At 43.0% G+C, this 268,840-nt stretch overlaps 3 protein-coding genes across 4 annotated transcripts; 2 read left to right on the top strand and 1 right to left on the bottom strand.

Moving 5' to 3' along the window:
• Positions 1 to 16,763: 16,763 nt before the first annotated feature.
• On the bottom strand, positions 16,764 to 22,800 carry bmp2b (bone morphogenetic protein 2b). The gene is made up of 3 exons (XM_069686124.1): positions 22,395 to 22,800; positions 21,128 to 21,495; positions 16,764 to 18,014 (listed from the first exon to the last, which is right to left on the bottom strand). The coding sequence occupies exons 2-3, from the start codon at positions 21,480 to 21,482 to the stop codon at positions 17,101 to 17,103; spliced, it is 1,269 nt and encodes a 422-aa protein (XP_069542225.1). The 5' UTR covers positions 21,483 to 21,495; positions 22,395 to 22,800; the 3' UTR covers positions 16,764 to 17,100.
• A 31,675-nt stretch (positions 22,801 to 54,475) lies between these two features.
• plcb1l (phospholipase C beta 1-like) lies at positions 54,476 to 186,743 on the top strand. The gene is made up of 33 exons (XM_069687021.1): positions 54,476 to 54,574; positions 60,512 to 60,589; positions 93,127 to 93,195; positions 128,539 to 128,679; positions 129,552 to 129,631; positions 132,038 to 132,091; positions 134,675 to 134,750; positions 137,062 to 137,162; positions 137,890 to 138,056; positions 144,735 to 144,881; positions 146,068 to 146,225; positions 149,445 to 149,527; positions 149,780 to 149,864; positions 153,804 to 153,978; positions 156,151 to 156,237; positions 156,655 to 156,725; positions 156,984 to 157,080; positions 157,205 to 157,289; positions 157,621 to 157,745; positions 157,961 to 158,115; positions 158,213 to 158,377; positions 158,786 to 158,885; positions 159,164 to 159,268; positions 159,380 to 159,495; positions 162,327 to 162,465; positions 162,885 to 162,938; positions 164,161 to 164,380; positions 165,145 to 165,313; positions 167,606 to 167,682; positions 167,794 to 167,883; positions 168,008 to 168,065; positions 168,800 to 168,886; positions 184,644 to 186,743. The coding sequence occupies exons 1-33, from the start codon at positions 54,476 to 54,478 to the stop codon at positions 184,866 to 184,868; spliced, it is 3,738 nt and encodes a 1,245-aa protein (XP_069543122.1). The 3' UTR covers positions 184,869 to 186,743.
• A 2,803-nt stretch (positions 186,744 to 189,546) lies between these two features.
• On the top strand, positions 189,547 to 268,094 carry LOC138612946 (1-phosphatidylinositol 4,5-bisphosphate phosphodiesterase beta-4-like). Of its 2 annotated transcripts, XM_069686486.1 has the most exons (40): positions 189,547 to 190,680; positions 194,159 to 194,197; positions 209,894 to 209,960; positions 231,321 to 231,418; positions 236,546 to 236,626; positions 237,914 to 237,973; positions 240,984 to 241,127; positions 244,755 to 244,834; positions 244,961 to 245,014; positions 246,703 to 246,784; positions 246,890 to 246,990; positions 247,416 to 247,473; positions 248,358 to 248,466; positions 248,738 to 248,948; positions 249,080 to 249,173; positions 249,337 to 249,416; positions 249,505 to 249,589; positions 249,688 to 249,778; positions 249,867 to 249,962; positions 250,118 to 250,266; positions 251,501 to 251,596; positions 251,740 to 251,890; positions 252,078 to 252,162; positions 253,509 to 253,633; positions 254,383 to 254,434; positions 254,986 to 255,088; positions 255,374 to 255,538; positions 256,995 to 257,199; positions 258,347 to 258,435; positions 258,590 to 258,746; positions 258,832 to 258,881; positions 259,024 to 259,089; positions 259,675 to 259,790; positions 260,661 to 260,736; positions 260,859 to 261,034; positions 261,189 to 261,290; positions 261,379 to 261,436; positions 262,387 to 262,473; positions 263,029 to 263,065; positions 264,900 to 268,094. In XM_069686486.1, the coding sequence occupies exons 4-40, from the start codon at positions 231,335 to 231,337 to the stop codon at positions 264,974 to 264,976; spliced, it is 3,732 nt and encodes a 1,243-aa protein (XP_069542587.1). In that variant the 5' UTR covers positions 189,547 to 190,680; positions 194,159 to 194,197; positions 209,894 to 209,960; positions 231,321 to 231,334; the 3' UTR covers positions 264,977 to 268,094. The 2 variants fall into 2 exon arrangements, with proteins under 2 accessions (XP_069542587.1, XP_069542594.1); XM_069686493.1 differs by lacking the exon at positions 263,029 to 263,065.
• Positions 268,095 to 268,840: the final 746 nt, after the last annotated feature.

Raw genomic sequence — 268,840 nt, 5'->3', positions numbered from 1 at the left:
TCTCTCTGACAACGTTATATCGTGTTAAGATTTGAGTGTAAATAAGAATTGAGGCTAGTAAACATTACTCTTCCAACACTCTTGCGAAATAACACTGAAGCATCTGGATTCCTCCTCTCAGTTATTCTACTGTATTTCAACCTATCAAGTGAGCGTGCCTGTGTGTTTTCTTTATTCCTTTGTGATCTGTTTGTTCGTTGGAAGGCGTCCCTGTGCCTTTGGTCAGACAAAAGTGCCGCGTTGAGCAAAACCTCCACTCCACTTTTATGGTCTGTGTGGGCCGTCCTATTTGTACATGCTTAGAGCAAATTAGACCAGCAGCTGCGCATGGCCATCCCATTCCATGTTGGCTTTTCATGATAAAAATATGCTTCGGTAAACCTCGCAGCTTGGATCCAGAAATACGCGGCCCGTTTCTTCTGGCACTGACACCTCTCCCTATTTACAATCAGCACTTCCCTTTTCCGGCTTAAAAAGAGAAACACATAAGGAGACGGAGGGGAGAGAACAGAGGGGTGGGAGTAAATGAGAGGGGCGAAGGGAGAAAGAGAGAGAAGGACCACCTATGCAGATGTTTTCCACATGTAGAAGGAAAACAAGCTGCAGCAAGAGGAGTATGAGTGGAGGAAAGAGAGAAGGCTGCACCTGTTGTGGGGTGATGATCTGGCCACGGGTGACATCAGTCCTCGTAACGTGTCATGCTGCTTGAGTCATTAACCAACTAGAAGCCAGTGAAGGCTCTTTGTACGCATTACAGATTAACATGTACTCAGTTCACTTTGATGTAGTTTGATAATATACAGAAAAGAAGCTCTGTACTACACGTTCTTATTGTCGAGTTTTTAAAGTGTCCGAAGAAGAACGATAGTCAACATTTTAAGCGACAAAATAACTTATTTTTTCTCTAAATTAAATTTGAAGAACCGTGCACATTTTTCTTTTCCATCTAAATCTAAGATCTGAATGTTTCAATGGAAAACCATTTCAAGAAAATTGTGTACTTTATATAAAAGGGCAGGTTTACTTTCTGAGTTGGTACTCGTTAAAATACGCAGTTGAAGGAGCAATTCACCCCTGTAAAAAGCCACTGTCAGTCAAAGCTGGTGTTTTCTGTAATCAATAGAAGCAATAATATTTGAAATTGGCACCATAGCGTGGAGAAAGTTGAACAAACAGCTCGTGGTTTCGCCCATTCTACATTCCTACAACACCCAGCGTGCATTGCTCCCCTCTTTCTGAAAGGAACGGCCCAACGAAAGACGTTGGAGTGAAATATTACCGTTTTCCAGTCAAGGACATTGATTGCTGCAGGCAACGGCTCAGAGCGGTACAGAATCCGAAATACAACAAGAATATACCGGTGGATCGTCTAAAAAATCTTCCGGTCTGCAGTCTACATTTCAACCTGACTATATTGAATGAGACATGACATCGGAGGCGGGCGTCCTAGATTGAGGAAGTGTAGTTTAGCAAGCTCCCCGGCCTCCGCCAGATGGTGGTTTTCTTGGGCCCATTGGAGAAGTGGATAGCGTCCTCCAAAGGCATATTTTTTGTACCATAATGGCATTAGCTCCCCATAATAGCACGATAGGACTGAGGTTGAAAATCAGCGGACTGGCCCTTTAAAGAAGAAATCAGTGCAGCTGCTTTCCCTCTAAATTTTTCCTCCCTACAGCTTGGACTAAATTGACTCCTGTCCACATGTGTACCTGGACGTGACACATTCTGAAATTAGGTTTACTTTACTCTTTAATATTTAAATCAATATCACACACCTGCCTGATTTGCATTGATCAGTCAAGCCTCCCTTTATGTCCTGGGACAGTCGGGAAAAGTGTTGGGTAAATATGATTTCTGACAGTGTGACAGGAATAAGGAATAGTCCCCGCTTGGGATTGAGTTCTTAGGCTAATCATCCGTGATTACAGCCTTGGAAGCCAAAACACACTCAATGTGAAAGAGGTTGTTTTCATCTGCACGCTGCAGCAGCATGGCTTGCTGACAGAGTTACCTATTCTCCTGAGGGCTCTCACTCTCCTTCTGCCTCTGCTGGACTGGCTCGCAGCAGGTCTCGTAGCCCCCGGGGACTGTCCTGGGAGACCTGGACAACATTGGCAGCAGGCGGCTTAGCGGTGTCATTTGGCCGTGGTAAGCTATGGACAAAAGCATCTCTTGTTGTCGCAAGCTGTATGTGGTGCTTCTTTCCCAGCCCTGTGGAAAGGAAAGGACAGCCAATGACCAATGCCAAACAAACCTGCTCCAGCTCACCTGTGCAGTGAATGTGGAACCGAGTGACCCAGATCTGGATGGAAACCATTGCAAATATTTCCCAGCAAGGACTGTGGAAGAAGCATTTAGTATGGCCTTCTCAGCAGGGAATTTAAGTAACTGTAAATGACTCTGACTCCCTCCAGTTTGTGTCATCTGTTCCCTAAGAAGTAGTAAACAGTCGGTTTACCCTCAGACCATCCAGCAAATACCTCGGTACGATGCAAGGTGTCGACTGACATGTAATAAAACTGCGCTGATTCTGTTTATCTCATCACTCGCTGAAGAATCCATTTCACAAACAGAGCAAGTAAAGAGACTGACAGTGTGATTGGAAGCAGAGCAGAGTTGTTGTTGATGAGCAGTGAGTCTGTTTATTGCCTTGTCTGTTCAGTGCTGCTGGCAACACAAGCCTCTTTTGCCCAAACTACTGCTCAGTTTAGAAGCGAAAGCCATGCTGCAAATATTTGGCTTGGCCACAGATTTTGAATTATATTGGCACAGAAAGCCTTGAAATAAAAAAACAGCAACCTTGGGAACAATTATGCAAAGTGAAACGTGGTTAAACCAAGTGCTACTGGTTTTCCTTTCCTTCCAAAAGGGAGAAAAAAGGAAAAGTCTGTGTTTTGCAAAGTTTATGTCCCTTAATAAATACGTTGAAGCATTTATACGTGCCATGTAAGTTGTAGCTATAGCTCCTTTGTGTAGTGTAGCCCAGCTTCTTGGAGTGAACACATCTTCTGGGGAGTTCATTCATTTGAACCCAAAGCTGTGGTGACTTGATGGTCCATTTAAACCACAGATAAAACCCCATTACAAATAGCATTTAATAAATGTCTCGTCTATTTCCTTAGAACATGTAGTTCTTTGACAACATGATAAATATCTTCTGAGATAAACAGCAATTATGTCAGCAGTTATGCGTCTGCAAAGGAATAATAAGTGGATGATTTATGCATGTTTATTACAAGTACTCTTACAAGTCTACTCAATATTAATGGAGAGCAATAAAGAGAGGCTAGCTGTGTGATGTCTGATATGGAAAAAGTTAATTACACTGACACACAGGTACATATTGCGGTTTATTTGGAGAACCTTTAGGCAAATTAAACCGCAATAAAAGCCAGACATATAAAAAACCTTGCAAGTCAAACCTATTAAATCAAACACTCATATAAGGGCGATAATGGGAGAGAAAAAAAAGATTAACTCACTGTTGAGTCGTGACAATATAATGTGCACTATGTTGCTGTGGGCCAGACGGTTCTGGCCCCCACTAAGTCAATTAATTCCTGATTATGGACACATCCATTGGTATTATACTAATTATAACATCATCACTTGCCAAAGAAAAAAAAAAGTTTATCATAAGCCGTATCTCCTGTGTAACACCTTAGGGTTTTACTTTCACCAAATTACCATCCCATTTAGTTCTGATGCAATGGAAAGGTTGTTCAGTTCTCCAGTAAAAAGGTCGGATCATAGATAAGACTTGGCAACTGGAGATATTTGTAGTCCGCTCAGCTCATAGACCAGTTGGGTTCAGCTATGAGCCAAAAAGCTAACAATATGCTAACAAGATTCAAAGTCAATAACATTTCTTATGGTTGACATACAGAAGTTGTAATGTAGTAGTATTTTTAACAGCTAGCTAGCTAGCTATCCAGCCATATCATTATCTTTGGCAATGACTGTATATATATAGATTGACGACGCGTCTCCATCTGCTCCCATTGTACGAAAGTGATGCCAAAATAGCCCCTGTGATAGGTGCTGCCATCTTGCGATGGTGATGTCATATGGAGCCAGAGTCTACACAGTAGAGGTCGGCGGATGGCGCCGCCATAGCCACTTTGGCTAACCAAAACGCACACTTAACTTGCCGAAAAAACAGCAAAGATCTCGTTCGCCGGCATGTTTAACAGCAGAACAGCTTCTTCGTGTTGGTCTGCAGTGTTGTTAAAGAGATATTCATATTTTTATTCTTCTATTTGAAGAATAAAACGTCCTGGTGTTAACTGTTCCCATTCATCAAATTTTTCATATTCTCCAAATAAGTTGAAAGAAATGTTGAAGTCACTCGTGGTTTTAAGTAGATATTAGCTTGTTATTGAGTTGCAATGACTTGTAAACAGAGGCTTTTACTGTGACCGTTTGCTGTGGTTACTCATTTTAGATACAACCTAATACCATTCAGCCAGCGCACTAATTTAGAATGGAGAGCCAATGGTTTCACTGGAACCACGTAGGAGCTGTCCATAGTGAGAAATAAATGCATATCCTGCAGCCAGTCAGAATTGAGTATTTACCCAGACCATGGTATACTATGTGGTAAATTAAAAACATATGAATACAGAAGTCATTGAGTAACTATTAATGACACAAAATTGAGACGGTCAATGTCCAGAGTTAGATATTTTTTTAAAGCTTGCTTACCTGCTGTCTTTTTTTACTACGGATAATCCAAAGGATCACTAAGGCAATAAGCATTTAATTTACAACACATTCTGAATCCTGAAGCTTCACTCTCCACTTTCCAAAAAGAAATTGGGTGATTGGTTTTTATGATGGCCACATCAGTGGGGCATTGACTGGCTCTTCTCTCATTAGCCATTGAAGCCCCACCTGCACAACACAAGAAACACAAACTCCATTGCTTTCATTGACGCAAACACTAACACGGCTAGCCAGCTAGCTAGCTAACCATCATGCAAACCATTAAGCCAGCTTTGTTTGCTCACAGCTGAGGCTCAAAAGAAAGGCAGGACCAGTGCAGAAAAGGGCCAGCTTTGACAATTTTTACACAAAGGGAGCACTGTTGGCTAACAGTGAGCGGCCTGTTTCTGGGAGGTTTGCACTGTTCCTGGGGCCCATTTCATGGAACAGTTAGCAAGGCCAAAGGCAACCCATGGACTGGAGTGATAGTTAAGGCCTTCAGGGCCAAACCTGGGTCTGGCCCTCTAGCTCTCCCCTCTGTCCCCCACCTAGTTCAGAGGCTTACACAAAGCTGACTGGGGACGCTGGGTGCTGCAGGTGTCCTCTCATAAAGACTCACATCACATGGGCTGGTGGACTGGCTGACTGTGTTGGCTTGTTTGGGTTTTTCTTTATCCAACTCACAGGTGTTGGAAAATTGAACACAATAATGAAGTGCCATGACTCAGTATTAGACTTCTTATTCAGAACGATTTTTGTAGTTTAATATTTTTGCAGTATATAAATAAGCAGCCAGTACTTTTTTAGTCAGCTTAATGCTGTTGATGGTTTATGGTAGGTTTACTCATCTGTGTGTGGATTTTGTGAGAATGTGGTTGGCTACAGTGGTCTTGAGTGTAAAGGAGGGTGAGGTTTACTTTTTGGGGTTTTTGTGAAACAGTCCAGGAAATTATTAATGGGGGGGATTAACTTTTAAAATAATAACCCAGACCTCAGCTTAAGTCGCTGGTATTATCCATCACTCTGACCTGGGCTTAGGCCAGCGCATTAATATCTTTATACCTCCCATCCACAGTGTCAGTGTTTGAAAGGACACTTCCTCCATCTGCAACTGCAATTGCAACTGCTATCAAAATGAACGGTCTGTGCCTTCATTGGATTTAGGTTTAATTTGATGGAGAGCCCAGAAATATGGCTTGCGCGGTGAGAGGGGGGAAAGAGGAAGAAAGCATGCGAGTAAGGACGGGAGAGAGAGATTAATATCCAGGCTTCTCTCCTCCTGACCACAGAGTGGGCATAAAGAGCCCGGCGCCTCATTGATGTCAATCCTAGCCGTGCCCGTCCTGTAGTTTTCAGTTTGGTTTGGACAGAACAGGCGGTCTGGCCTACAGGGGTTGGGAGGACAGGGCCCAGGGTTTCCCACATCACTCAAGGGCCTCTGATAGGCGGTCACACAGGCTGGTAATGACAGGGGGAGAGATTTAGTATTAAAGTCTCCTCTGCTGCCTCCTCTGCTCCTGTCTGACGTCAGACTGTTAAATACGGGGATGAGAGCATGGCATGGCCTATGAGGAACGGAGTTAGACCTGTCTTAAGTATACAGCTTTGTGTGAGAGAAGGCTGGCTGTGTTTCCTTGGAGTGTTGCTAAGCACACATGCTGTATACAGCACAGGGGAAATTTGGGATCACAGTCAATCATTAAAGGGATTTTCATTTGCCATAAATAAAAATTCAGTCAAGGTAAACGGTGATAAGATTGAAGGAGGAGGGAGTTCCATATACTAACATTGTGACTCATTCTTAGTGGTTTGTAATTCACTGGGTGGACTCTTGGTTCGCAATACAACAACCTGAGCCAAGACTACCAGTAAAATTATTCTTCGTAGTCCTCAGTTGTTCGGAAGTTCTGGCTTGCCATCATTTTTTAACCACTATCCCACATACCGAGGGGTTTTTCCCTGGTTATTTGTGGAGCATCATAACATTTGAGTTCATGAATAATGAACTTGGGAAGCTAACTGGATGGCTCGAGACTGGTTTGAAAATGTCACATACTCTCAAATAAAAGAACTCATTGTCTTTGCCTGTTTGCAACTCAACCGTACAACCAAAACCCAAAGCAGCTCAGCAACATTAAAGCAGCCGATTGCTGCACCTGCATCCACAGATCATCACACCATTGTGGCATTTAAAGAAAAGGCCTCAGTCAAACACGTCCCCCTGACCTTCTCCAGCTAACATAAACTAATTAGGCTGGCTCTGAAAGGAATGGCCCGCCATTGGATTAATCAGCCTCCACAGATCTGGACCATGCAACTCTGCTCTGGGCAGCTCTCCCCACTAGAACCTCATTATCTCATGTTTTCAAAGAAGCGCAATGGCGAATAGCAGAAGGGGCTGAAGGGATGGAGAAACGGAGGAGGTGGTGGTGCAGGAAGGGGCTTCCCCAGTTCCTCTCTTCTCACATTGGACTCAGAAAGGAAATGTCAAGCGTGAAGCTCAGAGAGTGGTCAGTACCGCTCAGTCCAGCAGGCAGCACAGAGGGGGCCTTTGTCCACCATCACTTAGCGCCAATTACAGCCCGTCAAAATAGTTTTTCTGCTGTGGGGCGACGTGTTAATGGGCCTGGAGTTGGGTGTGAGGAGCGACCTTGTCCACACACACCAACCAGGGGTCAGGGGTTAATAGGGCCCCTCTGATGTGGCGGATGAGATTTCTGCAACCTTTAGCTGGTGAGAGAATGCCAGAACAAAGCCTGTAGAATGTGATACAATTAGGCGGACAGCTAGCCATCCTGAATGGAGTCGGTCCGTAGAAGTGGGATGGCTGCATTAGCTAGGAGCAGATGGGCAGCCGGATGCTAGCCAAACAGGTGCCACAGAAGGTCAAAGCCCTCCCAAATGAGAGAGAGGACCCAGGTGAGGACACAAACACCAGCCAAACTGAAGCCTTTATTTGGAGTGAGCAGCAATTAAAAATCCTGTTGAACAAATGACTCTTCTGGACACAAAGAAAGTCCCTTTGTACTTGTGAAAAGGTCAGAGATTATCCAGTCTTCTGTAGCGTTTCCCATCCCATTCCCTAACACATGGAGATGAAGCATGGCTTAAACAGATGACTGGGCCAGCAAGCCTCTAGACCGCCCTCAGTCAAACTTGGAAGCTGTCTACTCTCCCATATGAGAAAGCGAACTTGGCATCGTTGGCGTCTGACCCATACTGTGTTTCCTGAGTTTAAGTAATCAGTGATTATCTGATGCAGATGAAAAATTCTCCTGGCAAAATGAAATGTTCATAACATTGAATTGTGCTACGTGTGGCTGGTCTGGGCATGTGAGCACAAAGCCAGGCCTCCTTTTACACCGTAAGTGTGGGAACAGAACCAATGCCAAACTACCCATGGGCCCTTCGAAGGCCGACAACACTCTGCCAGGGAGAGCTGGAGATTTTTGAAAAAACACCCTGAACCACACTGAGCAAGTCCAACCACATGCAAGCCTGTGGGAACTAGCGGATGACATCTATCCACATATAAATACTCTCAAAATATTTTCTGCACTTATTGGTGTACAGATCGTTCCCCCCGCCCAGACCTCTTGGAAATAGTAGTGGGGATCTGGCCCCCAGCTTCATCTACTTAATGTTGAAATAAAGGAGGTGATTGAACTCAGTCTCCAAATTGGATTTGTTTAATCTGCATCAAGTTTGAACATCCTGTGTAAACACAAGCGTGTGCAGATGCCGGAAACACCACGGCTGGAAGCGTAAATGCCCGTGGTTGACTTTGGCAGAGAATCAGAAGAGCAGACGGGGAAATGAGGCCTGAACAGAGGCTGGAGAACCTCCATTGTTACTAGAGGGTCAAAGGCTACTTCTTCCATTTATGAATGACTAAATTGAAATGGCATAGATTGATCATAGTTGACAAGGTTTAAAAGACCTTTTGAGAACTTGGATCATTTGCAGATAAATACAGATCCTGTTAAATTAGATTATTACTTTCATTTCATAAAATATATCTAGAGCGTTAGGAAGTCTTAAACTCACAACTTGTGGGAACAAAATGTGCAACCTCTCCTCATAACCTTTAAACTAAATTCTACTTTGGCAAATGATGTGGAAGCAAAATTGAATAAACACAAACATCATTAAGAGTTCATGTGTTCCAGTTAAACAACCCTTTGGTTAGACTCTCATTTCCTTAATGGCTTTGCAGCCGTATTTCAACCCCTTATTAAGTCACAAATCATTGGCAACCACCGTGGTTTCTTTTGCCTTGTTTTCCTCAGAGATAAGTGAGAATATGACTTTGCCTTGATAGGATTTATTTGCCTTACAACAAAGGCTGCAGCCCTTCAAACCCAACTCATTAGGGAGTGTGTTTTGGGGAAGGGGGGAGGAGAAGTGAAGGTCACTAGAGGTTAATTCCAATCGCAGTGCCTCCTTGAAGCAGCGTGACAGCATGTCTCCTCTGCTCACAGATTGGATGAGTTCTTGGAGATCAGGCTGGCCTGAATGCAACGTGTAGAAGATTGAGTCCCCCCTTATAGATGTATGTATTGTGTTCATAATTTAAGGGATTAAATTGTTATGCTGAATACGTTTATTCAGTATGGGAATGGTTGTAACTGCTAGGCATTTTTGTCGCATTATGTCTTCCACAACAAAGGCAATTCCAATAAACCAACTTCTAAACCTAATTTGGATGTTTTGACAGTTTCACAGTTTTATGTGATTTAGTATGTCGGATGTCTGGCAGGGTTGATATGTGACTGTGCTGCCCTTGTTCTGGCTATTGTCTTTTATTGTTTTCATCAGTAAGAGCTGCTGCTTTATGGCTTATCAAAGTACCACACCTTGATCTGGAAGAAAGCAAAGAGAGCAAAGGGCCGAATGAAAGAGAATCAGAAGAGATGAGAGGGACAAAGGAGTGACTCCAGAGTGGTGAAGACATAACAGCAAAGAAAGAAAGAAAGTATGTGAGAAAAGGAGAAAGAATGTGAGACTGAGAATGAAAAATAAGAATGAAGGGAAGAAAAAAGAAAACAAAGACAGGCGAGAGAGTGAGATGTGGGCCATTCATAAGCAGACTTCTCTAAGGGATCTCGGGCCAGCACACCTGCTACTATTCACTTCAGAGGAAATAGACACTCTGTGGAAGAGAGGCTCTTGGCCTGGGGACAAAACCGCTGCAGCGCCAAATTAGAAACAGGAAGGACTGTGGGTAAGGCTCAGATTAAAAACGCACTCCCCACATGGACTCAATATACTGCAGCCCTGATCCCGCTCTGGAAACCCAAAACCCAACAGCACTATTTTATGTCCCAGTCAACAGAACGCCCGCAGTTTGCACAGTGACAGTACAGAGATTCAGTCCAATGTCAACCCCTGAATGTTGGTAAACTGTGGCCCTCTAAATGTGCCCCATTCTAATGAGGAAAATAAGTTTCTAAGTATACTTTATCAATTTCCGCAGTCAAAAGTGTGGATCACAACTGCATTTTCACCTAGACTGCTTTGTCCCAAAAAGGGAACGGTATATTTTACCTAAGAAAACCAGTGTAGGTCTGGGCCTTCCGTTTCTCTCACACTGGCCTCTTTCTGGTCTATACCATCTATCAGCACCAGAACCAGATGAATGTGACGCACTCACATAAAGGGAGGACGCAGCGCTGAGTTTCCCACAGACGACCATTAGAGCAACTAATGTTGTCAACAGGCAGCTAGCAAGAATTAATGATCCATAACGCACTCTATAAAGGAGTGAAACTGGTAAGAGGTCTGTGAATGTACCAGAAAAGGAAATGAATATTGATATATGCCTGCTGCTTTCCTCTTGCGAACCTTGACCTCTCACGGGTTTCTCCTCTGCTGACGGGAGCTGTAAGGCATTTCCTGCCCGTTCACATTCACGTTCTATCTGAGAGAGAAGAGAGCAAAAAAAAAAGGTTGGTTTTTGTAAAAAAAAAAAAAAAAAAACACATTACCTCTTACGGCCCAGGATAAGGGAAAAAACTGGGCACTCATTCTCATACAATATTTCCATTTACTCATGGGCCTGTCCAAGTAGTGTGTTCCCCTCAATCTATCATTTTCACTGCGGTCACTGATGGTAGAAAGGCCTACTATAATTATTCCTACAGATATTGAGGACATCTAGAGGTTGTTTCTCCTCACTGGAAAACAGAAGTACTCCTTCTCATAAAGGTCAAGTTTTCATTACGTTAAGCTCTGTAAGGATTCTTACAAGTAATTGAATGAACAGACATAAGGAGGCAACAAGAGGACATATTTGTATCTAGGAGAAAATGGAAGCAAAGGAGAAAAAAATCACAACAATCCAGCTTTGGGACTGAACCCATGTTCCATCTACCACTGTCCTTTTTCTCCCATGTCTGTTTGATGTGCCTTTCCACTCTGTAAACGTCTTGGAAGAGGTCATCAATAAAGCTATGAAGGGCCACATTCACCGCAGGTCTGCCGACTGATGTTTGAGCCAGGCGCGCTGATGGATATACACACATAAACACACACGCATGCATACGCACATAATGCCAGACGGGGAGTGTGCTCAGTAGTGCGACTCTTAAGAGGAAAACCTGCCATGACATCACCCAGGGGGGAGTGCAGGTGCAGGGCCGGGACAGGAAGTGAGTCACAGGAAGCTTGGTGAGGCAGACTTTGCCATGCCACTGACAGGCTGTGGGAGAGAGGGGTGAAGGAGTGTGAGTTACACATCGTAGCTAAGCTGGCTGGGGCCCTCAGGTTGTGGACCTGTTTTTTACATAAACAGGCTGCTCTCATCTCTCCATGCAATCAGGGTGATGAAGCCTCCTCTAAAAATAACTGACAGGTTTGGAAAATTGTTTTTCCCATGCACCACTGTAGAAGTAGTATTAAAATAATACATCATATTTTTAAGCGCTCTTTTAACAGCAGTCTTCTTTTTGAATTGCCATTTGATTATTTTATTATTGTATAGTATCATCATTTCTATGTACTTGATACAATTCCTACCACCCAACACATGCTCAAAGGTTAGAAATCATATGTATGCAGGTGGGACAACGTTCGAAATAAGTGTTTGCGAGCATTTCAACCAAGGATTTTCAATCTGCATTGCTTCAGGACGTATATCTGTGACAGATGTACCGTATGCATGGATGGATAGATGGATGGAGGAGATAGTGCGTGTGTCCTTGACAATGGCAGTCCAGTGGTTTATACAAAGCTTATTACGCTAATGAGAAAAGTGTGGGGAATGGATTTGTCCCATACCACCCAGGGAAATGGAGCCTGTTTTCCCTGGTGCACTGCATCTGGAAGCAGCCTCCTGGTAATCTGCTCTAAGTACAAAAGGTTCAGCACCAGCTTGTTCTCATAGACCACCAAGTGAGGCCCCAAACTCCATAACAGGTCTCCTTTCATAGCCGAGGATCAACTGATGCTGGGCGGACTGGGTTCCAGGCCTGGAGCTCCTCAAGGTGCCGCATCGACACTTTGCAGCTCGGGACAGCGATATTAGTGTTAGCATTCTGTAATCCTAAACCATGGAGCGATTACTGTCAACCTTAGAAGTCAAACCTTCCTTACCTTTCTTATCTCCGTAGGGAGCAACAGACGGGGGGAGATATGAGGCTTTGTTGTATCACCAGGACAGCTGTTCAGATGGGCTGCTGCCATTTACTGGGAAAGGACAAATAAAGGTTAATATAAGCTCACCTATAGAGGCTGCATTAACATCGTAGTACTTATAGTATCAGATTGGAACTCTCTACTGATATAGAAAAAAAGGCATGAAAGGTGTTTGATATCTTTATAGGCCTGTATGGAAAAGGAGTGGAGAGTATGTTCTGTTTTATAATGTAGCGATTTGGCATTGTTCAACGTCAGCTTTCCTCTATTATCTATCATCCTACAGATGTGTTTCGAGCTTCCATTTTATTGCCAGCTCTGAATCAGAACATCACTGTATTGTTGTATGTGTGGTAATGCACGAGATTTACTGTGCTCGAGATTGACATTTATTTAACAGGCATGCTGGGGGATGTCATGTAGCTCTCTTTGATTGATCTCTTCACTTCCTGCTACAAAGATGGAGGCCGCTCCCGTAACCACACAACCCCTTTCAAGCTCGGGGTGTAGGAGACGCCCTTCGGCAAGGTTCCAGGATCAGTCGCGTACAACCCCCCCCCCCCCCCTCCCTAAAAACCTAACTGTAACCATCAGAGGAGTAAACACGACACTGACCTTAGATCAGTGTCTAGAGGCAAATCCATCCTCGAGCCTGTTTTAGAAGCCCATATGTGGCCCATATGGAACTCCTTCCTGTATCCTCTGCAAAGTGCAAGGTAAGGAAGTATGGTCCTATTTGATCACAGAATAACGGTTAGAAGTTAAAGGAAAATCTATCATTATTTATGACTCTTTCACATAGTATTTATCACAACAGATATCAAGGGATGAAATGCTCTTATGATAAATTGTAATTTCTCCTGCTGCTGCCCCCCATTGCCCATCGATAAAAAGTGTCTAGCTAAAGCTCTCGTCCATCCTCGACGGTTTCATTGCCTCTTTCTCGAGAGTGTCATAATGGCAGACAGGCTTTAAACTCTACTAATACCTTGACTGCAAGACTTTTCGGTTGTGAGTATGAGGCTATATAATGTTCTCTTCCATTGGGTCCCAGCCAGCGGTAATGACTTCAGCATGTCACTTCAGGCCAACTTCACTGTGATTGCATGGATGATTAGCTCTTACAGTAATGGCTGCAGCAGCAGAACATATTTCAGAAGTAAGTTAGCAATACTTTTTAATGATGTTGCTGTCATTTACCACTTTTTATACTGTGAATGTACCACATTTGTTAAGTCAAAGTTTGCATATTTGTGGCACATGTGCTCACACGTATTGTTTATTTCACTTGCAGATACACGTATGTGGAAGAATCAAAGGCTCAGATTGTATATGTGTAAAAGCACTATCATCGGAACAGTCATTCTGGAAAAGCAATTTCCATATTTGCTCTGCTCCTGAATCCGTGGACGCCCGTCTGTTTGATGTGTTCGGAGCTGCAGCACAGATGCCACAGTCTTAGCTATGCTGGACGTCATCTCACTGGCTGTTCTCAGAATACAGAGAAAAAAACACCATGTGCACCACCTCTAAAATTAGCGTGTGCAGCACATGAAGGAGAAGAGAGTCAAAGTTAGAAAAGGGCTCTAAAGTGGCCGCTGTCTCTCTTCACTTCTCTACATTTTCGCGTCCCACTTTGGTACAGAGCCAACTGAGCTTCATCAAAGATACACGACACACCGCATACTTTCCAATTCTGGGCCAGCCAGAAATCTGGAAATCTGATTTTATAACCCTTATGATTTGGGTTGTTTGGAGCTGCAGATAGTTTCGGTGTGGTTTGCTGCGCACCAAACAAACGAATGAGCCCTGCCACGCTAGTACGTCCCGGCTTCCAGTGTTATGCTCATCAGTTGTGCGGCTGCTCTGTTGTGTGTTTGTGCGTAAACAAAGACGGCGAAGGACACCTTTAACAGATTTACCAGATGTTCACGGAGAAGGAAGGGGAAAATACGTTTTCAGCGAGTGACTTTGCAGAGGTCTGTGTAGCAGGTGAAGAGAGGCTTGCCAAGAACAAATATCTCACAGTTGTGCTTCCATAACTAAATAGTGGAATAAACAGTCACACACAGACAAAGTTTTTAGCTCATCCTTGTTTCTTTAGTGCCAAAGAATATCGTATTATAGTACAAGCTGGAGAAAAAGACCCGATTATGAAACTTCTTCCTTGTCTCAACTAGCGGCTGACCACACTTGAAGTCTCCAGTCCGTGGTGACGTGATGAGCCTGGAAGTCAGTCAGTAATGGCGGAGATAATAGGTCCTTATTACTTTGACCCCTGACCCCTGCTCTTAGTGAGAAGTTGAGGAGTGCTCCCCGAGGACCTGTCTGATACTAACATGGCTCTAAAATGAGTCGACCCAGAAGTCAGAGAAACGGTGGCCAACTCTGACTACAACTGGAACAGAATTTCGCTGGAAGGGGGTGCAGGAGGGGAGTTTCAATAGTGCTTCCCATGTGTCACCCACCCTGAGTGCAGTATTTCAACCCAACCCAATGAAAGGTTTATGGACTTGAACTATAAAGGCAAACCACTAAATATAACAGTTTTTAAAACAGAAATCCCCCAAAACTTTTCTGAGGTTTTGGCTTCTCGTGTTGATTTTTATCGAATGTTCATTAAGTGTGCCAGCGACGTGACTTCCTCCTGAAGTCCATTAAAATGCTGCTGCTGCTACTGGCAGAGGTATGTGCAGCCCATGTGCGTGGTCGTTGTATGGTGGGGTCCACAGAGGAGAAATGGACACCAGATGGGACCAAGGGGGGTGGAGATGCAAGGTAGAATAAAATAACACATGCAGAAGATTGAAACTGAAGTTGTAGGAGGGGGAGGAGGTGCCTGTGTGTGTGTGTGTGTGTGTGTGTGTGTGTGTGTGTGCGCGTGTGTTTGTGTGTGCATGTTGGGAGGGTAAAAAATAATTGGATAGTTGCATCATCTAGAGTAGACGGGTGCAATACACCCTCGGAGGATAAGAATTGGTAAACAGATCTGATCTAAGGCACATGAAAAAAAAAGTGACATTTGAATGTTTTTACAGCCTGCGAGTAAAGTCTCACGGCTCCTTCTGGATGTTTTGATTTACATTTCCTATATAAGTAACAAGCGTATCTTTGTTCGATGCACATTTGTTTTTTGAAGAGAAAAAGCCCACCAGGAAACCCTTGAATAGATGATTGAAAAAACAACCACGTTGGTTTTCCATGCAAGCGTATGCATGTGTCTGAGATTGAAAACCAACATTCCACGGTCCCAATGTGCGCTCACATAAAAAACATTCTATTTAGAGCATTTCAGGCTGCCTTGTGATCCCTCCAAACCCTTTCTAATGCAAACACAGCAGAAAACGCAGTCAGTCAAACTCCGCAAAACTCTCTGTTTCTCTTCTCCCTCTCATTATCTGATCTGCTATTGTGGCAACACTATAAATTTTCATCTGCGTCTTTCTGCAGCAGTTTAAGTCAATTCACTTTGGTCGAGATAGTAAAGCAGTAATTGCAGTATGGAGATATTGACTCAGGTGTTCACCCTTTAAGCTGCGAGTTTCGTTTTTGCCAGCCAGTCATCCTCTTTGTCTTACTGAAAAAACTCTTAAGCTGATTTCTATGTCAGTGTTTTGTATAGTTCATTCTGTTACTACTGAAGAGTTATGTTAAACATGCCTGTATTTTTTTAACTCCAGCGCCGAAAGACATCAAAACCTTATGACTCAGAGACGACAAAGAAAGGCAGCCAAACTCTGAAGTGGGGGAGAATCTGTCTGAGCATGTGCAGTATGTGGACAGGTGCAGGTGTGTGTTTGTTTGTCTTTATTAATTAAAGTGCCAGTAGGCTCTTTTCTTGCTGAGCGCCTGTTGGTGTGTCTGTCTGCCACAGTTTGCATTCTTTCAATCTCAAATCTCATCATAAATAAACCTTATTTCAACGCCCTGCAGCTTCACTTTTCTTCCCCCCCGCGCTTAATATCAGTTTGAAGCAGAAACAACATGGGAGCAGCTTGTAGACGAACCTTCCCAGGGATCTTTGCAGTGACATGTAATGCATGAAAACATGCTCTGGTGTTTTGCTAATCCTCCCATGGGAGTCTATCACATTTGTGGGCTTGTAACTTGTCACTCCCGTCCTGTGACCCTACACCCTGCTGCAGTTCATTACAGCAGCAGCACCCTGACCCGGCTCTGTCACTTTCCTCTCTACACGTCTTCTATTGTTGTTGGTTTCCAGTTACATTTACCAAAAGAGTTCAGTGCTTGCAATCAGTGTAGTGTGAGCTTCATGTCATGTGTTCTGTTGTTGCAGCTAATTTCTGTCAGAATTTGAGACTGTGTCGTTAATGTCAACCACACATGTTGGCCCCCCAGCAGAGGCTGCTTCTCCGTAGGTGATCTTGGAAAATTGGAGCGACCAGGTTTTTTCACGATAAATACACAATATTTATTTACAAATAAAGTGGTTATAATAGAAATAAATACAAAATAAAAATCTGAGCATTATACTTCATGTGGTATTGCACCCATTTCGAAATGTACATCAGAAATACATTTTCAAAACCAGTAAAAGGAATATTCCTCTGATTAAAATATTTATTTTTCCCAACTTTATGTAGACATAAATATATTCATATATAGTTTTTTTCTTCTTCCACAATAGCTCTGTTCTGTCTGTCTTTCATATAAATAAACGTCTTCATTGGGAAACCGGGTGTCCATAATAACCTCTGATGTCTCTTTCAGTCTTTCTTGTCACTCTCTCTCGTCCGTTTCTCACCGGCAGCCGCATCCCTCCACCACCATGTCCTGGTAGTTTTTCAGGATGACCTTCTCGTATTCATCCAGGTAGAGCAGGGAGATGGGGCTGAGGTCCGTGGGCACGCAACAGGCTCTGGGGATCTTCGAGTTGACAGAGTTGACCAGCGTCTGCACAATGGCATGATTGGTAGAATTGAGGTGATCTGCAAGGGGGAACGGACATTCCCCGTGGCAATAAAAGGCGTGGTAGCCAGGGGGCGCCACGATCCACTCGTTCCACCCCACATCGCTAAAGTCCACGTACAGGGCATGCCTGTTGCAGCTGGCCTTGTGCTGGTGCTTCCTGCGTTGTTTGCGGAGTGCCGCCTGACGTTTTTCCCGTGTGTGCAGCACAGAGTCCCCACGGCCGTCATGGCCGTACGTCACCAGCAGAGGCCGAGCCTGAGGCCACGAGTCCTGGTCCTCATGCAGGGACCGGCTCACCCTGACGTGCTTACTACGTTTCTGGGCGTGCTCTCCATCCATGTCACCCCCTTCTGGATGGAGCACCTCCACCATGAAGCCGTGGTTGTGGCCCTTCCCAGAGGTCCACTGAGACACAGCAGGGCTGACGTCGAAGCTCTCCCAGCGGCTCAAAGAGTCCTGCACTAGCCGAGTGTCGAGCAGACGTGCCAGAGGTTCCTTACCATGAGCGGCAGGAACCCCGAATATCTCATAAATGTTGATACGATGGGAGCCACCAGCAGGAGCACTATGACTCATGGTGCTGTTTCTGGAGCTGTTTTTGGGGGTTGCAGCTCCCATGACCTGATCCCTGTAGATACGGAGCTCTGCAGAGGTGATGAGCTCCTCATCAGGGATGGTAGTGAGGTTGAAGTAGAACTGCTGGGTTGTTGTGCCTTTCAGCCTGGCCAAGGCCTCCATAGCCTCTGCAAGAGATGACAAAGAGTGTAAGAGGAAAGCATGTCAAAGAAGAAACAAAAATACAAGAATGAGGAACAACATATTTGATTAAAGCCTCCCTGGCTTCATAGATCCACTGTGAGCATGAAGAAGTTGGCCAAGGATGGGTTCCCACATGGCTCGCTCACTCCAACACACATACACCCACACACAACTTGCAGCCTTCTCTCTGTGCAGCGAGCCAAGCTGCCACGTGGTTAAATTGAGTGGGTGTAGGCCATTGTCACACAAGCATAGCACACACATCATCCATTTGCATGCATGACTCAGTGTAATAGCAAATTGTCGTGGTGATGTAATACCGTCATTAGTGTCATGCTCGTAAATTCACCTGGTTAAATGTCAGAAGATGAAAGCAGAGCTCTTCCCTCTATTGATAAGATCAGACATGCTAGTCAGCCTGCCTGTAAATGGCACACTTGACTCAGCTGCTGCTCACATTTACCACATGAAAAAAAAGTTGAGACAAATATTGGAATACCATCAAAGATGTGGATCAAAAAGCGGAGCAATTTGGAAATCAATATAAGATTGATTGCATAAACGTAAACACATAAAATGCTAACTGTTGCATTAACCTTTGTTAGATCTGGTTGTGAAAGATAATAACTCCGTCTGAAGTCACAACAAAGAGATGAAACAGGATTATTAATATCTAAATTCTGGAAAGATTCACCATGACACCCTGCAACTCTGAATAAACGATGTTTGATATTTTATTGTTTACTTGTGTTAACAGCTCTAAGCCTGGACATGCTATCCTCCTCTCTGAAAGGCAGCTGTCCTGATGCATATGAAAGTCTCACTTATATATACTTAAGCTGATTGGTATTCCCCTTTACAGGCTGCAGTAAAGGACAGAAATCTTAGTAAAAGCTGTAATTTTCTTTGAGGCATCCCCACTTTGAACTGTTCCTTTATGAAGATCATAGATGATGTATAGACACACTTTTTAATCTGTTTGGTGTGGTAAAATAAACACAAACTTTGAACTCTGCGCCGTTTCAAAGGAGGCATTTAGGAAATTCCACCATCTCATCCTAAACCTCCCTCCAGAGGCACAAAGACCTCAATTAGGCCTATCGCTCCTCATTTGATGTGGGAAAGCCCCCTGTCTCTCGTTCCCTCTCCTCTGTCCCCAATCCCTCTCTTTCTTTTCCTCCTCAGCTCCCAAATCCCCTTCTCCCTCTGTTCTCTTAGCCCCAAATCCTCTTTTCTTTCCCTCTCTTTCTCTGTCACTCCTTCTGTTTCTTTCTGCTGCCGCGTTCTCACTCTCTCTCTCTCTCGTCTGTTTGTCTCGGGCTGTGTGAACAAGTCGAGACTTGTCAAAAACGTGTGAACCACAGATATGAGTGTATCAACATTCCTAATTTCTTTTTGCGCTGCGTGCCAAAACAAAAGATAAAGGCTAATGTTAGGTCATTCATCACGGACCTGTCTCTGGCAGCCACTTCCTGTGTAATAGTGGAAATGTTCTATTTGGCATGGGAAATGGTTATTTTTGAAAACTGATAGCAGTGAAACTAATTATTCCAGTGAAATTAATATCATGAGGCAGTTGTGATGAATGATCAGAGCTGCTGGCTTTGATGTGCCGCGCTTACATCTGTAGATACACGCTTATTATATGGAGCAGCCAGCAATTGCACGTCTCTTGACATGGGAAGACTAACAACCCCGCAGCTCTGTTAGCATGGGATGAAAGAGCCACAGGGAGCGTATGTAAACACAGTCTGAACACATCGCTAATGGCCGGTGGTGTCAAGGTGTGTGCTGGCCCGGTGCGGAGGTTTCCAGCAGTGGGCAGGCAGCGCTCGCTCGCTCGGCCTGGCTGCCCGGGGCCAGGCGTGTTTGTAGTGTGTCAGTGTAGCCACTGGGTGTCATTGCACTAGGCCTCTGGAGAGCACCCAAGCAACCACTCAACCACCCCTCTGACTCACCCCTGATGGAAACTTCCCCACTCAAACACACAGGACTCTGTATAAGGACTCTGTGTGGAGCCCCTATGGACTCACTAACTCGTATGTAAAAACTGGAACCTGTCTGTAGGAAATTGAACGATACACAGTTTCTATATTTGCCAGTTAGAGTTATTTTCTATCATAAATAAATCATGTTAATATTATGACCAGGTGCACCGCACAGCTGCCAAGTGGTAAACTGGATTTATAAATAGAGGCGGTTTTGTTTAGATTTCACCTGTTAGATATTTTAAACAGTTTAAAATAACCCTCATCGTCAGTACCTTTGTATAAACACAAAGTGTGACTGCTCAGCTAACGCACTTTATCCAGGACCTTCAGTGTGGGAGCCTCATTCAGCAGGAGCAGCATATTTTGCATTGGAAGTAAAATTGGAATTGAACAGAAACGCTGAATTCAACAATTAGCGCGTATCCAGCATATAAACTAAGTGAGCAATTATGGTGTTATTGGAACGTGCGTAATGGCGCACAGCACACGGAGAGAGAGACAGAGAGAGAGAGAGGGGTGAATTGGAAAGAGTAAGGCGGGCAACCCCTCCTCCCCCTCTTTAATTTCAGCCCTGTTACAAATGAGTCAGAATTCAGTCTGACACGATGACTTTGTCATAATGCGTGTTAGCATAATGTCATGCCGTGTGTTATTGAAGTAACAGGGTGATGACTATCACCTGCGCGCAGGCACACCGCCCTTTATCCCGCTCCTGTGGTGCGTGTCTGGAAAAACTGTTTTCAGAGCCCACGCAAACACCATCAATTATTAAGAAACAAATTACCCCAGGGATACCACCGCCCCTTCATGTTTTTGAAGCCTGTGACAGCTGCGCCAGGGGAATGTTTGGTTAAAGGTTGCATCACTTCATACATTAGAGTTCATTTAATTGTGCATGAGATGCTTGTTCTGAGTCCCAAACTTATTGAAGAGTTACAAATACGCCTGACGCGTGTCACCTGTAAATGACTAACGCTCCATAAAACAGTGAAGACTCTGAAGTTCAGTCCTGACGCTCTGACTCATGTTTAAATATAGGTTTGGGCTGTCTGAGAGAGGCGAGCAGCTCTCCGGCTGACAGGTAAAGGTATGTCACTAATACATACCTTCATGGTGAAAGCTTCTAATCGTGTTGGCCTTGCTGGCGGCTCTCTCTGCGTGTTTCCCCATGCTCTTGGGCCGCTTAGTGCTGTGGTCTCCGTTCGCAGAGTGCATGCGGTAAAGGTCCACCATGTACTGCGGCACCACGGCTTGCTTGCTCGGGGTCGGCCTGCGCCTCAGTCCAAACATATTGAGAAGCCGAAGCTCAAACTCGTTGAGGAAGCTCTCCGACTGCTGTGGGGTCTGCTTCCCGGATTCGCTGTACTTCCTCCGGCCGACCTCGGGGATAAGTCCCGTAGCACCTTCCAGCAACACCTGAGCGAGCAGCAGTACCATGAGAGAGCGGACCACGGCGACCATGATCAGTCAGTCCCTGTGGAGAAAGTTGGTTTGTGTCAATACACCGGCGCTGAGGTATTGACATGAGGTAGACTTCACTGCACCATTCCTCAAAGTGTGTGTGATCCCCCCGTACAGTAGGAGTGATTGAAAGAGAGCAGGTTAAAAAGGGAAGACACCTCTTCGCTTTGAAGTGGAACAAAAAAGGCGGCTGTGAATAACAACCCTGCAGGCACTATAGAGCGTCTAAGTGAAACACAAGATTGATCTCAACATGAGCAGAAACATGAAAATATCAAGGTGAGGGAGTTATGAAAGAGAGGAACAAAAAAGGGGGGAATGTGAAAGAAAGCTGTGGGGGAGACTGCAGACTGAAAGTCTCCAATTAGAAGAGATAAGAAATCATGTTTGGTGAGTTGATATGGAAAAGAAAAGCAAGTCTGCGTGGCCTGAGAGATCACAAGAGGCATGAAAGAATGTTGAGTTAGAATACAGAGCAGCAGGAGAGGCATTCAGACAGTGCTACAAGCGTCTATTTGCACAGGCTTTGACGGTCATGTATAATCATAAGGGATAAGGTTACTTCAAGAGGCTCGCAGGTGTTAGATCTGACGTGCGTACCAGAGCCAGATGTAGCCAGCCCGGGACAAGACATCAAAAACATCAAAAAGTAATATCATGTGAGGAGGACAACCTCCAAAGAAACACTTTTTAACAGCATTTCTCCTCTCACTAAGTTTTCCCCGAGGTTCAAAACGGGACGCTTTAACTTTTACGCACACACCCTGAATGCGTCTATGCTGGGATAACTGTTGATTTACATTTGTAAAGTAACTTTTCCTCGTAAATCAAGTGTTTTTTTACTCTTCTGACATTATTACGATTAAGTGTCTTTGGAAAAGTTATTTAAAAAGTTCATAAGTTGTATTTTACCTGACGAGGAAGCGCTGTGTCCGGTCGTCGTTCCACCTTTGTGCTCCGATAAATTCCACATTAATTCGTGTTAAATCCACGCTGCTTCTCCTTGGGGGACCAAAGACAGCCCATGCCCTTCGCCGATCGCCTCTCGCACATATTCTCACCAGCTGCAATTCGGGTTAGGTCTTGGTCAGCACGGAAAGAAAGGGGGGGAAAAAATATGTTAAGTCTATGAGGAAGCGGGTTCGCGTAGGCAGGAGCGATCTAAGTATAAAGCATCTTGGTTGAACATCTTCCACAAGAGAGCAGTTCGCCGGGACTAAAGTCGAGCAGGGCTGCTTCTTGGAGAGAGATAAGCGCACTCAAGTGTCGCTCCTTTGGACCTTGTTGCTTCGGGTTGGGGAGCGCGTCGCCTCTCCTCTGTGCGCCACAGCGTAGTGGTTGAATTGATTGGTGCCTTCGCTTCCCCCTGCGACTCTTTTTGTCGTACAGTGATGTCACCAAGGGGCTGTCAATCACTTGTTCATAAAGCACCTCCTGCAGGACATCTTACCCGGAGGCGCCAAACTTTTTCAAGCCTGAAGAAGTAAATTAGGGGAACTTTGGATAAGATTTGGTTAAGGGGACCCCCACAGAGAGATACTATTATAATAGTTAAAATTATACACACAGAAAAACTACTTTATAGTGAAATTAAACATTCCCAAAAATGCCAGGAACTCCTTGCAGCCTTCTTCTTGATGATTCCCCCACTTTTGTTTTTTACAACCATAAACATAAATATGAAAAAAAAGTCCCTTTTTACCAGCAATCTTTTCCTCTTGCATCCTTACATATTCCCGTAAATTCACACTGTAAAAAAAAAGGTCATAAAGTCAACAGTTAAAACTGTGCTGTTGCTTTAAGTCTAGTGTTTTTCCTTCCATAGAAATAACATCATCTATTTACCTTGTGTTTTAAATAACATCAAAATGTGGTGGTCTAATATTCCCATTAATGTGACCCCACATTTACACTAGCTGTTTCATAAACGGATCATTGATCAAGGTGTCAATAGTCGGATCAAACATGTTTGGATTCTGGATTAAGGTTGATGGATAACGGCATCACAACACGTTGCTTTTGTGGTTTTAAAGGATTAGACCCTGCAGTGGGACTATCACATCCTCCTGCTGAACTTCAATGTGTGCGTGGGGGTGGGTGCTCGTACATATGTGTCTGACACCGGAGCTGATTTATACTTGCTTCCTCTTGCATAGATTAATCCTTTCATTTTATTCCAGTTCTCTGCTATCCATCAGTTTTCAGTGGAAGGTTTTGGCTGCACGTGCTCGTGTCTGATATCTTAATTATGGAGTGAGAGACGATCGAGCCATCAATTCCCCGAGACGATCATTTTATATGTTGCACACAAAGAAAGGTCTCTTAAAGAGGAAAGATCCATCTATATTTGTACACTACATTCCCTTAGTGTCACAGAGGGGTGAGAGAACCTTTGCTGTGTTGTTTTTAGCCTGTGGGGTGTAGTCAACAGCTCTAATGTTTGGCTCATCTCCATAAGAAAAGCCCCCATTGATTCCCTCTATAGGGACTTCCATTAGGTGATGATGGTGGGGCAGTTGGGCAGTGTTTTGGTCAAAGCGCCGGGCCTGTTTTCTTCCAAAAGATTGCAATAGATTGAATCCCTCAGAGATCACAAGATATCTTTGTCTCCTTTCGGGACAATAACATTTTATGAGGGATAATCCCAGATCATCCGCTTAGCAATTAAAATACAGAGAGGCCCGTGGGTGCATGCAGTTACCTGAGTCGCAGTGTGCAGTGTGTTTGGGCCTTCCCCTCTCTGGATCCAAGATTTTTTTTTACTCTATACTTTTTAAGCAATGATTTTTTTTCTCTTTTTACTCTTTATTTAATTACCCGACTACTTAAATGTGACGCAAACTTTCTGTAACATCTTCTCCGATCAAGTTATCCCAGTTCATTCATTCATTTTTTTCTTCCATCCATTCATAAAGTCGGGGTGTAGGTGAACATGTTAATTCATCCCCGCTGCTTAGCTTTGCTCTATTGTCGTGTTAATCTGTTGGCAGTGATAGTTGGGTCTCTGTTGTTGCCAAAACACCACTTGGTGAACCGAGTGCTCTAAACCCAAACCCAGGTAAAAGCCGCTCGGCATTTAGATGCTTTAGATTGGGGGATAAGGCCTCACACAGTAAGCTGTGAGTATCTTTAATTACCCGAGTGAGAGGATTAGAAAGAGAGGGCTTTAACTCAGGCTCTTTCTGTGTATAAGTGTGCGTGCTTTGAATGATTTGGCATGTAAAGGTGTGTGTCTCGAGGGCACATATGAGGCCTTATTGTATGTGCCTCCTTGGCACAGCTTGTGTCACACCAGCACAGAGGAATGTGTCTAGCCAAGCCCGTTGATGGACTTGATCAGCGATGCCCAGAGTGGTTTGAGAAGATCATGCGGCTCTGATACCGTATATATCATTGTTTAGAGCCAGATACATCATGCTTATCTAATCGCTCCCGCTGATCCAATTACAGGCTGATTGAAAGGACAACATGGCAGAGTGAAATCCTGGCAGCCAGAGAGGGCCAGGTAGAGATATGCTATCTGAAGCACAAATGAACGACCTACTGAGGAGGGCCACGAGAGGTTAAACTGTGACTCAGCCAGACAGCGTCCCCCCACCCCCTGCGCGACCACCATCACTAGCGTCATTATTTCCTTTCAGCAGGCATTTGTTTGTTCGTGATAGCGGTAAATAGTCCCTCAAAGCGACAGCATGAAACTCAAGGTCAGGACAAGAGGTACTTACATGGCTCTCTGCTGTTCTATAGCGCGACTGAGGCATCCGGCTCATTACGACAGCGGTTTACAAACTTTGTCCTGGCTCTTCTTTTCTCTTGACCAGCAGCTTATAGGAAGAGGAAACATTATTCACGTGAAAATGCACTTTTGTCCAAACAAATGCATATGCTACACCGAGTTTCCCACACTTTTATCTAAGCTAAATTTCAAAATATTATCATAGTGTATATATCCAATATACCCTGTTACAATGCACTTTAACCCACCGTAGGACAGGAAGAAATAAAATAACCTTATGTAATAGTGACATTTAATTCTTAGCTGCAGGGGAAGCGATCTAAGTCCGGACCTTCAGCTGCCACAACCAAAATATTCCATGATCCCTCAGCGACCCATTCAAATCTTCCATAACCCTCAGGTGGCTTCAGAAACAATGCATTAGAGCATCTGTACATCCTCATAACAGTAGTTTAGCTATAGACTGTGGTTATAAGCTTAAACCGGAGTTCTTGGAAATCCTTTTGTCCCAGCGTAAGGACTAATGCGACCGGTCTGTGATCCGACCCCTGAGGCCTTCAGTCTGCGCTCAGGAACAACTGAAGTTTCTCAGACAAACAGGTCATGAATGGACCTGTTTGCTTGTTGTTTGTGTCTCTTTTTTTCATTGTGTTTATGCTCTCACTATTATCATTATTTATTGATGCTCTCTGACATGTAGAAGACAGATTGGGGCTAAAATTCATGTCTCACCGGCATGTCATGTACTTTTCTGCTCATTTGAAAGTCTAATATCTCCATTCGTCACCTTTGGGGAAATCTTCTTGTGCAACCAAAAGAATAATATGCGGTAAACAGCTATCATATCCTGTGCTTCAGCTAATATATGTGTCTTGTTTGGAAACCCCCCTTATGAGAGAACAATGTTCAATACATAACCGTTATAACAAAAGTAGAATGAATCCATTCAAGGTGGATATTTGAGGTTATTTCAGGGAGATTTGGATAGAATGTGTTTTTGTTCTTTTAATATGTAAATCCAGAGAAGAAGACATGTCCTGTACATGCACATTTCTTTGCATGCGTGTGTTTCTTTGTACTCATGTTGTGCTGGACGTGGACGCCGCGGCCTTCTCTTGTCATCACGTACATTCCAGGAGTCAGGGGGCAGACGAAGCCCTGAGATGACACTGCAGATCCAACTATTAGCCTTTCACCTGCTGTTAACAGCAACTTGGCGAGACACCGGGCCTGCATTCCTCCGCTTTGAGCCAGATGTAGTCTTAACACACAGCAACATACCTACAAGCAGATTATCTTCAGAGATGTCGCTCAAAACCAGGCGGACGATTTGCCGCTGTGACTCACCTCTAATTCGACGCTGCAGCGAAGCTGTCTTTTTAATTTGGAAACCAGTAAAAACTTCATCAATCCACATGTGTTTGACAGCAGAAGCACGACTGCCGGGCCATGCGGAGCACGTGCACATGGCGCATGAAAGAGATTGTGGGGAAATGGGACACATTTCATATAGGTCGGTCCCGAAATGGAAACCCACCAAGGTCAGAGACGGCCAGCTAGAAAGCCAGAGTCAATATTTATGGATACTGAACATGTGGCACACTTCTCTACCCACTAATTTGAGCAACAAGTCCTCCTCCAGATTATACGGCCTCTTCGAGATCACAAAAAGAGGGTCCAAACCTCGCTCGCATGTTTCAAATGACGAGAAGCACGTTAGGGTTGGTCGCTGTGCGTAATTTGGCAAATTGGCACACTGTTTATTTGTTTGTGTTTCAATTTCCTGTGTAAATAAGGGACACGGGCGCTTTGATCAGGCAGTGAGGGCTGAGCCTTCAGCAACATGTGCAGTTTTTAATTACCAGTCACACTGGTTGAGTTACTTTTGGTTTTATTAAACCAACGAGGGAAAATACTATGTTACGATTTTAACTCCTCTTTCACTTTCTTATGATAAATACGCACACATTGATATTTATGAGACGCATGTCTGCTGAAGTCAAAGTCAGCTCCTTTTAGCTTCGTCTATACTCAACAAAGGGAAGTGTGCTCTGACTATATAACAGTAATAACACCGCACGGCTATAAAGTCAGTACAGTACGAGACATTAAGCTCTGTACGGACCTCACACTTTAACAACTTACAATAGGAATCACATAAACACATGCTTCATTTAGTGAACTAGTCGGGATGAGAGGCAGATACTTCCATTTTAGAGCGGGAGAGAGAGGGAGAGAGAGACATAAATACAGGGATCTGCCCTTTGAATGCAGCTCCACTCATAAAGACACCATGCGTCACTCAATTATACGTCTGCATGATTAGAAGCTTGGGCTACATAAACAGCCAGCGTCAAGATTTACATTTTACCGCTTAAGCACAAGCAGCTGTTTACAGGCCGAGGAAGGAAGGAAAACACTTAGCAAGTATCTATACATGAGGCGAGCACACACGTCTCCTGCAAACATGGTTTCAATTAATAGTTGTTTATGAAGCTCTAATGCAATCATTCCTACAGTAGTCGATTGCTTTTATTCCTCTGAATGCCACTGCTTCTTACTTCGACTTAAACTGCAGTGTAACATGAAGCTCGTGCATTCCGTGCAAAGTGCAAATCCTCTAAAGGTTAAGGAAACTTAAAAGACAAATAAAACATCCTGATAGAAGTGTTGTGACCTTCACATGCAAACAGAAACTGACAGCATTTTCAATCACTGGCTAGATAAGATGAAACACTGTGCACATACTTCATCTGCAGTGTCAGGCTATAGACAATAACAGCCACTGTAGATTCGAATGTTCTTCACTTTCACAAACCACACATGATGAGATTAGACCATCGCGTGACGTAAGAATTTGCTTGATTCTGGAGGTTTTATCAAACGAGAGATACTGAGAAGGTTAGAGCAAACTGAGCAGCTCTTATCCAACAGAGCAAGGCCAGAGTATCAACCATTTCAAAGGTAAATAAATAACACCAAACGCTATGACGAGGGATTTTTGTATGTTGATTAATATTGTAAGAAAAACACACGCTAATGAAGCAAAAACATGTTAAATAGGTGTGGGAGTTGCAGGGTAACTCATGATCCGATACACAATATGTGGCCCACGATAACGATGATATCGCAATACAGTGATTCTGCGAAAGTGGCTGGTGCATCTCTTAACTTCTTTTCACCGCTGTCCGACATTATCCCCCTCTCGTCGTCTTTTTCTTTTATCCTCCTATCTTCTTCTTCTGCCAATTAATTTTGATTCACGTTATCCTCATTCATGTCATATGCACCATCACGAGGAGTCGTAAAGTAGCGATGCGGTGAATCAAAATCACTGGGTAATCTGTTCAGAGCGCCGTATATTTGCGAATTACAATATCGATATTTGGCGGCAGCCTATCAATAATTGTATTTGCACAAGTCAGTACGACGATATATTGCTGTATCTGAATACTCTGAACAAGATAGCAATATCAATCTCAGGGTGCTTTCACACCTAAAGTCGGTTTGTTTGATCCGAATCAAAGACCAAATTGTTACAGTGTCGCATTTTGCCTCGCTTGGTTTGTGTTCACACGGCAGCTTTTCCCAGAGGACCAACAGTTTTGATACGTCAGGAAACTGCTCTCTGATTGGTCAGAATTTCCACATGGGGAAAGTCCCTGAAGTAAACAAAGACAGAGTGCAACAAGAGAGAGAATCGCGGACTTTACTTTTAACCGACATTGTTCCACAGTTCGATCAACTCCATAATTCTCCTTTAGTTTTTCAATGAACAGTTTGAATACCTCCGTATTCTTGAGCGTTTCACATTTGTGAAATTTTTTGCTCAGCCCATATTTCTATTAGAGCCCTCACCTCATCGTTCGTCCTTATCTTATGTCTGTCTCTGCCAGTGTCAACATCCGTTTACAACCCACAATGCTCAGTTTTTTGGTGTGCTTCCTATATTAGGTCCTAATTTAAGTCCCAATATGTTCTCACCTGAATGGAACTGGACCATGGTTCATTTGGAAACTGACCGAGTCCTGTCTATTCTGGCGGACCATGGTCCGGTGGTTTGGTCCGCACCAGAGGTCGAATGTGTATTCTCCAGTCCGAAGGTCTGGACCAAAGCTCTCAGATCTGAATGCACCCTGAAAGTCGATGATTTGGTTCTGTCAGAAATGACATGCTAGCATGCTATTCTTCATAACTAACCCTGACCCCAATACATACTAGATAAGCAAGAATTTCTGAGTATGCAACGTTAGCTTACTTGACTAAACAACAGCACCAAAATGCAGTACACAACGCAGTGCAACTGCAGATTTACAAAAGAGCTACGCAGGAGGTAAATCTAAGGCCCGTAGTTGCTTCTTAACCTTGCGTTCGCGTACACAACCGGCAGCGTCATGAACTTAATTGTTCACATACCTGTCTTTGCACTACGAGTTTTACTAGAGGCTTACCAGAGAGCTCAGGCCCGATGCAACTACTGTATGAGCCGGAAATAAACAACAGACATGGCGACACTCGGGGAGGTTACTATTAATTCTGAGATCACGACAGAAAAAGCTTTTGTGTGTTCGGTGGACAGAACACACCGTCAGTAGGTCTCATTTCTCCAACGTTCTCCTCCATGCACAGACGTAATGGTCCCGTATTTGTTTCCTTTTAGTTTTGCAGGTTTCTGTCACCAGCTATTTTGACAGGCATGTTTGTCGCTGTGGATATCGAAGACTTGGTCTCTCAGCTTTTCTTCTAAACTTTCTGCCATTGTTGTCCCTGCTGCTGTGTTGACCCTGTCACATCCCCTCTGCCACTACACTGCCCCTACCGCTCATGTGCATACTGCATCTCACATACGAGGAGCTTTAATTTCTGAGGACGTGCACAGCCAATGCTTCAAAGAGATGCAGGGAACGTGTGGCAGCCATCATGCGCACACAAACACGTAGTTAAAAGCAAGTAGGAATAATGCAGTGAGCTGACATAGTATCATACTGTAGAGAAAATGTTAAACACCAACATTTTGTTAATTTAGATTTAGCTTAAAATAATACTGACAATTTTGGAATAAGTGGTAGGGGTCATGTTGATTTACATTTAAGACTTTCATTCAGCGCTAGCTCGGACCAGTAATGCTGTGATAGATAAGGTCATGTGGTGCTTTAAAATACGTCAGTGTCACTGAGTATGTCTAACGCAGTAGTATTAGTTTTGCGATTTTTAACACTAGAGTTGTATTTCTGCTGCCCCCAAGTGGCAAAATAAATCACATTAATGCAGATTTAAGAGTGTGATGAAAGAGTGACTGTTGTTCACAGATGCACTTGTAGTGTTAGCAACCTTATAAAAGGAGGAAATAGCATGTAATTACAGCTTTGCTGTGCTGCTGCTAATGTTTAAGCCCAATGTTTTTATAGGCCTCTATACTGTGTTTTCTTTTAAAGCTAAATAGGTCACCCAAACAGAACAACAGACTGGTTGGGTGGCAACAAATTGTATCTCTCTATAAATCTCTTCATTTCTTTCCTTTGATTTTAAAACACCTACACAGTTACTAGCGGCGCTGCGCTTCGCAGCTGTGGTTACAAATACATACAGCTGCAGCACGATGCAAACACCGGCTTTCACATGGTTGAAGTTAGTCCGGAACAAACCCATTTCATTGTCACATTTCATTATGGCGGTGTCGTGCTGCGTCTGATCCCAGCCGTAGAGCCTGGAGGGAGCAGAACAGCAGGGTTGTCTGACAGGGGGAGAGAACAGGCTAGCAGGCTATAGGGAGGACCTGATTGTACTCTGGCATCCACAGAATGACATTATAGCTGTGTGGTTTCATGATAATAATAATCTTCAGAGCAGCTGTATAAACATTTAACTGACATCCACTCCCTGGGCATGCAGTATGTATCTTTAACTTCTACTAGGGCCAGTCTGATGCAACTATTCATATCTCCGCCCATCTCTCTCTCTCTCTCTCTCTCTCTCTCTCTCTCTCTCTCTCTCTCTCTCTCTCTCTCTCTCTCTCTCCTTCTCTCTCTGCTTGAGATACTCGATCCATGTTAGTATTTGCTGTAAATGTCAATGGAAAATGAATGTTCACATCACATAAAGCTTTCAACATTTGAAGGAAAAGCACATCGTGTTACGAGGACCGAGCTGAGCCGGGTGATTTACTGTGTGGACTCGCGCAGGGCTGCGACAGTTGTCTTGCTTCATTCACTTTGAAAAACTGGGAAACAGTTTTCAAAAACTATCAACAGAGGCCAATAAATTCAGACGAAACCCTCGCTCCGGCCCCTCACGATGCAGCCTATTTCCTGGTAACATTTGTCTTAATTCATGACAGTTTGTGTAAATATTTATGTCACTAAACTAACTGTTCTGTATACAGTAAGCCCCCCAATCTTCCCTGGAATGTGATTTAATTGGCGGTTTCCTCTGTTTATCCTGTTTCATACGGTTATGGGCGAGCTTACTGTAATGAATAATCAGGTAGATAAAGTGTAGTCTTAAATTAAAAGTCCTCCTTAAAGGAAATCAAATGAAGGTTAATACCCGCTTCATGCCCCCTGCCTGTAATTCACATTCTCTCATCACATGCCAGATTACCATTATGTGTCATTTGTAATACAATAAACAGACTCCAGATGGCTTGGATTCTCTTGAATATACACAGAGCAACAGAAGCTATGCAGAGAGCTGCTGTATTTTACTGTGCAGTCACTTTGGCTCAGACAGACAGGCCAGATCTCTTTCAGAGGCAGGCGCACTATATCCTAACAACTCGCTGGCTCGGTCTCATAACGTGAGACAAGAGAAAAAGGCTTCTCAGGCGAAATCAGAAGTACTATTACAATTTGTTTATTAGAGGAAAAGTGAAAAGTATTGGCCCTGAAATGTCCCCACAGTATAAACACAAAAAGGAACCTTATGTGGGACATTTGTACCGGCTGTTTCTGTGCAAAGCAAACTGAACATCATATTTGGGAAACTAATAAATTATTCTAACTTCAAATGAAAGAAAATCCAATATACTGAACTTTAAAGCTCCTGTGAGGAGTTATTTGCTGGTTATGAAACGGATTTACTCTACATGAGCAGCAAAAGCAAACCAGACCATCAGCGACAAGGTTGATTATTTCTATCTAGTTTTTTTAATGCCTGAAACTGCTGGCGGGGGGGTAGGTGTCAGACGAAGAGATTAACTGCACACTGCCTTGGTTTACATTTTCCAGGGCAAAAACTGAAAGTGAGTGATTCATATAACCACCATTTAAAGTAACAATTTCATTTTTTGTGCTTTTGTGCGCCTTCCACTGGTGATAATCAGTGATTACAAGCACACTCTTCCCAATTTAACCAGACGTCTACGGTTGGCTCCCTTTGCCTTCATCTGAGCGTCGAGTTTGTTTCTTTTTCTTTGGATTTTCACTTATTTTTGAAGTTGTATCTGTAGTCGGCGATCTTTTCTTTGTTTGTTCAGCCATAGTAGATTACTATTTACTCACAACACTTGCAGAGACCGGAAAAGCAGCCGCTTGGCTCCGCCTACCCTCTCTGGCAGATCAGCCACTGCTGGCTGATGGAAATGCGTCACTAACTGGGCGCTGCTTGGGATTTTTTTCTGCGAATGTCGCCACAGACAGCCAGTCCATAATAATACTATATGCTGCAAATGGAAAGGCTTCATGGTGTTACCTCATGCGGTGATGGATAATGACTTAACAGATGTTTATTTACATGAAAAAGTTTGAGATCGTTACTTTAAGCCTGTACAGGACAAAATCAGCAAAGAGAAAAGAGGTATGGCTTTATCCACAGGGGGCGCCATAACCAACACAAACAAAAAGTTCCTCACAGCAGCTTTAACGTTTTGTGTGTAAGGCCATGTCTACACATACGCTTTTTCTCGTCCACACACAGACGCAGTTTTTGTTCACTGAAAACGGATCTTTTGTAAAACTCCGGCCAGGGTGAAGACTTTTAGAAACTCCGTTTCCACGGAGACGTGTAGACGGGGTAAATGGCATTTTTGGCTCGTGAGGTCAGGCTGTGCGCTGTTATCCCCTTAAGAGGTGTCACAAATGAGGCGACATTCCTTGCAGAATGACTGTTAGAATTTTACTAACTTTATATACCAGCGTGATATTGAGGGATAACTCCACTTCCTTATCAGTCCACACATATGATTCCCCCCTTCCTTAATGCGCCATTGCAGCCCACCAGGTAATCTTCCAGCAATAGATCTTTTCAGACTTTTGATTGGCCGCAATTTTCTTTTTCTTCTTTGCGTGACCGTGTTATATCGCCGCCTGTTGGTGTGGCATTCTCATGACAGCGTTTCTGTTGTGTTGTTGTGTTTTCGTTGGGACTGGGATTTTTTAAAAAGGCGCTTGTGTGGAAGGGGTTTATTTTGGAAACAAAGGAGGGAGAAACTTGTGTATGTGTAGACATGGTCTGAATCAGTTGGATGGGTATCGTTGGCTGGTTCACTTTCAGTCAATCAAAGACATCACATTCACCAGACGCCACTTCTTCGAGCTCGAGTTTCCCTCTCTTGTCTGTTTCGTCCTGATTCGTCTTTTACATCATATGCACCAATGGTACATATCCAGTATTCTATATGTTAATGTCCCATCCAATTATGTTTGAATCAGTCTTGTTATATGCATTAAATGCACTAAGTGAAGTAACTGAAAATGTAAGAAGAGCAAGTACAGATGTATGTGTGAATATGTAGAGGATATATGCCTTAGGAAAAGAAACACTCAGGTAAAGATCAGACATCTAAAAGCACACTATTCTATTTATCACTTTGTGTACTTGTCGTGTGTTTGGCCTGTGACAGTCAGAGTAGATGACTAACGCAACTATATTCAGACCTTTTTTTTCTTCACTGTTCTTCCTTGATGTGAAGCCGGCAGCATAGTGAGCTATATCAAAGCAGTTTCCCTGTTCCTCACACATCTTTGACATTGTGCAGCGGAGCAGGCAATGTAAACGGAAGGCCAGGAACGAGTGTTTCTGATCTCCCGCTTCATCTTGGCTCCTGCCTTGTCATTGCACGCTGTGCTTTTTATATCCATATCAAGGAGTTTTCTTGTCCGCAGCGCCACAAACAGACGTGTGTGAAGGCTGGTGCTTTTCCAAAACACACTAAAAACACATGCATGACACATGAGATGCCGGCTGCAGACTTACCTAAACACCTGTTATGATGGCTATCTGGCATCCGACAGTGATTTATCTCTGATTATTTGGCCTCTTTCCATTCGGGGCAAGGGACGAGGAAAAGAGCACTCGTTGGGTTTATGCACGGATCATTGAGGAACACTGGGCCTCTTGTCAGTATGTCGAATTTTACCCCAGAATGAAACATTCTGTTTTCCTAACCTGGTTAAGTAATCACATTACCTAAGACTCCATAAAGTGGAACAAACAGTAGCGTATAACCCTGACTTCTTTTTATGTGCCTTGAGTGACGGATTGGCTTTCATCAAAGACACAAGCAAAAGAGTTATTTCGTCATTTTGCTCTGCTAAGAACACTAAATCGATCCTCATATGTGGAACATCTGGTGAAAAGCAATTTCCACCCAAGTGTTTTAGTATTTCCTCCTAATTAATTTCACATGTACATGACAAGAGCGAGCGGCCTCCCAGAACCATGGCACAAAAGCCAGCTTTGTTTCCCTGTTAGAAAAGTCATCTGTGCTTCCTGGTTAAAGACTCGCTGCCGTTTTGAGGCTTCAAATCGATGCTGAAAGCTGCATTTTGTGCAAAAAAAAAAAAAAGTCTCATATCGCGCCTCAGCGGCACAGGGGGGCTCAGGGTTTACGTTTACATTGGTGACTCGTGGAGCAAGCGGAGCATGTCAGGCAGAGTCGCATGAAACGGGCAAAGGTGAGAGAGCCTGCACAGGAATGAGTGAAAAGTAAGTGCTGAGCCGCCTGTCCAAGCCATAATGAAGGAGTATTAGAGGCAGTTCTTGGATCTGTGCAAGAAATGCTTGAAATTGTCTGTTTTGACTCACAGCTCCTTGAAGTAACAATTATGTCGAAAGCAGTGGAAGGAGGAATCCCCTTTAAAACGTAAACCTCACTTTGGACTGGATTCGCTTTGATATGCATCGGCTTCATCTGCAGCGTTGCCAAATACAACAGCATTTCTTTCTGATGATCTTGAAGCAGATTAACCATTAAAGTCACGTCGTATCCCGACTGTCTGAGAGAAGAGGCTTGTGAGACACAACACTTCTTGTTATTACTTGTCCCAGATGACAAGTCAAAAGAGCTCTTGGTGTCGACGGATGAAAAGTTGGCTTGATCAGATTAATCATTAAAGCGAGAGATATGAGCATACCGCGGCATTGTTTTTGACACAATCGTGACGCCGCTCAATCGGAGGCGTCTGTTTGGATAGGGCGTCTGGGACCACCTGGGTGAATCTGACTTTTGTTCGCCAAAACCGCACATTTCTCACCTGAAGGTCTCTTCTTTACAACGGGGTTCCCCCCTCTCTACCAGAGAGTCTGCTTTTCATCTCCCCCCCGAGCTCTTCATCTTGAGAGGGGATGTGATGCATGGCTACAGAAGAAATAACTGTCCAGAGGTCTTGTCTGTACACAGGCGAACATGAATGGGCGGTATTTACCCACACAGATGCAGAGGTGAGATACAAGCAGGTGTTTACAGGAATGTTTGAAGTTAAAAGGAGATGTCATGTTCCGATTAGAGCCCTGAGTAAGACGGACACTGTTGTAGGTGTTTCTGCTTACACAGAGCGCAGAGTCCTCATCCTGCCTTATCTTTTCATTTCTTCTCCCCATCTGCTGCGCGTTTCGATAGCTAAGCTTGACTTTCAACTCAATTTGGCACCGTGGAAGCATGACATATTGCCATTCCAAACATATTCCAGCTTTGCCTCTTTATACTACTAGTGACGCAAAGTGTTTGCCTTCTGGGAAAGAATCCATCACAATAACCTTGTAGTCCGTAGCAGTGTTTCTGTTTGTAGGATAAAGGATTCAAGGGTATCCATTGTTCCGTGGATCACTATGACCTCCTCTTTTAGTGTTTTCAGCTCCTGCAACCAGCCATGCACCGGCCGCAGTGAAGAAGCCCTCCTTTCTATTGCAGCTTCAAAGCATTTTTCCCTGGGCGGCAGAGTTACAGGTTCTTTGTGGCATGGGTTATTTGTCAGAGGGTTTGGAGAGTGACTGTCCTCTGTCCTCTGAAAAAGGCCCATGCGTGAGCGCTTGAGCAGTCTAAAGTTACATCCATGAGCCCCAGTATTACAACCCGATGACTGACAGGAAAAATGGGGTGAGCTCTTTCGCTGGGCTCTAACAGAAACACCAATAAGAAGGGAGAGGGAAACAACAGATTAGACTACTGATCTCAATCTGCTCTCCTTTGGTTATTGGGAAATAATAGCTCTGAAAAGGAAGTCATTTAAAAGGGCCTTTAATCAATTCCCCCCTTTGACGAGCGAGCGGCATGAAAGGCTGGAGCGAGAGAGAGAGCACGCTTCTCGAAGCCTGAGCGTTTCGGTGTGGGGGAAGTACGGCAGAGATGGGCTCTAATTTGTGTCCTCATGGTGTCCAGGCATCTCTGGAGCACTTGATCACCACCACAGCAGGCCTTGATGCCATGTGTGAGTGGAAATGGTTCCAAGGCTCCCTGGTGGTGAAATCGCATTGCCAAAATGACCACCAACCCTAAATGAAACACTACCCCCTTTTTAAAAGGTCCCATTCAAAACCCAGTGGTTTTTTTAAAAGGCGCATAAGGTAGCAATTTCCCTCAAATATGGCGTGGACCAATAACTGCTGAAGTAACTGACACCATGTCAGGGCGAGTGAAGGATTTTTTCCACGATATGTATGAAGCATTAGCGAGATGTAAGATAGTAGAAATGGTAGAAAGGAATGCTTTTAATGATGTGCAAATGTGCACAAACTCAGGAGTTGTATTGTGCTGCATTCTTGCCATCACTGTAATTCTTCACCTCTTTTTGTTTTATAGTTAGAGCCAGAGCAGAGAGGGCTGTGCACTGAGTGAGCGCTTCATTCCAAAGCATGCACAAATCTGTTTTAAGTTCAAGGGAGGAGGAACCCTTTAATTTAAACCCTAAAAATGAAGTCATTCATTCCCTGCTAAACTGCACCGTGACCCATAAGGTTAGGTAAACAAGTGTCCCTTGCATTACCGTCAAAAAGACCCAGCCCCTCGCTCTGCTGTTATGTAAACTCCCACTATCCTGTTACAGTTGCATGAGGAGAAGCTGGTGGCAGAGTAAGAGGGATGAAATGGATTCGTGTGAGCTTTTTTTGGGGGATGGCAAAAGGAGGGAAAAGTCGGAACCTGAGGCTGTTCTCAGGAAGGTGTCCTACAAGGAACAACGCTGTCTTCTTCCAAAGCAGAAAACTGAGGAAGGGAGGAGGACGGGCCACAATGAGCTGAGCCCAGCAGGCCTGCTCAGATCTATTACCAGCTCCAGCTCCAGCATGGGCTGGAATGTGAGGAATCCTACTGGGCTGGGGTTCTAGCGCAGGGGTCCAAACCTCACAACGCTGCTCACACTCGTTTTTTCCTCCACTTTTAGTATTTTATTTGGATAGGCGATTGTAATGCAGCAGGGACTATTACTGTAGAGTAATAGTTCTTATGATAGATGAGGACAAAGTTGAGATAAAAGTCATGAAGTGAATGAGGAAAGAGACACTGTAAAGAAACAGAGTTCTAACAAAAAATCTATTTATGTAAAAATGAATGAGCAGCAGCAGCTTTGGCATGAATAAGAATTATACCCTGGACATCTCTAATGTGACACTAATTGCTTCTTAGTCTGTCAGAGGACAAGAGAGAGAAGAGACAGAAAGACAGAGGATGAGGAAAAAAGGGGGAGAGAGAGTACCGGGTGCTGACTGAGGGCAGTAATGACTGCCAATGGAATGCCTACACCCATAATCCTCTCTGTCACCGCTGACAGATCCTCTTGACCTCTGAACTCCCGTTGTAAGGAAGGAAAAAAAAGGAAGTCACAACTTAATAAAATTACCTGGTGGTTAGCATTTGTTTGGATGTGGCAGTTGTCTTTGACTGATAGACTGTTTACACAGTGAAACCTGTTAGTGGCTATCTCTCAGTATTCAATTTGAGAAGTGACAAGAGAGAGAGTAACCTGCTGCTTTGGATATGCCCTTTGATTGTTGCTCTGTGCGTGTGTGCACTCCAACGCGTGAGGTCAAAGGGCAAGGATTTTGTAACAACAGCAGTGAGTGTGAACTCTGAGATGCACGGATGCGCCGTTTTCACATGATCTAACACTTTAAAAACAAAAATCCAGATATCCAGACATTTCTTCTCTGACACGGGCACTGTAGGTCTTTCCTGTGCTTACCCTAATCACTCCAGAGTTACACAAGACTGTGTGTGTGTGTGTGTTGGAGGCACACTGCGATCTATATTTCAGCAGGCTGGCTCAGACCGAAGACATGGGCCAAAGCTGTCAAAGGTTTGTCATCGATTCTCTCTGCCTTGTCATCAGGCTTATCTGATCGCACTGTGTTTCTCGCTCCGTGTTCTCCTCCCTCATGGCTAATGCAAACACACAATCCCTGTGTTCGGAAAATCCGAGGGAGGGCCTCCAGAGGGCCTCTTAAACATTTATATAAATATTTCCCTGTGCTCGTGCGGGGTACAAACTTGTAGTCGTGTAAGTATGATATAATACTGCGTGTCACTTCAAATAGGCCATTTTATGTCACCGTAATCGCTTTAAAATGCGCCTTTTATTGGAACAGAGATGAGTGCTATCAGTGTAGTTGTAGCTAGAATGCATCACAGGACAGATAAACACCTCTCTGCTGATTGATATTGTTAGGGGAAACATACGCTCCAACTATTTTGGAACGTTGTAGACTGGCAAAGTCGTTCTTAACCTCACATTTACTCTTTCAATATTTTCAGTCTTCTTCGTGTTTGGCATTAACACTTTACCTTCCACAAACTGTGAATGTAGGACCTAAACTTGTGTCTTTACCATCTTGCAGATTCCTTAAACTGATGGCATGCTACATCCGTGCACACTTTCCAGTCTGTACATTATCAATCAGGACATTTGCGTCTTTGTCCTTCTTTTACGTTCATCCTATACGACTGCAGGATGATTCTTTTGTGCACGCTCCTGTGTGTAAGCGTATCATCATCATGTTCCTGCTCCTTCTCTCTTCCTCCTCCTGAGCCTGCTGCACTGACAATTCGTTTGACAAACATGCAATCACCGTAGTTACAGACAGCCCCTTTAGTTAGGGTAGAGCGCAGTGTGAATTATGGTCGAGATGGAAACCTTTGAATTATGGGTAAGCTCTGAAGTGCCTCTCGTCCAGGGAAAAAGAAGAGCAGGAGGAGGAGGAGGAGGAGGAGGAGGAGGAGGGATCTTTACAGACTTGTGCTGCCACAGAGGAGTGCTGACAGAGACCTGGCTCGGTAGACTTCAGCAGAACCAGAACAACAAGAGGCTAACCCAAACACGGACCAGCAGAACCGGAGAAACCCAGCCTGGACAGGGTCAGACGGTGCATCTCACCGCTGAACAGTGAGGGAGGTTGACGGCGCGTAACCTCTCACCAGAGGATCCGCCATTTGCTCAGGCCAGCTCTGCGAACACACGCTTGGAAAAAAGCATTGCAGGCATTCCTGCCTAATTGTACATTTGTCCTCTTTCAAAGGGAAGAAGTGTTAGGCCAGATACAAAGAATCTTGGGATAGGGCGATAGGGCCAGCATCCGTCCCTAGCCTCCTGAGGGCTATTTAAAGGTACAGTAGGCTGTATTTTCCGCCGCACAGTGAGGCACCCACCCTTCCGCCTGGCTCCATATTGGAACCAGATGCTGCTGGATGCGAGGCCCCACTAATTTAAGTGGACAGGGCAGATGGAAGCGACTCGCCCTGCATGCATACCACCCCCTGTTGGCTTTCATGTGATGAAAAATCTCTGCAGTATGGCGGGGGAGGTCCGCTCAGTGATACACACATGTACCGTACACGCACACATTAATGCGGCTTGAACACACACAGAAACACGCACGTGCTCTTGTACTTTCAGTAACTGTGCTCACAACCACAGAGGAATAGCAACACACACATAAACACACGTACACTGGAACACTTTTTCCGCTCCACATAGTGATTAAACACTTAAAAAAAACAGCATTTTGATGCTGACGCTCCTTCCAAATGTCCTTATTGTTCCGTGGTGTATTCAGCATCACAGAGAAGATACATTTTAGTACAAAAATCTGCTTTCTAGACTTGAAAAATGTCTCTCTAAAAAAAAAAGTTTTTACACTCAGAAAATATGTGATATTGTTGGCACTCTGGATTCTCGCTGTTTGGCAGCTTTCTCCGTAAAATTGATATTAAATTCCTTTCAAAGTCTGAAAAGTTCCAGCAAATTCAGCCTCAATATAAAAACACCACACACTAACTTACTTATAAAATGTCTCTTCTTGTTTATACACCAAACATTCAGCAGGTGCTGAGGTCTCGTCTCTCAGACTCGTATAAAGCTGAATATCCCCACAAGCTAGAGGTGACGGACTAAAGCCCTGTCAGCAAACGCTCATCACCTGGCAGGAAGACACTGATGCGGCGCTAAGCCTGCAACCCTATCCCGCCATAAATTATAACAGCACCTAGCAACCCTAAGAACTATTGTATCCTTCTACGGTGTGTGTCTGCGACGCGTATACGTCTGTGTATGCGTGCATAAGAAATAGCCCTCCATAGTGTGTCCTTTGTCTCTTGAGGTGACAGGTAATTGAGTCAAAGAGGATGGAGGAATTATGGCTGGGAAGCAATTTGAAACGTTGCAAAGCTTTAGAGCCAAAACCTCACTGGTGGTTAATTGCTGTGTGACACAGACGCATGCAGTCCTTTTTGCTGGGGCTAAGATAGCGTGAAAGGAAAATGTAACGCTTGTATGTATGAAAAGAGCTTTCAAATACGACAGAGAAAATCCCCTGTTGCTTTATGGATCATGAAAGGAAAATATTCTTTTACACAGTGACTAAAGTAGGTAATAATTGTTTGATTCTCACCGCACTGTATTGTGAAAGATTGCGTCTGCATTAAGGTGACCACCAAAGCTCCTTTGTACTCCCAGTCCTATGCACACACCCGTTGTCTCGTCCCTCGGGACCCTCTGGTGAATGTACGCTAACTGTGAAGAGAAAACTTGCAGATTGGACAGGAAATTTCCTCTTTGATAGCGCCTGTTTGTTTAGCTGGACTCGGTTGACCTGTGTTGACCTGTCTCCTCAAGCTCAGCAGTCCGCGGCCAGAGAGCTCTGCGTTGCATCCAAAGCCATCCGCCAACAAAACTAGATTTACTACACTGCTTTATAGCAGACAAATGAAACATTATCCAATTCCTCCCCGTGGCACTGACAGGGAATCTGTGTACAGCAAGAAGATTGATTTCGAGAAAAGCAGGATAGGAACTTTTTAATCGCCTGCAAAATCAGGAAATTCATCATTGTTGAACTTGGTGCTATACTTAAAGTTAAGTTACTTGTCTGTGACCTTTTTCCAACAATGTTTAACATTGTGTTAAATCTGTCATAGCTGCACATCCTGTTGCTGTCCGTGATCCTGGCTCTGTGAGTTTATGACCACTGCACGACCTTCGGGGCATTTTCTTGATTCCGTGCATATTAGGTAAACAAGTGTTGGGAATCCCCCTCCAGGTGTACAGTAAATATGCCTGATCTGTGTGGAATAACGTGTGATTATCCCAACAGGATTCCTGCCTGAGCCCAACGCTGAGAACATTAAGTAGGTGACTCATTCAGAATTAACGCGCCGTGGCCTCTGAATCCCCGCGTTAAGAAGAAGGGGACCTTCTCCACCAAGAAATCCGAGCACAGCGACGACACACACACTTCTTATATGCATACATGCATTAAGGAACACACACAAACACAGAGGGGTTAAGGGGTTGCTTTGTTATCATGGAGGTGCCCTGTGGCTGTGATTAAGCGTTGTTTTCACTATCCCTCTGGTGTCCTAAAGCTTAGCTAGATGTCACAGCTATGGCAGGAATGCTCGAGCGGAGAGGCCAAGAAGGGGTCACAGCTAGGATGTAAACATCAACATTTTCTTTCTTGAAAGGATTTAGGCCCACTTGAAGGGAAAAAGCTCTACCACAGCACAAAGCCACTCCACACCTGGCCTTAGGCACGGACCTTCGACCAGCTTACTGCCATCTAATCCTGCATTTAAAAACCATTTGTGGGGCACAAAACTGACCTTAGATCAGCATCTTAGCGCGGCCTAGGCTTAGTCAGCAGCGGGTTGTTGCTGCGTGTAGGGATTGGGAGAAGGGCTTTAGCTACAGATCGCTATCAGAGCAGACAGGAGTTTTACGCCCTCTCTGGAACTGTGCCACAGTGGGCCGTGGACAATAGACCCTTTGTGCATTGCTGATTGGCAGATCTACTCATAACAAACACACCAAATGGTAAAGTCAAAGTGGGAGGTGCAGGGCTCTGATAAATCCTGGATTTCATTTAGACACAATGATGCCTTTTGCTTTGTCTCAAGATGCCAGTTCTGAAAGGACAATCGGACATTGTGTAACTTAAAGATGATTAGGGGAATGCCATAAGGGCAGGCCATGACTCTGAAAATAATAAACGTCTGAAGAGACATAAAACATGTTTCTGTCCGTTTTACTCTCCCCAGAAGAGAGTCCACTTCTCTCTTCCAGCTGTGCATATATGGTTTGAATTAGCCCCACCATCTCCCCAGAGGATGAGCTGTAATGATGCAAATTTAGGGCCTTTCTGACAAGACCTTGACACTTGATATGTTAGTCAACTCCCTGTTCCATGTTGGTTTTACCAATCCATAAATATTGAGTCCACAGGGACTGTTGGAAAGAAGAAAGAAAAGATTGGGTTAAAAAGCTTTACTCTTTTCTGTTGTAGTGCTGCAGACCTGCAGCCCCATCTACTGTTGCAGCAGACAATAGGAGCAAGAGATGCCCAGAGGCACAGATGTCTGGGGTGAGTCCGTCTCTAAACCAAAGCAATGCCCAGCTGGAAGGAAGGTGGTCAAAGGGAATGCCATCGATTTTGGCCACACATTTCTGTCTCGTTTGTCACGAGTTGTTACCGTTCAAAACAGTTCAGTAAAAACTCGATTTCAGTAGCTGCGTTTGTTTCTCTCTTTCTTTTTCTCCCCCACTTTGTGAGTCTTTCCCTCAAACATGTGACCGTGGTTATGCTAACACAGCATGCGATGTGAACCCATTTTTAGGCTGCGGCCACAACCGTGGCATCTGCAACCCTTCCACTGGCCTCATCTGGAAGTTGCAAAATGTGGATTCATGTGGCGGATGAATACATCGAAGTAAATATTGAGAAAAGCAGCAGTTTTGTTTGCAAATCTGGGATTTAATAACATCTGATATTTCATGACAACTTCAGTGGTTGTGTATTCAGTTCCAGTGCTTGCAAAAACAACAACACGGCAACTGCTACCATGCAGACACCGCCGTGCCTCACAAGTAAACATTGTAAGACTCAAAAACACCCACAATGCAATGCCTTCATTCTAACTGCTCGATTCTGACGTCTGCGTAGGTGCAAACTGAACGTTTAGTAGCGTTTGTCAGAGGTTTGAAGTGGCCGTGTTTTCCGTCTCTGATCATCCTGACGTGCGGGTAATGAGTTCTTTCTGACAGAGTGAAACTGGCCCAGCTGCGGCTCTGCAGGTGAATGATGTCTCCCACTTCCTGGCTGTGAAAGGGCTCTGTGTGGTCCCAGTTTCTTTACATCATACAGAAAGGTGCACGCATCGGGAACCTGTCATCCATGTTGCCATTTGATATTCAAGAATACTTAGTTGATTGTTGACATTGCCAACTGACCTTTTTTTGTTTTTGGTGTGTGTGTGTGTGTGTGTGTGTGTAAAGCTTCTGTAGAGGTGTATAGTATCCACAGCTGTGAGGTAACTGCGCCTATAATCTGTCTCACCAGAACTGTGTAACCTGAGTTAGAGTGAGGTTAAGGGTCAGTTATTGAACTTGAATTACACTGGGAGAGGCCTCCCTCGGCCCCTCACCACCCCTCTCAGCCACCCTGTGGGGTTTGTTTGTTTTCTCTCCCAGTCTCTCCCAGAGCTTACCCAGTCCTCTGTAATGAGTATTTAATACACACCCTCAGACATGTTTACACTGCATGTAACAGCACTGGCTGTGTGATCTTGCAACACACTCAGACATGTGTGTCAAAGTATATACTTCTGCATATGTGTGTGTGTGTATACATACGTGCATGCGTGTTCCCTTTCATTCCGACTCCCACCCTCTATTTTGCTCATTTCTGAAGTCTGTAGCCCGAGGGGAAGAACACCTGCCAGTTTTTTTTCCCTCTTCAATCTCAGATAAGACAATAGAAGTAGTAGAGGTGTTTGGTTACACACAGAAACACAGCAAGGAATGAGACATATTAAAGCCTCCTGTGTCTCGCCCACAAGGTCGCTGCAACTTTCCAGGTGTGAATAATGTCGAGAAAAAAGCACATTTTTGTGTCAGTGGAGTCGAGCCGGGGAGCAGAAGAGCTCCAGCGTTTTTGCTTTAAACTCATAATTTGACCTGAACCGCAGGCCCTGGGCCCCCTCTGCAAGCTGTTAAGTTTTTAACATATCGTTTTTCACTGCACATGTTCCGTGTTATGTTAGTTACCAGGAATTTGGATTGAATGGACAATGAAGTTCCTGAACCTTGAGAGAAGGATTATTCTTAATCGTAAGCAGAGGAGAGCCACCAGGGGAACGTAAAGTTATGCCACAGCACTCTCTGTTGGTGAACTGGAGGCACTGAGTGGATTCATTAGAAGCCTTGAAAGTCCCAGCATGGCTTTGGTCTTTTTATAGGCAACAAACCACATCCCTGGTGTCTTTGAAGAGCTCGTATTCACTAAGTAGTAGTTTAGGCCTGCCAGTACTTACTCACTATTTTATAAGTATGAGTGGTGGAGGAACCCTTTGAACTGAACCCATTTAGAATCCCAAGGCTGATGTTTTATAATACAGAAGTAAATAGACTATATTCACATAATTAGCAGGGAAGCCCATGAATTACCGAGTGTTTTCCCTTGCACAGGTGGATAAGAGAACTGTCGACACCGCCTGCCTTCAAAGCTTTCATTCCTTTTGCTGCAGTTGGCATCCAACATACAGTATTTTAATTTGTGTGCACATACACACACACACACACACATATAAACACACAGGATGTTAAGACACATTCTGCTCAATTTATAGTCAGAGGGACTTTTGCAGTGGGCCATGCTAGTGTCGGGTCTCTGAAACCACACCAGAAAGCACACAGGAAACAATTACATTTTGACCAATGAAAGCCTCCAATTATAATGAAATTATAACCACACAAGTGTGAATTTAGCAGCTTCCAGGGTTAAAAATCTATGGTACAATTTATAGGGATACTGTATAATAATATATGACACATTTTATAAGCCTTTTAATAAGTTACTCCAATGTTTGTTATTCAACAGATCATACAAAAACTGATATGTTACTGTAACATATGACTAAATCTTTCCTTAAACGATGAATTCATTTAAGAGTGGGGAACATATTTTGAATGTTACATTTAGGGTTTTAGAACATATTGATAGTAAAGGTGACAGCAATAATACACAGAAACACTTAGGGGAGCTGTTGAATACAGTTAATGTATTTAAAGAGCAGCTCCAGTCATGTTTTAAGACGTATAAAATGCTCTGCTTGAAATATTAAATTGTGTCTGATATGTTTTTTTCTGCAAAATATGTTTAATTACCATGTAAAAATCCTCCTAAGGCATCTCCTCCTTCTCCCTCATTAAAGATTCAGAATCTGCATAGGCCCCGCCCACTACGTACTACATTTCTCCTTTGGTAAAATTACAGCTGAAAACAAAACACGTCTCTGCCATCGTTTAGTGGCAACTTGTTGAAACGTAGCTAGCTTTAAATGTAGTATTTAGTAGCAGTAACGTTAGCTTTAGAAGTCAGTAGTGAGTTTGCAAAAATTACGATGACGGTTACAGCTGGCTCGCGCATCGCCGAAGTGGTTGCCATAGGTTACACATAATGATATGCATAGCGTCACCCCGTCCACTAACAAGATTGGCTCCTTACTTTTGTGACGTCTCAAACCTGCCAATCTGAAAACGGGTTGTTCAAAAAACTTGATTTTCACTAGTGGAGGGTCTTGAATTATTTCTAAAATGTAGAAAGTCAGTAGCATTACTAAGACAGAAAAGTCTTGGATCGGCAGCTACTCTAGATCCACAGTGCATTTCAGCCTCCCTGTGGAAGCATAGATAAAAGTCTCTAAAGAAGGTCAAATACAGGAAGTGGTGTCATAAATAATAAATATGTCATCAACACAGTAATGCAAAACAATAATATTATGCTTAGATGATAACTATAAAGTATCACGTCTGAGAGGAAGATTGCAAGCTTGTAATAGAGGGTTGCTGACGATCCAATGTTAGAATTTTATTTACACTTTTGTCCAAAGTGACATACTTACAAGCAAGTAATAGTAAAACAATGAAATAGTAATCCTTTGTTCTATGCCACTCTTTTTTTGTATATAACGTTGGCACCAGGAAGAGTAGTATTTTTTTATGTAAGGATTTCATGGTTTTCATTTTTTTTGTCATCAATATCATCATTATCAACAACATCCTCAATATCGTCGTTGTTTCCGTCGCCGTCATCATCACAAGCATTAAGATCATTAAGTGCAGAGGTGTTCATGGGAGAGCTGGATCTTTAGCTTTTTCTTTAAGGTGAAAGGGACTCTGCAGACCGAATGGAGTTTGGTAACTGATTCCACCACCGGGGGACGACAGAGGAGAAGAGTCCAGCCACTGAGTGCCAGATCAAACTACACTATCTGTTGGGGTATAATCATGGACTGTATAAATCATGGACGTAGCCACCATGACATCACTCATAGTTTTTTTTTGACTGCCTACATGAAGCCGAAATATGAGTGCCGCCATGTTACTTTACTGGAGCCTGTAGTGACCAAATTTGGATGAGAGCGGTGCTGCAGAAAAGCAAATGGTTGGAAAAATGGCAAGTCATCAAAGCTAAACAGTCTGTCTCTGAGGCTGATCCATTAGCTCGTGAATTAATTGGTTTAACTGTCCCAGGAGGAGATTCTGCTGGTGTTTATTTTTCAGACTAAAGAAGTAGCGGACTAGCCACTCGCCTGCCTGGTGAGATAAGTGAACAATACATAACTGGAAACTTAAAATAACCGATCTTTCATCACCACGGTCCGCTGTAATCTCTCCGGGGAAAAGCCAACAACTTCTGACTTCTATTTCCTGGCTGACGATTAAATAAATGTTTGATAAACACTGAACAGGCTAACAAGCAGCTAAAGCGAACACAGTATACCTGCTACATTGTGCTAAAAATATGTCAATACAATAACACTAGTGTTTATCTCACCGAAACAGCCATAAAGTTCCATAAATCCCACAGAGAGATTATTTGTCCAAATTTTGAATGAAAAAATCCCCAAAAGTCTCCAACAACACAAACAGGTGAAGCTCAGTGTCTGTGTGTCTGTATTGATGTCTAGCAGACAGACAGCAGGATCCACCTGTCAATCAAGTGAGCCGGCCCCTATAATTAAGGCTTAATATAATTAAAACGGTGTGTTATAAAAAAAATCAACCCCCCGTACAGTTATCTTGAACAATAAAATTAGCTGCTTATAACAAAACCAGTATTTTGTACCAGGCTGTAAACATGTTTATTTCTGATGTAAAAATGTTGCATTTTCCCACCTGTCATAATGTTATTTCTTGTTTTCTGGAGCCTGCCTCAAGTGGCCACTCGAGGAACTGCAGTTTTTAGCACTTCCGCATTGGCTTCATTTTTCAACACAGCTTAGGTATAAGGCATTTGATGGCAAGTTAATGAGCAGGACTACTTTATGTCAATACTGCATTTTTATTTGGCATCAATATGATGAAAATAGCAGATGTGTCCTTGATTTAATGTGCTTGATTAGCCAAAAGCAGACATTCCAATCTAGAATTTGTTAATTGATTTCCCTTCATATATTATTTTTGCAGAATCATAGGGGATTTAATGCACTTCTGTCTGTCTGTTCCTGCAACGCTTGTCCTATATACTTGATATGGGGAAAAACACAGAATAGGATTTTTAGCATCAAAAACATCCTTGATAATTTTTCTGATTTCTGCCAAGTTCGTTTTATGACCCATCTTATGTTCACTGTAAAAATACATGCTATTACAAAGTGCACTGGCAGGAGAGAGCCAGAAGATGCTGCTAATGTTCTGCCTTGTTCCTGCATGTTTCTGTAGGTTCATGGAAGGGACAATGCAGGCAACATCTTAAACAGACCCTTTACCGTACCCAGAGGCCTTGTTTATACATTCACACACAGTAGTTCCTCACTGCTTTTACCCTGTCACATCTGAAAGGCGAGGCAACGAGAGACACGTCTTTTGCATCCTGTCAAACAAGCCCGCTCGCTGGCAAGACAACACGGCATTGTTCTAACATAAAACTGTGCAGGCACAGCAGCCTGAATTTAGGACAGAATTAACCCCATTTTAGCTACTAATGCTAATAATAGAGTGTGAGTTCATTTGAAGGGTTTTAGTCAGAGAAACTATTTTCATCAAGCAAGTGGTGGCATCTAAAGCTGAATGATTTCAGCTAAATTAGCCGTTAACAATTGTGAAAAAGCAGAAAGGCCTGCGCTGGTTTTTGGCCCATAATTCAGCAGTTAATGGTTTGCTGAATGTGCAGCTCTGGAGAGATCCAGACTTAATATTGATAATGAAAGCTCCAGCAGGCAGTCATTTGAGAACACCTGTTCCTCATCATGTGCCTGTAGAAACACTGACACCCTCTGCACCTCTGTTCATTCTCTCTTGTCACTGCATATGAAGCAAATCACAAATCTCACCCACTCACTTATATCAGTGTGAGGGCCTGTTAATGGGTACTGTGTATGTAATATACTGTGTATATATATACGGCAGATTCTGCAAGCTTCGGGGTCAACAGGAAGGTCAGTGCAGCGTGTTGTATATTCATGTCACAATGCCATTGACCTTAAACTGTTCTTGAATGCTTACAGAGCTGTGGGGCCTGTCTTGAATACAATAAAAGTTGCAGGTCAAACCAGCCAATCAGGGACCCTGCCTTCCAGAAAAGTGGACATTACTGACTTAGAATATGAGGATCACACTTTCTGCTTTTGCATTATTCTCTCCTCAAATGTCCAAATCAGGAGACAGTTTCCAGTTCCAGTTTTTTTTGGATTGTTGCCCTTCAAGCAGTGGACAATCAACTGGATCAACAGATCTAGTTCCATCTCCATGCAGCACCAACTGGACATGCAACCACATCCACTGATGCTTAGCAAAACGTCTTGGAAAATGAAGGTTAGAGAGTCAGTGAAGGACAGCCAGGGCCTAAGGCATAAAGTTTTTGGGTCGTCTGTCCATCTGTCTGTCCGCCTGTCCCGTTCCTGTGAACTCGATATCTCTGAATGCCTTGAGGGAACATCTTCAAGTCTGACACAGAAATGAACTTTTGGAGGTCAAAGGTCATTGTGACATCAACTCAATCCAATTCTCATGAACGCAATATCTCAGGAACTTGGTACTCTGCACCAACATCCACTCTGATGGACTGATTAAAATTCAAAGGGCAAGGTCAAAGTTGTCACTGTTGTTGCATCATAATGTTCAGTTATGATTCAGTTATCCATGCCATAACTCTGGAACAGAAATGGAGACTGCGACCATATTTCACATTTGGATGAATACTGAAAAGGTGACACCAATCTTGGTTTCCCGTCTGGAAAGTGATTGATAGTACATCTGTCAATCTTCTGTGCTGCTGGGCTGAAGATGAGCTTGAAGCATCAACCATATAGAATTTGTAGCTTTCTTTGCAGCAACGTGAACGTCAACTGTTATGGCTACAACTTTGTGTGCTGTAACAAATAGCTTTATTGCCCGTGTATGAACACATACAAGGCATATGACCCTTTTCCCCTGTATTTTTATTGCACAACATGACAATAGACATACAGCAGAACAAGGACAAAAAAGCTTTCCAAAGTCAAGTCAAAATAATTGTATTTATTTCTCCCAATATTGTTCTAAGGGGCTTCGCATATGTCAAAAATTGAGCAAGAGATAGAAATTCATGGTTACCACAAACCTGATTGGTTGGCGGAAGCATTCAAACACGAGGTGGTAATTCCAAATAATGTACGTGTAAGATAAGTAAGGGATAATGTTTTATGAGCGGGTTGGAATGGAACCCCGACAGGCTGAGCAGGACCCCAATACGAAGCGGAGTGGTCTTGTCTCACCGTAAAAGGCCGCTTATTACACAGCTATTTACTAAAGAAATAAATCATTTGATACAAAATATTAATTTGAAAATGGTTTTATTACTTTAAAAATGATTATATTTCAGTTTTTCTGTTTTTAAAATTGTCTGTTACACTCACAGTGAGAGCTGCGTCCATAGCAACAGTTAACTCTGTAGCCTTCTTAAAATGAGCTAAGCTAGCTGTTTTTACTCACATTAAATGAAACATTTGCACTGCCGGTAAGGTAAGACGCGGTCTGTTGACATTTTCTTTTCCATTCACCGTCTTTAAACGCCGCTGTATCCCGTACTGTGTTCTGTTTAGTGTTTACTTCATGTGCTGTCTTCAGTTTTGTAGATCTCTCCGTCATTTTTAGTTTTTGCATCTTTTAACCTTTATTGCTTTCTCTCCGCTGTTTTGTGTCTTTTCTTTTTTTCCCTCTGTAAACCAACCAACGTCAAATTTACTGGACTTCTTTCGGCAGATTGATATGACTACAGTTCTGGATTGTGTTAGAAGGGCTGCGTCCCTAGAAACGGTCTGTTCTTCCTAGCAACGGTCTGCTCTCGAGAAATAGCAGACTTTGGAATACCGTCATTAACCAATCAGAATCACATCAATTTGCACATGAATGCCTGAGAAATATTGGATAACCAACTCGTCAATTGGGCTACTGCCCTGAGGCCTTATTTTGGTGAATTTTGATCAATTAGACAAAAGCTGAAATCTTTTGGGACCGGAGGGTAGCTCCTGCATCTCTTGCTCTTTAGAGGGTCCCTGTGTCGATTCCAGTTTTACTACATTCAACATTTGATTGATAGAAGGGTTTCAGTGTGTTTAATTGAATAACTTATAGTAGAGGACATAAAGCACAGCTCTGTATGTTGGAGAAACTTGAGTCTAAAGAGGCTCAACAAGGGCTTCCTAACAGGTTATTCCGACCTGCTTGAATAAGAAGAAGTCAGTTTAAGTATCCGCTTCTATTTAGCAAATGAAAATCTCTACCACTGCATCCAGAGGACCACTAGTGGTTGCAAAAGATTAGATTGTGCCCTGTGTAGTGCTGTGTGTGTTGTTTCGGGTGTCCTGGCAGAAGCTTCTTAATTCTAATCAGCGCCTCAAATCTTCCTGACGCATCACTGATTGCATCTTCTCCACGTTTTAATTGTTTAAACAAAAAGCAAAGAAAGAAACTTCATTTTAAAATCTCAGTGTGTCCCTAAACAAAGGTAATAAGAAATCTGTGGTCTAAGTGCTTTTATACACTGACAATCTAATTATTGCCCTGTACTGTGGGGGCCTTTTTGTGTCTCGCAGACGAGTGCTGTGGCTGATTCTAGAGCTGGAACCTCGGGGCTGATAGGAAGACGGATGACAGATACCAAAGTCTGAGACAGGAAGGATAACAATGACTCATTTGCGGTATAAAAACATTTGTCTCCACTGCTGTACATTTGTTGTTTCTGCTTCAATCAGTGCTTCTACTTTGGAATTGTGACTCATCAGAAAATATTGTCGTTAAATGTGAAAGCATATTTCCTTCTAACACGTCCCTCTCTCTCACACGTCCCTCTCTCACTCTCCTGAGCTGTCGCCCAGCTGTGACTCTATTCAGGGCCTGGTCCCCAAACTGTCACTGTTAATCAATCATTAATGACAGAGAGCAAACTTACACAAACCACTGCCACGACTGACATGAGAAGTGCCACTCTAGCTTTGACAGGTTTGACTTCTTTGACGTGTGTGTCGGTCAGCCGGCCAGCGACTGACCACAGAGACGGCGGGGAGGGAGAACTGCTCCGAGGACTGGAGGAGTCTGCGGTCCCTTTTTGGACATGACAGAAAATAAACAGTGTGGGTGGTACAAAGCCCTGAAGGGCTTTATGTTTTATTTAATAAGAAAGTTCTACTAAAAAAAGTCCTGAAGGCGGTGACGCGGTCTTGACTCACAGAACTTTGAAGAAGTTTATTCATGAAGAAGTAAGAAGCCCCACAGCCGCATGTGGGCACTGAGACAGAAAGCTATTGTAGCTGAGGGTGTGGACTGATGTCTTAAATTAAAGCAGCACCTGTTACACTCACACAGTTATGATTACAATAGATCTCACTTGCCTTCTAATGAGGATAGATAGATTACATTAGCATGATGCCAAGGCTAACGCATGATTTTACCAAGGTTGGGTTTGCAATTTCCCACCAGCCAAGATATTATTTCACCAATTTAACTTTTCTTATTGTATTCTCTGAAAATGTAATCTCCTTCTATTATAGTCTTAATATTTTAAAGCCATATGCAAATCAGAAGCCAAGACTACATTTCTGCTGGGCAAGATATGAAATCCCTTTATTTAATTTTAATCAAATCCAGTCTGCTACTGCCCTCACTTATTTTATCATTACTGTTAACCTGAAAACTATTTTACGCTGATATTTCCTGGTGCTGATAATATAGCATATCAAAAGCCATGCATCCACCTGTGGGCTCTAAGTCTGTGTGCCCTGCTCTGCTAGGCTAAGTGATTCCTTTTTCTGCATTCACATCAGTCAATCCAATTTTACCGTACTTTTTGTTATGTTTCTATAGAGAGAGACCCAACATGAATCCACCATGTTGAACAGCCGTCTGCCTCGACTGGATGGGCAGAAAAGTGGGTTAGAGGGAGATGCAGGATAGAGACAGACAACAACAACAACATATTTTCTTGTTGCATCAACTACTACAGCAGATGTACACTCGTTGAACTGAACGAAACATGACAAACTAGACTTGTCTGTGAAGGTTCTCAGTCATCCAGGTCATGGTCATTCTAAGCTTAATCCAAAAGGAAAGTGGACTTGGTTAAAGTAGGTGGACGGAGCTAGAAATAACTACTACTAACTTCAACCAAGTCCAGTTGGCTTTTGGATTAAGCTTAGAACAAGCTATCCAATGTGAGGTGGCTGACTGACATTCCCTTTTACTATTCTAATCAATTGTTTTTGGCTTAAAGCTGTTAAATTGAAGATGATAAGTCTGAAGAAATAAAAGCAGGAGCCTTAAAATCCTAAAATTGTTTACATAATCTGATGTAAAATCAATAAAAAGATGTATTAAAGTAAGAAGATTAGGTCCCACCATAGAGGGCACTTGGGACTAAGGGTCTTTGACAAACATGATGATATACAGTATTTGAGTGTGACTTAGGGATTTTCCAATAACAACACCCAAATGCAGTATTCCGTTAAAAAGGAAAATAAAATATGCTTGGAATATGTTTGAATAACATTTCCAAAACTTACAATACTCTTTCCTGTTTCATGCACCTGTCGAGGGTATGGTCACCCGAACGCTCGCTTCTCCTCTGCTCAAACCTTGGGGCAACTTGTTACCACCATACTGCCTCGGACGCACGGGGGCGCTGGATCACTTCAAGCATCGATCCCGCTCCTGCATTGACTCGTACAATTTGAAAACAGACTGCAACTCATTCCGATCACCCCCCTCCTTCTCTCTCTCTCTTTCTCTCTCTCTCTCTCTCCTCGTCTTCGCCTCAGCTGCATGTCGCTCAGTCAGTCCGTCAGTCAGTTATTGGCCCCGGTCCGCTGCGCCTGCGTCCGCCTCCACAAGCCTCTCCAAAGCCTGAGACGCGCCACCGCCGCCGTCAATGCGGGCATGACATACTACTGGCAGCAGTAGTGGGCTTCCGTCAGCCTGCTTTTAAGCAGATTACAACCGGAGAGGAGGAGAAATAAGAGTGAAAGAGAGTGAAGTGACTCATTTTCCAGCCCTGCCGTGCGTCGAGAAGAGTAGATGAGTCAATGGCAGGGGCACAGCCTGGAGTTCATGCGCTGCAGCTCAAGCCAGTGTCCGTCCCCGAGAGCCTGAGAAAGGGCAACAAATTTATGAAATGGGATGATGTAAGTAAAGCCGAGACAATCTGGCAGAGTGTCTTTTCTTTCTTCACTGCTGGATGTTTTCTGCACGCTGTGTTTGCATGTATGGATTACACCATAGTCTACTGAAGCAACAGTAGCCAATATAATTATCAATGGAGACCGCTCTGACAGAAGCTGCTGGTTCACGATCTAAAGAAATTCAGGAGCTGTGGTGTGTACAGACATGTGCTCTGTTTACATTTACCATTGTATAGGACGTGTATGTGCGCGCGCGAGTGTGTGCACGCGCGTTCCACAGCGCTTCGTGTGTGAGAATGTGTGCCCCGCTCATTAAAGCAAACTAAACATTTTGATTAAGCTCGCCCCTCCCCCCTCCACCGCAAACGTTTTTATCAATTAACAATTAATTAGCGTGCCGTGGCTCAGCGTGTTAACCACAAGGCAACAGCTGAAAAACGATCGTGCTTGTTTATGTTTTGTACTCATCTGTCCGAAGCTCTAACTGTGTAGCTGTAGTGAAATGACCTTGATTAAAATTGATTGCACGCTGCTGCTGAGTAGCCGGCGAAAACATAACAGTAGTAGCCTTCTCAGACTGCGGCTTTGGCGCACTGCTGCACCTGCCTCCAACAGCATGTCAACATGTACTTCCAGTCCTGTGTGGAAAATTAACATATATCTGTTGCACTTTCTTTTTAATGTTTAAGTGAGTGACCTTATTGCACTGTTATGGTTATTGTCATCTCCTCTGCTGTGACAACATTAGCTCTCCTTACTTTGAAAGGGACTCTCCACAGCCGGCCTCATTTGAATAACTGCATGCATTCCTCTGGTTTCAGTGGATCATTTGACTATGAGTACACTCATGATTACTGTCATTCTGGGAAATGGGACAATCTTTTCCACCACCTGCACCTGTGGTTCACGATGACTTAACTGTACTGCTATTGTCTTGCGTGCAAGTATTAGACCACATTGTGTGTAAATCATTAGAGCCCAATTTATTTGGGATTTTTGAGACCGATATGGATTAGGGCTGCAACTAACCATTACTTTCATAATCCATTAATCTGCTGAGTATTTTCTCAAGTAATCAGATAATCTCTCTCATCTATAGAATGACTAACTCTCTGGGAAACTCATCAGTGTCCTAAAGCCAAAAGGGACGTCTTAGAAGCTTAGCATCTTGTATCCCAACGAATCCCCAAAGCCCAAAGAGTCTTTATTTACTGTCTTAAATGACAAATAGAAACACCAAATCCTCTCATGTAGGAAGCAGAAAATGTTTGACATTTTACAAATTTACTGAAACGATAAATCGATTATCAAAATAGTTGGTGATTCATTCTCTTTTGATGAATTAAGCCAATAATCGATGAATCATTACAGCAGATAAAGATTTAAGAGTCCGGATTTTGCGGCCGATATGACAAAGGTACTCAGAAGGCTGCTTTCTTACACAAATATCTCCTTTAAAGACTTAATAACAATATTATACAGTCGCCCTTTTTACACTGCGCCGTAACCAAGCTCCGCCGTCATGCAGCCTTTGCCATTTTACACTGAACCAAGCAACACCAGCGTAAAGCCGCCCCCAGTGTGTGTTTTTACAAAGCGTTGTGGAAGCAAAACGTTCGCGAGGTGTAAACAGCGCAGGCTTCACACACACACACACACACACACACACAGCGCTGTTCTGTCCTGCTGGCTCCTGCACTGTAAACACAGGCGCCGTTTCACCTCTGTTACTACCTCCAATGCCGGCTCAGAGGCGGAACAACTTCTCCCCGCCATTCCGCCTCCGTGCATTACATAAAAGACGGAACGTAACAGAGGCGTAATAATCCCACCTTGATCTGGCAGTGTAAAAGGGGGTACTGTCACTTACTGTTATGTAAGATATAAAGTTGAAGCGTGTTCAACTGGACAAACTGTTTCAATACTTATTCTGCATCACCTCAAGAATTGTTTTCTGTGTTGTAAAACTTATACCGCGATACATCTGTAATTAGCCCATATCGGCCCAATAAATCGACCAAAGACATATCGGTCAGGCTCTATTGATCTAACTTGTAATGAGCGCAGGCGTTCAGATTTTGGTAACAAAAAATGAGCTGTTATTCTAGTTTTATATAACTGACATTTGGTTATAACTTAATAAAATCATGCTAACAAATTCACAGTGAAATAATCATGTTCACAGAGCTCAGGTGATTCAAGCGCTGCAGATGGCATCAACTGCATGAGTGTCCGCGTGAACGTGGTCAGTGCAGATGGCAGAGAGGAAATTATGCACGCTTGCACACCTACCGCTCTGTCAATCATCAATCTATCTCCTTAAACAAGGAAGCTTAAGCATCTCCTGAACTGCTAAATACTAATGAGATTGAGCGCTCACCCCTTCAGCCCTCTGGTCGGTGTGTTATGAGAGGGGGGGGACTGTGCGAGGTGCGAGTCTGTTTCCCCTAACAGCCGTGTTTGTGTACTGTAGTTTGTACATGTGGGCCGATCTCCAGAAGCAAATGCCCACCAGGCCTTTCCTGTGAAAACACACACACACACACTCCGACACATACTTGCGCACAGATACGTTCTCTGTTTTATTTCCCATGCACTCCCTACTTCCTCTTTCCTCTCTGTATCATTCATGGAAAGAATCACAGAGGAGCACAGAGGCAAGGAGAGAAAGGAGCTTTAATAAATTGCTGTTTTCTTCTTATCAGAGCTTTAGATGTTGGGCTCCATTAGAACCTCTCTCAAAAGGAAAATCTACAAGAACATTTAATACTTGATTATGTTTAGTTTCAGTGAAAATTACAGACTTGTCTCACTACTGAACATCAGCGGCGTCGAAGTTTTGTTTACAGTGCTAGTCTGGCTGCCATACTGTACGAACAACCGGCATGAGGTTTCACCATCAGACTGTCTGAAGCGGTGCTGAGCTGCAGACTTCAGCACGCTGCGCCTTGAGGTCGAATGTTGAAGAAGAAAAGAAGAGAAAACCTTTTGAAATGTTTGTGAAATCCTCAAAGTCCCAGACCTCCCCAGCATCCCTCACACAAACACACACCTCCACACACCGTGTGTGTTTGTTGCACCCACTTGAAGACAGCTTGCTGCTGCAGTGGCCCAGGAGATGCCTGGTTGTAGTCGAAAACATTGTTTTACTCAGTCGGTTCAAATGGCCCATTCAGCACCGATGGGTGTCATAAGGCTGCTTCTGTTAAGAGAGAGAGGAGAATAGGCAGGCATCCAAAGCCTCTAGCAAAGGGACCCTTCGTCTTTGAGATCACTGACAGCAGCTGGCATGATGTGGAATATGTGAAAGATGATGCCGGGTCCTTGTAAACACAGATATTTATAAGCTCACGCTTCCTTTGGTCTGGTGTGTATTGAATAAGATATTATCAGGCTCCACGGGGAGCCGGAAAAATCCCTTAAAAGTAGTAGAAAGTATCATTAGCATACAAAACAGAAATATGCTGAGCTCAAATCCCCTCTCTAACTCATCCCCTCAGGTGACGGCTAATGGTAGAAACTCTTGCTGAAAAGATGCTAATGTCTCCTGCCTGGGATTTCTTCCCTCCGGGTGCTTGTACTTTCACAAGTCAGTCACTAATCTCACTTTAATTCAGCAAAAAGCTGCTGCCGCCGCCTTCCTATTAATGACAAATCCACAGAATGGTCAAATGACAATAAAAGGCACGAGCAGCAGCACTCAGGAAGGTAGTAATCTCTCCTAAATCACTCTGAACTCTAATCCACATTGTTGTAAGTACTTATGTTTTTCGTAAATGTGCGGACCCTTGAGAAAAGGAGTCCATAATGGCTTAATGTGTGTGTAGCGTTGGCCATGGAGAGACATTAACAAAGGAGCTGCTTTCACATCATTAGGCAGATCCCCACTGCTCTCAAGCCACCATCTTTATCTGTCCATCAGATGCTACATTTTGCCAACAGACTGGATTCTTCCATCCAGCCATCCATCCATCCATTTTCTTCCTCTTATCCGGGGTCGAGTCGCGGTCTCAGAAAGCAAGTTAGCCCAGACGTCCCTCTCCTTAGCAACATTTTCCAGCTCCTTCTGGGGGATCCTAAGGCGTTCCCCGGCCAGGTGGGATATACTGTATAGTCCCGTCCAGCAGGCTTGTTGTCTTGAAGGCGGAGCTGATTGAGGCGAAGCTTTCAATTTCCCAGTCGATCTACGTCCCAACCCTAACCTAGGGTCATGAGCTTTCGGTAGTGACCGAAAGATTGCGCATACAAGCGGCCGAAATGAGTTTCCTCCGCAGGGTGGCTTGGCTCAGCCTAATACCCCTTTCCCACCAACATTACCACGTTGGCGCAGGTTTTTCAAACGCGGGAAGACCCGCAAATAAATGCCAATCGTCTCTTTTCCCATTGCCAGTGCAGTACCCTCCTTTCGCTGTCTTTTCTGCTGCGTCACTGTCTGACATCACAAACGCGCCGGAAACAGTGTTAGTAAACAGTTGACCAGTGGGAAAGGGGCTTTAGAGATAGGGTAAGGAGCTCAGACAGCCGGAGGGAGCTCGGAGAGTACTCCTTCACATCGTAAGGAGCTAGTTGAGGTGGTTCAGACATCTGATTAGGATGGGTGCCTCCCTTAGGAGGTTTTCCGGGCTTGTCCAACTGGGAGGAGACCCCATAGAGTGGATTCTTGACATTTTAAGTAAGAGCTGTAAAATTATGGATCCACCTTAAAAATGATAAATTTTCCAGGAATAACTGGTGTCTTCTTGGAGGATGGGAAAGATAAATTACTCTTCAAATTAAATGGAAGTAATTGGATTGTAACTTGAGTGGAGATGGGAGATACGAGGCTGCAGTTGCTTTGAGATGTCGTATCTAAGGACTGCAAACATGAATCCAATTTTCTTGCCCGCAGGCTGTAGATACTGTGTGTGTGCGTTCAGTGCTATGAGCTGCGTCTTTTGTCATTCAATCAAGCCTGCAAAGATTGTGCAATCATGTGAGCAGAAACAAAACAATTCCTCTTGAGTCTCTAATATTTAGATTTCATGGCATTAGGGGTGCTTTGGCAGCAAGTGGCTCGATTCCATGAATTCTTAAATGGGTGTTTTTGTTCATCCGCCATGTCATGGAGCAGTGGTGTCTGGTTATTTAGACTGCATGAAAGTACTAATAGTCATCTACACCCCACCACAGACTCCTCAGCTGTCTACCAGCTCATTCTGTCAACATATCCAACCCTGCAAGTCGCACAGGGTCGCACCGAAGTATGACAAGCATGCAGCAGATGCCGACCATTAGCTCCGTCTCCCCACGCTGTGATAGGGACATCATTAGACGCCACATGAAGACACTTTGAAGATTTCTCTTGCTCTGTGCAGCGAAAGCGGTTCCCATCTCTGTGATCTCACAGCCATGGCTGATTGAGGAGGACAATATGCTACTGTTCAGCTAAACCCCAGCCACTGTGAACACAAAGCAAACGCTCTTTCTTTTTATAGAAGCATCCAATAATATCTGGCGTTGCCATGTATGCCTCAGGGTCAAACCGTGTGTGTGTGTGTTTGTAAGGGCTTGGAGCAGTTTGCTTGTGAACTGTGAGAAAGCATTTGTTGGTTACAAGAGGGGGAAAATGGAAACATCAGCTGTGAAACAACCAGCAGACACACACACACACACCAGGCTGCTTGGTCATTCGTGGTGATGCCAGCTCATGGTAGAGGAAAGCGCCCTAGAAGGAATGGATTGTGTGTGTGCTCACAACATAAACACACTTTCAGTGCCATTTTAAATTCTGGTATGCATTTGGCGTTACAAACTGTCGGCTTTGATCTTTGGAAATGAATTAATTAGTTTACCCAGAGAATATTCTGCCACACACACAAAAGCATGCACCCAGACAGGGAAACACAGACGTAAGCAGAACACACATTCACTCCAGATGTCTTTTTCTCTGTTCTCCTCCAGGACTCTACCACTGTGACCCCGGTGACGCTTACAGTCGACCCCAAAGGCTACTTCCTGTACTGGACCGACCAGAACAAGGTGAGTTACTGCACACATACTTAACTGTTCCTGCACTTGTAAAGCACACCCGAGACTCTTTTTGCAGAGCCAACTTTTAAAGTTGAAATTCAAACCAGGAAGCCCAAATTTAAATCTTAATAAGCGCAGAGATTTATCCTCCTCTAAGCCCAGATTCATTCAAAGTTATCACAGCAGCAATAATGATTTTCTCCATCTCCCTTCTGAAATGATCACAATGCTATGCGATACACTGAAGGTGCTCCACGTGGACTGTGTGCTAACACGTGGCCAATGCAGTTCATTGCAGGATAGTTTGCATTGTTCTGTGGTTATGGAAAAGCCAGGACTAGCTTGTTATGTATTGAAGTGAACAAGGAAGCTTGTGTTTTTCTGCAGTGTCATTTTCATTCTGAATACTCTTTGTCAGTAAGGAAGGAAGTAGAGCTCTTACTAGATCAAGTGCAAGGAGCTCGTGATGGTACTGGATTTTTCTAACCATGGTGAAACACTAACACCCCCTTGCTGTTAAAGGGCCAGTTTGCCGATTTTCAACCTCAGTCCTGTTGTTATGGTATGGTTATCATGCTATCATGGGGCCAGGGAGCTCGCGAAACTACGCTTCCTTAATCTAAGTCGCCCGCCTCCGATGTCATGTCTCGTTCAAAATCGTCAGGTTTGAAATGTAGACTGCAGGCCCGAAGATGTTTTAGACGATCCACCGGTATATTCTCGTCGTATTGCCCGCAGCGATTAATGTCCTTGACTGGAAAACAGTATTGTTTCACTCCAGCGTCTTTCGCTGGGCCGTTCCTTTCAGAGGGAGGGGCACAATGCAAGCTGGGTGTTGTAGGAATGTAGAATGGGCGAAACCACGAGCTGTTTGTACAACTTTCTCCAAAACAAATTGCTTTTTTAAGTGTCTCCTCAGCCAGCTGCCAGAGTATGTTTTGTTTATTTCACTACAGCGCGTCCCCTAGACGGTAAAACATCATCGACATCAACATAATAGTGGAAACATGAGTTTATTAACCACTACTAAGTTCATATCCTTAATTGTTGAAATGAAATCCGTGGCGAGAGTGCACACGGGCTCGTCTGCGCTGATTACATGCGAGTGTTGAAACAGTAGTGCTCCAACAGCCAGATTTCTTTTGCTTATTACTGTGATTTTTAATCGAGTTTGTTGTTCGTAATGTATCATTCTGTATAGGAAAGATGAGGTGCTTCCCTATTGCGCACAAATGTATTCTCACCCTGATGATTGGTAAGAGGAAAGTGCCAAAACCATAATACGCTCTGTTGGTTGATGTCTAGTGAAAGTGAAAGTAAACTGCCTACCTGTCTTGTTTGTTTGACAAAAAGTAATAACATAATCATGCTTTGTATAATAACTGAATCCTATAGTATTTAAATTATGGTGCTATAAAATATAACAGCGCTTCAGGCTTGCTGGAGAGGCTGCTTTATTACACAGCAAAGGAATCATTTGTCCTCACATTTCACAGACGGTTGCTCGAAGCCATCCGTCTTATCACGTACAACTGTCACTGCACCATCCAGTACTCATCACCATGGCAATGTGATTAGAATTCTGTGGTGGTCATGTTAGGCGTTCCTGTTGTAATAATTACACATAACACAAGATTATCAAAGGAGGATCAGAGCTGTAAGGGAAGCATAAGTGATGCTAACACAAGACTATCTTATCTCTTTGTTGTGCTTTTCTATTCATCACACATTTTATCTTTAAGGATTAGCTCGTCTTCTTGTCATTTGTCGCCATTTTTAAGTGTGTGTTTCATAATGCTGACCCCTCTTTCATTCATAATCTCAGTCACACATCAGGACGTGCGGTTTCGCTCCACTTTGACTCGAGCCAGTATGAAAGAAGTGCGAGGCAGAAATCTGAACTGCTGCACCTGCAGTGCTGAACTTGACACCTGTGAGAGTTTTCCATAGCGCATTGTGTTGTTTCTCCTCTCCAGTTATTGCAAAGACTTTTATGATAACCAGGAAAAAGGTTGTGTAATCTCTGATGATATCAAACTCTTGTCAAACATGTGACTTCCTCTCAGTTTAACCTTGTAGGTGTGTACTGATTAACTGACTAATTTGTAGCGGCTGTAAAGTTGTTGTTTACTGTGTTTTGTTGGTTCTCAAGTCCAGCAGCTCCATTTAAAATCCAATCAAACTCCAAGCAGCTCGCCGGGCGTAATGTGCTCCTGTTCTATTTGTGTGTATGACTGCACCAGCAGTCAGAGGTAGACTAATTAATAGCTGCCATTGATTTTATGTTTGACCAGATGAGGATATTTTACTGTAGCCATACCAGAGCTCAGACAGGAGTGCTGACCGAGACTTTACCTCTGCACCTCTATGCACACACATATGTCATTTATGGATGCACCACTACTCCTGTATCAAAAGATGTTGACAACCTGCTGCAAATTACTACGTGGAAAAAGACAAGATGTCTTCAGGATGCAAACAATCAATGAGGAAAGTTTTCTTTCTGGAAAGAGTGAGACAGACAGAGGAGCACTTTTCATGTCTGGTTGGCGTGTGTGCTGGAAAAGTGTGTGTCTGTGGTCAGAGATAACAAGCACTGAGTCTGATTCTCCACTAACACAATTGAAAGAGGCTTTTCGGCATCTATTCGTCATTATTTCCTGTGCGAGGTTTTTAAATGACAAAGCTTTTGTGTGTGTGTGTGTGTGTGTGTGTGTGTGTGTGTGTGTGTGTGGTGTTTACCTGTGAGGATGTCTGTTCTGTCTCCGAGCATTGAAAGCAGTCCTACCGCACACATAATAACTCAAATTGATATCAACCACAGCCCAGACAAAACTCTATTAGGGCATAAAGAAAGGCACCTCGGTGCCAACACAAACGCATGTTTGTGTCTGTTTATAACAACGTCTCTTCTCATGTTTTCTCTCATGTTTATTCTTCATATTGCACAGCTGTTCAGCAGACCAATTTAAACAAGCTACGAGGCTGTGTCCAGTTGTAATGTGTGTGTTTGTTAGAGACCCGGCCTGATGGCCTGCAGAGTAAAAGCATTCCTCGGATTCTTCAGAAGCACAGCAGAACTGCACTTGGTGTGCCCACTGTGCTCACATTCAAACACACACTGTCACTGATGGATGCAGCTTTTACTAATGACTGTATTTTCTGCTTCACTGTTTACTGTAGGCCAGGGATCAGTTTAATTCAACAAAGGACTAACTTTTGTTTTGAGTTAAGTTCTCCTACTTAAAAAATAGTCATTATATTGTGATTAAAACTATATATACTTACTCATGCTGACTGTCCTTGGACTTAAGCCTTTTGACTTGGAATCACTTATTATCCTCCTCAGGTCAAACCAATGACAGTATATAAAGATGGACGACGCGTCTCCGTCTGCTCTCATTGTACAAAATTGAAGTCAAAATACCCCCGTGATGGGCGTTGCCATCTTGCGACGGTGACGTCATTTGGAGTCAGAGCTGCACAGTAGAGATCAGCGGATGGAGCCACCGTAGCCACTTCCACTAACCAAAACACACACTTAAATTACCAAAATTACCAAAAAACACAGCAAGGGTCGGCGTGTTTAACAGCAGAACAACTTCTTAGAGTTGGTCTGAAGCAGACGTTCACAGATATGTAAACTTCAATGACTGTAGTGATTGTTTTAGTTACGTCTCCTCTCGCCGTTCGTCCTCCACTCTGCTAATCCAGAACAGATCGGCTGCAGGAGCTGTATTTGTCAAAAGAGCTGTCAATCATCCTTTTGACAGCATCAAATACTTAATTAAAACCAAACTTGTCAAAAAAAAACAAACACTTTGACGTAAATCAGCATGATAAGAACTAACTATAATGACAGAAACCATGTTTGAGAAACATGTATCTGACGTGTATTTTGATTTTATAGTTTGACTCATGTCCCATCTGTTAACATGGAGGAGGCGGCCTTTATGACCTATATTGCAGCCAGTCAGCAGGGGGCGATAGAGATGTTTTGGCTTCACTTTTAGGGAGCTGTCATGTCGTCCATCTTTTTATATAGTCTATCGGTCCAATGATTTCAAATACTGTTGCATGCAAGTATTCATTTAATAACAGATTGATACTCTTTGAAGCGATCAAACAGCATCTAGTAAAATTGCACAAGCAAGAGGAAGAGGACTTCTTTGTTAGCATATGGATAAAACCAACATTAGCCAGGAGCTTTTGTTAATTAATTAAAGAGCAGCTCCAGTCATGTTTTCAGACATATAAAATGCTCTGCTTGAAATAATGTGTCTGATATGTTTTTTTCCTGCAAAATACGTTTAATTACTTTGTGAAAATCCTCCCAAAGCATCTCCTCCTTCTCCCTCATTAAAAAATCCTGAATCTGCATAGGCCCCGCCTACTTTGCAAATTTACAACCACCAAACAAAACCGGTCTCTGCCATCGTTTAGTGGCAACTTGTTGAAACTTAGCTAGCTTTAAATGTAGTAATTAGCAGTAGTAACGTTAACGTTAGTAGTCAGTAGTGAGTTTGGAAAAATTACGATGACGGTTACAGCTGGCTTGCGCATCGCCAAAGTGTTTGCCATGGGTTACACATAATGATTCGCATAGCGTCACCCCGTCCATTAACAGGATTGGCTCCTTAGCTATGTGACATCTCAAACCTGCCAATCTGAAAACGTGTTGTTCAGCCTGTCCTTGGTACACTGCAGTTTAAAAGCAGACAGGCCCAGCCATGGAGATGACTGCTTATGTTGTCCCTGATATGTCTTGTAGCACATGAGAAACACCGCATGGAGATGTTTACAAGGTCAAACACGGGATTTTCACCGGAGGGGGGCTTTAAAGCTATGAAATCTAACTGCATAAAAACAAGCATGTAATCAATGAGCATGAGTCTTCGACACAGTCAACATATACAGATTTTTTTTATCCAAGATGTAGTTGATTGAATGTGATTCTTCGTTTTTATTAACAACTGGCAATGGCCAAAATTAGTTTCCTGTTTTTTCAGCTTGGCGTTTGATTCCTTTATGACTCTGTCAAACAATCTTTAGGACTTTGCACTCGGCTTGTGACCGTAGGAAAGACACTTGAGACATACCTGTGACTTGTTAACCAGTTTCTTTTCACTTTGTATGCAGTACTGTATGTTGGTGTGTTTGAATGAGTCATAGATAGGGAAGGTGACAAAAGGACATTGGCAATAATTCTGACGTTTTGGCTTTTAAATCTAGTCGTGAGTTCCTCATTCAGAGTCTGACCCAGCAGTGTATTTCAGCGGTATTTCAACGTCAGAAAGACAAAGTGTCATTTGACAGCAGTAAAAACTCAATGTCAAACCTGTTTAGACATCATGTTCTTTGCTTTTTTCTTCCTGGCTGCCCTTTTAGTTGATGACTCAAGGATTCCTCCAGTTTCATCTTTGTGCCTTTGTTGTACTCACAGAAAGTCGTGTTGACTTCAACTTCACAGTGGCAGTCTTGTCAGACTCGATCAAGAATCTTTTATTGATTCTTGATCGAGTTTGTCCCGGTTATCAAGTTAATCTAACGATGGAAGGAGCGCACCCTTTGATCCAGAGATAAGCCTAATTTCATTTTCCCTCTTCCCTCCCTTTGCTGGTGAACGCATGCCAAGACAGGAGCTTGAACAATGCTCCTTTTGTTGAGATGGTTAATATAGTGAGATACAGTTGAAAGGTATTACACAGCCTCTCCTGAGTGGATAGAAACAGGTGCAGACTGTGTGCATACTACCATGATGTCTACCACCTTTGTCTCCATTTCTGCACAATGCAGTATTTTTAAACAGATCCTGCTACGTAAACTGCTGCACTCATAACTCTCTTGTGTTTATATGTGTTTGCTTGAAAGTCCATTTGGCCGGCTTTTTATGTTTCCTCCTGCTCCCTCCGTCACCTTCACAGACTCGCTGTTTTGAATACACACACACACACACCCACACACACATAATGTACTAACACTTTCACAGATGGAGCAAAGGCAGATTTGACAACAACAATGAAGACGGTGCAGACAGTGATGATGCTGTTGATTGTAATAGTAGTGACCATGGCAACATCAGTTACACTAACAAGTTGAAGAACAGAAATATGTGTCAATTCAATGTAAACAAATACCACACAGTGACCTAATGTCAACATATTCCTATTCTGCATTATGAACAATGTTGCAGGTGAGTCTCTACCTCTATCTTCTTGAGTGGCACGTTAAAAGTAAATATAATGATGTAATGTTTAAGGGTCAAAGGTCATGGTGAAGGACATGTGATGTCAAGTAAACCAAATGAGCCTCATGCAACAACCTTTTTTGATGCCTGATATAAAAAGGAAGTCTTGCAAGTAGGGGTGGGCCATTTTAACCCTAACTCTAACGATATTCATGACGATATGAAAAAAAGAAAAGTGAGTAATGTTTTGTTTGTGATTTCAGGCAGCAGCATTTATTCATGCAAACAAAATAAAGTGCTTTGATAATTTCCCTTCTTTTCCAGTGAACTCGGGGGGGTCTGGGGGAACATTTTTGGCCATAAAAGCCCAAATTTGGCACATTTTAAAAGCAGAATTACTTTTAAATGTTTTAGCCCTCTCTGTGCCCACCCAGTCAGTGTTCACGTTTGGATGCATTAATACATGACAACATAGAAAAAAGGCACACTGCTGTAGCTGCTGCTACAAGCTGTGAAATGCTTAGACTCTCTTCTTACCGCCGCCGTAACAACCATCCCTGTATGTTGTTTATCTTTAAATCCGTAAATATTCATTAAGCCCATAAACGGTGTTGTAATGAAGCTCTTGTGGTTAGGAAATTTAGTCATCAATATGGGGTGTGTAGTCAGGACACGGGAGGCTGGGATTCCTTTGAGCATTTATTGTTGACTAAATTACAGGTACACAGATGCACAGGCACTGTTCTTATAATACTGCGTGGGAGTGTGTGTGTGGTTCTAAATAAAGAGGAAACAAGCCTTCCTTGTTAGCTTCGTTATCTACAGACACGTTATGCCATCTCTATAATTAAAATAAACCTCACAATGTAGACTAAAAGTTTATACATAACAAATAAACAGTGCTAAGCAGGCATTAGAGACTATGACCTATAACAGGAATACTTCTAAATACGCTACTTTTTATGAACCAGCGCAAGCCATGTGCCAAACAGTCGTTGCCTGGCAACGGGTTAAACGTCACTATTCATTCGCCTTCCTGTTACCTCAGCCTTTTGCACCGGTGTTTTCCGGTGTTTTCAGAAGCAGTACGTATTAACAATGACCGCTCTCTTTGCATTAAATTGCAATTATTCTTCTTGTCTTCAATTCTTTTACAAATATCTATCAAACACTGAAGTCTGCTCTCAGCCAAATGTGCTCCCTGCTCTCAGCTGAGCGCCCCCGCCACTCACACACTTCGAGCATGCAGGGGCGGGGCTTACATGGACGGACAGGCATCGCTCATGCTCGTATTGATTGAAAGCGGAGGCGAGTGCGAAGCAATATGCAACTTGTTAGCCGTAACAATTGTCTTGCAAATTTCTTTGATATCGCGATATGACACTTTTTAATCACGTATAAAAAATGATACCTGTATAATGTGAACGATATGATATATGGCACAGCCCTACATGCAAGGTTCTTATTTTCTTATTTTTAGTTAGCTTCATCAGAGCACATGGGGAGGCTGTGGCTTCTAGGAGAAGTTAGTTGTCCTCAAATTGGAAGGTTGGTGGTTCAATCCCCAGCTCCTCTCCTCCAGTCAGCATGTCACAGTGTCCTTGGGCAAGGCATTGAACCCCCAAGGTATAAATGCGTAGGGTTCGGGCGTGTGTCTACGTGCAGCCCCCGCACTCTGACATCTCTCCATTAGTGCATGTCCATAGGGTCCTGTTTGTGCATGTGTGTATTTTATAAGTATGTCTATACTTAATAATTGTACATCTGTACATGCATAACTCATGTCATGTATCTGGTGATACTTCACTGCCATTTTCTGCATTCTGGTGCAGCCCTTGTTATAATTTCCTTGTTTAACGTGTTGAAATAACGCTCCCTTTTGGAGTTTCGCTGCACTTACGCTTCAGTGACTCTGAAACGGGTAATTACATAGCGTTTGTGTAACTGTGTTGGTGACAGATTAACTAATTTGTGCGGTTTCTATTTTGAGAGCGTCATTGTTTGGCTTCTGCTCGCAAAGAATTTCCTTGGAAACAAGGAAGAAATCATCATCACCATCACTTCTGAGTTACTTTACACAATCCAGTATTGTAATGAAATGAGCCGTCCACTATGGCTGGCTGTTTCACATATACCGGTTACATTACCTTTGTAACACCTAACACGTGTACGCACCGTCACACTGACATTCCTGTAAAGTCCATACAGGAACATGTGCTTCTTTGGTAAGTAGAAAATATTTCCTTCCTGTTAGCTGCGTCTGCCTTCGCTGGGAGGAGCTATAAAAGCCTGAGAGGTGGACTGACTCAGACAAATTAACAGCCTTTTGGTTTAGTTGCCATGCGACAGCACACACCTTGGAAATGTCACATTCTCATTCAGCCCCCGCTCATAATCTGGAGAACGTTGCCACTTTGAAACTGATATCATTGTTTCCTTGTCTGCTAGTGTGTGTTTGCATATGTGTGTGTGTGTTTTTGTGTGTGTTCTCCTGGCAGGCTGCGGTTGTGACAAAAGGTTAAATGTGTTCTCTCAGGAGATTTATGTTCCAGCACCGTGCCAATTTGAGGACGTTCACTGGACGAGCACTCAGCGTATGGCACTGAATGATGTTCCGAGGTGAAAGACAGTTCGCCCAGGGCCAAAACCACGCACACACACATTTGGCAGCTGGTGTGTGTGGGACATTTCTGAATGGGCCTCCAATCCACAGCATGAGTAAGGCTGTGTTTGGTTCATGTTAAAGCAAATACACACTCGATGCACAAAAACAAACACGCACACTCTTCTCGACGCTCTGTCATAGCGGAGTTCACACATCTGTTTCACCCAACACAGCAATTCTGTGTGATTACCGAGGCTGCTACTCCTCCACCTCCGTCAGCGCTATACGGTGGTGAGAGACGAGGCATAAATCTGCAGCCAATCGACTGGGAGTGAATTGTGACCTCTGCCAAGTTATAGCCTGGCACTCTGAGGCCCTATTTCATCCAGAGCAGGAGGGAGAGGAACAGAGGGAAAATAAGAAGAAGGAAGCAGAGACGATGAACATGATGAAGGAAGTGACTTATCTCACACCCTTTTCTGAGCTGTGCTGTCGGTTTGTTAGCTTAATGAGTCACTTTATGCCACATTAGCATTCTGGTGACATCATTTAGATGACATTTGATTTTGATTGGCTTTTAGGAAATTGGTTCTCTGGAAATCTTTAAAAATAGCCAGCTCTCTAGCCAAGCTACTTTACATGTGGGCGACTTAGGGTTTGGATATGTCATGGATAAAATTAGGTCCTAAAAATGACAGAATATGCATTGTAGTTTTGTGCAATAACATTATTACAGTGGATGCCCTTTCACACATGTTCCTCACAGAGGGAAACTTTCCATGTCGGACGTGGGGGAGGTCTCATGAGGAAGGATATGACGCCGCGGTCAGCCCTCACAGCCACAACCTCCAGAACCTCCTCATCTCTCCAATTTGCAGACATCTTTGCTGTTGTCGTTAGGGGTGGTCATCGCAGGGCAACTCACGATACGCGATACATTGCCCACGTAATACGCCGATTCTGTAATAGGTGATATATCGCAAGACAACATGATATCTGATTAACTTCTTCGAGATGTGGTCCCTGCTTAAAATCGCAGGGAAATCTTTTTACAGCACCATATATTTTAAATTAAAGTAGTGTTATTTGGCAACAGCCTATCGTTAATTGTGTTGCACGAGTCAGGGCGACGATATATTGCCATAGCGATTATTTGTCTCTCTCCTAGCTGTCGTCTTGTAAATGATCCTTCGTCTGCCGCCTCAGATATTTATTATCATCCTGTTTTATGACGCTCTTCTGAACTTCAGCATCCTGCTAACTCGCTCCTGGTGAAAGTTCCTGAACATTACCTGATGCGTTCACACGTCGGCTCACCTCGACTTCTCGCAGACATTTCACGAGGAGGCTGGCAGGAAAAAATCAGCATAAAGTCGAGGGGGAAAAAATGTTGAATATCAATTAGACATGACAACTAATGCCTTAGCATCTGCCCAGTAGGACCCACCTTTTGTTAAATATGCTATTAATGAGAGCCAACAAGAAAAAAAAAAATTGAATAGTTTGATTTTTTGGCATCAGAGAAATCATCAGTCTAAATAGTTACCTGAGATAGTCGTTCATGTATTGTCATTATTAAAGCTGCAGGTAACCGCTGAGATTTTACTTTGCGCACATGAACTGGAAAAGTCTCTTTACATTTTGACTTGACAGATCAACCTGACCTGCTGTTATGTTGCATCCAAACGATGGACTGACTTCAGGTCACAAAGTTAGTTTGAACACATCTGATGAGCTCTGGTTCAAACACTCATTATTTCCATTGTACACAGGCAGTCGGGGCCTATTTGAACATCGCTAAACTTGCTGAAAGGTTGGACTTGATAAATGACTGACACATGCAGCACAACTGATTGTCACTTTGATGGCATAATTATCTGTACTTAAATCAACTTGTCACACCACTTGAAGTTCCTATTGTGTGCCTTTGTGTGTAAAACAAGCAAACTGACGAAAAACAGTACAAAATAACACTTTTGCTCCATAAAACACTTTGTCAATGCCGTGTTTAAAAAACATTTTCCTGATGAAAGTGGAGTATAATCTTTCTCACAGGGTAATAACGCTCAGATAAAGCGCCTGCAGCCGCCCTGAGAGGGTAAAGCTTTGTAATCAACACTAAAGCTTACAGCGAAAGGTCAACGCTGGATTATTGATATTGGCCTTAGGTGTCGCTATACTGAATCTTTATAGATGTTATTTATCGGTTTTCAGGAGCGGAACAAACGCTGTTGTCACTGGAGCATTTAAATATTATGACAGTTAAGCTACATACCATGTTAGAAGGGTATTTGGTAAAGGCTAATGTTCCCAACAACAAAATGTAAAACACAGAGAGCTATTTTCCATCCCCTAGTTTTATTAGGTGACAGAACATCAGCTTGGCTCAGAGCGTCTGAGCCTAACACATGAGAATGTAAACTGTTGACCTGCCTGCTTAGCAGGGCAGAGCTGTAACGCAGAGAAACAGTGGCCTGCGTACATGCGGACTTCCTGGAGCTTTAAGAGTGATCACTCTTTATCAGTGCTGGGAGTCAGAGGGAGAAAAAGAAAGGTGTTAAAAGAAGAAAAACGTTGCCAAACTCTGGATTAGCGATTCCTGGGTGACTTCAGAAGCCTTTGTTTGCGCTTGAGTTAGCCCTGTTTTACTCCTTGAATTCCGATTAGGACTCCTTTTCCCCGCACTGTGCTGGTGTACGGATTGACAAAAACAGGCTCAGGCAGGCACGCACGTACAGGCACACAAAGTAACACTAAGGAGGAGGAGGAGGAGGGACACGGTTCTGTTCATTTCCTCTCCTGAACAACTGGAGTCCCTTCACAATACTTCGAGCCGCAGATCCGGAAAGAGGGCTTTTTGTCCGTTTAGCGCCTCTTGGCTGATTAAAGGCTCTGGCGGTGCCAACAGTGTGAATCCTAGCGCCTCTGCTGAGTCTGCCAGGGTAACAGAGGTGACTTAGGGATGGCAGCAGCTCTGACTGAGCAGCTCAGACATCCTGGATTCAAGTGATAAGCTCAACCAATCACATGGCTTGTAAATGATGGTGATGATGCAGCAGCTGAAGGATGACGGTTAAAGCCCACAGTCAGTTAAAATATGTGGGGATGCACAGAGGGTCGACAAATAACAGGAATAACTTAAAATGTAATTTAGTGCTGCAATCACAGCCTGTTGGAACTACAAAGTTATCAAAGATGGCAGCTTGGTCAGCAGCTCCATACATTAAAATATGATGTGGTAGGTACCTGCCTAGCATCATTTCTTGAAGCTGTGCTCTGGGCTATTGTTTTGATATGCCACCCAAGTCAGGTGAGGTAGTATGATAAAGTCAACTTGGGAGGCGGTTGGGAGCAATATGTTTTCAAAAAAGGAGGCCACATACAGATAAAAGCAATAAAATAAATTATGAAACATATCAAATAACTAATGTGATATGTGAATATGGGGGTAGTCAGTCATGTCTGAAGTGTACAGATGAGGGAAAATGTGGTGTGATGGATGCAGCAGACCAAATACACGTAAAAGGCCAAAGAAGATGCAGCAGGCCGATCTGAGAGACAGAGCTTCTTACAAGGGCGGGCCTTTGTGCCTTTGTGGAGGCCCAGCTCAGGTGGGCAGGATTACCTCCACCGACATGCCAATTCCCAGTACCTGAAACAATCAAGCAAACAATACAGGCAGGCGGACTGGGAGGGGATCGTTACACAAATAGATGAGTCAAACGAGAATGGGACTCCAATTCCCATGTAAAACAGATATATTGACTACTTTAAAGAAGTTGACCTATTTGGAAGTTATTCGCACGCTATAGTTTTGTAACACATGTATGTCAATAATGTTAATGTTACTCTACTTACATACCAAGCAAACATATGTAAGTATGTATTTAAACCTAACCAGGTAGTTTGGTGCCTGATTCGAACCAAACAACTGTTTAAAACATTAAACATGTTTTAATGATTGTTCCACATCAAAAAGTCATAAAATGTCAAATGTTGGTCAGCAAGCTTTATTTTGAAAATTTAAAAAAAAATTGAAACTCCGACTGTTGCTTATTTATAATCGCTTACATTAGGTTCTAGCTTTATTTTGAAAGTCCAACTGGTTGTGTTACATATATTGTTATTGCTAACTGGATTGCAGAGCCTAGCACATGGCAAACTGACTCTAGAGCTGTACCTAAACAGTCATATATTGAAGCTTAGGGGAATAAACCAAGCTTCCATATTTAAAGCTGCTGTGAGGAACTTTTGGTTTGTGTTGATTTTGGCGCCCCCTGTGGACAAAGCCATACCTCTTATCTCTTCTGATTTTGTCCTGTACAAGCTTAAGTGGTGGTTTTTAACAAAAAATCTCATCCTGCTTTCTCTAATATTCACATGTATCACTCACTTTAAATGTTTGCCCTGGAAAATGTAAACAAAGGCAGCGTGCAGTTAATCGCTTCGTCTGACACCTACCCCCCCCCTGGCCAGCAGCTTCAGGCATTAAAAATAACTATATAGAAATAATCAATCTTGCTGCTGATGGTCTGATTTGCTTTTGTAGGTCATACAGAGGCATCAGAATTAACTTCAGTCTGTTTCACAAACAGTGAAAAACTCCTCACAGGAGCTTTGAGGACTCGGGAATGAGACGTGTCAACAAATACATACTTTAACATTGTTCTCTATCTGTGCTTACTGATGCAGTAAGTACAAAGAGCCAACGCCTCTGAGCAAAATATTGACTTTTATTACTCAGACTGATGTTTAAAGTATCACTGTTGTAATTTAAGTATTCTCCTATAACTGTTATTACTGCCTGTGAAGAGCAAACCTGCTGTTTGCTTGTAACAGTCTGTTCCAATGCGTGTTTGCCTTACCTATTTTAAATCCATCAGAAAACAGCTCACACAGACATTCTGCCTCATAATGTGTCATCTCTTTTCTGCCATGACTTCAATAACAGACACATGTAAATGTTTTTGTCATTTGTGCAGGCTGAACCACTCTTTGGGTACTAAATGTGAAGAGATAATTGTTGATGTTTGCCTGTGACTGTGTTGTTGTTTCGGCCCTTCATCACTGGAAAGCGTGGAAAGAGAAAATGCTTTTTGAGTTTATATTTAGACGACACACGCGTCAGTATTCAAGATTAATTTAGCAGATTTTGATAGCTTTGTGTGTCAATGTGCCTTAAGGAAATAAAACCATATTGAGCACTTAATTGGACTGCTCCGGGGGATTTACTTCAAACAGTCTCATTACAAGCAGGGGAGTCATCTTTAGTAAGAAAATTAATATCTTAAGCTTTATTAGTCAGAGATGAATCAATGACTTTATGAGAATAACTTTGATTAGACTGCTTGTGTAAATTTTATTTGCTGCTAACAGACCACCGCTCGTGTTTGGGCCCAGTCACATGTTCTCTGTATGTTCGGAACATGACAGCAGGTTGAAGAGGATGATCACGCCTCTCATTGTCTCATGGGTCCAGGTATTTCTACCATTTATGCCGGCCTATTTCTGGCCTGCTTATTCAAATAACCATCTCTGTTATGTTATGTTGCTCGGGCAGAACGCAGCCGCACATCGAGTGCTCTGTGTTTGTTTGACGGAGGTGTTGCACACACTCAGAGGAGCAGGAAAGAGAGACAATGAGCGAGGAACCTACCTTGACTCGAATGATTACACCGCCTCTCTCTTTCCCTGTCTTGTTCCACTCACTTGAACAATGTGAAAAAAAAAACCTCTCTTATTTCAAGCGTAAAAAATTTACGCATGCCTTTCCGGTGCCAGAGAAAGGGCTTAATGAAATTTTGATGTGGAGCAGTGAGATGTATGGTTAACAGTGATGCCGGTAAATTGACTTTATCTCTGCTCGATAGACCGCAGTCAGGTGAAAGCTCTTCTTCACTCTCACGCTCCATATTTCTGTCTCTTTGGCTGCCTGTGCTTCTGTCCGTCTCTCTATCGTTCCTGTCTTTGGACACGCTGATTACCTCTTCATTATTACCTGCCCGGCTCATTTATTGGTTTTGCTGCATTAATAAGCTGCACTGCTCTAAGGGTAGCCACCCCTATTTCACACCACTAATTCCTTTCTGGTGATGGAATAACGTCGCCACGCTTTAATATTAACAACTGTTGTTAAAAGTCTATTAATAGCTTATCTTTACCTGCGCCAGCAAGATTGCATTTTCTGATATCTTCCTGTGTGCGAGGGGAAAAAAACTCAAATATTCATATATTCCCAGCTACATTATCCTCCGAGGCCTCTGGGAGTCACTTTATCACAGGCAGCAAATAAGCTGAGCAAAACGTGAAGCCTTTTATTTATACATTCAAACCTTTACCATGAAATGTCAGACGTAAAGGCTCTGTAGCTTATAGGCCTCCTGGAGCAGCCTCGGGGTTCGCAGGAGTCTGCAGTCGTCACTCTGACACCGCCATGATTTGAATAGATTTAAATGTGCAGGAGGAGGCCGGGCTGCTGTTGTAGCTGTCAGTTAGATATTTGCATGGCTGTGACAGAGCTGTGCTGTTAGTTGAGCTGTGCATCACAACATAGCTGAATCAGTCGGAGTCAGCTTGTCTAGGCTTGTGTTTCTCCCCTCTGCAGCGGGCTGACAGTGCCACCAGTGGACCAGCAAAGGCTGCATGAAGTGCACAAGAGTCCGAATCTGGTGATCTGATGACTCTTCATGACATATGTAAAAGGTTTTATTTAATTTAATTTACTCATGACCAAGGTCACATGATATGAAGCACAAACAAAGGCTTGGTAACAAGCTTGATGTCATAAGGGGCGCCGGTTTAGCTCAGTGGGTAAGTTGCACGCCCCATACGCACAGGCTCAGTCCTCCATGCGGCGGCCCGGGTTCAACCACCACCCTAGGCCCTTTGCCGCGTACCGTCCCGACTCTCTCTTCCCCTGTTTCCGACACTATCCACTGTCCTCTCTCTCAAATAAATTCATCAAAGGCCAAAAAAATCATCTTAAAATAAAAAAAAAAAGCTTGACGTCATAGAGAGGAGCTGGACGCACCGCTCTGTGATCAAAGTGCACGCTTGTAGAGAGTCTCCCCTTGAAGACACTGATGGTGCTGCACACAGTTTTATATCTGCAACATGAAGGAAGTTTGAGGGTTTTTTTATACCTCTGCACACCAATGAATACAGTTGTCAACGGTATGGTTGATCTGCTGTCTGATCTTTTGAGCGTCCCTCTACTTGCATTAAATCAAAGAATAACTCCAAGGCACAATAAACCGTTTAACAATCGCTATTGCAATGTGCACATGTGCAATATTCACATCACAGGACGTGTGATAGTGAAGCAAATGAAGTGAAACGCCAAGCTGCTACTCTATTGTTGCTAAGTGAAAATCGAAAGCTTGCCAGTTTCTCGTTTTCTATGAGTCTCTCGGTCACCTGTAAGCTGTAAACAAGCACAACGCTGCTGCCGTCACAGATCATGTTGGATGGATGATCGACGCAGATGCACCTCGTCCCGGTGCTGGTTAGCGCTGTGGCTGCATAAACTGACCGTTCACGGAGCAGACGTGCCGTGGAGCGTTTACTTTTAGAGGCTACACCTGCAAGCGCACACACGGCGTGAGGTTGTGTGTGTCGACAGGAAGCAGGAGACGGTGAGCTTTCGTTTCCAAAAGTTACCGTCACCGAGCTGATCGCGCTGATTCAACGTACATTTGAACACTGTTATGGATGGTAGTGACATAAATAACACACAAGTGTTTGTATTCATTTCTCTACTTTTTCATGCAGGTGTCAGAGCCTCGGAACCAAAAGTGTTAAAAGTAGGAGGGGGTTTGTTTTGTTAGAAGAAAATAGACTTAAAAATCCCAAATAATTTGTATGATTGTTAATTGTTTATATGTATATATAAATAAACTGCGTTTATCTGGTATAATTTCCTTTATATTTTAAAATTGCAATAAATATCTGGTATAAAAAGTTATCCTAACGTCACTTTTTTCCAATATTGTGCTCTAATTTGAAGCACCATACAAAAATGTACAAATATGGCGCCTTCTTAGCTCAGCAGTTAAATTGGCGGCCAGATACAGAGGCTCCTCGATGTGGCGGCGGCCCTGGGTTCAACTCCAGCCCTCGGCCCTTTGTAGCGTGTCATCCCCCACTCTCTCGTCCCCTGTTTCCAACACTATATAAAATAATATTAAAAATTAAAAAGTATATATAAATATATAAAAAATCTAAAGAAAAAACAACACGAAGGCACCTTTTTTATTAAGATTAAAATGAACAAACTCTTTTGTGAACCCCTTTCCAAAGAGCACCTCAAACTAGTCCAGTTCTTGAGTCCAGGAAACACTCAGATCTTTAGATTAAAAATGTAGTGCACTTCTGTGATGTAAAAAATAATGGCATAATAATCTGTCAACATTTTTTTCTCTGACCCCTTAAATGATTCTGCCTGACTCACTGGAGCATTTCCCAGTGAGTTGATCGTTTCACGTTGTGGTGTGTTTGCTGTCGATAAAACGTGTAGATCAGTAGAGAGCGTCCGCTTGTGTGCCACAGTTTGACCTGACTGTTTGATCGTGGGGTCAGATGGGGTCAGTCGGCCACAGTATGGATCTGTGATAACTGTTTCTCTGAATACTGTTATCCCAGGTCAGAGAGGATTAATTCAATCCCTCACTCATTGATTTGCTCTATAAGTTTAAACCACGCTAAATTGATCACAGCAGAGAATTTACAGCTCAGACATTTAGATGCTGACGCTTCTGGTGAACTGACATTTAAAATTTGCGAGGAGTGTGTTTCATGAGTCAACCGGTACGCCGAGAGACCCGCTCCCCCTCTCTCTCTCCCTCTCTTTCTGTCCTTCCTTCTTCCCTTCACTTCAAACGCAAACCCAGCCCAGTTGCCATGACAATCCAATCCATGCAGCTTGTTTTTTGATGCCGCAAAGTACTCAAAACCCCCCTGCTGCTGCGATTTGACTGCCATCGCTGTACCGAGCCAGGTGGCTGCTTTCCTCAGGGAGCCCTTTCAAATAAAGGCGTTCAGCCAGAAGACTTTGAAGTCCCACTGTAGACAAGCTCTCAATGAGAGCGCACTTCCTTCCTGTTTCATCCCGGGCTTTGACGTGGGGAGGCTTAGATGGAGCTCAAACCGCACGATCAGTTTGTTTCGGTGTTAATGCTGCAGAGAGGGGAGGGAAATCACTGCTACAAATGAAAATAAACGCCTCAGAGTTGTGGTTGTCAAATTTAGAGACTATAGCGTCACTGACAGCTCGTCATCCTCAATCGCAGGTTTAAGACAGGAAGAGACGAACTCCCACGAGGCACTTAGAGTTTCCGGTTCAGACTAAACGTATTTGTCTTTTTACCAGTGAGTAAAATCAGGCATAAAAGAGAAAATGATCCAAAGTCCGTGCAGGAAAGCCGAGACTTGATATGCCAAAGTGCTGAACCAACACCACTTCTAACTTATCATGACACAGCAAACTCGCTGAGATGAAATTAAGCCGTGCAGTGAAGTCAGAAGTTCACACAGTAATGAAGTTCTCCAATTCTCTTTCTCCTCTCTTTCATCTGCTCTGCTGCTGAGAGAGCAGCAGCACAGAGATGAAATTAAAGGAATAATAAAGTCAGAATTGCACGTCTTAAGTGATTTATTTCTCCTCTGAAGAATGTTGTAAAATTGACAAAATAGCTTTGATGGCAAATTCATGATTCTTTTTTGTCTCACAAACGAGAGAGAATACTAAGTGTGTCTACGCTTTCATGTCAACATCAGCAGCGAGGCTTTTGTTCTGCTGACAGAGGGGAGGTTGAGGATGAAAAGTTACGGCAAATATTCACAAAACCTGTTTTAGTTATTCACCAACTACACAAAGAAGTAGAAAATCATCTTAGGATGAGCAGAGATGGGCACCATAAATAGTTTTGTTAAAGTGCATGAAACAGCACTGCTTACTCTGAGTCAGTAATCTCATTATCATAAGGCTAAATAAGACTAAAGACTAAATAACAGTGCAGCACATGCGGCATGTCATTTCATGCAAACTATTAGACCAGATAGAAATGAGTGTCCATTATCAAAGTTAAGTACCAGAATTTTAATCTTGAGCCGCTTTCCCACTGGTCAAAAAACCCGCTAACACCTGGCTTTTTTGCTTAATGGGAAAGGTTACAATCGGCATTCAGACCCGGGTCAAATGACTCTGCAGTAGTTGATTGGAAGACTAAACCTGTGTTGACGCGCTAATCTCCGCCCCCTCTCCGGCGTGATGCTATGCTCCGTCGGTAACTTCTGCGACTCCTCGTCATCTCAGCTACAAATTCCTCCCGTCTCCGTCCGAGCAGCGCTCGAACATCGTTCCAGATTTGTCAGCGCTGAGTTTGATAAACAGACTGAATGAGTAATAGATACAATAAGGACCTAACCAGTGCAGCATCTTCACTGTTTACTAACCCTGTTTCCAACGCGTTTGTGACGTCAGGCGGTGACGCAGCAGAAAAGACACCAACAGGAGTATACTCCACTGGCAATGGGAAAAGAGACAATCGGCTTCCCAGGTCTGAAAAACCTGCATCAACATGCTCATTTTAGGTGGGAAAAAGGTATTCGATACAATACTAGTATGAAAATATCATACCCAATATCTCTTTTTATATTACAGCAAAAAGAAAAAAAATGTAGGCAAACTAAATACATTAATTTTCTTACTTTTATAACCAACCTGCACACCGTGCTGGTTCAGAAATGTAGAATCTAACAGCAGCGGAAGAATGAAGGCTGGGAGAGAAATCTCACACAACAAGAATCCCTTTCAAGCATCACTTAAGAACCACTAACAGTATGGCTGTGGTTTATGTATCTACAGAAACCAGGCATTAAAATCTGTTGAAAAGTCCAAATCTGATTGTAGGTCTATTTATTTCATGGCCTTTTATGCCTTTATTATAGAAAGTGAGAGGACGGTGGATAGTGTAGGAAACGGGTGGGAGTCGAGCCTGGGGCCGCCGCATGGAGGACTGTGGCCTCTGTATGAGGGACACACGATTGAACCGCTGAACTAAACCGGCGCCCCTGTAGGTCTTTTTTAATAGATGTGGTATTGTGGATACTATCGGATGTAAAATTAAAATATACAAATATACCTTAGTGTCTGTGGTCTCCTGTGTCGGTTATACACATATTAAAACCATGTGAACCTTGAAATGAGAGGATAAGTAGCTTAAGGCGCTAAATACATGAAAACGCGAGGTTATAAGTGAAAGATCTCAAAGATACACAAGGACACAAATGCACCATTTTTGACGGGCTAGCTTTGCCTTCATCAGGCTGTTATCATGGAGTATATTGTTCATGTTATCAGGGTGTCGATTGTTGAATCGTCTCTGAAGTCAAAAGTTTATCAGCTTCCCACTCAGGAATGTTGAAAGAGACTTAGAGTAGCTCGCAAGTTTTAGCAAGCTGATAAAAACATCAAATGAGGCTTTAAATGTTCAGAGTACAGATCAATACGAGCCTCTTCAAACCTCACAGCACATTCACGACCGTGTATCAGGCTTCTTTATTCACATACGCACGCTACACTCATCTATTAACCCTGATTATGGATGAAGAGTTGTCATTGGCCTTTCCTTCCTCTACCTCTCTAATGTTTCCAGCTGCTGTTTCCATCGTCACATAAAGGAGCGGCCTCCGCAATAGACGTAATTCATTTTGCTTGAGGAATCAGGCCAGTGGACGGCTCACACTCCACTCCCATTTGCTAATAAGGCAATTACAGGCCTTTTTGCTTTCCAACAATTTCCACTGCTTCCTGCACGTAAACCAATGACCGATTGCCTGAGTGGGCGGCTGCTAAGAAGAGGTTTTTAACTCCATTTAACAGAGACGGACGTGGAGTGGTCAGTGGGATGGTAACTATTAATAATGGCAGAGAGCTCAGAGGACGTCACTGCTCGTGTTAATCATTTACAATCATCCCTGCGTTTCTTCATCTCCCTCAGACGCCCGCAGTTATTCTTCAGACGGCACTTTCAGACTGATTTTTCTTTATGTCGATTGCTTTGATGCACATTAATCTTAATAATTTTATTAGACGAGCTTCGGATGTTTCAGAGGGCCGTGATTCCCACCAGCTAAGGGGTTTTCTGGGTTTTCCTGCCACCCCGCTGCTTTCATTTTAAGCTGAATTCCTTTGTACTCTGCAGCAATTATCTCGCCGCTGTCTCCTCTTCTACCAAAGTGTGTGTCAGGAAGCTTATTAACAACACGCTGAGGGACTCGTTTTGGCTTTTATTGCAAATAATTAACAACTTTTAGAGACAAACTGTGTTAGAATTAGAAAAACAATCAAAGAAAACATAATTGAATAAAAACCCTGCGTTATGCGGCCTTACTGACCCTGTTTTTTGAATCGCAGACATAACAGCCACCTCAATGTTCTCCGCCTGGTAAACACTGTGTCGGAGTGAATTCAAAAAGTTATATTCCCAGCAATCACTCTCTTTTTCATCCCCCCAAAATTTCCCTCACACTCCCCTCTACTCCCTCTCGCCGTCCCATTTCCGCTCGAGCACCTAAGTGTGTCACAAATGTGGGTCAGTCGCCTTTTCTTCCCCCCCCACTAAAGTCAATTCAATTTGATGGAAATGATAGGAAGGTATCGCATTTAAACTGCTCCGAGGTACTCGGTGGCAACACAAGAAGTGCGGCGGTCTGCCATACTTAAAATACGAGCACGACTCGGAGAGAGACTTCCTCGAGAGAGATACATGACAGGAGGGAGAGGAACAACACCTCGCCAATTAGAAGAGAGGGAGACGGCTGCACGGAGAACAAGTATTCATCGGTTCATTAGCAGTCACACTGAAGTCAGGGTGACAACGAAAGCTTTTACACGCTGCTGGTGTTCCTATTGTCTTTGCTTTTGGATCAAAAGCTTTCAGGACCTGCAGAAAAACACATCGCTCCCTGCGGTTTCTTTGACACTAAAGAGGATAAAAAGGCACTTTGCTTCTGAGTGGGAGTGGGTCATGACTACAATCTGACTGATACACTGACATTGCTAGAACAGTTGTGTGTCTTTAGCAATGCTGTGCGCACTGTGCTTGAATCACAGTGTGGTTGATGGTGGAAAAAGAGATGTTTGGGGTAACCAGCTGGCAATCATGTCCTCCGGTGGATCAGGGTATAAAGGAGTTGGTTGAAAGAAGATGTGAAAAGAAATGTGTAACACCACAAATCTAGTATCATTTTCTTACAAAAGAAGCTCCTCTAGTCGTGTAGTTTGGGTCAGCTCCTTCAAATGTTCCCATCGTGTCCCCGAGCACGCACCGAGCTCAGTGTTGGTTTCACTTCAGCTCAGTGTAAAATCGAGGGCTGTCACTCGTCTCGGCAAAAGGTTGCTCCTGAGAGCAACACGCCACTCTCATGTGTCCCTCTCTCCACTCATACCCAACACTCATCGACCCACAAGAAGGACCAGACCAGGACTTTTTCCTTATAACTTTTTGGCTGGGTGGTACAGTCAAAATCACAGTAATAAGTTACTTCAAAGGTATTGGTATAACTCACAATACACCTACTCTGCTAAGAAACAGTTCCTTCCTCGTCTTGGGTCGTTTGGAATGACCCCTCCTCCTCTATATGTTTACATTCGCTCCTCGATGTCGTCTGAAATATTCTTCTTAAGTTACTTTGCAATGCAGCTGGAATCTGTGAGATAATATGAGATTAACAAGATCATACAGGACCCCAAAATAGTCCAAAGCTGCCAGCCGACAGCAGACTGCCCCGTCTCCAAAGGAGATCCTTGGTTAAAAAGAAAAAAGAAAACCAAGAGGTGCAATATTTGTTACAGGTGAAATGTGTGTCAAAAGGTGCTGCAGAGATGTCACCATTATCATTTTAATGTCTTTCAATGAAAATAGAGAATGATGATGTAACAATGATCATTCCCGTTAATGTCGCAGAATCATATTGAAATTGCAATGCAAGTCAGAATAATCGTAATTAGATATTTTTTCAGAATGGTTCAGCCCTTTCACACACTCATTCACACACTGATGGCAGAGGCCTAAGTGCCAACCTCCAATCAGGATCTATGCACATTCATACCCGATGGCTGTGCCCTTCAGGAGCAAGGCCCAAGGACACTTCGACATGTGATTGTAGCAGTCAGGGGATCGAACCTCCAACCTTCCAATTAAGAGACGACCCACTCTACTACTGAGCCACAGCCGCCCTGAAAAAACCCTAAATATGTGTACAGGCTTACTCCAGTTTATCACATATATTTATCATATATTTGGGTCCTTAGGAAACAGCGTTGCCTTTACGTAGTTTGTCCACCAAAGAGAACGCTCAAGTTCAAAACTGTAAAATCCTCCTCTCCAGCAGTAACAGAAAACTGTCTCTCTGGCTCTAATCAATGATGCTGAGATACTCTATATAACATAATAATATACATCTAGTATGTACTTACTCATCTAAATGATAAGTAATGTGCACATAACAGGTCTTAAAAACCTTGAAGAAGAAACTTTTTTTCTCCATTGTGGTAATTTAGTAAAACATATTCAAGTTTATAATTTTGCACTGACCCCGATGTCCTGCCCCCTACACTTCTGCACCCTGACCCCGCTCCTGTTTAGTCCTCATGGAGCTGCTTCAGGTGGAGGAAGGAGTGTAGAAGAGGAAGGATAACAATATTCATTTTCAGGAAGGATTTTGTAGAAGAAAGGACACGGACATGGGAGGGAGACACAGAGATCTTTGCCTGTAGAAAGGAAGTAAAAAATGCATTACTCTTAGCCGTCGCTTTGTCCTCACTTCAAAGAGCCTGTGGATTGCACTTAGGAGGTGCCTAAATGAGGTGATGTGAAAGATGAGAGCCAGAGCTGCGCTGTATCTGCCAGTGGCAGTGAATCTCAAAGGACTTCAGTGGAGAGGAGCGGCACAAACACGCGCAGACAGACTGATCGCTCTCAGCCTGTAGACTTCAGTGCAGAGAGGTGGCGTGGATGAGTGGAGCTTTTAGCCGACGTAGCCGCCATCTGTATGGTGAATTTAATATTCAGAATGTAAAAGAATATAAAGAGATATTGCAGAGATACCCAGCGGAAACTGTGCTTTATTAAAAACTATATTTGACATGGAAAAGTAGAGTGCCTATAGTGTAGTGTCTGTGTTTGTGTCTCGTCTGGCCTTAAATTACCTTAATTCATCCTCTCCAGGGATTTTACACACACACATATATGTGCGTGTGTGTGTGTCAATGCATTTCTACATGTGTGGAAGTGTGTGTCACTCACTCCAGGAACTCTGAAGGGTCTCAGATGTTTCACTACAGCAGATAAGAGCCATCCACTGCGGGCCTGAAAGAAGCCACTGAGATAGAGGAGCCGGAATGATGTGGAGGAGTGAGGACGGAAGAAGACAGAGGAAGGGGTGGGGGTGGTGTGTTAGTGTTCGTGTGTGTGTGTGTGTGTGTGTGTGTGTGTGTGTGTGTGTGTGTGTGTGTGTGTGTGTGTGTGTGTGTGTGTGTGTGTGTGTGTGTCATTGGGGGATCAGACAGGACAAGATGTGAGCCGTCATCCATCGACATGAGGGCTGCTGTCAAGTCGTGAGAAGACGGGAGGGAAGCATGAAGGGAGGCTTAGGAGGAGCGGAGGAGGCGGATGTCCGGGGAGGGGTTAGGTGAGACAAGTGAGACAGAGAGAGGCACATGTCCATGTCCAGGCAGAGGAAGACATGAGCAGGAGTAAGAGAGGAAAGGAGGAGGAGGGGAGCACAGATTCAGCCAGAAGCGTAACAAAGACGGAGCGAGAGAGAGAACAAGAGAGCATGATGGACAGATGAGGGAAGCGGCCCTGCTTTCTCTGTCATCCAGCTCCGTTCTGCTATCTGTCAGGGAGGAGTGCACTCCCTCCAGTATCCCTCACCACGCTCCATCCGTCACCGCGCACTGTGCCTGCGCGTGTGTGTCCGACGTTTGATTGGTCTAGCTCGCTGCGAGGGAAAAACAGTGACCGGCGTGAGGAGAGGAGCCGGATTCATCATCGCTCTCTGTCCTCGACTGTTCATAATGAGTGAACACAGCGGACGCTGCAGATTGATGATAGGGAGGAGTCCGAGTCTGTGCGTGTGCATTTTCTCTGTTGTTGTTCTGCGTGTGTGTATTACCTGTGTGCGCTGGTGTATAGAACAAAGCTTCCTGCGGCCTTTATCTCAGCATTGGTTGTTTTGCGGAGTGTGTCGGCGGCTGATAGCCACTATCAGCCGCAGCCACCCTCCTCCATCTCTCCGCCTCGCTGTGTTTCTCCCCTCATAGCCTCGCTCCTTCCTCGCCTCCTTCCCTCCTTTCGGCCCTCATTTCTGACCTCTAATCTCTCCGTCCTCTCCCCATCTGTCTGACCATGAACCCGACTCAAAATCACATAATCACGTTTATTCACGACTGAACTCTACACGTGTAGTCCTTCCTGTCCTCACTTAACCCACTGAAAAGGCACATTTAAACTGATGTGTGCTGCTTCACAATAAGGGCTCTGTAGTGGAAATGGAACAGCTGTAAATCCGGCATGATGAATTCTTATCGTATTGCAAGGCGTGCCGGGTGAATAAACTTATTCTAAGTGTGTTATCCTGATTCTGGCTCGAAAGATAACTAAAAGATCCCTTAAGGTGCGGGTAAATCCTGCGCTCTGAAATAGGATCGCTCCACAATCTCTGCAGCTTGTTTACACATTATCTTCACTGCATTACCTGCGAGCGGTTGAGAAAGTCTGTGCAAACTTGGCTGAGCTGTCCGTGTTCAAATTGAATGGTGGTGATGTTTTACTTTAAAGTAATGAGACATGACTTCAAGATTGCAACACTGGAAAGTAATGACACTGAACAAGTTATTAAAGGACAGATACAAGTACAATACAGAGTGACAGGCTGCACACAGAGGATGAGGAAGGGAAGAGCAATACAAAACACAGACTGCCCTGTGATTGGCTTGCGACCAGTCCAGGATGAACCCTGCCTCTCGCCCAATGACAGCCCCCTCGCGTCCCTGCATGCTGAATGGCTGCCTGGACAATACACAAACTAAGGCCTGGCCTGCACTAAAAGATTTTTAAAATCTTAACAGAAGTTGAAAATGTGACAGAGCCCACACATGAAGACAAATAATGATAGATTTAACAGTTTTGTTCCTATAGTGTGTGGAGAGCAACACCACACACTCACAGATTGATTCACCAACAACCAGAGTCCGACTCTCTAAACTGGAAATCTCGCAATATCTCTCGCGGTCAAACAAGACTTTAGAATAAACAAACATGGCGGACAACAGGCAGGAAGAATTTGTGAAGTTGTTACTGAAAATTCATGAAGAAAAATCTTGGCGTGAACATGGGTTGTACATGTTACAGCGCGATCTGTATTTGTAACTGCGAGTTGTGCTTCCTCCTTCGGTCAGCTTGCTCGGCTGTCCTCGGGGGTTCACCCCACACAACAGGATGTCGGATCGTATACATTGAACATGTTTGATATTTATGATTTGAAATCGGAGCAGCCAAGGCGTTAAGTAAGTAAAATCACTCTTACCTCACACCACAGGGAAATCGGGCAAGATGATCTTTAGAACCATCAAATAATCTGGACTTACTTTTGTTGGAAGGGAGGAATCGGGTTCAAAATCGGCCCGATTATCTTGCAGTGTGTACCCCGTTTAAAGATATAATCTTGAAGTTCTCAGTTTCGTTATATTTGGCAGCACCTCATGGTGATAAAAGGCACTTATGGTTGTAACTCTTGATTTTCCTCACTGACGGTCGCTTTCCTTTTTAGACTGTTTGCCTTCATCTGAGCGTCGAATTTGTTTCTTTTTCTTTGGATTTTCACTTATTTTTGAAGTTGTATCTGTAGTCATCGATCTTTTCTTTGTTTGTTCAGCCATAGTAGATTACTGTTTACTCCCAACACAGGGAGCCGCTTAGCTCCGCCTACCCTCTCTCACAGACATGAACGCAAAAGTAATTCCACAGTTTTAACAGAGATATAAACAAGACTCTTTCCCACATGTGGAGGCTAAATGAACAAAAACGTTTTTCATTGAAAACAGAAAGGCTCATATGCCGACCAGGAGTGACTGCACCTGCTGCCAGGTGGGTAGGGAGCAGAAAAGACACATTCAAAAGTACAAAGAAGCGACTCATAATAAACGCATAATATGCCAAATAGAGCTGAAACAGTTCGTCAGCTATCAAGCCTCTCCTGTGTGATGATTATCAGGATGGACAGTTAATACACTAAAAGAATAACAGAACAATAACTACACTTGATGATTAAATGCAGAAATAATTGTCAGTTTTCAGCCCTGGTTTAATGCTTCAGTGAAACACGTTCTCTCACAGCTTCTCCTGTGACAAATCTCCAACTGTCTTTTAAATGTCAGAGCCAAATTGAGGGCAGGTAAAGCTGCAGTTCAGCGCATCACATTTTTTTAAGATGCTCAAAAGCATGCTGGCATTCACCGGACCGCTGGAGTGCACGGGTTAGGTAGAGCTTGATACAAGCTGGAGACATTCCTGCATAATTTACACCAGTACACAGCCAAAGTGTGGAGGGGAAACTTGTGTTGCTCCCACAGGGGGGGCTGGTGCGAGGAATGCCAGGCTGAGATCTCTGCATCCGCACACTACATTACAGAGAGAGAGGGCTGTACCCTTGAAAAAGTCAGATTTAGCAGCCGTAAAGGTTAGAGGGACCAGTGTTTGGAACGCCTCTGTGAGTAGATACTTACGCAGCACTCTCAACTGTGCATAGAAATTAGGTTTATTAATTATACTCGAAGGCTTCACTTGAGCTAATGCGAGTTCCAAATCCATTTTACAGATCTATGGTGCAGAATTTATTTTCTATTGAGAGAGATTTGACCTTATTACACCAGAAGGAACATTCTATTAAAATTCATTTTATTCAAACTGTAATGGGAAATCGGCCTTTGGTGGTTGCGTATAGAAGATCGTTGATTCCTTCGAACATTTCATATGAATTTTCTGCAGCGGAAGAGAGGGAAGGGAGAGAGCTGGATACATGGAACAGGGTGGGGGGTGTAAAACAGAGCAAATGAGTTGCTCAGTACAAATAGGCCCTCGGGCAGCCTTGTGGCAAAGCCAGACCCTCCAATTTGGCTCGGGGCCTTTGTCGCATGCCATATCTAATTCCTCTCCCACTTTGGCGGTCACTCGTCACTTTATTCTGCCTAATAAAGAGTTTAATCCGTGGACATCATTTAAAATGTAATAGCTCCTCCTGTGAGTTTTGAGTTAAGCCATCTTAGACTAATGACAGGACAGGAAGCAGACCTCCAAACGTTAGTGCAACATCTTTAGAGGCTGCAGAAAGCCATCCATTATCTACTCTGCTTATCCTGTTCAGGGTCGCAGGGGGCTGGAGTCTATCCTATGGGCGAGAGGCGGGTTATACCGTGGACTGGTCACCAGTCAGTCACAGGGAGACACATAGAGACAGACAACCTAACGCTCACACCTACTGGCAATTTTAGAGTCACCAATTAAGTGAGCATGTCTTGGAACAGTTGGAGGAAGAAAGGCCCACTACGTCCGAACCAGGATTCGAACCAGGAACCTTGTAGCTGTGATGCAACAGCGCTAACCAGCTGCAGAAATATTCATCCAAAATGTCCACAAAGATTTTCCTCCTACACACATGCTTCCTCCTCTCTCGTCTGCCTGAACGGAGCTCCTTCTCCCTCTCTGTCCCTTTAGTCGGCCCCTTCAGGTGAGGAGGTTTGTGACTTAATCGCTGCGGGGCTGTTAGAGTCGCTCTATAGGAACCCAGGAGTGGAGCAGGTGAGTGGATGTGACTCTCAACCATGTTCAAGCACAGCTCTCCACGCACCATTTTCCCCTGTTACAGTACATGTTTCCTGGCTGCCGAGTGTCACTGGAGGGCCACTTACAAGGACAGGCACAGCACCTGCGTCGGCTTTAGCGTGTTTTGTACCACAGTAAGGGGGTGACACATCCATGCCTAGAATTGTCTGACCCTGAGTTAGTGGAGTTTGAAACTATTATACATGCAAGAGGTTCACTTTGTTGTGCACTCGTCTCATGTAGCGCCGCGTCACGCAAAGGCCCAAATTTACTTTACCTTTCTCGTAGTTGCATAAGCTGTAAAAATAGCACCAAGACCCTCCCCAGGCTTCCAAACAGTCCTGGCATACAGACTGTATTTATAAGAGCTTATTTTGGTCCGGGAGATGGCATGAGGGGGTTAGGGGACACCCTGACATGTAACACCAGTATAGTCTGAGTGACCTCATGACACAAGCCGACAGCCTGTCAGCTGCACTGTAAGTTAACCACAGCTGACTTGCAAGCTAGCAGTCTGACAGAGACATGCCGGCCTGCGGATGAGACATGACGCAGTGGAAATAACCGTTAGATGTTTTATGATCTGTTGTGTCTCTTTTGTGTTGGTTTTTTATTATTCAAATACAAAAAAACTTTATTCCTTTTATTTTAAAGCACAGCAAATTAAAATCTAAGTTTTCCCCTCTCTGGCCCCCGTACAAAAGACAAAACAGTCCATTCTTCAACATCTCCCCCTTCCTCTCCTTCCTCCCCCTCTCTTTCTTTCTTTCCTCCTTGTCTCCGTTGCTCAGCAGAGGCCCCGAGCCCTGCGGAGCGCACATCCATTTTGAGCCCCGAGGCTGTCAACCATGCTGCTGGTAAATGAGCAAACTAACCTGTTGCTTTCAGTCTGCCCACTTCCACTTATCCACTTTTCTCTCCGTCTCTACCTTTCATTCCACGTCTCCTTTACCCTCTCTCATTTCTTTTTTTCCTCACACCTGCTCATTCCTCGTTTGCTTGTACCTGTAAGGCTGTGAGAAATTGTGTCTTTAAAGGGCAAAAGAACTACCTTGTTATAAAAAGCAACCAGCCCGGACTCTGCGAGCACCCATTGTACGTACTCAGTAAGGACTGTTTTATTCAAAGCACCTTGTAGCAGACTTTTTTCCAGGCTAAGCCTCAAGTCAAGGTTTATGTAGCACATTTCATACACTGTTGAGTACAGTGTTATTTGAATTAAAGGATAAAAAGAGTGGTCCAACACAAGAGCATGGCATTTATGTGAGATATAAAAAGGGCCTGAAGCAGCGGCACATTTGACAGCCGAATGACTAAGAGGTGGATGATGAATTCCCCGCAAAGTTTCATTAAGACATCAGTCTATTGACTTGGAAAAGGAATGGGTTTAATTTTAAAAGGAAGGCAGTATGGCGCAGATGTTGCATGAGCAGAAGCCTGACAAACAGACAGAAAACAGAGCCCAGGGCCAGCGCATGTTACGCATGTTCATTAATTTCTGTACGTTTCTCTCCCGCTGGTCCTGCTCCCTGCCTGGACGTGCCGTGGATCCTAATAAGCTTTGAATCCTTGCTCGCTGTTTTTTAAGCACACACAAATGCCCTGAGAGAGGGAGGGAAGGAAAAGGGAGGAAGACAGATTGAGGGGCAAAGTGATAAATAAAGAGCGGTGACAGAAATGAGCAGATAAAGAACACATGTCAGAGGAAATAAATGGTAGAAATTAAACGGGAGAAATAATTCCTGGACCGCTAGACTGAAAGAAAGTACTTTAATTAACTCGCTGTGCAGCGTCTGCACTTACAAATCCAAGTCAATATTAATAAAACGTCACTGGCATCAACTTTTATTTACATCTGCACAATGAGTAAGCCTCTGCAGCAAGCGCTGACACAGCCTTTTGGATGTTACGGTAATGGCTACACGTGTAACATCTTAGTCACACACTGTGTAAGCAGCTTGTCACCCATAAGAGAGTTTGTTTCACTTTTAATGAGTTGGCTCTATGGGTTAAAACTTAACCTATAATGCTGCAGAGACTCGGAGCTGTGTTAACAGTGCAGGGCTGGAGGGCACAGAAAAACGGACCCCATCAGCCGAGCTGCTTCCTGAATCCCCACTGCTCCGCCAGGCCCCCATGCGGAGCTCCATCTCTCTAAAGAGACTTCAAAGGCAGGCATTTGCAGTCCCGATGTAGGCGTTAACCTTTGACTCAGAGGCTCCTTCTGCGCAAACAGGGGCAGCCTAATTGATGCTACCTACTGCAGGAAAGGCATAACTTGTCCTTTGTGGATTACAGCAGTAGAAAAGTGCTTTAATGTCTGCCTCTTGTATGGAGACACACGCAGGCTGTTTATCTTATGTAGCAAAGTGGCAGCAATTACTTATGAACCCCAGCGACCGATAGTTTGCATCTACTTATGTTTCTATTTATGTCTCCAAGAAGCGCTGAGTTCATTTTTCTCAAGAATTAAACAAGGATTTTTCTTCCATCTTCATCTGTTGTTGTACTTTCAAAAAGGAAACCATAAATCTGCTGTTACGTGTTTTCTAATCTAAAGGAGACACACACAATTTTGCTGAATTTAAATGAAAAAGATCATCTTTAGGGTCCAATATGGTGGGTATGGATTTGTAGATAAGAAAGAATGGCCGGCTGCAATTTTCCCAGAATCTCACGGCCCTGAGATGGTCAGATACTGGAGATTGAGTCAAGCTTCCATCGCACCTTGTCTCCCCAGATAATGCTGAGTGGACACACAGTTCACTCTGGTTAATTTTCCACTTCATGTCCTGGCTCCCTCTCAGAGAGATGGAGAGAGAGATAATCCAGACTGATGGGGTGGGGATGGGGTGACTGACAGAAGGCAGCAGGGGCCTCGTATGATTGCATGTTGTGCGTATTTACTGCTAACCACATTATTGGCTTTCAAATAATCATGAAACGCTTGCTTGATATGTTGATTGCTGCGTATCTGTGATGCGTTTCCTCTTGGTTTTGACTTTCAAGAAGCTTTCCCCTATGCACATGGCTCCGTGTTTATATTTCTGCATCACAACAGTGAAATGTTGGTGCTGTAAGATGGAACAAGAAGCGCCGCCATGGCTTCCCACACGGCTCTATCAATAATGAATCAACGGCGGAGCCAAGGTTTCCACTTGTTTACAATGTTATTGCAGAGGGCCGTACTTTACCTTGTGGTTAAATCCTAATGTTTGTATTTTCAGTATTATCAAGGCGATCGCTTTATTGCTTTTGCCGCATGACTCTCTCTCACACAGCTGGCTCCAGCTAAGCTATGGTGGAGCATCATGCCACAGCACATTTTGTGGATCCGCAGAGTGTTTAATATCCAATCTGTTTTTTTCCTTGCCAGCAGTGATCCCAGAGGTGTGTCACAGCTGAGGATATATTGTCCGTCATGAAACATAAGCACCTCTTTCTTTGGTGCCTGGCACATCACGCCACTCTGATATCTGATTTCATGAGGAAATGTTTCCATTTTCTTCTGAGCATTTGTGCCGGGAACTTTTGTCCTAATTTTGTACCCAACATAATGACACTTCCGCAGAGGAAAGTGTCATTAGGATTGCATCCATCCACTCGAAACGACTCCCAAATGGCATTCGGTATTGAGGCTGATGTGTGTCCATAAACGCTTGTGGTTGTTCAAACACACACAAACACACAATCCCTGCAGCCACAGGTGGCAGGTTTGGAAACGGAAAAGGCTGCTGAAAGGTTCTTGGATCCCAAACAGCTCCCATGTGCACGGAGTGCCTTTGTGTCCTAAACTGACTCTGAAACCTTTGAATCAACTCTTGGTTGACATTGATTCTGATTATATTTGTGCTTTTTCTTGTTGCAGGATACAGACCTACTGGATATAGCGTACATAAAAGATGCCAGAAATGGAAAATGCACCAAATCGCCCAAGGTAAGCCCAACATGAACTCTTTTCAGTTGCGTTCCTGGCCAATGTACTTTGATATGTACATGAAAACAGATCCCTTATAGTTGTTTCATTTCTGTGCAAAGTATTGAATCAAGCACAATAGACTTTGTTCTTGTTTCTGTCTGCTGAGGCTGTGGGAACACAATGAGCAGCGTACCTAAAGGACAGAGGTGGGCATTTTTTGGGGTGATGAAATTCTTTGTAAGTGTTTATTTTTGCACTGAAATGAAAGCCACGAGTGGGTGTGAGCCCAGCCATGAATCAGACACTGTCTGGATGGAGGCAGACAAGAACTCTGTTATGGATTGGACTTAAATTGGTTCAGGTGATTGAAGTGATTGACATTTAACCATGGTGCCTGTACGACAAGAGATGGGAGTAAGGGTTTGAATAGTAGATCAATTTGTGTGTCACTATGTGTGTGTCTGTATGCTAATGTTCAGTTTAAGAGTATATTGAAAACAATCAAGCAACTCTCAAGATTGATGAACGTGGTTTGAATGGAGACTCTCAGGGTGACAGAGCATGGATGGGTTCCCAGGAAAGCATACAAATCCAGGGTATCAAATCGCTTTTTCACAGCTAATTAAAATGCTGTTGATTGTGAGCAATGAGAGAAGAATTTGCACTCACATTTTATAATCTGGCACCGTGGTACTGTCAAGGAATTTGGCACATTCTGGTGCAGCTACAAAGCCAAATTCACTCGTCGCCGTTAATTTCCCACTTACTGAGGGGTGATTAGAACAATAACCTGCATTCCTATCCACCACCTTATTTTATAACCCCGCATAATGACTCAATTTCTTATATCGTTTCGAGCTAGTCAATCTCGTGATAAGCTGCTGTTCCGGAGCAGCGGCAGTCTTCACGGTTTTGACTCGGTGCAGCAGGAGAAGCAGGTGGGGGTCGTGCTCTGCTGCTCCGTCTGGGGAGTGAGTAATGATGGAACGAGTACAATAACACAGAGAGGATTCATGCATTTCTAAACAGCTTACAGAGTGATGCTGCCCAGGGAGGAGACAAGACCACGTGACAGGTAAGATGGTCGAAGCATTGGAAATCCATTACAGGGAGATGGAGCGGTGATGCACCCTGGGCATTGTAATGGGAGCTCCAGTGAGACACAGTGTCTGAAGAGTTGATGAGATGAGGAGAGGGAGGGAGGGAGCGGAGGGGGAATTGATGAAGCGACTGTGTGGATGAGGGGAAGGAAAGCAGAGAGAGTAGAAGGAAAAGCACAAGGAGTTTTTTATGTGAGGTCTGCTGAAGGCGAGAAAAGGGATGAGAGGAAGGGAAGGACTCAGAGGTTGTGAGGTTAAAGGAAGATGTCATGAGTGAAGCAGGGATAATACCACGTGGCAGCTGCTGGAAGTGGACAGCACTTTTCCCCTGCTTTCTACTCGGGCATTTCTCCTTCACACTTCTCAAAGATCTTTTCAGAACGGCGGTGGTCTCGCAAGGGTCACTGCGCGGTTAGCTTGAAAGGAAGGTACAAAAGCAGATAGAAATTTTACCAACCAAGGACAAGCCGGCTGACAACAATGATGTTGGATATAAAGCGCAAATGACATTGGTCAAGAGAAGCAAAACAATCTCCTGGTTTGAGTGAGATCCACCAATCCATACAGGTCTGCACAGGTCCAAAATCAGAGACCAAAATGATGAGCGCTGCTGGGACATACCTGGCTAAATTGAGTCCTACCGTCACATTTCGCCACAAGTAATACACATAACAGAACTTCCTTCTTGTCGTCTTGTCTGCAACTCTCATGAAGGAGGCCCAGACAGAGGAACTGTCACTAGACCAAGTGGTTAGACCACTTTAAGGACCGCATTAAGGAATCTGTCCTCTAGTACCTTCAACTCTCTGACGACCAGCGCTACTTACAAATCTTCTTGGATCCATTTTAGTATTACAAATAGTGATAAGACAATCCCAGACCTGCTGTAATGGATTGGGACCCAAACCTGACGCGATTAATCGTGATAAAATATGGACCTGAATCAAACTGACCCTGGGTAGAGGATCGGGTCCTCTGGTTGGATACCATACAGCATACTCCGATCTACTAATGCCACTACTAATGTTCTGACCACTGACAAGTGAAGTGAATAACATTGATTATCTTGTCACAATGGCACCTGTCAGTGCGTGGGATATGTCAGGCAGCAAGTGAACATTGTGTCCTCGAAGTTGATGTACTGGAAGAAGGACAAATGGGCAAGCGTAAGGAGGATGTGAGCGACTTTGACAAGGGCCAAATTGTGATGGCTTGACGACTGGGTCAGAGCATCTCCAGACCTGCAGCTCTTGTGGGGTGTTCCTGCCGTCCAGGGATGATTTAATCTGACAAAATACATTAGCTTCAGTGTTGTCCATTGTATCTAAGAACTGAGTTAGTCGGTCAAGGATGGACTTCAATTTTCCTATGAACATTCATTCAGCTCATACTGAACTTAAAACTCCTTTTTATTCTGTCTTAAGGTTTTATATTTATGTGCTCTCCTCTTTATAGCTACCTTACCGCTCTCTCTCTCTCTCAAGAGCTCCCTCAGCGGCATTCATTTATTCATGCACATTGCAGGAAACCAACACATTTACTAACACGAGATGAGATGTTGGACTCGCAATGACATGTATGTGAAAAGCTTCAGGAGTGCTTTCACCGTTCTACTCAAGGAGACATACTTACCAGCTGAATATTGTCAGAATCAGATACAATCAGTCTCCAAAGACTGGCTTGAAATGGGCTCCAGATGGAAAAGGCTGCTCTGGCTCGCTTCTTTGAGCTCAAGTTACTCCATATTGTCTTCGAGCAGCGTCGGAATTTGCTGAACGTCATTGAGATTTGGAGCACACACTGCGTTCATCGTCTCGCCGGAGTGTGCGGGCGGCTCATCTGCCCTCCGATGAACTCATGCCACCCTGCCCACGGGCTCCGGCTATGATTCATACATTTTCACTGTGAACACACACACACGCACACACACACACATTCAATGGAGAGTAACACTCAATATCATTTGTACATTTTGTACACTTACAACTGTACAGACACAAACAGCGCTGATGAGAATAACAGGGAACAACAAAAGCAGTGTCCTTTGTTCGACCATGCAGGATGCTGATGTTAATTAGCATGTGTCCACCCCATCATCATTCAAGCTGATTAGATTGGCCGCTTGTCAGAATGACAGGAGGCAACCTTTGTTTGACGGGTGGCTCCAGAAATAAATCATGTTCCCTTGGGGCTGGTAGGAAGAGCCAATATTAACAAATAATCCTCTACTTCATAAACCTACAAAAAAATCATCTGATTCAACACAGAGAAGAGAGGAATGGTTGTGTTTCCTTGGGGTATTCAAACTGCAGTTTCTTTTGACACTGGAACTTGATTGTCTGTCATCATCCGGAAGCAGGGACTGTTTTTCCCATTTACTTTTGGCACTGTGACTTTTTATTATCATTCTGTAGTGGGGGTTTATTTTATCTTAAATGGTTAGCTACAAGAAGCTAACTTCCCGTATCAAAAGCATCCATATCAACTCCCATCCATCAGTCATGTATACCGCTTACCTTGTTCAGGGTCGCAGGGGGGGCTGGAGCCTATCCCAGATGTCATTGGGCGAGAGGCAGGGTACACCCTGGACAGATCGCCACTCAATCACAGGGCTGACACAGAGAGACGGACAACCTTTCATGCACATGCTCACACCTACGGGCAATTTTAGAGTCACCATTGAACCTAACGAGCATGTCTTTGGACTGTGGGAGGAAGCCGAAGAATCCATTTAGTAGCCAACATACTACTCTATATTCATCAGCGTCTATTTTTAGCCTAAGATACACCTTGACAGGTTTCAAGTCCCATGCCATGGGGATGGGAATCACAGGGTAACTCATGATAAGATACAATGTGCGATACGTGGCCCATGATTACGACAACATCGCGATTCTGCGATAATTGATATATTGCAAGACAATCATATAATGATATCTTAATGATGTCGGATTAACTTCTTCTTCGGCCAATTGATTTCCGTTACGTTACACTCAATGATGTCATAAACGCCACCGCGAGGAGTCATGAAGTATTGATGTGGTGATTCAAAATCGCAGGGGAATCTGTAAGTAACAATATCGATATTTGGTGCCAGCCTATCAGGACGACGATATATTGCCGTATCAATATTTTGTCCCACCCCTATTGCCTAATATGACTTTCATGCAAATCCTTCCTTAATTTCATACATTTGAAATCTATGCAAATGTATTCACATATTCTGTAAATTTTCAGGACGTGTTGAGTGTTGACTAATATCAATTCATGCTCTTGTAAATACATCTCTTGTTTAACATCTGTTAAAGCTCTGGGTCAGGCCCCATTGTTCCCAAGCATCCATTCATATTGTCTCTTTATTAAATCAGCGCATTAGCTTGTTCCTGCACAGCATGTTCCCTGTCCTCAGCACCAGCCAAACTGCTAAAGCCAATCACACTGTTCGCTCACTAACTTCTGCATTACTATGTTCTGATCACTTTACCCCCAATTCATTTTACCTCCTCGCACGCTGTGAGTGGCATATTTTAGGGTCGTCCCACTGCTTTCTGGGATCTTTTTATTCTGTCTGAGTTGTTCTTTCTTGGGAGGACTGGCAAGAGGAAAATGTAATCAGCATCTCACCATGCTGCATACATTTGGAGTCTGACAGAGAAAATTTCAAGCTTTCCCTCTTCGACAAGCAAACAGTGTCTACGAATACTCCTGCTGGTACTGTGCCGAGCAGCGTCGATACATACATCTTGAAAATGGAAATCCTTTAGATGTTGTTTCCTATCCAGCAGACTTTGTTCTCAGATCTTCCCATTTCTTATAATGGAAGTAAGACATCAAGCGCAGCTGCTGTTACCCTGTGGGAGGCCATAATGTGCAGACAGAATGTGGTCTGATAATTCCGATATCCTTATCTTACCTCAGCCTGAGTCCACAATGTGGGGATTATTTTACTGTTTGTGTGTCAAACAACACAGACTGACATAGCTTATCCACCCCATGATACATGTGTGAACAGACTGAGGCGCTGCTGACTGACTGAGTGTAAAATTATCTCAATCAACTGAGAGGGGAACAAATTGATTTCTTGAGGCTTGTCAGAGAGGATGGTTTACAAAGGGGGTCTGTGTGGACTGATGCAGCTGACTGGTGCAATGTTATCAGCCGAGGAACACATGCAAATCATTCACAACTAAAACAAGGCTGTCACACAAATATAAGCATCCTCCCGCAGTATACAGATACAATTGGAGTTGTTCTGGTACCGATTCCAGTATCAGAAACAGTAACCTTCACATAAATAATTTATCGTATTCATCGTGGATTTTAAGGCCTTTTTCAATTTCTTAAAGTTAACATACATTTATTACTTGTAAAAGCACAACATACAGTTATCTAAGCTAACAGCTAATGTTAGCTTGTTTTTAGGTAAGGATTTCTTTGGTCTTTCGTCTCTCAATTTGAAGGCTGGTGGTTCCATCCCGGACTGCTACAGTCACATGTCGAAGTGTCCTTGGGCAAGACACTGAACCCCGAATTGCTCCCGATGGCACATCTGATTGGAGATTGGCACTTAGGCCAGTGTGTGAATGTGATTGTAAAAGGGTGAATGTGACATGTAGTGTAAAAGTGCTTTGAGTGGTCAGAACACTATAGAAGTATATAAGTATAGAAAAAATATTTATATACATAATAAATATATATATAAGCTATATATATATATAAGTATATAAGCGCTATATAAGTACAGTCCATTTACAAATAAAATAGCAATCATAAAGGGTTAGTAGTATACAGTGGTTTAAAAATAATGATGGAATGTATGTTGTATGTTTTTTATAGCACTGGTATCAGACTGGCACTTGGCCAATCAAATCTAGGTATCAAAATCAGTAACAAAGGCAAAAGGATATTGGAACATATAAATATTGATTAACATTTGAGAAGATTTATAACTTCTTCTTGATGTTGTATATCACTCGCTTCCTCCTCTGACTTTCCTTGTTCCGTTGATAGTGAACAGAAATGAAATAAACAGACTGAAGTACACCACACTCTTCATTTCCTCCTGAGCTATTTGTTCCTTGAGACTTTCACTGTGAGGCGAGAGGAAGCGGCGGCGATCTCTGTTACAGTCTCAGCTCTCTCTCGCAGAGACGACTGCTGCTAAATACAGAGCAGCTTGTGTGTCCCCAGCAGTGTAACAGGATCTGGGAGAGGCCAGCAGGGCATTATCACCAGCGCTCGGCCTGGCCAACAAAGTCGGCTAAAGCTCCGTGTCCCACAGCAGTAAGTGCTAAACAGCTCCTCGGAGTACACAGCGAGCTACTGCAGGGTTTAAGCCTTGCTGTTATCTAATGCATATTCAAAGCGGCTATTATTACAGTGTATAAGGCAATGATTACACAGGTGAGACCATAAACATAAAGCAGGGTAAACAGTATCAGTGTCAAAGCTGTGCCTTACCAAACTGTTTCTCTTTCTTTACCAAAATCTGGTTACAATCTGAAAATTGACCTAATCTTTAGTTTAAAAAGCAGACATTTAGGGTGCTGCCACAGACAGACAGACCAAGTTTGAAGGGTATCGGCCATAGAAGGAGCTTGTTCAAGTATGAACCCTGTAAAGACACAAAAATTAATTCTGGTGGGTTTTGGGTACAGCTCTAAAAAGCTGAACGTTATTCATAGGCCTACAAAAGTTTGTCCTAGCCATGAAATTATCAGGTTCTTGATGAGTTTTTGAATCCCCTCTCTACGGCGTTTGCACAAAGGCTCTCGCCGCGGCTGTGTTTATTTCAATCATCTGAGCTGTCTGCTGAGTATCGATGAAGGACGGGGTCACAGTGTGTGCTCCAGCTGCAGCAATCACAGCCCTTCAAACCTATCGATGTAAGACAGGGCAAGGCCTTTGTCTGACCTTGCACTCAGCTACACTCGGGCATGACAAGATGAATAGCTGAAAAAGCTTGGAAATATTAGGTAACGTCCTCAGTCACATTGTGTGGTGTGCTGGGTGTAGTGTGCGCCGTAATGTACACTGAATAGTGCCAATATAAGAGCCTGCGGAGGTAGCAGTATGAGCGACAGACATTCAAGCTTTGTGACCTCTGCTAATACGTGAAGCTTTTCACAACAGCTGGCAGAAGCTTGAATTCTGGTGCATCTTCCTACCTCTGCTTGCTGTGGCATACTGTGCATTCTGATGCACATTTATAACCATAAAGCCATTTAAGCTGTGTATCCAGCGATTGATTGATTTGTGCATGACTGTGTGTGCAGTATGATAATCAATGATGTAATAATGTCTACATGAGCCTTCCAGACCTAACACAGTGATGAATACACCACCAACCATGTCACCCACATCCCACAGAGACTAATTGTAATGCAAACCGTGGTCTCACCTGCTGCACAGCTACACAGCCCCCTGCAGTCAAAGAGGACTAATAGTCGATCCCTTACAGGCCGACATGCAGAGATCAGTGCTAACCTCTGAGGCTTGGTCAGATGGCTGTTGGCACTACATCTTGCTTTCCCTGATTGGCTATAGATTAGTGTCACATGGCCGTGTGTAGATGATTGGACTTAGTGGACTTAGGACCATTAGTGTTGTGCAGCGTGTGAGAGATCAAATCCTTAAGAATGACAACTGTGCAAATGAGAGCTGATTGTTTGAGAGATCAGCAGCTGAATATAAAAGGAAACTTTAGCAGGACAATCAGTGATAATGAGCCTCTCTCTCAGAGTCTCTGAGACAGACAGAGTGAGTGTTAAAGAGAGACAAAGACAGACTGAAGGCATAATGTCTCTCTGGCTTTGGTACCAGTAATGCAGAGCTGAATTAATCAATTACTCTGTGGGTCTGGATTTACCTTGAACAGTTGGCACATTCGATAACATGCATGTATAGGGAAGTATAGTAACTCATTTGAGAGTTGCTTTCTCATTCAGGTCGTCTTTTAAGAAAACTTCCATTTATTTTCCTGATGAAGATTTTTGCCTTTGATGTGTTTACTGGATACTGGAAGAAGCAATTTGATGACATCAACTGGGGCCTTGAAAATATTGATAGACATTTTCTGTTTGGTGTTCACATTTTACTGACTGACTGAGTCAGTCAATGATGAATAATATTTAGCTGATGCTTTTTATTTAACCACCCATTCCTTTTTTTATATAATGTTTAGGCAGACTCACTTTAAAATACTCCCATTTTTACTTTTCACTTTTCCCCATTTATACTTATTTGTGTATTCACTACTTTCGTCATTCGTATCAGGGCTGCACAATTAATCGCATATTAATCCTGATTACGATTTTGAATTCCCACGATTAAATAATTGATTAACAGCAATGTGTGCTCTGCCCGTAGAAAACTCTGCTGCATATCAAATTAAGCGCTCCCTAAACTAACAGCCACTCCCCCAGGGGGCGATCGAGAGGTTTTGGCTTCACTTATGGGAGAGCTGGCGTGTCATGTTATGAGCGCCTACCGTGCAGCGGCAGTTTAGAGTGGAAGAGTAAACAACAGAGACCGGTGTTTCGGTTCAACAAGTGACCATGATAACTGGTGACTTTCAGCTGAATGCGTCTGTGGTTGCCCTAGTTACAGCAGCTGTTGATTACGGGAACAGAATATGTAGCTGTCTTTGCCTCTTTATTGTTTTCATTATGAACTCAAAATATACGTATCTGTTATGTCATTGAAGTGTTGTTTGTGACAACATGTCATGTAGGCTACTGACGCTCAGTTGTGTTTTGAACGCTGCTTCTTGTTACGCTGAAGCAGGAAGAGAGCGAGTCCCTCGTTAAACCGAAACACCAGTCTCCCCGTAACGGCTCGTCATCGGTTTTTTGGAGGTATTTCAGGTTCAGGAGAAGTGATGTTAAGCAAGAAACAATAATATGCAAAGAGTGCACAAAACCTGTGTCCGCGTCGCAAAACAACACAAGGTCGTTCAACCACCTGAAAAAACACCACAAAGTGCAGCATGATGAGTGAATGAAGGCCGACAGGAAAAACGTTGCTACTCCCCGTCCTTGTCCAGCGTCAAGTTAGACATCCATAACAGCGACGCTGTCACAGTGCGACACCATATCCACCAAACTCTCAAAGACAGACTGAAATTACCAACGAAATTTGCATGGCATTCTACCAAAAAATGTTTTCCATAAAATGAATAATTAATTGTGATTTCAATATTGATCAAAACAATCGTGGATTCTGAGATTTTGCCCAAAATGTGTTTGGATGTTCAATTTGAGAAATATTACCATCAGTGTTTCCGACGGTCCAAGGACACTTCAAATATCAAATATTCAATATAGCTCTGTCTCACCAGCAGGCCCAAAGCCAGTCGTCTGGTTATTTCAGACATCATTTCCAGTTTTTTATTATTTGCTGCTACGGACATATTTCAAGTCTGTACCAAAAAGGAAATGAGGTTTGCTACCAAACCAGCAACCAGCATTACCAGTCAGGAATTTGATTGTAGCAATCTTTTTTATAATTTCAAAGGTTAAAACACATCGCGACCGTTTGAAATATAGCTATGCTGGAAATGAATGCAACACTTTCATATTTGCTCATAGTAGAAGAGTGAGGAGCTGTGTCAGCATGCTCAGAGCAGAATAGCTCTATCGAGCTCAGTTACGATTACAAGGGAAGAGATCTGTTTGTGTAAAATGTGAATGAATAGAAAGTATGGCTCGTCCTTCCTGCCCCTCGGGTTCTGCTCGGAGACATTTCAGTGCACAGAGGCATGAAACTGTCTGTCAGATGACGAGGTCTGGAGAGAGAACTCCCACACACTCCCATTTTAGATATGATTCACATACACACAACACGCAAGCACACATGCTATCATACCCATGGCACATTGCGGTATGTCCGTCACAGAAATAAACATGCCATGGCACTATCCAACCATGTATCAACCCCCTCCTGTGTTTGACACTCGCTCACTCTCTTTCTGTCTCGTCTCAGCCTGGCGCTGTCAATCACACAATCAATTGAATCAGTGCTAATATGTGAAGAAGAGATTGGATACCTATTCCCGTTGCCCCCTAGCTATCGTTTCATCAAGAGGATTGGCTGCAGGTCAAATAGCAGCTTGCGGTAAGAGGTGATTAAAGTAAACGGGTGTATGGACTCATTGATTTTCATAAAAGAAACTGCAGCACCATTTGTCATCAGTCGAAGACAAGCAATTGATCAGAGTCACGTATCGATGTAACAGCAGCAGCAGCAGGGAATGAGAAAGCAAAGAAACGAAGCAAAGAAAAGGTTAGCATGATGGACCCCGAAGGGTTCGGGTTTGATTCTGCAGTCAATTACTCAGGTGATCCCTGCACACATAGATGAATTCCCCCGGTGTGAAGCAGGCCGTCTCATTACCGCTCATGAAGAAATCGAAGGTGATGCTCCCTCTCGCTCTCTCTCTCTTTGCACTACCTCACCGGCTGCTCCTGTTCCCAGCTAACATGAGACCGAGACGCTGGACCGGGATGAATGAGGAAGAGAATAACCGAGTGAAAGAGCAAGTGAAATAGAGACTGTAATGATGAACAGAGCGGCCAGTGTGTGCAGAGAGAGAGTTACTAAAGTGGGTCCAGAGATGAGTATCTTGGTGAAAAGGCTAGAAGGAGCACAAAGGTGCACCTGTGCAGGTAAAGTTCCCAGAACCCCAGCAGGAATGTCTCAAACTATTTACTCAGAAAAAGATAACTCTGTCCTGAATTTCGGTGTTTTCTAACTTTTCGGTTTATGATTAGCTTGGTAGCTGAAAGAGCAAAAGAGGAAACAGGGGGTTCAAGCTTTATCTGCTTTATTGATCAGCCAAAACAAACAAGACTCATTTTTCACCATAAGCTTCACAAACAAACTATAATATCCAGTGATATCAGACATTCTGAGTGTTGTATTTTTTTCTCAGTTGTCCCTGTTATTGAATTAAGCTTAGTCAACTGTGTGTGTAGCAGAAATTCAAATAATATACGGTGGGTAACATGCATTCACAAACTCTGATTAAATTACCAAGCAGTTCAGACACACAGCAACAGGAGAATCACTGATAACGGTGTGTTAATTAAATCTAGAAAGTTATAAAAAATAAAAGTTAGTTTACACATATAAAAGTTGCTTTAATGAAGGTTTGATCTGCATTGAAAAGAAGTCACTGCAACTGAGAAGCCTGCAGTACTGATGAGTATTACCATGGAAACATATGGCTTGCAACACCTCTTTTTTACTATAGTCACTGTGCTGGTGTCAGTCTATTCCAGCGGAACTTAGCAAGCGTCTCAAAGTCACTTGATGCCGGTAGTGAAATCAGATGTGACATTTTGTTAACCCTGCAAAGGTCATCCCAGTGGAACTCGACCTGATCAAATAAGAACCAGCAGACGAGAGCTCTCAGACTAGAAAGCAGAGCTGCTGACAGCAGAGAGTCAGCACTTTGTAGTTGTTGAGGAAAAATCGGTGTTAAAGCAGACACCCATTCATCTTTCATTTTAGTTCCCACAGGCAGGGGAAGGTCAGTCCACACTTACCGTCTAGATACAGTAGATAGATGGACCCTTTATCAACACCACACGTCTCCTTTCACATATGTTCATTTTATATGATTTCCAAAATTATGTTCAGTACCACAACAGAAAGTGGGTATTGCTATAATATTTTTTGTCAAACTGTGGATTTGCCACTGTTTAGGTCACTTGGTTGTTTGTTAGGTAAAGGTCTTATTCTGTTTTACTGGCAGAAGCTGGTTTAGTCAACCATTTACCATTACTTTTAGCTAACTATTACGCTAACTAATACTAGTAACTATTCAACCATTACTGTCAGCTAATTAGTCAGCTAACTAGACTTTTTCCATAACCGTTAGCTAGCTATTAGATATCTAAACATTACTGTTAGCTAACAATTTCCACAATTTATCCATTACTGTTAGCTAACTATTTAAACTATTTATCCATTACTGTTAGCTAACTATTTGAACTATTTATCCATTACTGTTAGCTACCAATTTCCACAATTTATCCATTACTGTTAGCTAACTATTTAAACTATTTATCCATTAATTGTAGCTAACAATTAAACGTGTTTATCCATTACTTTAGCCATCCATTTCAGTTGATTAAGTTTTGGTAATTATTTTAAATCATTATCCATTTCTTTTGGCTAAGTATTAAAAAATGTATTTTCCTCTCTTCAGTAACTATTTCAGTAACCCATCAGTAACCCTTTACCATCTACCTTAGACCTTAAGTGCTAACCCTCTAACTAGCTTTCTTGCACACTAGATGGCTTTTATGTCAAATGACTGAGGTTAATGAGAGATGTCTACTGTGCAGTCAGCCTACTTTAGCTGGTGTCTTAAGAGTCATGCATTGAATAAAAAAATATTAATTAATAATACAAAATTAGTTGAGCTACTCCACATTTTTCTTTGACCCCACTGGTGGCTGCAGAAGCCCAGCAACCAATTACCCGTGGATGGGAAACACTGCTGTACAGTGTAGCAGCCATGAATCTTACCAGTAACTAATTTAACCTGGCCCTGACAGGTGACTTACTGTAAGTCTACAAGCAGTGGCTCTTAGCAGTCCAACTATCGACTGATCTCGGCCTCGATTTAGCTGTTCCTCCATGCGGGACAATCAGTGTGTCAGTGTCAATATATTGAACCATATGCTCTTTTCCAGCCATCAGGGAGGGATCATCACATACCTTTTTGTTGCTGGCCTTCATTGTTAAGACTAACCCTTATCTTACACTTATTATTTGTAATTCATAGGGTCGATAAGTTCTCGACTCTAAGGATTGGTTTGTTGGTTTTTAGTTTAAAATGATACAGCAATTAGAAAAAAAAAAAATCAATGTAATTATCTCCGAAAAATGATCCCTGTGTATTATTATCAGGTTAAATGACCCCGAACAAACAGGAATTAACTTTCCATAGAGACATTCAGTGGCCCTCGCACTGTCTGTACACACATACTCAAATACACACAAGCCGCCGCACACCAATATGAGTCTGAAATATGAGGGGTTATGACCAGTCTGATGGGTCTGTTACTATGGAAACCATAAGGAGGTGAGGACGAACACAGAGCTAACAAGGGCAGGGAAGGCTCTCTGACACACGGTAGCTTTCCATTTGACAGGGGAGCATAGGAACGATCACATCAACCGCTAATTAAGTCTCCTCTCATGGAGAAACGCCTCTTCTCCTCATCCCTTCTCTATCAGTCTATTCTGGCTGAAAATCATCTCGTATGTCTCTGCCAGTCTAGGGAGTTTGTTTAACTGCAGTAATGTTTTTTTAGATCAATTGTGTGTTTCAGACTTGAGATTCTCAAAGTGATCGAGGGACAAGAGTTAAAACATCTCTTCTGCTTGGTTTTGTTTCATTAGGTATCAAACTTGGCCAGTCTATTGCAGCATCTGCTCCCAATCAAACCCGCCACATGTGACTCTTAAAGCTTCCTTATCTCTGCCTCTTCAAATCTGCAGAAAGTCATTAGGAGGACTGGGAGACTGGCACAGCTTCAAAACCGTTTTCATGTTAATTTCCTTGAAAGATTCTTGGAGAAATGAGTCCACCTTTTTGAAACGACGATTTTGGAAGCGACAGTCTTGAAGATTCATAACTTTAAATGAAAACTATTATCTGCTTTACTTTGCTAATGATCACAAATGCTAATGAGGCAGCGATAATGATGCAATGTTAATGACCATTGATCATTTCAAACTTATGATATCTCATTTTAGAGACGGACTCTGCTAAGTCACAGTGAAATAGGCAACCAGACAAGCCTGCAGGCAGGAGAGAGAGTTTCTCCCCTTTCCTCGCTAATTTGTTCGGATTTAATTGGGCTGATCAATATCTCCACCAACTTTCCCGCGTTCATCTATCCATCACAGATATGTGTAGAACGGATCGTGGAGGATGGATGAGATTGGAAAGCAGCTCTTGGGAATTCCGTCTGTTGCATCCTCGGTCACACCAGTCAGCTCCTCGCACCATTAATCACATAGGTGAGACCGATGGACGTAAGGCACATGGGTGTGATGGCGTGATCCTTTTTTTGGCTCTATGTATAAATGTGTGCTTTAGCGTGTGTGTGTGTGTTTGTGTTAAAGGCACCTCTCTTATGCCGAGGTATAAAGAGACAGGTGACCTTTCTCGCTCCATCCAACGATCCCTTCCAAGCACACAAGCAAGCCAGAGACTTAATTGGCTTTTCGATAGTAAATCTCAGGAGGGTTAGTAAAGAAAATGTCTGATTCTTAATGCTGCTGCTCCGGAGACCGCTGAGCTCTCGCAAACTATTTCCTCTCTAAAAGGCCGGAGCAAAAGGCGGTGGGAGACGCATTCACCTTTTTCTTCTCTTTCCGTTGTTTTTCACGACTGAATGATGCTCAGGCTTGGATGCGAGAGCTTTTGTCTTTTTTTCACCTAAATGGTTTCTCTTTGTGTGCATTTGTCTCCACAGGAAGTTGTATTGCATTTGTAGAAGTCGTTTATTTTGCCAGAAAACGTTCCCCCGCTTTGGTTGTGGACACCACATGGTTTGGTGGCTGACAGACTGCCGGTCCTGTTGCACAATTGTAACACTTACCAGAGGATGCTGACAACACCTTGTGGAGAAAAACATGTCCACTTAACAAGTATTGTAGCCTCATGTACAGTTTAAAAACACTATTTTCTTTATACTAAATGCAAATTCTGTCTCTATTCTATGCTTATAAATCTTAAAGGGCCAGTTCGCCAATTTTCAACCTCAGTCTTATCATGCTATCATGGGGAGCTAATGCCATTATGGTAGAAAAAAAATCTTGTTTGGCTCTGTGCCTTTAGAGGACGCTATCTGCTTCTCCAATGGGCCCTGGAAAATCTCCACAAGACTACGTAAGACGCGTCATCTGGCGGAGGCCAGGGAGCTTACTAAACTACACTTACTCAATCTAGGAGGCCCGCCTCCGATGTCATGTCTCGTTCAAAATCGTCAGGTTTGAAATGTAGACTACAGACCTGAAGATTTTTTTAGACGATCCACCGGTGTATTCTGGTTGTATTTCTGATTCTGTACCGCTCTGAGCCATTGCCTGCAGCGATCAATGTCCCTGACTGGTAAACGGTAGTATTTCACTCCAGCGTCTCTCGCTGGGCCGTTCCTTTTAGTGGAAGGGGCGCAATGCACGCTGGGTGTTGAATGAATGTAGAATGGGCGAAACCACGAGCTGTTTGTACAACTTTCTCCACAGCTATGTCGCCAATCCAGGGGCAAATTGCTCCTTTAATATACCAGCCTTTGCTACATCTCTTTACTTTGCAAGCACTGTAATTATTTAACACTCAATAAAAGGCGAATGATTAACATCGGCAAACCACACTCGATTCAGAAATATCTTCTGTTACATTAAACAGGTGGAATGATTGACCCCACTGTGTAATATAATATAATGCAATTATATGCTTTGTTCAAACCCCTATAGTTTCATACTGCGCTGTAGGAAGCGCTCCATATAAAGCAACTGGCAGGCATTGAGCTTAAGTAGGGTATAATGTTCTTTGCCACAAAATACTGCAGTAATTGATGATATTTATAAGGTATCAGCAGGACATTTATCCCTATGCGTGCTCAGTAATGTGAGGAAGCTGTAATTATGTCAAGCAACCATGAAGACAGTTCACATAGACTCTATGTCAGAGGGGAGAAGAGGACGTCACAGAGGATGGATGTATGATTTGATTTGTCCAAAATGGCTTGGCGTGTTCGTCTGACAGCGTTGGAGAGAGCCAAGCAATGAGATTACCTTTTGCCTGCCTGGTGTAAAAGCAAAGCAAAAGTGTTTTATATGTCTGATACGTTGAGAGAGCTGAGCCACACTAGCTTTGATTTTACAAATAACTACATAGCTTTTTTAATGTAAGACAGTGTGATTCTGTTTCATACATCCGTAAAATGTCTTTCTCAAATGAATAAGAGGATTAACAAACCGTTAATGTGAAGCCTTTGTGTTTCCTACTGCTGCAGGATAGTGAAAAATAAAAGGAACAGACAGTGACTCTTTTTTTTTTTTTAGGTTTCTCTCTCGTTTAGTCTCAAACAGAAGAAAATTCAGCAGATCACAAGTCAAAGGTCTCTGCGATAATCAGCGACTGTGGGTTGCCTGTCTTGTTAACAGGCAGCCTGCATTTTGTCTGGACTCATCTCCCGCTCTGCCATTAAAAAGCGAGACCACCTAATTAAGCTTAGAGGTGCCAAAGGTGTCCGCTGTCTGCCGCAGAACAACCGTGGACTGATAATCATCTTTTATCAGAGATCGGTCACACAGAATCAAAGCCAATCAGATATGGAGGCTAGCCTCGCAGTGGAGTGTTGATTCCTCCCATCGCCGGTGTCATTAACACCGTGGCATCTTGAAAATGTGCTCTCCTATGATCGCTGTCAGCTCAAACATAGACCATAGGATTAGATGGCCATTTAAATATTGTTAAATATCCAAGGGCTTGTCTAAACATTCAGTAATCCTCTGTTGGCAGATCGCTGGAGCACACAGATGCCACACCAAATGGGGCGTTATGCGAGGGTGGTAGGTGGATGGTTGGTTCCTGGCTGGCATGGCCCGGCCAGGCAGATGGTCTGGGGATGTCGGGACAGCAGGCTCTCTGTGTGACGGCGAAGCTAATGATGGCAAAAGGCTAAATGATGACTAGAGACAGAGGATAAATCACAATTATCACTGCACGATGCTTACCAAGGATTCTCAAATGTTTGCAGAGGGATTTGGACGCCCAATTATGGTTGTTTATGCACAGAATTATATCATCCAATGGGTTTTGCTCTCCGTGTGTGGAATTCGCTTGTCAGTGTGCTTACCCAACTGTTTCCTCAGAGGTGTTTTGTGAAGCCTCGAATGACCCAGCATTACCTTGCTGTGTGCAGCACATACCTCCTGACCCCCTGGCTGTCATAAGAAGTTCTCATGACAAAGTTCTGCTGTGATTTCACGGAAAAATAATGAGCTTTGATGTGAGGAACATTCTGTTTCACTCCACATCTGCCATGAAAACGCGGGGCTGTCGATTTGCCTTTTGAGATTCAATTTTAATGGCTGTCAAGGATGTCTGTAGAGTGTGTCATTGAATTTGTAAGGCCACATTAGGATTTAATTCAAGTTTAAGGAGATTTTTATGCCAAATACACTGAGCATTTATGTTTTTCCTTTGTCTTTTCAAAACCCTTTGAACCCTGAGACACATCCAATCAATAATATTCAATCAAATGCGATTTTATTCGGCTTGCTAACCCTACCAGTCGTATAAAACTACCCTTGACCATTACCTAGCTGGTTGTCATAGTGATATAATGGGTTAGATGTGTATTTGATCTGGCAAAACCTTTGTTTAAATCTCCAATGCATGTAGTTTGAGTCTAATGCATTCAATTCTCCGCTCATCCTCTGCCTCCTGATCCACAGCCCTGTATTCACTAAGCCACCCAACTTCGGAGCAGTCTTATCAAATCTAAAGGATCTGATTTAAATCCCTCTCATTACATCGAGTTATGAAAGGCAAAAACTCTCCTCAAACTTCGGTTTCACTGCGAGTCTGAGAAATATGTAATGGGAAATTTCTCACTAGTTTAATGAGCCAAATCAAAAAGATTTTTAGGCAAGCAGAACATCCCTTTGAGTCAGGGTCTGTAAATGTAATCTCTGTGTCTCCATTTCTTTACAGCCTTATCATATTTGTTTTCAAGCCACTAACACTCTATACTGTGTTTTCTCATGCAGAGGCCGTGGTATCGCTCTTCCATTCAGCAGGACATTGGCAGTACACTTTGTTTCTCTCTACTATGAAGCCTTATTTTATCGGCTGATACACAAGAATTGTAGGCCATGTTCTGTAGTATTGCACAACTGCTGTGCGTCATTCATTTCAGCCAAACAAATCAGGACAAAGCTCTGGGATGAATAGAGCCCGGTCTGCGTGTGTCTCCATCAGCAAAAAAGACGAAGCACAACCCTTCCTCTTCTGCTGTTGCTCCGTGCAGCATGTCGTCTACATGTGATGTTACGCAGCCCTCCCCTTTAGTCCTGCAGGAATGTCCTTCAATAAACCCAATTGGTCCTGGTTTAGAATTATTAAAGATGTCATTGAGGCTGGAATCTGCTTAGTGTCCTCGAAGCAGCAAGGAGCCCGGCACATTGGAGTGTTTCTTCAAAAAAGGAAGGAAGAGGGGGATGTTAGTAAAGGATGGCAAAAATGGAAACAGCTAGAGGGAGAGGACATATGCTGCCTCCGTACGACAGCAGCAGTGGCGGAGCATCTACAGCCCGAAGGCTGCTCTGTGCCAACAGGGACTCGTGTGAATTATTTACTTCTGGACCCCATTGTGGACGTTTCCCCTGAGGGGCGTCTCTCCGTGGGGCTCCTGGCTCTTGGAGGGCCGAGCAGGGTGCCAGCGGGGGGACTGGAGGCTGGATCTGGCCTTCTTTTCCAAACACTGATGTACTGTGAGCCTGTGCAGGCTGCTCTGAGGAAAAGAAGTTGATTCTGATTGAAGAGCGGAAAGTAAAATCGTGGGTTCATTTTAGAAACAGTGGGGAAGACGAATAGTGCAATTTTTATCAGCCTTAAGTTTGGTTGGATTTATGGGGTGATTTTTTGACTCAATGTACCAGTAGATTGGGCATAAATTATTTTAGCGCTGTGAGGTTTTTCAAGTTCATGTCATGTGTCATAAAGGGATGCCATGGTGAGAAAATGTTCCCAATGGTGGATAATTCTGTGCAAACACAGATGTCACTAATTACACTGGATATCTTGCATGATTGATAAGGCTTATTAACTGTAGAGCATGAATCATTCACATGGACTCAGATGGTGAATCAGATATAATTTTAGGTGGTGAAAAAGAGCAGGACTGTTTAATTAGGTGAGCCCAATAGAGCACGCTGGCAGAGGTGATGTAAAAAATACTTTAACCTTTCGCCATCCTCCCAGACAGCACTGACACCCGAACTTTGCACAGCTCCCCAACACAAAGGGAAAACATGACAAATATGGAAATTTGAAAAGCTAATAATATTTCTGCTTGACCTGTTGGACTGTTTGTTTTGTTTATTTCAAAAGGTCAGAATGAATTCTCCGTCTGCCTGAATCCATGCAAATGCAGCAATCTTCAACATTAGTACCTTTGCTATTGTGTTGTCGGCTGAATGCCTGTTTACATGGCTCTAGGTCAAGAGGTCGACTTTCTTCCCTCCATTATGTGAAATCCGACTCCTGCCATCGTGAGCAGACACTTTAAGCACATAGTTTAACATCTGTCGTCCGATTAAGTATTGATAACGCCTTCAAAAAGCAAGGTGACAGTGGAATGTAATGTGATCGGCGTATGCCTGGACACCATGTAACACCAAGTACTGTATCAAGCCTAGTATGGTGTTCAGCTGCTAGCTATGGACACGATCCACCATGAGCAATGATTCCAAGAGACGGGGGCTCAGTCTGTCAGGACTTGGCTTCGGTACCAGAGGGTGGCCGGTTTAGGTCCTGGTACCGATCAAACATGGAATTGGGTCTGGTAGCCTGAGAAGTGCCAGTTTCCTTCCTGGGCACTGTGTTGCTGTAGCTAGCTTCGGCGCTAACTCCCGTCACTTTAATACGGCAGCAGCATGCAGCAAGCAAGACACAGGGGAGCACTGCTAGAGTCTTGAGGAGTCGTAGGCTTTGTTATGCACAAAAACAGCCTAAACTGTACATTAGTTCTGTTATTTACACAACTACCGATCACTCTTTTCTCTGCCCTTCGCTGCTCCGGTCCCTGACATTTCACGTAACTCGTGCACACACGCTTCCGTTCTCTCTCACTCGCTCTACCACCCAACTCTTAAGTTGTGTAATCCAGTGTCTTCTACATGTGCATCCCACAACTAACAACACTGATAATTGAAAACTTTGTTGATTACTTCTTCTTGTCCTCCACAAGGACGTGAAAGTTCAGGGTCACTTAATGTAACAGAGTAATTGAGTTTCCAGCTCAAGGATGAACGCAAAATGTGGATGCTTCTCTCATCAATCTCTCGACTGTTTCTGTACAGCCTATTTCTGCACTAACCATGTTCATTAGTCTTTGCGTGGGTGCCTATTCATCTGTGTCCTCCTATAGATGCCAGCGTTCATGCGTGTGTCCTTTCCAGGTGTGCGTGTACTGTACATTCTGATCCCTGGCAGCAGCTGTTAGAAGTCTCTCTGCATCTCCAGAGGTCTGCCGGCACTCAATGAGTTTCTTCACGACTTCAGGATAATTACTGTAGTTATGTACCTGCCAGTTTCCTAGTGCCCGCGAGCTGTTTTTAGTGCCACCCCTGAAAGACTGCCACTTGATGGACAGCTTGAGCCGAATGGGGTACATCCACCTCAAATCGATGTGGATGACTCACAGAGAGTGGGTTGGTGTAATGACTTGAATACCTGGAGCACGCTGAGATGGAGGAAGCAGCACTAGGGAAAAAAATATAACAAGAATTACAAACTTTTCAAAGTTTGAAGTCCTACTTCAAATGGATTTCTATGATTCGATAGTTCTACATTATTTTTACCGTATGTGTCATTATTTCCTCGTAAGTCTTGACTGAGTGCGAATGTATCTAAGCCGTCATGTGTCATGTGTCTGACATGTTTACTCCTCTCTTTACGTAATTAATTTAGCTCATGGTTATGCCAGTGGATAACATCACACTCAAATTCTCAGCCTTGTTTTTGGCAGTACATCTTCTCATTACACAACACGCTCCTCATTCTCTCGCTCAAATTCTTCAGCCAACTCAGTGCCGCTGCGTGTCTGATTTGATTGCCAGCTCAGCTATCTGACTTGTGTGCCACAGAGTTCCCGCTCTTGTTGGGTGCTCGTTCTAATGAGAAGTGCTGAGCTGGTGAGTCACGGCACTTGATTATTTTTCTCCTGCTGGTGTATCTGAGGTCAGCTCTTTCCTGTCTGTGCCTCTGCCTTCCTGTCTGCCCGATGTGAGCTCAGCCAGCGAGAGGACGAGTGCACGCCAGGTAGACTCCTTCCACCTCATCAAACCTGGCCCTTGCCCCCTTCTGTCTCTCCATCTTTCCTTCACGATGATTCATACGCAGCGTGATTCGTCCTCTTGCCTCTTTTTTCCCTCTGTTTATTCTCTCTGAGTCTTACTAACTATCTGGCCTCCAGACTCTGACCTCCTCTTAGATGCACACAATAACTCCTGTGAGCAAGCAAGTGTATAAACCCATGTAAAATTTACAACCTCATTTTGCTGCTGCATACAAAGCATGTGCCCTTGTAACTGATTATTATGCTGCTTTCATTCCCAGGAATTGAGGTGCAAAGGAACCCTCTGTAACAGGGACGTGGCGAGTCTCTTCTGTATAATTATCCTGATACCTGCCCTCCAAGCTTTTGCGTTCCCTCTGAATCCATGCTGGAAGTCTTCTTCCCTGCAGGTCTCTTATTCCCTTTGTTACTCAGGCATCTGCTACAACAACCTGTTTTTCCATTAATGGCAGTGTAAGCTTGTTTTCTCCGGCGTCTTCTACAGGTGTTGGTGTGAGTTCTGATTGGGTTTCTGTGAGCATGTAAGGACACATATATTTTTACAATACAATGATCAACACAAAAAAACAGTCCATATTCAAAATAACAGTCTTTATTTATTCATAAGTCCTTGAGCAGTCCTTGCATCTTTTAGGCAGCTTTGAGGAACTTTGTTTTCTGTCTGCCCCTGTGGACAAGAGAGCGTGCATTAGTTTTGTTGGTGAGTGAGTTGTTGGTGAGACACAACTTATTTTCTGCAGGATGACAGAAACAAGGTGATATGTATTTTTTTTGTGGCTATGGAAGATTAAGTAAGGGATAATATATCGTGAGCAGGAATGGAACTCCAACAGGGTGAGGTGTCGTACCCGCTTTTTACACAGCTTTTTACTTACAAAATGAATTATTTGAGACAATGTATTGATTTGGAAATGATTTTATTAATTCAAAAATGATTATCTTTCTGTTTTCCATTTAAAAATAGTCTGTTACAGTCACAGTTGAGAGCTGCGTCCATAGCAACGGTTAACTCTATTGCCTTCTTAAAATGAGATAAGCTAGCTATTATTACTCACATTAAAATGAGCTTAGCTAGCTGTTATTACTCACATTAAAATGAGCTTAGCTAGCTGTTATTACTCACATTAAAGTAAGCTAAGGTAGCTATTATTACTCACATTAAAATGAGCTAAGCTAGCTGTTATTACTCACATTAAAATAAGCTAAGCTAGCTGTTTTTACTCACATTTAAATAAGCTAAGCTAGCTGTTTTTACTCACATTAAAATGAACTAAGCTAGCTGTTATTACTCACATTAAAATAAGCTAAGCTAGCTGTTTTTACTCACATTTAAATAAGCTAAGCTAGCTGTTTTTACTCACATTAAAATGAACTAAGCTAGCTGTTTTTACTCACATTAAAATAAGCTAAGCTAGCTGTTATTACTCACATTAAAATGAGCTAAGCTAGCTGTTTCAGTGAATTTCAGCGTGGTACTGTGATAGGATGCCACCTGTGCAACAAGTCCAGTTGTGAAATTTCCTTGCTACTAAATATTCCACAGTCAACTGTCAGTGGTATTATAACAAAGTGGAAGCGATTGGGAACAACAGCAACTCAGCCACGCAGTGGTAGGCCACTTAAAATGACAGAGCGGGGTCAGTGGATGCTGAGGCGCATAGTGCGCAGAGGTCGCCAACTTTCTGCAGAGTCAATCGCTACAGACCTCCAAACTTCATGTGGCCTTCAGATTAGCTCAAGAACAGTGCGTAGAGAGCTTCATGGAATGAGTTTCCATGGCCGAGCAGCTGCATCCAAGCCATACATCACCAAGTGCAATGCAAAGCGTCGGATGCAGTGGTGTAAAGCACGCTGCCACTGGACTCTAGAGCAGTGGAGACGCGTTCTCTGGAGTGACGAATCACGCTTCTACATCTGGCAATCTGATGGACGAGTCTGGGTTTGGCGGTTGCCAGGAGAACGGTACTTTTCTGACTGCATTGTGCCAAGTTTAAAGTTTGGTGGAGGGGGGATTATGGTGTGGGATTGTTTTTCAGGAGCTGGGCTTGGCCCCTTAGTTCCAGTGAAAGGAACTCTGAATGCTTCAGCATACCAAGAGATTTTGGACAATTTCATGCTCCCAACTTTGTGGGAACAGTTTGGGGATGGCCCCTTCCTGTTCCAACATGACTGCGCACCAGTGCACAAAGCAGTATCCATAAAGACATGGATGAGCGAGTTTGGTGTGGAAGAACTTGACTGGCCTGCACAGAGTCCTGACCTCAACCCGATAGAACACCTTTGGGATGAATTAGAGTGGAGACTGCGATGCCCCCAGGCCTTCTCGTCCAACATCAGTGTCTGACCTCATAAATGCGCTTCTGGAAGAACGGTCAAAAATTCCCATAAACACACTCCTAAACCTTGTGGAAAGCCTTCCTAGAAGAGGTGAAGCTGTTATATCTGCAAAGGGTCGTCATATTAAGCCCTATGGATTAAGAATGGGATGTCACTTAAGTTCATATGCCTGTAAAGGCATGAACAAATACTTTTGGCAATATAGTGTATGTAGTCACTCCTCATATTACAAGATACAAGATACCGTTATTGAGAAACAGAGACCAGAAACTACAAGTAGACATAGATTACAATAATGATATTAAAGAAATAAACCATCCTGAGTTTCTTCCAAGCCCTGGAAACAAAAGTGGCCAACTTGTAAGCTTTTAAATAAGTGCTATTAACTATCAACATTCCCGGGTGCTGGTTTAGCTCAGCGGTTAAATCAGGCGTCCCTTGTACAGAGGCTACAGTCCTCGATGCAGCGGCCCCAGGATTCATCTTCCACCCTCGGCTCTTTGCCGCGTGTCGTCCCCACTCTCTCTTCCCATTTCTGTCCACTGTCCTCTCTCTCTGAATAGAGGCATAAAAGTCCAACCATCAAGCAAACAACAAGATGTAACTCGGTAGCAAGGCCAACATTTATTGTACATTTCACAAGTAGCGTAGACACATTACATACCTGTGTATTCAGGACAGATTACCAACCAAGGTTGACTCCTCTTTCCTCTATCACGGTCCGTTTCTTCAGCCACGTCTCTGCTCTTTATCTACTGTACACACATGTACAGTATTCTCCGCAGAAAATTCTCCTCCTGCTTCCTTCTAACTGACTTCCGACTTTCTGCCAAACTTTGCGGGGGAAAAATGTAAACATGGACTCTTCTGGCCTGCGTGACGTCAACTGATTTCGAGGAATCCGACCAGGTGAAATATATCTACATAGAAACAGTGTGTCTTCTAGCTGATGGTCTGTTTGGCTTTTGTAGGTCATAGAGAGGCATCAGTATTAAATTAAGACAGTTTCTCCTCAGAGTTAGTTTAAACAAACACTCAAAATAGTTCCAATAGAGTTTGGAACATGTAGAAGCTCTCTGAAGCATTATTCCTGTAAATGTCGGTATTGTACTTTGGGTTGTAATGTCATCAGACCTGTAGTCACTCCTCATCTGCTCCTCATGTTACCTTGGTGCCAGTGCAAAGCAGATTTCCCAGCAAGATTGTCCAATTTCCTCCCTGTTTCTGTGGCATCATTCTCCTCTAAGCCCTGCAGTCATCATGTGCACTCAATAGAGGTTCTTCCCTTATTGCGGTCACGTTGACCATGAAAACAAAAAATGTTTAGCATGCTGGATTTAGAGATTATTTGAAACAGGAAGTGGTGTAGTAGGTCTTTTTAAAGATAATGTAGCACAATTATAACTCTGTAATTGATATTTTCTTAAAGGAGGTGCGTACGTAAACAGAAAAGCAGACACACCTCCTCATTGTAGCGTGAAGTATTAAAAGAAAAGTGGAGGAAACTTCAAACGTGGTGAGAGCTCCTCTGTGGCCGATTCTTTGTGACGGTGTCTGACAGCTGACAGTTAAATCACACGATACAGTCATTGAGGGGGTTTGAAGTGAAATGCTGTCAAAAATTCTTTACGTTTCCATTGAAGAATTTGCTTCTCCTCAGTGATGCAGCAGCTGAATGAGATGTTGAGAGTTTTATATGCAGGCAGGCAGACTGAATTAAGGGTTTTAGCTGCAGTCACACCTGTTGACATCAGCTGTCAGATGTATATAGTTATATTCTACTTAAACACCGACATAGGGAGTAAACTTCTGAAATCCTTGTTATAAAGGTAGATGTCTTTAGTGTTTTAAGCCAAAGCGCCTTTGTTCTTAAAGGTTCTCATTTATGATTAAATAAAATGCTTAGCACTCAAGATCCCATTCAGAGGCATAATGGGGTCAAAGTGGACTCAACTATTCCTTTTGTCACTTACTTAAAGATACAAACTCAAATATTACAGTTTTGTGCTTGTGAGCGCCACCAACTGGCAATAATCAGTAATTAAGGGAGCACACTTCCCAATTTAACCAGATGTCTACATCTGGCTCCCTTTGTTACGGTTGTAACTCTTGATTTTCCTCGCTGACGGTCGCTTTCCTTTTCAGACTGTTTGCCTTCATCTGAGCGTCCAATTTGTTTCTTTTTCTCTGGATTGTCACTTATTTTTGAAGTTGTATCTGTAGTCATCCATCTTTTCTTTGTTTGTTCAGCCATAGTAGATTACTGTTTACTCGCAACACTTGCAGAGACCGGAAAAGCAGCCTCTTAGCTCTGCCTACCCTCTCTGGCAGACCAACCACTGCTGGCTGATGGAAAACGCATCACTAACTGGGCGTGAATGTCGCCAACGACACCCAGTCCATAATAATACTATATACTGCAAATGCAAAGGCTTTCATCAGTGGGCCATAGGCTCAATCACCATTGTGTTACCTCATTCTGTGAGCACAAAAACTAAAAGCGCATTTTCCAAGTTCAGAGTAAACGCGGGGGAAAGTCAGTAGAGATATTAAGTCCTCCTGTTGGCACAAATGCAAATACAACGTCAATATGGTTGAGAGCGCCACCATGGTGGGGGGGGGGGGGGGAAGCTGATATTATTCAAAATATGTGATCTGAACAGTGCATGGTGTGATGCATTCAAGTGAAAATGGTTCTGTGTCTGATGTTTTTCCATCCATCCATCCATTATCGATACCAGCCTATCCCAGCTGTCATTGGGCGAGAGGGCGGAGTACATCCTACACTGATCACCAGTTAATCACAGGGCTGACACATACAAACATAGAACATAGAAACACGCTCACATTCACACCTACGGGCAAATTTAGAGTCACCAGTGAACCTAACAAGCGTCCTAACGTAACGTCTTTGGAGTTTGGGAGGACGCTGGGGGAACTCATACATGCACGGGGAGAACATGCAGACTCCACACGGAAAGCCCCCCCCCCCCAATGATCCTTCTAGCTGTGAGGCGACGGCTCTAACCACTTCACCACCATGCAGCTGATATTTTTCTCGTTAAGGATAATTGTCTGAATTATTATTTTCCACTTGGTCAGAGTGGTGACCGCTTCAGGCATGAAAACCCAATTAATAGTTTTATTATGTTTGCTCAGTGGAGTTAGGAGTGTTTCTATGAAATGATCAAAGTTTCTGGAACAATAGATCAAACATTGAATTTCTCTTTATAACATTTGTGTTTGACAGAGGTGTAGTTCAGTTAGAGCAAAACTGTGACCGTGTGATGTCTGCTGTCTATAAGACGATTATTCATGATAAAACGAGTTCTTTTGTGACTGCTCAGTAACTCTGTGCTTCATGTGGATGATTAGCAATGTGCCTGAACGTAAGGCCCCTTCCCCAACACGTGGAAGCGTCCGCCTGTCCAGCACACGTTCCTGCTGATGTGCTGGCATTTTGAAAACGGTTTGATATGTGCTCTCCGTCTCCCCTCATGCCACCCCTCCGTCTACTCGTTTCATGTCTCACTGCTCCGGGGTTAATGAAATGCCCCTATTGAAGAGCTGGAACGAGAGATTGTGGAGTTCATATGAGCCCTCGCCCTCCTCCTACGCATTTTCTCAACCTGCCTGGACTTCGAAAGATGAGCGCCAATGATGCATCATCACTGGCAAGTGTATTCAAGTGGAGAGGTAATGATAATCTGAAGCTTTGTGCTAATCAGGAGGATATTTTTATCATTCTAATTCACTTCTTCACCATTAAACCCCCCAATTAAATGCCCGATATAAAGAGAAAATATTCAGCTAACTCTAACTAATACATCATATGCTGGACCTTGTAGAGGGGACTCTGCATCCTTGAACTCACACACTGTGTTAACAGATGCTTCACTGACAGACAGAAGCCAAACAGCTGCATTACAGTCAGGACAGCCAGATGGATTCAAGGAACATTTTGGCATCATTTTGGCACAAAACCAGCAGCAACCCCTCATCTTATTTTTTGAGAGGGTCTTTTATGGATTAAGATCGCAGCTACACGCACACACACACTCACATACAGCTGTATGTGTGCACTCGCTTCCACACTGTGGTCAGCGATGCATCACCCGACAGCTGACTGATGAAGCGCTGACCTTTTACTCCTGGCCTTGTGGGCAATTCTCCGCCTCGTGAAACTGTGGTGGTCTGCAGCCTCTGACACTTGAGTGCTCAAATGAATTATGGCCGTGCAAGAGAATAATAAAAAGGAGCAGAGACAGTGAGAGCAGGATGCAGATAGAGGAGGCGACGGGGGGGGGGAAAGATGGATGCCCAGTAATCAAACACTCCCTCCTGATCCCTCGCACCTTCCATCCCGCCGTCCTCTGCTCTCATTCACGTCCTTTTTTACAACGCAGGTGTTTATGAGACGTCTGTACCCTCTGCACTCTATGGCGGCTGACATTCACCGCAAGCTAGAAAAATTAGTGAAGCAGTTTCAAAGCTTAGTAAGTTTAGAAAATGAAACTTCAGAGCTCTAACGCGAGCAGACGGCTCTCCCGTCCTGAAATGAAAGGCGGCTGTTATTGAAGCTGAATCAAACGGATCGTTTGATCAGCAGAAACGCTTTAAAGCTGAACTACACAGTGTCCCCCTGTAGCAGAGACGCTCCATACTGTAGCTCCCCGCTGTGAGGGTGTGAAGTGTACGACTCTTTTAGGACTGTAAGATGTTCGTTTATGTGTTTGTATGTCTTTTTGTTAGCTTGTGTGTGTGTGTGTGTCTTTGTATGCAGCTTCTTAATCTGCTTAGCTACATTTTTACACTCATATCCTTTGATTTCTTCACTGAGCGTTTTGTCAGTGTCTTCATTTTTTTACCTGCTTATTGACTCTTTTAGTTAAAGATTTATTTTATCTAATAGTTGCACAGTATGTCTTCTTGCACACTTCTACAGTACAGTACATTTAGCTGTTGCATGTGCATCATATCATCTGCACAGCATTGATATGGTGCATGTATTAAAAGTGATGAAACAACCCTCACCTGCAAAATGCACACACCGATTAGGGTTACGTTCTTATCCTCGCTATCCAATCCAGAAAAAGACTCAAGCGAAAACGGAAACTCAGTGCTTTTTATTTGGAAAATATTTAATTTACACAGGCTTTGCCATGTGTTTTTTTCATATCTACTAATTATTTGTTAAATTACCAGAGAACATTGTGATATACATCGTTTTCTGGCATTTGTCCCCTAGTGATGATGAAGCTGCCGTCGTCTCGTCAGGCAATGATGTTGCACTGTTGTGCTCTCATGCTGCAGAAAGTCTAGTAAGTGTATATGACAGACAGAGCAAAGTGTCTGATGGTTTGGGCTCACTTTACCAAATATGACTGGAGCGTCTTCGTGCAATTTATGTAATGGGTAGCTGCGTTTAAAGGGGGTAACACCAGCAACCTCACAAAACACACACAAGTTCAACGTTATATAAATCTGAAGCAGTGCAGCATGTTTGACTGCTTTAGCAAAGCGGCTAGTGCTAACGCCGTTGCTAGCGTTACTGCTTGTACCTCCTCAGTGCAGCCTCTGAGTCCCGATAGCTCCGATAGCAAACGCATGGTTCTAATAAATAAGCCTGTAGCCATTCAGTCACTGGTGTTAGCTAGCTTCGGTTATTAGCGCTTGTAAGTTATCTTCCAGTTTAATCCATAGACCGCGTCAGTCAAGCAGCAGCCCCAGCTGCGTCTGCGGTGGGTAACGTTAGCAGAAGTCAGACACTCAAGTTAAACCCACTCTCCATCGCTACACGAGGGGAAATGACAGAGGGAAGAAACGCAGAATGTCACAGAGCTGTCAACAAGTTTACTGTGAAGACTTTAGGTCTAGTTGGTTTAGGTACACTAGTAAGCGATAGCTTGCCTAAGTGTGAATTTTGAGTTGCCATGACAGCCAGAAAACTATTTCTGTAGTATTTATGATTGTTACTGTTACTACATTTACTGTTAATGTAAACTGTTGTTACTGTAGGAAGAGGACCACGGCCCTTAACCCCAGTTACAGCCCCTCTTACTGAGGCACATTATCAGACACCCTAATAAAGACATGTCTTTGTTTTTGCACCAAATAAAAATGGAGATTAGTATCGGTATCGATAAAATCCTAACGATACCCATCCCTAGGGTGTTTCTACTAAGTACATAGTGCCACTCCAAATATCTGCATACTTGAAGAACGTGCATTTTTGCTACAGTGTCTTTGTGCGTGTGCGTGCACGTGCGGATGTTTAGGATGCTCATTTGCAGGAAACAGCTTCAGCTTTGCATAAAATATGGGCCTCTTTCTTCTAACGGGATCGATTGTTCCAGTGCATTCTGTCTGTGTAAGTTATGACGTGGATAATGTTTTAAACATGCTTTGCAGATGCGGCGTGACCCTCTTAAATAAATGACTGCATCACCGGGAGAGAGAGAAAGAGCCGTCGTAGGATTAGCTGTGCTGTGGCTGAAATGCTCTGTAGACTCTGTGAGTCATGCTGGCTGATAAACAACAAAGCGCATGTAGCAGCAAATAGACACACACACACACACACACAGACACACACTTGAATGAACCCTTCAGACAACAGTGAAACGACAGAAAGGTAATTGACTTCGGGCAGCTCATCATGCAGACATTACTACACATCCATTCCCTCACATGGGTGCATATAAATGACAGTATTTGTGTGGCAGAATGGGCACATCACCCGCGGCTTGATATCCCATAATTTCCTTGATAAAGCCCCAAGTTTGTTGCTGCCCCACCAGCAGCGTCTTCCCCGCTCTGTTAGTTAACAAGGCTAGCCAGCAGCGGGGGCATCGGTGCCCTGCTTGTAACCTGCACTGCTTGCTCTGCAGAGTCACAGCTCCATATGTTACCATGCGCTCCTTTGAATACTGATGTGAGCGCGGGGTTTATAAAGTTCAAGCCCTCCTGCTCACACGGGGTTATGTTTATCTCTACCTGCAGTTCTCGGGGGTTGAGAGGGCCATAATTGGGTGACTTGTTAGATGAAAGCGCGGGCTGATGAGGTCGGATGAGGTGATGCACAGCAGATGATGATAATATCTGACTGTTTACACCAGGTTCCAATTGCGAACTCAATATTTTTACCCTTCAAATTCTTAAACCCCCAAAAATCATCCCTTAAACTTTTGCACTCCTTTCAAGTGCAGACGCTTTAAAAAAAAAATAGAGTGTGAACTGCAACAAGCTGCACAGGCTGCCGGGGTCAACCAAAGTGCAGGCGTCCTCGAGACACCAACCGAAATTGCTCTTTTTCACGCGCTGTGCTGTGCACTGTATATCTTGTGAGAGTCGCTACATTAAAGAGAGGAGAAAACAGAAAGTGTAGCATCAATTTGTACACCAGCAGCACCTTTCTTGAACGCTGCACTGTTCACTTATTAAAGCAGCAATCTTTGGCGCTTAATCAATTATTTCAGCCGCCCCGGCGTATTTTTTAAGGGGACACTTTATTGTCACTAGTGTGATGAAGCTTGATCTGTTCTGCTTTTTAAGTGGATCTCTGTGGGGTGAATTCAGGTTTTAACATCTGGCTGCAGTACATTAAAGAAGTGTTTCCTGGCACGTGTGCAGGTAGACCGCTTTACATCAATCATTCATACTGACATTTCCTTTGATCTGATGTCCTTGTGTGTGTTCGTGCACACACACATGTGACCGTGTGTGCACTCGTACGAGTCTTGATTCGTGCCAACCTGCAGTTTTGTGCAAATGTACCCTCATGGTGTTTAAGTGTGTGAGTGTAGACAGGTGCTCTTCTGCAGGTTTAATGACCTGAGGTGTGGCTGACTTCCCTTTGCCAGTCTGAATCCTTTCCCCGCTGCCCGACAGAGTGTGACACAGTTTGAGCGCGTGGCTGCTGACAGGTCGGGCCTTGTGACAAACTCGGGCAGGAAGAGGAAGTCTGTTATTTTCCCCGGGCTGCGGCTCCACCTGAATGCTAAGTGACCGAGGACGAGTTCCCGTACTGACACACTGCAGCTGCTAACATGCACCATGTATGCCTGAATGAACACACACTCACAAGCTTGAACACACACGTAAATGACAGACACTGACACGCATACACTCCTGAAATAGTAGACTTTGACATCACTCGTCCATGACTGTTGCACAGAGGATTAGCCCTCTCTCACTGAAGTATGTTGTGTAACACAAAACCATCCTCTTGCTTCTACTGCACCGTCAGTCCAAATCCCATCCAACCCCCACCCAGAGCTCACCCACAGCCAGCTTGGCTTTAAATCTCCCATCTTTGTGGCAACTGGGACCTCAGGCCTGCCTCCAAAGGCTCCCACAGCACAAATTACATTTCACTCACATGGCTGAGCCCAACCCTCTCTTTTCATAGCTGTACTTTCCTTCCTCCTCCTCCCTGACATCAGCTCCTTTCCCCAATATAACTGCTGATGTTCCTCCAGTGGATGTGTTGCCAGCGCCTGCAGCTCCCTCGCAGATCTGCCGACTGCTCACGAGGAGATGAGCGGTATGCTCAGCTAATGGCTACAAGTAGCATTAGAATGGAGTAGAAATTGTATTGACGTTCAAGCGCGGTAATAAACTAAATATGCATCTTTCTGTCGTCTCGCCGGTTCTCAGAAACCTTTCATCTTCGGCAGTCTGCCAGAGCATCCCTCAAAGGCTACTCGGGCTTAGTGTGTTTTAGCAAATTGAGAGTGGCTTTTTATGCTTTGATTGATGGTGGCGGGTTGTATTCAGAATGCGTAAGAGGACAGTGATGGATTCCCGCTCAAATCAGTGCTTTGTGCTCAATTGATTGGTGGTGGAGCCCAGGATTGTGTACCTCCAGCCTTCTGAGTTCGAGTTATCTGCAGATCTCACAACGCGAGAAACCTTTGTTTTAGCAGGCAAACAAAACTCCAGCACTCACAGATGCAGTAGTCCTCTTTTTTATTGTGGGCAGGAACAACAAGCGGTGATCAGCGTCATCTAATTAGCAGAATTCACTCTTTATATTTGCAGGTGGAGATAAAACACAAAGCAGGAAAGAGAATAAGAAGGCACTTAGAAAAACATTGTGATTTACAAACAATAACAAATTATAGGACCTCAGCTGAGGACATGTAGTCTATACCTAAAGGTAACATACATACAGCATGTATTAGGTAACAAGTTAAGAGCTATATTGCCCTGTTAGCCTATTTGTAACTTAAAATTTTCGTACAAACGTGAAGAAAAACACCCGTCAAATAGTTTTATTTATATGGAGAGAGAGAGAGAGATTTTCTGGGTCACGGAGGCGGGGTACACCCTTGACTGATCGCCAGTCAATCACTGACACAATCACTCACGCTCACATTCACACCTACGGGCATCACCCATGAAGCTAACGAGCATGTGTTTGGACTGTGGGAGGAAGCCGGAGTACCCGGAGGGAACCCACGTATGCACGGGGAGAACATGCGAACTTCGTCCTAACCGGAATTTGATCCGGGAACCTTCATGCAGCTTACACATATATATACTGTATTTATATGATATACTGTACCTATATCAGTTCTCAACCAAAGATCACTGGGGGTGTGCGAGGCTTTATCTGCACTGAGATTAAGTTTAGAATTGTACATGTTAAATAAAATCAATAAAAAAAATCTCTATTGAGAAAAAATATATTACATTGAAATATATACATGTATGCACAGATATATTTTTTTGATATACATTCATACATGCATGCAGAATGCCTACATCCACATTTTTAAATGTAACTAAAAGGGGTGTTTATTAAAATAACTAAAGATAACTTTGATAAACTAAAGAGCTACTGGCTGATTGGTGCTAATTTTTGCCAATAAAGATTTGGAATTAATAATTTTATTGTATTGGTGTACGTGTGTGCGGGCTTGGGGGGCTCAGCCTTTCTTAGATACAAGCAGGGGTGCAATCAAAGGTGTTATTGGAAGACTCATTTAATTTACATGACCAGGTCAAACAGCTGATTCATTGGGAGGATCTTCTATGCAATTTATTAAGTAACTTTTTTTTTTCTTTCCTTGGACGTGCCACCTGAAATGCCAGCATTGTTTTTTTTCCCACAATAATTCAGAGGACGACTTTATCTTCCCCTACCGTGCAGCCGACATAGCTGTTAACCTCTATTTTTGGCAGTGTGTACGGTTCTACTCCTCTACTCCTAATTACCTACTTTTTAAGAAAGAAGCTCACAGTGCAGCAACAAACTGTATCACTGCAAATGCTTACGTGAGGGACACACAGGCAGACAGACAGGGCAGAGAGATTCATCAACATGGAGAATTCACCACCTCAGAAAAGTTCAGCACAATAATACCGTGCGCCGCTGAGCAGCCGCAATGTGATTGGCTGGTGGGAGGGCCGTGGAGAGGACATTTATCAGGCTGACACAGGACACAATGCTCTTTGTTTGATTGGTAAAATTAGTGGGAGCTCATTTGCTTTCACTGCAAAATCCTTTACAGGCCCTTTTTTGTTGTGTTAATTAAGCCGGAGCGCCCGTTTTGTATGCCGCTTGCGTCGGGAGCCCCAAAGGAGAGAAAACGATCATTGTTATTCTTGTCGCGCACCTCAGAGGCATTGTGATTTGTTTTTATATGATTTGCACCAAAGATGGGGTGCTTAAATGTATATTTGCGAAAATTAGTTTGGTTTAGTTTCCCTCTCGTAATTATCTCTGCCGAATACAAATTCTTGAGAGTTTTTCTCAGTGAGGACTGAAGCGCTGCCAGCAGCCCATGTTTTGTTACAAAAGGCAGCAAACTCTTTGCAACAGACTCATTTAAGCGGCTACATTTGATTATGAAGGTTACAGGGATTTAAAGTTTATAAATGTTATTGCACTGCTCAAGGTGGAGATAATTTGTGCTCAGGAATTTGCATAACGTGTATCAGCATTTATAAAAACTTTTTCAGGGAGAGCTGCTTTTTAATGAATATTTGGTCCTGTGATGTTTGACCTGCTCCCGAGGTACAGCTGTGCATTCTTACCATCTTGCTGCAGTCTTTCAGACATTGGCTGAATTATAATAAGACTGTAGCATGTTTTTCAAACCAAAAACAAACTGGAAAGCAGCATTCAGGAGACATTAAGCTCTCAGGATTTGGAGAGCTCCATTCATAGTAAATCCCCTGCTGATATTATGCCATCCTTTGGGCTTTCAAACCGTAAAAGTCAACACATTGCACCTGTGAGTTCACCAGGGGTCATCCTTTCAATATCACTCCAACGCCTCCAGCTCCTTTGATTGCTTTACACTTGAAAAAATCTCAAATCACAGCGGCGGTTAACCTTGTTTGCTTCTCTCATAGCCTCTCATATGGAAGCTGCGATTCACACTGGGACCTGCCGGGGGTTGAAGAGTCTCACCTCGCTCCTCGCGCTGTCTGCTGATCTCTCATTAATCACTCAAATCAGCCGAGAGATGAGGTGTGAACAACTAAACGCTGGCAGGTCTGGTTTCAGTTCGGTGCATTCAGAGGGCGATTCAAATGAAATCAGGAGAAAACCTGACACAGAGCAGCACCGGCTCACTTCCTCAGAAAGAGCATAGCGTGTCATTTTCCATGGCCTGTTTTGTGTCATTTGCCTTTCCACTGAGGAGCCGGAGCTTGCTGGTGCTAAGGCGGGCTGGTCTGCAGCTTTCATGTCATCACAGGGGCTGATTTAGATCTGAAAATACCCAGCACACCTTGATGACTTTTTTAGTAATTAGATTTAGTGATGACAGATTTTTTTCCCCTCTTTCTCTCGTGTTCAGGAAGCGAAGCTGCGCGAGCTCCTGGACGTCAGCACCTTGGCGGGGAAGATGGAGAACAGGATGCTGATGGTGGTGAGCGGCACCGACATGGTCAACATCACATATTTGAACTTCATGGCCTTCACGGAGGAGACGGCTAAGGTAAACAACCTGCATGACATCAACAACTACACAAATTATCCTTGTACAAAGATGAAGCTAATGAATGTGACTGAAAACCTCATCCCTCCAGCTTTAATCAGCTCACTGTTTTAATTGAGTCATCTGTGTAATCAGTGCCAATGACATCTTTCAACCAAAAAGACAGCGGAAAGGTTTCCACTCAATAAAGTCTAGACGAGCAGTTAAACGACAATAAACACCAAACAGAAAAAGTAATTTGTTAATGTTGCAGAAATTAAATCTTTAAATGGCTGTTTGTTCTCTTGACAGGGAAAAGGGTTAATTAAAATGATGAAAAGGCTGCGTAACAATAATGCGATCAGATAAAAACAGGTTCCAATTTACTCCTGGAGTTAGGAGGTTTATGAGGGCGCCATTTCTCTGTTACTACATGGTGTGGAGCGCGAGGCCCAGTGTCCACGAACAAAGTATCCAGAGCCGTATCGATAGAGAGTCACGTCAGTGGAGGTCCAAAATGCTCCATGATCCGCCATAGCTATGTCGGAACTCTCTCTCTCTACGGCTGTGAAAGTACCGTCACTCAGTCAGTCACATACAGACCCATGTGTAGGGCTGACCCCGGCGGCCAGCCAAAAAGACACTGGCGCTCAGATTGCACCAACCATCTGTTCCAATTCAAGTAGACATTAACAGTATACCCACATGTATGAACTAACAGCTTAATTTATTCCTAACACACAGCTATAGTAACACATTTCAACCCCCTTGTGAAGTCAAAGTGCTTTAGGGTTTATAACTAACTCAATGTGTGTTTGTGTTTGTGTGTGTGTGTGTGTGTGTGTGTGTGTGTGTGTGTGTGTGTGTGTGTGTGTGTGTGTTATTTCCTGCAGGAATGGGCAGAGGAGCTGTTCAAACTGGCGTCCAACCTCCTGGTGCAGAACATGTCAAGAGAAGCCTGCCTGGAGAAAGCGTATGTCATCCACACACACATGCATGCTACACCAAAATACACACACACAAGCAGCTGCACAAAAAAATGTAAATCCACAATCCAGAAGATAAATATGAAAATGAGTTCTCCAAAAAAGGTGTCAGTCATCACAAGCTGCACAACAGGTGTGTGCTGTCTCTTACATAAAGAGAAACAGCAGCAGAAAGCAAATGAGGCCACAGTGCTCCTATTGCACAACTATACACAGTGTGTTTACTTACAAATGCATGAAAAAACAGACTTGTAACATGCACGTAACTGCACCAAGTATGCAGGAGCACACCATAAACCCTGCAGCACAAACACGCACACCTTCATGTATACACCCCTGTGCGTATGGGCTGCACTGAACCGACACACGCACACAAACAGGATGGAAGGAGTTGCTTTTCACAGCTCCTCGAGGCGGCCTGAGGGTCTCAGTTTATAAAGGTCATTTCACCTCGCATGGATGCAGAGAAAAAAACAGGACAGGAAGCGAGAAGGTGAATAAAGAACACAGTTGGAAACATGTAGTTCATGAACCTGACTGTGCATCTCAGCGGGTTTATATGTGACAGTATGAGCCTATATTTTTCTCCCATTAAAAACATGTGTTAGTGGATCTTTGACCTGAACTTGCTTTGGTGGCAAAGTGTGAAAGAGGAGTCTCCCTTTTATCTTCTCTGTTCCATAAATCACCTCTACCCCTCATCGGCACGTTAGCCTCTTTGTCCCTTTCAGACAGATTTTAGCATCAATCGCTCTCACACCACCTCTGATCCTGTGTAATAACTGTGTCTAATGGCTTTCACCAACACGTTCGTATCGATCTGATTGGAGCCCACACACTGATCTACGGCTCACAACGGATTTATGTGCCTGAGCGAAGCTCCTGCAGAGTCAACCTGAATATGATTCTGCTGTATTGTGTTGAGAGAATACCCTCGGGCTGTGTTTGGTGACAACTCCCAGCTTCCCAATGTTTATCAGCGAACAGAAGCCATTAAGTTGCACCCCTGAGGAGGCTAATTGACTTATGAGACAATAAAAGTGGCCATCGACCACATTGTACACACAGAGTTGAATGGGATTGAACAGAGTGAGTTTCACAGTCACGCTGGCTGCTCACAGCGAACGTTTTACTGCACTACTTGCTCACAATAAGGTGATTCTTTGTCATACTTCTACAACACCATCCCCAGTGATGGTTTCTTGCATGTGGTTAATACCCATTGATAGCTCTCATGGCTGTGATACATTTTTCTGCAGTGTAGACGAGCAACAGGAAACAAAAGAGAACACGGCACGTCTTTATATTGCGGCTGATGTCCTCTGAGATAAATGCAATACGGCTGACGCCACATGCACTTGCTTTGTGCATCAATGATGAGTCAGTTTTTTGCGTTTCACCCTTATGCCAAAGGAATAAGTGGATGCGCAGGAGTAAGTATTTCAATTACCATAGGTGAAATGGAAACTGACCTCCTTGATTTAGCATTAACTAGACAGGGAAAGTAGAGACAGAGGGGAGGGAGAGAGTCAGACAGAAGAGGAGAAAGTAGTAAAGGAGACAGATGTAAATAATCTGTTTTCCCCGACTCGTCTTCATAAATAATACAGGCTGATGTAAGGCAGATGAGGAAACACCTCTTCTCTCTCATTCTTTCCTCACCCTTGAGCCCTAAATCTGCCTTTTCTTCTCCCCCTTATTTTCCAAATTCAGCCTTGTGTTGCAGTGTTTCAGTGACGTCAGCTGTTGTCAACTAGCTCTCCCTCTACCAACACTCATTGTCTTTCCCCTCACATTTCCCTCTATCAGAGAAAAAAAGACCTCAGACACACACTAAAAAAAAAACAGTCTGGTCCTGTTAACCATTACAGTCATCGGTGACTTTGCCTGTGGCAGCCGGCCTGCCCTATGAAGTGGACACCGTAATGGATATTAATTATTAGCCAGCAGCCACTTAAAGCCCAGCCTGTAATGATGGCTCCTGTTGCAGCGGAGCTATTTTTAGCCCAGGCTGCGCTGCCTGTGTTGCTGCTGCATGGCTCTGTGCTGCCAATGCAAGGCTTCCAGGGATTAGCCACAATTTGAACCTCTCATGTAAACACAGCCGCATATTCATGGTGTGTACAGAGACAGCTCTACACAGTCAGCTCTACACAGTCAGCCTGCAGCTAAAGAGACAAGTGTGCATTTCACCACACTGACGCCTGATGCATGTACTGTCGTATTGATTTGCAAACTCACTCATAGACAGACATGACGAATAGTTATGGACACATTCATCAGTCTAACATGTGAACTCAAGCACACACACAAAAAGGGATTACATTGGTACTTTACCCAGAAGTACTTCTGATTGCATGTTGTGTAAGTTGTGTTTGCTCTGTCCAATGCAGATACGTTCGGCTGAAGCTGCAGCTCAACCCCGAGGGCCGAATCCCCGTCAAGAAGTAAGTCTCTCTGACTCATCCTCCTCTCCCCTACCACCTCCCTGCTCTTTTGATCAATGCATCCCTTCCTCTGCCTTTTCTCGCTACTATCAGCATCTGTACATTCTCCTTGTTTATGGGGGCATTTATGAGAATTCGCTTCCCCACCCTCCTGTCGTTGCATTGCTCCCTTTTATTACTTTCATATCTCTTCTGCTCCGGAGTAACATTTTCTCCTTCATTTCTCATCTGTCGTTTCCTCTATCTGTAAAGAACCCACCTTTATTGATTCGTGCACGAGTGTGTGCGTTGTGAAGTAGCATGCCTTTGCCAAACCTCGTTTATCTCTGTCACTGACTTCAGCCCAAAATGTGTGAGATGTGTGTGGGAATTTCCTCTCAGTTTCTCTTCTGTGGCAGTTTGTCATCATCTCATTGAAAATCCAACTCTCTCCATCGTCGTTAGTCAAGTTGAGCTTTCAGGCGGGCACCAGTGAACTTCTGCGATAACCTCCCTCGGAGCCGCGGAGGAAAACCAGTGGGTGTCAGCACAGTGAGGCAGAGAGACGCTCCTTGCCGTTTAGGGAATTAACCTCCTAGCTGGAAGGACATGTCAGCTTGACTAATGTCAGCTTGACTCTGCTCTCCCACTGAGCATACAGTACACGCTCATGGATCTGCACAGGCATACCTCTGCATGTAATTAAAGCAGGCTGTGGCCAGCGGAAACAGACCGAAACAGCCGGCGGTAGCTGTAACAACACTGGAGATAATGCAATAAATCGCATTTATTGTCTATATACACTGGAATAAAACAGAGGACAGTAGCCCGACCACGCACACACACTGTCTCTCTCTACTCTCTGATGACTAATGAGGCCGGGCAGCATATTATCAGTGTTCGGTGAGAAGCAAGAATCCAAAACAAATTGGAAAATCTGAAAAATACAGCGTTCACGAAGCTGAAAAAAAAGTTGGCTGTATAAAACAGGAGGCGTTTAGATAAATGATTTCCAAAGGATGATGAACATATGATCGAAACTGGAACTATTTTATCTGCGTGAGACACGAGCCCCGCTTTGCAACTGGTGAGGCAGGATGAGTGGAGTTACAAGTAGTGTGTAAGAAAGCGTGATATGATAATGATAATGTAACTGATCATTGTAATGGTGATGACTATGTTAATGATAATGATAAGAAGAAACGACAACAATGAAGCTTAATGTGCTCATCTCTGCGAACATGTTTGCGGTTGGTTTGTTTTTATAAAGGATCACAAACATTAGCACATTATTGATGTACATAGGCAGTTTCCATCTGTAGATCAGACTGTGTGAACAGCATCATTCAAACCAGTGTGTTTTGCATTATGTAGACTATTTTCTTCTTAAATGGAAATGTTTATGTGAGGGATAATGTGTAGTGAGCAGGTTGTTACAGCAGAATGGAAACCCTTCAGGGTGAGACACCTGCTCACGCTGTAACAACCTGCTATTCATTTGGGAAATATTTAATTAATTTAAAAATGATTATATTTCTTTTTTCTGTTTAAAAATAGTCTGTTACAATCACAGTGAGAGCTGCGTCCATAACTTTGTGTTTTAAAATGAGCTAACTTAATATTACTCAGAATAAATTAAGCTAAGTTAGCTGTTTGTACTCACATTAAAATGAACTAAGCCCGCTGTTTGTACTCACATTAAATGGAGCTAAGCTAGCTGTTTTTACTGAGAATAACATGAGCTAAGCTAGCTGTTTTTACTCACAGTAAAATGAGCTACGCTAGCTGTTTTTATTCCCAGTAAAATGAGCTAAGCTAGCTGTTGTTTTCCGCTCTGTAAACAAACCAATGTCAAATTTACCGGCCTTCTTTCGGCGGATTGATATGAGTACATATAGTCCTCCGGATTGTGTGATTAGAGCTGAATCCCTACCAACGGTCTGTTCTTCATAATAACGGTCTGTTATCGAGGAATAACAGACCTCGGAATGCCGTAATTAACAAATCAGAATTAAGTATTTAACACAGCCACACATGTAATAACAGGTGAATATTGCTGTACTTTTCTCACTAATGTAGATCTGCTGCGATTTACACCAACATATGCTTTAATCTAAGTGAGGGTGGACAAAATATAAAGAAAAGAAAGTTGCTCTCCAAAACATTTGGAATGGATTCCAATGATGGAAAATGGATTAAAACCTTCATGAATATTAGATTTATTGCAGGGCTGTTATATTACACTGGATTAGTTTTAGTTCTCTGTACTTTTTTATTTCTCCCCACTTTGTCTCTGCACTTTTTATTCTGTATTAATTACATCTTCATTTTTCATCTTGGCATTACCTTTGTCTCACTTTTGTCTTCAGTTTGTGATCGCTCTCTCCTCTTCTCTTCTTACTTTCTCTTTGTGCTTTTATCCGTGTTACCGTCTGCGGCTGCTGGAGCAGAACTTTCTCACAGGATACCCTTAATAAGTATCAATTAAAAGCTGTGATGAATTCATCATTTTGACACATAGGATCTGAGTGAAAAGTCCTCTCTCTCGCTCTGTGTGGTATTTTCTGTGATTACTCGTAAAAGCGTGTTTTTGTTTCCCCGCAGTATCTTCAGGATGTTCTCGGCAGACAGGAAGCGAGTGGAGACGGCCCTGGAAAACTGCAACCTCCCTTCTGGCAGAGTGAGACACCAAAATATTGTCTCCTCATACTTCCCCTTTCTCTGAACCCGCTTCTGTCTGTGTCTGCCTCTTTTATCTCCTCTCTCCATCCATCCGTCTGTCCCTCATCATTCAGCTCATTCTCTGTTCTCCTGAAACTGCACCTGATTGCTGCTTTGCTCATTTGTTTGGAGCCGTATTTCCTGGATGCCTACTTGACTTCTCACTCAGAACTGATTTAGCCTTGGTTCTAATGAAACAAATAGACCCACCGGGAGCAATAGAGATGACAAAAGCTGTTTTATCTGTACCTCAGTCAGGTACCACGAGAGAGAAGCTGCTCCCTCATGCATAGAGGTGTAAACAGTCCCCCAACACAGCAAACAATCTCTGTTTTCCAGCACTGGGAAGCAATTTACATGTTTAGAAGTAAGAAAATGCAGTTTAATGCAGTTCTGAACACATGCTGAAACATATGCACATACAGCTGGGCTGAAACGCCGCAGCTCTAATGAATAGCTTCTGAATACAATCAGTATAAACACATTAATACACAGGAATACAAACACAGAAACAAGCTATATATAATTGGCGCAGGGAGAGAGAGCAGGAGGTAAGAAGGTGTTGCAGTATGAAAGTCTGGTGGGATTTGCTGTTGTTCCAGCGCGCAAGTAATTACAGCTAAACGATAGTGCTGTTAATCCCTCATACACACACATTTGCGGGCAAGAGCGCATACACACCGCAGCTCGCACCAAGGTCTTTAGAGTGACTCATTGAGTTTGAGCAGGGCTCGACTTGCATCCCTTTCCCTCTGCGCCTCCTCCCTCATCTACCTCCTTCCTGAAACTCTCTGGTTCTGCTCTGTTTAGTTCAGGCACAATGCTTTCTGCTGAGCGTGCTGTGTCTTCATCACACCTGTTTGGCTCTGATAGCTCTATAAGGAGCCCATGCGGCTGCAGCTTTATTTGTTAAAGTCAAGGTGCAAGTTGCAGGAAGTCATCTTTTGGTAATTATTTACATATGAGATGTGTGGAGTGTAATCACTTTTCAGAGGGAGACTAGAGGTAAAGTGAGCTGTAGAACATCCAATAGCATAGAAAGATGAGCTCTATACAAGTCAGTGGGCTCCATGATGAACCAAGTCACTCAACTTTGTGAGTATAGCGCCTTTCATACAAACAATTAGCCAAAGGTGCTTCACATAGGAGCAAACAGGCGGAAAATAAGGAACAGAAATTGATAACAGCTTACAGCATGTGCAGAACTGTGCTGCACCAAGCCCTGGCAACACATCACTCCCACCCTCATCCACCTTCACTGGCTCCTGGTCAGGTCCCACACCTCCTATAAAATCCTCCCTCTCACCTACAAATCCCTCCATGCCCTGGCCCCAGAGTACCTTTCCGACCCCGTCCCGGAGTCTGCGATCCTCAGACACGGGCCTGCTCAAAATTCCCCACAGCCGCCTGCGGACTTTTGGCGAGAGAGCCTTCAGTGTGGCAGCCCCCTCCCCCACCCTCTTGAACTCTCTCCATATTGAGATCCGCAACAATGATAAACACCTAATAAAAATTACTCCAAATTAAAAGCCCTGATTAAAAACATCTTTGAAAAGGTTTTCAATATTATTTAAGCATTACAGACAGAGCATGCCATTTTGATCTCCATAAGCAGACGCTTCCAATTTATTCTCGAGTAGCACTTACAACTGATTCACAACAACTTGTCTGATCACATTTTTTTTTGGATTTATAGTGTAGCGTTGCGGGGTAGCTAGACTGATGGAGGAAGAATGAGGAACCCCGAACTCCCACTTTAACATAGCTTTGTAAAAATAACTCCCTCTTCCCTCCCCCGAAACTACTTCTCAGTCAATTACACACTGTGGTGCACCCCTCCCTCAATAAACAACTGCAAAACAACAACAAACATAAACAGGAACTTACACCCAGCATTACAATAGTTCAAAGATGAGTCTTGATAGTCTGCCATCCTCTTCAGGAGAAAACATCTGTTTGATGAAACAGTTGTAAAAGCCTCAAAAGAATTGATTCTGTGTTTTGCATTATATGCATAGAATTGACTTCACTCGTGTCCATACATACATAACAGAGTTAACACATTCATCTTGAGCAGCCAGTTTGCTTAAGGTATGCAAAGCTTAGAAAAAGTTAAAGATGCACAAGGCCAAACTTTATCCTCGCCTGTACTTATGAGTTTTGTTCCTGCACCCACTCAATGCACTGAAAACAGAATTGCATGTATGTACAGTGCGTGTGTGTGTGTATGCATATGTATGTGAACTTGTTGTTGCTGCTCTCTGCTGCAGAGTGACTCCATCCCCCAGGAAGATTTCACTCCAGAGGTGTACAACATGTTCCTCAGCAACATCTGCCCACGATCTGAGCTGGACCACATCTTCGCTGACGTGTAAGAGCCGTGTTTCCCTCGGTTGTATTTGCCTTTACCTAAGTCTGTTTTCTTTTCAATGTCCAAAGAATACAGTGATTCTAGAGGAAGTTAATTGAAAAACATTGGGGTGATTTTGATTTGACCAGACATGCAGCAATATGATGGCTGCCATCCGTGATATTTAAGTTCTCACAGGTTCAAGACACCTGCTTTCACCCATTAGATTCATCATAAGCGGTTAATTAGTACAGGAAAGCCTCCTGTAAAGGCTGAGGTTGTGACTCCTCGTGCCTGGCACTGCGGCCCCCTTGTGCTGCAGAGGCAGATCTGCCCCTTTGGCCCAGAGGGACTCAGACCATCAGCCGAGGCAGCGTGCCAGCTCGACCGGGGCCACTCAAAGTCATAGATTTTAATCACAGTTAAGTGAGACGGCATGAGAGCCAAGAGGATATGGAGATGATAATTTAGAGCAACAGGTTTCGATATGAAAGGCGTTTTAATCAAATCTCATAATTTACTCAACACAACGTTCAATCCTCTGCTCCTCTGCGATTCTGTTGCTCTCCCTCTACACGTCTCTTTAATTACCACTCCTCCCCTCCATCGCCGTCTCCTCCTTTCTCTTATCTCACTTTTAGAATTCTGTCTCGCGCTCACGCTTCGCTTAGAAACCCTCCCATGTTTATCGTCTTTTCCCTTGTTGCATCCCCACCGCTCACATTATCCTCTTGTTTTCTCTTCTCAGGGGGGCCAAGAGTCGTCCATTCCTCACCGTGGAGCAGATGACAGAGTTTATTAACAGTAAACAGCGAGACCCTCGTCTGAATGAGATACTCTACCCGCCGCTCAAACCAGAACAGGTCCAGCTGCTGGTGGACAAGTATGAGCCCAATGATTCGCTGGCACAGAAAGGTCAGTGGTTCAAATATCTGTCAGTACAAACAAGCACAACATTATCCCTTACATAAACACAAGGACATAAGACACAGTCTACACCTACTTATTACATAAGGTGCCCGTGTAATAAGCACACAGATGTACGCAACATCTTCCAACCCTTTAAAGTTCCCCTCTCCCTCTACTCCAGCCCCCACCACCATAGCAACACTCTGAAAGTGAAGGGACATGGTGGGGTGCCAAGGAACGGAATGTTAGAAATCTGTCACACACACACACACACACACACACACACACACACACACACAGAAAACACCAGACACCAGCGCCAAAATGTTTCATCCACACAAAAAAGTGCTGAACTTAACAGAGAATATTCCCCTGTCATTTCATTTTCAAGAATAAGAGTCCATGACTTGAATCCTTAATATGAGAGAGAGAGTCTGAAGGAAAGAGCAGATAGAGAGAGGGAGGTGTGTGTGTGTGTTTTGTGCTTCAGGAGAGCTTGAACAAATAGCAAGTGGCAAGTGGAGTGGAGCAGAGAAGTTATTCGGCGGTGTTAAACACTGTTACGTAATCACGTGCAACTTTCTCTTTACCTTCATATATCACGGCTGTGGCTCACCGGGAGAGTCGGTCGTCTCTCAATCAGAAGGTTGGGGGTTCGATCTCTGACTGCAACAGTCACATGACACTAAACCAAGGTGGCATAGCCATCGGATATGAATGTGTATAGATCTGATTGGAGCCATCAGTGTGAGAATGTGTGTGAAAGGGTGAATGAGACATGTAGTGTAAGATTAGAAAAGTGCTATATAAGTACAGACCATTTACCATTTACAAAAAAAGGGCTTATTGTTAATCTTTATATAAATATTTATGTAATCTTTATATAGATTTGCTTATTCCCTGTTTGGCAGAGACATAAAGGAGCCACCACTCTCATATCAGTTTGTCTCATATCAAAGTACAACCAACAGCCAGTTAGCTTCGCTTAGCTTAGCACAAAGACTTGGATCAGGGGCAACCAGCTCTCCAGGCACTGTCTCAAGGTAACAAAAACTTCCCATTGGCAGCTGTAAAGCTCTTTAGTTAAATCTTTATATCTCGTTTTTGCGTTTAGTGTAAACACAGTAGTTTGCTGTTTCATTGGAGGGTAATGAGCTGGACTCTCTCCAGTCTAGGAGTAGTTATCAGGCAAAGTGTTTCTGTGTTGTCCTAATTTGCTTAATGCTACCTGGTCAAAACAATTGCTTGTATTTTTGCCCTTTTGCATGTGTCACAACCACATTTATTTACCTGTTAAAACCTAATATCCAAAGGGGCGCTGGTTTAGCTCAGTTGATAGAGCAGGCGTCCCATATACAGAGGCTACAGTCCTCGACGTCATCCCCCACTCTCTACTCCCCACATTTCCTGTCTCACTTTAACTATCCTATCAAATAAAGACAAAAGCTAAAACAACATAGATAAAGATAATCACCACGAAAATACTCGTGAATCTACACGTTTCAAAGTACATCACCAATAAGATTTAGGTTTAGTATTAGAGCCGAGTGGCACAGAATTATTTATAAACAGCCAAGATGGATGAGCGCAGGGGATCCAATGCTCCTGGACATGTTGTGCTTTCATGTTGTCAAAAACTGGAGAACATCCCACCTCACATATCAGGCATCGAGGTCGGGTAAGTGCCAATTCAAATTTCATCCCTGCTGGAAAGCCTGTTACACAAGTGTGCCAAACTGGGTGACTTACTTTACACCGTGTTATGTTTACTCCGAGGCAAATCACTGGGTGATTTTTTTTCATTATGTTACATAAAAGCATTTTGGAAACACATCAAAAGGGTTGGAAATGCAAACTCTGAGTGTGTTTGATTAGTTCTTTCTTTGCATTCACACAGTGAATTCCCTCCTTTATGGCCTAGAAAGCATTAAAAGATGTCTTTAAAGGTTTTAATCAGGAGCTACTTTACATTTATTTTTAATGTCTTTTTTATTAAATAGTACCTTGCGTTGTTTCCTAAGCAGCAACAATAAGCACTGCTGACGCTTCAAAATACAATGATCATATGATTATATACCGGACTATTGTTCCTTTAATGCAGATCTGAAGTTCAGTACACAGGTGAATATATTTACAACTTTTAAACAGCAAACAAAAAGTCTTGCGGCTCTTATTACACAGAATTTAAAACTGCTAATCTTTCACGCCAGAAGAGGTTGTTTATGTAAAAACCTGTTTAGCACATTATTATTATGCCAATCACATTTTATGACTGATCACACTAAATCTAAAAAGACCCCAAATGACTCAGAAGCAGAGCCGCAGTGCCACTTTAATAAACCCTCCTGAGTGAAGTACCTTTTTTCAAACGTGTGACAAATTTTTCACGGGTGCCTAAATTAGACCAAATGAGTCTTTAAACCACTTTTAAGTGTCCCGTTTGACCGCCCGGCGTTTGACTCTGATCACAGCGATGTGCTCGCACTGTGATGTTGTGGTTTCATCCTGTCCCAGGCTCTCTGGACGAGTGCCCTTCTCTGTCCCGGTGACAGATTTCCCCATGTGAAGTATTTATCTAGCCGGAGGAAGTGCTGCCATCTGCTCTGCAGAGGGGTCCAGGGCTCCACATGCTACCTTCACACACAGTCACGCACATAAACACACTTCTTCCTCTTTCAAGGACACTCGCACATGCATGGGGAAATGTACGTAGGAGGTTATGTGCATACTAAGGATGTGCTTTTAGACTGAAAGAGCATCAGTTATGCACACAGGAAGTATGAAGAAATGCAAACGCCTAAATTCGGTCCCTCCAGGATTTCACAGACATTTTCTGCGATTGTTGCAGCCTAAAATGCCTGATTTCGTGGCAGCTTTTAAAAACTGTTTATGGCTTTTTTTTTGTGTGACACCTCACACATTCACTGTGAGCGACTGGGACAAACACTCAGATGAAGCCATCTATTGTCTGAGAGAGCTGTTTGTCTTCTTACTATGACTATCACACTATTTGAAATCAGCGCTGACACAAACATCAGTAACACAGCCTCTGATTGGTCAGTCGACTCAACACAGAGCATCAGAAAAAAGCTAACTGGATGGCTAACAGTTCACAGAAACATGGATAAATGATTGTAGGAAGACATCGAGTGTAGGATTTATTGTTATGGATTCACTGTATGGAATCTTCTTACAGACACTGTAGGTGGAGGCCGGATTAGGGAGCTCATGAAAGAGAGACGACCACACCGGAGCCTCCTTAACTCGGATCAGCTGTCTGCTTCACAGCAACAACAAGTGTGCAGCAAGCAGCATTGCAAACATATTTAAAGGGGGGGTATTATGCTAATTTCAAGCTTCATATTTCACTCTTTGATACCTGTGGAATAGCTTAGCATAATTTACAGTAAAAAAAACAAACCTAGTTTTTCTCACACTGTGCAGGCCCTCATACAGCCTCTGCCTGAAACGACTCAGCTCTGTCCCTTTAAGAAACCTCGCCCTTACAAGCCCACATTCTTCTGATTGGCCAGCTCTCTGTGATGTCACAAAGTGCAGCGTGTAGAAAAAGCAGTGTGAAACCTGGCGTTCACAGCAGCCTCCAGACTGAGCTGAGAAACCAGGGGATTACTCCAACATACTTTTACTGACAGATTTGAAACTTCACCCACGTTAAGTCTGGACATCCAACATTGTAACATTACATATATATGTGTCTTTATGTGAAACAGCAAAATGTATACAACATTGCAGACCTCAGGATCAATATTTTGAATATCAAAGAAGTAAGCTTGGTGACATAAATGTCTTTATGTGTGTGGGGAAATAGGATGATTGGTCAAATTTGCAGAAAAGTTGCAGCAAATGGACAAAATTGCAAGGTTGGGATAAAGTTGCGGCAATTGGTTGAATTTGCATGAATTTCCGGGAATACAACAACGCAACTTGCTGGAGGATCTGTAAATTGGACGTAGTGGACAAATAGCTTGTGTAATTTAGGGAGAACAAAGCAATAAACAGTTACTTTACTTTTCTCTACTGCTCACTCTCTTGCACTGTCTTTGCCTCCACATTGGATTGTGTGAGTATGGTACCTCTCAGTCCTCTCTTTTGTGCTCTATCATTGTCTTCACTACATTAGTCAGTGCTCAAATGTTCCGACACATTTTGAATACAGATGAACAATATGCAAAATGAAAGAAGACACTTAAAGGTTCCTTCACTCAGGCCGTGTGGCTGCCTGCACATCATCGCCTATTCATCTTGTGTGATTGTAGAGAAGAAGCTCTTTGCCAGATTGTGTCCACACACCCACTTACAGGCTCTCATTAAATTCATTTACACTGCAGCTCCCTCTCAGCTCCACAGAGTCCCTGATGTGGACAAAAGCCAAAGTTTTTTAATTTCACTTCGATGTTACTTTACCCTTCGTTTCAGATCAAACTTCACCTTTTGAGCGTCACCTTTAGAATTACACCTGTAGGTTCTTACTCACGTACACCTCTAATCCCAGCCAAGTTAACACCATTGCTCCTTCTTTGACCTACAAATGTCTTGGGAAGCGGGGAAACTCTGCGTCTCTCTGTGTGAGCGGTACAGAGGTTGGCTCAGGGAGGTCCCGGCAGTCAGCAGGGAGTGAGACGCTGACTGCGACTGAGCTCGCATGTCACACACAGCAGCCGTCGTTAATTAGTCCAGCAACTCTGCAGAGGGCGGCACCGCATTAATTAGCATAAAGTGGCCGGAGGGACCTGCTGCACCCGTCAAGCTTGCATCATTTAGCATATTTAGCATAACATCAAGTGAGTGTGTCTGTGGGTGGAGGAGATTGCCAGTGTTATGGTTTCGCTTGGAGCGCTCGCTTTATGTTTGTACAAAATTAAACCCGTGCAGGTGTGCAGAGTGATGTGTATGGTAATGTGGATGGAGATCCAGAGATGATTGGAGATGTGAGCGTTTCTTCTGCTGCTTATGACTTATTTATTCAGCGTTATTTACTTTCTCGAGCACGCTCAGTGCAGACATGAGCTCAGTGATGAGTAAAAAGCCAAAGCTTAAAATGAGTGACCTTGACAGGCAATCAAAACAAGGAGAGAACAACGTCAAGGGCAGTTCAGCTTTTTCACATCCCTGTATGACGTCTTACAGGCACAGAAATACTAAGCAGAAGCTGGTGGAGCCTGAAACGTTGAAAATCTCTTTTGTATTAAACTGCCTGCGAAAACAGGGTTAGGGGTTTTTATATTTATGCATTACACCTACAAACCATTAATATTTCTAAAGAAGGCTTATAACTCACAGCACACACTGTCAGTGAAACGTAAGAAACACTGCAGCACAGGCTTTAAGGATTAACCACACCGGCTTCTGGCAAACAGTGAATCACTGTTTGGGCTAAATCAAGCTACTAATGTAATCTCAGTGTTAATTAGTGATTATGAACATTTTTGTCTTCAAACTGCTGATTTGAATACACCTGCAGTGTGTGCGTGTGTGTGTACGCACTATAGTGTACACACATACACTCAAACATATACCTACATTTTTTCAAGGCTTTTATCATTTACATATTTCATATTTAAAGCCTGACAGAATCTTTCTATATAAAGTAAAACACAGTTGTGTAGCACTGTTTTTATACACAATGTTTTGTTTGTAGGTTAAAAGATAAGGTAGGTGATATTCTATATTTTTGTTCTTGTTAACAAATTCCATGAAGATCAAAACCAATAACCTGTTTCATACCAGTTCTTTACTACTTCCCCACCCAGTCTGCCCCCAAACACAATTATTCCAACTGAAGACATAAATCTTGATCGTATAGTATTAGGGCCAGGTTAAAGAAAAGTCATAATTTTACGAGAACAAAGACATAATATTACGAGAATAAAGTCGTAATTTTACGAAAATAAAGTCATAATTTTACAAAAAATAGTGATAATTTTACAAGAATAAAGTTGTAATAAAGCCGGAATCTAACCAGAATAAAGTCGGAATTTTACGAGAATAAAGTCATAATATTACAAGAATAAAGTCGTAATTTTACGAAAATAAAGACGTAATTTTACAAAAAATAGTCATAATTTTACAAGAATAAAGTTGGAATAAAGTTGGAATTTAACCAGAATAAAGTCGGAATTTTACGAGAGTAAAGTCAGAATTTAAAAAAAATAAAGTTGGAATTTTAGGCTATAGTTAGCCTATATGTTATATTTAAGGAGTCCTGATACTTAGACAATGTGGTGCTAATGTGCCAAAAGATGAAGTATTTAGTATTTGTGAAACCTATACTAAATATAAAGCTGTGTATTGTAAACACAGTCTGCAGCGAAACAAAGGAGACTAGGAGATCTTGCATGTTCTCGCGAGGTCCATGTATGCTATGCTTCCATGCTACTGGGTGTGTTCAATAAACATAGCTATTTGTCTGGATCTATTTCCAGCTGCGGAGTAATACAGGTTTGGTTTGTTGCTTAGTATTTATAGCAGCATGACATATGTGGGATCAATTAAAAATCAACTACAGTGCCCATGTTCATCTTAGTTGACAAAAGTTGTCATCCGGTGCAGCGGTGTGTCTTACTGGGTTCAGGATTTGGAGTTCAGATTCTTGTCTGAACCAAAAATGCTTTCATAACTATCATATTGACAAACCTGTCTGTCTGCTGTGTTGTGTTCATGCAGGTCAGATCTCGGTGGAAGGCTTTGCAGGGTATCTGAATGGGGAGGAGAACAGCATCATCCCTCCTGAGAAGCTGGACCAGAGTGAAGACATGACCCTTCCCCTCTCCCACTATTTCATCAACTCCTCGCACAACACATACCTCACAGGTACGCACACACATCAAAGGTTACAGGTTAAAAGTCTGAAAACACGTGCAGCTCTTTTTACTTCTGACTGATGGCACATCCTGTTTTTTACACATCACTCATTCATTTTCAAATGCAATTATGCTTTCACAAGTGAGTACACCCGACTTTATACCTCGCAGGTCAGTCAATCAAAAGCACCGGAGCATATGAGGCCTCGTTCCTCGCGTTACCTCTCGAGAGGTTATCCAATCAAGTCATGACATGAGACTCAAGTCATTGATATTCATGAGTTAAATATTTCTTTAGACTGGTAGTCACAGTAACTGGCTCCCGGCAGAGCACAAGCATGGCAGGCACAATACAGAGGCCATTTTCTCCTCAGTGGATATTAGAATTCATCTATTCAAATCTATTCTGCGGGGAACTGGAGAGCATTGAATCTTTCAAGTGGATCAAATTTCTCCAGCGATGTAAAAAATGGAGTTTCTGTAATAAGGCGGCCTCATAGCCTGCGAAATGGAGAAGTAAGAAAAACAAACAATCGCTTCTTGATTCTGTCCTCACAAACACTGTTTCGCTTAATGTGTTTTCATAGTGACACATTGTGATTGTATTGTAGCCCAGCTGGGAGGTGTAAAAGCATTTCTGTCCTCGGCCCAGTGTTTATGTTTTAAGGCTTTATAAGATAGATTAACACGAGATAATTAGACTGACAGCAGCCTGCGAGACGTATTCATTCATCCTATTGATCCATGGTAGATTAAAGCCGTTCTTTATGTACTGTACAACAAATCAACCCATCCAGTAAAGGAAGTGTCTCCCTAAAGGTTTGGATAAGAAGGCCATTTAAAGAAAATCAAGGGGTTAGAGAGAGGAGTAATGAGAAAAAGGAGAATATTAATGATGGCACATAAAGTGAGAACACAGATCTGCCTCTCACTTTGACACAGTTCCCGCCAAGTTGCATGAAAGCATGCAGCTAATGTGAAGAGGTAATTGCTTCGCTAATGATGACAGGGTGATGAGATGTGCTCGCTTCAGATAACAATCGTATTGTTTTTACTGCATGCTAGCAGCTAATGCTGCAAATCAGCTCTTAGAAAGTGGGAGGACGTGCTGTTAAAGGCATCCTGGTGCTGTTGGGGTCAATAACACGGTTACCAGAGGTTTTGTATGTGTTTTATGTTTGTGTGTGTGTGTGCAGCCGGCCAGCTCGCGGGGAACTCTTCAGTCGAGATGTACAAGCAGGTTCTCCTGTCGGGGTGCCGCTGCATTGAACTGGACTGCTGGAAGGGTCGCACCACAGAAGAAGAGCCTGTCATCACTCACGGCTTCACCATGACAACTGAAATCTCTTTCAAGGTAACACAAGGGGAGCGGAGGGATTGTGATGGAGGCGAGGGGTTTGGAGGGGAGGAAGAGGGAGTGCAGGCTGAAACATCTTTATGATACAATTTAATGTCTTTGTCCACAGACACAGAGGCGGGCGGGTTCAGGGAGATGATGTAAACATGTTGTCATCATGATTCTCTGAATCAAACACTGATTTGATTTTGGTTTGGCCAAAAGCCACAGCATTAAGTGTTTTATGCACTTTGTGTTTTTTAGATATATTTCAGGATTAAAGTAGGTTTCTATTTCGGGGTTTAATCTTCATTTCCATTTGATTCTATTTAGAGACTAGAAGGGCACCCCGGGCACGTAATACTCTACCTAAGCACACTCCGGTCTTCTATGATAAGCAAATGTACAAGCGCCACAACTATATACACTATAAACAACTATATGTCTGGAGTTATTTCCAAAACTAATCATATTGTGACAGACAATGTTTGTGCCAAGCTAAAGCATGATCGTGTCAACTATGCATTCCTTATCTATGTCTTAATTGGAAATATTTAACATACGAAACACACATTTGTGAAAGCAGGAAACACCTCATAGTCATGTTAACAGTTCTCATTTCATACTTGAAAGACAATGGTGTTACTATTTAGGAAGTATAATTGCTTGTTTGTGATTTGGACCATGGTCCAGTCACTAATTATTTGTTCTTGAGTTTGTTCTGGTTCAAAGTTGTTGTCACAGCCATCTTAATGAACATCAGCATCTTAAAACATTTGCACTCAGGCCTGGTTGTTTTGGCGCCATCAGTAGCCCTTTTCACACTGCGGTTGAGCGCTGTAACGAAGCTTCGCCATCATACCGCCTTTGTCATTTTACATTGGAAGCAAAACAAACAAACAGCGCATGCTTCACATGCACATGTTCGGCCCTGCCGGCTCCGCTGTTTACACAGACGCCTTTGTTTCGCCTCCGTTACTACCTCTGATGCCAGCTCAGACTTCGCCCCACCATTCCGTCGTGCATTTTACATAGAAGCTTAAAAGGTAACAGAGACATCATAATCCCACCTTGAACTGGCAGTGTATAAGGGCCTAATTATGATTGTTAGTAAGAGCAAGTGTGGTTTAATACTGTGGGTCTAAATTTCTAGGGGCCACGAACACTTGTGAAGCATCTACGTCAGACACAGAAGATAAAGTGATGCATCCTTTCACAGTGCAGCAAAACAAATTTGTGTTGTATTATTAAAGTATAGAGTATAGGAACTGCAACTGTAATCCCATTATACCATTAAGAGCTGTAATAACTGGAGAGAAATACAGTAAACGGGCACTGCAGACAAAATTCTCCTCATAAATAGTTTGAAAAATGGGTTGTGATTTCATGAACACTTAAGATGTCATACAGAGGGAATAAAAACACTGACAAAAGCAGACAAATATACTGTCAGAAGATAAAAGTAAGTATGCAGGGAAGTAAGAGGTGGGGAAAACAGAAAGTGGAGTATGCATGCAGCAGATGGTGGATTACAAAGGACTGAAAGGTGCACTTAATAGAAGTCTTAGAAGATAAAAAGACAAGGAGAAAAGGATTTGTAGGAGGAGGAGGAAATCTAAGAGCAGAGTAAGTGTCGGGGGAAGAGAACGAGAGAGGTGGGTGGATTGATTGATGGAGGAAATTTAGCTCTAATGAGAGAAACAAAAGAAGAAGAACAAGCTTAATGGAATTAGTCTGAGTGAAATACAGAAAGAGACGAGTTGTAAGGGAGAGCGTGTTAGAGTGCTACAGACGGGGAGGGTTGAGTTACAGACAAAGATTTTTATTGGAGGAGATGGAGCGAGTGGAAATGAAAGCATTACCTGGACTGACACCGCTGTTAATGACGGCGTAATTGAGTCAGACAATCAGTGGCTTAGAAACACCATATCGGGGCGCTGGTTTGGCTCGGTTGGTAGAGCAGGCGCCCCATGTATAGAGGCTACAGTCCTCGTCGCACTGATCGCAGGTTCGACTCCCGGTCTGCCGATCCATTTGGTGCATGTCATCCCCCACTCTCTGCTCCCCACATTTCCTGTCTGTCTTCAGCTATCCTATGAATAAAGGCAAAAAAAAAGCCAAAAAAATTATCTTAAAAAAAAAAAAAGAAACACCATATCACATGTTTAAGTGTCTTTACTGGAGCTGAGCAGGGACATTGTTTAGTGGCTTTGTTTCAGTCTCTGTAAAAATATCTGAAATGAATGGCACATTGTACAGCATATTCTCACATAATCCAACAGTAACATTCCTTTTTAAATGTGCATCAGTGTTCTGGTTCCTGTTTGTAGTACATTTGTAGTCTGAGTAATATTGACCAATCACGTATCAGCAGGCTGCGGCGTATGCAGGAAAAACAGTCCGTGTGGAGAGCAAAAGCAGGCAGAATTTAATCCACCGTAATGCCATCCCGGCTCCCATCAGCGTGATCTGACGAAGATTTAGCTTCTTATTAATCTCTATAAACAGACATCTGCAGTAAGATCAGCTAACAATCTGTTCTAGATCAAAAATTTAACTTGAGATAAATTCCCTAACGCTGTGTCATGAAAGCGTTTAGATTTACCGACTTCCTCAAATGCATCAGAAATTATTGATCCAACCTCCGTTCAACAAACGAGCATTTTAAAAGTATTTTTCTTCTCCTCTTCAGGACTGACCTGACAAAGCTTCATTTTTACATTTTACAAATCTGCATCATGATGTTCAAATATGGGCAAATGTCAGACCCCTTAATTAAAGTAAATCACAAGAAAAACGGTTTCTTTTCGGCCAGAGCGCAGCCTCTGTGTAACTCACTATTTACAGCGAAACTCACCAGAAACAGATGAACGGGCGCTCCTCCGTGGGGATTTAATGAACTGTGAAATGACAGCGTTCATTTTGCTGACATATCTGGAGGGGCGGAATTTGCTTCCCTTTTGATCTGAACACACGGTCACTTCTTCAAGTTGCTAATTGGACTGTAAAAAAAATGCAGCACGCGAAAAAAGAAATCTTGGCTGGAAGTCCTTTACTGCTATCCGCTGGCTAAACCAGACATGCTCACTGTTGGCCCCAGAGGCTATATCGTCATCAGACTGTAGCCGATGGGTTCCGAGATTGCCCAAATAATAATAACAATATTCTGCCCTTTGTGTGTATTCTTCATAATTGAAAGTCATATTGTCGTGTGTTTTTCTCTGTTTGTGTTTTTAGGAGGTGATCGAGGCTATAGCGGAGTGTGCCTTTAAGACCTCACCCTTCCCCATCATCCTGTCTTTTGAGAACCACGTGGACTCGTAAGTCAGCAGATCACCTCACGTCAAAGTCCACAGTATCAGTTCGAACATCAATAAATTCTCATCAGCCTCTTTGTTTTTCTATCAGCTGAGTAAACATCCACATACCTTCAGGGAGATACTTCTAATTGGTTGTTTTGTCTTTAAATTGTCTTCTGAGGTGTAACAAACATTTGCAGTGTACATTGATGTTAAATAGAGAAGCCATGATAATACGTGTGTGTGTGTGTGTTTGTGTGTGATGCCTCGCAGACCCAAGCAGCAGGCTAAGATGGCAGAGTACTGCCGGTCAATATTTGGAGACGCATTACTGACAGAACCTCTGGAGAAATACCCTGTGAGTACATAAGGATGCTCGAACACACACACACTCACACTTGTGCAGTCCCTCTCTCTCTGTAACACACACTCACACAGAACATGGCCAGCAGCGAGGGATTCGGCAGACATTATCACACAGATGGGTGCACCAAGGAAGTGTCCTTGAACACTGCTGCCCAGCACGACACCCATACAGATACATTTACATTCAGGAGGCGAAAAGCTGCAGATTATTGCTCACTCACATGCACACACACATGCATGTTCTGTCTTTTAGTCACATACACCACAATTTCTCTTCATTTATATCACTTTTTCCTCTCTGCCTCTCCATCTGTCACACTCCCAGCAACATATCGACATGCCCTGTAGCACCTGGTAAAATGTGTTGTCACTGTTTTCCTCTTTCTGTCACTCCAGGCTCCACGCTCCCAAATGTGCTCCGAGACTATCTCTCGCTCCTTCCCCTGTTTTCATTCTCATTTTCAGTCACACACACCTTCACACCTGTGGCTGTTTATTCTAAGGAACTTTTAATGAGTCATTTTTTATTCCCCTCCATCACCTCCTCGCCGCTATCGTGGGAGAGACTGCAAACGGCAGCCGTGTAAGATTAAACGGACGTGTTTTACGCCGTAATCTAAACTCGCCTTTTCTTGGCAGCCCTTTTATCTGTCGTTCCTCTGTTGCCATGGCTACCAGTCAAAAGCTTGCATTGTCTCTTTGTACCCGAACTCTGTGGTTTTTTTTTCCCTCTTCTTTCCCAAAGGCGTCTTTGTGTGTAATGACGTGAGGTAAATGTAGACACTTGTCGCACAAACTCTCTCACGCACACTCAGGCACCCCTTAAACCCTCGGGTGCACACATGAAAAACACGGCACACATATGTACTCCAACAAGGAGCACTTACTCCTCGGGTGTTATTCACTGGGGATGTCTTATCCCTGTTGGTATAACAGTGTAGAGCAGCTGACGCTCCCAGCAGCCTCCTGACTTGGATTTGACATTGAAGCATTAAAGGGGAGAAGCCTTTCGAATGGAGCGGCAGAGGGAGGGAGATCTGACACCAAGGGGGAAGTTAGAAAGAGACACAGAGAGGGAAAAGTGCCGTTGAGGAATCAGATTTCTACCACTGAGCATGTAATGAGTGGGAAAGGTGAGTGCAATGACAGCCACTCCCCCCTAGCTTTGAAACAGCCATGTATACAGCGAATCGAATGGGGTATCAGCTCTGTGAGTCCATAGGGGCATGAGGCTAATATAGTGACATTGGTTCCAGCTGAGCCTAAAGTGACAGTAAAGAGGATTACAGTTTTTATAGAAGTTCAAGCTCCTCTCGTGTCCCCACTTCACAAAACCGCCAATAGTGTTCAATAGAAGAGACAGGTGATAATGTTGTACTTTATACTTTTCAATTAAACCGAGAACAGTTCGCTCTGTACAAATTATCCACTGAAATTACTTTAAAAATTGGATTTGCTGTGAACCTGTTTTCTTCTTTGTCATATGGCTCTAATGAGTGCATTCATTAGGCTGATGAGAGCTGTGTTGCCAAAACATTTTTATTATAAGTGCTGAGAAAAAAATATGTTGAGAAATAAAACCATTTTTCTACCAGTTTGTTCAGTCTTGTTGGGGCTTAGTTTTAAGCCGGGGACAGTGCAGGATTGGCAAGGAGAGATGTGCTCGCACGCAGGAAGCAGGCAGGATTGAGAGTAATGTGGGCAGAAGAGCAAGAGTAAGCTGATGGAGTGAGTGCAGCTAGCACGCTAACAACAACAGTACAGATATTTAAGATGCTTTAATCAAAGACTTCTTTACTCTTATTATATTCCTTGTATTTAATGCTGGCCATGCAGCATCCCTCCTAATCTTTTACGTTTTCTACATTAGAAGATCAAACTAACATGTATACAGGTAATACTTACAAAGAGAAAAGCTCTGTTCTTATTTTTCTACAGTGGTCTTAAAAGAAAGAGTTTGGCAAAAGGTGCTACCACGGGTTCAAAGTTCAATTAATGTGAACCTTGACCTAATAACAAAATAATCAGTAAAACACATTGTTGAAAATGGAAAACGAATTTAGATCACAATTCAAGTGGCAAAACTTCAATTACAAATTTCATATTTAGCAAGTAGCTAAAAGTTGCGTTGCCAAATTGTACTGCAGTAAAAAAAATAAAAACACTGCCACGCTCGTCATTTTCACTTCTCCCTCGCCGTCCAATCAAAATCAAGAAGGGGCGGGACTTCTGATATCAACTTTGTGAACAACAATGGCAGAGGAGAAACTAATACTTTCGTTTTTTCGAGGGTACAATTTCCATGTCTGGAGCTGCTGCTAACGCCAGGACATGATTCCTTTCCTTGTTTTCAATTTTTCTTTCTAAAGTTTCCTTAAAAAGAAGCAAATATTAAGCATACAGAACGATTTAAAACACTTAACGGTCACTACCAATGGAAGCGCAGCCAGACGTCTTTCGTAACCTAGCAACAGTAAGCGCCGGTGAGTAAACGTGTAAGTAGCATTTGGTAAATGGTAAATGGACTGCACTTATATAGCAAATTCTGACCACTCAAAGCGCTTTACAATACATTCACCCTTTCATATACACATTCATACACTAATGTAGTGCCAAGCAGGGTCATTAATCAGCTCACACATTCACACAACAAGGACACTTGGCTTGCATGTAGAGCTGGAAGAACTAGGGAATCGAAACACCATTCTTCTGATAGGAGGATGACCAACTCTGTGTCCAAACCACAGCCGCCCAATTTAATTGTTTTAGTTAGAGAAAATTGGAACTACTTTACATTCTGCTCATTTGATATCAACTAATGCTGACCCAACAGGTTAAGCACAAGTACTTACCTATCTTTAGTTAAACATGTTTAGTAATATTCCACCAATGGTCAGCTGTCAGGCGTTGGAACTGATGAGAAGTAAAGTGCGTTTAGGATCTATATATACGCTTGTTTAGTGGCATTTTCTGCCACTGCTTGTTTCGTTAAATCCCTCTTCTCTCTCCCTTTATTACAAGTGAGAAGAAAAAACAGGTTTTGGGATTTGAGGAGAAAAGCTTAATTGGATCCATCCAAGTAAATGGAAGTTTCATCAAACAGGTTTAGTGCTGTGCATTTGTGTTCACTCAAGATTACCTTCCACATCCTTTGTTGAACTGCTTCCATTTAAGTGGAACTGTTTGTGTGAAGCCAAGAGAAACAGGAGACCTAATCTTATTTTATCATTTCCTAACAACAACAGCAACAATGGAGAGGCGTAGATGAACGTGTCACAGAATGTTTAGATAGAAACTCTTGGCTCAAGTTTGGTGCATGAATCAGTGTTTTCTCACACTTCAAAGAAGCCAAGAATAAGTAAGAGACCTTTTAAGTTCTGATCTGTTTACAGCAGATAAGTTGTAAACTCGGTGGTTGTGAGCGTATGTGTGTGTGTATTCAATATCACTGCTGACTTTCTCTAATGCATTTTTAATAGTCCTAAACACTGGGATCCAAAAGCAGTGTACCCCATAAATAAATCAGAGATCTGCCTACTTCTAGCCTGCTCCCTTGAGAGGCTGAATGTTTGTGTTTAACACTCAGCCTCTCCCCAGGAAGCTGATTTTTAATGTTGAAAGTGTAAACTTTGGAGCTGTTACATCAACAGAGTTTGTAGTGCTCAGTGCCGATACTCCTGGTCACGAACAAGCTCAAGTCAGCAGAATCTTCCATGGAGGATTGTGACTAAAAGTTTCATGTATTTACATTTTAAATCACTTATTTCAGTAAACAACTTTAATTTGTTTTCAGAAGCATGTTAAATATGACTATAATGGAGCAATTTGCAGCATACGCCAACATTTCTGCATCCTTCAGCAGATAAACAATCATACAACACAGAAACCTTCCTCATGTACTGTGTCTATTGCTTTCTTCCACCCTGTCCAGCTGGAGTCATGTGTCCCCCTGCCCAGCCCGATGGAGCTGATGGGAAAGATCCTCGTGAAGAACAAGAAGAAACACCACAAAACAGACGGAAGCACCAAGAAGAAACTATCCGAGCAGGTTTCCAACACCTACAGCGACTCCTCCAGCGTGTGTGAGCCCTCCTCCCCCAGCGCAGGTACGCACACATCCTACGAACAGAGTCATCAAGTCACACCAAGACTGCTGAGTTATGACGTTTCAATGTAAAACAGCCTAACCAAGCCAGGGTCCATCTGTAATATGGGCCGGCATCTTTGCGCTATCCAGAAGCTGAATCACTGGAGTGAAACGCTGCTATTGTTTATCATTCATCATTTTCATGGCCCTCTCCATCAGCTGAAGGTATTATTGGCTGTTACACACACTCTCTGTCAGGCACACACACTGCCAGTCACCGGGGCGTCCTAAACACCGGCCTGCAGTGTCCTTTAGTGTATTGGTATGTGTGCATGCAGCTGTGTGTGCGTTATGTTATAACTGTCTGCAGAGCGTTTATACGTCGCAATTTATGGATCTTTATATTTTCACAGCTGCTCTCTGGTTTTAGTTTTCCCTGATCAGTCGGATCTGCCGAGGAGTTGGCTTCATTCATATGTGTACTTTTAATGTGTGCGTATGTGTATACTTGATTTTCTTGTGCATCATATTTCACAGTATTTATTCATGTTTGTATATAAAGTATATCATTCAGATGTAAATTGAAATAGACCTTGTAATCAATCATCTTTAGGTTTCTTTGGTGGCTGAGCAGTAGGCTTCATTCTTACACTAACACACACTGCCCCCTGCTGGAAGGAAATAAGCAGCACAAGTGCTTCACAAACAGGGATCGTTTTAACTAGAGTGCATTAATGCAACTAAAGACCATTGCAAATTTAGATTATAAAGTGTGGCACGATTAACATCTGATGCTCTTCAAACCGAATAAAAGCTTTCTACCTACATTCATTGATAACAACCTTGAAATTAACACTTTATAACAAAAGATATTGCGACAAATAATTCACTATTAAGGACAGCCAGCAAAATTAAAACAAAATCAGAAGGAGCGCCAGTTTAGCTCAGTGGTTAAATCACGCGTCCAATATACAGAGGCAGCCCCGGGTTCGACTCCCACCCTTGGCCCTTTGGCGCGTATCATCCCCACTCTCTCTTTCCCTGTTTCCGCCACTGTCCTCTCTCTCTCTCTCAATAAAGGCATAAAAAGACCAAAACAATATATAATTTAAACAAAATCAGAAAAACTGTTCTTGCCTGTCTTAACTGTGACTGGTGCTCTCTTGTAACACCAGAAGCTAATATAAAAACACAATAACACTGTCACTGTAAATCAGGTTTTTTTCCCCATAAAAACATGCAGAGGATGTGAGTGTTGGAGTCCTGAGTCTGCAGATCTGTCTGTCAGGCTGCGTACAAACTCAACATGCCGCAGCCACCAGAGATTTGGGGATAGCCTCGATGTGTCCTGACAAAACTAAGTGCAAAAAAAGCTCAGCTTTCTGCTACTCAATTAACTGCATAATGCTTTTGGCACACTGTAACATTTTTATAAAATATGTTGTGGCAGCTTGTTTTTAAGAGGAAACTGTCCAAAATATTAGATACAGGGTCGACAAGCTGCTGTAGTTTTATTGTAGTGCTGATTTTCATTTATTTAAAGTGCCAACACGCAGCATGGTACAAATACACTTTTACGCAATTAAGAGGAATACATTGAACAATCATAGTACACCCAAGTAAAAGTAGAAAGATAAAAGCAAATAAAATATGCAGTTTAAATTAAAACAACAACATTAAGATCAATAATAAAGGAATGTTTGGCTAAATGTATTAGAATAAAACCACCACTATATCTATAAAACACATCACTGTTAAAGGGATATTTGAAAGGCTAGGACGGGAACTTCAAGTACAACATTGTTGGGATTATAGTTTTAAAGAAATACTATACAGTGTGTTACGGCCCACCCTAAGGTGGCCCTATGGGGCTAACAACTATCCACATTCTGACCCAGACATAACCATGTGAAACACCTTAAAACACGCTAATACATGGGATTTATTAAAGGAAAATCAAACAACCAAATTATAAAGTGAAGACCAACAAAATCAATAAAACACAACAACATAAAAACACTCCACTGAGAGGCAGAACCACAGCAGTCCAGAAGCCTCTCTATTCAGATGTCCTGTCAGGTTTAAAGCATCTAAGACCAGGTGTGACTGGGAAGAGCTGGGAAGACACAACAGAAGGGGAAAAGGGACAAACAGAACAGGGTGACAGGTGTGTCTTTTTCTCTTCATGCAGGTTCAACCAAAGAGGAGTCGGCAGATTCCTCGCAGCCGGCCGAAGGAGCTGAGCTCAGCCTGAGGCCGCAGGGCAGAAAGTCTATCGGTGAGTCATTCACAGCACATGACCTCCGACTCAGAGAGAAATCGTTAACAGCGCTCTCATCAGGCCGGCTGCAGAGGCTGTAGGTCAGCTTGACCATTAAACTGCTCAGATTAATTTCCTCAGTCGGCCTGACCTGATATTCAGTGTGGAATCTGCAGTAGATCTCTCATTATGTGGCCGCAGAGGACGGGTCGGCTGCACTGAAACAATATTGAAATTAATTTCCTCAGTCTATGAGCTCTGCGGGTTGGGCGTGAGACTTATTTGTGTCCCTGCCCGAGTTATAATAGAGGCAACATATCCTGGACAAAGACATGTTTATGGAAATTTCAATAAAATTAACACACATTACGGCTGGGTTCATGAGGCTTTGTTTATTGTATTTATCTGTGACCATATTTGTGACTCATGTTTCAGGTGAGGTGGAGGCTGAGAGTGAGGATGAAGATGACGATGATGAGGACTGTAAAAAGGGCTGCATGGATGAGGTGTGTATATCACATGTGACACTCAGCAGTCCGTTAATATAGTGAAAATAACGAGGATTTACAGCATGATGTACAATTTGCATGTCATATGCTGGGGCTGCCCTCTACTGTTCATATCTGATAGTGCACCTTATGTCTGCTGTTGTGTCTTCAAAGTCTTTTAAGAATATTTCTGGCCTATGAAGGATTACAACAGAGCTTTTTTTGAAACTTAATGCTGCATTAACGTTAGAAACTTGCCTGTGTGTTCGTGTACAGGGAACAGCAGGAAGCGAGGCTTTTGCCACAGAGGAAATGTCCAACTTGGTCATCTACATCCAGCCGGTCAAGTTTAACAGCTTTGAGGGGTCCAAAAGTATGTCCAAACAACAAAAGAAATACCCACCAAGAGTGATAAGAACATGTTTAAACAGTAAGGAAAAGTCATGTCTTTAATCTTTTAATAACTGTGACCATCTTATGATCTTATCTGCCGACAGAGGTCAATCGCAGCTACCAGATGTCATCCTTCGTGGAGACCAAAGCTTTGGAGCAGCTGACCAAATCTCCTGTAGAGTTTGTGGAGTATCCTTCTCAGCGAGTGCTTTGCATCAATAAATGTAACACAGTATATACACTGTGTATATCACAGTGTTTGCATCTAATGTGTCTGCAGTGCATTTACAGTGTTATGTCTTTTTATATTCCCTATTGTTATCTGTTTATCTCTTCCCTCATATGGCTCATCTGTTATATACATTCTATAATTGGATTTGAAGTCACTCATTTCACTAATAAAGTTGTTGTAAGAGGCTCTGAATAGTAAAATAATTAGTTAGTAACAGTAGAAGTGACAGTACAAGTCATACTTTTTAATAGAGGCCATGCAGTGTTCTCCTTAACCAGCTCTGTTCAGGTACAACAAACTGCAGCTGAGCAGGATCTACCCGAAAGGCACACGAGTGGATTCATCCAACTACAACCCTCAGCTCTTCTGGAACTCCGGCTGTCAGCTGGTGGCTCTCAACTTTCAAACCATCGGTGTGGGACGATAATGAAATGAATCTCTTACTAATTTGTCATCAGTCTTCTTTGAGAAAAATCCCCAAAACTGTTTAAAGGGTAGCAGAGAGAAGATGAAACGTACCCTTTTATTTACTGTAATAATAATGCATTGGAAAGTGTGTCTGTTAGTGGTATTTCACTGTTGTAGACTCAAACAAATAAACTTTTGTTTTTCCGTCCTAACTCCACAGATTTGTCCATGCAGTTGAACCTGGGCATGTATGAGTACAACGGGAAATGTGGCTACAGACTCAAACCAGAGTTTATGCGGCGGCATGACAAACACTTTGACCCCTTCACTGAGAGCACAGTGGATGGGATAGTAGCCAACACACTGTCTGTAAAGGTGTGTATGCTTTGCCTTGGTCTTTTTTGTCTATGAAGCTCTTTGACTCTCTTTCTCTGACTCTGTGTGTTATAATTTATCTACGTCATCCCTCCAGATCATCTCGGGCCAGTTCCTGTCAGATAAGAAAGTCGGCACGTACGTGGAGATCGACATGTTCGGCCTACCGGTGGACACAAAGAGGAAAGCGTTCAAGACCAAGACATCTCAAGGCAACGCCATCAACCCTGTCTGGGAAGAGGAGGCCATTGTCTTCAAGAAGGTCAGACTATTTCTTCTTTCTGTGAATACACACGGTGGCTACTTTTTCATTTGAACACTTCAGTTTACATGGATAGAAATATGGATGTTTTTTGCAAAAAGTAAGAGAGAGAGAGAGGCAGAGTGACAGTTAATGCGAGCAGAGCAGAGAGAAAGGTTAGGAGGGAAGGTGTCAAACTTGCAGTAGGCTTTAATTTCACATCTGGCTACATTAAAAACCTTTGAGGCTCAAGCCAGCGCCCCCCAGAACATGGAGCCCTAGGCAACCGCCTATATCGCCTATGCCTTGATCGGGCCCTGGTAATACGCAACCACTTTATAAAAATGGCTTACATAGGCATATAAAATGTTCTCTTTGTGGTGTCAGTATGATGTTATAATGAGTGCATTTTTAACCTGTTTTCCTCAGGTTGTTCTGCCTACGCTTGCATCATTAAGGATAGCCGTGTTTGAAGAAGGAGGGAAGTTCATCGGCCATCGTATCATTCCTGTGTCAGCCATCCGTCCAGGTGAATATGTTAAATTCAACCCGGCTCTTTAGTTATCTTACAATCAACATTAATTTAGTTTGATGATAACTCTTCTTTTATAGATTGAGAATGGCTGGAATATGTAAAAGCTAAGGAATATAAGCATTTGTGCAGGGACAGACTTGTGTGCATGTGCTGCTGTTGCTCTCTTGAGTAATGTTCAAATATCTTGATGCCTCTCTGCATTTTTCATGATGTCAGGTAGGCTCCTGAATTTTTACTTCTGAACTGATTTCCATCTGACTCAAACTCCACAGGCTATCACTACATCAGTCTAAGGAATGAGAAGAACCAGTCCCTTACGTTGCCTGCTCTGTTTGTGTACGTAGAAGTGAAGGACTATGTGCCAGACACATTTGCAGGTAAGTCAGGTCACATATTCGAACCAAAAGTCAAATATTTCATAGAGAAAATACCGCATGTTCAGAATCATGCACAAATAGGCTGCTCTGTTTCCTTCCTCTTCCTTTTAGACGTCATTGAAGCATTGTCCAATCCCATCCGCTATGTCAACCTGATGGAGCAGAGAGCCAATCAGCTGGCTGCTCTCACTTTGGAGGAGGGAGGAGAGGAGGAGGGGGACAAAGAGGTGTGTGCTTATACTCTTCTCTCCAACACAGAGCATCCCACACGTTTCTAATTGAGATAAGCGCCCCTCATCCAGCTGGATACTTTCCTATTTGTTAGCAGGTAACTAGTTTAGAATTCAAAACATATTGCAGGGAGAACGAGAAGAAGAACTCTATTAAGGTGCAATTTAGACAGAAGCATGAGGAGGTTTTTAATCCTGCCACAAACTTTAAAACTAACATCCGTATACCAGCTTTGTAATGAAAGGAGGGATTATGAACCACAGCTCATAGATATTATCAGCAGGCTTTGTTTGGGCCATATTTCATTTGTAGTCGCTCCATGATAAACTGTACTGCAGCCACAGCAGCAGCAGTATTGTTGCAGCATTTCAACGAGCCTCTTTCAGCCACCTGCAGGCTCTGATTATAGGTTTCCTCTGCTGGGAGCTCTATCATTGGGACTCTGTGTACGCTCATTGTGCTGTACCTTAAGGTGAATGCTTGTAGAGAGAAGATATTGGATACTAGATGTCAAAACTCAAATGGATCACCTTGCAGTCTGTAATTTTAAGGCCATGTTATAGCTTTAGCCTGAATTTAGCTTTGCATCAATCTTTAAGCTAACTTTTTTTTATTATTGTATTTCTAAGTTTTCTTTACAATAAAACAAACATACATGACATAAAACACCATGTACACCATTATACAATATAGAAGAAAGACAAACATATCTAAAAATCCCCAAAACACACACATACTGGGGTGGGGATCAGTCAGAAACTCAGCCTGTATACAAGATAAGGCAGAGTTGGCACAGACATAGCAGCAGAGATCATGAGTTATACAGTCCAGTCTTATCAAGCAATGTCAAAAACAGCTTCCACACCTTTAGGTAATAACTGAATTTCATCTGCTAAAGCGAATCTAGAAAGCATTTCATTGAGCCTCTTCTTGAAACATGGGGACACTGGAGACTTACAGCTTAGTAATTTTTTAGCTGCAACCATGCCTGCTGAGTGGTGATAATTAAAAACATAGCTTGCACATGAGGACACACGTGCATGCTGGAAGCTTGCTGTTAAAATGAGACAAAGTCTTCATTTAAAATGATGTACTAAAAAAAAAGAAGGTATGCATATACACACCAATTGTAAAGAGTTAAAGCCAAATACCCCTGTGACGGGCGCTGCCATCTTGCGATGACGTCATTTGGAGCCAGAGCTGCACAGTAGCGATCGGCAGGTGGAGCCGTCGTAGCCACTTCCGCTAACCAAAACACACACTTAACTTAAAAAAACAGCCCGCACGTCAGCAGAAGAGCTTCTTGTGTTGGTCTGAAGCAGACGTTCACAGATATGTAAACTTCAATGACTGTAGGGATTGTTTTAGTTACGTCTCCTCTCGCCGTTCCTCCTCTACTCTGCTGAACAGATCGGCTGCAGGAGCCGGATTTGTCAACAGAGCTGTCAATCATCCTTTTTACAGCATAAAATAACTAATTAAAACTAAACTTGTTAGAAAAATGAACACTTGGACGTAAATCAGTATGATAAGGACTAACTATAATGATAGAAACAACGTTTAAGAAACATTTATTTGACGTGTGTTTTGATTTTGTAGTTTGACTCATGTCCCATCTGCTAACATGGAGGAGGCGGGCTTTATGACCTATACTGCAGCCAGTCAGCAGGGGGTGATAGAGATGTTTTGGCTCCACTTTTAGGGAGCTAATAACTACAAGATATAAACTAGCGTTGGCAGTGACCTTTATATAGGCTTCATTTTTTAACATGACCTAAATGCAGAGCGACAACGAGTTTTAACAAGTCTTGGCTGCTTAAGAGAATATGACATTCTGCTTATTCAAACGATAAATCAAAGGAAAGATTGCAAACTAATAGGTCAGCAAAATAATAACAATAGCCGGTGAATTATAAGCTAGCTAGTGAGTGGTGCATTCAGGGTAAAGTAGCAACAATCTTTTTTAACGGTGTCATTTTAAATTTACATGACCGAGACTACAGGTAGCCTAGACTGACTGCTAGCACCATGCTACAGGGAGCAGACAAAGGGACGATATCAGAGGACAGATACTGTATGAACCAGAGTTTCTCAGACTGAAGTTAAGATAAATGTGAGCTGAGAGGCCAGACAGGACACAGGGTTATCTCAGGTTATGAGAACAGAGGGGCTAGAAAGAAGGGTTGTTCCTGAGGGGCGTCTTTTATCTGATTTGCCGGCTGATACGATTACCCACGAGGATGGCCGGCAGAGGGCTGCTTCATGCTGTGACCATGGCAACAGTCACCAAAAGTGGCTGAGCATGGAGAGTGTGGGGAGATGAATGTGCAGAGAGAGGGGGAAAAGAAATGAGAAGGTCTGGCTGGAGCAGAGATTATTTAGAATTGTGTTAACATTACAGAGATAAGAGCGTATAGGCAGAGATTCAGCTTAGCCGAGGGGGAAATTAAGATCTGCAGAGCCTCAGGACGGGGAGCGATGTTGAGAATTGGTTACCAAAGCTATGTCTACAAACTATCCTGCAGGACACAGGTACAACAAGAGACGTCTGGAAACAAATGCCACCTCTAGAGGAGGTTTTTGTCCCTTAAAATAATCTTTTGTGATTGTATTTTAAACGTTTCTAACTTGTTTTGGGGGCAAGATTTTCAGTTAGCTTTCTATTCAAATGTTTTTAAAAAGATGGAAAACTCTGGGATTGGAAAACCTGACTAACTCTGCTGCACTTCACAGATCAGACACTCAACAGTTTAAATTCCTCTGCAGGTTAGACAACAGCGAATGCTGTTTTTCTTTGTGTTAACTGGATCTTTCATGTGATGGACAGGTGGAGGCAGGAAGTGATGCCCCCTCAGAATCTAAGGTGGACCAGAGGGTAGCTTTGCCTGCAGAGAATGGACTGAGCCACACACCCATCATCGCCCCCAAACCCCCTTCGCTGGGAGGCCATCAGCCTCAGTCTGCAGGTACTGTATGATAACCATCATCACTTTTACAGGAGCTGAAATATAAGTGGATGAGTACATGATTGACCTTGATTGACCTTAAATGTATTGTTAAACATAAAAAATAAATGTAAGAAAACATATTTTTGTTCTTAGATAACAACGTAAAGTTTATAGCTTGCTTTTGTAACTACTCAAACCCTTAAATGTTGCACTTCTGTTATAGACTGTTATAGACTCTATACTAGACTGCTTTGTTCTCAATAACGGTAATAGACCCATAACTTACTGCCGCTGTCTTAGACAACAGTTAAAGGATTACCGGTTAAGTATGACGTTATTTGAATCTGATTATCCTAAAACAAAATATCTAAGAAAAGTTGTATGATATCTTTTAAGTTAACTGTAGAACTAACAGGTAACTTGTTTTTTGTAACCAGGCTCATTGAAGCCATCAGTGAAGACTGAAGACATCATTCAGAGCGTCCTCACAGGTAAGGTTTATTTATTATTTTATGGTTTGTTTTTTTTTGGCCTTTTAAGCCTTTATTTATAGAGAAGACAGTGGAAAGTGTTGGAAACGGGAAGAGAGAATGGGGGATGGCGTGGTAAGGGCCGAGGGTGGGAGTTGAACCAGGGCCACCACATGGAGGACTGCAGTCTCTGTATAAGGGATGCCGAAACCTATGCCCAGGTTTTAAAGGGGCCATATCTTTTGAATGGATATTCTCATATTTTGCATGGGTTTCACATTTTGGGGTGTTTGTTGTTCACAGTGAAAAAGTTAAAACTCATCATTCACCGTCATTCACCTCTGTCTGCCAACTTGGCTAAGGTCTGACCTTTGAATGGCAAAACGGCTCATTCGTTTGAGGAGGAAGGAGAGGCTCCGAAAAATAATAAAATACACAATTTTTAAAATGAAACAAACTTTACCAATGTGATTCAAAAACACATTAGAATAATAGAAAATTAATTGCATAGCTAAGATATGTCCCCTTTAAAAATTCTTAACCACTCATGCCTGTGCTTATTATTCCAGACACCCAGACTGTTTCTGGAGGTGGTGTACATTTAAATGAGTTGCATAACCCAAAATGAGTGTTTGAGAGTGGAAAGCAGGATTGGAAATGTAGTCTAACAACAGAGATATTATCAAAGGCCACTCAGATTATGCAGAGGTCACAAAAGTAGTAAAAAACAATGTTTTATTACTTCCACTCTTTGACACTTTTTTCATAACATTAAGGATTCATTGAACTTTTTTTTATACTTCTATTCAGCAGGAAATACCTTCTCAGTGTGGTAATCGGCACATTAACATGTTGGCCAAACACATACACTGTAACACTTGTTTTAAACCTTGGAGAGCCGATGGATTTATTATGTTAAGATAAGGTGTAGAGAAAATTTCAGATGTATTCATAGAAGGAAGTCTGAGGTCAAAAGATACGACTTTCCAAAGAAAACACTTCCTTAGGTATTTAACCTTGACAAATTCTCTCATATCTCCACCCACGCAACTGTTGTGTAAAATTGCGTATTATAATGTATTATTAATTAGGCAAGAGGAGAAGAAGGACTAATCCTTAGTTAGGATTTTTGAGGAACAAAAAAATAAAAAAATGATGTGCTTCTAATTTTTCAGGATGAAAAAAAAATACTTAAATAATTTCAAAAGTTATTATTGTTGCCCTTTCATCCTTTGTCTTTAAGAATTAGAGGCTCAGACCGTGGAGGAGCTGAAGCAACAGAAGGGCTTTGTCCGGGAGCAGAGGAAACAGTACAAAGAGATGAAGGAGCTGGTTCGAAAACACCACCGTAAGACCAGCGAGCTGATCAAGGAGCACACAGCTCGAGTGTCTGAGCTGCAGAGCCAGCATCAGCGGCGGCGCTCTGGCCTGCAGAAGAGCCACAAACGAGACGGTAAGAAAAGGTAGGTAGCCCTCCTCTTCTCCGCTTCAAACTGTGCTACTGTATGTTTCCCTTCTCCACCTCTTTTCCCTTGAGTTTAGCTTTCTGCTTCTTCAAAGAGAATCCAGCAGAAACAAAATTAGGAATAAAGGGCTGCCGGCCAGTGTCACATAAAGATACTTTTTAATTAAGTGCCTTTCCCTTTCCTTCTTTTCTTCCCTTTTCCCTCTGAAGAAATAGAAGTATATTTTGCACCTTTCAGTATTTGTTACGTATTGTATTGCTCGTAAAATGTTTAAACAGCTTTTTAAATCCACTGTTACATATTGGATAGCCTTAAAAACGAACACCACAGGGCAGGCATTTCCCTCATCTGAGAGAATAAGGCTGAGATATGTGCAGAATAAGAATGAGTGGATAAGTCTTCCTCCGAGCCTCAGGGACTCGTTCAGGGCCCTCAGCAGTCCATCACACACTGAAAATCAGTACTGAGCACGCAGCAAAGATTACAGGCCTCTCAGCCAGTGTTGGCCACAGAGGGCCAATGGATAAGACAGATAACACATTTTATCCAGCGCACTCCAAGGTGCAAGAGAAGGGCTGTTAGCTTGAAACATTAACATTGTTTATAGCTACATTTGCTGAAAGGTTTAATTAGATTCCATTTAGACATTTTATATAAAGATTCAAATCCTATGCATTATTCACAACGTCCCTTTATAGAATGAGTTAAGACACTTTACTGCAAAATAAAGGTCTTAATTAGACGGTGTTCTGTGTCTGCAGTCGGTCCGAGCACTCTCTGTCCACACTGGACCAGGAGCTGTGTGAGCTGGAGCAGGAGTGCAGCCAGAGGCTCTCAGAGCTGAAGGAGCAGCAGCAGCAGCAGCTCCTCACACTTCGCCAGGAGCAGTACTACAGCGAGAAGTACCAGAAACGAGAACACATCAAACAGGTACTGAGGAAAGTCCCCCCGCAGCACACACACTCAGTATATAGATGTGAGGGCAGCTGGGTTAGCTAGTGGTTAAGTACATGGTTGGTAACAGGATTGCAACAAGTCTGTCTCATACTGTCTGTTTTCACTTTAGAGTACGGGCAAGTCCTTATTACATTTATTTTCCATGCACACTTCATAGATTTTGTAACGAAATGGCCAAATCATGTCAAAAAAGACATTAAGATTGATATCATGTCTGCTCCAGCCAAAACTATGCTTTTCCCAAAGGTCCATAAAAGTTTTTAAAGCTATCATTTAGTTCATACTGCACATATACAGTACGGGTGTAAGATTTGAAACTGTGGTCCTCATGTTCGATTTCTTTTCATGTCTGTACATCTATTGCCTGCCAGCACACTTGTAGCTGTTTTTATACTTGTCTCTTCTGACCTTGTTTCCCACCATACGCCTCAGGTCAATCTCGGAACCACAGGAGTGGTGGTCTTGGAGTGACAGTGAATTTTGCGGGCCTTCCAGTTTAGCCATAGGTTAGCGATAAGGACTTACATCCAGCACTTTCTATTCTGTGCACTGCATTGTTTACAGCCCCACCAGATATGTCAGCAAAATAAACAGCGTCATTTCTTGGTTCATTTAATCCCCCAGAGGAGCGCACGTTCATCCGTTTCTCGTGTGTCTCAGTTTCACTGTAAATGGTAGGTTACACAGAGGCTGTGCTCTGGCTAACTACAGCGATATGAACCCGAAAAATAAAAACAGGTCTTAACGGCAGGTTTGCCGAATTTTCAACATCATGATGTGGATTTGTAAAAATTAAAAATGAATCTTTGTCAGGTCTGTCCTGAGGAGAAGAAAACTACTTTTATAATGCTCTTTTGTTGATCATTTCTGATGCTCTCGAGGAAGTCAGGAAATCTAAACGCTGGACGGTTTTCATGACAGCGTCAAGGGAATTTTTCTCTTGTTGAAATTTTCAATCTAGAACAGATTGTTAGCTGATGTCTGATTATAGAGATTTATAAGAAGCTAAGTCATCATCAGATAGCTGCTTATGGGAGCCGGGATGCCATTACGGCGGATTATGTTCCGCCTGCTTTTGCTCTCCTCAAGGACTGTTTCTCCTTCACCGCAGCCTGCTGATACGTGATTGGTACTACAAACGGAAACCAGAACACTTACCGTATTTAAAATCCACGTCCCTGCCTACATCCATTCTACACAGAAATGTAGAATCTGTAAACAGAGATAAGGCTTTGTTGAGTGACAACTTTACTTATAAACATAATGCCCAGTTTCTGTTTCAGTGTCAAGTGACAATAATTTACATTACTAAAGTATCGTCTACAAGGTTGTTGATTTCACAAAGCTATTCTTAAAACTTAGAAGTAGAAGGATAGTCAAGGGTTAACACATATATGTATGTATTATGGACTGACAAATCAATGTCAACTGAGGAGACAGCAGAGGACCAAAGAAGCAGGTTCCCATAGGGATGGATATACATTCAAACTTGAAGGATATTTTGGGGGTTAAATTACGCTTTGAGGAAATGAAAGTTTTAATCATTTAATGTGTTTTTTTAGTGCTTGAAAATTTTAATTTAATTTCTGAATATACTGTTTTTATCTCTGGTTTGTATCCATTACTAAAGGAAAGAATGAAAACATCAGTGTAACAGGTGATTCCAAACTTTTGAACAGTTGTGTTTGTAAGTCATTTCCTTATATGCACTTCTCCCAATATTACAAGTCACAATATAAAGTGATCCTACACAATCAGCCTGCATAATATAAACAAGTGCATACTGTTGGTAGCAGTGGGATAAGCAGTCCCACATGCATGTTTGTCTTGACTTGTGTTGGACTGGATAAAGCGCTGACTGTCTCCCACTCTCCCAAAGCTCAGAAAGGCTAACGCAGGCTAATCATATCTAGCGAATGAATAAGCGCACGCTGCTATTACCTCCAGGTCAGCCCCCTTTACGTTATCACAGCCATCATTCTGCTGCCTGCGCTCACGTTGTGTTGTATGAGGTGGAAAAATAAATTAGCTGTGCTCCAGTACACCTGCACAGCGAGCACAGCTGAGGTGTCACACAGGTTTATCCAAGCAAAACACAACAAGCATAATGAGGATTGTGCTGTTTGCCCAATCTGGATGTTGTTTAATTATGATCAAAATCCAAACACATGTAGCTGCAACTGAAGTGAAATGATAGCTAAGGAAGCAAAGGCTTAATGTTTACTTTACTCTGTTTTAAATATGACTCCCTCTGTGTGTCTGTAGCTGGTGGAGAAGCTGACCACCATAGCAGAGGAGTGCCAGAGTGCTCAGATGAAGAAGCTCAGAGACATCTGCGAGAAGTAAGACTGTGTTATGCACATAACATGTACACACGTTGACACATACACAAAAGGGATCATTAATTTTTATTCTATTTATATTTTCCTCTGTCATCATCTCATCGTCTGTAGAGAAAAGAAAGATCTGAAGAAGAAAATGGACAAGAAACGGCAAGAGAAGATCAATGAAGCTAAATCTAAAGACAAAAATGTGACAGAAGAGTGAGTATCTTTCTTTGGAGGTTGTTATAGATTTGTTTGACCACTAGATGTCACCAAATGCTAAAGGTTAAACTCTGTTAGGACCAGTTGCTCGGCTTGACTGTTGATAAAATTCTCCCCACAGAGAGAAGCTTGAGATCAACAGATCGTTTGTGAACGAGGTGGTGCAGTACATCAAACGGGTAAGAGAGGATGTCTGGCTGTGGTTCGATAAAGAAAGTATTGTCCCTGATGGATACAACCATTTAATATGCTAATAATGCCATTCTTCAGTTAAAGTTACACAGTTCTATTCAAAACATTATTCACTCATCTAATATGACACTACCTACAGTACTTAAAGACCAGCTCCAGTCATGTTTTAAGACATGTAAAATTCTCTGCTTCCACTACGTTTCTCCTTTTGTAAAATTATGGCTGAAAACAAAACCCATCTATGCCATCGTTTAGTGGCAACAAGCTAGCTTGAAATGTAGTAATTAGCAGTAGTAACGTTAGCGTTAGTAGTCAGTAGTGAGTTTGCAAAAGTTACGATGACGGTTACTGCTGGCACGGGCATCGCCGAAGTGGTTGCCATAGGTTGCACTTAATGATATGCATAGCGTCACCCCGTCCATTAACAGGATTGGCTCCTTAGGTTTGTGACGTCTCAAAGCTGCCAATCTGAAAACGTGTTGTTCAGCATGTCCTTGGTACACTGCAGTTCACAGCCATGGACATGACTGCTTATGTTGTCCCTGATATGTCTTGTAGCACATGAAGAACACCACATGGAGATGTTTACAAGGTTAAACACGGGATTTTCACTGGAGGGGGTCTATAATTATTTTTGAAGCAGTAATGTTATTAATGACATTCAAAGACCAAATAGCATCTCTGCGTACTTATTTGTGTGTGTTTGTTTGTGTGTGTGTAGTTAGAAGACGCACAGAGTAAAAGACAGGAGAGACTACTGGAGAAGCACAAGGACATCCGCCAGCAGATCTTAGATGAAAGGCCGAAGGTAAGTGACTCAAATTTAAGTGAACTCTTCTTTAGTGATGTGTTTGTTGACACTGTATACTGATATTTTTTTTATTTATTGTAGCGCACTTTATAAGGTACTGGTTTGTTGCGTGGCAGGATCCAATATCAGGGTGTCCAGGTTGCAAAGGCAGGGGTCCATTATATCTGTGGGTCCTTGAATGTGCAAAAAAACAATCCCTTTAGTCACTTGTGTGTTTTTAAACAGATCATTTGTTTTGCTCTGTACATAATGGCTGGACAACACAGATGTTTCATAAGCTGTGAATAGAAACAAAAAAGCGAGTAAAATGTCCTTGAACCAAAGTAGATCTTTAACTGTGCTGTTCACGTTCACCACCAGGGGGCGAGCTGGCCCAGGTTTAGTGAGACATGGCTTTAGCACTTGTTTGCAAAATGTTAGCCCCTGTGCAACATGTCACTAAGGTTTTATCGACCAATATCTGCCGTACTTTATGTGGTTTCATACATTTTAAACACTAATATGCAAATGAGTCAGTGTACTAGTGAGAGCTGGTTATTGGTTGAAATATACAGTAGATCTTCTTTCCTCTATTATCTACTACACATAGATCATATATATTTATAGTGACGTGGATGCTATAGTGTGCTTTAGCATGGATTCTTTCCCTGTATAAGCTGCACATCTTTGTCACTGTCATGTCATTGTAGGATGAATGTGCAGCTGAAGAGCATGGTAAGACCTTTATTGCATCTGAGCGTTCAGCATTAACACAGCATCAGTGTGGTAGTATTAATATTCATACACCTGGGCTAATGCTGTCTGGCAACAAGCGAATGTGCACTGCATCTCTGATATGGCTGACACCTACCAGGCAAAAATACTGTATTAATTATTAGAATTATGTCCTCCCGAGAGCGACAAAGACAGTGTGGCTGTAGAGCTGCGTAGCATTGCAGCATAACAGCATAACAGGGGCAGCAGATTGGCTTGTGTATAGTGAGATCACACCACAGTTGGAGCGCTTGAATTTAATCCTGTGTGTCGATGTGAGTGTGAAAGGGAAGAACTTCAGCATTTGGGGTTATCAGTACGGTACATCAAACCATTTTAATAGTATGTTCTTTTAAAAGCAGGCATTGCAGTAACATTTAGTCCGCTATCATGAGGCATCGTTAACTCATTTGTCAGATATTTGTCATATTAAACCATTATACTAACAATAAATATGTAGTTTGTGCTCCCAGTAAATCCACTCAACACAAAGTTATGTTTTCCATTCTCACTTCTCTTCTTGATCCCTCTGATAATATTTTTAACAAGATTTTCAAACTAATTCAGCACAAACCGTCTCACAGCTCCCTGCCAGTATAATTAAGATTACCTCCGCCTGCCAAGAAGACACTCTGATGTTTCCCTCCGATCATGTTTTTACTCGTCTCGTCAAATGAAGAGCAAAGTGTACGTTTACCAGGTCTGCTCTCGAGGTGGTGTGTAGTGTTTTTTTTTTTTTAAAGACGGGCTTAAATGAGGAGTGTTCTGTTGGAGACAGCTCTGTAACCACCCACTCTCACAGTGACAGCTCCTTGTTCCTTTGAAACCACTCGGAGTCGAGTGTGGGAGGTGCAGTGTAGACATCCAGCCCCACAGCTCACGTACACTCTGTCTTTTGCATTTTTTCCACACAACTGCAGTTTGGAGGAAGAAAGTAGTGACACTAAAATGCTGTCCAGAGTGTAGTATGTAAAACACAGAACGGGCGGAGGGAGTCAGAGATGATTCTTTTCGTCTTTTAATAACCTGCTTGTGTAAATCATCGTCATCAGCTTTTAATAGTTGCTAGAGTATTCTTGTCGATGACATCTGAAGAACAATGATTTTAAACTGAGCTGACATGAGCTGTACGAACAGAATGATCAGGGTCTGATAAACATTAAAGCTCAGCAGGTTTCCAGAGATGTTTTCTTTTGCTGATCGCTGCAGCGTTTCAGTCGTTGTCTTTCTGCTTGTTTCCCACAATATCTGATGATCCATCATCTGACCCACTGCCACAATCATTTCTCTAAATCTACACCCAGACCATGCTAAATGTATTACACAGTAATCAACCTTCCCTGTGATAAGCTGTTCTCTTCAACAACAGACATCTGTAGGCAAAATGTGTGTGAGGGGTCAGAGGACACGACTCTGGAGACAGCAGGCAGGGCATACCTGGGGTTGTGTTTGTTGAAAGACTCAGGCTGCCTACACTGCTGGAATAACAATCAAAGAGCATTTCTGTTTAATGACATTAATGTAAAATCTTGTGACAAAAAACCTAAAGGAACATGGGGGTGTTCAGACTGCCCTTAAATATCTAAAGGAAAGACAGCAACCAGGCTGTAATCACTGAGGCTGCTCAGGGTTTCTGGTTCTGTCAATGTAGCTGTATAACCATTCAATATGGTATAATACTACTGCTTTACACCAATCAGCCATAACATTATGATCACTGACAGGTAAAGTGAATAACATTGATTTTCTCATTACAAAAGCACCTGTCAGTGGGAGGGATATGTTAGGCAGCAAGTGAACATTTGTCCTTAAAGTTGAAAAATGGGCGAGCGTGAGGATGTGAGCGACCTTGACAAGGGCCAAATTCTGATGGCTAGAAGACAGAGCATCGGTGCAGTGGTCAGTACCTTCCAAAGTGGTCCAAGGAATGAAAGCCAGTGAGCCAGTGAATGAGTCATGGACGGCCAAGGCTCATTGATGCACATGGGGAGCAAAGGCTGGCCCGTGTGGTCTAGTCCAATAGAAGAGTTACTCTAGCTTAAACTGCTAAAAAAAAAGTTAATGCTGGTTCAGATTGAAAGGTGTCAGAACACAGTGCATCACAGTTTGTTGCGTGTGGGGTCACATAGCCGGTAGTGGTGGTCATGGTGCCCATGCTGACCCCTGTCCATGGCTGAAAGCGCCTACAATGAGCATGTGAGCATCACAATGCAGATACCTCAGGGCTGTTCTGGTAGCAAAATGGGGACCTACACTATATTAGGCAGGTGGTCATAATGTGATGGCTGATGGGTATATACCTCTACTAGACTAGAACCAGTTTTTGTCAGCCCTAATTTCACATTTCATTTATTTTCCCCTCTACTTAACCCTGTCAGATACCCCTGTCTAAATGCCCTTTACTTTTAGAATAGACTTAGATAGGCAGGGCTTATTATTCGACTGAATCCTGACAGCTTTACGTGTTTCTAACGTGAATCTAAATTAGCTGCTCCTACAACTTTCACTTAATAAACAGCTTAACAATATCATTCTATCATTAAACAATACGACTCATGTTACATTTTCCCATTTTGCACTGCACCACTCTGCCCCCAACAACGCCTTCTTAAATGTAGTTTGCAGACAGCTGTGTTAGGTCTAATTCTTCAGCTCTGCATAATATCATGCTGAAATGTCCTTGAGCAGAACGCTGAACCCAAAAGTGCTCCCAATGAGCAGGTCATTGGCCTTGCATAGCAGCTCCGATACCATCTGTGCATGTGAGTGCGATGAATATGAGTCTTTGTGAAGCACTTGGCTCGTGTAATTAATGCTCTCACATTGATGAATGCCATCCATTCAGTATGGTTACACTTCCCACCAAACTACATTTGAGGCAGAGGAAGAGTCTGTCACATTAGCTCACAGGAGAGTTAGTCATTAATTGGTTGGATGGATGCAAACAACAGCAGACAGACACATAAACAAAGAGAGCGTAAGGGCTGACGGACAGGATGTGGTGAGATCCAATGAGGGTTAATGGTTCAGGGTATAAATAACCAGGCCAGGGCTAATATAAAAATACTTTTGTTGTGAGTGAGAGTGTGTTCGTCTCCATAAATCAGAGAGAGGAAGATACAACATACTTTCCCTCTCATACAGTTCTGACCCAGTTTCTCCTTTGGGCTCAGAGCAGCCACTAATGGACAGCTATAACCATCCCTGGTGGAGACCCTGAGAGCCGAGCCGCACACTACAACAGTGGTTGTGTGTGTGTGTGTGTGTGTGTGTGTGTGTGTGTGTGTGTGTGTGTGTGTGTGTGTGTGTGTGTGTGTGTGTGTGTGTGTGTGTGTGTGTGTGTGTGTGTGTGTGTGTACACGATTGTGTACCATCCTGAAAATTAGCTCTTGTCGGCAATGAGCAAAGGAGCTGCTTAGTTAGAGTTACCAGACGTCCTTGTTTGTCCGGGAGTGTCCTGGTTCTGAGCTGGATGTCCCGCGTCCCGACAAATATCTGTAAAACACAATTGTCTCTGTTTTCACCATTCACTACCAAAGTGCCCTGTGTATTGTTTTTAGCACTTACATAGATGTTTTAACTCATTACTACCCTACACATGAAATGAATGCATCTTGAGTCTGAACTCAACCCTAATGTCTCTCTATATATGCGAATGCATGAGTGTCATCACTGTTTAGGCTGTTGCTAGCTTATGAGACTTAGGACAGCAGCTTACTTAAAGACAGCTCTGTGACAAAACCTGTCATCGTGATAACAGCCGCCATGGCTAAGAGAAAGAAAAAGAAAACACCTTTGTAAAGTGCATAGAATGAAAATGCTGCCTTCATGGTGTCTTTGGTGTTGAAAGTTGCTCTTGATACATGTGCTAAGCAATGAAAAAAATAGTCCCCCACCCTGAGGTGTACTATGAAACGAGATTAGAGGCTTTGCCGGGTCTGTTGAGCCTCAATCTCCGATCCCATCGGCTATAGTCTGAGACGATACAGCCTCTGGGGACACCGGTGCCGGGCGGTATGCGATAAACGACTTCCTGTCGAGACTTCCTTTTCCACGTGTTGCATTGTTACAGAAAGAGAACCAATTTTCTTGTGATTTACTTGTTACCAACGGGTCTTCCCTTAACGGAGGTCGGATCGTTCTGATGCATTCGAGGAAGTCGGGAAATCTGAACGCTGAACGGCTTTCGTGACACAGATTTAAGATCTAGAACGGATTGTTAGCTGAACTTGCTGCAGATGTCTGTTTATAGAGATTAATCAGAAGCTAAATCGTTGTCAGATCACGCTGATGGGAGCCGGGATGGCATTACGGTGGATTATGTTCTGCCTGCTTTTGCTCTCCTCACGGACTGTTTTTCCTGCATGCGCCGCAGCCTGCTGATACGTGATTGGTCGATATTACTCAGACTACAAGCGTATATTAAACGGAAACACTTTCCTTCCCGGAAATCCACGTCCCTACCAACAGTGCCAACAACTATAAATAGAGATTAGTTGAGCACACACATGTTTAGAGTTTAGAGTTTAGCACGTATTCTAAACATCGCATCACATCACAGAGCCAGTTAGTGATGTATCTAACATGACCCCACCCCGTTTTCGTTTTTACCAGTTTGCTTCAGGTTAAATTATCACTTTAAATTTCATCCGCTTCTCATTTAAACAGTCTGGCTGAAGCAGACAGCCGGTGATCGCCACTTTTTGTACGGAAGAGGCAACAAATGGCGCGTAAAACTCCCCTCTTTCTGTGAATGCACAGAGCCTGAAGCAGAAAGCCTGAGTTAACAGACAGTTCATAACCACCTTCATCATTACCTGTTATCTCTACCTATGGTTTCAGGCTTTTGTCGAGCCAGCTTACTTAAAGAAATCTTAACTATGTCAAGCTAAGGGGATGCAAAATGTAAGCCGTGTGTCACCTTTAGCTCTGACTTTTGCATAATTAAGATCTTTAGTAAGTAAGTTGAAGTTGTAGCTTGGGATACTTTGAGGATCACGTACTAAATTGAAGGACAAGAGAAAGAGAGAGACATTGTCGTCACTCTCAGCGTGTGCACTCAGGTGTCACCGTCCTGTTAATGATCCAATCAAAAAGCCCTCCAGGAGTCGGCACTGCCTGGCACGACGGCCAAGGCCGAGACCCCCTCTCTCCTGGCACGTTGCTTCTTCACCTGTCGTCGATACATGAGGTCAATATATTTTTGCCATGTCGACCTTAAATTATTCTCACCACATGTTGGTGTGATTATCTGTTTGCCGTTTTTTTAATTTTTTTTTTTATAAAAGGACGGACAAGATTGAAATCGAATCAAAAGGAATCACGGTTTCACAGACTAACCTGGCCGTGTCGCACTTCCTGTGCATCAGTCATCCCCTCACACACACCGTTTTTGGGCTGTGAAAGAAAGAAATAGTGATAATGTTTCACAACAATTTGTGTTGATGTACATTTGTGTGTCTGTGTGGCGTTAGAATCCACATTCATTTCACTGCAAAGCACCGAAAATCTGACGGTGTCTCCCCACCGTGCAAGCCTTGACCAACGCACACAACCGCACATGTACAAGCACACACACACACGTTCGTTCTGCAAGCAGGAGTCCTGTGTGGTCGTCATGGAAACTCGGGTCCCCCACTCCACCCCTCCCCACCTCTCATATTCTCCTCTACCCTTCATGACTCTCTGCAATCTGTTAATTTGGAAGCGAGTCCTCATGACGCAATCCCAGGATGGTTACTGGAGGTGGAAGAAAGCGAGAGGAGGAGGACGAGGAGGACGAGGAGGAGGAGGAGGAGGAGGGATGAAGGGAGGGGGAGCAAACAGGTTAGAGGAGACAAGGAGGTCTGGAGGGGAAGAGGAAGAGAGCAAGCTTGTGGCCACCCTCTCTCTCCCTCTGTCTCTCTCTCAATGATATAGGGGTGGCCACTATGTTCCCTCATCAGGCTTTGATCTGCATCGTCCCTGCCTGCCAGGTTTGCATCAATAATGCACTTGTGCCCGTACACACACACACACACACACACACGCACACACACACACACACACACACACACACACGATCCCCACAGGGAACACTGAGTGCAGACCAGAGACAGTGAAATAAAATCCATTGTGAATGTGTGAGCGCGCGTACATGTTGCACGCTTGGTTACTCTTCTGCTCTATTATGCTAGCTGCTATTTCAGATCAGTGCATGCGGGTTCATTATGTATGCCCACATGTGCTAATGAAGCTCTCCAGGGTTGTGCTCTGTCGAAGGAACGTTCACTGCTGAACTCCTGCTGCAAAGTATCCTCCCTTGAGTGCGGTTTGGAGGTTTGTGGCGGCAGCATGAGCCACCTTTTAGAGGAGGTGGGAGCAGCTAAAAGCAGTGACAGTAAATATGGAGGATGTTACGGGTTAAAGTGTTACAGTACAGTATGTTAGCGAGGACAAGATGGAACAGTTTGGACTGCACCGCCAAGTTTGTTGGATGCATGTAAGGACATGAGAAAGCACTCGTGTGTAGCGTCGTACCAAAAATAATATTATAACTGTTCTTTCTTTAAAGATAAGTATTATTGGCAAAAATTTATAACAGTGCTGAAGATTTTTTAGTCTAAACACTTGATTTTTTGCCATCAAACTTTATTATCCAAGAAATTTGCTGGACCGCTCTGCAGCAGAAGTGTGATACAAGAGCAAATACTGGAACTTGAGAAATCAGGGAAAATAATATCCAATATGTTTATTCTGTTTACTGTAACACAAGAGAAGGCTTTTACTAAATAATAACATTGTCTGTAACAACAGGCAGAACAGATTAAAGCTGCAATATTAATTATATATTAGAAATTAATCAAATAGCGACTGTATGTTCAGTGTTTCAGAGGTCACTCTTGAGTCGCTAACCTTTTAACACCCACTAACACTCGTCTTTTTTGCTTAGTGGGAAAGGTTACAATCGGCATTCAGACCCGGGTCAAATGACTCTGCAGTAGACCCGTGTAATTATCGCCTCGGCTCTGTTCGCCATTGATGGGAACACAAAACCCGTGTTGACACGCTAATCTCAAGTACAAATTCCACCCGTCTTCGTCTCGAACATCGTTCCAAATTTGTCGGCCCCGAGTTTGATGAACGGACTGAATGAGTAATAGATAGAATAAAGACCTAACCACCGTAACATCTCCACTGTTTACTAATCCTGTCTCCGGTGCATTTGTGACGTCAGACGGTGACGCAGCAGAAAAGAGACAGACAGGAGTATACTTCACTGGCAATGGGATAAGAGACAATCATTAAGCGGGTCTTCCCGGGTCTAAAAAACCTGCGTCAATGTGCTAAATTCAGGTGGGAAAGGGGTATTTTTTTACTTTCACTGTTTAAAATTTTACAATTTAATTTAGACGCTTTTGTCCAAAGCGACGTACGTCTGAGAGTTAATACAACACAAGCAATGATCAAGACAGGAGGGAACGAGGTCAGTAAGTGCCAACAAACAGCTTCAAGTGCGATCGGACACTGGTGCCAACAGGAAGTGCACATGGTGTGTACAAGCACTTATGATCATCATCTTAATCATCATCAACAACAACAACATCATCAACATCCTCAATAAAGAACCAAGCACCGAACCTGGGGTGACAGCATTCTCCATAGCTGCCCCTTCCCTCTGGAACTCTCTACCCCAACACATCTGAGACTGTACCGACCTGACCCACCTTTGTACCTGCTTTTAACCTCTGATGCTGATTCATTGTTGTAATAGTTCCTATTATTATTATTATTATTATTATTATTATATCACTATCATGAAGTGTAGAAGTGTTCATGAAAGAGCTGGGTCTTTAGCTGTTTCTTAAAGTTGGACTGAATGGAGTTTGGTAGCTCGTTCCACCACCTGGGGACTACAGAGGCTTAACACATGCCAAATGTAGCATCTTTAATTTACAACCTACATCTGAATTGATATATTACCGAACACATTTCACACCCTCCCTACTAAACCAATCCTTTTAGGGAAAACTGCATGTGCATGGTGAAGGTATGCAGGAGTGTTTTTTTAAATTCCTGAACCTGAAGAGAAGAATCAAAGAAATGTGAGAGGAGTCAGAAAAGGGTACACACACACACACACACACACACACACACACACACACACAGAAGATTGAAAAGGAACATGCAGCGTATTCTAAGTAGCTGCTGCCTCCATCTCTCCCTTTCATTACCTGTGTTGGTCCTTTCTCTTGCGTTAGGCTGCCTCACTTCATTTTCACACTTATGACCAATGCAGTGGAAAGAATGTAAATGAAGGAATGTCACTCTCCGTCCTCGCTGCTCACTCCTTCACACACACACATGACTAACATGCATTGCACGGCGGAGCTCCTTTTTCCTCATAAAGCCTGTGATGCTGACAGGGTGGTGACCCCGTCTCATCTGTTGGACGTGCGATCTTTGGTTTGGCCTAATTGGGCTGTGTTTGGATATGCAGTATATCTCAAGGTCAGGACACACACACCAGTGTACATCACACAGGCTGTGGCTCGACTCCGCTGGTTGGTCGGCGTGTCACAGAAGGTGTTGGGATTAATTGAAATGGTTTGAAAAGGAGCAGCAGCTAAACAAAGCGCATCTTTCCCCGAGACCTTCGTATTGTGACTCTTCATCGAGCGGTCGGTAGATGCGGAGCGGCGTGTGTCGCGGGGCTGAAGGTTTTTTCGTGGCGCTGCAGCAGGCGTTATGTCACGGCTCAAAGCAAAGAATTAATTTGGCTCTTTGGAGGCCTTCTCTGCTTCCCTTGATAGCTTCTCAAAACGAGGACAGCTGGTGAAGAAGGTCACTGAGTGCTGTATTTTAAGAAAGGCAGAAATGTGTGTGTGCGTGTGTGTGGTTTGTTGACAGATGACAGGTCTTCAGAGATGAGAGACAGATTTGAGAGCTGGCTGGAAAGTGCGACTGGTCGGTGTCCAAACGGAAACTCAAACACACACATGTATGCTAATGTATACAATACTGTATGCACGCAACAGACACAGTACACACAGCAAAAGCAAACGCACACATAGTAAACAGACGAATACACTTTTCACACTTTGTTTTCATCATGGGTGACATTTAGTTTCACAACGACTGCTGTTTTCAACCAGACGAGGAACTTCTAAAGTTGACTCAGTTGACCTCATTACAGTATTTTTAAGCCTCAACACAAACAATAACTGTAGCTGGAGGCTCTATTTTTTTCAAGTTGTCTGTATGTCTCATCTCCAGTCTTTCCTTTCATCCGTTTATCCCAGTCTTGTGAATGAGATATAAAAAGAACGCCAAGAGGGAATAACTCCATTTTTTCCACAATTGTCCACTTGGACCAGGATAAACTGGTTAGATTTTTGGGGTCAGAGGTCACTGTGATCTCTCAAAAGATATATAATTCCTGTTTTCGAACACTTCTTCTGACACTATTTCTACGAAAGAGTATTAGGGCCACATTAAAGGGAAAAAAAGTAGAAGTTAAAAGAAAAGGTTGTAATATTACAAAAATAAAATCGTAATATTACGAAATTAAATCGTAATTTTATTAGAATAAAGTCGTAATTTTACGAGAATAAAGTTGTAATATTACAAGAATAACGTCGTTATTTTATTAGAATAAAGTCGTAATTTTAGACTGTTGTTAGCCTAAACATTAGAAATATCAGAAGAGCAGCAGCCACCTGCACTAAAATGAGGAACGTGTGAAGTATACCTTCACAGTGAACACCTTGTGCAGTTATGCTTGTAAATGATCGCACCAAAGGCTTGGCGCAACTTGAGCCAGCGCTGTATTGATTGAACACACCCGGTAGCATGGAAGTAATAATGCTTTTGTTTTGTTTATACATGCTAGATCTCCTACCTAGTGATGTGCAAGCACACTGAACATCTATATATCAATACATTGGTATAGGTTTCACAAATACGATATGCTTAATCTTTAGGAACATCAGCACCACTTTGTCATATCTATCAGGACTCTGAAAAGTGATTTTATTTGAAAATGACTCGTGAGCTTAGTCATTTTAGCGTGGGCGACTGGATGCTCTTCTGATATTAACCTTCAAAATAAGATACAGGCTAACCATGGCCTAAAATTACGACTTAATTCTTATGAAATTATGACATTTTTTCTCATAATATTACAACTTTATTCTCGGAATATTATGACTTTATTCTCGAAATCTTTGGAATTTTTTTCCCCTCAGTGAGACCCTAACACTTCGCTGTGATTTCAACACAATTCCACCGTGACATAATGTCCTGCAAAAACACTTTTCTGGCCACTATTCTCACCCCACTCCTGTGAACAGGATATGTCAGGAACACCTGGAGGGAATATCTTCAAATTTGGCACAAAAGTCCACTTGGACTCAGGGAGGGAAGTCCAAATGTCAAGGTCAGGTCTGTCCCATTCTCATGAGGTCAATATCTCAGCAACGCCTGAAGGGAATTTTATTACATCTGGTTTATTTTTTACTTTAATTAGTGGACCGTCTGCCCTCTCCTTAGCCCCTGAGTACCTGTTTGTGCTGCTGCTGTTAATAGAGTCTACTGTCAATCACATGACCTGCAGAGAAACAGAGAGAGGGAGAAGTTCTCTGGTGTTCTGTCTCCTCTTGGTGCAACCACTCCTGTTTAATGTAGGTTTACTTTTGCTGTTGTGTTACGGCTAATGAATTGTTTTCCAGTATTGTCAATATAGCAGGACAATCTCTTAACAGCCAGACTGATAATATGTCAGATGGAAGGTAGGGGATTCTCTCGTCCGTTCTCTAATCCAACATTCTTTATAATTTCTTCCGTTTTTTTATGACTCTCCCTTCGGTGAAAATAAGGCGCTGTCGTCATCCCGCAGCACTCCACAGCCGCTGATATTCACTTCTGAGCTGTTGATTACATGCAGAGGACACACATACATGCACGCAGTGACACACGCACACACACACGTCTTTCTGAGAGCTGCCTGGTGCCCTTCAGACTCCTCTGCCCCCTGCTCCCACCTCCTTCACATGTGCCAGGGTGTCATCAGATGGGAGAAAAATGACAGCTTTAATCAGAGGGTGTTTGCGCCTCAGCAGGCGGGGTAAAGGCGGGCTGCACATGTACATACACACATGCACACACACACACACACGATGCACAGAGTGTCCCATCCTTAAGTAGGTCATGCGCAGTGCAGAGCGGGGAGAGAGAGAGACGGGTTGTGTTGCATCTTTAGCCATCTGGTTGTGATGTGCTGGATGTTGGCTGTATGAGACCCACCGAGAGAGAGAGAGAAAGAAAGGGAAGAGACGGTGAGGGAGGCGTGTTTCTGTGAAGGTCACCTTTAGATGCTGTGCTTGGTGGGGGCCTCATCAGGCTCGGCTGTACCACTCGCGTCATTAGAAAGACACAAGTCAAGAGCTCCTTCATTTAAGACAAACACAGGCAGCGACAAGTACAGTAGCTTTTAGTGTTATCAGCCTGATTGAGTCTGCACTTGACTCTGGTCTGTCATGTTCACTTTTTATTACACACACTCGGACTATTATAATACACAGACATAATAATGAGTAAATATAGAAGCCAAAATAGAAAAGAAACCTGTGGATTTCTGGAGAGTTATCTTGTATTTAAAACAGACTGAAAAAATGAGCTTTTAACCCACTGAATATCAGACACATTTTCTAACATAGTTTCTATAACCATTAACAGAATTTAATAGAGAAAAGCAGTATGCGCTGTACTCCCATCTACTAACATCTGAGCTTTTGTCTTACCAAAGCTAGCTCCTATGGAAGCCCTAAGCGGACATGCAGCCATACATTTTATTTACTTAGTTTTCCTGTGATATTTTTCAGTTGTTTTTTAAAAATTTCGACTTATTTATCTCGTTCAAGATAACAGCGCTGGTTTTCAGTTCATGACTAATATTCCCAGAGTTGCAAAAGCACAAAACAAACATAGAAACAGGCTTAACTTAGCCTGGGAAAATTAGCCCATTATCACGAGAATAATGAGAGATAATGAGATACATTTTTTTCTTTGTATATCCCGAGATAACGAGATAAGTAAGTCAAGATCTCGATAAAACAACTAAAATGAACTCGTTATCACTGGAGACCCAGCGCTGATATCTTGAGATAGCAAGGTAATTAAGTCGAGATCTTGAGAAAACGACAAGAAATCACTGGTTATGACGGGAAAAATTAGTAAAAAGGATTAATGGATGCATGTCCACTTACGGCCTCCGTAACCTCTGTTTTGTTTAGATCAAATTTTACCTGAGGTTTGGTGTAAGGAATCAGTTTTTGGTAATAAAACACTTTTAATAAACAAAATATGTATGTATGTAAAACAAGGCTTTATCCAAGTAAAATAGTCTTCAGATGAAAAGAATAATTTTTAACAGGAAATATCTGTCACATATTAAATATGCATAAGAATCTGGGCAAATGTTTACAGACACTTTCAATACTATGGATCCATTCGCCAATACTTAAAAGCTATAGTGAGATTTGTTAGCCAGCCCATTCCTCCTACACGCATACATTATCATAATCTCCATGATCCCATATCAATCTGATTTACTGTATAACGATGCATTAAAGTGCTGTGAGGGCTTTGTAACAATCAGTTTTCTCATTTTTACAATGCAGCACTCTTAAATTAAGTGGATTTGCCGTCTCAGCTGAAGTGGAGCGGGCCGAAAATTGGGAAGTGGAGAGAGCCGGATGGCGGTCCTTGACCTTCATTCTGTCTCCTCTCGCTCATTCTTGAATGGGATTGTGAATATTTCTTGAACGATTTAGGGCTCCTCTCTGCCAGCTTTGAATGCTTGGCTGCCGTATTAATTGGAGGCTAGATGGAGATGAATTCATCCAAGGGAATTAGGCTTTGTGTTTCTAATTTTTTTCGATCCAAAGTTCATGCCGGAGTGTCTATGTCTCAAACTTTTTGCAGATTTATAGCACCAATTATCGCCAACCTTACTCTATTATGATGCCTTTGTGTTCACTTTTGGGGTTCGAAGTTGGGTGTGAATCTAAAGTGGGCCATGTTCAATTATCAAAGACCTCTCAGACACAATATGGATCCCAGATAAATCCTCTCCAGACGTACAGGTATTTTCGACCTCTCATAATGCTGACGTGGCTGTATCGAGCTGCGAGACTCTGACACCATTCATCTTAGCGGCTTTTCTTTTAATTACTGCTCTCCCATGGGAGCCAGCCGGGTAGTTAAACAGAGAAATCAGCATTACAGCAATTATTGGCTCACAATGAAATGAATACAACCTTGTCATCTGTAATCATTGGGGGCGTCTATGCCTGGGAGAAAACAGCTCTCCTTTCATTTCTAGGTGAGGGAGACGGGATCGTAGTCTACCTCGGTGTACCAAGGTACTGTTTCAGTGCTGAATGTCAGGGTTCAAGACCATCACTTTTTTATCTCTCCGCCTCCTTTCTTCTTTTCAGTTTCAAGTTTGAGTGACAAAATAAAGCAGGATTCCTATAAATATCTTAAAGTTGCTTTAATCATTGTTGTTGTTTTAACTTTGTGATGTAAAAGGGGTCACTGGTAGCTGGTGGAAACTCTTTCTGCACTCTGCAGCGTTTCTGTGTCTTTCAGCTCATTGTTTTGGTTGTATGTATATAAAGATGGGCAGTAGGAGCCAGTCTGCGCAGTAGAGATTGGCTGGTGAAGCCACAGCATTGAGGCCTCGCCCCTTTCACTTACTAAAACACACAGTTAACTTTGAAAAACGGCAAAGATCCCTTGTGTTGGTCTAAAGCAGATATGAATGGATATGGAAACTTCAATGACTAAAGTTATTGTGTTAGTTACGTCTCCTCTTGCCGTTCCTCCTCTACTCTGGAACAGATCGGCTGCAGGAGCCGTTTTTGTCAACAGAGCTGTCAATCATCATTTTTACTGCATCATATAACTAATGAAAACAAAACTTAGTGAAATGAACACTTGGACGTAAATCAGCATGATAAGAACTAACTATAATGACAGAAATTATGTTTGAGAAAAATGTATTTGGCGTGTATTTTGATTTTATAGTTTGACTCATGTCCCATCTGTTAACATGGAGGAGGCGGGCTTTATGGCCTATACTGCAGCCAGTCAGCAGGGGGCGATAGAGATGTTTAGGCTTCACTTTTAAGGAGCTGCCATGACACAAATTTAGGGACTGGCTGGTGAACATAGTTGAGCACTTAGCAGCTATAGCATTAGTTATGAGTTGGCCCCAGTTTTTTGTATCATGAATGCTAACGACATCCCATTTCTTGCCACCTAGTTTTAAGGTTTTTCACTGATCATTGATTGGCCATTGGCATTGACTGGTTGGTCGTGGTAACATGCAAATCATATCAAAGTGGCAGGGAAAATAGAAAACATAGGTATAAACATTAGAAATGTTTTTAACTTTACAGTTGTCTAAAATAAGCCAAAGTGTTGGGATGGGTGGGTCATTAATGTCAGCATGGCATGGAAATCTGTGTATCTGTCCAGCTAACTTGGTACTGTTTTCTACATTTGTCACAGCCAGAGTTGATGCAAATGGTCTAAAGAATCTGTTCACCTTACAGATCTTTATCTCTGACTTTCAGAGCATTTATGTGTGCTGGTAAAGTGATACTGCTTCAGAAACAGTCCTACACATTCATGCCTTGGTGCTTCCTCACACAGCAACTACTGTTTTCTGCCGTGCACCTCGACTGATGTAAGAGATAGTTCGGATTCTTGCTCAAGGAAATATTGGCAATGAAACAGAGGACATAATGTCTCATTTAGTTTCCAAAACCTCCACAGGGATTTTTTGTTCTTGTCATAAAAAGATATTTGTGTGACAATATTGACTAAACCTGCTCTGCTGTCTGTCTTAAACAAGCTGCAAAACTCTGTAATATCATTAAAAGTACTAATATTGTGGAGTAAATTACATCTTTTTTTTCCTCTTCGCTGACATCTGTGTTTTCTTCCTCCACAGCTGCAGACCGATCTGGACCAGGAGTACCAGGACAAATTTAGGCGACTCCCCGTGGAGATCCAGGAGTTTGTTCAGGACAGCAGCAAGACCAAGCTTAACGACGATGGAGTCCACGGGAGCCTCGTTTCCTCCTCAACGACGGAGAAGCTCAACCACAAGGCGTCGCAGTCAGAGGACGACACGGAGGAGGGCTCGTCGGAACGAGTCTACGACACGCCCCTTTAGAGCTCTGACCTCGGCGCCTTGCTTCACACTGGACACTGATTGGTGGATGTGTTTGAACAACAGATCTAGGATGAGACTGCTCCAACTTTGGTCCTGTTTTTAACCAATGGGAGGATTAGATCAAATCTGAGCCTGGACTGGTGAGTAGAGGTCCTCTCTGCGTGGAGTGCAGTCCTGTCTGGAAAACCTGTTTGATGTAAATAGTAACATTTTGTGTATTTATATGTCACCTTTGTGTTGTCGTCTCTTTCGGTACGGCCACAGGATGTGTCATGAAGCACTAACGATTCGCAGGAAATAACTTACTTGAACTATTGCACAGAAGGAGTAGTTTCTTTTGATTATTTTTTATCATCATGATATTGACAGGAGTGATAGCAATGTAAGGTGTGGTGCCAAGATTTTGAGGTTACATACAGTGAAGTGGAGTCAGCGTGTCCTGTAGAGAAACCACTGCATCTTCAGCCTTTAAAGCTTCCGTCTTTATAAGATTAGACTCACCCTTACTTATTTGCACTGAAGGCTCACTACGTAACTATGTAACTCTTTTACTTTAACCCAGAAGCACTGGTGGCTTCTCCATTTTGTTCTCACAGAACTAAGCCTATGTGTTGCTGCTATTTTGTTTTAAACCCATCGTTTTTTAACCATTATTTGGTTTGTATGATATTGGCAATGCCCTGTCAATCTTTTATTTTCGGCTGGTTTTTGGTTGGTTGGTTGTTTTTGGGCGATTCTGCCCAGAGAGGTGTGAAGGGAAAGAGCTTTGTACAGTATCTGCATGTGTTTGAACAACTGTAAATGTAGCTCTGTAGCAGAGACGTTTATTATTGTAAATCTATTTTTTCTCTGAAACATTTCAAGGAAACCTGCAAAACAGTTTGGACACGATGTGGCTTGATACATCACTGTGGCGTAAAATGTACAGGACTTAAATTAGCAACCATTAGCTGGCCCGAGCTAACAGGTGATCTTCCCTTAAATTCAAACAGTCGCACCAGGATACAAACAGAAGAAGAGGATCCTGCTGCTGTTTTATAGAAAAGGCCTTCCTCTTAACTGGCTCATTGTGTACTTAGAGTGTGTGCAGTTCCCCAGTACACAGAGCAGATGCCTGAGACTTCAGGAAATATGTGGTCCAACTGGCATTATTCTCACACAGAATATTAAGCTGTTGGAAGCAGAGAAGTAGTTAACTTGTGTTTAAACACACCCCAAACCCTCCGTCCATATCTGACAAACACCAGCGTTAACATGATGTAATGAATAAATTCACTTTTTCCCCTTTAACGTAGAAACTGTGCCCAATTCAGAACTCACACGGAAGTGTTTTTGACTTCCTGCCTGTCCAGTGCCATTTCACTCACGGGTCATTTGATATAAATTCATATTTCAGCTGTAAAAAAAACAAAAAAAAACGTTGAAAGTGTAGGACTACCTTACATGTAAGTACAGACTACTTTTTAAAACGATGATGTTGATGTGAGAGTCCTGTGCCTTTGAATAGGTTTGCCTTGTTTGATGTTGAATGTGTGAAATGCAACATTGTTTATATTGCCATTATATTCTATTATAATATGAAGCTGTCTGATATTGACTAGACCGTGTGCACTTTTTAAGTACAGTACCACTACTGAGTAATGCTTGTGACGAGCAGTATTTGACATGTGTCTCATGAGAAATGCGAGGCATCCTCCTTTTATGTCTTGAACCACTTTATTTAACAGCCCCCCCTCTTTCCCCCCCCCTCCCTTTCAACGTACGTGTATGCACTCTGGAAATGTAAATGTATGTATGACATTAAGGATAAAACATGAAGTTGATAAAAAAAAAAAAAAAATAGTGTAAAGGGAATTTGCCTGTAATTAAATAAATGTGGCTATTATTGTACTTTGCTGGAGTGGAGTTTTGTGTCTTTTGATTTGTCATTGGTCGAACCTAAAGTTGTGTTTTCACTTTTGTTTTTTTTAATTTCATGTCTGTTTATGTGAAAATTATTAGTAGTAAGTCATTTATTCAGTGGTTTGTTTTCTTTGTTTTAGTAGATCTCCATCACCCTCTATTATTCAATCATCCAACTGTTCCTCTGGACGTGTAATGTCTTATCCTTTTGTTTATCCAGTCCTTAATTGAGGGTTGTGTTTGTCACTTTTCATCGTCATGTCATGCCTTTTTTATCTTACTTGGAAAAAGAGATTTCAATGTTTTGCCTTCTGTCTTTTCAACAAAGAAAAGGCTGCATAATAACAGCAGAGAAAAAAAGAATAAGAGCGCAATAGAAAAGACTGTTAACAATGATAACAAGAAAGCAGAGCACATAAGAGTGTGTTTGGCCGCTTGTGTGTTGCGACTGTGGCGCGTTTGTACTGCATGTATGTATGTATGGTATACGTCTCACTCCGGGCCAGGGGGAAGTGGGGGAAGCCTTGATGACCTACTTCCTATCCTCACCTAGGTAACAGCATGATCAAAATAGCCCTAAGAGGAAAATGAATTCAATCACGTCCATGATTGAATCGCTGGTCGCCAACTTAAAGACTTAAAGACTCATATGAGTCATGCAAATGTATGGATGTTGGTCACTACGCGCTTACATAATGTGGACTTATCCTTGCAATAGAGTACTACTTGTGTGTTGAGAATATGAGGTATGTGCACATGCATGTAAATGTTTTTGAAAGTGTTTCTATTGTACATCCTGTGCCTGAAAAAATCCGCCTCATCACTTTATTATGGCTTTTATTTTGAAATCCACTCAATTTTGTGTTGCCTGCCATATTGAAATGTATCAGAGCGTTGAAGGGAAAATTACCGTGTGCCTTGAGTTTGTCTGCTGCCATTTTTTTTTGCTTTGAGCCTGACCAGTGACCATTTTTTAATCTTCAACACAAAGCTGTTACTCATTGTGTAAGTGTCTGTGGCATGTGCATGTTGTTTTTCAGTGTAAAAGCGTACTATATCCCCACAGCTTGTGCTTTAAAGTGGGATTTTCCAGTTGTGTGTAGTGCTGCTGCAAGTGTGTGTGTGTGTGTGTGTGTGTTTTCCAGACTACATAAACTGTGTCCTTCTCAGTCTCAGCTCCTCAGCAGAATCCCAACAGGCAACAGGAGATAAGACAAGCCCGGCCGCCCATCACAACCACTGTGACCATTCAGAGGCCTCCATGCATACCGGCAACTAGGAAGTGAGCTAATTAACCCCGAGTTCAGGACGGAAGGAGGGCGGCTTTTTAATAAGATTCTCTGGGTTATATAAACAGTGACTCCTTCCCAAACTCCCAGGAATATTATCACCCTGCGTCTGTCCATCTGCTGCGGCTATGAGGAGGAGGAGGAGGAGGAGGAGGAGGTGTCCTGTAACTGGACTTTAATGAGGCACACCAGGACAGCAAAAGAGGAGAGGGCCATAGGGTGCTGCTTGGAAGGTACAGACACACACACTCACACAGATACACATGTGGACACATTAACAGACTTGAAACGATTGCCACCGACTTTTTTCAGTCCTTGGCCTTAAATCTAATCCTAGCCCTCTGCACTTTGCATTAAATATCTCAACCTAATCCAGCCTTAATCCTAAACCCAAGATATACCCCCCGAAACTAATGCTAACATTAAACCCACCTTAATCTATTCTGAACTGATTGTAATTCTTACAATATCCACAAAACCAGGACCTCAAACTTGTCCTCTTTTAGAGGGATGAAGAAGAGCACAGTGACCTTGCTTTGAAGGACTTTCTCACCATTCTTTCACCTTATCTTTTTTCACACAATTTAAGCGTATAAATGCAGGAGCATTCGCTGTATCAGAGGGATTTTCCTTCCTAATTTACAGCAGGTTATTTCTAGTTTAGTATTCAGTGGAACGGCATTGGGAGACTAACATTTAATCAAGGAATGGTTGACTTTTAAAAGGGTACTCCGTGGATTTTATTCCCAAAATAACTCTGATGATGTCATAGGGGTTACTTTGGGTTGCTGTGGAGACTGCAGATTACTAAAACAAAGCCTGTGTGAGCATTGAGACTGATACACACGGGCAGGGAGGGTCTGGTGAAATGCACCATTGTGTTGCATCATGGGAATTGTAGGATGATTAGAGCTGGATCCACACTAGAGACAAAACACTGGGGTATCTCACGCTCTGTATGGCGTCTATTGTGACAATTTCTTTGAGATTCCTTTAAACACAAGCAGTAATAAATGGTCTGAATAGTAACTTAAGATAAATGCGTCACCATTTTACAAAGAAGATTTAGAGCACTAACTTCCCATTTAACGATGGCAGTCATATTTAATGTGTGGATCCTGTTGCAGATTTACACCAAAATCGATCGCAGCAAAAGTAATATTGCAATAAAAAATTTGTAAAAATAGATTACAGAATACTGGTAAAAAATAAAAAATAAAAAACAAAGAAAACTACCAAATGTTATATACAGAATTATGATACAGCTTAACATAACTCTGGTTATGAATTAATGTAATAATAATCACAATAATAACCCTTATTTAGAGAGCACTTAAAAAACAAACTGACTGAGAACATAGATATCAATACAGAGAAGGCAAAAATTAGGACATAACAAACATTAAAAAAAAGAAAAGAAAATTCAAGAAGAAAGGTAAAATCTGTAAAAAAAAAAAAAATAAATAAATAAAAATTAGAGTAGTACTGAAAATATTTGTAAACTCACTTTAGTTTTAATAAAATAAAATAAAAAATAAAAAACTTCTGCTTCATCTCTGCAATGGGACTAAATTAAGAGAAGTGATGCCATAGTTAGAAATAGAGTCAGATCGACAGTAGCCTGTATTAGAAACACAGAGCAGCATTTGAGAGGTTTTACAGAGGGAGGAGGGGGAGGCACTGTTTGTCTTTTCAACGCATGGCGGCTACAGTAGTCAGCTGTTAGAAAAGCAGGGAGGAGCTGTATCTGGTTCTGCTGGATGACTCACTCTGTCAACCCTAGTAGGTACACTCATTCACTCTAGTCTTGGGGAATTGTGGTCTGTGAAGGGAGTCGGATCTTATGGCTCTCTTCCTTTCCGAGAACTGTTCAAAGATACAATGTGAGAGAGTGGTCGGACTCGCTAACGTGCCTGCACTCTAGTCTCCCTTGTCAACACACATATTAAAAATTCTGCACTTTTAAAATGTAAAAGGAAACAGCAGAATAAAGTAGGAACAATTAATCAACAGCATTGATTTGCCAATAATTTATGATACAACTCTGAATGACTACAGAGATGTCAACAAAAAAAACAACTTGGCGGAGGGTTATAATGTTGCTCACCGTCTGCACTATGTAGTGGTGATATGATTCTGCTGGACGTGACCTAGCATAGCAGAGTTGCAGTTGAAAAAAGCTGCCTGAGGTAATTTGTCATGAAGGGAAGTGGATCTATTTGGGCACAACTATAAAAAGAACGGCTCTCACCTACGACTCAGTTCCCATCGGTTGCACCAAAGAGTCGTTCAAAAGAATCGGCTCGGTCGCCAACGCACACAGTCAGTCACTCACGCGCAGGCACGTTTGGTGAGGGACGGAGCGCGCGCTGCCTAGCTGAAGAGGGGTTCCTAATCAAAGCGCATCAGGGCCGTTCAGTCTCCACTGGAGGGCGATTGGTACAAGAGCACCGGGACACTCCGGCAGCACAGAGACAGAGCAGACAGTCGGAGGGAGACGGGACACAGACAGACAGACAGCCACACAGACAGAGAAAACCCCGACCCGGACTCTGCAGAGCATCTTTTAACTCCGCCGTTGGATTAAATCCGTCCCGACCCGTCCCCAACACCGAAATCACGTAAGAACCAAGCATAATGAGCCTAACGGAGTATTTTATTGACTATGGACTATTTTGAGTTTAATGTTATTTTTTACATGCATGCTGTTGAGACAGGACCTTTAAACTCCGTCACGCGAGCTTCACTCCACATTCTGCTCGCATCATTCACACCTCTCTCATCCTCTCTGTGCCTCACTCTGTCTCTGTCACACACACACACACACACACACACACACACAGCTGGAGACAGTAGCCTTCGCTAGCTAGCTAGCCAGACGCATTAAAATGAACATTTAGCAGTTTGATATTGAATTTCCTGTCGCTTTGCTCGGTGCAGGAGCTTCTCCTCCAGGTTGTTGCGGTACAACAGAGAGCCTCCGCGGCTTGAAAACTGGACGAAATGCAGCCGTCATTGATGTTTCTGTCGGCGGGGAGGCTAGCCTTTGAGCTAGCTGTAGCGGGACAGATAAGAAGCCAGCCGGCCGATGACAGGCACACTGCACACAGCTGCACAGTAACCATAAAAGTCAACGGACAAGCCGACCTAGCATGGCTTTTAATGTCTAATATTTACACAGATGTGTATGCATAGTGGTTTGCTGCACTGTATTACTCGCATCCTGTTGACCCGCCAGACAATTTTAATATAATGTTGTTTAATCTGTTGAACTGGTGCATTCAAAGACTGCTGCTTCTGTCGGTCAATGTGGTTTGTGGGTGCTGCTGCAGCTGCTAGGCATGCATACATCCTAGACTGCAAGGTGGTTTTGAGTGACAGTCAGGGCGACCAGAAAGTACGAGTTAATCACAAAAACAGAGCCTTAAAAATACTTCCATTCATTCAATGTCATATATTCGAAGAAACAGTGAAATTTTAAAGTAGCATCAATTTATGGACTCCATCCACCAAAATGTATTTTAATGTATTTCTTAGTGCATTGGTGCTACTTCCATGACAAACATGAGTGAAAAAGCTATTGAGTTGATACCTTGACATTGACTCTAGGTTAAATCAATGTCACTTTCTGTCTACAACATCTCATCCGTTTGTTTTTTTTTAAGAGGAAGATGTATAAAAAAGCGTCTTAATTCTGCACCAGCAGAAATGACAGCATCACTGAATTCGACAGAGTGAGACGGACAGTTCCTATTTCTCCAAACCTGTTTTATCACACACACCCAGAAGGCAGACAGTGTTATTTGTTTAGGAATAACCTGTGGGTAACTCCGTAGGCTTATTTGCAGTGCAAATAGCCCTTAATGTATAATTAGGTTAAGGTTTTTTGCTTGGCTTGGGAGCCTGAAAAATTAATTGATTAATGGGTGTACACGGTGCCTTAAGAAACTTGTTGCATCAGCTCTACCACCTGTTCACGCTCTGTTCACCTATGAATTATGAGCTGTATTTGCAGAGGAGCCATATTTCACGTTGTAAAATGCAGCGAATTACACGTTATTCTAAAGGTGGTTTGGCCTCTATATAATAACTTAAATTTATAGTGAGGGACCGTGCCATGTTTCTGTTATTGTAAAAGCACAGAAGGCTCTCCTGCCAAAGCGTGTCCTCTGCTGCCCATGAAAGATCGACACTATTAAAGAAAAACAAATTGTGCTCTGGCTTATTGACACTGCCGCGTAGATGCTGCACTGGGTGATTACAGAGGCAAACATCACCCTCCCTCACACAATGACAATCCCTAACCTGTGGCTTAAACCCGGACTGTGAAGCATTTTGATGAATAGAGGTGGACTAAGGAGCTTAAAGGCTAACTGGGGGCGTGCAGGTGTTTTCATTATTTTCGTTTTAAAACCAAATGACAATCTAAGTGGGATATCTTTGAGTGCAGTCAGTGGTCAGGGCCTCTGAGTTATTTGGGTACTTTCAGGAGTGGCTGCACAGCACAGTGCTGCCTTGCTGTTTGTTTATTCTGTATATGACGTCAGTATGATTAGGGCTCTTATTGTAATCCTTATTTTTGTAAATACTGCGCTGTTGGCCACATTATTGCCCATTAATTTTTTCTTTAAATTGCCTGCACTTTGTGCAACCTTTGATTGACTTTCATTATCCTCCTGCTGAACAACCATTATTACATCCCAAATTTAATTTTGGGTATCGCTGATATTCCATAATACTCTCAGGAGAGTTTGTAGATTATGTGAGTGCTGACTGTCCCACTTTAGAGAGTTAGCCCGGCTAATTCTGATACCCATTTAGCTTTTAATTAAAATGTTTTCCTTAAACTTGCAACACAGTGGGACCGGTCGCTTTTTTTTTTTGTTCTGTCCTGAGTGAAATCACCATAACGTGTCTGCATTGAAATGCATAGCATGTAAGTGTACTCTGTGCAGTGCAGGGAGGGAGTGCACGTTAATTTACTGCTTAGAATTGGATAGACTGATGCTACATTGATCGCAGTATTTATTTTAACTTTATGTGCGTTCAACCAGAAAGAATAACAACATTGTTCTTTGAGTCACAGAGAGGACAACAGCTAAACTAGATGAAAAGACAGCAAATAATAAACATTTAAAAGTCGTTGCACATTTATTATATCATTTATTACGACAGGGTTTACAAATGTGACTGTGTTGCAGTCATACATGCAGTATTAAGTTACTTATGGTATTACACATTACCCACCCAGTGTCATATTTCTGTTGCGTGCACGTCCTTGGTGAGCGTGTAGGATTGTAACAGGTCCAAACAGCAGTGAAAACCTCCTTTTCTCTGTTTGCATGTTTTCACAACTCTTGCCAGCTCCATATTGAATCGCTCCAAGGTTAGAGACTTATCCTTGTGGGACTCGAGTTGGACTCTATCCCTCTGCGTGCCAGTTTACTGTACATCACGATTCGCTTGCTTTTTTCCCCTTTCTGAATGCTGGCGTGCTCCCTCGCTCGTTTCCTCTCTTATTTATTTTGCGCTGCATCTTTTTCTAATTACGACGGGGCCGGGCTTGATTAGCTCGGCTGTCTGCAGCTCGGTGTTTTGATGGGGCTGATCGGGTTTTTATTACCGCGCGGTTTCCTTCTCGCAGCAGCAGCCTTGACAACGGCTGTCACTCATCCTCGTTGATGTTTTAAAACCTGACGCGGAGATCTGTGAATGTGGAAGTGCAGACAAGACAGGCAGATGCGATGATAGGCCCGCAGACGAGACACCTGGCACACAAACCGACAGACTCATGTTGCGGTAGTGTGTCAAAAACATGTCGAATTACAGCCTCGGACATGTCTGCCCCTTGTTGTTTAAGTCTGACAAGCTGAGGCTGTTGTGAAGCAGGTTGTCGATATTGTGATTCACTTTGTGTTTAGCTTGGCAGGGGAGCAGTGGGATGTGCTCATCTCTCTGTGTGGCTTGCCTCAGCTTCTGCCCTTTTTTCTACTCTATAGCAGGGTTTAAGACCTCCAACCAAATAAGTCCACATTCATGCCTCTGTGATTTATGAAATTCTCCCCCCTTCTTACTGTCTGTCCTTTTTTGTCTCTGCAGGCCAAGACATGAGCTTCTCCTGCTATTGATGCTGAACTGGTGAGTTTGGAGGTTGTTTTGAGTACACATTTCTTCTTCTTGCGTTATTCTTGTTCAGTCCCAGTTAGCTCGTGTCTTACGGCACTGCTGGCTGAAAACCATCTGGGAGAGATTGATGGAAAGTCTCTGTTCCTACTCCCTCTTCAGTTTGAGTTTCTTCTTTCCAGAGCACCCGGTTCATGCTTGCATATTAATAGCTTCGGCTGCATTAAGTAAATTAATTAAAGTGTACGCATAATGTGTATGAAGCATATGGCCTGATCCTGCCTCTAGGCTTACCTGACAAGTTATGTAATGCATCTGCATGTGTCGGTGTGGGATCTCATGTGCTTCTGATGCACAAAAAAACAAGGTTGAAGCCAAAAAACAACAACGCTGAAGCAGGTGAGGACTGATGAGGATTTTGCTGCCACATTTATTTTGAACAAATATCCATCCTACTCTTATTTAGCTTCTTCGCTGCTTTGTCTTTGCCGTCTCAGGAGAGAATACAGATGCTTTTTTCTTCAAACAAATTGCATTGACAGCTGACATTTTATTGGATTTGTGATGAATGATGAAAGCAAGAGGCCTCATTTTTCACCGTGTATTTAATACAAGACTGATGTCAGCGTTCTCAGATGCACAGGCACACATCGCTCATTGATAAGCATGTTGCATGGCTGCTGCTGCTGCTGCTTGCTCCCTCACGCCGGGCTGGAAACCGTGATGGGGCTGAGAGGTGATTGCTCTCTATAATATGTTCAGTATTAATGATGTACTCTGTATTAATGATTAGATGTGTAGCATGAAGGCTGTCTGCTGGCCGGGATTGATTAATTTCAGATGCTGTAAGCTTTATTTTATAGCATGGAGAGGTAAACATTTTCATTATCCCCACAGTAAATCATAGGGATGCTGAAAAAAATCGGTCCAAGTTTTTTTCATCTAAGTAAATGTTCAACATCAGCTAGTTTGTGCACGGCAAACCCGCTGCATGCGTCGTTTGCCCTGCACCATTTCCGGCTTCCTTTGTGCACAGCAAGGATTGTGTCGGTCCTGGCTAGTCAGTAGCAAGTAGACACGCAGCAGACTGGAGTAAATCCTGGAATAAGCACCCCTTTGTAAGAGGGAATTGATTGTGAATCGGGTATCGGTTTGAATTTAGAATCAATTGAAAGATTTACATCCCTAGTAAATTGTATTTGTTCATTGCAAGAAGCCTGTAAGCCAGTATTTAAGCTTAGGACCTATGATCATGGGTAGGAAAATACTAATATAATACTATAAGGATGGAACTGTTGTTTTAAAAGCAAAAGATGATTGAATTTCTTATAAAAAGGGAAACACAGGTCAGGTTGAATCAACGAACTTGCAAACTTTAAAGCTGCAAGAGTTGTAACATGCAGTTAGGGCTGCACGATGTATTGTTTAACAATTGCAGTCACGATATGCGCATCTGCAACAGTCACATCACAAGACACGAAGCAAATTAAGTGAAACACGTCAGTGTTGCTCGGTGCAAAATGAAAACTCGCCAGCTTCTCGTTTTCCATGAGTAATTTACAGGAAAAGTCGGTCTATCACACTAGTGCAGCTCTTCATCAGAGTGAACTGCCGTGCAGCAGAGTCTGTGTGTCACCTGCCTGTAAACTGTAAACATGCACGCGACGCTGCTGCCGTCACAGATCACGTCGGTGGTATGATCGAGGCAGACGCTCCGTTACGAGAGGTGGCTCATAAGCGAGTGTATTCCAGTTATCAGCCGCACCTGGTCCTGGTGTTGGCTAACGCTGTGGCTACATAAACAGGCCGCTTTACAGAGCTGACGTGTTTACTTATAGCGGCTACACCTGCAGCGCACACATACAAAGAAATGTGGCCCTCCAACTGAACTCTTTCTACTTTTCATGCGGGTGTCAGAGTCACTGACCCAAGAGTGGTCCCAAACGGCACATAAGGAGTTAAAACTATATACGAAACCTATATAACATCCATCACACACTGTACAGACAGATTTCACCCGCTGTTTCCCCTCTCAGTCCATAAAGATGCTGTATATCTGAGATGATCCTGCTGGCTTCTAAAATTGCCTGGCTGCTTCTTCTTCTAACTGGAGCTGAAACATTTTGTATGTATTACTTTCCATTTTCTCCGCTCTGTGCGGTGACGTGCTGAGAGAAGAAATATATTATTCAAAGGCTCCTTTGAAAAAATCCAAAGGTAGTGAAATTCATTGAAAGACATACCATTAGTGTTTCCCAATATATTTCAAGGACGTGATTCTCTCCTGAAGCTTATTTGGTTTTGCATCACTGTAATCTCTTGATTCCCACATACACAGTAAAGATGTGTATTAGATAGACTTACATACATTGTCAGGTCAGTGAGTCTGACCTTTAATCGGACGCTCCCTCCTTGTATGGGTCTGTAAAACATGTTAGTGCCAGACCTCAAATAGTTTAGTGTCAGAACAAGAAGAAGAGAACCGGTTTTTCCATTTTCTCCTAATGTGGCGTCATGTTCGCCCCCATGTGACACGAGGAGACAAAGTTCCTCTCTTTGTAGTCAATGAGGGATGAAATGGTTTTACAACAGACACCGCTTATGTTTCTCATTTTTGTGGTCATGGTTCAGTTTACTTGATGGAGGGTGTATTTCCTCATATCTGGCAAGGTAGATAGATACAACAGAATAATGTAAATAGTATACAGTGATTATATAAATGCAGGTCACCAATATTGGTCGGATTATATTTGTTATATATGTATATTGACACCTCTATGTGTGTTATAAAAAAGATCTCAATGTTCTTTCGTGTAAAAAAAAACGAAAGTAAACATAACTAAAACAGAAGTCGCCTAATTATAATGGACATGCAGCAGCAGCAGCAGTCATGCATCAATAAGTAGAGGACGTTTAGAGTCTACACACTTAAATTAGTCCTGTTGCATGTGTTTGCGAGGATCAAGCTCCCTGAAACGCTGTTCTTCCCTGAGATGCATTTTCAGACCTTGACATTCAGTTGAAAATCTGGATGTGACAGTCACTCGAGGCAGAGGGGGTGTCACTTTAAAAAAGAACTGCACTTTAAAATGTTATTCTAAAGTAGAAAGAAAATTGCACCTCGAAAATGTCAAAGTAAAAAGTGTTTCATGTTCAACCTAAAGTGCTGCACATTGTTCATATTTGTGTGCTGTTCTATTATCAAGACTGCAGCTTCAAGGACGACGGATGGGTTTTTATGCGTGTTTCAATTTGCACATTTAAAAAGATTATGTATTATGCTTCGGGAAGGAGGATTGGTGTGAGAAATAGGTGTATTTTATAAAAAGAAAATGCAAAGAAGTAGGATAGAAAGAGGCTTGGGAAAACAATGATGACAACAGGATGTACATCCACTTGATGTCCACTTCCAGACAAATAAGCAGACCTTGCAGAAGGACTCATGCTAGCACATGCTGCTGCTATTTTGATTTTACCTGTCTGAAGACTCTTGCATGAGTATAAAATAGGGATGCACGATATTATCGGCACGTTATCGGTATCGGCAGATATTGGCTTAAAAATGAACTATCGGATATCCGCCAACAAGCCGATATCCGCCGATATAATTAACTGATAAAATAATGGGCTGCTGCATACTTGATTAAATGCCCGACTTGGCGCAATGTCCCCGGCGCAAAGAAGACCTGCGCGGCGCAGCGTGATGACATCACGTGTGTCTACCTGTTTTTCAAAGTGTCCGAAATAGAGAGCAAAGCTGCTATTTGCAACGACTGCTCAGCTTCGGTGGTGCGAGGAGGAGCCAAGGCAAAGTCTTTCAACACTACAAACTTGATTAACCATCTCAAGACCCGTCACCCCGACCGTTGTAACAAATGTGATAAGAGTATCACCATTATACTGTACGCTAATTCCAATACAGAAGAGAGTTGATGATCTCTGCAATTAGGTGTGCAGGAAAAAAATATCAGTATCGGTATCGGTAATTGGCTAAATGAGTTGTAAAATATTGGCATATCGGATATCTGCAAAAAATCCAATATCGTGCATCCCTAGTATAAAACTCTCAGGGAAGCTAAGCTAAAAAGGTGAAGGAAGCTGTGATGGGTCCGTACTGTAATTACCTGAGGTAACGTCAAAATCCATCTTTAAATCTCATCCAAAACAATGAATTCAAATGAACCGGAGTCGATTATTACCCAGCTCCAAAGAAAACCTACATAGACTTTGCCTTCATTAGATAGGACAGCTGAAGGGAGACAGGAAATGTGGGGAGAAGACAGTGGGGAATGACGCACAGCAAAGGGCTGAGGGCGGTTGTTGAACCTGTGGCCCTTGTGTTGAGGATTGTAGTCTCTGTATATGGGGCGCCTGCTCTACCAAATTAGCTTAGCCAGCACCCTGATTTGTTTTTAATTGTGATAAAAAGTTAGAATTAGGGCTGCACGATAAATTATTTAACTATCAAAATTGCGGTGTGCCTCACAGGACGTGCGATAGTGAAGCAAATTATCTGCAACACGTCAAGCTGCTACTTGGTTGTTGCTTTATGCAAAATAAGTACTCGCCAGTTTGTCGTTTTCCATCACTAATCTACAACAAAAGTCCGTCTGATATCACATTAGTGCAGCTCTTTATGAGAGCACAGAGTGAACTGACTGCTAAGCTGTTAGTCACCTGCCTAAACTGTAAACAAGCGCTGCTGCTGTCACAAATCATGTTGGTGGGATGATCGAGGCAGGCTTTTAGTCATGTGTTGCAGGGGTTTTTTTTCAGCGTGTGTATTGCCTTTTTAGCGGCGACTCGTCCCGGGGCTCGTTAACGCTGTGGCCACATAAGCGGAACGTTCACGGAGCAACAGGAAGTAGGAGACTGGAGCTTTCATTTCAGAAAGTTTCTGTCCCAGGGGCTGATCACGCTGATTAAACATCAGTTTGAACATTGTTAGAAACAGCAGATGACACACCGTAGAAATAACACAACAGCAGCTCACGTCTGTTTGTATTTATTTTGTAAGGAAACGTGTTGCTCCACCTGAACTCTCTCTACTTTTCATGCGGGTGTCAGAGTTGCTGAACCAAGCATGTTAAAAGTAGGAGGGATGTGATACAGGAAAATAGACTTAAAAGTCCCAAATAATAACAAGTATGATTGTTAATTGTACATATAAACACTCTGCATTTGTCTGGTATAATTTCCTGTATTTTTTCACAGAACAAAAAATGACCATAATGTCACTTTTTCCCAGTATCGTGCAGCCCGAGTTAGAACATCAGCTTTTTAGGATCACTTCTATCCAACAAGGTCACTCAGGGTGAGCACGTATACAGAACCTTCTAAGATGCTGCATGTAACACTAACTGCTCAGCTCTGCTGGCCTTCACCGCTGCTGAAAGGCTCAGTAAAGCCCAGCATCGCCCTCTGCTCTCCGCGCTGATGAACTCAACAGCGCTCCCTCCGTCTCAGCTTCAAACACAACATAAAGGTTTAGAAGTCGGGGTCGACCCTCGCTGGTCCAGATGTTGTAGATAAATGTGTTTGCTGCTTAAAGAAAAAAGAGAGATCAATGATGAGGGAGTGTGTCTTCACTACAAGGGTAAGTGTGGCTGCAGGGTGAATATAATGACAGGGGTATTCTCTGCAGACTCCTAGCCAGAGAGAGAGAGAGAGCAGCAAAAAGACAGAGAGGGAGGGAGCTGCTTACTTTCACACCGACTGATGAGAGCTGCCGTCGTCGTGTCAATATTTACTCTTCTTTGTAAAAAAAAAATTGGCAGCATTATCTGAGCTGTTGAAGCAGCAGGCGGGGGGAGCATCCTGGTTTGAGAGGAAGAGGTTCTGAAGAATAAAAGCATCCCTTCAGTGATGATAATTGTAGCTCGGTTATGTGTGTGGCTCTAACAATACATCAAAACAGCACAGGAGAGCTATTACCCACCCCTGCGCTCTTTGTTTCTCCCCCCCCGTCTCCCCCTCTTCCTCCTTTTTAAATGCACACACGCGTCGCAGCGTGCACACTCACTTTACCCGTGGCTCAATCCACTGTGGGGATACACGTGAACGCAATTTGCACTTCCAATTAAACTGTCGACCTTCGCTCCAGAATGCAAAGAAGATTTTGCACCATCCTCTCCTGGATAGCTATTATTACCCAGCAGGCCCAATAATAGAGAGAATAGGGCTTCACGATCCACTGACGAGGATGATTGAAGTCAGCAAAATAATTAGTACATTTATCACACTGTCAATATTTCAAGACACTTAACTAATGATTGATTGTATATTATCCATTTATTTATTTATTTATACAACATTAAAAAACCAGCTTATCTCTGAGCTGGAGATGAGGTTGTGAGAAATGTGAGAAAATCAGAGCTGGTTGATGGTTGAGAAAAATGTTTTTAGATCAATATTTAAGCATTTTCGTAGCAACATGATTGAACTCTAAGCTCCTCCAGTACTCATTCTTGAACTTCACTTCATCTTAAGTCTTGCCCCCTAAAAGTTGATCACTTGACGAGCATTTTGTCAGTTAGATAATTGCACGTATGTTTTTCTTAGCCAGGTCATTGTACCCAGAGCTGCAGCAGCGGGAACATTGCCAGCTACAAACTTTCAAAAACAAGTCTCAAAATGACCCTTCAGTATTCAAAACCAGTAAGAACACAGAATAAAGTGTTAAGTTGAAGATCAGCGTCTCTACGGTTCTCTTTTTGGAGCTGAAGACATCAGGAGTAGTTTAGAGCTAGCCGCAGCTAGCTGGTGCTCAGCTTGTTTAAAGTTTGGTATTCCTTCAGTATTGGTGGTTCAAAAAGCTTTTTACAGGAGTTGAATTATTCTCATAGGCGTCCTCTGCTCCAAAAGGAAAGACTGGGTAATTCAAACAGGTAAAAACATTTAATACAGCAGTTAATGTTTAAAATCTGCGTCTGTCTGCGAGGTGCCACTAACTTCAGCCCTCTAGCAGTCTAACATCCTTTGCCCAGTTAAATAATATATTTAAAAAACGAGCGTGACGTGACTTGAAATGTTTTAATGTCCGGCTAATCAGCACTTCTGAATAACTCTGATAACAGTTGAGTTAAAACATGAGGATCCTGTTGGCTGATAAGGTGTGGCACTGAACTGAAAGAATGCACAAATATTTAAAGCTTTGCGTTAAACAGCCAAATCCAATTTGACTGACTCAGCGGGTTTGGCCCTGTCTTATCTGTACCCCATGTTGTTTGTGGACAATTTTTCCACATCATCAACAACAAAGTTTTCTAATCGAAACCTCACCTGACTTAAACCCAGTAAGTAAGTCTTTCATGTAACCTCTTCAGTCGTCAGTGTTTTCTAAAAGAACTGCAGCATTTGTGTGCTAACAGAGGCAGAGACTTACTCACATTAAGATAAAAAGCCTTGTGCACAGTACACCAAGTTAGAGTTAGCCTAAAGCAGCTGCCGAGCCTCTAGCTGGGCTCCAACACATGACTGGCTGGTCAGATCAGATGACTTGATTAACGGCAGGAATGTGGCTCCTTCCTCCGTCCACAGCGCCGCTCTTGTCTTTCTACAGTAGACAGAGATGTGTGTTTGTGAGCGTGTGTGTTTGTGAGCGTGTTTGTGTGTGTGCGTGCGCTGCATGTGCCAGCAGAGCATCTTTTATCAGCCCACTACTGTACGAGAAAAACGGGTCCAAGCAATGATGTAACATTTAGCAGCTGAGCTTATCACTTATCCTGCTTAGCTAAGTTAAAATGCAGAATGTGGAGCACAGCATAATTGTGTCTGTTTTATTATTGACTTGCGTAATCTAATGGCTGCGAGGGAATGCCTGCCTTCATACAGACACCCCATAAAGTATTTAAGTGAAGCGGTGGGAAGTATTTGATAGGGGCCTGATTTATGTCTTTATTTGTTTATGTATCCAAAGACAAAGTGGATTGTAATGTTTGTTTTTTAGCCGGCTGTTTACATTTCATAAAGTAAAAAAAAGGCGCTCCCTGAACTTTAGGCGTGAGGGAAACAGAGTATAAACAGAGGGGATGACAGATAAACAGTCCCCTCACATCAATGTCCATCCGAATAGTTTCCAGTGAATATCCGATGGTATTTCTTGCTTGACATGAGAGTTGTAAATTGTCCGGTCACCAAACACAGTAGCTGTTGTGTTTTTCAAAAAGAGGAGGTTGATCATTGCAGAACAAACTTAGTTGAATTTCACTCAATCATTTTATTGATCTACACCCACACAAATCGAGATTAGCTGCGAACGTTTCCAGAGTTTAAATCATCAGCGAGAAAGTTTAAAAGCAAAGAAATGTAGAAATGTCTATAGTTGTTTTCACCTTCGTTACTTCTTTCACTTTGCTTCTTTGTGTGACTGCTGGCATTTTTAATTATCTGTTTGAGGTTTGAAAAAGCCTTCCTGTCACTTGTCTCTAAAAAGGCATGAATGCAGTCTTACAAGGTTAAGATGTGTTTTCACTTTTTAATTTTTCCCTCAGAAAACCTGCAAAGCCACAATATTTGTCAGATCAAAGGACCTCGGTGTCTCTTACACCAAACTTTCCCCAATGCCACCTGCTTGACAAAACTCCTAAACCTGTCACCCTTCGATTACAGTCCTGGTTGATTTGGCTCCAACCTAATCAACTGAGTACTGTGGTAACAGCAAGTGCACTTTAATACTACACATCCCAGAATTCCTTAGGGCTGAAATGCTCTTTAAGCAGCTGCTTTTCTCATAAATACAGCTGAGAAGCAGCTGCTTAATCTGTGTACAGTGCAGCCAAACAAACGTAAGAAAAATGTTGGTCCATTACAATTGTAACAGTGATCTGATTTAATTTAACACACAGCAAGCTTTACACAAGAAAAGGTGGCATGCAGAAAGAGTTGTCTTGTTTTGTAGATATATTTTTAATGAACTATTGTGGTCAGTGTAGCAGTGAAAAAGTTTCATGTCATTTCTTCAGTAGACAACAAAATGCGTCCATGTTTTGAGAGTAGAATGCTTTAAAGCCCCCCTCCAGTGAAAATCCAGTGTTTGACCTTGTAAACATCTACATGTGGTGTTCTTCATGTGCTACAAGGCATATCAGGGACAACATCAGCAGTCATCTCCGTGGCTGGGCCTGTCTGCTTTTAACCTGCAGTGTACCAAGGACAGGCTGAACAACACGTTTTCAGATTGGCAGGTTTGAGACGTCACAAACCTAAGGAGCCAATTCCGTTAATCATTATGTGTAACCTATGGCAACCGCCATCGTAATTTTTGCAAACTCACTACCGACTACTAACGTTAACATTACTACTAATGTTTGGCTGAATTACCCCTATGTTACCACTTGCTACTTCGTACAATAGCGTATAAAAATAGAAAAACAAGCATTCAGCTTTCTGCGTTTGATGGGCAGAGTAGGTGAGCTACAGGTGCGCGACAGAGGGGACGGGTTGTGCGTAGTGGGCGGGTATGCAGATTGGTGAATCTTTAATGAAGGAGAAGGAGGAGATGTTACAAGGTAATTAAACGTATTTTGGAGAAAAAACGGACACAATTTATTATTTTAACCAGAGCATTTTATATGTCTTAAAACATGACTGGAGCTGCTCTTTAAGTTTTTGGTATTATAACGGCCAACTCTCTATATAGAGAGGTTACATTTACATCGAGCTGTTGAGTGATGATAAGTCTGGCTGCATTACCATTGAGCTAATGCAAATTAATCCTAAGTAACATCAGCTTGTTAGATTACAGAGAACACATCTCTTTCTTTATGTCATCTGTTCTCCAGCAGGGCCAACCCCCTCATATGTACCAGATGCCAAACACTGTGTGTGATTTAAAACTCCATCTGCAAAGACCATGTCATATCTGAGTGTAGTCATTATGTTATATTTATCCAACAAATATGTTTTAACTTGAACAGATTTTACATGGCATTTAATGACAGAAAAGGGCAGAGTTTACTCTGACGTGCTGCAGGTTTGCAGCTTTAGCAGAGGGTTCATCTCTACAGTGTCCTTTGTCAAATTATGCTGTGTAATAGCCATCATTATTAGCTCAGGTTGAATGGTTTCCTATCATTGGCAGTAAAGAGCATGCCCCTGCGACTGTAGCCCTGGATCCTGGATACCTGCTGCTAATGTGATCCACTAATTAACTCGCACATTGGTTGAAGGGGAGAATTGTTCTCCACCTGCGTGTGTGCAGAGAGAACCGGACCTAATTTTGTCCCTGCGAAAGACAGTCGTCCATCACTCTCCCAGGCAAAAGAAGTGATACGCTCTCTGTTCTCTCTGTGACTCACTAAGTAGCAAGAAGTCTCCCTCTCACCTTTTCTCTGCATGGATTTTACTCTCCCTGCCTCTTTCTCACGTTGGCCCTCGGGGAGCTGGCTCCTGACAGCATCACAGAGGAAAAGAAAGAATGGAAAAGTTAAAGTGTGTGTGAAATGTTTCAGTGTGTGCATCTCTCTCTTTGTCTGACTGCCTTTCCGTCCTCCTCCATCGGTCTCCTCTTCTCTCGGTGCGCCTCTCCTCTTTTCTTTACCTACCATTTCAATTTCACCCACGTTCTTAGAAGACAGTCAGAAAAAGTGCTGTTTCAACTCAGTCATCCGAGCCAGAGCTGGGCTTCTGCTTGGTTTGTCGATCTTTTATATCTTTATGTGGATTAAAATTCCATGTAATTTATCGGTGCAACTTGTGTAAAATATATTAAGACATGGGAGGAAACTTTTCTATATTTTCAACAGGTACTTTACACACATGTAAATGATACATTATCCCCATAATAACTAAAAATACCAACGACAAAACCTCAAATGAAACCTCTCCATCCAGGACAGTGTTAGCAGTTCACTTCAGATAATAAAACCAAAGTAGTTAAGATAACCCTGACCACAAAGTTAAAGTGCTAATCTCAAAGATCTATTTCGTTGTCTTTGGCGGCACCTGTGGCGATAAACAGGAATTGCGGGAGCACACTTCCCAGATATCCAGACAGTGTTGCATGTGTGACGTCCACGGTCGGCTCCGGTTGTAAATCTTGATTTTCCTCGCTGACGGTCGCTTTCCTTTTCAGACTGTTTGCTTCATCTGAGCGTCGAGTTTGTTTCTTTTTCTTTGGGTTTTCACTTATTCTTGAAGTTGTATCTGTAGTCATCCATCTTTTCTTTGTTTGTTCAGCCATAGTAGATTACTGTTTACTCGCAACACTTGCAGAGAGCGGAAAAGCAGCCGCTTAGCTCCGCCTCCCCTCTCTGGCAGTAATACTGTAAATGCAAAGGCTTTCATCAGTGGGCCACAGGCTCAATCACCATTGTGTTACCTCATTCTGTGATAGATAGTGACTTAATAGACATTTATTGAAATGAAAATCTTATAATAATAAATAATAAAACATTTACATGTTAATAATTGTTTAACATTTTGGGATATTATTTTCTTTTTGTCAGTAAAATGAGAAGATTAAAACCACTCTTGTTCATATGCTAGTTATAGAGCTATTAGTCCCTTAGCGTAGCTTAGCACAAAGACTACCAACAGTGAGCTATGGAGTGGCATCATGGCTGGTTGCTTGGCAACACCCCAACAACTAAATACAGTGCATAACCCCCTGTAAATGGGGTGTACGGAAATATTGCAAAAAATCACAATATATACCTTGCATGCAATATTGCAACATATAGAGTCCTATCCCCTGTATCATGATGTGTATCATATTAGCAGAGTCTTGCTTAAAGCACAGCCCTGCCTTAAAACCACAGCGTGTCATTTTAATGATAACAAACTGGACCTAAGGTGTTATTACGTGAGCTTTACAGATGCTACTAGATATCTTCTCATCAAACTTTTTAAAGGTGTAATGCAGTGCAAAACAACACATTTCATTCACGCAGTTCCCTATTTTTAGGCCTCACAGTTTCAGCACTTTACAATCCGGTGACCCTCCTTCGACACTCCCAGAAGCCCAGAAGGGTTTTCTCAGAGCTAACCTCCGGTCAGAGTTGTTTAAATTTGCCGCAGTGACTCTCAAAAGAGCAGCATCGAAGCGCAACTTAGACGTCATCCGGAACAACATGAGCGTTATCCTCTCTATACGCTGACAGGTGCTGTTCATGGCAGCAAAGCAGCCAACAGAGACACCCACAGAGAGCTGCATGTCGGGGGACGGGCGGGGTCGATATCCTGAGGCGGGGACATATGCTTTTAGCTTGTGATCCTCTCGTCATCTTCTTCACACCTGAACAAGCTTATAAGAGACATTTTTATAAAGCACTTATATATGTGCGTTTTTATTTAACATAGCAGTATTCTAGGCATTAAAAGTGAGTCACTGTTATAACTGCAACTTTCCTGTTTGTGTGTGTAAAAGTTTGTGTGTGTGTGTGTGTGTGCTATTTTAAGAACAGGCTATTCCTGGTAACATTGATAATGTCACCTCCCCCGCCATATCCCATCTTATGATACCTGTGGGAGTGTGTGTGCTTCACAGTGCTGTCCTTTTAATCAGCACCCCTGTGAGGTTCCCCTGTAGAGCTGTCACTGGCGGAGTGATGATGGTGGAGCTGCCACTGTTTACACCATTTTAATCCTCGGGCAGGCAGGGGTGAGATTACCAGCCTCTTACCTGTTGCCCTAATCAAAGGAATTATAGCCGCACTGCTGGATGTTACTGGGAATAGCATCGTCTAAAAATACACAGCCTCATGTAGCAAATATATCCATCCTTTGTTTGATATTGTGTGTCAATCACTGGATGAATGGAGGATGCCAGTGGAAGTCATTTTAAGAAGTGTTTATAACATGTGACTGTTGCCTTGGCGACTAAAAGTCAGATTTATTGTGTAGCTGAACTTTGGACGGGTTCTCCACTGCCAAGTTTAAGCCGGCAGGTTTTTACCTCAATAAATGAGGCGCACATTAACCTTTATTTTATATGTTAAAAATTAGTTTTAAATAATTAATATTAAGTGCTAATTTCATGGCCACACCTTTGCTACTTCACACAGTGTTTAAGACCTTTGCTGTCCAGGCTGTGAGCTGCCTGAGGGGATCCAACCAGCTGAGTCAGTCTCAGAGAGCTTCCCTGTTGGAAAGCTCACCCTTACTTTAATGAAGTCTCCTTTATCTCTCGATCTGTCTGTTGACTTAGCCGTCTATCTCCCCGGATCCCGCTGTTGTTTTCTCACCAAAAATCGCTCAGCAGAACATAAATACAGGCTTGTGCATACATGACACGGCTCTTCCCTTTTTTGGTGCCGAGTATACCCACTGATCCTCTCCGCTGGCTGAAGAGGCCTGTGAACAGCTCTCGGCCAGCGAGGCCACTTGACATGTCGCATATTTGATCCACATAAGCTGCCACTGTGGGAGAGGCTCTTCCACGTGAAGAGGAGACGAGAGGGAGAGAGAGAGAGAGATGGATGGATTGGAGGCAGATGACTCTAAAAGACCAGGATCGATATTGAGAGGATCAATGGTAGATTACCTGTCGAAGAAATGTGGACGCCTAAAATGACTTCCTGATTACTAATTGATTTTCTTTATTTAACTCTTTCATTAAGTAAATCCTCGTTTGTCAGAGTCAAAAAAAAACGACCCCTGTGGTCCTCTTGAAGGTGGTGGTGAGCAGCTAAACGCTCAGATGTTCCTCGTATCCACGAGACGTCTTGCTGTCCTTCATATTAACGGTCGCTAAGAGGCACAGCTTGTTCAATTCACACCATTGTTAGGTAATTACACACTCCATCTTTTCAAGCCCTCAAAGAGAGCCGAATAATAAAGGTAATACCAAGTATATTCAGCTGTTTCTGTCTCACATAGAGAGGCTCTCTTCCACCTCCGCTGCTGGCTTGACGGCGGTCAACCTCCGATTCCATCTATGCACATTTGATACATTCATCTTTGTCCACATGTAGACCTGCTTACATCATAACCCTGTTTGTTCTGCTGTTATGCATATCCTGCATTATAATCAAGAAATCCTCCTTTATGTTGCAGTAGAGCGTGTGTGGTTTATCCTGTGTTCTACCTTGGGCCAAGTTATGCAAACAAACAGCATTGAAACCTTTTTCTTAGTCGGACTCAGCTACTTTGTTGTGATCTAGTCTTGTTATGGGTCCTAATGAGATCCAGATAGTTGAGCTTTTCCAAAGATGGTTCCCCTGGGAACAACCCATCCTTCAGGAAATGGCCATTTAGGAAGTAATGGACAGCGAGCTTTTGTAAATGACCAAACTATGTGTGTGACAGAGAGGAATATCTTTAGGATGGTTTGGTTACAAACTGCATTAAAAAACTGGTTTGTCCTTTGTATTTTAATTGTATTCATACAGGGCAACCGCACACCCAAGTGCACGGTCGGGCCGCGAGAGGGCTACCTGTTAGATCCTGTCAGTAGCTTGTCTCAAAGATTAAACCAAGCAAGTCTAAGTGCACACGGCCTGTACAGTGAATCTGTGAATGGCTCATTAAATCGGTTATGGTCCCTTTGATTGGATAACTATGGCAATTCTAGAGCTAATGCATGCCAACGAGCGCTGACCTCCGGGGATGCGTGCATTTATCAGACCCATGTGATGTGCCTCTGGGGGTGCTCCGGCTGCTTTGGTGACTCTAGATAACCTTGAGCCGGTTGCTGGCCCTCATGGTGGCGACGTCTGGAATATGTTCAGTCTTTTGATAAATGTTACGATACCGTCGTCCCTATGTATACAGATCGAATGATTCAGGTGAACAAAAACAGTTATAAGTGACTTTTAATCCTCTTCAAAATGAACCATAAAGATGTCCTGAACGGTAATCCTTGTGTAAACTGGAGCAAAGGGGCCAGTCACAGGATACACTTTTTTACTGAGCTTACAAAAATACACACGAATAAGATATGATAATCCTCGATGTAAATACACTTTGCAGAAACGCCACTTTCCCTCCCTGAGTTGTTGAAATCTATCCTGCCGTGTCTTCTTTTATCTGGCAGAGTTTATCTTGCAGAGTGATTGTATAGAGAAAGTCTTACCGCCTTAGTTCCTGTCATGCACAGGGCAGAGCAGGGCGGAGCTGAGCTGAGGCGAGGCGACTCAGAGTTACCGCTCAGCACAGGAAATGTTCAGGATCTTTTGCCTTCAGCGTGGACATGATATAAGAAGGCCTGCCAAATGGAGGATTATCCTTCCTGCTATCTATAGTTTTCTTCTTCCTCCTGTCTCTGCGTGCCCCTTTGACCCAATCTTTACTTAACATTTACATTTTAAGCTTTCAGTACACTCTCTTATCCGCGGTGACATACCCACCGCTCAAAGCCACACCAGAGCAGAGGCGGAGGTGGTGCCGTTTGTCTAATTTGCCAGCTCATTTCCACCGCTCCTTCTCTGATGAAGGCAGCGTTTCTTAAGGGAAGCAGCTTCCTATTAAAAGTTTATTAAGCAGAAGCCAGAGGAATGATTAAAAATCTGCACAAGCCAAATAGGATGAGGGGCACGAGGGGGGGTGAGTGATTACACCTCAGCGTGCGAGTGTGCTTGTGTGGGGATGCGCTTGTTTGTGTGTCAGTGTCTCCCCTAAAGGCATCACGAGTATCTGTAATATCACTGTAAGTGTACAAGATGAAGCTGAATAATGAAGTGAGCAGGGAGTTGGATATCTGCAAATTACACTCCACTAATTTCTTTCTTGTTCTGTTTTTATCCCCCCTCTCTTCCCTCTCTCTTTCTTCAGAGTGGTCCAGTGCTGTCCTCCAGTGTTTCCCCTCCCCTCAGTTTTCTGTCCCTCTGTCTGTTACCTGGTAAGTACTCTGACATTCACCTCCCACATATACAGTACAGAGGCTTTCAGCGTGTGTCAGTCCTTTACGTAATCATCGGCTCGTTGCCGGCTCCTACAGTAAATTGCTATCACCGTTATAAAACAACATTGTTTCTTGTTCACGTAGTTAATGTACAGTGTTTACAGGCCATGCTGGGCATACAGAATATAAACCTGTGATGAGTGTAATGGTGGATTAGTGTGTTGTTTTCTTCAGCTCTAAAAAGAGGCCTGATCTGGACTGTTAGAAAAGTCCAAAAGACAATACTCAGATATCGAAGTGATTCATTATTAATGGGATGAATTAAACATATGAGGACCTTGAATTTTTAACAGTATTGATTGGAAAAAAAAAAAACTCTTAAAAGAGAAAAGGTGTCTCTACTCCAGGCAGTATTTTGTGTTGCTGCTTTGCTGTCTGGATAAGTTTGGATCTGTCTTTGAATCATCAACGAGCAGCTTGACAAATCAAATTTTGGTACACACTTTCATTTTCAGACCTCTCTAAAACACCTTGATATAAAACAAAAGAAAACAGTGGCTGTCTGTACACACCTGTTGCATATCAGCTCCGTTCAGTTTAAAGTATTAATTTTCACAAAGCTACAAAGTTCATCTCTAACAGGAAACTTAAAGAGAAGCAATCTGTAGGAGCAGACCGTGATAGATTTGATCTTGTTGATAGAGTGGGAACATGTAGTATAAAATCAGCTGTAAGTACAGGACACAGCAGTAGAGTCTTCTTTCACCATATCAGGCAGGTCTCACAAGGTTAAAGGAGCAACTTGCCCCTTGAAGAAGCCACTGTCGGTCAAAGCTGGTGTACTCTGTAATCGATAGAAGCAACAATATTTGGCGCCATTAGTTTTGGACAAAGTTGTACAAACAGCTCGTGGTTTCGCCCATTCTACATTACTACAACACCCAGCATGCATTACGCCCCTCCCTCTGAAAGGAACAGCCCAGCGAGAGACGCTGGAGGGAAATACTACCGTTTTCCAGTCAAGGACATTGATCGCTGCAGGCGACGGCTCAGAGCGGTACAGAACCAGAAATACGATGAGAATATACCGGTGGATCGTCTAAGAAACCTTTGGGTCTCCAGTCTACATTTCAAACCTGACGATTTTGAACGAGACATGACATCTGAGGCGGATGTCCTAGATTGAGGAAGTGTAGTTTAGCGAGCTCCCTGGTGCGTTTTACGTAGTCTGGTGGAGGTTCTACACGGTCCATTGGAGAAGCGGATAGCGTCCTCCAAAGGCCAAGAGAGAAATTGCATTTTTGTTCCACCATAATGGCGTTAGCTCCCCATGATAGCATGATAGGACTGAGGTTGAAAATTGGCGAACTGGCCCTTTAAGAAAAGATCAAAACTATGTCATGTTTGAGGGGGAAAAAACTTTGTATTCCTGTATAAATTATTTAACAGGGTGTCTCTTGACCTCACAGGGCTCAGTCTGAACAAAGACTCTGTTGTGCATAATCTGAATATGTGAACACACCAGCATTGGTCACAGGAAGTTATCACTTTAAATCATTATGATTCATCACTGGAATTATAGATTAAAGTTTGATTTCTGCATGTTTATATGAGTGCACATCTTCCTATGAAGGAGATAATTCAGCCCCGGGGAAGCACCAACAGAAGCCAGCTCTAATGTATAATTCCCAGCTATCTGTTATCGCCAATTACAGGGCTTGTTTACTAGAATCGAGGGACTTGGTGGATCCATTTTTACGGCTGTGTGTGTGTGTGTGTGTGTGTGTGTGTGTGTGAGTGGCTTGGCTTTTTAATGATGGGGGTAGATAGTGTCTGTTTAGATGTGTGTGTTCCCTGGTAAGGTCTGAGGGGGTGGCTGGGCTGGGTGGGCGACTGAGTCCTTCTGTCTCTATAAATATCCATTGGGATCCCATTCAGAAGCTGAAATGTTCTTGTTTGTGTGTCTATGCTGCATGTGTGTGTGTGCCTCTTTGTGACGCCACTGCAGCCAGGAGAGCTACAGGCTATTACTGGCCAGCAGGGTTGCTATGGAGACCAATGGTGTCAGAGCGGAGCAACATCTGTGATGTGTTTGTCAAGAAAGGTTTTCCTCCCCGTGTTTGTGTCTCCTCTCTTCCTCTGTCAGTGTCGTAGTCTGGGAACGGCTGACGCCGACTGCAGCTCTGCAGCCTGATGAGAAGCCTCCAGCCTCTCATCATTAGTGTTTTCAAACATTAGTAAACATGGCACTTGAACGTGGAACTGATTTAAAAGCTGTAATTTCTTGGGCGATAGTTCAGCTGCCTGTGCTCAGTCGTGCTCACAGCAGGCCCTCAGGGGGAGTCAGTCAGCGGGGACTCGGGGACTCTTTTCACTGGGTGTTCGCCAGTGGAAAGCGCACATTCTGGGGAAGCATTTAACCCCTGCCCCCTTCCTGCCCCCTTGCTGCTCCTTCTCTCCGCAGCTCCCCTCTCTATATGGACATGTTCTATTTCCACATCTCCTTTCTCCTGGCTGCCTTATCGGCAGCTCAGCGGGGCACAAATTCTCCTTTAATAGGTACTTATTTGGGCAATAGGAGAAATCCCATAGTTTGAGTAACCGCTGCTCCCTCCTCCTGTGCTCCTCCTGCTCACTGCTCCTTGTCTTAAAATCTCAAGCTTCTGTTTATTACTCAGATTCCCCTCTCTCTCTCTCTCTCTCTCTGACTGGGTAATCCCTCAGGTCCCTGTGTCCCCCTCTGAGATGGACAGCAGGAAGGCGAAGGGGTGAAAGGCTGCAACTTGGGAGTTTTAGATGTGGCAGCGCTCTTTTAAAATCAAGTTAGCAGAATATTATTGAGTTTATATTTATAGAAACATATAAATCATTTTAGGGGACTGTCTCAGGTACGGCATGGTGCCTTTTTTGGTTAGCCAGCACAAACAGTGAACTCCAAGTGGACTGAGTTTAACAAAATGATAATCGTAGGTATCCAAATAACCTCACATAGATCAACCAGAATGTGTTGTGTGTGTGTGTGTGTGTGTGTGTGTGTGTGTGTGTGTGTGTGTGCGGGGGCGTTGTGTGTGTGTGTGTGCATCCTCCATATCCTCCGTTCTGACCATGTTTGGGCAAACCTGGCCCTCAAACAGTCCTCGGCAGGGCATGTGTAGCTGGGCAAACTGAACCTTCGACCTCTTAATCTGCTCTAAATGAGACTGTCACACACACACACACACACACACACACACACAGTCGGTGATATAACGTACTCATTTTGGGATAATTTGGTGTTTTCACTCTGCGGGCATCCCTCTGCTAAGGCCAGTTATCTAACTTGGAAGCCAAAATTAACCAGCTTGTGCAGGTTGCCCTGCTCTCACCTCCATCACCTCAAAATGAAACATCAACCCATTTACGCCAAGATTAGACTGAGCCTTGAGTTGGATTCAGGCTGTGTCCTCACATGCCTCAGGAAAGTGGAGTCCTTATACTTCTGAAGCGAGTTTTACTTAGTTATCATCATTCTGATTGGACATGAAGTGTTCTAATGTTTTGGTTTTAGTACACGCTTTTCATTACTTATATACAGAAAAGGTCTGTCTGATATCACGTAGTGCATCTCTTCCTCAGAGCACACAGAGACCTGACGCTCTGCATGCAGAGTGTGTCATCTGCCTGTAAACCTGCGCGTGAAGCTGCAGCCGTCATATACACAAGTCACACAAAAGCCTTTAGCTTTGATTACGGCTCGTTTTGATAAGCTTATGCAATGTCACAACATTTATTTCCGTCCAGCGTTGCATTCATTGTGATCTTGTATTGATGATGGGAGAGTCAGGCCGCTGCGTAAAGTCTCCAGCACATCCCACAGATGCTCAATGGGGTTAATGTCTGGACTCTGTGGTGGCCAATCTATGTGTGAATATGACGCAGGGAACACACCGGATGCCGAAGCGCTGCGAAGCGCTGCGAAGCGCTGCGAAGCGCTGCGAAGCGCTGCGAAGCGCTGCGCAACGAAAATCGCGCGCGAGCCGGAGCACTTCCGTTCACACCAGACGCGCACTTCTCCGCGCCGGTCGACAAGCGCCTCTGCTCCTCAGCTGTCGTTTACTCACATTTGGAGCTGTTTTCATGTTCTCATCATGCTCTCTCTCTCTGTTTGCGTGTGTGTTTTGACACCCCGCCCGCACCCCCTATAGCCAGTCCACTTTGTGTCTCTGTCTTTCTTGTGTGTGCCTGTGTGTGTGTGTGTGTTTGTGTCTATGTCTGTGTGTGTGTGTGTCTATGTCTGTGTGTCTGTGTGTATGTGTGTATCTTCGTCTCTCTTGCGCTCTGTTTAGATACTGACAAATATATAAAAGCACACAAATATAACATCGCATTTGTCAATCGCGGTGTTTTATTTTGAAAATTGACCGGATTCTCTCGTTGTTTCATGTGTGACTTCCTGCCAGGATTGACGCGATCGCTCGCGGCTCGCGCAAAAAATGGACCAGACGCCGAAACGATCGCTGCAGGGCGCGAGCTGGCCGCGGAGGTGCGCGCCGCGGCGCGTCTGGTGTTAACGACACAATCCGTTAACATGGGCGCCGAAAGGAAACTGGCTCCGCTTCTCGGCGCTTCGCGGCTATTTGCGGCGCTTCGGCGTCCGGTGTGATCCCGGCGTGATGTCTCATGCTCCCTGAACCACTCTTTCACAATTTGAGCCCGATGAATCGTGGCAACGAGTCGCATCTTTTCCAGGTCCACAGGATTTGTCTTTCGACATGGTTGTTTTGTTGCCAGCTGACACATATTAATCACTGCAGTAAATATCCAGTGGTAGGCTCTTACCTATTTGCTTAGTTAAATCCATGTGGTGACTTTTTTTTTGGCCAGGCAGTGTATAATGTCGGCGGGATAATTGAGTCAGACGCGTAGTTGCGCGAGTCGGCTTTTCAGTGTCCCCGTTCTTAGTGTTCTGAGTGTTAACTTTTAGTGGCTTCACCTGCTGCGCACACACGGCATGAGGTTGCAAGTTTGGCGACAGGAAGTAGGATGCGTGAGTTTGGTTTCCAAAAGTTACATGAAAACACAGTGATGTGTTCCCTTACATTGACAATAGAGCAAAAAGAGCAAGAATCATGTTTTAAGTAGATTACCTTTTCATTTTGTAATACTGCAATATCATACCGACACCGCCAAAAGGAAAACAAATACAGTGATATAAATTTTAGGTCATATCGCCCACCCCTAGTTTCTCGTTACCTCATTAAAAATGGGCTTCTCCATATCTCATTTGGTGGCTTTCACATATTCATCACTGTGCAAAGCCTGAGGACTTTAAGTTGTATTTTAAACACATTTACACAAACACATAAAGTTTAGTTTAGTTTGATGGGAATCCCCAACTTATCTCATCTGCATTTTTGAAGCCGTTCGTTCGATGCCTGAAGGTTTATTTCAGTATTTTTCCACTCTTCTGTAATTTCTGTGTCCTAATTAACTCAGAAAACCACGCTCACCCATTACACTTCCAAATAACAGAAGCTGAGATACAGATCTGCTGTCTGTTTACAGACGGCAGGCTGGGCTTCGACCGCAGAGCTGTGTCCCAGTCACAGGGTTAGGGCGAGTGAGCTAATGCGTCAGCCTGCTCCCTCTACCTCATTACATTCAGGGAACTCCCTGACTAAGTGCCTTTTTAAACAGACTCACAAACACACACACACACACACACACACACACACACACACAGAGTCAAACATGCAGTGCTCTAAATAACTGATTAAGATTGCTGATAACCCGGGGACAGCCCTTACCCCTTCTTACCTCCTGTGCTCTCGTTTCCTCTGAGGGGCCTCAGTGCTCCCTCCGTGAGAGTAGTCATTGGCCCTCAGGTCAGAGCCAACACACACACACACACACACACACACACACACTTACAAAGGCTCTAGGCCATCATTTATTAGGTGAATGCTCCGTCCATTAGGCCATGTGTTAAATTCTTTGTGTAAGTGAGTTTGGCAGAGGAGAGAAGTGGATGACTATATATAGAACTCTTGAGTGTGTGCGGTTGTGTGTGTCCCAGTATGGCTGTGTGTGTTTTATGATCTCATTTACATCCTCATCTGCTCTTCAGTAGGGATGAACCCTGGAGACTGACCTAACAAAGGGCTTGTGTTTACAAGTAAGGGAGATCCTTATTGCTGGATTTGAATGTTGGAGAATCTTGACGTCCATGCACATGTTATGTGGGATATCTGTGCGTGTGGGAAGGGCCTGTGTTCACATATGTCTTGTTGGGAACTGTCAGCGTGTGTGACTGAGAGACAGCGAGTTTCCATCCCAGGCTCGAGTTAATTACGTAACCCCCGGGCCGAGAAGCGTGAGGGTGATCCTCAACTATAAAAGGCAAAGAGGAGCATCGAGGAGGGTCATTTGGCTTGGAAAAAGACATTCTTCCCTTCAACAGCATATTACTTCCTCATCCAAAATCCCACAGAAACAAACATTGATTACACATTTTTTGTACATCTAACCCAAGAAAGGCATATGTCAGCCAGCGGACAGGAGGACGTTTATTTTCTTATCTTTATTAAAGAGCAATAACTTTATATCCCTCCCCAACAACTCGGATCATTGCAGTCAGAAGAAGGAAGTGTAAAACCTTTCAAAATAAAAGTTGAGAGAGTCAAACCTTTTCAGGGTTTTTTCCTCAATTTAAAGTACGTCTGGAGAAACTGCATCAATCAGTGTTACGCATTTTGTAGTTTAGGAAGAACAAATATGGAGTGGCAAAGCAGTTTATTGTGTGAGTGAGTGCTGCGTTTAAGTCGGTGCTTGTTCTCTGTCAGTTTGACACATTAGCACCTGGAAGCTGCACATAAACACTGACACAATCTACTGTTACGCCACTTACCGGCTTCACTGGAGCAGTTGTTTACCTGAAGGGGTGAGCGACACGCTACGAAGGAGTTTTATGAAGGAACATGAGTGGGTCCCAACACTTCTTGTTGTTATAATGAGTCATGGGGTGAAAACAAAGCTTTCAGGCAGCAGACCTCTTCATCATTAAGAACGATCTCTGATGTAAGTTTAAAATATAATAGAACAAGTTCTCGCACAGTCCACTTAAGTTTTAGTCTGTGAGGAGCCTGTAAAACGCTGACGTGGAGGCCACAGGGTCCCACTTTATTTTACCCAGTTGTTAAACGAAGAATAAAAGTTGCCTCTTGAATTTGAATGTCCTTTTTGTAACCACTGTTTGGAGACAGCATTTTGTTATTTCTCTTTATCACGACTCTACTTCTCTAGCCCGTAGGCTAACACTTATTTTCTGAATAATGGTGACATATACACTTGTTAGTAGAGATAGACCGATATGGTTTTTTCAGGGCAGATACCGATACCGATTATTAGTAGTCAAGGAGGCCGATAACCGATATTTGGAGCCGATATTCATTTGCAGTAAAAGTGAAAATATTGGCGTCAAAATTTTGAATAATACAAACTCCAACACTTAACTTTGTTTAAATGCCTTTAAGCATATGTTTATTAAACAAACAGACAGAAAGCGCAGGGAGTTCCCAGGGTCAGCAGCATCTCTTATAAAGTTAACTGACAATTTATATAAATAAATAACTTCCTGAAGTTTTATAAAGTAAATAAAACAAAGTTAAATAAAATTTGCGAAGACATGAACTCTTATCTGCCGTTAAATTAAAAAAAAAAAAAAAAAAAAAAAAAAGTTTTTAAAAATTAAAAAAAAAAAAAAAAAAGGCCAATGCCGATATGCGATATCGCCGCCGGTCTATCCCTACTTGTTAGTGTGGGGTTGGACCCTTACTGTTAGGGCTGTCATGGTAACCGCATGACTGCAATACCGCGGTTATGTGATGTCAACTGCAGGGTGGACCCAGTGACCGTCATCACTAAAATATCGATATTGCATTATATATCGTCCTCCCGATTAATGTGATACAATTATCATATCGCTGGCGCCAAATATCAATATTTTACTTTTAAAACATTTCAGCGCTCTGAACAGATCTCCAGTTTGAGTCATCGCATCAGTGTTTATTTCAGTTTGTGTCAAAATCTGTGAGACTGACACCCAATTGCAGTGAATACATTTATTCTGCACTTCACCTTTTTAGGGGCATTTTGCATTCTTCAGTTAATCGGATATCGTGATCTATCATCATATGATTTTCTTGCAATATATCCATCATCACAGAATTGATGTATCGTGATATTATCGTTAACAGCGCCACATATAGCGTAACGTATCGTGAGTTACCCTGCAACTCCAACCCCTATTCATCATAGACCGAACGATGTTGCTACATGTCCTGCGTCTCTGCCGCATTAAAATCTAAAGGAACAGTAAACTCACTAAGTAAACTCATCTTTCCAATACAGAACGACACCTTATGAACACAAAGACGATTTAAAAATCACAGTAAGAAACCTGGCTGCAGCACCACTGTTTTAACTCTCTAATCGGCACAGATGAGCCCGTGTGCAGTCTCGCGACATGCTTGTTTAGCCACTACAACAACAACTCGCCTGTCACCACAGGTTTCATTTCAACAAATAAGAATACGAACTTAGCTGTGGTTAATAAACTTGTTTTGTTTTTGACCTGTTTCCACCGCTCATGCTGTGTTCACTCATGTCCATGATGTTTTACCATCTGGCAGACGCGCTGTGGAGAAATAAACAAAACAAACTCCGGCAGCAGGCTGGGGCGGCGGTTAACGCCCGAACCGCACTTACAATGGCTGGATGAGTTTCATCCCAGTGCTGCCAGCCGTCGCCAATGCAGCTTTACAATTACACAAATATCCCTTTCGTTCACCCCAGTTATCTAGACCTTTAAATTTGCCAACTCCATTGAATTGCAAAGTGCAACCGGTTGACAATTTTGACTTATATCAGGCTTTTAGCTGGTGTTAGTTCAGGCCGATGCGCCAACAAATAGTAACTTTGTGAGCTAAGAGACTACGGGAGAATATATGTACCATTGTTTTACAAAAATATTTCTTTCTGTTTTTGTCTGAGTTAAGGAAGGCTGTGTTAAGTTCTTTAAAATCTCCTTATAGTTTTCATACGTTCATATCAGGGCATCAAAAATGTACTCCAGCCATGAAATGTAGGAGCTTAGTGGCCTGTGGAGCCAGTTCTAAAAATATTAGCATCTATCTCCATAGTGACTCTCTGGGAGGAGGCCTCAGTTGGCTAAATAAAATAAACTTAAGTAAATATGGGTCAACAAACACATGCACAGAAACAGGCGTAGACATAGACAAACATGGAGACATGCGAGGCCACACACACACAGCCACACACACTGCTGAAGGGGTTGTGAGAAGTCAGTCTGTGAGTGGAGCAGAGCCCGAATGTGGATCAATTCAAACATTTGAGTAGTCATCAATGGCCCGTCTCACCATTCAGCTTCTCCACCCACTCCTCCTCTCACTCTTCCCTCAGTCCTGCAGCTCCTCTCTCATGTAGTCCAGATATTGTTCCCTGCATGCCAGGTTTGTGTAGTAACAAGTAGCCCACAAGTTGGCACGCCGTGTTAGACTTCACTTGAGTCGAGGACGTGTGAAAGCCAATGATATCATAGGTCCTACACAGGTCACACACAGGCACACATGCACACAGGATCTCCATCCTTGTTCGGCTGAGCACATGTTTACTTAGCGATCGCTGCGTCCTCCTACACCACCCTGCTGTTCAATGACTAAATGAAATGTGAAAACAGATGCAGGCGATAGTAGCATTGATTTCTCTGCCATATGTGCTGTTTGCTCAGAGAACAGAGGTCCTCTTGGTGTTGTAAAACACTGCAGTCCTTGTGAGGGCTTTTATTGAATTAAAGACTGCTTTAATTCAGTGCAAACAGTCGCAGTATTATAGCAATGCATGAGCGTTGTGTGCTGCAAAGCATGAGTGTACATGAAGCCTGCAGCTAACTGGATTCTATCTGATAGCACAGTTTAATCTAATTCACGGTAATGCAATTGAACAAACCTGCCACAGCCAGAATGCTGTAGTCCGTCTACAGCCTTGAATCAATGTCACCTTAGAAGGGCAACCCGCTGAAGTCTGCTTCCAGGATATCGTGCATGTGCGTGCCTTTTCCTCTCTCTCTGTGCATCCTGGTTGGTTGTCATGCCAGAGGCTGTAACAAAGACTGTGTAACTAAACCAGGTGACCTGAGGTGTATTTCTGTCAGCCTTGCTTTCCCTCTTAATGTGGATAAACATGCATCAACATCATTAAAACAATTCAATAAAATGACCTCTGCAATAAATAGTAGTATAATGGATGCTGCATGTCACTGTGTCCAGCCTCCGCTGCTCTGACAGACAGTCACATACACACTTCAGTGCAGTACAACATAGCAATTGAAGCATACCGAACCATGATCCTCTCATTGTACTGTATTGTCTGCAGGAGTCGGCTCCCTCTGGCCTCTGGGTTTCTCCTCATATCCTCCCTTTTCCTCTGATCCCAGCCTCCCCCCCTGCTGATCACGCTCAGTGCCAGAGCCCTGCAGGTGTGTGCGCTCACTCTGGGGGCTCTGTTTTCTCGGCAGGGACAGGAGCAATCGCAAAAGAAATGTGACGTGTTGGTATTTCAGAGTTTCAAATGAGCATTCTTTGTCGTGCAGCAGGCGGGGTGCAAATATGTTGAGGTGAAGTGTAGTGTAATGGGCGTCCTTTGGAGATGAAGCAGTGTATGCAGGATGCTCAAATCTTGGTGGAATCTGGCTCCGACCAGCGGCGCTGTGCATCCTCTTTTTAGATTAGGCGCGCCATATTTGCCAGGCAGCCGTAAAATCAACACACAGACATTTGTATGCTGCTCACATGAGATCAGACCGGGCAGGTATAACTTGCTTTATGCATGATATCCTTAGACAAACTGGACATCTGGAGATCTTTACACAATTAAAGCTTCTCTCCACTCGTAATCTTGTTCTCGTGTGCTCTCCAAACCTCGCCTATTTGTCTGTCTTTTCAAATTGTCTCTAACAGTGCTGTTCAATCTTCAGGTGCAACTTTAACTTTAAAGGTTTGATGCAGCAGATATATAAATACATCTATTTTAATAATAAGTGATGAAGCAAGTAATATTCGAGAAAAAAAAACATTGACATGGAGCCAATCCCAGCTGTCATTGGGTGAGAGGCGGGGTACACCCCCGACTGATCGCCAGTCAATCACAGGGCTGACACACAGACCGTGTCCCAATCCACGCGCTGCAGCCTGCGAAGGAGAGGGTCCACGGAGGATGCTCCATTCATAGCCTGTGAACATCGTTAAAGCTGAACTAAAATGAGACGGTCTGGTCTACGGAGGATTTCCTGTTTGCGTCACCAGCTGTCCCCACCCCTGCATCACCAAACGCCGCTCCTGTCGCTTAGCAACTAAGGCTAATTAGGTAGCAAAACTAATGTTGAGTAAGTTAACCTTTTATTTTAAAGATAATTTGTTTCAAGGCCCTTTCGTTTTTTTAAACGTGTTGAAACGCTGGCTATTCGATTGAGTTGAAACCAAAAACTTTTAGATTTAAAAGTGTTTTCCTCGGCCGCGCAAGAATTGGCACGCGATGCATCTCATGCAGAGACAGACAACCTTTCACGCTCACACTCACACCTACAGGCAATTTTAGAGTCACCAATGAACCTAACGAGCATGTTATTGGACTGTGGGAAGAAGGCGAAGTGCCGGGAAGGAGAACATGCAAACTCCACACAGAAAGGCCCACTACATCCGAACCAGGATTCGCTCTAGGAACCTTGTAGCTGTGAGGCGACAGCGCTAACAGTGTTTTAAAACTTCTCTGCACCAATAGCTATTTTTATTTTGCTCACATTGCCCACAGACACATCAATGATCGACATTTCACAACTTTAATGAGCCAGCTGATTTGTAAAGCCTGTGTTTGCAGCAGATACGTGCAGATGCAATTTGTTGGAGACTTATCAGAAACATAAGGGGCCTCTGTGGGATTTGACCTCTAACCCTTGCTGTGTTGCTGTTTTGCTCTGGGCATTAAGGTTCACAACCTGTTTGTGATGACTCACAAGGCAGACAAAGTAATGAGTGGGAAATGATGAACACATATAATGTGTCAGGATGTGAATGTGATCTCCAGAGGAATGGGATGCACTGAAGAACGTCTAAAACACTTGTATAATAATACACAACAAAGTCAGTGCATGACGAGTTAGAAGTGTATTAAAGTATTATTGTATTATCTAATAAAGAGTTGTGCTGAGTTATGGTTGGATAACCATTTAAAATTGAATTGTAGTTAATCATTTAGTATGACTGATCCATTTAAAGATATCCAGTCATGAGTAACTGCTTATCGCTAAATCTATTAGCATGCTAGTCAAGAGCGTCATGAATCATTTCCTCCATTGTTCAGAGGAGGTGACAGCTCTGTTCACTCTTACAGGAGCTGAATGTCAGAGCTCCTAGACAAACACATGAAGGCGCATGTCTCACAATTCTGATGCGGATGAAGAAAATAGGTCCTTGTGTCAGTGGATGTGTTTCAGGTAGAAGGTGTGTGTCCAAGATGGCTTCAGCCTCAAGCGCCGCTCTGTCCTTAATACGGAGAGAGGAAGGTTTCTGGTTTAGTTTAAGGAGACGCACATTAAACAAAGGTGTAGGGGATCCACACAGGAAAGGCTTTATGTCCTTCGTCATTCAGTTGGCCATCATTTAAGTAGCATCAGTAGCATCTAGGTTTTCTTTATGTAGGATAAAAGAAGCTGAGTGTTATGTGTCCTCACTTACAAAGTCTCGTAGCCGCAAGTCAAGACAAATATCCTCGACAAACAGACAAGACTTGATGACAGTCGTATGTATGCTGTAGATTAGACACCCGGATGCAGCCTTGAGACAGTGCTATGATTGTACTGTAAGTAAATGTGCAATAACACAGAGTTGAACGTTAGGCTAAAATAAGGACCATGCAAGTATCATGCCAGACATTATTGTTAAAGCATGTTTAACCTGTACGAATACACCTGATTCCCCTGCTTGCCTTGATAAACCCTTGCAGGGTGGGTGTGGAGCTGTAGTGCAGGGTAGTAGCATAGCTAAATATGATGCTACGTTTCTGTTAGTGCAAACCATGTACAAAAAACTTGGTGGATTTTCAAACCAGCATAATTCTCTTTTATGATTTAAAATCTTAAAGATTGCATCATTACTTTCTGAGTGGCACTAGCCGATGAGAGAAAAGTCTACAGGGAGACGGAGCCATTGATGGTGCTTCAAAGCATCCATAAACATTCAAGCCTTGAGGCTAACGAAGTTAGCATGCTAATGTTGATAGATACCATAATTTACAGCTAGTCTCACCTCCAGCTCTCTCTTGCTTTACTACAGCTGGATGTTTCACCACGACCTCTTCTCCCCTGTAAAATCACAATAGATCAAACAACAACAGGTGGTACGTGCTAACCCTGCACACACAATTATCTTACTATCCTGCAGTGTGTGATGTGCCATTATTTTCAGAGCTTGTAGTCTGACATGAAAGCGAATGTTTGTTCTTCCGTGTGTGACGCAAACCAGTTTCTAAATCAGTAAGGATTGTACAAGTCTCGTAGTCTGCGCCTGGCGTTGCACAGCTGTTTTCACTTATTTCGGGTGATTGGATCGCGCCACAGAACTGTGTGATTATGTACAAATTCTCTTAATTAACATCTGGGGCGGGACAAATGACTCCTTTTAATTCTTTTAAGCAGTAAAGGTCCACCCACATGGAGCCTGAAAAGAAGCCTAATGAGCCAGACGAACTGAGCGTGTGTGCGGAGGGCCTTTAAACGCAGCTCCTCTCTTCTAATCCACACATGCTCTTAATGACTGAAGTAGGTTTTCAGTCTGATACACACACATTTCACCTGGTTTCACCTGCTCATTACTGTCATGGATACAACAAGTGGAGGCCCAACATTTTGTAAAAGAGACTCTGTTGTTTAGAACAGAAAAAGTACAAGAAGGTATTTTTAAAAAAGCCCTCTCACTTCATCTGTTCTTAGAAGGTAAGAAGTTAAATATAGCTTTAATGCTCCACAGCCGAGGCAAAAATTAGGAATTGTTTGAAGAGCATGCACAAATAATGGACCTTAATGGTGTCAAACTAGCAATAATATTATGAAGAGGAGCTTAAAAGGTAATGTTTTGATTTGGTCATAAATGCTAGCCTTCGGTCTGAAATCATGAGCGATGGATGTCTCTTTACCTCAAGGTGCCCCTTAGCACTGCACCTATGTGTTACCTTTGATACTCTGGTTAAAATAAGCTAACAACTCCTGTTATGCTAGCTTCCATAGTTTTGGTCAAAGATAACACAGACATACAACACATGGACAAATGGTTTGTGCAGCCTTGATCCAACACTGACACTGTGACTGGGATGTTTTCAGTCAGTCAGGCCTTACATGGTCAAACATCGAGCACCTGCAATCACTGTCAAGCTGCATGATGAACACTGTATGTGTAACCTTTATCTCAGGCTCCAGCTCCGACCAGCTGCTCAGGATGAAAGTGAGCAAAAAGAAACCTGTGTTTTTCTGATTCTTCGGCTCGATAAGGAAACATTAGAGGAACATTACGTTGAACCGGAGTTTGAATGCTTTTAATAGTTTAGGTCGGACGTTGATGCAGTAGATCGGCCTGTGCTGTTCCAGCTGTTAGGAATCAGGGTTCAGTGAAACCTCCTTCAACAGAGTAGCTGTATAATTCATCTGAAGTGCTCAGAGGTACTGCAGCGCTCTGGCTATCAGCCCGTCAGGGAAGCATCCAAAGTATGAGAACAATCAGTAATGACCATGATAGGATTTATTATCTTATGCTATCATGGCAGGTTTTATATTGCGTGTCGTATATTGTAGCTCTATTACACGCCTTTGAAGATCCTCATTTCCAATAACTGAATGCCTTTTAAGCTGTATTGTCCCAAAGCTTTGCTCAGACAGGTTAGAGAAGGTCAGATTTTGAATGAATGCATGATGATGGTAATGCAAAAACATCAGGTGATGATTTGCTCCGTAAGATCAAATGAGGCATGAAAGCGAGACTGACTTAAAAGGCCCTTTTTTTCCTCTCCGTTTCCATAGTTTCACCCGGCTACACAGAGATACAAAATGTGTTATTTGTAATGTTTGAGCCCTTTTAATGCATAATCCACAACAGGTATTAAGTAAAGGAGAGCTTTGGTTAATGTGCCAGCCACGTCAGATGTGCCTCTCCGTGTGTGTGTTGTTCGCTCGCGTCCATTTGAGCGTGTCCCCAGTCAACCCTTCCACCACTGGCTGACTGATGTAGCAGTAGCCTAATTTTAGTTTATGAGGTGTGGGACCGCTGGGTGTTACCCTAGCTGCCATTTTAGATGAGGAAGCTGGGAACAGAGCGCCTCACGGGGCTCCTATCTATCGTAATTATCTCATCGTCAGGGGTTGGACAGGGGGCTCGGACCTCGCTCGCTTCCTTCAGCTTCCCTCGGCTCCTCACGTGCAGGCTCACACGTCCAGGAGCTCAGAGGCCCGGTGTGGGCGCTGCCATGGCCTTACAGGACCTCGGCGTGCCGCGCTGCTATTGGACAGATCTCATCCCGCTGAGGAGAATGTTATCTAATGCATACTGTTGAGAGTGGCAAGATCTAGGCTACCATTAGACAGGACAGCACAACCCAATTAGTCCAAATGAGGTATGTGATTCGTCCTATCTGAATCATTAGAATCTGATTCAGGAGTATGGATAATTCTCTCACAATTGGTTTAGTATTATTTAATAATCTACACAGGGTGCAGCCTATTTACACCCGCCTTCTCTCTGTGGGTTGTGTTGTTGGCGCCGTGCCTGGCTTCAGTTCTTAATCTCCACAGGAAGTGTGCATCTGTGTTTTCATTCCCCTGACAGGATGTGTGTGTCTGTGTTACGCTCCCCTGGCAGGACGACACAGATGGTGGAGGGCAGGGTTTGATGAAGTTGGATCCTTATTTATACATCACCGGGTGTATTGACCCGGCCTGGCTGCTACATCTCCTGTGGCTCTGTGACATATAGCAGAGATGGTGTAGTCGTATGTTTTCTCATTTTCTGGTGAGTCACCTTATCTGTATTAAGAGAGGTGTCACAAACAGATTCTAAATCCAAAGATGATTGAAATAAGCTTTTAAATTTGATCATGGAAATCAAGCGAAGGATCAGCGATTCTCTCAGTTCTGTTATCTCTCCTACCTCGCCTATTTATGCACACCAGAATAAGAAACGCTCTAAAGATAGCTTACTGGTAGCTTGCAGCTGCATTTTTGGAGATACCTTGGTCACTGCCGGAGTCTGAGATAAGAGAAAAGCAACAGAATCAAGGTCAACAGACCTGGAGAATCCTCCCTTCCCTGAAGTCATTGGTGTGGCAAATGTTGCCTTCCCTGTGAGACTTTAAGTCTTACAGCAATGGTTCATGAACATGTTTGCATGCAGAAATATTCCAGTTTTTGTCCTTATTCTACAATGTTACAATGTTACAATTTAATTTAGCAGACACTTTTGTGCAAAGCAACGTACATCTGAGAGTTTCCAATTTCCGTTATTTCCCTGTTTAGATGCAGCCTTGCATACTGTGATTAACCCCAGACCTTCAAACTCAATATTAGGAACGGGAATCACAGGGTAACTCGAGATGCGATATGCGATGCGATATGATACACTTTACGTGATAGGATAAACGCTACGATACGTGATACGATGTGCAATACAATACAATACGATGTGCGATACGATATGCAATACGATATGAGATACGTTACGCGATACCATTCTCGATACGAAAATGGTATCGTACCATACCATACGCAATGCGATACCATACAATACAATGTGCGATACGATACCATACAATACAATGTGCGATACAATACGCGATACGATACGAGATACGTTACGCGATACCATTCTCGATACGAGAATGGTATCGTACCATACCATACGCGATTCGATACCATACAATACAATGTGCGATACGATACCATACAATACAATGTGCGATACGATACGATACGATACGATACGATACGATACGCGATACGATACGCAATATAATACGGGATACGATACAATACGATGTGCGATACGATGTGCGATACGATACGCGATACAATATGATAGGATATGCGATATACAATACATCATGAGATCTGATTAACTGAAGAATACAAAATGCCCCAAAAACTTTAAGTGTGGGATTCATGTATTTATTCGCTGCAATTTGGTGTCAGTTTCACAGAATTTGACACAACTTGAGATGAAACGGTCTGTAAACTAAACTAAACTAAACTAACTAAGAACTGTAAAAACTCTGTCTTTTATCCTGCTGTCAACTTCTTCGTCGACCAATTAATTTCCCTTCACTTTACCCTCATTCATGCCATAAGCGCCACCACGCGGTGAGTCAAACATTGCAGGAAAATATTGATATTTGGTACCAGCCTATCGATAATTGCATTGCACAAGTCAGGGCCATGATATATTGCCGTATCAATATTTTGACCCACACTGGTCAATATGTTATGCCAAAATATGAAAAGGCTGAATTGTTTGTGGTTTATTCTGCTGTCTGTTGTGCTTGATGTACTCGAGATGCTTCACTTTGAGGTTATTGTTTAAACTTTGTCAATGATTTCACATCTGTCGTACTTCTGGCTCATTCTGGCATATTTACAGTAATGTTTATAAACAGCACTGCGTTTCTGAGAAATAAACTTTATAATTAAGACTCATTTCAAATTAGAAACATTGTCCGATTCATAATAACTATTAGTGTGCAATTAAAAGCATTCACTGCCATATGCTTTTCAGTGTGTACACACATGTTTAAATCACAAAACAGATCAAATCATGACCTCACAATTTAAAGTCAAAGCAAGTTGTGGTTTTGAAGAATCGTGACGCCTCTAATCAGGAGTCATTATGTCTTGATGAATGTGCACATAGGGGTGAGATTAGCTCTTATAAGCTGCTCTCTGATTGTGCAGCCGTTTGGAATCACTCAGCGTTTTCATAATGACATCCCACAGACATCTGAAAGCCTTTCTTCATCTGCATTTGTCATGCAGGGCGTGGACCGGAGCCCACACTGCTTGTAGTTTTCTGTAGCGTCTGTTGATGTTGCCTCTGATCTGTGATCCCCACATCAAAAGCAGACATCCCCCCGCTGTCCCCCGCCGCCTCCCCCCCCCCCCCAGCCTCTGTCACAAACGGCTGTCTGCCTCGTCCATCTCTCCCTGCCCACCACTGTTCTGTTTCATCTCTATGCTTCCCGTGCCACCCTCTCATCTCTCTATTCTACCTCCGTGTCTGTCGCATCTTCCTACCTCTCGTTGGCTCTATATCTTAATTTTAATTCTCTTATCCGTCTCTTCGCTCGTCCCCGTGCCTTTTATCTCTCCCTCTTCTCCATCTCTCTCTAACACTTAACTTTCTGTTTGTTGCTTCTTCTTCCCCTTTAATATCACACCTCCTCGTTTTCCTTCTTTGTCTTCTCACCTACCAACATCCAGTTTTCTCTTTGCTTATTCCTGAGAGGAGAAGGGTGTTTTCTGGGTGACATGTGGGACTTAAACCTCTGCACTTACTGCAGGGTGCTCGCACACAGAGGCGAGTGTGTGCACACTTACGCAGGTGGACATTTATGCCAATAAAACTTGGAGAAGGCGTTAAAAAAAACACCTTTGCAGTATTTTTAGAGTCTAAACTACAGCTATGCCATTAGAAAAACATTGTATTGATTATATGTAATTTCCTGTATAGATGCTGTCTGTAATTGTTATTGAAGCCCTATAGGCTAAAACACCTCCTTATCAAGCTTACATCACATCTCACAATATTCCCTTCAGCTCCTACACTATACACAGTCTGTCACGTTCTCACTTTTTGCCTGGCACATTTGCAGCTGACGTCAGAGGAGCCTATATTTGGGTGGTGTCATCAACAATATAACAGTTTCCTGGCAAGCCTTCCTCCCCTCCCCTGAGCTGGGTATCATGCATGGTGCTGCACGTGCAGGTGTTTCACATGAATCAAGTCTGACTCACTTTTTTTTTTTTTGCGTTAGGAGACGAGTACAGTGCACATCCGGACTGTTTTAGGCCGAGTGTGAGATAAAATGGGACCTGATGGAAAATTCCACTGTCAGGTACTCTGAAGTAGAGATAGACCGATATGGTTTTTTCAGGGCCGATACCGATTATTAGTAGTCAAGGAGGCCGATAACCGATATTTGGAGCCGATATTCATTTGCAGTAAAAGTGAAAATATTGGCGTCAAAATATTGAATAATACAAACTCCAACACTTAACTTTGTTTAAATGCCTTTAAGCATATGTTTATTAAACAAACAAACAAAAAGCGCAGGGAGTTCCCAGGGTCAGCAGCATCTCTTATAAAGTTAACTGAAAATTTAAAGACATAAATAAATAACTTCCTGAAGTTTTATAAAGTAAATAAAACAAAGTTAAATAAAATTTGCAAAGAAATGAACTTTTTCTCCTCTCCGCCGTGTGTGAGCACTCTGCATGCACAGCTTTCACTGCTGATTGGCTGTTACCCGTGCCATGGCTCTGCGTGTAACCAATCAGTGCTGTGGGTGGGACAATGCTGGAGACAGAGTAGTGACTGCAGACAGAGAGGCGCGGCTGCATCAGAGCCAAAATAACCCAGTTTTAAATTGATCTCTTATCGGCCGTCGGATTAAAAAAAAAGGCAGATGCCGATATGCGTCAAAATGCCAAATATCGGCGCCGATAATCGGTCTATCCCTACTCTGAAGCTGTCAGATATAGGAGCAGGAGTCTGATGTAGGGGACGTCTAACTGCACATCACATTGACAAAGTTCAAATTTGTCTAAAATTACAAGCATCTTTTTTGCAATTTCTAGGATTTATATTGTCTGGACTGCAACCCTGCAATGCACCGGGATACTGTGAGGCTGAGCTACATGTTTAGAGGAGTTGCTGAGATATTTGTTAAAAGTTGTGCTGTTGTTTGGCCAAGAACTGCATTATCAAACGATTGCAATTAGGAGCCCTGGAAATTCATTTTATTGCAGCAGGAATTGATTTCTTTCTACTTGAAGAAATCCCTGTTAATGTTATTGCGCATTAGTCCGAGGCTAGCCCTTAATCTTGTGATGACTTTGTTTAAAATCAGTGCCCATTGTAAAAGTCTCTGTGCAGGGAGGACGTCTGGGGAGCTTAATGTTTTACGACTGGATAGAGCGAGAATGCACATCAATAGCTAACAGACTCCCGGCTTGAAGATTTTTTATCCTACGGCCTCAGAGAAATCCTCTGTGAGAGACAAATGTAACCATGAACTTCTGCCTGACAAAGATTCAATAAAGTGAAAATAATCTGCCTTATACTTTGTATTAGAATTTTGGAAAGCGAAAGAAGAGTTAAAGAAGTTGTTGAACCCTGTCCTCTGCTTGCGTCTGCCCTTCACTTAAAGGGATAGTTTGGATTTTTTGAAGTGGTGTTATGTGTATAAATAGTAAGTGTACCACATACTGTAGATAACAGTCAGCACAGTCCCTGTTAGGAGAAGCTGGTCGGGGGAGACGGGGCAACGAGTAACACTTAAAAGATCAACAAAAATAAAAGCTATAGCAAACACTTAAATATCTTCTATATGTAGGACTGGCTAAAGTACGTGGTGCTCTCTGCCCCGTCTGCAGCTGTGCATAGCTTAGCTTCCATGTAGGAACTACCTCATACAACCCCACTGCAAAGAACCCGAACTGACCCTTTAAGTTCCTTTGATGTTTCATCTTTCTGTTGACGCCTACAGAACGTTTTTACCATGTCCGTTGTTACTCACAACATTACAACCAGGAACACTGACATTTGCATTAGTACTAAGAATCTCACTGAAAAGAACAAGACCAGATGTTATTTGTGACTCAGTATTCATCGTCTAATCGTTTACCGCACTGTGACATGCCTATTCTAGAGGTCAGTGTCTGTTCTCTCCTTCTCTCTCAAAAATTAAAGTCCACTAATGTGATTTAACCTTAAAATCCTGCATATTAGACGGGTTATTTGTCACTGGATTTCTGTGTATTTACTCTCCTTGGATTGAGGAGGATATTTGGGCATGCGCCCCTGGAGGGCCGTGTACAGTAGCTATGTGGTGAATTAAGCATCTCTTTGTGACTGATGGAATGAGAAGACATAAGTTGTGTGTTCGTGTAATTCTGTCCTGGAAACCCTCTCAGGCCTGTACACCTCGTGGTGCGTATTATTATCTAATTCTTCCTGTTTTTCTGTCCCTTTCTCTCGTCTGTTCGCGTCTCAGGTTTGTGAGCAGCCATGACGAAGTCCTACGAGTTCAACTGGCAGAAGCACCTGCCTGAGTTCATGCAGGAAGGAGCCTCCTTCGACAGGTTTGACGAGGTAAAAATGAAGCATTTCTTGTGTCCTTATAAGGAAACTACAACAAAAATATAGTTAACAAACACGTGAATGTAAAAATAAACAACATATTAACCTGTTTATGCCAGATTAATTATAAACAACATTTCATGACTTAACCTGATGATCCTAGATGAGCACATGAAGGCTCAGCCTGCTCTGCAAGGTGTCTGACTTTGTCAATAACCTTGTTGATGCTGACAGAGGTTATTTGCTCTGTCCAATTATCATCCTTAACTCTTAATGACCTTCCCCAGGTCAGTCATTAGTGTGCACACAAACACACACATCACTAAGCGAAGGCGTTTCCTCTGACCTGATTCGGAGTCGCAGATGTAGGTGTAGGCAAGCCTTCATTGATCTGCCTCCTTCAGAGGCGTCGGCATGGCGACTGCTTGTCTGCAGCATGTCCGCTGAAAATGACCAGAAGAGATGTGTGTGATCTCAGTGAAGCAACAGATTCTTTGTTATTTAATAGGCCATAAATGATGTCATCTGCTGGTATTGATTGATTTATTATAAGCTTTGTGTATTTGGGATGAGAGATGAACAGCTGCACTCAGCATCACAAAGTTAAGATGATGCTGTACACATCTTTTAAACACGCAGTTAAGCACATTTTTTAAACAATATAATATAAAAAAGTATTGCTAAATTACATTTACAAGCAAGTATATTTCTTTTTTATCCTTTAACAATATGATTTAGATCAATATTTCCCAGTACCAGTGTCACTAAATATCCATCATGCTCTGTGTGTAATCTGTATGCATATGACCCGTGTACATCCTCCTCTCCTTGTGCCCACATTTCCTCTGACTAACTTAATCAGGACACTTAGCTAGGACATTTGCCGAGCAAAGGCAAAGTGTGTCACACACATGCGCACGCACACGCACACACACACATACAGATAGACTCGCCCCTTGCACACATCAGGAAATCCCCTCAGTCCTCTCCGTTTATGCGGGCATCAGTGGGCGGGAGGAGGATCCCTCTTAGGCAGAGAAGAAAGACTAGAAAGAGCGTCGGGGAAAAGCATCATCAGTCCACAGCCATGTCAAAGAGAGCCGTGAAACTGGGCCGGCATGCTTCTGAGGAGAGTCCACAGGGTGCTGCTGCTGTGAATGTGAGCCAGGCCGAGGCAGGACAGGGTTAGGAATGGCCTGGATGGTAATGAGGTCGACCTGTGTCAGTCACCTTAAAGGTTGGATGCCGACCACCACTCCATTTAATGAGTATTCAATCATATGGTGAACACTTCTCATCACTGATATTGACCGATGTCCACTCTTGCTTGGCAGTTTATTCTTAGAAGTTTACCTTTGACCTTTCCTCCACGTTATAATGAAGTAATGTCCATTACAAATAGCTCTCTCTCTCATTCTCTGTAGCCGTGTGTCTGTGCGTGTGTGACTGAGGGAATAGCTGTTGCTCTGTTGCCTGGCAAATTCAGAGCCTGCAGGGGACATCTGCTTCGATTGCAATGACTTATGCCGGGTCCACCCACAGTCACAGCCGCGCTCTTTATTAGTCCCTCTCTCACACACACACAGACGCACAATGATAAACAGCATGGGTCTCCTGCACAAAACATTCTCCACTGAGTGACACCCCGTTGAGTGACAGATGTTAGAGACAGGTGAGGTTGGCGTGCTTGTGTGTCATTTTCAGTGCAAGTCAAAGCTTTATAGAGGACCTCTATCTTTACATGAGACCTCTCAGTGGTACCTGTAGTTCTTATTCCCCTGTCTGAACTACAAATATCATATATGAAGTGTTTTCGTAGGGGGCTCTTATTTGATATTTTCGTGTGTTCGTGCTTGCACCCGTCTTTTTCCCGTCTTACTTACATTTTGTTTTTGTGTCTTTATAATTTTGTCCACACAGCACAGCAGAGGGAGCTTAAACGCTCTATAGATTACCAATATTTCATCAGTTGTTGTCTAAGACTGGATCATTTAGACGTGCTGACGAGTCCAGAGGCAAGGAGGTCAGGGGTCAATGAGACCCTCAGTGATCAGTCAGGCTAACAGCAAATGGGCTTCGGCTACCTGTGTGTGTGTGTTTATGTGTGGGGGTGTGTGTATGTGTTTCATTTATTGTCTCGCTGATTAGAAATCAATCACTTAAGAGCTGGCTGATGGTTTGTTTCCATGGGGACTGAACAACTTCATATTGACAGACTCGTAATGAGGTCAGAGAAAAACAGGTCAGACTCCTGAGACGCTCAAGAACAAGCAAACACTGATTTCTTGTTTATTCATTATATTTGATTTTTAAATTATTTTTTTTTTTCACAAAATGCTTAACCTGCTTCCCTGGCCGGTTCAGGTATCAGTTCATAATATTGGTTTGGTGATGCAGACTGACGTGAAGGAGTTTAAGTATCTCGGGGTCTTGTTCACGAGTGAGGGTAAAATGGATCGTGAGATTGACAGGCGGATCGGTGCAGCATCAGCAGTAATGCGGGCGTTGTACCGGACCGTTGTGGTGAAGAGGGAGCTGAGCCTGAAGGCAAAGCTTTCGATTTACCAGTCGATCTACGTTCCAACCCTCACCTATGGTCACGAGCTTTGAGTGGTGACCGAAAGAATGAGATCGCGGATACAAGCGGCCGAAATGAGTTTCCTTCCGAGGGTGTCCGGGCTCAGCCTTAGAGATAGGGTCAGGAGCTCGGAGATCCGGGGGGAGCTCGGAGTAGAGCCACTCTCCTTCGCGTCGAAAGGAGCCAGTTGAGGTGGTTCGGGCTGGTTAGGATGCCTTCTGGGCGCCTCCCTTTGGAGGTTTTCCGGGCACGTCCAAATGGGAAGAGAACCTGGGGCAGACCGAGAGCTCGCTGGAGGGATAATATGTCCTGTCTGGCCTGGGAACGCCTCGGAATCCTCCAGGAGGAACTGGAAAATGTTGCTGCGGAGAGGGACGCCTGGGTCACCTTACTGAGTAGGCTGCCACCGCAAAAACTTAAACATTAAAAAAGACAAATAAGGACATAAATAAATTAAGAAAATAAGTTTTTAGTTGTAATCTTGAAGATTTTCATGTACATAAGTGTCTGTTAAGTCTCTATCTATCACTGAATGAGGTAACACCATGGTGATTGAGCGTATGGCCCGCTGATGAAAGCCTTTGCATTTGCAGTATATAGTATTATTACAGACTGGGTGTCTGTGGTGACTTTCGCGGAAAAAAATCACAGGCAGCGCCCAGTTGGAGACGAGTTTTCCATCACCCAGCAGTGGTTGGTCTGCCAGAGAGGGTAGGCAGAGCTAAGCGGCTGCTTTTCCGGTCTCTGCAAGTGTTGCCAGTAAACAGTAATCTACTATGGCTGAACAAACAAAGAAAAGATCGATGACTACAGATACAACTTCAAAAATAAGTGAAAATCCAAAGAAAAAGAAACAAATTTGACGCTCAGATGAAGGCAAACAGTCTAAAAAGGAAAGCGACCGTCAGCGAGGAAAATCGAGAGTTACAACCGGAGCCAACCGTGGACGTCACACATGCGACACTGTCTGGATATCTGGGAAATGTGCTCCTACAATAACCATGTATCGCCATAGGTACCGCCAAAGAGAACGAAACTTAGATCTTCGAGATTATATCTTAAATACTAAATACTTCAATAGTCATCTACTACGGAACACGAGCTGAAGGAGCTGAGAAGAGACAGAGTGGCATTAACATGCAGCACTTCCTGTTTCCTCATTATCAGGCCAATGGCTCATGTTGACTAGACAGTTAAATGCTCGAGCGGATGTGTATGGATGAGTGCGTGTGTTTTTGAATGACGTGGTTTGAATATGTGAGAGTGTTTTACTGAATGTGTGTGAGGACTCATTTTGGCCGCTCTGTGCTGCTGATATTGTTTCAAAGATCATTGTGATGGACGGGACACAACAGACACTTAAACACAGGCATATGCTGAGCTGCCCGGACTCTTACTCTTGGCACAAATGCGGAGTAGGGTCCTGGGTAGCCATTACTAGTGGCCCTTATGCATCCAAATCCACCCAGACGTGCTCGGCTCTTCAGCTAATTGTTCCCTTGCGTGTGGAAAGACTGAGTGTTCCCACAAACCTTTTAGCTTTACAAGAACAAGCCGTCTGATAGTGTAACACTAGCCCGCTGTATGTTTGCAACAGTCAGGGCTCATTCGGGACCGTCTCTCTCTCAGAGTCATCTCCACTACGTGCAACTGAAGCCTCTGTCAGGTCTTATTCACATGAAAGAGAGTCAAGCTTTTAACTGCACTTACTGCAGTCTCACTGTTCCCTAAATGGAGAAGGGATTGTTCAGTTGGTTTTAATGATGGTTTTAGATTACATGATGTATCCAATAACAAGCCAGCTCCGTCTTATTTACACAGAGAACATCCTGAGACTATAAACGATGTGTGTGAGGGTGACACACTGTTCCCTGTTGTTAATATTAACAGCCATCTCCTATTATATTTGTTCTTTATTGTGTTTTCTTCTTGTTAAAGCTGTGATTTTAAATAATAACACAGACAAACTGGGGCAGAGTCTTTCATCAGGGCGATCTGAGCTGCAGCAGTAGTTTGAACTGAGTGAAAATGTTGTAGCTAGGGTCGGGAGATGTCCAACTGAATAGCGGTCGCTGCATGCCGCACACAGGCTGAAAGGTGGAGCATTATGTGTGTGCAGCAGCATCGAAGGAGCTGGACTAGCAGGCTCAAAGGACACATACAGCACAACCAGGGTTGCATAAGGTTTCTAATGCACAACGATTCCCTCCAGCCACATGATGTTTGCATTCAACACTCCATGCCAGGCATTCATCCCACTTTCTGTTTGCTTTAGCAGTAGGTTTCATTTCCTCTGAACCGCGCGTGCGTGTGTGTGTGTGTGTGTGTGCACATACTGAATGTATTTGTACTTACTTCGTGTGAGTGTATGCGTCAGTCCATGTGTGTCCTTAGGAAGGTAGGTACATATTAGAAAATGATTTAAAGCTGTCTGTTTGTCTGGTTGCCTAAGCTCTGTGTTTGTTCAACAGGTTGGCTGTTTAATGTCTTCCCATGTCAAATAAAACCCTGTGAATAATGAAGCCCCCTCTCTTATAAAACTCTTTCCCCCCTCTCTGCAGGACCCGTACATCTTTGAGCCCAACTGTCAGGTGACCGTAGACGAGTTTGGCTTTTTCATCACTTGGAAGAGTGAGGGCAAGGTACCGACTCGTATCACTTGTTGTGTATTCTTTCTTCCTTTAAAAGAAACTTGTATGTAGTGGTCTCTAAAAACAGGTTTATCTTGTAGTGTTTAAAGAAATACTTACACAAACACTCCTCTGTCCCTGACACCTTTAAAACACATAGGCAAAAACAATCACCATCATAACACATATATTTAAATGTGCTTAAACTTAAAGAAAGATGACCAAAGGCGTGCGTTTTAGTGTTCATTGTTGACTTCAACAAACAAGCCTGAAGCTCTACTTTAGGACCACGACAGAAGAGTTGTGTGAGGTATTGAAATTAACATAATCTCTGACAATCAAGGAAGCAAAAAGAGGGATTATCATCCATCAAAAGAGATTTTTAAAGGTTTTAAAAACCACCTCCAGTCATGCTTTAAGATATAAAATGCTCTGCTTGAAATAATAAATTGTGTCTGATGTGTTTTTTCTGCAAAATACGTAAAAAATTCCTGAATCTTCATAGTCCCCGCCCACAATGTACATTTCCAACTTCCCCCTCTGTCGTGAAAACAGCTAGCTTTAAATGTAGTAATTAGTAGTAGTAACGTTAACGTTAGTAATCAGTCGTGAGTTTGCAAACATTACGACGACGGTTACAGCTGGCTCGCGCAGCGCCCAAGTGGTTGCCATAGGTTACACATAATGATATGCATAGCGTCACCCAGTCCATTAACAGGATTGGCTCCTTAGGTTTGTGACGTCTCAAACCTGCCAATCTGAACACGTATTGTTCAGCCTGTCCTTGGTACACTGCAGTTTAAAAGCAGACAGGCCCAGCCGTGGAGATGACTGCTGATGTTGTCCCTGATATGTCTTGTAGCACATGAAGAACACCACATGGAGATGTTTACAAGGTTAAACACTTGATTTGCACTGGAGGGGGGCTTTATGTATTTCCTACCTCCGTCAGTATGTGGCCTGCTGTTTACCGTGCGTGCCGGCTGGGTCTTAAAGGTAATCAATCAAAGTCCACTGCTTAAGATGGGCAAACAAATAACTTTCCATCCATTATGTATACCTGCTTATACCATGGGGTGTTGCCGGGGACGAGAGACTGTCCCACTGGGAATCTGACTCCCGAATTGAAGCAGATGGTGTCAAACAACTAATGTAACAGCGATTTACAAAAGAGGAGATGGAGTTGTAGGGATTGGAAACATAATTATGAGGAAGACATGGATGTGTTACTCGCTATGACCTATCTCACTCTCTTTTATCCCTCGACTTTCCCTTATTCTCTCTGTCTCGTTCCCGCAGGAAGGCCAGGTTCTCGAGTGTTCCCTCATCAACAGCATTCGGGTCGGTGCCGTCCCAAAGGTGAGAACTCAGGAAAGACAATTTCCTCGCTTCTGTGTTCACAATATTCACACTTCCTACAGGTCTCCTGCTCCCGCAGTGACACTCCTGCTAAGACTTTTACGTCACAAAGTTATTGATGCTTTACTTAACAGAGGCAGAAGCAGTGTAATCTATTGATCGACCGACTAATCTGGGACTCTCAGTGCTTGAATCCCAGATTCACCAGGGCAGCAAGTCGACCATAAACCTGATGTTGTTCAACGCCCAGCTGCATTATCCTGTATTTTCAGTGCATCAGTTATTTATTGCTCTGATATGGAGCCAGATACGCACACAAGTCAAAGCTTGTATTGAATGTAAGATACTGATTCATGCGGCGTAGCCTCCAAAGTGACTATGTGATTATGTCGTAGTACTTGGCATCATGCAGACGGGATGAATTATAAAAGCTGTTTGGGAATACCCTCGTGGGCGCCTGCCTCTAATTAGCATGCAGACCTGTCAAGCCAGTAAAAGTCAGCAGCCTGACAGGAGACACTCCTGTACTCTGAGCACATAACCATCACCAGGTTGTGTATGTGATGTTGACAGCGGGAGCTGGTCTGTTTGCTCGGAGCGGACGTGTGTGTATGTACATGTGTAAGGGCACGTACCCAGATACTGCGGCCTGATAGCAGCTCCTCCTGTTTGTTCAAAGGCTCTGTGCAGTCCTGTAAGTAGCAGCCTAAGAGGAACTGATAGCAGGGCTTCTCCTCTGAGGCTAACATGGTTACACAAGCCCCCAGAGCTGTTTCAGCTAATCCAATGAGCGAGGGGAAGATGAATTGCATTGGATGATTGCTGGCTGAGGCTTTGAGACGGGAGAGCCTGTTGCCTGTTGCTGCTAATTCAATCGTATAGCAGAAACGCATTACTATCTTCCATGGTGCCAGTGGTGGCAGACTGACTGCTGGGTTTCTGATTGTGATTTTGTGTTGCACTGATTGAAGTCGTTTCAGGCAGCACAGTTGGCAGGTCTGTAGATTAGAACCAGAGAAGCAGCAGGTCTTTTAAATGTCTGAAATAGCTTATTTAATGACTAATGAAAGACGGTGTATTAGATGATTAAATCACTGCAGTTTATTATGTCTTTACTCTTCCGCATGTGAATGTGTAAAAGTACAGTTTAAGTACAAGAATCAAAATGAAGCAAAAGCCATGACTCATGTCGTTTCACCAACAGCTGTAACTCAGACTCATTACAGTGTCAGTGTTATCTCTCTGTGGTGCGTCACATCATTAACATCACATCAGCAGATCTATTCTAAGATTAGTAGTCACCAGGTGGGGTTAATATCATGTGTCACACATTTTTGACGTCATTATGTCCCGAATACTCAGATTTCCTGTTGTAATTCTTCTAGTGTTGCTCAGTTATATGGAGCTTCCTGACTCACATAAGGTGTGCTGCTCAATCTGAATCTGTATAAGCCTGTTCCTGCTGCTTTTAGTTGTTCTGCTTTGGTTGTTAATTTGGGTTTGAGCCAGAAGTGACTGTATTCGGAGGAGGAGAGGGTGAAGCTTGAAGGAGCCAGGGGTTTGCATATTAAGTTATCAGTAAACACTAGCTTAGTTAGCAAAATGCATCCTTAATTCATAGATGATAGATGTACTTTATTTATCCCTGAGGGGAAAATTGATAATAATAGCAGCTTCACATTCAACATCACAATAAAAGTAGTAACTGGGATGCTAATTTTAGTTAAACAGAATGTATTTACCAAAGAACTGAGCAGCCGAGTCCTTAGAGTGTCTGTTAGTACAACTGCAGGCTGAACAAGGACATTTCAGGTCACAGTGGGAGCGACTTGTCAATCACAATGTAGCCACGCCCTAATGCATATCCTGCTTATTGTCTATTTTACTCTGAGTGGAATGATGATCATATCAGATCATGTTAGTCTCCTTAAAAGTGGAAAAATGTAAACTGAGGTGATGAATAAAAAGGTAAGAATGATAGACTCCTCATAAAATCTGTTTAAAAGCCGGTGGAGTCGCCCCCTGCTGGCCAGCCCACCCAGTCGAGGCAGACGGCTGTTCAACATGAGTCTGGTTCTGCTCGAGGTTTCTGCCCGTTAAAAGTCTTTCCTCTCCACTGTGCCGAATGTTGCTAAGTGCTACTCATGGTGATTCATGTTGCGTCTCTCTCTGAATAATATAACAAAGAGTACCGTCTAGACCTGCTCTTTTCGTAAAGTGTCTTGGGATAACTTTGGTTATGCTTTGGCGCTATACAAATAAAATTTGATTGATTGCTGAATATATATAACGCAGGTCTAAGGCACTTCTGCACGGCCTTCATTTTCCAGAACTGAAAGGCTACGTCTTCGTCTCATACAGTCCGTGGTTTAACCCAACCTAACGTGCACTTTTTTTTAGCTAATGGAGCCGACCCATTTACATCATATTAACCAATCTTCTTACCATTCCAGTTTATGCAGGTTACATAATGTTACTCAGCACTTGTCGAGGTGTGAACCTCATTTAAAGTATTTTCTGCTAACCCTCTCAGACACATCTAATGAAGTGCTGTCTGAAGTGTTGCTCTCATGTCCTGCTGAACACATCTAAAACTCTTTGAGCCATTATAAGTTGGTGTTGTAGTTTGTTCCTCCATGAGGGATATTCATTGTATCACTGTTTATTTAAGATAAAGCTTAGCTTAGCTTTAAGTCTCCCGAGCCTTACACATATCAGTATATCATACCTTTTTAACATCCTGGGGCTTTTCCACAACAGAAACTTTAACACCTTTCCCTCTAAGCTTCTTTCCCATTGTGTTTTAAAGTCAGGGACTATTTACTGCAACAGTACCAGGGAAGGAGAGTAACAGCTCCCTTGGATTGTTTTCCATCTTTTACTAACTCTAAATTTCTTACATTAACCTTCATCAGGACATAATACACAATTAATTCAACTCTGATTTGTTTTTCTGTTTGTATGTCCGACTGCGTTCAGTCTAACCAGTCCTTCGTTCTCTTCTTTTAAGGACCCAAAGATCCTGTCGTCATTCGAGGCCCTTGGAAAGACGGAGGCAGACTTGGAGGGCTGCATCATCTGCATCTGCAGCGGCACAGACCTGGTCAACCTCAGCTTCATGTTCATAGTGGCAGAGAACCCCGACACAGCCAGGGTAAACACGTGCTTGCACTGTAATTTCACATCTCACTGCTTTGGCTCTTGTATCTGAGGATGTCGCAGTGATACCGATGATGTGCAGACCTTGAGTGTTGAGTCACTGCAGGTTCAGCTTTTGTATGTTTTAACTTTTATCTTTAACAAGGACAAATCCACCCTGGTATTGTCTGTCGTTATATACCTGCATTTTGTTTTTGCAACACGTCCTCAGAGCGAGGTTGGTAAAGCTGCTAGCTGGCTTCCTGCTGATCAACTTCATGTCCACTTAAAACCATGTGGTACAGAACACACGCCAACATACACTCTGCGCAGCATCAAGAGTACTCCCCTAATTCATTTAACATTTCTGTATCGTACAAAGGCTAATCGAACACCCCGACGCAGCAAATATTTAATTCACAGACAAAGCAAACCGCGAGGTGAATGGTTTTTATGCCCACTCCCACACACGGCAGATCTGGCCTTGGTTCACTCTGATAAATAGAGAAATATGAGTCATTCCGAATGTGTCTGTCTCACCCCATCTCTATCTCCCTCTGTTCCTCCTGCGCTCCTGCTTTTATTTTCTCTTCCTTTTTTTGTCTTACTCTTCGTTTACTCTCTCTCTGTTTTGCTTCCCACTCGTTTAGTAAAAAAGCTCTCGGGCAAATCTGGCTCCCTCATTGAGTAAAAAAACACTTTCACTCACTGTTTCGCTTTCAGTCTGCAGACGTTTTTATTGCTGACCCCTGCTGGCAAACATCCAAGCATTGCACACACCCCGTACAGCCCACATTATACAACTGAATGCGCATATTAAATGTCAGTTTCCTGGAGCTTAATGGATCTGAATTTGAAGAATTACACTACTAAGAAGAGCAGAATAATGCAGTTTCAGAGGCGTAGTTAAGATGCTTCACGGAGCGAAATAACAGTGTTGGTTGGTTGTATTAGACTGCAGAAGGCTGGTATTATTTGTTATTTTCTTATTGTCAAACAATGCTAAAAAAAAAGACTAAAACCAATAATAGATGTTTTTGGTTTTTCACGTTAATCTTTAAAAATGAGTCACAAATTCAGATCTTTATTTGGAAAATTCCAAGAAATTCCTAACTCAGCCAGGCACTGCAGTTCCTCTAAAACAGTACTCATTTGTTTGGGTCTATTTTAAGCTAATGATTAATACACACTTGGTATGCCAGTTAGTATTTACAGCAGCAGGATGATGTGTGTGGGATTGACTGAACATAGGCTGCAGTGCTGCTGTTCATGATAATACAGGATCAAATACAACAATGTGGCCCATTGATATGATTTTGGACAACAGTATAGGTCCATGTCAGAGAGGGAGAGGTTATATTGGGATAAATGTATCACTGGCTGCGATCTTTTTACAGGATTTATTGAAAGCATAAATTGTACAATACCACCAGACTAATCCTTTGACACAGGACGGCAAAGAAATCCTGTGAGGAGAAAAAAGAAACAGTAAAAGTGAGATATATTGTATTTAGTGACCCACAGACTGAGCTGTGATTGAACGACACGGAGCTGAAGCGAGAATAAAGACTTGGACAACTTAGAGTGAATGTCCTTTGTTCACGCTCTTGGTTTTCTGTCCATAACAAACAGCATACAAACACTTGTTGATTTATTGCATGCACTTAAAACAAACAGAAATACGATCACAAGGCTGCGGAAAGAAACAGTTGACAGAAAACAAAAAACAGTCAGTAAATTAGAGTAAATAGATTAAATAGGATCCCTTTAGTAATTCAATACAAGTCATCAGTAACCAATACATTAAAGAGCAGCTCCAGTCATGTTTAAAGATATACTAAATGCTCTGCTTGAAATAATAAATTCTGTCTGATATGTTTTTTCTACAAAATATGTTTAATTACCTCCCAAGGCATCTCCTCCTTCTCCCTCATTAAAAATTCACTAATCTGCATAGTCCCCGCCCACTATGCACATTTCTAACCGCCCCCTCTGTCACGAAAACAAAACACGTCTCTGCCATCGCTTAGTGGCAACTTGTTGAAACTTGAAATGTAGTAATTAGTGGTAGTAACGTTAACATTAGTAGCCAGTAGTGAGTTTGCAAAGATAATGGTTACAGCTGGCTCGCGCAGCGCCAAAGTGGTTGCCATAGGTTGCACATAATGATTCGCATAGCGTCACCCCGTCCTTTAACAGGATTGGCTCCTTAGGTTTGTGACGTCTCAAACCTGCCAATCTGAAAACGTGTTGTTCAGCCTGTCCTTGGTACACTGCAGTTTAAAAGCAGACAGGCCCAGCCATGGAGATGACTGCTCATGTTGTCCCTGATATGTCTTGTAGCACATGAAGAACACCACATGGAGATGTTTACAAGGTTAAACACTTGATTTTCACTGGAGGGGGGCTTTAACTAACTTGAACAAATGAGTAGTCAGGTGTATGCAGGCTTTTATATAATCCCACTCTTTACTGGAGATCTTATTGTCCTTGAAGGTTACTCATATGCTGCGAAAAGGAAAAAGAATAAACCTTGACTGATACAGAGACACAGCGCAGTGTTAGCCTTGATGGAAACATGATTCAAAGTTGTCAGTTCTGTTAAAAAACGTCCCCACAACTCAAAATCAAAACCAGTTTGAAACCAAACCGAACTAGAAAACATGTTTAGTGCCAGCACAGATCAGTCGTTTGGCTCCACAGTGTTGGTGTTTATGCATTTCCCATGAGGGGGTGTTTTTGTAGTGATGGGTGTTGAAAATGATGTTTGCGCTCCAGGGAGCTCGCTGCCACAGGGCTGCCAATGATATCATGCTACAGCCTTCAGCAGGGAGGCAGAGCACGCACGCACACGCACACTCACACACACACACACACACACACACACACACACACACACACACACACACACACAGATCCAGGTACACATCCACAATTTAAAACACATTTATTCCTTCTATTTCTGCCTTCCTCCCTCTCTCACACACACACACACACAGGGAAACACACCATGACACCATCACCACCTCACAGCATGCAGGTGGCCCTAAGTAGCAGACCTCGGGAGATGACAGTGTTATTTACATCAGCAGACACATGGTCACACACACACACACACGCACACACACGGATGCCACATGCCCAAGCAGACAACCCCTGCTGCACCTGCTATCTTGTTAATGTTTTTATAATGATGACGTTAATAATTAGATGTGGAAGTGGAGGAGGGAGTTGAACACACTCAGGGACAGAAAGACAGAAGGGTCAAAAATGTTCAAATGATCATCCCCAGTGTTGTTTGTGTTGTCGCAGTCTGCTGTGTATTCATGCAGAGCTACAAGGCCCTCTCTCTGGCTGTTTGTTTACTGTCGCTGCTCCCAGCCTTGCAACAGCACACTGTGTTTGTCATTATGTGTATGTTTTCATGTGTGTGTGCTCCTGTCGAGGCCTTTGCCCGTGTGTGTGTGTATTAAGAGGCAGTTAATTTGCTTGTGTTTATTTCCCCAAAGATACACGCATATAAACACAAAGCTGACTCTGGATACCCTGTTGTCTGCAGCGTGTGTGTGTGTGTGTGTGTGTGTGTGTGTGTGTGTGTGTGTGTGGGCCAGTGTCTTGAATCCTTGTTCTGGTTTGTTTGCAGAAATGGATCGAGGGTTTGAGGTCAGTGATTCACAACTTTAAGGCCAACAACGTCTGTCCAATGACCTGCCTCAAGAAACAGTGAGTGCATTTTACTCCAAGCATGCCTAAATGTTGTGCTCAGACAGTTTTACATTTATTCTTTGTCATATACCCTTTCTCTGATCTTTGCTCTTCTCTGTGTTTTAATGTCCTTCTCTCATTTAGTTGGATGAAAATGTGCTTCATGACCAACGTGAACGGGAAGATTCCTGTGAGAGGGTAAGAGGAAATAGATGGGATATTGAGTACTGGAGAACAAGGTTGTCAAAATGTTAGATACTTTTCGATACGTGTTTCAAAACGAAACATTTTTACGTTTAATATTACCGAAAGGTATCGAAGCTTTGAAAAAATAATCACATCTCTGATCAGTTTTCAACCCAAATCTGCCGCGCGAGAGAGAGAGAGACAGAGCTGTGGTCGAGCAACATAGACAGGAAGAGAGCGAGCTCCGTTAATCTGAATAAAGCTGTGAAATTGAAAAATAAGACACAATTTCTGATTGTTTCTCAGCGGTTACGCTCTAAACAACAAACTAACACGCCTACACCTCCGTACAACTCCACAGGAAGGTACAGGGGTTTAGTTTGTCTGCAGCTGAAGCTGTGTCTGTCTGCTCCGCCCTCCATCACCTGCAGCTTTTATACAGCAACAACACAAAGGACTGTTCTCATTCACAGAAGGCAAATGTCCTGTTGGTGTCTCATAAAGATGCACAAGTTGATAATTGAGAGGTTAGGCTTTATTTTAATATGGGTCTAAACAATATCAAATAACAATCAAAATTATTTTTTGTGAAAATCCTGCTCATCAAGCCTTTCATGACTGTCAACAGTATGTCAAATGAGCTGGTTTTGTGTTCAATAACTTTTTCTGTACCATCATTGTGTGAAGGAAAAACTAAAAACAAGAAGATTACCCAATTTTTGGTACCTGGAGTTCAATCAATCAATCAAATTTTATTTGTAAAGCGCCAAATCATAACCAGAGTTATCTAGAGACACAGGTCTAGACCGACTCTTTGTTATGTTATTTAAAGAGAGGCCCAGCATGAATCACCATGAGTAGCACTTAGCAATTCGGCACATTGGCAGAAAAACTTCCTTTTAACAGGCAGAAACCTCGAGCAGAACCAGACTCATGTTGAACAGCCATCTGCCTCGACTGGATGGGCCGAAAATGGGATAGAAGGAGATGCAGGATAGAGACAGGCAAAGAGAGCAACAACAACCTATGTTCTTGTTACATGAACAACAACAGACACATACTTATGGCTACAATGCCAATAATAGTGGTAGACTTGTGGTAGAGTTGTTTTTTGTTGCCGTGGTATCGATGCAGGTATTGAGTATTGTTTTTACTAGCATCGTATCGAAGTTGACCTTCTGGTATCGTGACAACTCTAGTGGAGAAAGAAGGTATTGACCAGTTCAGTATCCCGACAATTAGTTTTGTGACACTGTGTTGATTCACAAGAACACTGTATCAAGTTTTTAACAATAGTTTACATGCAAAGATATCTTTCTTTTTACTGGTTTAGGTACACGTTGTCTACTCAGATTGCACAAAAGCAGTGCTGTGATGCTGGATGTTGGAGGCAGACTGTGATAAATAAGAGTTCAGAGATGAGCGATGAGTTTTCTGATCTTTTAAAAGGTTGTGAATACCTGTGATTTTAAATGTTATTATAGTGTTCCTCAGGGTGGGGCATTTAAGTTTCAACACTTACTTACAGGATTGCAATGTGTTGCATTATATTCAGTTGTAACCCCCCTGCTTCGAGATACAAATAGCATCACAGGATTCTTGCCAGTATATAATATTAATATCTGGCCAACTGTTGTGCCGTGATATTTCACTCTACTTTCTCTCACTCAGTGTTTCTCTTCTTCCTCTGCCTTTTACAGCATCACTCGAACATTTGCATCAGGAAAGACAGAGAAGGGGATATTTCAGGCTCTGAAGGATCTTGGCCTTCCCAGTGGAAAGGTCAGACGACACTGACTGTACACTGTATTGGTCGGCTGGAGAATACATTTTAGCTGCAGGTTTATAATCCTCATGTTTCATGGCTGGCGTGTTTATCTTCCACAGAATGACGAGATTGAACCAGCAGATTTCACCTTTGACATTTTCTACGCGCTCACACAGAAGATCTGCCCTCGCACGGACATCGAGGAACTCTTCAAGAAGATGTGAGTTTCCTTAATGTTTTATTTGTTTGTCATGTTTACTGGTTTGTAGCTCAAAGTCAATAATAAGACATAATAAATCCTCCAAACAAACACTTAACAGTACCCCTTGTTTTACCCTGTGTCTAAATAGAGCAATGATATCACTGTTAAATCTCCCCCTGTGTGAGCTACTGCATCTTGTTGGATGTAATCAGGACAAATATCTCTGCGCCTGCTGCACTAACTATGTCTGGACAGCCTAACCTGCTTCCACAGTAAAACATTAATTATGAATGAAGATTAACATTTTATAACTAAAGTTGTAACATTTAAGTCGGATGCCCTTTTACAGACTGCTTTCTAATTTTAACAGAGTGAATGACTGTGAGGATGTTTATTTTAAGAAGCATAACATTATGTTTTCTTTCTAATTAATTCCTTTGCAGCAATGGGAGCAAAACTGATTATTTAACTGTAGACCAGTTAGTCAGCTTTCTGAATGAAGTAAGCTCTTTATCATTCATTAACTTCTCTGTGTGTTTGCTTGCCAGTGCCCCGCTCTGCGACTCCCCTGCCTTCCCCCACCCCAATCCTGGTGAGGGTAGAAGTTGCCTTCAAGTCCGGACTGGACGTTTGCCAACCCTCTTATAAACTCCATTAATGACACGGCAAAATATTTAACTTCCAGTCAACTTGCAAGCGCAACTTCAACCCCCATCCTGAATTCCCGTCCACATCCTATTCCCCATGTTCTCCCTGCTGCGGCTTGCCTCCCCGTCTCTGATTGGTGTTGCCATAGCAATGGGAGGGTAGAGGTTTCCATCCTGTTGCTTCCTGCTCGGCTCATCTCGTTTCCTGCTGTCTGCGTCTGTTTTCCTGTGGCCGTTCTCGTCTCGTGTGGCTGAATACCTGCTTAGTCTCCCTCTGCATGTGTGCTGCCTCGTCACGCTCTAGACTCTTCCAGTGGAGCCAAAGATGTGGTTAGATGAATTCCCACCTGGCTTTGTGTGTGGGCAGTGGCACCATAATGATGTTTTGATGCTGCTGTTTTGATAAAGTAGAGCTGCCTTGAACCTCTCCAACACATACAACCTCCCCTGCTTTTAAGCATACACATCATCACTGCACCTGTTGGCGTTTTTTTACATCTGAGTATTATATTGTTAATTACATCCTGCTCTCCATTTCATAATTAAGCAACTAAAAGAAACAATGTCGTTTTGCTCTTATTAATCCGAATAAGAAGATTACAGTTGTTGATGTAAGCAAAGTTGGTCCCTGTCCTGTGTGTCCCTGCAATCTGCTCATGTGCAACACCCAGTTTTATTTAGGTAGACAGTATGTATGTGGACCAATCTGTGTGTGTGTGTGTGTGTGTTGCCCCTCAGAATCAACGTGACCCTCGGTTAAATGAGATCCTGTTCCCCTTCTACGACCCCAAGAGAGCAATGCAGATCATCGAGAAGTACGAGCGAGATGATGCGCTAAAGAAGAAAGGTAAAAAAGAGGTGTGGAGGGAAACAGGAGGCAGAGATATCTTTGGCTGTGCTGCCATCTGCCTGTGAACATTTGAAACTACAGTATGTAACACAGACATTGGCACTGTGTTCTACCAATATTGATTTATTTTTGGCATGCCTTATTTCCATGTTTTTACCATTTTCTAAAAGTCTATCAGGATTATACTTCTACAATTAATGCCCTTGCACCTGCATTACTTTTTAACCTCAGTCCTATTATCTATCGCCCTTCGCTCCCTCTCTCCCAGGCTGCATGTCCAGTGACGGTTTCTGCCGCTACCTGATGTCAGATGAAAATGCTCCGGTGTTCTTGGATCGGCTCGAGCTGTACCAGGAAATGGACCAACCGCTGGCCCACTACTTCATCAGCTCTTCCCACAACACTTACCTTACAGGGCGACAGTTTGGTGGGAAGTCATCAGTAGAGATGTACCGCCAGGTCCTACTGTCAGGAAGCAGGTACTAAAGAGTCTATTGGCCTGTGAAGATGGTTTTTAAACTATGTACACCAAGACTTAAGAGTGTAATCATGTAGCTAAGGTAAAGCTGGCTCATTCTGTGCAGTCACAGTGAGGTGTCCTTCCTTTCAGGTGTGTGGAGTTGGATTGCTGGGATGGAAAAGGAGAGGACCAGGAGCCCATCATCACTCACGGCAAGGCCATGTGCACAGACATCCTGTTTAAGGTGAATACACAAACACAACACTGTTGCATTACTTGTCATGCAACAGTTGTAACTGGCTTTTTGCATAAGCTATGCCTGCCCCCTTGTGTTGAGAGCATGATATTGCACATGTCTGGGTGTCCCTCTTCCTCCTCTCATCCTCTTCCTTCTCCTCTTCCAACAGGATGTTATCCAAGCCATCAAGGAGACGGCATTTGTCACTTCAGACTACCCTGTTATTTTATCCTTTGAAAACCATTGCAGGTAAGAATACAGATGTAATAAGCAAAGAGGTTTAAGCATAATGATCTACTGTTATAGATACATTCTCCCTGTGTGTTTTTGTCACCAGTAAACCACAGCAGTACAAGATGGCTAAGTATTGTGAGGAGATCTTTGGTGAATTCCTCCTCAAACAGCCTCTGGAAAACTTCCCAGTATGCACTTCTTCCTGATTCACTTTGCCTCTCACAGTTTATTGCATTTGTATGATAGTCATCTGTATTTAAATGTATGATTATGTTCTCTATGGCAGATTGAATCTGGGCGCCCCCTACCCTCTCCAAATGAACTCAAACGTAAAATCCTCATCAAAAACAAACGCTTGAAACCTGAAGTGGAACAGAGTAAGTACTCGACTTGTTGTCTCGTCAAACCTCCAGTTAATGTGTAATTTGTGTCTTTAACGTGTGTGTGTGTGATTGTGTGATACAGAACAGCTTGAGGCCTTTAAGAAACACATGGAGGCAGGAGAGACGAACACCACAGCCATCATCATGGGAGAGGAGAATGAAGAGGAGACAGAAAACGGTCAGCTCAATGACTAATGTCTTTGTGTGTGTGTACTGTTTATAACTACTATGTAAACAAGGAGTTACATGCTGATTTGATTTAATAATAACAATGTTCAAAGAATACAGATGTTTTATTAATACGCATTGGCCTTTTTGTGTGTGTTTGTGTAGGAGAAAAAGAGGCTGAGGATAAAGATCTGAATTCGGAGGCCCCCAGCATTCAGTCAGAGGCAACCAGTGAGAAAGAGGCCAACAGTGTTTCCCAGAGTAACTCTGTCAGCACGGGGAAAGAGGAAAAACACAACAACAGTATCAAGAAGGTTTGTAGTCATTTCTCTGACTGTCTGGCTTCTGACATACTTTAACTATTCATCGACAGTGTCATGGGCCAGTTGTGCCTATGGCTTAAAGGGCCAGTACAGATTTTCAACCTCAGTGCTATCATGCTATCATGGGGAGCTAACGCCATTATGGTAGGAAAACAATGCACTTTCGCTCTGTGCCTTTGGAGGACGCTATCCACTTCTCCAATGGGCCCTGGAAAACCTCCACTAGACTGCGTAAAACGTGTCATCTGGCGAAGGCCAGGGAGCTCGCTAAACTACACTTCCTCAATCTAGGACGCCCGCCTCCGATGTCATGTCTCGATCAAAATCGCCAGGTTTGAAATGTAGACTGCAGAGGCAAAGAATTTTAGACGATCCACCGGTATATTCTCGTCGTATTTCAGATTCTGTACCGCTCTGAGCCATTGCCTGCAGCGAACAATGTCTTTGACTGGAAAACGGTAGTATTTCACACCAGTGTCTCTCGCTGGGCCGTTCCTTTCAGAGGGAGGGCCGCAATGCACGCTGGGTGTTGTAGGAATGTAGAAAGGGTGAAACCACAAGCTGTTTGTACAACTTTCTCCACAGCTATGGCGCCAATTTCAAATATTATTGCTTCTTTCGATTACAGAGAACACCAGCTTTGACTGACACCAGGGGTGAACTGCTCCTTTAAGGTCGATCTTACTGGCCAACCAGATTTAGAAGTGGCTTTACAACCGTAACTGTATTTTTCTTCAGCTCAGTATCTTTACCTCCTCTCTCCAGTATCTGTAAAAGCAGGGCGGTATTGTGATCGAAATGATATCAGTAAAAAGGTAATATGTTTGATAAATGCGTCATCCATACTGTATGTTTACACCGATTCCACATGCTCTGCATAGCAGCCCAAAATTGGGATATTTCGTTGTCAAATACCTGTACAGCTTAAAGAATACAAAAACATGAAGGTTCGTATCCAGGGTCATGTCAGGACAAACTTAACAAATTTTATTGGTTCAATCATCTCGTCAAAACATGAAGCAGAATAATGGCGAACTGTTTATTCCAGTGTAGAGTTGCACTCCACCTTTACCTGTGTGGACAAATGCATTTTTTCTGTACAGAGGCTATAGTCCTTGACGCACTGATCGCATGTTCGTCTCCTGGTCTTGATCAGTCGTGATCCTGTAAGAACTAAAGAGGAAACGTTTCACTAAACGTGTCTGTGTGCTTTATCTGTTTCTAGGTGCCTGATGACGATGCGACAGAGATATCAGAAGCCACAGAAGCAACAGATGCGACAGATATCTCAGAAGTATCTGACAAAGAAAATAACAAGAAGGCAAGTAAACACTGGAGCTACAATTCATCTCCATCACACACAACTAATGTTTTCTTACCAAACAGCATCAGGTTTGGGCTCTGCATCAGACAAATCTATCAGTGTCCTAAGTATTGATGTATGTTTGTGCCTGTCCTGTGCAGGGTGGGGAAGGGGGAGAAGAGGAGAACTCTGAAGAGGCTCTGATAGCTCAGTACACATATGTGGGAGCCACGACTAACATCCACCCTTATCTCTCAGCCATGGTCAACTACGCTCAGCCCGTCAAGTTCCAGAGTTTTGATGTGGCAGAGGGTGAGCTTCTACTGCTGTTCTGTTTTTAACTTTGTGTCTCTGCTGTGATTCTGAAAGCGAGTGTGTTCATAAAGACATGACATAAAACAGTGCGAGGATGTTGAATCAATAGTTCAGTCTCATGTGTGGCTCTGGGTTAAAGCAGTATGCCATAAGCACTTGTCCTTCTCTTCTCTCTCCCTTTCAGAAAAGAACATCTACCACAACATGTCATCCTTTAACGAGTCTGTTGGCCTGGGCTACCTGAAAACCAACGCCATAGAGTTTGTCAAGTATCCTTTGGGCTTAAAGTCGTAACTTTGCTGAGCAGTAAAAATTCTTAAGAGGAAAATTAAAGGGGAAACAATCTAGATTCTGCAGTTATTGAATTATTATAGTTCAGTTTGCATTTAATAAGCATTATATGTTATTTTTAAAATACATTTTAAAGGAATTAAACGTGATCGTAATGTAACATTTACATGTTTACAGACACATCAAACCTTTTGCCCACTCTGGGGGAGAGGTTGCCTTTTTACACATCGAGCAGTTACTTAGCAACATTATCATTCATTTGAAGTTCCATTCACCAAGGCAACCTGAAGTCCAATATTCTCTAGGTGTGGTTCATGAATTTCAAATATTCGAATAGTCATTAATTTACAAAAATTGAAGAGTTCATGTGACTATTGTCTCATCTTAAAAATATGTTTTTCATTGTTTTTACCGGCGCTTGGCTGTAATGCGGTACTACAGCCAGATGGTGGCTGTAGCACATCTGAAAGCTGTTTGCTAACCACAATTAAATAACAAGAGAAGAAGAAAACGTTAGCGCCGGGTACTGGAAAAACCTGAGATGTATGCAGAGACTTCTGCAGCCGTCGAAGAGATCTGTGTGGAAAAAAACAAAAATGATTTCAGGTGATCTTTGAGTCATAGTCGAATAGTTCCCAGTGAATATCGAATAGCATTTCTGCTTGAAATGCCCATCCCTAATATTCTCTTTAATCTTTGTTTTTGGTCTCTACCAACTCCTCAAGGGAATATCTGGATTTTTAGCAGCTAAACGCTAATTGCTAACTGGGTGTTGCTGCTATTTTCTGAGACATTATGATAGCCAGTAAGTAAGTTAGTAAGGTGAAAGCTGTAGAGCTGAACAATAAACAGAAGTTTGTTGTAAGGAAGAAAGGAGGAGCTGATTCAGGAGCTTTCTCTGTAGGTTCGTCGTTACAAGCAACCCCTTTCACATCGTCATTTTGAAACTACAGATTTGCCCAGCTTTACTCAGCAAGGGAAGTGTCTAATAAACTGACTGAGTTTTAACTTAATAAATCGAGGTCACTTGAGTTATGGTGGGTCAGAGCGAATGTTTTTCAGCCATATTTGTTTCTACTCTGCTGTCGGAAAGAACATGAGGCCTCTAGAGGCCGTTGTGCCTTTGAACTGTGTGACTTGGCCTCACACACACTTTGCCTCTCTCTCTTCCCCAACGGGACTGCTTGACCCAAGCTGTTCACACTAAAAATAGTCCTGCAGTCTGTTTGACGCACAAACGCACTCAAATGCACTCCCCACACATGTGCAGGAACACACATGCTCTCCCTCTCTTTTTTAAAAATGCTCCTGAGCGTCAGTGCAGCTACAACAAGCGTCAGATGAGCCGGATCTACCCCAAAGGGGGCCGGGTGGACTCCAGTAATTACATGCCTCAGATCTTCTGGAACGCAGGCTGCCAGATGGTCTCACTCAACTTCCAGACCCCAGGTACCACAGCACACAACATGGGATCTCTGACCTCGCACACACCCATACGCCGCACACAATATACACATGACAAGCAGACATGCATGTACAGATGCAACCCCTGAACTTCTGACCTCACATATTCTTACATCATGCTGTGAGCGTCCTCTGCATGTGTTGTCGCACAACCAACTTGCACATGCACAGATCCAAATGTTCTCCTTCCAATTATAACAAGAACAAGCGAGACATTTGTAAAAGATCCAATATGTCCGTTTGACAGGTGAGAAAACTCAAAAGCATAAGTTCAAAGTCTTTCTGCAAGAGGCTTGAGTTTCATTTAGCATCAGGTCGTCCCTCTCCACTCAGCCACTGTATTTCACTGGGATGACCCCTGTTACACACACATATATTCATAAGCTGTCCCTGCCACACACACACACACACACACACACACACACACACACACACACACACACACACACACACACCTCTACAGTGAGTGATGCCTGTTGAAAAACAGCTGCTGCCCCATGGCCGGAGGGGAAAGTGGTCGGACCATATGGCCTGCTGGGAGCGGAGCATGTGCGCGCCTGGAGGGGGGTCACACAGGAGATGGAGCCTCTGTGATGGAGGGATAAATGGTTCGAGGGAGAAAGAAAAAAAAGATCTCCACAGAAGGAGATGCACATGAACTGAATTGAACATTGTTTTGTTTAAGGCTGGATGTTTGTGTGACTGATGTGAGCCTCCTTCGTTCTCTCTCTCAGATCTGTCCATGCAGCTGAACCAGGGGAAGTTTGAGTACAACGGCTCTTGCGGGTGAGAACAGCTCCTCTCTCCTCTCCTTGCTCCGTCCCATCCATCCCATCCCTCCCTTCTCCGCCCCTTTCTAATGCTCATCAATTAAAGCATGTCACATCTCATTAGTGGTTGCCAGCGGCGACCGTAGCTACTATCTGCCCCGAGAGCCAATGAGTGCTTTGGGGAAGCGAGCTCCTCTTCGCCCGCCTCTGAGGCTCTCTGCAGTCATCTATCTCCTCTTCTCTCTCTCCGTCCCTCGGCTCTAATACCGTCCCCGAGGGCAGAGATTTCACTGCTAATGCTGGAAATCTCATATGTGGGAAGATCAGAGCTTTTAAAGACACCCATCATTACTAATGTCATTCTGCTGGGCCTGCGGTTAACACACACGCGCTCCCACACACAGAGCTGCACTACCTTCCTATTCCCAGCAGAACATGAGAGCTTAATTGAAACTAAAAACATTATAGTATTTTATTAGAGGGATTATCTACGTCATAAGATCACGTCAGGCAGATTGATTTTGCTGTGTTTTTATTTTCCATATGATGATTTTCTGTTTGCGTCAGGTACCTGCTGAAGCCGGATTTCATGCGGCGCTCAGACAGGATGTTTGACCCTTTCTCAGAGACGCCGGTGGACGGCGTCATTGCTGCAACCTGCAGCGTACAGGTCAGGTCATCTGTATGCTAATCCAGATGGGCAGTCAGTCGTCTCTTATGTCTTAATTTTCCTTTATATCAACTGTAAACCAAACTTTTAATTTTTTAAACTTTTAAACCTTAATTCAATTTAATTTTACCTCAATTTTGGGTATGTTCTTGATGCAGGTGTTTTTTGGTTGTATCTTTCACCTGCAGCATCAAGATCCAATCATAGTGAATAATGATTTTTCACATATAATTCAAATAATATTATCTACAGCTTCAAAAATATTTGTCTTTATTTTCTCTTCAGGTGTTCTCTGGACAGTTCCTGTCAGATAAGAAAATCGGCACGTACGTTGAGGTGGACATGTACGGGCTGCCGACGGACACCATCCGGAAGGAGTTCCGTACGCGCATGGTGATGAACAACGGTCTGAACCCGGCCTACAACGAGGAGCCCTTCGTCTTCAGAAAGGTAGCTAGAAGGGCAGCGAAAGGGGATTTTTGCTAATGTGAGAAAGCAGACACGGTGAGGTAAAAAATATGTGATGCATGCACTCTAGTGCTGTCTGGATTGTGATGAAAGCTGTGATATTTAAACAGTCAAACGAAGGATAGAGGTGAGGCGTGGTTTGGTTTGGACGAAAGGTCTGCGATGATGCAAGCTGCTCACTCTGTCCTTACAGCAGGAGAGAGAGAGGGGAGAAAAAGGAGGGAAGACAATATATTTTGACTTTTGAAAAAATAAAATTATTGTGGTCTTTTTTAAACGTATCACAAACCAAACCAGAGAGTGGGACAAAGAGAGAGCACAGTCTTTGGCTTTCTGCTGCTTTGGTTCAAGAGAGAAGGAACAGGGGGAAAAAGAAAGGGCAGCAAGAACAAAGGAACAACACGAAGAAATAGAGAAAGAAACAATTAGGGATGGAGGAAGAGAAAAAAGGAGAATGAAGGAGAGATATTGGCGATACAGAGAGAAAAGGAGAGAGAGAGAAGCGTGTGTGTGTGTGTAATAGTGCTGCTCTCAGCAGAATGAGGAGTCTCTCAGCCATGACTGTGACTCCAGCTTCCTAACACACACCATCAATCACAGCCTGCCGCAGTGCTGCTCTGCTCACACACACACACACACACATAAACTTACACAGTGCTATCAAAGAGGGGCATCACAAGCAGAGCTGCTCGCAGACTCGTTCCTCACATCTACACACACACGCCACCCCACTGCCACACCTTTAACATGCTTGCATACACAGCACTGTGAAGGTGGGAACAATACACACCAGCAGCACTCGCATACAGATCATGAGCAAGGCTACGTTTGCGTGAGCACACACACAAGCCGGTGCTCCCACCCATTCATCTCTAGTGAGTATTCTGCGGCCTTATCTCTTACCTTCCCCTTCGTCTAGGTATTAATCATCCCCCTCCCTCCGTTCACTTATCTCCACACACAAGGCCAGTTGAGACTCGCTTTCTTTTTTTCAAGGGTGAGCACACTTAAGCTCATCCACAGGCAAAAGTTTCACACACATACACACACAAACATGCATTTACACACGACACGCTCCGCTGCCTGTGTGCGTACTAGCTGAGGAGATGGCCTTGTCAGTGGTGAGATATGCTGCGTGTTATGTGCTATCATGCCTTTTTCCTGTATCACACTGTGACTGTCCCCTGATAGTGTCCCCTGCAGTTTCATCCTTGACCTTGCCTGTAATGACGCCGTTTCTGCTAAAGCTATAAAAAGAGGGACTATTTCATTGCAATGGCTGCAAAATAGTTTCTTGTTGAACTCGTTTTGTACAAAGAGAGTTCAGTAAACTTCCCACAGTTGCACAGGGCTGATAAGTGACTCCTAACTGACTTTAATTGCCTGCGCGCCATCTTTTTTTCTCCATTATTCTCGCTTCTTCCTCCCTCCCTCCTAGGTGATCCTACCGGACCTGGCAGTACTGCGCATCGCCGTTTACGACGACAACAACAAGCTGATTGGCCAGCGCATCCTGCCTCTGGACGGCCTGCAGGCTGGCTACCGTCACATCTCGCTGAGGAACGAGGGCAACAAGCCCCAGGCGTTGCCCACCATCTTCTGCCAAATCATCCTCAAGACCTACGTGCCCGACGGCTTCGGAGGTGAGGGGAACACGACACACACTTATTTTTAATAATCACAGAACCGTATGTGTTGTACTAATTGTTTTCAATGCAGGATTACAGGTTTATTTTAAACTGTCTTACTAAGTTTTACTGCTCAGTTAGTTCGTGTCTCTGATAAAGTTGCTTGTGTTGCCCGTAGGGAGGAGAAAAAAAGGAAGGCAACTTTCTCTGCCGCTCTCTTTCTCTCTGCCTCTGGTTAGTTTGAACATTCAGACTAATGGCATGGTGCAAATGATGATGACAGTGAATCAGCAGTAATAGACAGTTTAAAACAGGCAGCGGCATACAAATGGGCAGGACAATTGGAATTGTCATTAAATAAAGCCAAGGGGCTCGCACTGAGGAGCCATAACTGTAACCATTAGCTTTCTTCTGTACGATCCGCTGCCAGATTCACTTCCCTGCCACACACACACAGCGATGCACCGGGCGCTCAAAGTAAAAGCCTTTCTTTAAAGAAGCAGTCTTATTAAAACCATCTCCTGGCCCAGTCTGCACTCACACACTTACTGAAAATAATGAGGCAATATTTCATCATGAAGGAGGGTCGCCTTGTGAAAGTTCTGTAGATCTGTACGAGTGGAATTAAATTCAATGTAACGCACTTTAACCGCCTCTTTATTGCAGGATTACATTTAAAGTCAGAAGAAGGATTGTTTCAAAGATGATTCTAAAAAAATGAATCTCTTTCTTTTGTTTTATCATAATTATTTGCACTATTTTAGTAAGTCTAAACTACATATTGTTTGGGGTCTTGGAGGATGTTTGGAATTGCTAAATATGCACTTGGTACAAGTATAATACCTCAACTCATGTGCTCTCCTATCTGTCCTGTAATTGTGCATCATAATTAGTGTGATTATGTCATTGCACTATTCTGTACCAACAGCATCTGTTTCATGTGTGTGTCCTGGGAGAGATATCCCTGCTCTGTTGCTCCTCTTGACGTGACATCCCGTTGAAAGGGATTTCTTAGGGGGGCATGTTGGGTTCCCTTATCTGAATCAAGGCTGAAGATAGACGGTGTCGTATGCCGAACAGACTGTACAGGCTGAGCCAAACTGTGATTTTGGGTTATCCCAAAAATAAATAAATACATTTTGAATTGTTTTGTGTGTTTCAGCGATTGTGGATGCCCTATCAGACCCAAAGAAGTTCTTGACCATAGCAGAAAAGCGAGCCGACCAGATGAAGGCGCTGGGGATTGACACGGTACACATGACAACACTCACACTTTCTAAAGCTTTTGTTTGAGCTAATAAAAATGCTAACCAGCGTTTACTCACTCTGTACTCAGATATATTACTGCATAATACTATAAAGACAGCGTCCCTTACCACCTGCATTAATTATTCTCTTTCCGTAGAACGACATTGCAGACGTTCCCAGTGGAAGCTCAAAGAACGACAAGAAGGGAAAGGGTAAAGGAGACACTGTGAAGGCCAGTGTGACACCGCAGGCCAGCTCGGACACGGCCCAGACCTCCAACGCCGCCCAGAATAACACAGCAGAAGCCAAGAAGGGTAGATATACTGATGACAGACATACACATTTTAAACTATTATATATTTATGCCATGTTGACTTTGCTTTTCTCTGCCTGTTTCAGATACTGCACTTGTGCCTAATGTCAGCATTGATGACTTGAAACAAATGAAGGTTGGTAACTCAACTCTGTATTCTTAACTCATCCTTTAGCTCAGTCTGATATACATGATATAAGAGAGTGCTTATATACCAATGGATGACGCTGCCAGTAACGTGTTCTTGCATAATAAGGCCTCTCTCTCTCTCTCTGCAGACGTACCTTAAACTGATTAAAAAGCAACAGAAGGAGCTCAACGCTTTAAAGAAGAAACACTCGAAGGTGGGTGACTGTCGTGTGCTGCTCATGCAAAGAGGCTGCTGCTTATTCTGGACAGTCATTGAGGCTCAGAGGAGCAGAGACAGAGCGAGGGTGGGGGGTCCCACCTTTCATCTTTAACTGAATACTGCTTCATCACTGTATTCACCCACGCACACACACACGCTCTACCTGTGACAAACACACACAGAACCAGTGTCCTTTAAGGAATTAGACTTGCTAAAGTGGCTTCTCCTTTGACCAGAGCTGAACACACAGACAATGGTCGGTGCTGGCTCATTCATAGTGGCTGATTAATTATCACAGCAAGTCCTATTACATCACAAATGTAAAATAGTAACATCAAGACCCATCTGTTGACTGAATAAAGATAACGCTAAAATAAAGATGTGCTGGCTCATTACTCGATGTTGACAACAACAACGTTTAAATGTTTTCATAATTATTACTTTGCAGCTGCCGGTTTTGTTATGATTGTAAAATATGTTTAAGGATTAATTATCGTATCTGTGGAGGAGGTTTGATTCAACCCTGGGACAAGTTTGAATAAATATTTAAGGAGATTCATGTTTTTCATTTTTCCAACAGGATCAGAACACAATGCAGAAATCTCACTGCACCCAGGTGGATAAACTGGTGTCAGCGCATGAAAAGGAGAAGTCGACCCACGAGAAACTACTAGAGAAAGCCATCAAGAAACGAGGGTAAGAAGGGGGGGGGGGGGGGGGGGGGTTAAGAAAAAAACACGGGGAGCATTGTGGGGAAAAAAACCAAGAGTACAATATGGATTTACATCATTGCATTGCTCTGGTGTGTGTGCGCTCAGAGATTCTGGTCCACTGAAATAGAGAAATATACAAACTGTGGCATATAAAGTAGCAAACTTAGGTTAATAGAGACTACATTATAATAATTATATAATATTTATAATCTCACTGACTTACTGCCTTCAAGATGCAAGCAATCTGACTAGCTCGTTCTTTAAAACTGTAATCTCGAACATTTCATTTTCGTCCTCTTTAGCGGCACCTATGGGGATAAAAGCTAATTGCGGGAGCACACTTCCCAGATATCCAGAAAATGTTGCATGTGTGACGTCCACGGTTGTAACTCTTGATTTTCCTCGCTGACGGTCGCTTTCCTTTTCAGACTGTTTGCCTTCATCTGAGCGTCGAGTTTGTTTCTTTTTCTTTGGATTTTCACTTCTTGTTGAAGTTGTATCTGTAGTCATCCATCTTTTGTTTGTTTGTTCAGCCATAGTAGATTACTGTTTACTCACAACACAAAGACCAGAAAAGCAGCCGCTTAGCTCCGCCTACCTCTGGCAGACCAACTATTGCTGGCTGATGGAAAACGCGTCACTAACTGGGCGCCGCTTGTGATTTTTTCTGCGAATGTCGCCACAGACACCCAGTCCATAATAATACTATATACTGCAAATGCAAAAGCTTTCATCAGTGGGCCATAGGCTCAATCACCATGTGATAGATAATGACTCAACAGACTTTTATTTAGATGAAAATCTTGGCGATCATGACTTAAATGATCATAATATTTATGTGATTTCCTTTCAGGGAAAATAACTGCCAAGAGCTGAAGAAGGAGACGGAGGATAAGATCCAAACACTGGTCGCTGATCACAAAGTCAAGGTAACACAAAACTTCTTTCCCAAAACCAAAAAAACTTTCAACAAAGTTATTGTCTGTAAGGATGACAAGTGGCTGAGTTAATTTGACCGAGGTGTGTACCTGTGACGTGTGTGTTTGTGCAGGTCAAGGACATCACAGCACAGCACACTAAAGAGTGGTCGGAGCTGATCAGTAGTCACAGCAGCGAGGAGCAGGAGATGAAGGACAGCCACGTCACACAGCAGTGTGAACACCTCAAGAAACTCCTGGCCACCGTCCAGGAGCAGCAGACACTGCAGCTAAAACTCATCCACGAACGGTAAGAGGCCGTCTCACACACACAAACACACATGCAGATATATGGATATATATACCCATTTACTGCAGGGGACAGGTCCCCTAATGGTGCATTCAGCTAAAGGTATTAGTGTTGTTGTTTTAAGTCAATGTGACTTCTGGTTTCACAATTTTAGGCAGAGCAAAGAGATGCGTGCCAACCAGGCCAAGATGTCCATGGAAAACAGTAAAGCCATCAGCCAGGACAAGAGCATAAAAAACAAGGCGGAGAGAGAGAGGTGGGTCTCACATACGTCTGTATCCACCATCAATCACCGTGTGTTTTGTGCCACATGTAACATCGTCCTGCTCTTTTCTGCTCTCTAGGCGAGTGCGAGAGTTAAACAGCAGCAACACCAAGAAGTTCCTGGATGAGAGGAAGAGGGTAGGTTGTTTCTCTAATACCATTCTTTAATGCCATACCAATCTCAGATCCCACTGGCTATAGTCTGAAGGTGACACAGCCTCTGGGGACAACAGTGAACATGTCGGGCGTGTCCGGTTTAGCCAGCGGTTAGTCAAGACTAGTCAAGATTTACTTTAATTAACGGGTCTTACCTTTGCCGAAATTTCAACATCATGATGCAGATTAGTAAAACGTGAAAATGAAGCTTTGTCAGGTCTGTCCTCAAGAAGAGAAGAAAACTACTTTTTAAAGGCTCATTTGTTGAACGGAGGTTGGAGCAATCATTTCTGATGCATTCGAGGAAGTCGGGAAATCTGCAGCATCAGGGAATTTATCTCCAGTTGAATTTTAGATCTAGAACGGACTGTTAGCTGTTAGCATGCAGATGTCTGTTTATAGAGATTAATAAGAAGATAAATCGTTGTCAGATGACGCTGATGGGAGCCGTGATGTCACTACGGTGGATTACATTCCGCCTGCTTTTTCATAATCTGCTTTTGCATACACCGCAGCCTGCTGATACGTGATTGGTCAATATTGCTCGGACTAAAGCAATAAACAATTGCCGTCCTGGAAATCCACGTCCCTGCCTACAGATTCGACATGTCTATGTAGAATGTAGACCATACGAGTATTTGGATGTCTATTGCTTCTGTGGCAGCTTATATTAAATATTTTCTTAGTTTTTTAGATTGACATTAAGCAATCAAACATGTTACTTTCTGAACAACAATAATCTCAGGGTGATTGATCACCCTAAAGACAATTGTCAAACTCTAAATCTTTGATATTATTATATATTTATATACTAGCAATAAGTCATTCCTTAAGAATCATTGTTAAATGGATTAATGTTGTAACCTAGTTATGATGTTTAACAGTAGCTGAATATTCACACCTTCTCGTCTTTGTCTCTGATGTGTCTGCAGCTGGCCATGAAGCATCAGAAGGAGATGGAGCAGCTAGAGAAAAACCAGAGAGAGCAGTTAGAGAAACTGGAGAAGTTCAATGAGCAGGTAAAACACTCACACAGAACCTGACAGTCAGAATTTCACTGCTAATATGTGGTAAATTTAGAAATCAGCCAAATGCTGTTCTTTATCTCAGTGTCTGAAATGTCTAAACGTCGCATTTATTAATCCACCTCCTGCATGAATGCAGACCCTCTCTCATTTTATGCTCCTTTGTGCTCCGCTGGCTCTTTAAGTGTAAATGAAACTTGAGACTGGGGATTTCTTTCCAGGATAATGTCTGCAGTTTGTATCATCTGTGATGTAAACTGTAATTAGCTTTGCAGGAAGTGTTCCACATAGCTGGCATCAGTTTTACCACAAGGGACTTTAAAGACAAACACAGGTCCTGGCGATTAAACACAAAGTCCTTCTCAAACTATTAAAGTCTGAACGATGTTTCTTCACACAGAAACATCTAGCAGAAAGTAGAAACGTGCTGATGAAGGTGTCATATCTCCATCTGTCTGTTTTATTTTACCATCTGTCACACTTCATTATATGTACATGACTTACATGTATGTTCATTTGTTTTAATATCATTTGCTTTTTCCGGCACAGCTTTTGAAATCACACCATGCAAACAAACAGGTTCAAGGTAGGCCTCTCCATCTCACTCGACTCTACCATCTGATCATGTGTTCCTTCCATCTCTTCTTTTGTCTTTCATTCATGTTGCTCAGCTTCCTGTTAAACTCTGTCTTTTCCTGCCATTGAAATGAACACTACAATGAGCAGTCTGAGTAACGCAGGGAAATGGCACACGCCAGGCTCCTCTTTGAAAACAGATAGTAAGAAGAAAGAAAGTGATTCATTTTCCTTTCTATTGTCAAATCCCATTCCAACGTTGGATTCTGCAGCTCTCCGGGTGTCAGCGGCGCCAACTAGCAGCTTGAGTCATTAATCACCATGACTCACCAGCTATTACTAAGCAAAAACAGCCAGCTCCCAACCTGCCCCGCTGTGCTTTCACTCCAGCTCATAATCATTTGCTTTCATAGTGTGTGACAGTGTCCCTCTGCAGACATTTAGTGGCAAACATTACACATCACTCCTGCTGGGCATGAGGGCTGTGCTACCTGCAAACGTAAGCAAGGAGACGCACACAGAGGAGGGGATTATAGCTGACGTAGGAACTGATTTGTCTCTTACAGATGAGAAGTTTTTTTGTTTTTCTGATATTGATAATGCCTCCGTTGGTCTGGTATCTGCGTGTTTTACATGCACTCATCTGATCCAAAAAGGTACTTTGACTGGAAATCCATTACTCTTCTCCACTCAAAAAATAACAGGTGCCCACACAGCAAGTTGCTCTACGCTGCCACAAGAGACTTAAAGGGGCCATATCTTCTGAATGGATATTCTCATATTTTGATGGGTTTCACATGTTTGGCTGTTTATTGTTCACAGTGAAAAAGTGAAAACTGCATAATTCTGTTTTTCCAGGATTACATGTTTAAACAGGTCACCTCTGAAATGGGCCGTTCAGAACAGCTGCAGGTTTCTACATAGAACCTTGCTGAAATCGACCAATCGACATTCACCGTCATTCGCCTCAGGCTGCCTTCTTGCACGAGCTTGTAGTCAAGTCGTTTCATCCTACCATTCTGATACCTCCTGGCGATTCTGGCGCGTACATATAAAGCAGAATAACCGATCCTAGAGCAGCCACTTTGGAGCGACAGTGCAGTGCAGCCGCTCCCCCATGTGGGACCGCGCACGCACGCGGTCACTCCAAATACTGTCAGCCAATTGTGGCTAAGGTCCTTTGAATGGCAAAACGACTTGTTGGTTTCAAGATGTAGGAGAGGCTCCGAAAAATAATGAAATTAAAATTTGTATACAATTTTTTTTAAAGGAAACAAACGTTACCAACGTGATTCAAAAACTTGATTGATTGCACAGCTAAAATATGTCCCCTTTAAGATCTCTGCTGCCACCATGGATTAGTTATGGTTACAGTTTTAGAGCAGTGAAGAGGAGCTGATTTCAGGTCATTGATCATGTCACAATAGCAAACAACAACAGCACAGTGCTAGCAGAGAATTTGATGTTAGAGCTACACCGAATAAAGCATTTTCATATTAAAAATCTGTTTCTCATCAACGCTCTGTGTTGGATACCTGAGAGGGTTAGAACTAGAAAATAACATTAATAATTAAATCTCTTTCTGACAGTCAGACTTAACAATAAAAAACTGTCATACATTGTTCGGTACTTGCTATCAGCCTATTCCTAAATTCAGGTTTCAGGATCGGTATCAGGAAGGAAATACTGGTATTGCAGCATCTCTAAGTTTTGATTGATGATCAAACTTACAGACAGAATTATAACAGAAGAGGTGGCTCCTCTGCAGGTGCTGCACGTGTGCATTTAAAGAGAGGCTTACTTTCTGCATCTGTCGGGTCTGACTCCGCTTTGTCTCCTCAAAGGCCAAGGACATGCAGCAGATGGTGAAGTTGGAGGAGGAGATGGACCGCAGACCTGCCACGGTGGTGTGAGCGGCTGAGACCGAGACACAAGCACACACACACACACCCACACACACACACACACACGTACAGTCGTATACACACACACATGCAGGTGCAGAAACACTCCACCGCAGAGACGTTGCCCCTGCCCACATCATTGTCTCTGTGCCGTCTCTTTATGTTCACACACAAACACGCAGTAGCCCTCCACCCCACTCAGTTTCTGCACCCTCACCCCGCCCGCTAACTCTGAACCACTGAGCAACTGGCGCTTATCACTGTATGACAGGGGGTTTAACCACTGATGGAAAGAGCAAACGTTACCTCGGAGACGAAGCAACACACGACAGACGCGTCCCCTCCTCCACCGTTTGTAGATCTGAATTTTCTATTTTCAATGTTTCCTGCTTCATACGGGCAACACGAGCTGCAGCTATCAGTGTAGACACACATAACACACACACACACGCACAAACACGTCCCCTCACAGGAAGTGAATATCCAATCTCCTTTTCACTTGTTTTATTCCTTTTTAAAATCGGTACCTGATTAACAGCGCGGACGAGAGAGGGGAGAAGAACACGTATAAGATTTAATGTCGATTCAGCACAACTGAGTAACTTTGTGAAATACACTGTATGCTACACACCAGTCCTGTCCTGAGCACTTTGTATGTGATAGGCCATCATAACAATGTGGAAAATGTAGCAGTGCACTACTGTAGGTTTCTGTATTTCAGTAAGAATGTATTTAAAAGAAAAAAATCACTGTATGAAGGAGTGGCGAAGCCCCCCATCTCACCTAGTCCTACGATGAAACTCCACAGATGTGTTCTGACCTTTTCTGTTGTTTGACAAAGATTGAGCCCTCTATGAAAAGACATATTGTCCTGCTGAGTCTATGAAGGGAGCACAATGTGTTTCTCAGTCAAACATTGTTTTAATTACTCTAAAAGACCCAAGAGGTTGTGTGACGGCTGTGTTTCACAACAAGGAGCTCCTAATGTTGGCGTCACAATCAAATATACTATGCAAATAATTATTCCCTCAAATTTTGGGAGAAACAAAATCCAGAAAATTAATCTGTAAAACATCGGTAACCCAAATTTGGTCATTTGTAGCCTTTAATGGTAAAACACTGGTAACAAAATGAACATTAATTCTGCTTTATTACATTGTTGTAATTAAGCCACCCATCACAAGACATTTGTCAGACAGAAGTCCGAGCCAATGAGACGTTGATAAAAGTAAAGTGCTCCCTTTATAGCTTCCTGACTGCATGTGAGCAACCTCAGCTTGTTATCCTCATTGTGTCCCTGCTGGTCTTTGGTTGTTGACGTGATCAGGGGGAATAATTATCACAGAGCTGTGACAAAGCCTGAGACACGGCCGCTACACACTGTCATCACCAGGGGTTTCATGTCCCAAACAGGTTCCCTCTAAATCAGGGCTGAACCCCACTCTGAAACTTCGTCAGTAGAGTCAGATTTGGCTGTTGGTTCCTTTTTTACCCAATTCAGCAGCACTCCAATCTAGTTCAGCCTACATGAAGATTATGTACGTCTTTATCAACACACACCAGCTCCTGGCTGGACATTCAAACATTTCATTACTTTCTTCTAAGTGTTTAAAGTCACTTCAACATCTTAATTTGCTTTATTTTTAACCGTGTGAAGGATTTAAGTCGGCTAGCCTGCAAAGAGGGTTGGAGAGACTATCTGTTTTGGAGAGATGGAGACCTCTGTGGGAAATCGCCTCCTGGTAAAAGACCTTTGAAAAACAAAAACTGAATGAATTCTCTCCTTTAAAAAAAAGCTAAGCACAGTCAAACATGTTCGCTGCACAGTGTCTGAGAAACACGGATGTTTAACATGAGGCTGCTTTATTCAGTGTTTGACCTACTTTAATTACCTGGTGAAACCTCTGCAGATAATTTGGCTCCCAGCAAAGAACTTCCTGAAGGGTCATTTGAGACTCTGTAAAGTTGCCAGGCTGAAGTCCTGCATTACACTGTGCACAACAACAGTTTAGAAAAACTAAAGTGCAAAGATTCGACTGACAAAATGAGTCAACTCAGGGTCCTCTCTTGATGATTGGAATTGTTGAATTTGAGGGGGCAGCCCTGCTCTAGATGCAACCGTACATGGGACTACAGACGGCTGGAGAGAGCACGTTGCGACACTGCTCAATAAAAAGTCACTTCAGAGAAACAAATGTGACGGGAAATATGAAGTAATGGTGCACACATGATCATGCCAGGCGTTCACACTGCACGGCTAACCACCAACAAAGATAACCAAATGTCTACCGTCGTCATGACGCTGGTATGAAAACACACAGAAACGCGGGGATAAAAGCACCTCTTGGTATTTTGGGCTTTTTAAAAGGTTTGTTTTCTGTTTTGTTCTGCTGTAACTCACGTTAAAGGGTAGACGGGATGTTCTTGTATATACTGGAATGTATGTAGTTTAATTTACTTTTTTTGACCAATTGTGTTCTGTCATACAAGGGCTCAGGGGACGGAGTGGGTCTGTTGGATGTTGGGGAAAGACATTTATCAACCACTGGGTGTTCTGGTTTGTTCTTTTCGTTTGTTTCCGGTCTGCCCTGTCTGCACCACACAACACAGTATAAAGCTCTCACCACATATCTAGAGCAGAGATAAACAAGTAAAAGTGCTTTTAAATTTTACTCCATCGCTTTCAAATGTGCCACTCAGTGTCTGTTAGGAAGTTACAGTTATTTTATGAATGATAAAATGCCAAATTAAGGGGTTATTTATATGAAGATATATATAAATAAATGAATATATATATTATATATATTAGATATAATGTGTAGTTTAAGATTATTTTGTTTGTTAGAGGCTTTTTTGCACTAGTTGAATGTTTCTGTTGTGTGATTACATGTAACCTTTGGCTCTAGTTTGTCAAAAAGCAGATTATTTTTGCAGAGCAACGTCACAGATTTGATTTCCTGGTTTCTACTGTATCTCTTTGTTTTCTATTTGAACTGTAGCTCGTCAACGAACCATCCTGTGCGTGTTTTTGTATTTATATTGTATTGTTGGACTTAAAGCAATGAAAATACTGTTGTTATCCAGCTCCTTTAATACTGTTTTATAGTATGTGTACCAATAAAACAAGGTGTAAAATGGGACATAACCACGTGGCTCCGTCGTGTTTCTTCGGTGTTATTGTGGCTCACTTTTTGTGTTTGACCAAAATAAAGTGCTGAACACCAACACAAATTACACAGTACATCAAAAAATTTTCTTTGGGTCATTTTCTAACACCAACAGTAGACTTTGTTTCCCTTCAGTCTGTTCCTGCGGAGTACTGGAAATGTCTCAGGGGGGTCGCTCTGTGTCTGCAGCACGCGCACGGACACGCAACCCCCGCACTTATTTCTCCAACAATGACCACAGCTCTCTAATCACATTCGACAAGTGCAGCTTAAATTAATATCCCTGATCAGCTCTTGAACACAGGCAGCGCTGCAGCTCTTTATTGTGATCATAAGCAAAGCATTTCCATTAGAAAGACGAACAAAGCGCGCTAATTATGTTTGCGTCGCCCGGCAACTCCGTGGCTTCCCCCTTCACTCCCCCTTCTCTATAAAGCAGGCGCCATGGGTTTGTTTAGTCAGCACTCTGCGGCTCAGTGTTACAGAAAGATGTCATTTCTCCGATAAGTTCTTGGACTTTTTGAGAATCATGCTCAAAGCTCAGGGGAAGTCTGGAGGGCAAACAGGCACACAGATCCTCCTGGAGGCGATGTCCAAAAACAAAGTCCACCTGGCACGGTTCGTTCTGGACGCGCTGGATGGAGAAGTCGTTGACTCCAAAACAGAGGACGCACAGACCCCCCTCATCTCGTCCATCCTTCTGCCTGACAGTCT

This window comes from Semicossyphus pulcher, unplaced genomic scaffold, assembly GCF_022749685.1.
Source record: "Semicossyphus pulcher isolate SPU_LCO1_2020_fin unplaced genomic scaffold, fSemPul1.0.p SCAF_11, whole genome shotgun sequence".
Taxonomy (NCBI): domain Eukaryota; kingdom Metazoa; phylum Chordata; class Actinopteri; order Labriformes; family Labridae; genus Semicossyphus; species Semicossyphus pulcher.
Note: the sequence above shows the minus strand (reverse complement) of the source record. Positions and strands in the feature narration are given on the sequence as shown.

What these genes read in the sequence shown, in the direction of transcription:
- LOC138612946 (XM_069686486.1), top strand. Translation starts at nt 231,335, where the DNA reads ATGACGAAGTCCTACGAGTTCAACTGGCAGAAGCACCTGCCTGAGTTC. An exon ending in TGATGCGCTAAAGAAGAAAG is followed by an intron (nt 248,467 to 248,737) that starts GTAAAAAAGAGG and finishes CCTCTCTCCCAG; the next exon opens with GCTGCATGTCCAGTGACGGT. An exon ending in AACAAGGCGGAGAGAGAGAG is followed by an intron (nt 261,291 to 261,378) that starts GTGGGTCTCACA and finishes TCTGCTCTCTAG; the next exon opens with GCGAGTGCGAGAGTTAAACA.
- bmp2b (XM_069686124.1), bottom strand. Translation starts at nt 21,482, where the DNA reads ATGGTCGCCGTGGTCCGCTCTCTCATGGTACTGCTGCTCGCTCAGGTG. An exon ending in TAGAAGCTTTCACCATGAAG is followed by an intron (nt 18,015 to 21,127) that starts GTATGTATTAGT and finishes CATCTCTTGCAG; the next exon opens with AGGCTATGGAGGCCTTGGCC.
- plcb1l (XM_069687021.1), top strand. Translation starts at nt 54,476, where the DNA reads ATGGCAGGGGCACAGCCTGGAGTTCATGCGCTGCAGCTCAAGCCAGTG. An exon ending in TGTGTCAGCCATCCGTCCAG is followed by an intron (nt 158,886 to 159,163) that starts GTGAATATGTTA and finishes CAAACTCCACAG; the next exon opens with GCTATCACTACATCAGTCTA. An exon ending in CATTCAGAGCGTCCTCACAG is followed by an intron (nt 162,939 to 164,160) that starts GTAAGGTTTATT and finishes TTTGTCTTTAAG; the next exon opens with AATTAGAGGCTCAGACCGTG.